This window comes from Heloderma suspectum, chromosome 12 (assembly GCF_057233095.1).
Source record: "Heloderma suspectum isolate Gila_16-S chromosome 12, 16-S_ref, whole genome shotgun sequence".
In the NCBI taxonomy this organism is placed as follows: domain Eukaryota; kingdom Metazoa; phylum Chordata; class Lepidosauria; order Squamata; family Helodermatidae; genus Heloderma; species Heloderma suspectum.
In genome coordinates, this window is record NC_139469.1 from 10,591,838 (window position 1) to 10,851,372 (window position 259,535).

A 259,535-nucleotide genomic window follows, 5' to 3' on the forward strand; every position below is an offset into this window, starting at 1 on the left:
CCAGCTCTTTTTTATTAGCAAGGATCCTGACGTCATCTGCCACCCTCACTCAAACTTCCCTGTTCCCGCTGATCTTAGCTGCGATCCTCACAGTAACTGGGGGGAACAAATTTTCCCAGTAATAATACATTGTTCCCTGTCGTAACACAAAGTATTTCGGCGTGGTTTGGTTTTGAACGGGCAACCAACATCCATTCCCTTTCCAAAAGGCCTGCTCCTGATGGAGACGGAAACTGCTAGAACTCGGTTTGATGATCTGGATCAACACAGCTGCCTGCGCTTTGGGACTCTCCTTGTGGGGCGAGGCAGTGGGCTCTGTCATGATAAGCAGCTATACCTCAAAAATGACCACTCCACCACTTTGGGTGAGGCTAGCCTATGCCTCCCTCTGAAAAGTCCTTCGACAGGGATAGCGACTGCCCTCCTCAAGACACAAGGGAGCCTCTCCACTTCTCTGGTTCTCATCCTGTGCTGCAACAAGTCGACAGCTCGTCGAACAGGATATGGAAAGCCGTAACAACGAAGCCAGGAGAACGGAAGTCATTTCTGCCTGCTTTTTATTGTGTGCTGCTGCGCAACACTTACAGTTGGCTCCCTTCAATGATACTCCAGGGCGTAATAAGCCAGAGACCATCCAGTCCCTTGAACAGCTGCAGCGCTGGCCTGATGCCTGCTTGTTTCTGGATGGGGCCCTTTTTTTTTTTAATGATGATGAATCATAACATTTCATCATCAGCAGGGCCCTTTAAGAGTCCACTTATCATATTACCATCATCCCCATGAAGGCTTGGGGGGAGAAGCACCGTTGGCAGAATGGTATTAATTCTGCCCCAGCTGCCATTAAATGCCGGAAATGAAGGCTGTAATCGGAGCCCAAGGAGTAAAAGTTAAATAAGGTTTTGCAGTCCAGAAACCCACATTTCACAATCTGCATAGACCATGCAAATGATGCCTATATTTACTTTGTCTTGTCTCGCTCCCTTTGCTCAGGGCACACGATTAAGATTTTTTAAGGATTTGGATGCCTTTGTCGAAGAAGGGCAGAAAAAGAAAAGACCTCTCTCTCTCTCTCTCTCTCTCTCTCTCTCTCTCTCTCTCTCTCAAAGCAGACTGACAATAGTGCTGTCATATTTGTTCAGATGGAGGGACTATTTTGGAAACCCTGTGGATGCCCAAGTGACAATAGAGAACGTGTTGGGAACAGAGGCATCAGGGCTAGCGAGCAGCAGGGTTATTGGCAGCGGCAGCCAACCATATGAAGGAGAGGCTGGGTGATGGACAAAGGTGGCATTCAGCGACTGAAATTGGCCTATGGCAGCATGTGACCAGGCAGGCCAGGCTGAGAAGGGCTGTGTCTGCCTTCCTGCAGGGCCAGGGAAGCTTCCCCACGCCCAAGGGCTGTATTACCTCTAGGGGAACCTGTTAGGGGCTGCATACAAATGGTGGGCAGGAGCAGGAGGGGGCCAGAACAACCACCCCCTCTGTCTCTCTCTCACACACACACACACCTGTCTCTTCCTCTTCCCCCTTTTTTCTCTTCCCCTTTCTCTCTTTCTCCCCTTTTCTCTCTCTTTCTCCCCTTTTCTCTCTCTTTCTCCCCTTCTCTCCCCAGCTGTCTCCCCTCTTCGGCCTCACCCTCTCCCCAACACAGCAATTAGACCTTTTAAAAGGCTTCTATTTTCTGTTGGCACCACTAGAAGCTTTAAAAAAAAACTAATTGCTAGACAAGGCTGAGGGCCAGACGGGGAGGCCCTGTGGCCCACATCTGTCCTGCGGTTAGGAGGTTTCCCATTCTTATTGTAGCCCGTAAGAATCAGCATGGTGTACTTGTTAAAACTAGTGTCTGCTAGGACTGGGAAGACGCAGGTTCCAATCCCCTCTCAGGCAGGAAACTCACCAAGTGACCTTCAGCCTGTCACTATTTTTCATCCTTACCTACCTCACAGGGTTGTTCTGAGGATAAAAGAGTGGGGGACTATATATTCCTTCCTGAGGAGGCCAGGAGCGGGGTGGGGGTAAGAGGTTCCTTCTTCAATTAAAAGGCAAAGACAGGGTTGTAGGACAGCGTCCTACAACTCCCAGCATTCCCCAGCCAGCCATGCTGGCTGGGGAATGCTGGGAGTTGTAGGACTTTTTTCTGTCTAAACATGCATAGGATTGTGCTCTTAAAGAGTAATCAGTGTAAGGCAAACATCCCCAACCTGGTGCCATCCAGGTGTCATTGGACTGCATTTCCCATCATCCCCAATGGCTGACCATGCTCAATGGTGCTGATGGGGGCTGTGGTCCAAAACAACTGGAGGGCACCAGGATGGGGAAGCTTGGTGTAAGAATGGCAAGCGCGGTCCTCCTACTGTCCAGCTTGAGAAGGAAAGTTCTTGGTCCAGGACCCAGCACCCCTCTCCATCCATACACCCCACAGGTCCACACATGCAAGCAAAAAGAGGATGAAGAATGGAGCGTACCACTTCAGGCTACAGGCATCAGGGGAAAGAGATACCATTTTTGAACGCTCCTCCACATTAAAAAAGAAAAGGAAAAAAAATAATCACAACCTCCCTTTAATAAGACAGCTAGCACATCGCGGAGAAGAATTCCAGCTCAGCCTTTTGCCTGCTGTGCTAGCTTTCTATCTGCAGGATGTTTTTTAACCAAGGGGAGCATCCAGAGAGGTGATCCTCCAACATCTGGAGTCAGAGGCAGTGGCACAGTATCCTCAGTGTTTCACCAACCTTTTGCGAAACTTCCAGCACTGGGTGGACCAGAACTTGTGCCCATGCAGTGATCTTGCAGCGCACATTTGCAACCCTAAGCCTGCAGCAGAGTTTTGGATTGGGGGGGCCTGCCCCCCACCTGCTGTTTTGCTTTGTTTCTTGCAAGGTTATGGGGGCCTCTGTCGTGGGTCCTGACTATCCCCAATCCTGCAGATCACCTCCATTTTTCTCCTTCTGTGTCCACATGCCTGGAAAGTAAAATAGCAATCAACTGATGATGAGGGAAACCAATCTAAAACAGAGAAAAGTGGTGTTTCCATGAGGCTTTTCTCCTGCAGTCACCCTGCCTCGATGATGGATTTTTTTGCCGGGGTCGGGGGGAAGCACCATCTTCCATTTGTAAGCTTCCCGTGGTTTCCCACCGCTGCTTCTGTCTCTGTCCTCACCATAAAAACATCTGTTAAGGAGGAAAAGACAGAATAGCTCCACGATGCCTTTTGATTGTTAGGGCTAGGGATGACGCGGGTGCCCAATTCCACCCAGGAACCTCCCCCTGCCTGCCCCCCCAAGCCCCGCTCGCTGAGCCCCTGTCCCCGCTCTCCCCATGCATTTTGCGAATGCACATATTTGCATATGCATGAAAATTTTTGCAATTTTTGTTTTTCAAAAAATGGTGACCCCAGAGCTGGACAAAGCCGCTGGGGTGAGTGCAGGCTGCTCACTGAGCGCGGGAGGGGCTCGAGTGCAGTCTGGAGACCGGTGAGCGGGGTCAGGGGCTGGGCAGGCACCCGGAGAACCTGGAAGGGAATGGGTTTGCACATCCCTAGTTAGGGCCTCCATCTGGAAGCACCACAAATCGGCCGGGAGCCCAGGCCTGTCTCTTGATGTGCCCTCTGATAGAAGCTTGCCATAAAGAGCTGACTTTCCCCATGTGAGCCTGCCCTTTGACATCTTCTAGGCAGGATGGCCTCCAAGTCCCACCCGTGTCTGAGCTGGTTTTGGCTAAGGTATAGCAGAGGGCCTTCTCGGTGGCTGCACCTAGCCAAGAGGTGTTGAACCTGATTCAGCCCAGGGACCAAATTCAGTTTTGAAGAAGCTCTCGGTCGAGGCGCGGGATTCATCCAGTGGTGGGTGGGACCAAAGGCAAAAGTGGGTGTGGCCAAAATGCCAGCCCACTTTAACTTAAAGCTCTTCCTGCCTGTAACTCAGCCTTAGGAGAGGCATTTCAATCTTTTAGAATGGGGAAAAGACACATGGAAACTGGGCAACCAATAAATGATTGGTGGGAGGGGGGAGGGGGGCCAAGGGGAAGGGTGGGGCCTTCTGGAGAACCCCAGAGGGCTGGACTGGGATGCTAAGCAGGCCAGATATGGCCCTCTCGCCTGACATTCTGCACCCCTGGCCTAGACTTTGGAACTCCACCCTCTCCACTCTCTGACAGCAGCCGCAGCTCTGCAAAGCCACTTCTTTTCTGGCAGGCATTTGGCCTGCCATGCTGTTACTTCTTTAAAAATCTCCCTGCTGTGTTAGCTCTGCATTTTATCTGCTGCCTCTTTTCTCTTTTATTCTTATTTTCTTATTCTGTTGTCATTTTGATATGTCGATTAGAGTGTAAGCTGCCTTCAATCTTTCTTTGAACTGAAAGGTGGGACTAAAATACTTGGAATAAGACAAACACATACATGCACTGATCAGTCTCCCTCTGCATTAGTGTGCCTGGAATAATAATGGGGTTCCCTAGAACTGGACCATCTTTTCTATGTAGCTGCCCCTCCAGGCCTGTTCTAGAGATCACCCGTGTCAACCTTGCCTTGCCTCCGCATCTGTATTCCCCTCCCTGCTGATGTAGGTTATCACTACCACCTGTATCTCACCCCCCTGTCTTTGGTTTTATGGGATCCATCCCCCATAGAACAGATCTGCCTTCCCTTTTTCCGCGGGCGCCCCTGAGCCTCTGATCTCCCTCTTTGTGTAACCCTGTCCGTTTGACCTCCTCTCCTCGCCATAAATGGAGACAATTTCTGAACACTTTTGCCCAGTGTGGAAAGCAAGTGGGAAACGAGAGGAGAATGTCAGGAATGTTAAACAGGCAGCGTGTGCAATGCATTTCCAGCCTGTCTGCTGGGGGTTGGGGAGGAGGAGGAAGCAAAAGACTTACCCCCCACCCATTCGCGCACCCCCAATCCAAGAGGCAGGAGGAAATCAGTGGCAAAGCCAGACCAAGTTTAACTGAAGCTTAGTGGTGCCAAAAAGTTGTTTCTCTCTCTCTCCCCCATCTCCCTGCCTGGGACTTTCCAACTTAGCTGTGCTCACTGTTTTCTGTTTCATAACACCATCCATCTCTCCCCCAGCCACCTTCCAACTCCTGCCTATGCACCCTCTGACCTGACGGATACAAATAGCACAAGCTGTCTCTTTCTCTTTCTTTCCTGACTTCTCCATTCTCTCTGTGCATGTGTGCGTCTCTCCCCCTCTCCTATCTCTGGAATGTTTTCCTTCTCTCCCACATCCTCTGCCTCTCAAGTCTAAACTAGGCCAGCGCTAAGAGTAGTAGTAGAACCATCTCACCCTCCTTTTTTGGCATAGTGTTATTTTCACACACACACACACACACACACCAACAGCCTATCATGTTTGCTGGACTAAACATCACCTTGCGGATTTAAGGCAAGGGACAGTTGGGGGCAGGGGGGCGGTGTTGAGCAGCTATCTGTGGCTCTCTTTCACCTTGTAAACTTTGATACCTGACCAACGCTGGTGTGGAATCCCAGCCCCAGTTCCTTACATAGTTTACTCCTTCCTCACTCGCCTTCCAGCCTGGAGAAGGTGATCAGAATTGCATCCATTTATGGAGAGGAAAAGGAGAGATCAAGTGGGCAGGGCTACAGGTTTAGGTCTCAATCCAGACCAAGGTTCTCTCTTCCCTCCCCAGGGTAGGTGCTAAATTAGCATAGCAAACATGGGAAAATCCTGTTACTGCTGATGATGTGGTTGTGAGTGGTTATTGCACTTATCTTGTATAGATTTGAGCTTGGCAAAGAAAGAGCTCAGACTGTCTTTCTTGTGCTGCATTGTCCTTTGGCCCCACTGTTTATAGTCACACACACACCCGCCCGTACCTATGTGCGCGTGTGTGTTTGTATATATCTGTGTGCATGTGAACACTTCATGCTTCTCATAAAATGGGATCTGCAGTGCAATCCTATCCCCAATTACTTGCAAAGAAGTTTCACTGTTTTCATGGGGCTTTACTTCTGGGTAAATGTACATTTGAGCTGCGCTGTTAGTTGATTAAAGCATATGCCATATTTATTTATGGCTGGTCACTCAAGGAAGGCTTCTGGAAATAACAATGTTTTCAGGAGGTGCCGTTGGTGCCTGCCTGACCTCCAAAGGCAGGAAATTCCATAGGAAGGGGGCCACCACACTGAAGGCTCTTTTCCTGGAGGACTCCAATGGGGCCATGGGTCTATGCGGAACCACCAGGAACATGTATGTCTATATATATGTGATCAAATATTACTACCGCCACCATCACTGTGGTTTTAAGCCCTGACATGCTATTTGGTTCCATAAATATTAAATATTAAATTTAAACTTTTACATTTAGACTTTCGAAGGTTTTATATTATGTTTTATCATGCTGTATTTTAGGGTTTTAATTTTTCTGAACTGCTGAGCTTTGGCTATTGGGTGCTACAGAAATGTAATTAATTAAATAATATATTATAATTCAGAAGGACAAAAGGAGGCAGGAATTGATCCCTGGTTTTACAACAACAGGGTAACTAGGTTGGGGAAAAACTTTTAAAAGTACTGTAAACCTTCATCCTGTGACCCCAATCCTCCAGTCTTTGGCCACGATGTGCCCTTTCTTTAAAAGAAACAGAAATGAAGTAATATTATGTAATACAGAAAAGCTCCTTGATTATATGTAGAATGCCCTTCTCTTTCCACTGAACAGCTGCACCCTGTCCCCACAGACAGAGCATGAAAGAGCAGGGCTTCCTTACAGGACAAACGGCAGAGGTTCAACATTCTGTTATTTAAAAAAAAAAGAATTGCGCACTCCCTTCTCCTCCCTTGACTTTATTTTGAGAACGTCTTTCATGATTAACATCTCACCCATCACCTTTGAGGCTTATGGCAATACACCTTACCATGGCTACCTTAGTATTTTGTGCTTAAGCATACCAGCTTACTTTCCCCATTGTTTTATACTAACCTTATGGAGGCGTACAATATGAGGCAGCAGTATCCCCATTCAGAACTAGGAGTGCTTCTAGATGGACAGCTTCTAGCACTACCAATCAGAAGACATCGTGTAGCTATTCCATCTTTTCCTCTTTAACGGATTCTTTTTTGTGGAAAGAGCAAAAATGGAAGAAGCAGTGGAGAAACATGGGAGGATTACAAGCATGGTGATGTTTTGACCCCACCATAAAATTCAATGAATGAGGCACGGGGATTGCACAATAAAAGCTTCATCTAAAAGCACCCCTGGAATAAGGAACTAAGAACTAACGTCAGCCTCAAGATATTTAAACCAGTTTAGATTTGAGCTGTATATCTAGATATCTCTTCTGGTTTCTGCAAATCAACAATATCTTTAACACACATATGACTCATAAGTGAGAGCATCACACCACATCATCCCTGAACACATCAGTTTCTGAGCTGTTAGCAGATACTTCAAAATTATCTCTGCAGCCTGCAGCCATGAGAGCTAGAAACATGATTTTAAAAATAAAAATAAAGAAAAGCTGAGATGTTCAGGACACTGCATTTTGCAGAAGGCACCTGGACAATGTTTTAAGCATGTCCATCAGGGGCGCATGTCACAACTGTCATGCTTGAGGAAGACATACGTGCACTGAAGATGCGTGTGCTGATGTAAAAGATAGACACATGTACCCAAAAGCTAATGATTGTCTGGGACTCCCTTCCATGTGCGCCTCTCTAGACCTGAACCTTCCTCCGAGTGCCACCTCCAAGGGAGGCTCAGAAGGTGGCAACAAGGGAGAGGGCCTTTTCAGTGGAGGCCCCCCGATTATGGAATGATCTCCCCACTGAGGCCCACCTGGCACCAATACTGTAATGTTTTCAGTGCCAGGTTAAGACTGCCCTCTACTCCTAGGTATTTAATGGTATATGGTGGGGCATTTATGCCAGCTGTCTGAACAGGTCTAGTATTTTATTGAAATTGTTTTTAGATGTTTACATTGTTTTAAATTTTGTATATTTTAAATGTTTATGCTGTATTTTATCTGTGAATTGTAGTGAATCACCCAGAGAACTTTGGCTATGGGGCAATATAGACATGAAATCAATCAATCAATCAATCAGGGATGCAGAACCCCTGGCCTGCAGAAGTTCTGCATCTGGTTCTGGAGCCTCCTTGGGTTCCTCCAGGGGGTGGGGCTCCCCTGGAAGAATCCCTGCTGTTATCTCCAACTTTATATTGAAGATAACAGCAGGAATTCTTCTGTGCACCGCTCCCCTTTCCAATTAAGAATGGTGAGATATTTATTTTATACATTTATAAATATTTTATACATTTATGGATGTATGTATTTCTTCGCTTGTTTATATGATATTTTTTATCCCACTTTTCATATAAAGTGTGTCTCCCAAACTAAAAAGACAAGACTTACAAGAGAAGGGAAGTGAAATGAAAAGACAGAGGAGGAAGACCATTTTAATAATCCCAGGACAAAGTGGTGAGCTTAAACGGGCATCTATATGTAGTTGGAGCCTAAATGGTTTTCCTTTGCAGGCTTTCTTGCTTGGACAGAAGTGGTGCAATTCTCTGGCTAGCAGCCAATGCCAAGCTGCCCTTCCCCTCATATGGCAGCTTTCAATTTCCCTCATTCGGAAGTTCCCCCAGATTATTCAGTTGGAAACACCCTATGCACCCAGTCCGGTTTAGCCTGCAAAATCCTATGTACACTTACTTGGGAATAAGTCCCACTGAGCTCAGTGGGACATAGTTCTCTGAGTAAATACACACAGGACTGGACAGTTCGTTTCTGAATTGCGCTCATATTTGCTCATCCTTCCTGACCAGAGGCTGATGAGCATGCAGTGTGTACAAATAACTGCACCCAGAAACATTGTGTACACACGTAAGGAGAATGTACAGAAGCCATGCGTGACTGGGTGATATAGAGAGAGTACCTTCTGTAGGGCCTGTACTACTTTAGGGCGGTGGTTTCCAAACTGTGTCTTGGGGAAACTCTGAGGTTTTTCAGAAGATGATCAGGGATTCGTCAGTGAGAAGATCAGCTGAAAGACAACTTTGTGCAGCACTACCGGTCTTTCCTGCAATGTACCATCGTGTTAGAGGTTTCAGTTCTCAAAGGGAAATAGAGATACTGAACAGATTCGGACAATGACCTTTGGGAACTTAGCATGTGTCCCAGGATCCTCTGCACCGCACAGTTTCCAGGGCAGATATCATGGAGTCGTGGGCCGCAGCTCAGTGATAGAGCATACATGCTTGCCATGCAGAAGGTCCTAGGTTCAGTCCCCAGCAACTCCAGGTAGGGTTGGAAACAACTCTGCCTGAAACCCCGGAGAAACACTGCTGCCAGTCAGTGTCGACAATATTGGGCTAGATAGACCGATGGTCTGTTTCGCTATAAGGCAGCTGCTTATGTTTCTAACTCTCATCCTCCCTGACTGTTACTCTTGCTGGCTGGGGTCCAGCAACATCTGGAACTCCATAGGTTCCTCACCCCTGGACTCAACAGGAAATGTGGGGAACGTGGTGGGGAAAAGCTTCCCAAGTTCCGATGCACAGTGTTTCCTCAGAAGACAAGGTAATGAGGAAAGGGTTCCCCGCAAGCCAAAATGCTTGAAAACTACCCCTTTGGGGGCAAGTAGCCTTTGCTGTTGGTTCGGTGCTGTGGTATTGGGGCTCAGCAGGCAAAGGCTGAAATGGTCCAAGGGTCCCCAACCTGAGAATAGTCCCCAATCTGGTACCCTCCAGATGTGTTGGCCTACAACTCCCACGAGGCCCAGCCAGCATTGTCAATGGGGTTTGTAGTCCAAGTTTGGGGAAGGCTGTGCAACAATACACAGTCTCTTCGGGTTGCATCGTGTGAGTGAGTGTCTCTCAGCCTCAATTGCCAATCGGTAATCTGGCATTACAAGTGCTCTCCCTTGCACTAGTGTTGTAAAAGTGAGCCCAGTAATGATTGCAAAGTAAATATTTACAGTGATGATGCTAGATATTGTTATACATCCATTAGTGCCTCTTCCTGCCCTGACATCAGGGTGGTAGTTGGGCAGTTATCCCTGTCAACTGTCCCCCCTGCCCAACCTAATGGTATTTATCCTCACAACAACCCTGTGCGGTAGGTTAGCTTGTGAGATAGTGGGTTGCTAGAAACCCACTCAGTGTGTTTTTGAACCCCGATTTCCCGTATGACAGAGGACCAGCCACTAATCTAGCTTACAGAGTTCTTGCAAGGATAAAATGGAGAAATCCCGTGTTTGCTGCCCACCCCCAGCTCTTTGAGGGAAGGGGGAGAGGGACCTAAATATGTGTAACCGTGTCTGGGTTGGTCAACGCGCATGAAACCCAAAATGTGCGCAGTGCACATGTCGAAGCAGCGTGTGTCGACCGGCTCGCTCACACTTCCTCGCACAACCACGCAGACACATGCCCATGGCTGGAACATCGGAAACGGGAGGAGAGAAACGGCCCCACCCTTCCAAGCTGCCTCTAGCAGCTCATGAAGGCCAGTTCCTCTTCTATCACAGGGTCAGGGTGGATCCCTTCTGATCCTCCTTCTACTTGGTCTCTCGAATCCACCATAAAAGGAAAAATAGCAGGCAGGTAGCACTGCCAAACTTAGTCATTCGGAGCCGACGGAGGCTCCCAACTCACTCACTCAGCAGCAATTTCCTCCCCGAACATCCCCTTTTCAGAGCGAGGGGAGGGGAGGGGAGGCGTGGCGGCCTGCCTCCGAAACGTCTCCTCCTTGCTGCTTGGAGACAGCCAAGGGAAGTGTTTCTCGAACTCGCCGTGCCAGGCGCACCAGTGGAACAGTCACTATTACAAGGATGTCTCCTAGGTGTACGTCACTTAGGCCTCAGGCTACCGTGAAGACGTAGTCCGCCCCGCTCTCTTTCGAGGCATTCTTTGAGGCAAAGGGCCTCAAGATACTCATCTGAAAACATGACATTAAAAAGAAATGAATGAACCCATTCTTCCTGAGGCCAAGGAAGCACTAGGAGCACCAGGCCGCGGTTCGCTTGCGAGCGCTCTGAGGCCTACGCGACTAGTTAGTAGGGTTGCCATGCCAACTTTATTTCTGGCAGGGCCCCCCTTGTGCTTTTTAACAGCAGTCTGACAGCAGGCAGGATTGGTACGGGAGGAGAAGTTTCTCATACTGCTGTGCTTCCATACCAGGGGGAAAGCGACACCTGTTGAACGGTTGCCCCGCTCACAGTTGGCAAGGGCAGAGGAGCCCTACCCAAAAAGAGCCAGTGTGGTGCAGCGGCAAGAGTGTTGGACTAGGAGCCGGGAGATCCGGGTTCTAGTCCCCGCTCGGCCATGGAAGCTCACTGGGTGACTTTGGGCCAGTCACAGACTCTCAGCCCAACCCACCTCACAGGGTTGTTGTTGTGAGGATAAAATGGAGAGGAGGAGGATAATGTAAGCCGCCTTGGGTTCCTTGCCAGAGGAAAAAAGGCGGGGTATAAATGCGATCAATAAATAAATAAATAAAAAGCAAAGAGAAAAAGCTGCAGCAATACCGAGAGGCGGCCTCCTGCAAAATGCCCTTCTGTTCTGTCATAAAACGTAACGTTGCCATCTGTTTGTTTTTTCAATGTGAAAGAGGTATCATGTAGCCTTCCCGAAACTAGGTACCCTGTAGATGAGTTGGATGACAACACCCATCATTCCCACCCATTCATGCTGGGGTGGGGAGGATGGGAGTTGTGATCCAACACGTCTGGAGGGCGCCAGGTTGGAGAAGGCTGGTACGGTGGCTGAAGCAAAACCTCAGGCCTGGGCCACCACCCCTGCTTCCCCTAGCTGCACCTCCCCCGGAACCACTGTTCATTTGGTGGTTGCCTGGCTTTGGTGCAGTTTTTCCCCACTCGATAAGGTTGAAATGTCTCTCCGAAGGCTTAATTACTGGCAGTCAAAGCTCTAAGCTAAAATATACCTGCGTTTTTGGTGTTTTTGTCCCCGCTCCTTCTCCCTTTCCCCACATCCCTTTTGCTTTCCACCTAACCCACCACTGGAATGTAGCCCACAAAAGCTTCTCCAAAATGGAATTGGGCCCTCAGCTGAAAGAGGTTCAAAACGCCTGGGCCAGAGTGCTCAACTATGATCAAGAGACACAGGTCCAAATCCGCACTCAACAGTGCTAAAGCAATTGGGATAGGCAAACTGGTTAAGATAAAAAATATACAAAAATATCTGATATTATGTTCTCTATGCAGGCGAAAAACATACATTAAAAGGCAGCAGAGAACAATGCAATACTGTTGCGCTGTAACATCCAACAATACCAGGAGTAACCAGTACCAAGTAACCAGTACCAAGGAAAACCAAATGCGTTTCGACCTAAAGTCTTCATCAGTGTATAGTACATAAAAATGGTCTCGTACGTAAAAAGGTATATAAGAAGATAAGGCTTATACACACACACACATATTTTACAATCCAAGTTCCTCACAAGTATAAATAAGGCTGGTGTGACTTACAGCAGAGTTGCTTTATATAGAGAAAGAGTGGCAACACAGCACGTAGTATTGGAGGGAATAAACACAGGCTAGAGCCAGTTTAAAAGAACTTCAGATCAACTTACTTTATTAGTGCTTTTATACACATCTCAGAGAAGACTATTTAACACTGTTTAACTACAAGCACCCCCTAAAGCTGGGTGTGTGAGTGCAAGTGAGCGAAGGCATGCGATGATTATTTGCTTCCTGTGGGGAGAGGCCACATGGCACTCATTGCAGAGGCAGAAGGAGGAAGAAAGAAGAGGAAGGGGAGGGAGCAGGAAAAAGAAACTGGTCAGACAACATGGGGGATGAACAAGACATTCTCTGTTGCCCCTTTTCTGCAAGTATGCGGGGTTGTTCCTATTATCCAACATAGCCCACCTCAAAGGTTTGTTGTAAGAATAAAACAAATGGGGGAGCAGACCATTTACCCTGTCCTGAACCCCTTAGAAGATGGATAGGACAAAACATACAATAAATGCAGGGAGCCAGTGTAGGATAGTGGCTATCATGTCGGACTCTGATTCAGGCTGCAGTCCTGTGCGCGCTCAACTAGGAAGTCCCAATGAATACAATGGGATTTACTTCTGAGTAAACATGCATAGGATCATGCTGTTAGAGAGCGCAATCCCATGCATGTTTGCAAATGAATAAGTAGCAATTGTGTTCAGTGGGACTTATTCCAAGATAAGCAGGCATAGGACTGCAACCATGCAGCAAACCTCTGCATGTTTACTCATAAGTAAATCCTGGTACTTACTCCAAGGTAAGTATGCAAACCTAAGCATGTTTAGTCATAAAGAAGTCCGACTGTGTTCAGCGGGACTTGTTCCCTGTAAAGTGTGTTTTAGGATTGCAGCCTCAGGTCGCACTCCTATGCACATTTACCTGGGAGTAAGGCTTAGTGGTTAAGACGCTGAACTGCAGACTGGAAGGTCGGCAGGTCAGCAGTTCAAGACCCGAGTGCCGCGTGACGGAGTGAGCTCCCGTCTTCAGTCCCAGCTCCTGCCAACCTAGCAGTTCGAAAGCAAGAAATTGCAAGTAGATAAATAGGTGCCGCCTCGGCGGGAAAGGTAGCAGCGTTCCATGCACCTCGGTGTTCAGTCATGCCGGCCGCATGACCACGGAAGCGTCTTTGGACAGCGCTGGCTCTTCGGCTGAGAAACGGGGATGAGCACCGCACCCTAGAGTCGGACACGACTGGCTGGGGACACCTTTACCTTTACCTTTTAAGCCCCGCTGAACACAGTGGGATACTTTTAAATAAACACCCCTCTGGATGCTACCGCTCTCGAAAATGCATAGCCTTGTGCTGCTATATGCTCTTATATATATGCTCTTAGTATTGGGACCCAGCAAGCTGAAACTACAAATATGAGATTCACAATCTCCAAAGCACATTTTTTTAGGCAGCCTTTCTAACAAGCTACTGTGAGCGAAGATGGCTAAGAAGATACAAAGTCCCTCGCCAAGGTCATGCAGCCAGTGCTGGATCTGTGTGTGGGTGTGTAGATTGCAGGGGCCAGCTCCCTGCTGTGACTTATATCTCCTTATTTGGATCCTTGAACCGCTTAGCCTTGGCACAGCTCAGCTGACAGGCAAATGCCCTCCCTCCTCTCTCTAGAAACTGACAACAGACCAGGCCGGAGAAAGCCACCACACCTTTATTCCCCAAAAGTTAAGGTCTTCTCCAGTGGCATACACTGAATGCATAAGTTAAGTAAGACATGATTCACTAATATTGCCCCACAAAGGCAGCCTTGGCATGCCAATGCATCACAGGCGATGATGAAGTAGACTGGGATAACCCAAGACACCTTCTTTAGTGAATACCACACCCTGCCTGTCACCCAGGAAGCCTGACCGCTGGGGGCGTCGTTGGCGGGTGTGTGGCTGGATCGATCTGTTTCCGAGGGATTTGGCCTATATCACATATTGCTTCTTCGGCTACCTGTGCCTACCCTGTGGAGCTCTGTTACCAGAGAGCATTTGGGACTGGGAGCAATAGATCAGATGCCAAGGCGATGTTGCAACTCACAGGGTTGAGGAGGGCCGCTGCCTGAGCATGCCCTGTCCACCTGGTATCAGAACTTTTGTATCATGGGGATGGCAGGAGGGGTGACAGGGCTCTTTTATATGGCATTAGGATATATGAAGCTGCCTTATACCATCCTTCCTCGACCAGGTGCCCTCCAGATAGATAGATAGATAGATAGACAGACAGACAGACAGACAGACAGACAGACAGAGTGCATGGCTCTTTTTAAGAGGACAGTTCCCTGCCCTAAGGAGTTAACAATCTATACCAGGCTTCCCCACCTGGGTGCCCTCCAGGCAGATAGATAGATGATAGATAGATAGATAGATAGATAGATAGATAGATAGATAGATAGATACATACATACATACATACATACAAACATACATACATAGAGTGCATGGCTCTTTCTAAGAGGACAGTTCCCTGACCCAGGGAGCTAACAATACCAGCCTTCTCCGACTGGGTGCCCTCCAGACAAATAGAAGCCAGCCTTCAGTGTGGTGGCTCCCTTCCTATGGAACTCCCTGCCTCAGGCAGGTGCCAACACTGGGTTGTTTTCGGTACCTCTTGAAAGCAGAGCTTTTCCAGGAAGCCTTCCTTGGTTAACCAGCCTTGGTTTTATTGGCACTCTTGTTTTTTAAAGAATAATTTTAATATCATGTTTTGTTCTTCTTATCTTTTGTTCATTTTATCTCTTGTTGTTCACCGCTCCAGGATCTGTTTAGATGTGGAGCGGTATACAAATGTTGTAAATAGATAGACACAGACAGACAGACAGACAGACAGAATGCACGGCTCTTTCTAAGACGACAGTTCCCTGCCCCAGGGAGCTAGCAATCTATTCCAGACTTCCCCAGCCAGAAGCCCTCCAGCTTGGACTGCTGATGGCCATGCTGGCTGGGAATGATGGGAATTGCAGTCTAGCACATCTGGAAGGCACCAAGTTGGGGAAGGCTACCGAGCCAGACCATTGGTCTGGGTAGCCCAACTGAGTATCACCTACTCTGTTAGTAGTTCTCCAGCATCACAAGCAAAGGTCACTTTCCAACATTGTTACCTGGGATGTTTTATCTGGAAATGGCACGGGATTGAGCCTGGGGTCTTATGCACACCCAGCAGGTTCTGGAACACGGAGCTATGGCTCTTCCCCTATACATTTTATGGGCTCTTCGGCTCCACAAAGGCTCAACTGCACCACTCTTAAACAATATTTGATTTAAGCCGCAATCCTATAGCCACTTATCTGCCAGAAAGCCACACTGAACTCAATGGGCATATTGCACTGAGTACACTGACTGAGTACATCCACTTCTTTTATTTGGTTTGTAGCCTGCCCCTTCCTCGGGGGATCCAGGTGAACACAAGGAGCAGCTGTAGCTCCGTGGCAGAGCCCCTGCTTTGCATGCAGAAGTTCCCTGGTTCAATCCTTGGCATTTCCAAGTAGCCCTGGGAAAGACCCCTGCCTGAAACCCTGGAGAGCTGCTGCCAGTCAGTGAAAATCTTGGAGAGCTGCTGCCAGTCAGTGAAATCTTGGAGAGCTGCTGCCAGTCAGTGTTGACAATACTGGGCTAAATGGATCAATGACCTGACTTAGTGTAAGGCCTCTTCCTATGTCCCTAATAGCGCTAGGACCCCTCTGTCTGGAAGTACCCCATGAAACAGGCAAAAATGTATACAGGAGGCCTCGGGTTCAGTTGGCAGCATCTTTAGACAAGGAGTGCAAGTCACAGGGGCAGGATAAGATGGACCATTATCTTGGACTTTGCATGCAGAAGTTTCGTATCAGTTCTAGTCTGCATTACAGCTCCGATTTTCCTGCGTTGCTGGGCAGAGTGGTCCAGCTTTCTCCCATGTTTCCATTTTCTCAACTGTAGGTCGAGAGCCCCACTTACCTACTTTGGGGAGAAAATGCTGATCAAAATTCCTAGAAAGAATAACCACGCCAAGTGTTCTTCACCATCCTCGTTAATTATTTTTGCCTCGCACAACTTGACTCCTTGACCCTGATTATACCACAAGGAAAAGCACACATCCTACCATCCTTCTTGGCAATTATAGCTTACATCACAGAAACCAGGGTAGGTGGAGGCAGGATTAGCACATCCATAGGGAGCAGAGATCCTGTGCTGAGAATGTCACTGCTGGTCTGCGATTACACAGAGCACGCAGGCAGCAAACAAACTCCTTAGGAGAGACACAGCATTCTTCCTTATTGTTTTATATTGTACTTTGTGGTTTTAATTTTTGTGAACTGCCCAGAGAGCTTCAGCTATTGGATGGGATAGAAATGAATGAACGAATGAATGAATGAATGAATAAATAAATAAATAAAATCTTCGGCATCCTGCAGACCTGCTAGATCATTAGGGCAGCTTTTTGTGCTGTACCGGCTGTAGGGTGACCAGGTGTCCTACTTTACAGAGGACAGCCCTCTCTTTAAAGGACGGTTAAAGGGCAGTCCTCTTCCTGAAGGTGACTTCTATTTGAAAAGCTGTCCAGTCCGAATCTAGTTTAAAGATAAAGGACCATCAAAAGGAGAGCAGGGACTCTGAAATTGCCCATCCACAGAGAGCATCTGGACGATAAACTGAGTAAACACACAGGTAACTTGGTCACAGTCATCCCCACTAGAATGAGAAGTATTGCATTCAAATTCTAGTAACTATTTCCAACTTTGCATCTCTACATATAGATTAGTGTATGGGAACCTGATGCAATTCTGTGATCCCCTTTTTTGGCAATATGTTTCCTGTTTTTTAGCGAGGCCTACTGGGAAGGCACTACCTGCGGACTGCATGATTCACAACCATGTCATATCAAAACTTGTTTGAAACCTCCATCCCATGGTGTGGTGGAACCAGGACCCACAGGGACACAGCACCAGCACTTTTTTTGATTGGTAGGGACGTTGATGTCATCTGCCACCCCAACCCCCTTCTCAGAATTCCCTATTCCCTCTGAGCTTAGCTAAAATCCTCAGAGGAGCCGGGAAGGAAGGGGATTTTCCCAGAAACAAAATTGTCCGAAGCTATCCCTGTTGTAATGCAATGTCGGGGTGGCTTGGTCTTGAATGGCCAATTAAGGCTTGTTATCTTTACAGAAGCCTTGCTTCTGGTGGAGATGAAAAGTGCTAGAACTGGTTTGTTAATATGGATCAACACAGCTGCCTGCAATTTTGGATTCTCCTTAAATGAGACAGTCATGAAGAGCGCCTGCACTTCAGAATTTGCCACTGCACCAGTGCCTCTGTGCCAGAGCACACCGTCAGGGATGTACCTTTTTGCCATCTTGCTGGCTGCTCTTTGTGAACCGCCCAGAGAGCTTCAGCTATGGGGCGGTATAGAAGTGTTATCAATGACTGGTTGAACGAATAATATTCAAAGTTTTAAAAGCACAGGCGCACACAACACTGATCTACCTTTTACAATGGAGGAGAGCGCCTCAACACCTAGCAGCGCAGTTTATGACTGATACATTCCCCTCACAGCAGTAACAGACGGGGAATGGCCAATATCAACCATCTGGGTTGGTATACACCAGGCCTGTTTCTCTAGGCGAGGGCCGTTATTGATGATTGCTTGGCAATTAACCATCAGATGAACTCGGAGGTGGCTGTGGAGGGGAGAGGCCCAGTGTATTTTTTCTAGCAGCATGTGTTCCTTTGAAAGCTGTGTGTGTGTGTGTGTGTGTGTGTGTGGTGGCAGAACCACAGTTGCCTACGGCTAGCCCATCTGCCTAGCAAGAGAGCGAGGCCTAACTCTTGAGGGAGCCCTTTTTCAGATGTCCAGTGAATGCTAGCTGGGTGGGAAATTGCCTCAGCAGAGACAGGCCTGAGGAGGGAACAAGGCTCAGCAAGGTCCACTCTGGTCAGGGCTGGCCCAAGACATTTTGCTGCCTGAGGCAAAGAACAAGATGGTGCCCCCTCCCGTTCCATGTACACAAGCTGACTGGGCTAGCAGATGAATCTTACTTCGATACTGGGAATGGGACAGCTTCCTCCGCTGCAAGTGAAGGCTAGCTTAGGGGGTGCAAGACAAGCCACATGGCCCACGGCTCTCTCCTCCGACACTTTTGTGCTGCCTCCCAGCATCTGCCGCCTGAAGCGACTGCCTCATTCTGCCTAATGGTAGGGCCGGCCCTGGCTCTGGCAGACCCTCAGTTACATAGGTAAGCCCTCATGGGCAGCAGCAGCAGCAGCAGTCCAGCCAGCCAGTGCAGCTCCAAGTTGCAGGGGGCCCTTGGGCAAGATGCCATCCATCCCCCCCCCCGGTCCCTCAGAGTGAGTCTACGTTCTCCCCACCATTGTCAAGTGGGGCTGCTGGGTTTATGGAGGCCGAGCCTGGATGAGGGCAGAGGAAGAGGCCTTCTTGTCGCCATGGTGATGAATGGCCTGACTGAGCCACCCTGCGTGATGAGAAAAGCAGCGAATGGACACAGCGCCGGCACCGGATTTCGGAGGCCCCTTGGGCAAGGCACCCGCAGTGGGCCCCTCCCTCGGCGGGTCTGCCTTCTCACCGCCATTGTCCCCGGTTGCTCTTCACCCTCTTTCCCATCATTGCTGCCACTTCCTTGCTGGACAGGCAGAGAGCCAGGGAGCAAGCAGGCCGTGGCGTCTCCTGCTTCCCCCTTTCGCCAGCACCGCTGTCTGGGCCAGAGCAAGAGGCAGGCGAACAAGCAGGTTGCAATGGTGAAGAGGAGGAGCGAGTCCGGGGGGCCTTGTCAGTGGGGCCCTGCTGAGGCGTGGGCCCTTGGCTTGTGTCCGACCAGGCCTATGTTTGACGCTGGCCCTGCAGCCAGCGCCTGGTGGCTGGGCCTAGGAGCCAACATTTAGATTTCCCCCAATACCCAGCCCCAGAGTAACGCTAAGTCAAGAAATCAAAATGGAAGCTCCTAAGAGCGGCCATCCAGTGCTGATCAGTTTTAAAGGCAGGGGGAGGGTCCATTCTGTCATGTTTGAGCCCCATCTGTGGTCTCATGCGGTACAGTCAAGACAAAAGTTTACGACCTCAGTGAGACCTCAGCCTGAGAAATGTCACATCTGAGAAATGTCAGAGGAAGATGGGTAGCTTGACGGAAACCTGCCTTGGAAAAGCAAGCATTCATGAGTCCTTTTAAGGATTCAGATAAGGACTGCCAACTAAACAAATTGTTCTGATCCAACCAGCAAAACTGTGCTCTGACAGGAAAGTTGCATTTTTAAATCACATTTTTATTTCACTCTTCCTTGAAGGACTTCAGGGCAGCGTATGTGGGTCTCCTCATTTTTTCCAAACTACAACCCTGTGAGGTGGTTTAAGCTAAGGCATGGTGACTGACTCAATGGCAGCAGCCAGTCAGCTTCATGGCTGATTGGGGACTCAAACCAAGTTCTCCAAAGTCCTAGACCAGCCTTCCCCAACCTGGTGCCCTCCAGATGTTTTGGACTACAATGTCCTGCATTCCTGAGCATTGAACTTGCTGGCTGAGGCTGATGGGAGTTGATGTACAAAACATCTGGAGGGCACTAGGCTGGAGAAGAATGTTCTAGACCTAGTCCAACATTCTAACCAGCCTTTCCCAAGCCGGTGCTCTCCAGATATTCTGGATTACAACTCCCATCAGATCAAGCTGTCATTGGGAATCCTGGTTCTTCTTCCTGGTCTGGTGTAGCTAGTGAGTGTTTTTGAAAGAAAAAGTATGCATCTCTACAGAAGGGCAGACAGAGGGCCAAAACGAGGCAGAAATTATAGATGATAGATAATTGATAGAGAGATGATAATCCATTTTTTACAAGGTGTTATTAGCATGGCAGACTCAGGCAGTAAGTGCTGAGTAAGGCCTGGTTTCACACATGCTTTTTTCTCACTGGATGACTCAGTATTTGATGAGTGGCCACTGGATGTGAAAAACGGCGCCATTTACTAGCCTTGTGTCTGCAATGACATCAGAAGGAGAGGTGCAAGTTCTGTATGTGTGGGCAAGGCATACCCTCCAACATTTCACAGGTGAACCATAGAATCATAGAATCAGAATAGTAGGGTTGGAAGGGGCCTATAAGACCATCGAGTACAACCCCCTGCTCAATGCAGGAATCTAAGTCAAAGCATCTCTGACAGATGGCTGTCCAGACTCATCTTGAATGCCTCTAGTGTGGGAGAGCCCACTGAAAATAGGGCTATGCTTGTTTGACCATAGAACCAATGACTAGAGAGGTGGTGGGTGGGCTCTCCCTCTCTGGAGGTCTTCAAACAGAGGCTGGACAGCCATCTGTTCAGGATGTGCCAGCTTCAATTTCCTCCATCGAGCAGGGGGTTGGACTTGATGACCTACAAGGCTTCCTCCAATTCCATAAAGTCGTGTACCCAACATGACAACCCAGAGTACGGATTGAGTACGGGTTCTCGTTGAATCATAGGTTGCTGTGTTGTTTGAATCCAGCCACGCTAACAAACCATGGTTTGTTAACCATAAACATCCCACAAAAAGAACCCATGGTTTGTGAACTCTGGGTTGTTCGTACTTAATAAACCATGGTTTGTTAGCACGGCTGGGTTCACCCAACAAGCCACGATTCAACAAGAAGCCATACTCAACCCATACTCTGGGTTGTCATGTTGTTTCTAAATAAGTCTAACAACTAGGTGAGCATGTATAGGATGATAGCCTTACTGTGTATAATATTGCAGGCTTAGTGGTCATGCTCATGAATGAACCTGCATGTTAGCTATATAAAGTGCTTAGATACTTAATTACAAGTTCCTTAGGAGGAAGACAAATCCTGGAGAATGACACCAACTCCAGCAAGTAACACTAACACAGTTTTAACATGGCATCCCCCAAAGGCCAAAAAAAGGGATAAAATAGGAGCAGTGATTTTCCAAAGAAACGGACCGGGTTTGTCCCACAAACAGGGACAATCACAGCATGCATGAAAACTTCTGAACGTTCAAATTGTGTGTGCCTCCAATCTTTTTCACTCTCTGTCTGCCATCCTGAGCTTTTTGAAGGAAAGGTAGGATATGGTAAGGGGGGGGGGAGATTTATTTATTTTATTTTTAAATGTGTGACTTTTCCACGCTGCTCAAAATTTCTTTACACACTGGAGCCTCGGATGCCAGTTTCCTGTCATGTCATGAGAGTAAACAGCCATCATGCTTTACACGTAGAGGCGTATAAAGGAAAACAAGCGGCCAGGGGCCGGCCCTGGTGCAGTTGTGCCAGCTGCCTAAAGAAGGGAGCCATCAAAGGATGGCCATTCATTGGCTTGTGGCTGGCCTGCTCTTCAAGGCAGCTGTAAAAACACTGCGCACGCAATTTGGCAGCTGCCGCGCACAAGGCAAAAACTCCCCCAGGCAACTGGCCAGCCTGCTCCTCATGACAAACAGCACCCGGCATGAGTCAGAAGAGAACTGAGGCGGGCTCCATTGCTGAGGCCTGGAGGGGAGGAAGGAAGCTGAAATAAACCAGGTCAAATTTGGGTTCCTTGGCAACACAATGGCAGCCTCACCCTGTTGAGAAATAAATAGATAGATAGATAGATAGATAGATAGATAGATAGATGATAGATAGATAGATAGATAGATAGATAGATAGATAGATAAGGCTTGCTCTGCACATGACGTCCGCTCACGGGCTGCACCCAGCCTGGCTGACGGCATTTCAGTTCAGAAGTCGTGTTTATTATGCATTGACATTACATAAGGCAGAGGTGAGCGAAAACGCTGAGGTGGTACTCTGACCTCGCTGCCTCTGTGTTTATTTAGGGCCTAGCCACAAGAGTGTGAAAAATCCTCTCACAAATCCCCCATTTCCAGCCCTTTCAGGATGCCCAAAATGGTGGTGTGCTAGAAACAGGAACCCACCAGAATTTCCAGCTGGAGGAGCATCTTCCTGGGCAAGGTCTGGACTGCACCCACCCACCAAAAGTGGCCATTGGTCCCTAAAAAGGGCTTCCTGTTTTGGTTGGGGCTTCACCTGAGGAACAATATGTGCAAGCATAGGCAACGTGGAGCCCACTGGCACCAATGCACCCCCGGACATCTTTCTTGGCATCCGCCAAAGTGCTTTACCCCTCCTTCTTTTATTTTTATTTTTATTAACACATTCTCTTGCCAGCAATTGGGATAACTTCAAAGCAAAGTCAGGGCCTCCAGCAGTTGCCATCTTCATTTCCTATAAGAACAAAAGAAGAGCCATGCTGGATCAGATAAAGGGTCCATCTAGTCCAGCATTCTGTTCACACGGTGGCCAGCCAGCTGTCAACCAGGAAACCCACAAGCAGGACATGAGTGCAACATGGACCCTCTGGTCCATGTTCCCCAGCAACTGGTGTACATAGGCATACCGCCTCTGGTACTAGAGGTAGCATAAAGCCATCAGGACTAGTAGCCATTGATTGTCTTCTCCTCCAGGAATTCGTCCAATCCCCTTTTAAAGCCCTCCAAATTGGTGGCCATCGCATCTTGCGGTAGCAAATTCCATAGTTTAGCTAGTCTCTGTGTGAAGAAGTCCTTCCTTTCATCTAGCCTGAATATCCCACCAATCAGCTTCATGGGAGGACCCCACTGGATTGTAGTATTATGAACGAGGGAGAACAATGTCTCTCGATCCACTTTCTCCACACCAGGCATGATTGATCAGTCAGTCTATTAGCTACTATACAGATCAAAAGGCAGAGCTCTCCTCTTGATTTCCCTAATGGATAGGTTTGAAATGCAGGGCCCATATTCCCCATGCCAGGCTTTGGAATGAACTGAAAATAGAAGAAGACCCTCCCCACTTTCCATGAACCTCTTGAGCTGAAATTGAGTTGGCTGTTGCACTCGTGTCCTGCTTGTGGTTTCTGGCCAATGGCTGGTTGGCCACTGTGTGAACAGAACGCTGAACTAGATGGACCCTTGGTCTGATCCAGCACGGCTCGTATGTTCTTATGCAAATTGCTGCACCATAAGCAAGCCACCTTGGTCAGTGACTGGTCCAAAGTTGCCATTAGACTTTGTGGCCAAGCCACAGGGGTGTTATTAGGTATTTTCTCTTCTTATGTTCTTATGCACCTTTTTGGATTTAAGGAGCAAGTCAAGATTTTCCTGGACTGGCTCAACCAGAACTAAGTGTTTTTGGAGTCCAGAAAGAGCAATTTGTTTCTTGCATCCTAGCAGCCTGCCAAGAAGAGATCCGGCAGCACTTCCCAGAACAGCTCTTTGCTGCCCCCTTTTCCAGCCATGGGTGCTGCTTAGAATGAGATAATGATAAACCCACAGCCAATGGGTATCAGGACAGGACCGGTCTGGCTGCTGCAGAAAAGGGAGGGCAGCCAGGTTGTGCCTCTTGGGTCTTGGAACAAGTGAGTCAGAGTAGAGGTTGCTTCACCTAGGCATATGGTAAAGCCAGCCATCGGATGATCTGTGTGCTGCAGATTTGACATGCCCACTAACCAACATCCCAGCACTTTAAATGGGCTCATGCCAACTGGCACTCAGAATCTTGCAAACCAGCAAAAAGTCAGTCCAATAAAATAGACGGAAGGTTCTCACCTACAGAGCTGGCTGGCTATTTTGAAGTGATGTATGATCTTCAGATTCCTCAATCTCCAGCTCTTGGCTAGGTCCCCCACCCCTCTCTGCATTTGCTGTCCCAGTTTTCATCCCCGCACCCTGGCATCTTCTCCTCATTCTCCTTGCAGGGCCAATGGAAGAGAAGATCATGCTCCCTCTCTATTCCGTGCACAGAAGCCAACTGGCCTGGAAGCTGAATCTTACTGTAACACTGCCAATGACACAGCATCCTCTACGAGACTTGAGGGCCACAGGCTTGCTTAGGGGGTGCAGGTCAGGTCAGGTCAGGTGGCAACCACAGCTCTGTCTTCCAACACCTTGCCACTGCATTGGTTGTCTGAGGTGGCCACCTCACTCTGGGCATTTCTACGTGAGGCTTTTATCCCACACCTTCACTGAGGTTTCTGCTTTGGATTCTTTGTGGGATTAAGCTCAGCTCCTGTACATGTGCTTTTTTCCAGGGGTTTTCTTTCTCTGCCTTTCTATATGTTTGATTATACATCCACTAGATGGCGCTGTGGTATAGTGGAATTGCGCAATGACAGGAGACTCTCATCCTGCCATTTCTAAACAATACCAGACTTTCCTCATTAGGAAAGACCCACGATAACAGTCACAAAGCACAGGAGAGGCCCTGGAGGATGACAACGTTATGTAAAGGACCTGGAAAATACTGTGAGCAATCAGGAGCGCATGGTCAAAGCCTTGTGTAAAAAGGCTGTCCTGGGGTGGCATTCCTTTTTCGAGCTCTTCGGTACCAATTTGGCCCTTGAGGTTTTTTTCCTGGCACCACCCCCTCTCCTCCGACCGCCAATTATTTTGCCGTCTCCTGGCTTTTGCATGATTTCCCCGCATTATAAAAGTCTGAAATGTCTCTCCTAAGGCTTAGCTACTGGCAGGAAGAACTGTAAGGTAAGCTATGTGGGCATTTGGGCCTTGTCCTGGTTGTCCTTTGGCCCTGCCTGCCACTGGAATGAGCAACCCAAGAGCTTCTGCAAAATTGAATTGTGGCCCTTGGGCTCAAAGAGGTTCAACACCCTTCTTCTACATCTTCCCTACAGCCTTGAGGCTTCTCTGTTCCTCTCTCCGACATTAGAGTAGCTCAGCCAATGGCAACCTTTCTGACTTGCCCTGCCCTTCTGTGACACGGGGGACATTGCAGCCAATCGCACGGCCCAAGGTGTCATTATCCCCTTCACCACGTAATCCTTTAGTGCTGTATGACATGGAGATGTTGGTCTCTGCTGAAGGCACCGGGACTCCTTCCCTAGGAACTGGGCCGAAGGAAGCAGGTCGTTATGTGCAAGGCTTTGTGGCTGCTGCACCAGAGGGGCCTTGGCCAGGGTCTGAGTCAACACCATTGTGTGGTCTTGAGCCCCAGAAGTCACAGCTGAGCTTCAAGTGGAGGGAGACAAGCATAAACAAGAGGCTTGCAGGCCCTTAAGGAGTACCAGAGTGAAGGAGCAGAGGGCTGAAACGGGCAGCAGTCTTGAGAGGTGCTTTTGCATGTAAGGTGTTTTTTTTTTTTAAATGCAGGTTCAGTTATTTCTTTCATATTTTTTCAAAGAAATGATATCCCAGCAACTCAAGGCAGCTCTCAGCTGGAGAGCCAGTGTGGTGTAGCGGCAAGAGTGTTGGACTGGGAGCCGGGAGATCCGAGTTCTAGTCCCCACTCAGCCATGGAAGCTCACTGGGTGACTCTGGGCCAATCACAGACTCTCAGCCCAACCTACCTCGCTGGGTTGTTGTTGTGAGGATACAATGGAGAGGAGGAGGATAATGTAAGCTGCCTTGGGTTCCTTACAAGAGGAAAGAAGGCGGGATATAAATGCAATAAATAAATAAACAGCAGCAGCCATAAATCAGCTAAAATACCATAACCCCGCCAAACAAATACCATCGTATTAAATACTTGACAGCAGGAAACATCGATTTCGGCAATAAGGATAACTGAAGTCAAATACCTGATGGGAGCAAGAACATTTTACCATGCACTCCTGTACATGTCTAGTCAAAAGGAAGTCTCATTGAGTTCAACGGGGCTTACTCCCAGGTAAGTGGATCTAGAATTGCAGCATTCACCACTTTTGGGGAGCACATTGTTCATGCTGAATCGACTTCTGCACTATTAAATGTTTCACTTGCATGTGGCCATGTGGGAAGATGCTTTATGCTAGGTCAGACTCTTTGTCCATCTATTTTACTCTGACTGGCAGCGAATCTTCGGGGTATCAGACATGGTCTTTCCTCATCCTCAACTACCTGATGCTGGGGATTGAACCTGTGACCTCCTGCATGTAAAGCATGTGTTCTACCTCTGAGCTACAGTCCCTCCCATCTAAGGTTCTCATTTCTAAGAATCCAACCTGCAGATTCCACGACAGACCGCTTTTTCCAAGTCACACAGATTCTGCGGACTTGCAGGTTGGTTTTTCACGTGGAGCAGGTGGGGGATTTGTGCTAATGCACACTAGCACTAATGCGCACTAGCTCTAATTTGCATTAACTAATACACACTAGCCCAAGTGCACATTAGTGCTAATGGACATTAGCGCTAATGTGCATTAATGCTAATGCACATTCATGCAATTAGAATGGAATTCTTTAAAAAAAAAGGGGGGGGATTCTGTCCATGAGCGAGCGACGGAACGAAAGACACCTGACAATCCATGAAATACAGATGAAATGGATTTAACAAAATTCATACATCCCTAGTTGTCATCTTATGGCAAAGATGGTTTGGCAAAGACCCTGTCCCTTAAAGCCAGTGTATTTATACCAGTGTTAAATGGGTATAAATTCAACTGGTGAAGCTTTTCCCAACAGAAAAAAATAGGGGCAACACCAGAAGGACTGAAAAATGAAACAACTCTGTGGAATGGGAATGTTGCTTGAAGTTTAAAAACAAAACTAAAACTAAACAAACATGCAAAACATTTATTTACTGATGGATTTATTTGTTTTATTTTTAAAATGTTTAAACTACAAGGTCATCCACAAGGGATCCGAGGCTGGTTTATATAACAGTATAGAAAACAAATTCCATACAGTAACAACAATAACTTTAACAAATAAGAGGCATAAAATTATTCAACAGGCAAAGAGACAAACAAATTAATCAGTCATTGTTTTAAAACTATTTAAATTGTCTTTAAATGCCCAGGCAAATGGGAACATTTTGATGTGGTGTGGAAAAGAAGGCAAGGATGGCACCTATTGTACCTCCCTTGGGAGAGCACCCCTAAGTTGACCACTACCATGGAGAAGGCCCTGTCTTTTGCACATTGCAGTGTTCCCCAACCGGGTGTCCTCCAGATGTTGTTGGACTTCAACTCCCATCAGCCCCAGCCAGCATGGCCAATTGTCAGGAATGCTGGGAGTCATTGTCCAAAACATCTGGAGAGTACCAGGTTGGGGAAAGCTGATGTATAGGATTGTACTGTTAGATTTTGTTTTCAAATTTCAGCTCTTTCTCCCTGCTTCCTTTGGGGGTGGGGGGGGGAGGCTTTCTGGAACTTTCCTCAGACCCTACACCACCTCCATGTTGGGAAAGGCATTGGGAGCTGGATTTTGACAGTCATGCATCCTTCCTAGAGCACAGAAGGGCTCATTTGAGCTCCATCTTCTGTGGACGGGAAGTTGCTGCTGCAGGATTTAGCTGCTGGTTGCTCCCTTGCTATGGTCCTGATGATAATGTTGACGCTGCTCCTGCAATGTGGATTTCTTGCCACCTGGCTGCCCCTGTCTTTGCTGCATCAGCCTGGCTGATCCTGTACTGATCGGTGTGTCTTCTTCTGCTAAGGTCAGCCACCTGAGGTCCTGCCAAAAGCCCGCGACTTTCTGCCCCATCAGGTATTGCAATGCGAGACAGCCAAGGAAGGGCATTTTGGGGGCTTCGCTGAATTTGTGGCTAGGAGGATGCCTGAAGTCTCTGCTCTTGGCACATTCCATTATCCAGTGGAGGCTGGTGGCTCCGATGTCAGTGGGGTAACGAATCCACTCCAGGTTTCAGTCAGAGCCAGTCAGAACTCTAAAGGATCTATCCAAGGTGCGAAGTACCTTGGATAGCTTCTTCAGAGTTCTGACAAACCCAGGGTGGATTCACTGCCTGCTGACATCAGAGTGTCCAGCGCCGTTATCATTCAACTGTCCTTGCCGCAGTTGTGGCAAAAGGCTACAGAAGGAGAGGGCCCTGGGGCACAATTGTGTCAACTGCCCGCAGCATCTCTGCATTCCACAGAGCGACCTGGGCTTCGACAGGAGCACCAGCCGTACCAGCAGGAAAATCCCCAAGAGCCCTCTGGAATCCACTGGAATCCTTTAGCTTCCAAGGGCAGACCATTTTAACAGGGCCCCCACCCTTGCAGAGGGGAAAGGCCGCTGAGAGTCTGAACTTCAATAGGAAGTGATCTGACCATGACTAGGGAATAGATGTTAACTCCCCCACCTTCAGACCACCAACTTCCTGCTCAGTCCAGAACACCAGATCAAGCATGTGTCCTCTCATGCGTGTCGAGCCGATGACATGTTGAGACAGCCCCGTGGTGGCCATATTGGCGGCCATGGAGTCCTGAGCCACACCGGATTCAACAGCCTTGGCATGGAAGTTGAGATCCCCCAGGACCAATGCTCCTCAACACCAAATCTGAGACCACCTCCATCAACTCAGGCTGGGAGTCTGATGAGTAGCGGGCTGGGCAGTCCACCAGCAGAATCCCTAACCTGCCCTGGGTACTCAACACATGGTACAGACACTCAAGATCAGCACTCGGATGGACAGGAAGCTTAGAGAGGAATGTTTCTCCTAAGGCTTAACTAGTCCTTAGTTAAGAACTTTAAGATAAAAGTACTTTGGCCCTCTTTGCATTTGGCCCCACCCTGTTTTGTCTTCAGCCCCACCCGCTCCTGGCATGCAGCCCCAGGGAGCACCTCTGAAACTGAATTTGGCCCTTGGGTGGAGAGGGGTTCAACACCCCTGCATTTCATTTCTTATATTTCTATACTGCCCCGTAGCCAAAGCTCTCTGGGAGGTTCATAAAAATGTAAAACCATTAAAATACATTATATAAAATATAAAAACTATTCACATAATGACATAAAACAAATAACAACCACCACAACAACATATATTAAAACAATCAGCCAGAGACCATCAAGGGACTCATTATACGCTGCCAAATACTTCAGAGAAGAGGGCAGTTTAAACCTGGCACTGAAAAGATGACAATGTTGGTGCCAGGCGGGCCTTATCAGGGAGATTATTCCAAAAATGGGGAGCCACCACCAAAAAGACCCTCTCCCTTGTTGCCACCCTCCGAGCCTCCCTTGGAGGAGGCTTCCGGAGGAGGGCCTTAGATGCAGAGCGTAGTGTATAGGTTGGTTCATGCTGGGAGAACTGTATAGATAGAACGTCAGGGTTCATGCTGTATAGATAGAACATCAGGGAGGGGCCATAGCTCAGTGTGATAGAGCACATGCTTTGCATGCAGAAGGTCCCAGGTTCGATCCTCAGCTTCTCCAGGTAAGGTGAGGGAAGATTCCTGCCTGAAACCCTGGAGAGCCGCTGCTGCCAGTCAGTGTCAGCAATACTGGGCTAGATGGGCCAATGGTCTGACTCAGTGTAAGGCAGCGTCCCATGTTCCTACGTCACTAAAACCTGATGCCAATTCAGACGTAACGCCTTTCATACCGCACTGTTTCTCACAGAGCACTGTTGACATTGATACACCAAAAAAATGGACAGTTGGTCTGCATGTTAAGAATTGACTAAGCAGCATCTGGATTCAATCTGGTGAGGTAGATTTTTATGTATTAATGAGAAATGTATTAGTTTGTAAATATTGTATATTAACGGATTAAGGTTTTTTAAAGGAATTAATCTTTACTTTGATTTAAGCCCCTGAGGCCACATAGGCCGAAACGCATTTGGCTCGCTCACCAATTCCATGAGCGTGCAGCAAGGAGTGATATGAACTACTAACCCACCACTCTCATCTTATGGCCTATATATTGATTTTTTTTTTTCATTCCTTTGTAGCCTGTGCGGGGCGCTTTGAGAGCCTGTTACATTGTTTTGTACAGACTTTGATTTTTGTGTTGTGCTTTTTAAATAATTGGGGATTGTACCCATAGTTTAAATAAATTTTGAGCTTGGTATTTTATTATATTACATTGAAGTTGTGGAAATACTGCCATATCTTTGACTTTTTTGGTTGTTGTATACTGTGTGTTAAGGTATACATACACTCCCTTTCTTGGTTTGGTCCTTAAAGATTAGCACATTTATTCTAGCACAGGGCCGGCTCTACCATTAGGCAGAGTGAAGCAGCCACTTCAGACAGCAGATGCTGCAGGAGGCAATGAGGAGCTGGAAGACTGAATTGTGTGTACACCCCCTAAACTAGTTAACTCTCTGCTATCAAGTTTGGTGGAGGACACTGTCCCATAACCACTGTCGAAGTAAAATTTAACTGCTGCTCTGGTCAGCTTCTATATGCGGGGGGAACCCTTTTGTCTTTCACCTCAGGCACAAAAATGTATTGGGATGGCCCTGTTTTGGTATGCATTTTAATGGCCTACAGTCTACTTCATCAGATGCATGAAATATTATTTTGAGTTACATCCATCCATCCATCCATCCATCCATCCATCCATCCATACGCATACATACATACATATGGTTGGGGTGGGACTGCAAACAGTGAGGTCAGAGAGAAATGAAATGCAGGATGTATAGGCAGTGAGAATTACATTATTAACAGTGACCATTCACAAAGTAGTTCACCATTCACATAGTTATCCTGGCATTGGTAAGATAATTAACACATGTAGAGTGATAAAAACAACAACACCTTTATCCTGATTCATGCCACAGGTGATAAAATCAAACTCCTTAATGTACATTAAGTAATGTAATTCAGTGGTTTCCCATTGTAGTCTCCCTCTGAAGTTCTTTTGTTCAAGAATAGCCACTTTATGGTCAGTTACACTGTCCTGGGAAGATGAAATGTTTCCCCACCGGTTTTTGAGTATTATGATTTCAGATATCAGATGAGTGTCCATTTATTCTTTTGCTTTGAGGTAGGCCTATTTGTCCTATGTAGAATGCAGAAGGGCATTGCTGGTGATGTTGGCATATATCTGGGATGGACACACACTTGTGGGCTTGCAGGACCTACCTGGGTTTTTCCTAGAACCCCGAGACCCACCGTCTGGAGCCTGGTGCAAAAAGACATTGAATGAAGGAATTCTGAGCCCAGGAATTTATGCTGAGCACCAGAACTGAACAGAGTTCACAGTCTTTCCACACAAAAACCCATTCCTGGTTCCTAGTGAGCTTTCCGCATTTCAGCAGTGTTATTTAGGAGAGGTGTGAGTCATTTTGTCGTTGCTGTTTTTAAACAATTGGGAGCCAGAAATCCCTGCCAATCTACAGCAGATCACCCAGAGATCTGTCAGTAGATCCAAACCTACCTTCTGCTCACCCTGGCATATCTCACAGTGGAAGATGAGCAGGTGAATTGAACCTCTGGTGTTGTAGGTGACATTATTCGGTCCTGTAATCATGTTGTCAGACTGGGGGGAGAGTTTGTATCTGACAAGCTCTGCTGGAGGAGACTACAGATCCAACTAGTCCAGTACCATGCTTCCTACAGTAGTCAAGCACTCTGGGAAGCCAGCCAGCAAGACCTGGGGGCAATAGCCCCCTCCCACTGTCACTCCCCAGGGACTACGAGCCTTTCTACACAAGGTTTTTATTGTGCACTCGTGACAGCTCACTCACGTTCATTCGTGGCTCCTTTGCATGATGTCATCCCCCTCCAGGGCCTCACCTGTGCTTTGTGACCCCCGAACCAGCCCCAGCCCAGACAGCCCACTGCCGCCCACAGCGGGTGCTCTAGAGAGCCCCACCAGCTGCTTTCCCATTGTGGCATTTGCTGCAGCAAGAAAGCAGCCAGTGGGGCTGTTCAGAGCAGCTGCAGGCCCTGTGTTGCTGCGGGGTTCTGGGGCTCTCGTGAGATCTTGGCACACAGATGACACCTCGCGGTATCTCGGCCATATGCAAGATCTTGCAAGAGCCCGAGACCTGGTGGGAGCCACCATGTGGCAGCAGAGGTGGGCTGGGGATGGGGTGGTGGCGGCGGCGGCAGGGAGAGAGGGTTGTCTGGTGCCAGCGGCACAGCTAGTGCTTTTGCTTCGGGCAACAGGAGAGCTTGTGGTGAGCCTGCTACATGCGACCTCTTTGTTCAGAGGCCACAGCAGAATTCCAGCTGCCACAGAACAATAGCTGGAGGTGGCTGTCGGCTTCTCACTGGGGGATCTGGTTAGCTACTGCGGGAAACTGGAAGAGGTCCAGAGGAGGGCAACGGAGATGATCAGGGGGCTGGAAACAAAGCCCTAAGAGGAGAGACAGAAAGAACTGGGCATGTTTAGCCTTGAGAAGAGAAGACCAAGGGGAACGATGATCGTGCTCTTCAAGTACTTGGAAGGTTGTCACAGAGAGGAAGGCCAGCATCTCTTCTTGATCATCCCTGAGTGCAGGACATGGAATAATGGGCTCAAGTCACAGGAAGCCAGATTCCGGCTGAACATCAGGAAAAACGCCCTGACTGTTAGAGCAATACAACAATGGAACCAATTCCCTAGGGAGGTTGTGGGCTCTCCCACACTGGAAGCATTCAAGACAAGGCTGGACAGCCATCTGTCAGGGATGCTCTGACTTGGATTCCTGCATTGAGCAGGGGGTTGGACTCGATGGTCTTGTAGGCCCCTTCCAACCCTACTGTTCTATGATTCTATGAAACAAGATGCTGGACTAAACAGGCCTTTGGTCTGATCCAGCAGGGCTCTTCTTGCGTTCTCATAAATGTGTTCTCTCCCTCCTTCCTTTCCTTGTCCCCCACCACACTTCATCTGCGGCTGAGTTTACTACAGACTCAGACAGCTAGATGGCAGCATCGAGACACAAACGCACACCATGGGCGGCCTGCAACCCTGCAAAACAGCTTGAGTAGGATAGCTACTTACACATCCCTGCCAAGAGGACATCAATTTGCATAAAATTTGCATATGCTAATTCATAGGAATAGTTGCAAATTTAGAAATAATTATTACAGTTTAAATAGATATACTGTAAACCCCACCATAGTCTGGAAGACTCTGACCAGGTGACCCGTGTGCTTGTCTGTTCAGCCTACTGTTCAGGTACTAACCAGTGATGGGGAACAGTTCTTAGGGGTCTTTATCTTTAAACTGGACTTGGACAGGAGAGCCCTTCAAATAGAGGGCACCTTCCAAGAGAGGACTGTCCTCTGTAAAAGAGGACACAGGCCACCCTAGGGCCTCTCCAGATAGCAAGGAAAAGTGGATTTGACCCCTAGGGCCAAACTATCTATCTATTTTGTTTCTCTACCGCTCAATAGCTGAAGCCCTCTGGGCAGTTCACAAAAATTAAAACCACGAAGTACAGCATAAAACATTATAAAGTGTGAAAGCTTAAAACCATAATGTAACAGCACAACCAGAATAAAGCCTAGCAGCAATGCAGAGATTTAAAACACAGATTTAAAACAGCAGAGCTATAAGACTAGAGGGCTAAAATGCCAGAAAAAGAAAAAGGTCCTCACCTGGTGCCAAAAGGAGTATAATGTAGGTGCCAGGTGAGCCTCTCTAGGGAGCTCATTCCACAGCTGGGGTGCCACAGCAGAAAAGGCCCTCTTGTTGGTAGCCACCTGCCTCACTTCCTTTGGCAGGGGCTCCCAGAAAAGGGATCCCTTAATAGAAAAATGGCAGATAAGGCTATCAGTGGCTACTAGTCATGATGGCTATATTACTTCCAGTATTGCTGACTGGAGAACACTGTGCCTGCTGTTGGCTTCCCATAGGCATCTGGTTGGCGAATGCTGGATTAGGTAGTCCTTTGGCTTGATGCAACAGAGCTCTACTTATGTTCCTCTGTCTTTATAATGTAGTGAAATGCCCAGGATATTCTGGTAACACCAACATCAGTCACATCAATCACATTGAACATATTTGTGCACCAAAAAGTGCTAGTCACAACTGAGAGTTGTTGTTGTTGTTGTATAAAAAGGATGTTAGATTTCATGATGCTGGTTTATATTATGATTAGCTGATGCTTGTTTTATTAAGGTATGTTCTATGTAGAATAAGGTGTTTTACCTATGGGTGGTTCCATTATAACTATGGCCTGGATACAGACTTAGTCCATGACTTTCAATGGGTCTACTCTATCTCAAGTCCCATTGATTTCAATGGTTCTGCTCTAAGTTTGGCCAAGTCTGGATCGAGCACTATGTATATAATATTGTGTATTATATTTCATTTGAAATTCATTGATTTATATGTATGTTGTTCTTTCAGTGCCTCTGAAAAAAAAAGCCTTCCCAAATCATATTGGCCATTTCACTATGTTACGAGGACATTTTACTGTTCTATAAAAATCATATTCACATTACCTCTTTGTTGCTCTTGTTTCCTTCTGTTTTGTGCTTCCTCCTTTTCTTTCTGTTAGGATCTGAATTAGGACTATGGTGCTGGGGAAAGGGGATAACCCTTACCCTCTCTTATACCATTTTCCCAATTAAAATTGTATCCCTCCTTCCGGAAGCTGCAATTTGCCCCATGGGGAAAAAACTGCAGATAGCCATCTTATACCTGTGTGTCCCCCACCCTGCCATAGGAAAACTAGTAGCTTTGGAGGAAGGCATTTCACAAAGCAGGGAGGGCATTGCTGTTGAGCTAGCAATGAGCAGTTCTTGTGCTTAGCAGTTTTTGAACTGGTTTGCTTTCAAAGGACTTCCTGAGTGCTCCTGTGCTTGAGTGCTGCAGCAGAGAAGTGCTGAGCCACAAAAGAAAATAAAATAGTAAAAATGATTTTTTTAAAAAAAGCCCTGCAAATAATGTGGGCATGGAATTGAGTTTCCCATCATCAGTGATGTCACAGGCACTAGCCAATAAAGTGCCTGTGATATTTACAGAACCATCTGTTGGAAAGCCTGTTGCAAAAACAGTCATAAGCCTCAAGAGGAAATTCAAATGCAGCCCCCCTTAGGACAATCCAATGGAGGTGCTTCTGCACCTTGGATAGCTCCTTTAGACTTCTGACTGGTTCTGACTGAAACCCAGCGTGGATCCACCGCCCCTCTGACATTGGTGCCACCAGCCTCCACTGGGAGAAACACTATCTTTTGAGTGCTATGGAAATGTCACTTCCCTTTGACGGAAGCGCTTCCTTGCGGGAAAACGTCTGGATCCTTCTGGCCTTTCAGAATGTTCCTGTTTTGAACAACAACCACACAGATGGGGCTCAGATGTGGCGGAGAATCCGGGGGCACATATGCTTCCAATGCTTCACAGCTGATGACAGCGGCAGTCTTGTGACACCCCTGAGATCGCTGCCCAAGCCTTGTTCCACACCAGATTGCATATTGCTGAAGGCCTGCTTGAAGATGCTGGGTATCGAACGGGGACTTCTGCATGAGCTCTGTCACTAAGCTACAGCTCTTCTCCAAGAAGGTGTATCACTCTTTGGGTTAAGGAGATGCTAGGAAAATATCATTGTTCTACTCTCAGTTCAACTAAATCTCACCAGCTACAGCATGTGAACTGGGACTATTGCCTACTATGTAAGGATATAAGAAGAGCCGTGCTGGATCAGACCAAGGGTCCATCTAGTCCAGCATCCTGTTCACACAGAGGCCAACCAGCTGCCCATGGGAAACCCACAAGCAGGACATGAGTACAACAGCACCCTTCTGCCCATGTTCCCCTGCAAGTGGTGTACACAGGCATACTGCCTCAGATACTGGAGGCAGCATATAGGCATCAGGACTAGCAGCCATTGATAGTCTTCCATGAATGTGTCCAATCCCCCTTTAAAGCCATCCAGAATGGTGGCCATTACTACGTCTTGTGGTTGTTGTTGTTTAGTCATGTCCGACTCTTCGTGACCCCATGGACCAGAGCATGCCAGGCCTTCCTGTCCTGTGCTCTCTCCTGGAGTGTGCTCAAGTCCATATTCATTGCATCGGTGATGCTATCCAGCCATCTCATCCTCTGCCGTCCCCTTCTCCTTTTGCTTTCTATCTTTCCCCGCATCAGGGTCTTTTCCAGTGAGTCTTCTCTTCGCATTAGGTGGCCAAAATATTGGAGCTTTAGCTTCAGTATCTGTCCTTCCAATGGGCACTCAGGGTTGATTTCCTTTAGGATTGACTGATTTGACCTCCTTGCAGTCCAGCGAATTCCAAAACTTCCTGTTAGAGCAATACGACAATGGAACCAACTCCCTAGGGAGGTGGTGGGCTCTCCCACACTGGAGGAATTCAGGATGAGGCTGGATAGCCACTTGCCAGGGATGCTTTGACTTAGATTCCTGCACTGAGCAGGGGGTTGGACTTGGTGGTCTTATAGGCCCCTTCCAACCCTATTTTTCTATGATCTGTGATCTATGATCTGTCCTGAATCTCCCACCAATCAGTTTCATGGGGTGACCCCGAGTTCTAGTATTTTGAGTGAGAGAGAGAAATGTCTCCCTATCCACTTTCTCTATACCATGCATACATTTGTTCACTTCTATCACCTCTCCCCTTATGTCTATGTACACCAGTTGCTGGGGAACATGGGTGGGAGGGTGCTGTTGCACTCCTCTTCTGCTTGTGGGTTTCTGGTGGGCAGCTGGCTGGCCACTGTGTGAACAGAATGCTGGACTAGATGGACCCTTGGTCTGATCCAGCAGGGCTCTTATGTTCTTAAATGCAGAAAGTTCTGACAATGATAATCACTTTGTTAACAGAGGTCATTCACAAAACAGTTGTTGCTGATAAAACAAACATCCAGGCCCTGGGTAAACTGATTCATACATTCATATCTTAACACCAGCCAATTGCATATCCTTTCCCTGTTCACCCCTGCCTCCCTTCCCCTTCCTGTACTGTTTCCCCTGTGCCATATTTTAGGCTGCATTAAGTTCCTTGGGGCAGGGAAACATCCTCTTTATTCTTGAAAGCCCCATGCACACCAGTGGTGTGAGATAAATTAATAACAGCATGATGGGATGTAACGTAACTTCTGCCTTTTATGATGGGAGCAATCTCACCTGCTTTCCTCGAGGGCAGGGCTTGGTGCTAGCATGAACAGGATTTTTTTAAATTCCAAATTTAAATTCAATCTGGAATGTGTACTCGCTTCTTGGTAGGGATATTGGAGAAATCTGTAACGGATTCAAATGAGTTCGGATTTCTATGAATTCGACCAGTGGATTCTGGAGCAGATTGGCTTTTTCAGAGTCATGCAGATTCCTCGGACTTCCGGAATATTTTTTAAACACGTCTGGGGTGGGGGATTTGTGTAAATTTGCACTTGTGCTAATGTGGATTTGCACTGATGCACACTTGAGCAGTGGAATGAAATTCTCATACATCCCTGAAAATTTTTTGATTCCGTCAATGAGCAGACAATGGAATGAAACATGCCTGACAAGCCACGAGACACAGATGGAATGGATTTAAGTAAATCACTACATCCCTACCTCTTGGTTAGCTTTTGTTGGTGTGTGTGCGCGCGCGCGTGCGCGCTCCATCTCCTGGGTCTCTGAGGCAGCAATGCAGGCCTCAACACAGAGGGGGCCCCTTGAGTTGGTTTTGGGTTTCATTACCTTCTCCACATTCCTCCCATCTCTCGAGGCCTCTGTCCCCTCCTCCTCCAGTCTCCAGCAGCTGCATTTAGCTGCACATCTCAGTGTGAGTTAATCTCACGTGCTCTGACTGTCCCTGTTTTCTTATCCCTAGTAAGTCATTGTCCCTCTTTTTTGCCTTTGTGGGACCTGGGACGTTAACTTGAAACCTTTAGGGAGAGCTGCTAGAGCTACAAATCTCAGCATCTCAATACTACAAATCTCAGTGCTACAAATCCTGGCATCCCCCAGCCAGCCATGGTAGCTGGGGATGATGGGGGTTGTAATCCAACCCATCTGGAGGATGCTGGGCTGGGGATGCCTGTGCTAGAGTTTTCATTCTTCCCGGTTCAGCTCCTTGCCTTAAATCTCAGGAAGAAAACTCTTAGAGAGGAGGTTGTCTCTGCAGTGCACATGGTGTGACCACTTATACTTGGCCAAAAAAGAAATCTCTCTCTCTCTCTCTCTCTCTCTCTCTCTCTCTCTCTCTCTCTCACACACACACACACACACACACACACAGAAGGACACACATTTGCACAAAATGAGCATCTTTATTTACTTAACGATATCTATGAAGCACTTACATTAAAAGAAATGTCAAAGTGACATACAAAACAATGCAGAATAAGATTGTAATTAAATACTGTATATTCTTACTGCATATAGAAGACAAGATTACCTTCCTGGGCACCCTTATTGGAAAAAGTGCTGTTGCACTCCTGTCCTGCTTGTGGTTTCCCGGTCAACAGCTGGTTGGCCACTGTGTGAACAGAATGCTGGATGAGATGGACCCTGGGTCTGATCCAGCATGGCTCTTCTTATGTTCTTATGTTTTCAGTGGGTGCTGAAACCACAGAAAGGTTGGCACCTGTCTAATTTGTAATGGAAGGAAGCTCCAGAGAGTGGGCGCTATGACACTAACGGCACAATTTAATGCATGTTTAGACAGAAAAAGGTCCCCCAACTCCCAGCATTCCCCAGCCAGCATGTCTGGCTGGAGAATGCTGGGAGTTGGAGGAAGTTTTTCTGTCTAAACATGCATAGGATTGTATCCTAAATGACCTATTCTGAGCCATCACGGACTGGACCTCTGAAATCATGGGCACCACCAGGCAGATATCTTCTGATGAGCCCAGCAGCCGAATAAGTTGCTAATGTAACAGGTTGCATATGCTAATCTATGTGTACAGATGCAAATTTGGAGATCATTACTACAACTGAAAGAGAAATACAATGCACAGATCACCATTGTGGGGAAGATGATGATCAGGTGACCTGTGTGCTTTTGTCCAGGTACTGACTGTGGATGAAAAACTTCAAGGGCCCTGCTGCTCTCCCTTCTTATGGTTATTGCTAAACCGGACTTGGGCCAAACAGCACCTAAGGGTTCTTTGAGCCAAGCCTGGAACATGGGAACCAGTGTGGTGTAGTGGTCAGAGTGTTGGACTGGGACTCATGAGATCCGACTTCTAGTCCCTGCTCAGCCATGAAGCTCACTGGCTAACTTTGGGTAGATCACTGACTCTCAGCATAACCTACCTCACAGGGTCATTGTGAGGATAAGATGGAGAGGAGGATCCTTGGGCTCCTTGGAGGAAAAAAGGCAGGATATAAATGTAACAAATAAATAAATATTATGTTTTATCCACTCTCCATGCTTCTATAGCCGGCAAGGGGTATTTCAGGGGTGCTTGAGTTTGTCCTGGAAAAACCGCAAGTCAGTTCACAGGCGTACGAGCAAATACCAAAGAACCTTAGTAGCCTGACATTCCTACGGGGGGATCAAGTCACTTCAGGACAACGTGCATTCATATTTGCCCATAAAAGCCTTTTGTTGTTGCAGTCCTAGCTGCCTATGCCCTCCATTTGTGGCTGTTTTATCACAGAGAATCCCTCTGCGGTACTTGTCGCAACTTCCAGGAAGGCCAGTGCATCCCTATCTGTGTCCACTCAGAAGTCCTGCTGAGTTCCATGAGGCTTACTCCCAGGTAAGCGTGTATATACTATCGTGTACACAGTGTCAGTGCATATACTAGCGTGTACACAGTGTCAGTGCATATACTAGCTCGCAGTCTAAGACTGAACACCAGTTGAACAGGAGGACGCAGTAAGAGGACAATGCAACAAATTTCCTTGGAATGACCAAGGAATGGCAAAGCTTATGGTTTGGCACCCCTTGAACTCAGTGCCTTTGAGGGTGAGAGAGTCCTTGGGTGTATGCAGAAACCCGCTTCTTTACTGGGCGTCAACGATGAGCCCCAAGGCACATGACATTAAGGGCTTCTCGCTCTTGGAAGAGGTACATGTCAAGGCAGGTGTGAGCTGCAGGGACCTCTTTCTTTAGCAATGCATTCGTCTTCTGAGAGGCGGCTTGCTTGCTAGGATGCTGTAAAGCAGGGGTGCAGAACCTCTTCCAGCCAGAGGGCTGGATTCCATTTCAGGGAAGCTCTTTGGGGGTTGCGTTGCACTGGGGGGCGGGGCTGGAGCAAAAGGGGTGGGGCCAAACATATTTTAGCTTCAAGCTCCTACTGTCAGTAAGCAAGCCTGAGGAGAGGGCATTTCAACCTTTTAGAACATGAGGAGAAATCTGCAAAAGCCAGGAAACCACCAAATCATGAGTGGACAGGGAAGGGGCTGAGCCATGGGGAGGGGGCATGGTCATCTGGGGAACCATGGAGGGCTGGATTGGAACCCTAGGCAGGTCCAATTTGGCCTGCGGGCCTGAGGTTCAACCTCCCTACTGAAAAGCTTTTCTTATGTGATGTAAGGCAGCCTTCCCTCAACCCAGTGCTCTCCAGATGTGTTGGAGTACAAATCCCATCACCCCACAGCCAGCATTTGATTTACCAGGAGCAGGGAGCAGAAAATAAAAGAGGCCAGGCCAGATCAGATGTTGGTAGGGAAAATGCTGCTTCAAAGGAATCCTGAGAAGTTGGGAAGGAAGCAAAGAAAAAACCAGTTGGACCTGCAACAAAATGTTGCAGTGTAGAATGTTCAGGACACTCCATTCCATTCTCCCTCCGCTTTCCAGTTTTCCATTCCTCCTGCCCAATAACCAGTCATTGCTCCATGCCCACTGAGCACGCCCTGTCCTCACTGTGCTGTTTTGGAGATTTCCCCTCCCCTGAAAGTTTTCCATCTCAGGATTTGTTTGCACGTCTGCAAACTTGGGGTCCCCCTAAGCCTGCTATTACCTCCCTCATGTGCATGGGCTGTGCCTTTTGGCTACATCAGCAATGGCACTCACCGCCTGAACATCGGAAATAGAAGGAATGAGGATGCCTCAAAACAAGGGGAAGGGTTCCAGAGACCCCCTTCCCCAAACCCGACTTCCTTTCGGTTTGTGCATTCTCTGCTAGCAGCGACTTGCAGGGGCAGGGCCGGAGGAAGGAGAGAGTATGTGCGGACGTTATCAAGCAAAGAGAAGGGGACTGAGAAGAAGGATGGGCCTTCAAATGGACAAATGGCCTCTTTTCTCCGGAAAAGACAAAGGCACCTCCAGCTGGAACCTGAGATAAGGGGAAGCCACTTATTCTGGAGACTGGGCCAGGCTGAATTGCCGAAAGTGGGTAAATGGTAGGGAGGAGATGAAACATCCGGTTCCTTTCAACAGCAGCCCTGTGTTGGGACAAGGGTCCTCCCATATATCACCCAAACTGGCTTTGCATCGTTCCGGATGTCATGATATGCAGAGTTGGTAAAATAGGGCAGGGCAGGGGTGGGCAGACTTCAGGCTTACAGGATCCATTTTGTTTTTCCTTACGAGAACCGTGAGAGCCACCAACCGGGAGCAGGTGTAAAGGTCACACACTTAGGGTGCTTCCAGACGGACAGCCAGGGCCAGCCCTACCGTTAGGCAGAGCAAGGAAGCCACCTCAGGCAGCAGAGGCTGGGAGGTGCCAGCAAGGTGTTGGCAGCTGTGTGCTACATGGCCTGCCCTGCACCGCTCAGGTGCAGTGGGGGCTGCTGTCCCATTGCCAGTGCTGAAGAAAGGCTCAACTGCCAGTCCAGGCGACTTTTGTTCTTAGAATGGGGAGGGGGGAGAAAGGGGGGGAGGGAGGGAAGGAGAATGCGAGAGGGGGGAGGGAGTGAGAGAGAATGAGAGGGAGGGAGGGAGGGGGAGAGAGAATGAGAGACAGAGAGGGAGGGAGGCAGGCAGGCAGGCAGAGAGTGGGAGGGAGGCAGAAAGAGAATGAGAGAGAAAGGGGGAGGGAGGGAGAGAATGAGAAAGAGGGGGAAGGAGGGAGAGAGAGAATGAGAGAGAGTGGGAGGGAGGGAGGGAGGGAGGGAGGGAATGAGGGGGGGATGGAGAGGGAGGGAGGCAGAGAGAGAATGAGAGAGAGGGAGGGAGAGAGGGAGGGAATGAGAGGGGGATGGAGAGGGAGGGAGGCAGAGAGTGGGAGGGAGGCAGAGAGAGAATGAGAGAGAGGGAGGGAGGGAGGGAATGAGAGAGAGGGGGAAGGAGGGAGAGAGAGAATGAGAGAGGGAGGGAGGGAGGGAATGAGAGGGGGATGGAGAGGGAGGGAGGCAGAGAGTGGGAGGGAGGCAGAGAGAGAATGAGAGAGAGGGAGGGAGGGAGGGAGAGAGAGAATGAGAGAGAGTGGGAGGGAGAGAGAATGTGTGAGGGGGGAGGGAGAGGGACGGAGGGAATGAGAGGGGGAGAGAAGGAGGGAGAGAGAGAATGAGAGGGGGATGGAGAGGGAGAGAGGGGGAGGGAGGCAGAGGGAGAATGAGAGAGAGAGAGAGGGAGAAGGAGGGAGGGAGAGAATGAGAGTGGGCGGGAGAGAGAATGCGCGAGTGGGGGAGGGAAGGAGGGAGGGAGAGAATGAGAGGGGGATGGAGAGGGAGAGAGAATGCGCGGGAGGGGGAGGGAGAGGGAGGGAGCGAGAGAGAATGGGAGAGAGGGAGGGACGGGGGGAATGAGGGGGGAGGGGAGCGAGAATGAGAGCGGGGGAGGGAGAGCGGGCGGGCGAGCGAGCGGGCGGGCATGGCTCTTCCCCAGAGGGCAGGCCCCTGCCCCACGGAGCTCACAGTCCGTGCCAGCCCGGTGCCCTCCAGATGTGTCCCTGCCCCGGCCCGCTGTTCCGCAACAGACTCGCCCAGGGACACGGGGCTCCTCGCGCAGCCGAAGCCGCCCGCCCCGTCCGCGTAGCCGGCCGAGCGGCGCTTTGTTCCGGGAGCGCCCCGCGCCGGGTCCCTTCGGCGCGCCGCTCCAGAGCGGGGGGAGCGAGCGAGCGAGCGAGCGCCGCCCCTGCCACGGGCCCGCTGCGGAGGAGACGGAGCGCTCTCGCCCGCTCTCGCCGCCGCCCTCTGCTGAGCTTCTGCGCCAAGAGCCCCACCGCGCCCGCAGGCGGGCCCAGTCGCCCCAGCGCCCGTTCAGCCCCTCCGAGGACGGGACGATGAGTCGGGATATATAAGCAGATGGGCATCTGCCCCCGGAAGACGGGACTCGACGCTTGGCTTCTACCGACCTTTGCAACCTAGAGCAGCACGCAAAAGCGCTTCCGCTATTAGGTGGAATAAAAGTGTAATAAGTACATACATAGCACAGAATAAAACAAAGCTCTAGCTTTACTAATATCGCAAAAAGTAATGCTACGCTTTTTGTTACCTGCCTACAAGGAACCTGCATAATTCACCTAAGCTTGGAGACAAACGCGAGTAACTACTGCATTTTATATTTTCAAAAAATGGGGAAATCAGCTAGCATGGGTTTGTTTGCCCCAACGGTTCTAGGTGTGACCTGAAACCTGCATGGTGCTTTGCAGGGCCTAATCCAGCGGTGCAAAACCTCTTTCAGCCTAAGGTAACGAAGCCTTAGGAGGGGCAATTCAACCTTTTAGAATGGGGGAAAAGAACTGCACAAAAGCCAAGAAACCACCCAGCAATCAGTAGTTGGGGGAAAGGGATGAGGCCAGGGGAAGGGGACATGGACTTTGGGGAAACACCATAGGGCCAGATTCTGCACCCCTGGCCTAACCCATTTCAGTCTGTGCCTCCTCCTCCTCTTCCTCCTCCTCCATTTTGTCTTGACCATGCAGACTTCATTTCAACATATTGGGCAGTATCCAACGGTGACATTCCACAAACTCAAACAGCATTAGCGGAGCTCTGCCACATCTTTCTCTTGCACAAGCAGTTGCCCATCACGCTTGCACGATCGGTGGTGAAAGCCATTGTGCAACCAGTTACACAGCAGGTGCAAAGCCCTTGCACAACCAGCTGCACAACAATGTGTCACACAAGAGTGATGTGCAACGGGCTGCACAAGCTTAATGCAAAACTGCTTGTGCAACCACACTTGTGCAAATGCAATGTTAGCTGGATTCTTCTCTTGCACATAGTTCAGAATCTAGTTTCCGCTTGTGCAAGGACATTTGCGCTAACAGAATGACATAACTGGATACTGCCCATTATCAGTTTTTTTCTCTTCTCCCTCCTTCCCCACTCCCCAAGTTTTGTTAACATCTCGTCTGATGAAGAGGTATGGAATTCCCACCCCCCAGTTGAAAGCTTTTCTGAAATTAAATTTCAGAACCAGCGGTGTTGAACCTCGGCTGAAAGAGGCTCAACACCCCTGGTGTAATGGGTAGAACAGCTTTGACCATCTATGGATGAAGCAAAAGAGTAATTTGGTTTTAAGCCTTTATTCCCTTTCGTGGGGGGCGGGGAGAAGTTGGCTCATTCAGCACATGCGGCCTGGGGACTATGGGATGCTAATGAATCCAGGTGAGGCACGGTCCTTTGTCTCTTCCAGGCAACTCAGCCAGGTGTTCTCCTCTCATTCAGCCCATGTATATTTCATAGCTGCAGCCTGCTCAACCATTATGGTATTATAGGTTTGGAGGAAAAGGCATTGTCTTCATATCTGAATCATAGTGGGGGGCGGGGGGCGGAGAGCAGCATGAATTAGGTGACCATCTGTGGCAGTCTTCCCCAACCTGGTCCCCTGCAGGAGTGCTGGACATCAACAACCATGTGGCTGAGGATAATGGGAGTTGTAGTCAGTGCCAACTCTGGGTTCTGGAGGGCCTTTGGCAAGATACCCTCAGTGGGCGCCCTCCCTCAGGGAGTTCATCTTTTCACTGCCATGACGCCAACTGCTCTTGCCCCTTGTCCTCTCTCCCATCATTGCTGCCACTTACTTGCTTGCCCGGCAGAGCGCCAGGGAGCAAGGAGGCAGCGGCATCCTTGCTCCCTGGCTCACCACCACCATTGTCTGGGCCAGAGCAAGAGGCAGGTGAACAAGCAGGTTGCACTGGTGCAGAGGAGGAGCAAGTCCAGTGGGCTCTTGTCAGCGGGCCCCTGTTGGGAGGTGGGCCCTTGGCAGGTGCCCAGCCATGCCGAGCCTTGACACTGGCCCCAGTTAGGGTGCAACACATCTGAAGGGCACCGAGTTGGGTTGAGGGAAGTTGACCTAGGAATGCAGCAGACTTGCTGCACAGTGGGAAAAGGAACTAGGCAGGCATGGAATCGATGACAGCAGCTGTGGCATTCTGGGACCGTTCTGGTCACCGCACCTCCAAAAGGATCTTGTAGAGCTGGAAAAGGTGCAGAAAAGGGCAACGGAAATTATCAAAGAGGGGCTGGAGCAACTCCCCTATGAGGAAAGGTTACAGTGTTAAGCTTAGGAAAAAGAAAGGGCTGTTAAGCTTAGGAAAAAGGCAAGCACGGGGAGAGAAGATACCATGGAGGGGTACAAAATTATGCCTGGTGTGGAGAAAGTGGAAAGGGAGATTCCCCCCCCCCCTTAATACAAGAACCCAGTGGGGTTCTTCCATGAAGCTGATTGGTGGGAGATTCAGGACAGAGAAAAGGAAGGACTTCTCCATACAGCACAGATTCAAGCTATGGAATTCGCTACCACAGGATGTAGCGATGGCCACCACTTTGGATGGCTTTAAGGGGAATTAGACCAATTCATGGGGAAGAAGGCTATCAGTAGCCACTAGTCCTGATGGCTCTATGCTACCCCCAGTATCAGAGGCAGTATACCTGTGTACACCAGTTGCTGGGGAACATGGGTGGGGTGCTGTTGCATTCATGTCCTGCTTGGGGGTTTCCCATGGGCAGCTGGTTGGCCACTGTGGGAACAGAATGCCGGACTAGATGGACCTTTGGTCTGATCCAGCAGGGCTCTTCTTATGTAGAGGCTGGGAAAAGCCAAGAGATCTCTGTTGCAGCCCCTCAAAGTGGTAGGAAAGGAGTCCAAATATAGAGAAGTGGGGGACCCTAAGGGGAGTGTAAAACCCCAAAACAGTTTTACTGAATGGTGACTGAACCATTCAGTGACTGGTTGGTGGTGGGGAGGACAGAAAACCAGAGAGAAGGGGGAAGGGAATGGAGTATTCTGGAAGAGGGCATGCTTGGCTGGAACCCTGAACAGGAGCACTCCATGCTGCAGCGTTCTGTTGCAGGTCCCACTGGTTCATTTATAGTGTAAATATGTCCTCTGAGGGGCTCCTGTTCTTCCCAGTTGTGTCCAGAAGATGATCATGGATGTCTGAATTCCATTCTGAATCCTCATTGCTTTGCCTGGATTCACCAAGGCCCCAAGAAAACACACGTCCCGTGCTACAGTTGTATCAGGGCTGGCCCAAGACATTTTGCTGCCTGAGGCACCAATTCTGCCTCACTTGCATTGACTGCCAGCCAGTGTGGTGTAGAGGCGAGAGTGTTGAACTGGGAGCCAGGAGATCTGGGCTCTAGTCCCCGCTCGGCCATGGAAGCTCACTGGGTGACTTTAGGCCAGTCACAGACTCTCAGCCCAACCTACCTCAAAGGGTTCTTGTTGTGAGGCTAAAATGGAGAGTAGGAGGGTTATGTACGCCACCTTGGGTTCCTCAAAAGAGGAAAAAAAAGTGGGATAGAAGTGTAATAAATAAAATGTTTCTGAGCCCAGTTCAACGTGCTGGTTTTGACCTATAAAGCCTTACATGGCTCAAGATGCAATACCTCACAGGACATCTCTCCTGGTATGAACCTACCTGAACACTACAATCATGGTCTATGGCCCTTCCCCAGGTGCCTCCTTCGAGGAAGACTTGGAAGGTGACGAGAAAGAAGACAGCCTTCTCAGTGGTGGCCCCCCAATTATGGAATTAACTCCTCAGAAAGGCCCACCTGGTGCAACATTGTTATCTTTTTGATTCCTTGACTCCCAGGCATTTGGCAGCGTATGACAGGTTTTTAATCAGGTCATGGGATGTTGTTTCTATATGTGTGTGCATATGTGGGTCTGCTCTGTTTATGTGTCTGTAGCTAAACTGTTTCTATATTATGCATAATACTGTATCTTTTAAGGTTTCAAATCTTTGTGAACCGCCCAGACAGCTTTGGCTATTGGGCAGTATAGAAATGTAATAAATGAAAAATGAAACAAGGCTGAGCATCAAATGATGCCCCCCACAACCCCAAGTCAAGATGCATCGTATCCAAAGCCCGCCAAATTATTGTGGCACCTAAAGGCAGGGACTCCCATAACCACCCCTCCCATCCCTGGCAGTAAAAATAAATAATTTGCTGCATTTTCATGACTGCCTGAGGCGGCCACTTCACTCTGCCTAACGGTAGGGCTGGCCCTGGGTTGCATGTATGTATTGGGGGTTAGGATTATAGTTCGCCAGCTTTTTTACTGCTCTGTGCCATTCCCAGTTGGCAAATTTGTACTGTATATTTTTCCAGAGATGCTGGAAATGTCTTTAAGACTCTGTTTCCAGAGGCTAGCTATGTTCATTTATTGTAGCAAAAACATCAAGGAGCCTTGTGTCACTTTAAAGACTAGCTAATTTATTCTGGCATAAGCTTTCATGGACTATAGCCCACTTCATGAGATGCACGAAATATTCTGGACAGTTTCAAGGTTATATACAGTACATATGGGGCTGGAGGGGGAAGAACGATAAGCGACGAGGTCAGAAGGAAATTAAATGCAGAAAGTGACAAATGCATTATTAACAGAGGTCATTCGCAGTGCAGTTGTGGCTGATAACTCAAACATCCCGGCACTGGTACTTTAATTAACACATGTAGCATGATCAAAATCCTTTATGGCAGAATAAATGTGTTACCCTTTAAAGTATCACAAAACTCTTTGTTGTTTAAGAACTGGGCATGTTTAGCCTTGAGAAGAGAGGACTGAGGGGAGATAGGATAGCGCTCTTCAAGTACTTGGTTGTCACAGAGAGGAAGGCCAGCATCTCTTCTCGATCATCCCAGAGCGCAGGACACGGAAGAATGGGCTCAATTACAGGAAGCCAGATTCCGGATGAACATCAGGAAAAACGCCCTGTTAGAGCAATGCGACAATGGAACCAATTCCCCGGGGAGGTGGTGGCCTCTCCCACACGGGAGGCATTCCAGATGAGGCTAGACAGCCACTTGTCAGGGATGCTTTGACTTAGATTCCTGCACTGAGCAGGGGGTTGGACTCGATGGTTTTATAGGCCCCTTCCAACCCTATTTTTCTATGGTCTATGATTCTAAGATTTAGAGTGTGTGTGTGTTCAGTATTCTAAGAGCAGAGATGTACTGTTTTTAAACATGCATCACTTTTTCTTATCCATTCTAATGAAATTTCTCTCGTTAAAGCACTTAAACCCCCCAACCCCCCCCCCCAACCATAACACCTGTTTAATTTATAGACATTCGCTTATCTGCCTACTGGAAAAAAGCTTCAGCTGATATTTGCAGGAAAAGCTGCTCTTAAAGGCACAGGAGCAGGCTAAGCTGCCCTCCCTCCCGGGGTAATCTTACCAAAGGACGGGGGACACCATGTCAATGAAACCCCTTCAGTCAGAAAAGATCCAGTAACAGCAACGTTTGTTTCTTCAAGCTCTCTCCCCCCTGCCTGCACTCCCAATAGATACGCACATCCGATGCTCATATTTACGGGACATCCTTTGTTTGTGCTTGGTTTATATGTTCAGCAACAACAACAAAGCTTTTGGTAATAAAACCTTAATTAGACCAGGCTGGCTGCCAGCGGTCCATGGAAGAGATTCAGTGGATTTGGGGGATGGGCTTTTAAAGTTTGATGGGGGTGTCTGGCAGCAGAAGAGCAGGTCACCCCCAGCTCACATCACGGGCAGGAAAAGGATTAGACTTTGTGAAGTCCTTGGACGGTCCCCCATGCATTTCCCAAGACCTGCAAGCTACTGTTAAAATACAGGGCCAACTGAGCTAACAAAGAACAACCCTGCAAGGGCTGTTGCTTGTTAGGTTAGTTTAGCAGTGCCTGCTAATCAGAAAAAGGAAAAAAAAAACCCTGGTGTGCTCCTGTACCTTAACGGCAGCTTGAATCAGGTGAAGTTTTTCACAACCTGCAGAGAAGTCATTATCACCCTGCTAATGTTGTTATATTAAGCTGCTGTTAAAAGTACAGGAGCAGAGACCAGTCAAGAAAGTTGGCAACCTTAATTTAATTTTCCCTGTTGTCAAACCCATCCCATCCTACTCTGGTACAGATGTCCCAAGTAGTACAGGGAGCAAGAATCTGAGGCACACCTGGACTGAAGCAGAAGGGTCCCCTGATCATGGCTTAGAGCAGGGCAGTACAACCCCTAGAGTGACCAGGTGTCCTCTTTTGCAGTCCTCTACTTGAAGGGCTGCCCCATCCCATCCCACCTGAAAGATAAAGAACCCTAAGGTCTGTTGGCCATCAAGGGTTCACAGCGCCTGGACAGCGGACTGAGCAGGAAGGCGCATAGGTCACCTGGTCACAATCTTCCACACTATGGTGAGATGTTCTGGATTTCTATTTAGATGATGATAATCTAGCATCTGCCACCTGAGGCAGGTGCTTCACTCTGCCTAAAGATAGGGCCGGCCCTGGAACTGGATCTGGTTGGGGCCTGGATGGGAAACCACCTGGGAATGCTTACATGTACAGCCTTGGATTCTGCGTGGAAGAAAGCTGGGAAATAAACATCACGTGGGAAACGCTGCAGTATATCTTGAGCCCTTAAAATAGGGGTGGGGACCTAGATTCTGGGGTGGGGGACAATGCCACCCTATCCCTCCTTGGGCTGAATGATGTCAGGGGGTGTAGCCGCACCCCCAGATATCATGTGGTCCCTGACCAATGTACAGGGTGGATCATCCACCCAGGGCTTAGGCTGGGACTTGGCTTCGCGGGCCAGAATGTACAACTTCTGCAGGCTGGATCAAGCTCACGGGCCTGAGGTTCCCCTCCTTGCCCTAAGGGGAGTGTTCCTGTTCAGAGCTTCACATGCCTGGAACCTGGACTTTGTAGTTCTGCTCAGGCTGGGCGTAGGGGGGCAAGAGGTTTTAGGAGTGGGGTAGGAATAACGAAGACCTCTCTCTCTCTCCGCCACTTCCTATAGGCCCTGCCTTGGTGCGGTAGAAGGATTAGTTAGCTAGAGATGTGAAAGTCTTCTCAGCCTGGGACCCTGTCAGGCCTCTGCCAATCAGGGCAGGCAACACTGGGCCCGATGGACCAATAATCTGACTCAGCAGCATCACACGTTCCATCTGACACAAGGCCGGCTCCAGGTATTAGGGTGGCCTGGTGGCCTCTTTCACAGAAGACAGTCCTTTATTTGAAGGGCTGCCAGAGGACCGTCCTTTATTTTTAGATGCCCTCTATTTGAAGGGCTGTCCAATTCCAGTTTAAAAAGAAAGGTCCCTAAAGGTGCAATCCTATGCATGTTTAGAAAGAAAAAAGGCCTACCATTCCCAACATGCCCCAGCCATTATTTAAATTATAATAATCGTGTCTAAATTTGTACCTATACATATAGGTATATTAGCATGTGCCAATTTATTTATTTATTTACAACATTGATATACCACTCCACATTTCAAACAGATTCCGGAACGGTGAACAATAAAAGCTAAAGGAATTTTAAAAAAAATTAAAAATGTGTTATTTTAAAAAACAGAATACCAGTAAAAACCATGGCTAGTCAGCTAAGGAAGGCTACCTGAAATGAAGATGTTTTATCATAATAAAATAAAACAGCATATTATTGGCACCTGCCTGACCTCCAGAGGCAGGGAGTTCCATAGAACAGGGGCCACCACACTGAAGGCTCTTCTCCGGGTGGACTCCAATGGGGCCATAGGTCCATGTGGAACCACCACAAACAGGCTCTCTGATGACCTCAGTACCCAGGCAGGTTCGTAAGGGAGAAGGTGCTCTCTCAGGTATCATGGTCCCAAGTTGTTTAGGGCTTTATACACTAGTATAAAGCCCTAAACAACCCCCATAACAATGTTAGTATAACTAGTATAAAGCCCTAAACAAGCCCATGACGACGTTATGCAAATGTGTGTCCTTTTCTTTGGTGATGCAAATCTTTTTTGGCGATTCCTAAGTGGCTGCCCTAGGTGTGGGAACACCCTCTGCAAACGTTCCCCTCTGGCAGAGTTGGCAATGCTGGGTGCAGGAGTTTCCCCAGAGTGAAGCTACAGTGGGGGCACTGTGGGAAAATTAAAATGGCAGCATCTAGAGCCAGTTATTAATTTTTTCCCCAAAGGAGAGCCCAGCGAAGGGCATTAGCGGTGAGCAGCTGCCATGTGCTATGAGACATTGTGTTTTGGAACACGCACGCCCTCTGCCTCTCCCCCTCCCCGGCCTTAATTTCTGGAGACCTGGGAAAGTGAATTGAAATAAATGAGAAGAATGCCTACCCTAGTAACTTGCACTAACTGGGTTTTTGAAATGCATCAATCAAAACCTCCGCCCCGCCCCGGGTGAAACAGGAACAATGATTTACTGTGGACAGATAACAGAAAACTAGCAGAGGCCTTGAGACAATGACTAGCCCTGGCAATTAGGGACCATCAGAGGGTTCATACACTAGGGTGGGGCTGCTCGGTGCTGGAGAGCATGTGCTCGTCCAGCCAAAGGCCCCAGCTTCCATACTGGGCACTCCAGCTAACAAGATCTCAGGCAGGCAACTGGATTCCAAAATTTCCATTCTCAGGCAGGGTCTTAAGTGCTGACTTCATTCATTGCCACAACATCTGGCTGAATTTTGGGATTTGACTGTTTCTTACACGCATGCACAGTTTTTTGTGGGCTTTTCCACACAAGGCATTTATTGTGTGCTCATCATTCCCTACAGGCAGTCATTTCCAGGTACATTAGAAGATGTCATGACCCTCCAGTTTCGCTTCTGTGTCTAACCAGCGCTGTCGGGGAGTGTTAGAGGAGGGAAAATGCGGCATTTAATTGTGAAAGTAAAACAAACTCCGTTTTCCTCTTGCATAGTTGTGCCATTATACCACAGTGCCACCTAAAGGTTATGTAGCAGAAAAGGAAACACTCTGCATGTAGTGCTTGGATCTCAGTTCGTAGATACAGTGGATTAACAGCCTTGTGTAGAAAAGCTCAGTATCACCTACCCCAAACTAGCACCCTCCAGATGTGTTTGACTACAACTCCCAGCATCCCCCAGCCAGCACAGCCTGTTGCTCAAGGGACGGTTGTTCTAGGCACACAAAATGATATAATTAGGCCCTAATAAATAATATTTTTTTCTGCATCTTGGTGGTGCTTTCCTTATCTTGCCCGAACAACCATAACTTGGGCAGCAATTTTGTAGGGCAAGGACTACAGCTGACTTCATCCCCAGCCAGCATGGTGGACACCAGGTTGGCAAAGGCTGTTGCAGGGGCACCAGGGAAGCTGTGCGTGAACTTGGAAGTGTGTTCCCCCTACCCACCCGCTCCCGGATGCATGATCAGAGAGAAAGATGCTGGCATGCCCATTGTCCTCTCGGGTTGCGTCTTCAGAGGGTTCCACCACAGCGTCTCAGCCATCTTGCAAGGAGTCCTGGGGGGTACCTCCTGAACAATGGCGGTAGTGTGGGGGGGGAGCTTCTTGGAGCAACCAAGTGTCTGGGTTTAACCCTGAGAGGCTTAAGTCCCAGGACCCCTTGAGAAAGTGAGCCCTGGCTTGGAATTCCCAGCTCCTGGAGCACCATACACATGCAATCTACCATTGCTCAGGTATCAAACCACAGTTAGATGGGAACATGGTTAACCTACGGAACTCACTGCCAGAAGAAGTGAGCATGGTGGCCACCGGCTCAGATGCCTTTCAAAGGGGACTAGACAAATTCATGGACGAGGAGGGGTCTAGTGTCATGGTTGTTAGTCATGTTGACTAAATGGACCCTCCATGTTCAGAGGCACTATCCTGGGCAAGCAACACAGATGGAGGGCTACTCCAGGCTCCTGCAATCTGGCCCCCTCCAGATGGGCTGGACTACAATGCCCAGCACCCTCAACCAGCTGGCTGAAGATGCTAGGAGTTGTAGTCCAACCCATCTGAGTGGCACCAGGTTGGGGGAGCCTGGGCTATTCTGTTCACACCCTGCTTGCGGACTTCTCCAAGGCATCAGCTTAGCTGCTGTGGAATGCAAGATGTTGGCCTAATAGGGCCTTTGGTCTGATCCAGAGGATTTTTCTCTTCTATTCCTCCTATGTAAACTCCACTGAATTCAGCAGATACTTACTTCTGAGTAAATATGCTTAAGGTGACACCATACGCCTGGAATCTTTGTTGCCTTTCTGTCCATGCCTCGCCCTTGTTTGCTTTTGATATTGTATCTTGACATTTTATTGCATTTTACGAGATTTTCAAACTACTAGATTTGCAAACTACTCAGCTAGGTTACAGCTGCAGGCCTGTACACACTCGCCTGGGAGCAAGCTCCACTGACAACAATGAGGCTTGCATCTGAGTAGACGTGCAGAGGCTTGCACTGATAAGACAGTTCATATAAATAAGACAGTAATCAGCCTCTGTGGCCATCCATGACCGAATCTTTACAAGACGCCCCTATCCAACATAGGTAGATAGATAGATAGCTTGGTCCTGGTAAGATTTGAAAGTGTTTTCTTTGCAAGGGTATTTGACTTACAGCACAATCTATCCACAAGTCTATTCAGAATCAGAAGTAACCCAGACATTTTTCTGCCCGAGGTGAACAGCAAGATGTCTTCCTGCTCTGCCACACACACAGACCTGATAGCATCCTCTCCCACACCTGAGGGGCCAGCAGTAGGCTGAATTAAGTGGTGCAGGGCAGGGCACATGGCACAAAATCTCCTGCCTTCTAACACCTCAGCACCACTTCCCCCAGCATCGGTTTCCTGAGGTGGTCCCCTCACTCCGCCTAACGGTAGGGCCGACCCTCAATGGCTTATTCGCAGATAAGTGTGAGTAATGGGGGCGGGGAGGGGGAATGTGTAGCCTTCTAGATGTTTCTCAGACTACAGCGCTGACCACTGTCCATGCTGGCTGTGGCTGATGGGAGTTGTAGTCCAGCAACATCAGGGGGGCCACAGGTTCCCCACCCCTGGTGTATGGGATGGCAGCCTAACAGCGCGCAACTGGATATATGTGTCCCCCCAAAAGCCCCACTGAATTCAATGGGACTTACTCCCAGGTAAGCATGCACATAGGATGGCAGCCCAACAGTGCGCCCCCATACAAATGTAAACCCCATTGAGCTCAATGGGATTTACTCCCAGACAGGAGTGTACAGCAGTCTCGCCCAACCTGGTACCCGCCGGTAGTTTTGGACTACCAATCCCATCAGCTCCAGCCAGCATGGCCAATGGTCAGCGATGATGACAGTTGTAGTCCCAAACCTATGGAGGGCACCAGGTTGTGGAAAGGCTTGCAGCCTGCCTCACCCATACGAGGAGCCATGGTGGGTGAGCCCAAGGGTCCATCTAGTCCAGCATTCTGTTCACAGAGTGGCCAAATCCACAAACAGGACAGGAATGCAACAGCACCCTCCTGCCCATGTTCCCCAGCAACTGGCGTACATAGGCATGCTGCCTCTGATACTGGAGGGAGCATGTAGCCACCAGGACTAGTAGCCATGGTAGCCTTCTCCTCCAGGAATTTGTCCAATCCCCTCTGAAAGCCCTTCAAACTGGTCGCCATCAGTACATCTTGTGGAAAGGAATTCCATAGTTTGACTCTGCGCTGCGGGAAGAAGCCCTTCCTTTTCCCTGGGTTCTTGTATTATGGGAGAGGGAGAAAAATGTCTCCCGATCCACTTTCTCCACACCAGGCATAATTTTTTACACTTCTAAATTTTGCACACCTCTGTCAGGTCTCCCCTGACCCTCCTTTTTTCCAAGCTAAACCTTCCCAGCTGTTGTAACCTTTCCTCATAGCAGAGATGCTCCAACCTCTGGATCATTTCAGTTGCCCCTTTCTGCACTTTTTCCCATTCTACAATATCCTTTTTTCGCTCCGGTGCCCAGAACTGTACACAGTATTTGCAGTGCGGTCGCGCCATAGATTTGTACATGAGCAGCAGCATCTTGGCAGTGTTATGTTCAGTTCCTTTCCCAATTATGCCTAACGTGAAATTTGCCCTTTCCCCCCTGGCTCTATCTATACCAGCCTTCCCTGGCCCAGCATCCCTGACCACTGGCCATGTTGCCTGGGGCTAGTGGGCTTGTCCCAGACACCCCGAGGGCACCAGGTTGAGGAAGGCTGATCTCTGCACAGGATGGGGCCGCCATCGCGGCGAGATGCGCCTGTCCAGGTCCCTCCAGCCATCTCCCCCAAACCGAAGGGCGCCTGGGGTTTTGTGCGGGGAAGAAGCGCCTCTCCCCTCTCTTGTGGGGCGGCGGAGGGGGGGATGATTTTCTGCTGGGAGAAGATGTCTATTGCATTCTGGGTGGAAAACGCCCCCGTGGCTCGGGAGGACCCCCCCTTTCTCCTCTCCAATCGACAACTCCACCCCCTTGTCCGCCTCCGCGCCTCGCTCGGAGGCGGGGCTGCATCCCCCCCCCCCCGCCATAAAGAAGAGACCTGACATCACTTCGCCCTCTTATATAGGCTGCAGCTGGGCTTTGTGCGGCTGCGGGCGAGGAGCGGGAAGGCGCGCCGCGAGGGGAGCGTGGTCCTGCAGCCGGCCGAACAAAGGCGAGGGGAGCGCAGCGCAGCGCAGCCTTCGGCGTCGGGGGAGAGGACGAGGCGGGAGGCCGCTTGAGCACCCCCGGTCCCGAGCTCCGCTCCGCTCCCCGCGCCGCGGCGGCCCGCCTCGCTCGTCCCCGCCGGCGTCCCCGTCTCGGGCGGCCTCGCGCGTCGCAGCCATGACGGCCAACGGCACCGCGGAGTCGCTCCAGATCCAGTTCGGCCTGATCAACTGCGGCAACAAGTACCTGACGGCCGAGGCGTTCGGCTTCAAGCTCAACGCGTCGGCGCCCAGCCTGAAGAAGAAGCAGATCTGGACGCTGGAGCCCGACGGCGACGACGCGTCGGTGGTGCTGCTCAAGAGCCACCTGGGCCGCTACCTGGCGGCCGACCGCGACGGGCACGTGTCGTGCGACAGCGAGGCGCCGACGGCCGACTGCCGCTTCGTCATCGTGGCCCACGACGACGGCCGCTGGTCGCTGCAGTCCGAGCCGCACCGGCGCTTCTTCGGCGGCACCGACGACCGCCTCTCGTGCTTCGCGCAGGCCGTGTCGGCGGCCGAGAAGTGGAGCGTGCACATCGCCATGCACCCGCAGGTGAACCTCTTCAGCCTGACCAGGAAGCGCTACGCCCACCTCAGCGCGGCCCGCGACGAGATCGCCGTCGACCGCGACGTGCCCTGGGGCGTGGACGCCCTGGTCACGCTCGTCTTCCACGAGCAGCGCTACGCCGTGCAGACGGCCGACCACCGCTTCCTGCGCCACGACGGCGCGCTGGTGGCGCGGCCCGAGCCCGCCGCCGGCTACGCGCTCGAGTTCCGCGCCGGCAAGGTGGCCTTCCGCGACGCCGAGGGCCGGTACCTGGCCCCCTCGGGCCCCAGCGGCACCCTCAAGGCCGGCAAGAGCGCCAAGGCCGGCAAGGACGAGCTCTTCGTCCTGGAGCAGAGCTCGCCCCAGGTCGTCCTGCGCGCCGGCAACGAGAGGAACGTGTCCACCAGGCAAGGTGAGGGCGCCGCGCCTCCCCCCCGCCTGTGGGGCCCCAAGCTGTTCGTTCACACGTGCGTGGCCCGTAACGGTTTCTAAGGCCCGCGCCTCCTTCCCGCCCCCCTCGCCAGTGGGGCCCTAAGCTGTTGCTCACACGTGCGTGGCGCGTAACAATTTCTAAGGGCGCCGGCTCCTTCCCGCCACCCGCCCCGCCCGTGGGACCCTAAGCTGTTCATTCACACGTGCATGGCGCGCGTAACGGTTTCTAAGGGCGCCGGCACCTCCTTCCCGCCCCCCTCGCCAGTGGGGCCCTAAGCTGTTCATTCACACGTGCATGGCGCGCGTAACGGTTTCTGGGTCCACCAGACAAGGTAAGGGAGCTGGCGCCTCTTTCCCACACTCCCGTGGGAGTGGGACCCTGAGCTGTTCGTTCACACGTGGGTGGGTCATAATGGTGGTTTCTTGGTTCATGGGTCAGCCAGACAAGGTAGGAAAATGGCTGCCTCTTTCATTGCTCTCCCCAGTTCCAGCACCTGTGTGAATGGGACCCTAATCTGTTCATTTGCACGTGCATGGGGCATAACTGTGGTTTCTCAGTTTCTGGGTCCCCCAGGCAAGGTAAAAAAGGAGGGTGGGTGTTTCAACAGCACCCACCTTCGGTCACCTCTTTCTTTCTCTTCCCATATGATGCCATAATCTGTCGATTCACACCTGCATAATTTTTTGCTGAGTCATAAGTTATTTATTTATTTATTTTATTTCTATACCTCCCAATAGCCGAAGCTCTCTGTTGACTGTTGACTTCTGTACCCCCTGCACCTGGAGACTGAATGTGTGTGAATGGATGTGTTCTCCCATCCTCCTTTCCCTCATCCCCCTCCATATTTTGCCATAATCTATTGATTCATAACATGTGAAATATCGCTGGGTACATTGATTTCTCTACCCTGGGCTTCTGTATGCCTAATGGCTTCAGAGTGAGTGTGTGTGTGTGTGTGTGAACGGATTCTGTTGGAATGCATTCTATCTAACACTGTCCCCCTCTACCTCCCCTGCACCACCCCATATTTTTGCCATAATCTGCTGGTACACACGTGCATAACTTTGCCAGGGTGTACTGTGCTTTCTGTGCCCCTCTGTGTCTGTATTATCAAGGGCTCACAGCTGAGGATGTGGAGACACTGCTTGGAAGGCCTTGTTTCTGAGGGTGCTTTGAGTGCGAGTCAAATATATCGGCTGTTGAATGGTGACGCCTGCATGGGTAGATCACCCCGGGGTGCGTGTGTGTTTTGATGTTCTTTAATCTGAAGCAAAAGGGGAAGTTGAGGGGTTGCTTGCTGCTAACTCCCCACCCTCCCCTTCAAATTTCACAGTTGTAGATTGTTACAACTGCTTGATTTTTATTTTAGATCTCTGACTTAACTCGTTCGCCTTTCCTGTGGAAAAAACACCCATGGTGGTTCCCATTCCATAAAAAAATGGAGCTGGCTAATGGCGTCCCCTCTGGAATCTCCCGCCTGATGCAACTGCTTCATGTTGATTAATGTGCAATGTCTAGATGCAGCCACTCAATCCTTAATACAGCTTCTTTTCCTCCCTGCTGAGGTTTTCAGTGGATGGGAGGTGTTTTGTTTTGTTTTGTTTTGTTTTTGAAAGAAGAGACATGGTGGGCCCCTACGAGGGGGCGGGGTGTTGTTGCATGGAGCTGTAGGGGACTGAACACTGGGTCTGGTCGAGGGTTTGTACTCTTGTGCAATAGGCTGGATGGAGAATCCGTTTTTAAAAATGGTGCTCAAAGTGTGAGGTGGGTCCTCCCTGTGTGCATGTACACAGCTGTTACGGAGGAGGGCTCATTTTCTCTGTGATCTTCCCCCCATCCCGGAAAGGGCTTTGTTCAAGACCAAGCCTTTTGCCACTGGTCAGTGCTGCCTATTTATTTCCCCTTCTCTAAAGCCTTTTACTACCGTGTTTTAAAAGGGGTACTCGGGCTTTCCCGGATGTGATGCTCTCCAGATGTGTGGGACTACAACTCCCAGCATCCCCCAGCCAGCATCTGGGGGGCACCCGTTTGGGGAAGGCTGCCCCACCATGTAGCGCTGCTTTCTTTCCCCATTTTGTTGCCCCGAAGTTAGGGATAGGAGTAGATGTTGTGGACAAAATCCTGAGGTGAAGGGCTACTTCCTCACCCCAGGAAGCTGGCAGCAAGAGGGAGGTGGCTGCTAACTAGCTTGGAGCAGGAACCCCAGGTCTGCAACTTCCTGCCTAGCAAAAGGTGGGCAGCACGTGGCCCGAAGGGGCAGTAATGCCCCCTGGACCTCCTGAACCGGCCCACCCCGGCCTAGCACAACATGCAGTGTGCTGTTTTGTGCATGCTGCCTGCCTGATGTCCTTGCGTGACTGGTTTTTACACTTTATATACTTCAGTGGTTTCTAATGTTTGTGAACCACCCAGAGAGCTTCGGCTACAGGGCTGTACAGAAATATAATAAATGACATGACATGCAATTTCTCCCAAGGGTATTGCTGCACCTCCCTTTCCTCCCTTCCACCCTCCTCAAGTCTTCCTTTCGATCTTCTTCCCCCCACTTCCCCCGCTGGCCTCTCATTGATGGGGTGCCTCTGCCTCAGTTAAGGGGGGCTTTTGTCAAGTCTGAACACCCAAAGCAAAGAGGTGGGTAGGTGGTTCCCCACTGGAAAATCAGGAGCATCCCATATGTTTTTCAGGGCTGGGTGTGGATGGCAGGATCATCCACACCCAATAAGGGGCGGGGAGCCTCTGTAAAGCAAGGGACATCTGAGCTGTCTGAGCTGCCACTGGAGCGAGCAGAGGGAGGGGGTCCCCAGCCCACTGCGGCAGCCTCGCCCCCTCCCAGCCCACATGGTGCTTCAGCCAGGCCCTCCTCTCCCAGTAGCAGCGCTTTTCACCATCCCCCTCTCTTCTCCCTCCCCTTTTTCTCTTTCTCGGGTCCCGCCTCTGCTTCAGCTGTGCTGTTGCGTGACCCGCTGTGCAATTGGTTAAGGCCGGGGAATAGCATCTCCTGCCCTCTTCCTGTTGCCTCCCCCCAGATCTGCCAGATCAAATTCTCTAAATCAAGGGCCATTGTGGTGCTGCTCCTGGATTGGTTTATGGCCATGGAACAATGGCAGCCTCTGATGTGAATGAGGGGGGGGATATGGATTTTGGGAGAATGGAAGGCGTGTTGATTGCAGCACAAGCCACTAGTCCCTCCTTTTTCAGATCTGTTTTATCCTCTCCCCCTCTTCTTCTCCCATGCCGCTGTTTCCCAGTTTGTCTTTCCTTTTCCAATCTCTTTCCTTTTGCACCCTTTTCTGTTGCTGCCAGCCAGGGGCATCCTTGAAGCCTCTCCTTTTTGCAGGGTGGAGAAAGGGATCTTTGGCTGGTCTCTTTTGAATAAATACCTGCCCCATCCCCTTCAAACTCATTCTGTGTGTGTGGGTTTTGTACTGAGCTAGCAAGGGAGATTGAAGCTGAAGCTCAAATATTTTGGCCACCTAATGCGAAGAGAAAACTCCCTGGAAAAGACCCTAATGCTGGGAAAGATCGAAGGCAAAAGGAGAACGGGACGGCAGAGGATGAGATGGCTGGATAGCATCACCAATGGAATGAATATGGCCTTGAGCACACTCGGGGAAAGAGCGCAGGACAGGAAGGCCTGGAGTGCTATGGTCCATGGGCTCACGAAGAGTCGGACGAGACTGAACGACTGAACAACAACAAAGGAAGGGAGATGCCTAAAGGGGCAAAAACACCTTCTCCCCTTTTAGAGACCAGTTATCTTCTTGAAGAAGATAATATTTAAAACAAGCCTGTTGGGTTAGAAAATCCTGTCTTGATTCTAAATGTGGGGTGGGCGATAGTGGTGTTGGTGGTCTGTTCATGATTTTGGGCAAACTGCAGCAGTGCTGTTGCTTGTTAGCATGCGTGCGAGTGTGTAAATCCAGAATCCTCTGCTCATTTTCTCTGAAAAAGCTGACTCAGTAGGAGATCAAAGGCGGCTCATTCTGTAAGGCAAAATTCTCCATCATAGCTCTTATGCCTCCTCCTCCTCCTCCTACATTTTTTTTAGGTGCAATTAAAAAGGCAGTGATTTAAGTTCTTGAATTGCCCTTCTCTGCCCAAATAAAGATTTGCAGGATCTTATTAAACCTCCTCCCTTTATCTAGGAAGGAGCCAGGTTAGCTAGTTGCAGTGTTAGCTTTTCTCTTGTCAGTCTTGGCTACTGACTTACCACTGTAGAATACATCATATGCTTAAAGCGGCAACCACCCTTAATTCCGCGCTCAGGCAATCTGAATTCTGCAGCCTTTATAAATCATGCAAATCTGCTCAGTTTGCATACTTTCTCTTAGAGTTGCATAATTCTGGTTTTAGGGAGGGGCTCCACAGAGCATTGAAGCAAGCCCCCTGAACCCCCGTCCTCCTCTGCCCAAACGGTAGAAATGTTGTTCAACCATGTTGTTCTGCTATTTCATATCTTTGTGGTCACAAGGGCTAAGAACTTGGGGCGTGCGTGTGGTGTTTTTCTATTTTAAGGATGAAAGCTGATAATTTCAGGAATCACAATGGCAACAGTGTACCCTACATCCTTTTATCTTGCACTGCTGCAGAAATGCAGCACAGGTCCAGATCTGATTTTTGATGGGAGTGGAGGAGTGTATCTTGCATCCTCCCGTCTCTTAGCACAGGGGTGTTGAAGTTTTGGAGAAGCAATCCAGGGCTGCACTCCAGTGGTGGGTAGAGCAGTGTATTTTAGCTTGAAGCAGGAATACCCACCCTTTTGGACCTCTGGGCACATTTGGGAATTTGAAAAACTGCTGTGGGCACTGCCACAAAATGGCTCCCATGGAGAATGTGGCTAGTCACATAATGGCTGCTGTGGGTGCCTGGCTAGTCAGAAGTGAGCTAAAGAGGGGCAGGGGAGAGAAATAGTGAGGCTAGAGGCTGGGAGGAGGGAGAAATAGCAAGGCAAAGGGGTAGAGGGGAGAGAAAGAGCAAGGCTAGAGTGGGGGAGAAACAGCAAGGTAAAGAGGTAGGGAGAGAAACAGCAAAACTTGAGGCTGGGAGGGAGGGGGAAACAGCAAGGCAAAGGGGAAGAGAAAGAGCAAGGCTAGAGGCTATGAGGGGGAGAAACACTGAGCTAAAGAGGAGTATGTCGGGGGATAAAGAGGAGTGTGTCGGGGGAATAGGCTAGAGACTGGGAGGGAGGGAGAAACAGCAAGGCAAAGGGAGAGAGAGGAGAGAGCACAAGGCTAGAGGCTAGTAAGGGAGGGAAAGGAGACTGCCCTAACATTTTCCAAGGTTTTAATTAAAACACTTTTTTGAAGGGGGCAGGGAGGGGAGAGCGTTTTGGCCGCTGTTGGAGGTCCCTGCGGGTGTCATGCTGCCCCCAGGTCCCGTGTTGAGGACCCCTGGCTTAAATCTCTTTCTGCCAGCAGAGGCACTTCAACCTTTGGGGGGCAGGAAGTGCACAAAAGCTGGGAGCTCACCAAGGAGTTGCATTTGGGTGAGAAGGGGTGGGGCCAGGGGAGGGGGTTTGGCCTTTGGGGATTTGGTGGCTGGGGACCTCCATGCTCCTTAACCTTTGAGCAGCCCTCCTCTTACCTGCTCCCTGCGCAAGACCAGAACTGACATAGTTCTATGCACGGATCGTAACTGAACATCCCGGCTGAGTGGGTCAGTTTCTAGCTGAGCAGGGAGAAATGTGACCTCCATTCAGGCAGCACCAAGAGAGCCGTGCCTCCTCTGGCTGCCCCTGTGGCCGACTTGGCTGCCTGCCGATGCACCCCCCTCCCCCCCCACCCCCTTTCTTTCTCCAAGCAAACTTTGCAAGCTTGCATGCAGCCCGGTGATCTGCTCTGTGCGCTGAGGCAAGGGTGGGAAGGAGGCCCTCTGGGCATCTGCTGGTGTGCAGCGTGGCTGGCGGTAGAACTGGCATGTGTGTGGGCAGACTGGAAGGATCCAGTTGATGGTGGCTGCTGTCCAGGAAAACATCCTTAGTAAAAAAAAAAATAAGGGCTGCTGTCCTGGGCAGCATCCCCTGAAGCTGACTGGTGGGAGATTCAGGGCAGGTCAAAGAAAGGACTTCTCCACACAGTGTAGAGCCAAATTAGGGAATTCGCTACCACGAGAGGTAGTGATGGCCACCCATTTGGATGGCTTTAAAAAGGGGTTAGACAAATTCTTGGAGGAGGAGGCGATCAGTGGCTACTGGTCCTGATAGCTATGTGCTACCGCCAGAAACAGAGGCAGTGAGCCGATGTACACCAGTTGCTGGGGAACATGGGCAGGAGGGTTCTGTTGCACTCCTGTCCTCCTTGTGGGCTTCCCGGAGGCGGCTAGTTGGCCACTGTGTGAACAGGATGCTGGACTAGTTGGACCCTTGGTCTGATCCACAGGAGTTCTTAAAAAATAAAATAAAGTAAAATAAAATGAAGCGAATACCACAGAGCAAGAGGTGATTGGTCTGTGGAATTTCTGCTGTAGTATGCTTTGAAACGAGACATGTTCGTGTAGCAAGAGGATATGACTCTGCAATAAAAAAATGTGGTACTCCAACATTGAGGTGCTGCAGGGTTTGAGCAGCCTTCCCCAACCTGGTGCCTTCCAGAATGTCCCAGATATCTCCCTATATCTCCCATCAGCCCCAGCCAGTAGAGTGGCTGGAATGATGGGAGTTGTAGTCCAGATTATCTGGGCGGCTCTAGGTTTGGGAAGACTGACAGATGGTATCATGCTCATGAGGTCTCTACTATATTCAAAGCGTGGCGTTTTTGTCTTGCTTGTCCCCCAAGGAGCTCCGAGCAGCACGTGGCTCTTTTCCCCTGCTTGTTCCCAAAATAACTCTGTGGGCTAGGTTAGACTGAGAGATGGTGACTTGCTCAGTGTTCCCCAGTGAGCTTCATGGCAGAGTGGGGATTTGAACCTGGGTCCTAGTCTGACACTGTGACCCACCACATTCTGCTGGCCCAGCCAACTCAACCAGTAGCTGACTAATATATATCTAATTTTTAAAGAACCCCCAAGCAAGAAGCCAAAAATATGGGCTTATATTCTTTTTCATATTTGTTGCAATGACCCTACAAGGTGACCTTGGGGAAGCTGCTCTTTTCAGCAGTGTTCGCCAAGGTGGCACCCTCCAGACTGGATTACAGCTCCCATCATTCCCAGGCATGGTGCCAGCTTGGGGAAGGCTGAACTACACCTACGATCTGGAAAACCCCACAATCCTATTCTTCTTGGCTACTAGCCCTGAGGTTGCCAGAACATGCATTCCTCCCCTGAAATCTGGGGTGCTCCAGCGGTATGATGATTCTGAGGCAAAGGGGGCACCTGTTTGTTTCCAGGAGGGGCTGTAGGTAGCTTCACAGCACAGCATGTGTTTTGCACTTAAGACCACCAGTCTGCAATCCCCAGTATGTCCGGCTAAAAAGAATTGTGGGTACTGGGACTGGCAAAGACCCCTGCAACCTGAAGCCTTAGAGAGCTTAGTGGTAGTGCACACCCGCTTTGCATGGAGACGGTCCCAGGTTCGATCTTCACCATCTCCAGTTTGAGGAAGATCAGTTGCCTGGTTGGGATGGAAAAGAGGAACCCTCTGCGTGTGACCCAGCAGAATGCGGGGTGGAGGCTAGGGAGAAGTGTTTCTCTTCTAATATTGGCACCCAGGGTCATGCCATGCAGCTGCATGGTGGGAGATTCGGGACTGATCAGAGGAAAGACTTCTTCACACATGCGTTGTTAAAACGATGGATTCGCTTCCACGAGATACCAGCATGGCTCCCAGCTTGGACAGCTTGAGAAGGGGATAGGACAGGTGTCCTGGAGGAGAAGGCTAGTGGTTGCTAGTCATGATGGCTATGTGCTACCTCCAGTATTTGAGGCAGCATGCCCCTGTATACCAGTGGCTGGAGAACACGAGTGGGAGGCTGCTGTTGCACTCACGTCTGGTCACCATGGGAATGGAACAGTGGACTAGATGGACCCTTGGTCTGATCCACTACAGCTCTTCTTAGATGCTTAGCAGTCTTCAACCTCCTCAGAGCCAGGTCATAGTTTTAGCCCAAACATGCATTTAGGGACCCTCTGTTAAGATGTTGTTGTTGTTATTATTTATTATTATTTATTAACTATATATGTATTGTAGTGCTGCTTTTGCGACCCCCTTTAGGTCAAGCTGCAATCCACTAGTTTAGGGCTGGGGAACCTCACGCTCGGGGGGCCGAATCCAGCTCTCCAGGGTTCCCCAGTGGTCACACCACTCTCCCATCCACTGATCATGTGGTGGTTTCCCCACCCCGCAGTTTTAAAAGATCGAATTACCTTTCCTAAGGCTTAGTTACTGGCAGGAATAGCTTAAAGTTACAACACATTGGCAGTTTTTTAAACATTTGTCGCTCCACGCATTTTGCCTTTGGTCCACTCCACCATGGGAATGTGGCCCCCGAGAGCTGCTCAAAAACAGAATTTGACCCTCTGGCTGAAAGAGGACCCCTACCCCCTCAGTAGCGGGTTCCATTTGAGAACCAGAGGAGTAGACAATACTATTGTTTCATTTTTCTACTGCCCAATAGCCAAAGCTCTCTGGGCAGATCTCAGAAATTAACTAGTTCAGGTGGGCAAAATATTCTCCCCTGCTAAAAGGCTTAGCCACTGTTCGTCAAAGTAAGCAGAAATGAACTGATGGTTGGGTTTGGCATTTTTGTGGAATGCGTTTTCTCCCTCTCATAATACTAGAACTCAACGGGGTCGTCCCATGATGCTGATTGGTGGGAGATTCTGGGTAGAGAAAAGGAAGGGCTTCTTCGCACAACACATGGTTACAACTATGGAATTCGCTACTACGAGATGTAGTGATGGCCATCAATTTGGATGGCTTTAAAAGGGGTTGGGCAAATCCATGGAAGAGAAGATTATCACTGGCTACTAGTCCTGATGGCTACATGCTACCTCCAGGATCAGAGGCAGTCTGCCTTTGTACACTAGTTGTTGGGGAACATGGGTGGGAGAGTGCTATTGCACTAGTGTCCTGCTTGTGGGTTTCCTGTGGGCCACTGCGTGAACAGAACGCTGGACTAGATGGACCCTTGATCTGATCCAGCAGGGCTTATGTTCTTACGTTTCTGGGGTTGCAGCATTTGGGCCTAAGTGTGCTGATTGGGGTGGGGATAGAAATCCTTGATTTATATGGGATGTATTTCTAAAATGAAGGAGCATTTGGCACCCTTATTTGTGACCATAAACATGGCTTGTATTGATGCTCCAGCAGGGCAGATAGAAATGGCATCGCACAATGGAGGTGGCTTTTGTGGGCAAGTGGCGCGTGTTAGACATAGTGCTTCAAGCACTTTTTTTAGTGGTGAATAGACCTTAAAGCAAAATCACTGGTAGGTGTGTGTGGGGGTTCTTGCTGCTGCTGCTGCTTTTGACTCTTGTGTTCCGTTTTGTTTTTTTGTGTTCCCCTGCATGGCTTTTGCAGCAAGGGTCTCTGCTGCTTTGACACCAGCCCTTCACCCTGTCTGCAAGCACTGTTGGCTTTTTGGGGGCAGACGTTAAATATTTGTCTGATGGCGGGAGGGGGAGACACCGAGGTTAGGAGAACAAGGGCGGGATTGTGAGGGTGGAAGAGAGGCGATTTCGGAGCTTAGCTGCTGAGGGGGTTGATGGGAGGGAAGGCTCCTGTTTCAGTCCTTTGTCACTCTGGAAAACCAGATGTGAGGCAGGAGGGGGGGTTGGTTTCATTGGATGGAGAAATACAGCTGTTTCCAGCTTGGTGCTTGCTCATAGAGGTGCTGTTTTCTTTTTTTTGCAAGCAGCCTGCCTGGCGAATCTCGTTGCAAACTTTGGGGAGGGGTGGCCCGGCTCCTCCAGCACTGAAGGAGGACATCGGTTACCATTCCAGGCTCTGGTTTGGCCATTCAGAACCCATTTTTATCAGGGGTCTTGGCTTGTCTCTTTCCCAAGCAAGATAAGCCCGTCTTCCCAATGCACAGTGCTGTATAGCTCAGAAGGATACCAGCTTGTCTGGAAACGAGGGTCCTATGAATTGCTAGCTCTCGTCCCTTTCATCCCTGATAGGTGCCCTTTCTGTAGTTACCCAGTGATGAAGGGAACACACACTCTGTAACTGCTCAGGGGAATGTCTGATTATCTGTTTTGGATTACCTCTGGCGTAATTTTAAGCTTTGCTCATGCATCTGGAGTTGTCCTCTTTCCTTTCCCTGTTTAGATTAGATACTGGCAGTTTGGTAGACAGCACTGAAGAGGCTGAGTATTCGATTGCACTTCAGTACATGGTTGAATCCTGCAAACCTCCAACTGGTTGGAGCTCGTAGTTCTGGCAAATCCAATCTGGAAGGGATTGTATAGAATACCATTGCTTTAACCTAGCTAGACAGCTTGATTGTAGAGTTAATGTACTTGGGTAATGCTTGGGAAACCAGGTGTTTTGTGTGGAGGGAGGGGGCAATGGAAGCAATTGATCTGGGCTTACATGGAAGGGACCATGTGGAGGGGACTACATGAGGGAAGATGACTACCAGACGATGTAGTGATGGCCACCAATTTGGATGGCTTTAAAAAGGGGTTAGACAAATTCCTGGAGGAGAAGGCTATCGGTGGCTACTAGTCCTGATGGCTATGTGCTCCCTCCAGGACCAGAGGCAGTCTGCCTATGTACACCAGTTGCTGGGGAACATGGGCGGGAGGGTGCTGTTGCACTCATGTCCTGCTTGTGGGTTCCCATGGGCAGCTGGTTGGCCACCGTGGGAACAGAATGCTGGACTAGATGGACCCTTGGTCTGATCCAGCAGGGCTCTTCTGATGTTAAGTTCTCAAATCAGCATCGATGCCCTTTAGCTTTGAGTCTTGTGGGGTAAGCTAAGGGTTGATCTGCATCAGCATTCTCCAACCGGGCACCCTCCAGATGTGTTGGACCACAACTCCCATCATGGGTAGCTGTAGTCCAACCCATCTGGAGGAGGCCAGGTTGGGTAGGGCTGATGGGCACAATCAGTGCATGTCTGGTTTTTCTTTCTTAAATAGCTGGAGTGGGGTTAGGTGAGCTGGATCGGAACCATGGCATGGGGTGGAAAGGGGGCTTCAGCTCTTTGCTTCTGCTGCGGTCCCAATCAGAATCCCCTCCGCAGTGCCTCCTGTTCACAATGGGGTGAAACCTCTGGCACCGCGTGTGTGCGCTTAGGACTGCATCAGGGGCACAGAGTTAAAGCTGCTCTCTCTCCACCCCGCACCATGGTCTCGATCCAGCTGACCTCTCCCCCTCTGCATTGGCCACAGGGAAGAAAATCGACTGCCGAAAGGCAGATTACATGGTGATTATCCCATCTAGCTCAGCCCTTCTTCCCACTTTACTGCTACTGTTGCTCCTCTTCCCGAAAAGACAGGACAAGCAGCCTGCTTCTTCTGCGTGGCACCCTTGTCGACACCTGAGAACCGTACACCACGTCCCCATCTCTTCTCAGTTCTAAACATCGGTGAGTCTTTTACTCTCGGCGGAGCCAGAATTCAGATTTTCCCAAAGCTCATCATGGCCAAGGCCTCCCTCGTGTCTCTTCCTGCCTCTCCTCCCTGTCGCTGCCCTGCTTTCCTCTTTAAAACATCTGCTTGGTGGCCTTGGGTGTCCTCCCCCCCCCCTTTTTTTTTTTGCAGCTTCCTGAGTGATAAAGACTTATGCCGCCTTCTTTTTTTGAGAATCAAAACCCTTCTGACGGGAAGTTCTTCCGCGTGCCCCACTGTTTCTCCTTCCTCTTGGAATTGGCGGATTGCTTCCCTTTTGTCTAAAGGAGGGTCTCTTCTTTTTCTCCCCTCCTTTTCTTTCCAGTGGTAGGGTAAAGTAAGTTTTAGACACACACCCCTCCCCCCCAAACCCCAGACATGACGACCCGGTGCTCTCCAGCCAGCACTGGAAAGTTCAAGATGCACAAAAATATGATTGATAGAACCTGCTCAGTTATATTTTTGTCCCAGCCAGCAGGGTGGCTGGCTGGCTGGCTGGCTGGAGCAGACAGGAGTTGTAGTCCAACACATCTGGAGGGCACCAGGTTGGGAAAGCTTGCATATCTCGTAGTAACAGTTGCGCAGCTCCCTGCAATACAATCTCTCTTTCTGTCTTTCTCAACTAGGAAAGTTGTTTCCGCTAAGTTAATCTAACACAGCGGTGAATCCACAGTTGTTGCCTGTTCTCTGGGCACACAGCTGGGACACATTTGTTCCTTTGGCTGCTTCTTCTCTCCCCCCCACCCCCCGGCCGCCTCTCGGCTCTAATAGGAAAAATGATTTCATTCCAAAAGCTAATTAGAGGCAAACCTGGAAACTGCACGGCCAAAGAAAGCTCCCCACCCCCTCCCCCCAAAGCTTTTCTGTCACTATGAGGGCTGCACACTTGAACCACCTTTAATCACCCACTACAAAAAACCTCTTGAGTGTCTGAAACTTAATTGGTTGGCAGAAGTTTTAAATGGCCCGTTATTGTCAATAATACCTATTAAAGATTGCAGGTGCCAAGTGGTGTCCCTTCCTTTGTAGGTGTGAATGGTGGTGGTAGTGGGGGGTGCCTTTTGGGGGTGAGGAACATCTTCTTTGCAGTGATTTTCTCTTAGAGAGATCTAATCAAATGCAATTAGTGGATTACTCTGGTAAACACAGATTATTAACCAACGATGCTTCCTTCAGTTGGGTGGCAGCCCTTCTTACTAAACCAGTGAGGCAGGGCTGGAAGGATTGGTGGCCCTTCAGATGTTGGGATTGCAACTCCCAGCAGCCCCAGTCAGTGTGGTCAGGGATGGTGAGAGTTGTAATTGCTAGACCACACCTCCCATCATCCCTGACCATTGGCCATGTTGGCTGAGACTGATAGGAGGTGGAGTGGCACACTTCCAGCATGCCACGGGTCTGCCACCTCTGCAATAAGGTGACTTTTTAACAATGGTGTGTGTGTGTGGGGGCAATGCAAAGCAACCTGGGTCCTTCAGGGAAGGACCGTAGCTCAGTGGTAGAGTCCCTGCTTTGCATGCAGAAGGTCCCAGGTTTGATCCCCAGCATCTCCAGGTAGGGCTAGGAAAGAATCCTGCCTGCATCCCTGGAGAGCCGCTGCCAGTCAGTGTTGATAATACTGGACTTGATGGGCCAATGCTGTGCCTCTGAATAAGGCAGCTTCCTATGGGGTATAGATTTGGTTTACACAGCGTAGTGGCCAGGTCTCCTGGGCTTCCCAACTGCCCTGCACAAACTGAGTGCACTCTGTTACACAGCCAATGCATCCATGTGGCTGGCTTCACACTGCCAGTCTGCCATTACTAACCATCTCAGTGCAGACCTCTTTCCCCCTCCTGCCAAAAACAAGCTTCTGAGAAATAATCTGGTTCCCTGGAACCGTGGTATGTGGAAGAGGGAGTGTGAGGTGGAGATGCACACTGCCTTTTGTGTTTGGAGTTGCCTCTTCAGGGCATTGCAGGCTAGGAGTTGAACTTTGGTGCTCAGTGAGCTTATCTCACTTACCTTCTGAAATTGAAAGACCTTAGGAGCAAGGGAGTTGATACTATCCTCTCTTTGTTTGGGGAGGGGGGCTTGAAAAACCATAGAAGGTGAAGAAGAAGGTGCTGAAGAAGGTGCGTAGTGAATGTTTCTGACAATTCATGCTAGTAAAGTGGGTTTGCAGTGTGTGCATATGCTGAGCGAGGAAACCCAAGGGGGGGGGCAGAAATGGGTTCACTCAGGTGAGCAGGGGAAACCTTTAAAGCATCTCCACCCGCTGCTGCCTTCCACCTAGAGCAATGTGCATCCTTTGCAGAGTTCCCCTTGTGGTTACAACACGTCTTCCCGGAGCATCCATGATTGACAACGGGCCTTTTGCATTCCTGGTTTCCTTGCCCTGAACATGGTCTCACTTCTGGCTGAGAAATGTTGATTTACATTCTTCAAGTTCTTACAATTAATTTATTTTATTGTTTGTTTATTACATTACTACACCAGCTAGTAGCCAAAACTCCTCTGGGCAATTCACAAACAAATCCTAAAGCCATTTATTTTACTATTATTATGTTTATATCCTGCCTGTTTTCCTCTTGCAAGGAAGGCCAGACGACTTACATGGTCTCTTCCTCCTCCATTTTATCCTCACAACAACCCCATGAGGTAGGTTAGGCTGAGAGTCTGTGACTTGCCCAAAGTCACCCAGTTGAGCTTCATGGCCAATGGGGACTAGAATCCAGGTTTCCCAAGTTCGAGTCCAGCACTTTTAACCACTACACAACACTGGCTCTCCGTAAAACCCATAAAATACAATAACCTAGGAAAACATAATATTAAAAATGTTTAGTTTAAATCAGGCTTTAACAAGTCTTCTTCAGGATCTTGAGCTCTTATATTGGCCCGTCATTCTCTTTCTAAAATAGTTTGAATGATTGGGATCGAGCTGTTGCTGCAAGAATTCTTCTGCGCTGGCCACAAGACGAACACATTGATCTTCGGCAATGGGTGGGAACCCAATGATGTGCCGCTTTCCCAACCTGGTGCCCTCCGGGTGTATTGGACTACAGCTCATGCTGGCTGGGGATAATGGAAGTTGTAGTCCAGCACACCTGGACAGCACTGGGTTGAGAAAGGATCCTCTCAGCCAGCCTCCCCCCCCAACCTGGTCCCCTCCAGATGTTCTGGACTTCAGCTCCCATCAGCCCCAGCCCACATGACCAATGATAAGGAATGCTGGGAGTTGTAGTCCTACACATCTAGAGGGCCCAGGTTGGGGAAGGCTGCTCTAAAGCCCTCTGTGACAACGCTGGCAATGAGTTTGGCTGGCTTTAAAATGGGCTTGGACAAATCCGTAGAGCTGTTCGCCAAGATCAGTGGAACTTCCTCCTTCAAAGGAGTTATTCCTCCGAAGACGTGACGCTCTGGGCGGGGGGAGGGTTGTTGGCATCATCCCCGCAATGGGCTTCCCAGCAGCATCTGTGTGGCAGCTGCTCCTAGGAACAAGGGTGCTAAGAAAGATGGACTCCTGGTCTCATCCAGCACAGCTGCTCTTATCTTCTTGTCCTGTAGCTGAGGCACTGTGCTGGGCTTTATTTGTTCAAACGGTGTGTCCGTCCCCAAATGCATATTTGAACATGGGATTTTTGGATGTTTCAGGACCCCTTCCCATTCGTTTGCTTTCCCCATCCCCACCCCAGATTTCCTTGTACTATAATTTGCAGCTTAAATAGCTGGTCCAAGAGGGATTCCCTTTCCTCTCCTTCCACCAAGTAAATTTATTCCATGCCATCTCATGCCTTGGTTCCTCCTTTGTCCCACCCTTGTGGTATGCTGGAATACAGGCAACACAAATGCATGCTGGGGATCCTGCTTTCAGCTGCGTTACATTACCTCGAGGAGGAGGCTCTTCTTTGCCGTTCAGAAAGGCCAAACAATGCCAAATCTTTTGGCTTTAGAACCGGGGGCGAGGCAGCAGGGGCGAGCCAGGCGGGCTGTGTCTTTTCAATACAACACAAAGCCCTAATTTGATCCAGGATTGTGGCGGGGGCGGGGAGGGAACTTTGGAGGCAAGCCGACACGCACTTCCAGCATGCGCATGTGTTTTTGTGCGCATGCGTGTCTGTACACATGCATGCATGAGCTTGCGGAAAGCTCAGTGTTCCGTTCCCCAGTGAGGCTTGCCGAGAACACCTTGGTGGTGGGTGGTCAAAGCGCAGGGCCTTTTTTCTCGGCCGAAAGGGATTGAGCTGCTCCCCTTTTCTCCTAATTAGTAGTGGAGCCTGGCAGATGGTGACAGGCCACCGAGCATCTGCCCCTTGTTAGGGCTAAGCCACTCCCCTTTAATTGGACTCCGCTTCAGATGGAAGAGAGGGGCAGCCTTGAAACCAGCATCCCTGTAGGTCTGTGGAAGTGGGGGAAGGAGGGTTGCTCTTCCCCATACGGAGTGGGGGAACCAGCGGAGTGTGTCTGGGTGATGAGGAAGGCTCAGCAGCAGCTGGGGTGCCTGAGGGACAGTCGTAATTGAGGACAGAGCGACGCAAGTGCTGACTCTGCAAAAGAACCCTGGCCACTCTAGCCTTAGGTCTGCTGGGGGCAGGGAGCATCTTTTGTCTTTCAGCCAATGGAGCAACCTTTGCAGTGGGGCAGCTAGTCCGGGCCCTGCGGCCCAGGGGGCCCCCAAATGACCACCGAGAAAGCAACAAGGCAGCAGAAGCAAACTCATTTTATTCCAGCAGGCGTGATGGTGCTGTGATTTTAATATTCGCAGTTTTTACGGGGCTATGATTTTAAGTGAGTTTAAAACGCAGAACCGCACACGCTCTTTGATCAGGGTGGGTGAACAGTTTTGTTGTTGTCTCAACTTGTCAGGAATGTAGAGGTAGCTTTAAAGCTTGGAATGGTTATAGGAGGGCGAGGGGAGAGAAATGGGAGTTGTGTGCTTCACAACTAAAATAATACACATGGCCATCTAAAGCTACCACCACCCCGTCCATAAGATCATGAAGTCCAGGGTCTAAAATATCCTAGCTGCCCCTCTGAGAATTTGTCATGTTTCATGTGAACAGAATGCCTTCCTCCTTCGTGGAGCGGGATCTCGCATTACATTTATTTTTATTTATTTATTTCATTTCTCTGCCACCCAATAGCCGAAGCTCTCTGGAGGCAAACCTGGTTTTACCGTAGAGCAACCTTGCCCAACCTGGTGCTCTTGCTATGTTTTGCACTTTGGCTCCCATCAGCTTCAGCCAGCATGGCCAGTGGTCAGGCATTCTGGGAGTTGTAGTCCAAAACATCTAGAAGGTGCTGGGGTAGGCTGCCCCAGAGAGGTGCTGCATTGTGGGAAATTAAAATGGTAGGTAAACCTAGAAACTGCACTCTCCAGGGGACATCAGTAGAGGAGGGTTTTTTAAAAACACAAATCGCATTTGCTTGTTTTTTTAACCCTCCTTTAGTGATGTACCCTGGAGAATGGAGGTTTTTTACTCTATTATTCAGTTTACTCTTCCGACTTATTGTTCAACAGTCTAAAGATCTTACTGCTCTTGCTACAGTTGTCAGTTTCGTTTGAATGCTTACTTAGACATAAGGACTGCATATATATATATATATATATATATATATATATATATATATAAAAGGTAAAGGTGTCCCCAACCAGTCATGTTTGACTCTAGGGTGCGGTGCTCATCCCCGTTTCTAAGCCGAAGAGCCAGCTCTGTCCGAAGACGCTTCCGTGGTCATGCGGCCGGCATGACTGAACACCGAGGTGCACGGAACGCTGCTACCTTTCCCGCCGAGGCGGTACCTATTTATCTACTTGCAATTTCTTGCTTTCAAACTGCTAGGTTGGCAGGAGCTGGGACTGAAGACGGGAGCTCACTCCGTCATGCAGCACTCGGGTCTCGAACTGCTGTCCTGCCGACCTTCCGGTCTGCAGTTCAGCATCTTAACCACTAAGCCACCACGGCCATATATATATATATATATATATATATATATATATTTGCAACAGAAGTGTGTAATCCTTTTTCTCTCTCCTTTTTCGTTATTTTATAAGGGCGCAATCCTATGCATGTTTAGACAGAAAAAGTCGTACAACCCCCAGCATTCCCCAGCCAGCACCTAAATGGTGTTGTAAACTACTATTGTGAGTGAATATGCATTTGTCCTGTTCTTCTTTTTCTTTTCCCCTCTTTTGTTGCTGTTCCCGCCCTACCCCAGCTTTCTTTGTTTTTGTTAAATTTGCCAACAAAACAAAAAACCAAACCCAATATACCAATCATAGCTGCTGCAGGGAGAGCTGATAATTATTAGGATTAGAGCAGGTGTGGAGGGCAATTTTAACCCTTTCCTCTCCTGCTACGGTCCGGCATTGGTGCCAGTGGGGGATTTCCCCCCCCCGCCCCGCACTCCACAGCCAATACCGGAGGAGGGATTTTCCTCAGGAGCAGAGCAGAGGGAAAATGGCCTAAATTTCCTCTCCGTGCCTGGTGTGATCCCAATGATTATCAGCTCCACCACAGTAGATGCTCTTTGCATTTTTTAACAAAACCTGTGCATTAAATGCAAAGTCGTGTTGACCTCTAGTAAGGGTGCTTTCTTTGCAGCCTGCTCCATGCAGGCTGACTTGGAAATACGTCTCACCCAGTTCAATAGGACTTGAGAGGAACATTGCATAGGATCCTGTCCTCAGTCTCGGGGGCAAGAAGCTCTTTCCCTGACTAGGCGCGGTGTTTTAATGCAAAGCTCACAAATGGGAGCAGCGGAAATTACAACCTTGTAATTTCAGGTCGAAAATAAGTGGCGTGGATATTAACCAGAAATCTGGATCGCCTTTCTTTGTCTGCAGGCAAAAACATTCTGGCTGTGGCCATTGGGAGCTGTTAGAACAAAGAAAAATTATCTTCTTTTGGAGTCCCTGAGGCTCAAAAGATTAGCTATTGCTCAGGTTTGAGTACTTCTTGCCAGATGTTCCATCTTTCCTGCCCCCCTTCCCTGTCAGCCCGTTCTCCGCTCCTTCCCATGACCCATCCTCCACTGTTCTTCCTGTGGTGCAGGACTCTCCCAAATGTGGCTTCGGTTTCCCGTTCAACAGCAGCTTCCTCTGTTTCTAGAGATCGGAGCGGTTGTGACGGTGCCAAAGTTGTGTTTGCACCCTCTCCCGTCTTCCGAGCCAGCCGGGTTCTGATCCAACAATGCTCAATGCAACTCGGCAACCTCCCAGCTCCTTGCCCTTTAGTCAAACTGAAGCAGGGCCCGTTTTAAAAAGAACATCTCTAGGCCCGGTGCCAAAATCTGGGAGCTGGAAGGAAAAGTCGATGGAAGGTTTTGATGAGTAACAAGTCTGTTGCAGCCTTTCTCCAACAGGTGCCCTCCAGATGTATTGGACTGCCATTGGCCAGCCAGGTTGGGTGGGATCATGGGAATTGCAGTCCAACACATCTGGAGGTCACCAGGTCGGGGAAGGCTGATCCATCAGGTTTCGTAAGAACTGTAACAAGCAGATTCGGAACAGGAGAGGCCCGCTGAATCACACCAAGCATGCCTCCAGACAGAGGGCTCCTAGTGCTAACAATCGAAAGGCTTTGTGCAACTATTCCACATTTTCCTCCTTAACGGGTTTTTTCCTGGTAAGAAAAACTAAAAATAAATAAAAGGTGGGTGGACCAGTGGGAAGACATGGGAGGGCTACGAATTGAGAACATTGTTGTTGCTGCATGGATCACCCCTTAAAACTCTGTGGACGAGGCAGGGCGATTGCACGATGAAGTCCTTGTCCGTTAGAATCCCAAAGGGCCATCTTCTCTATCATCCCGCTTCCCCAGAGTGACTGACCAGATGCCTCTGGGAAACCCACAAGCAGGACGGGAAAGCAGCAGGCTTTTCTCCAGCAGCTGCTGCACAAGGAACCAGCGTTCAGTGGCATAGATCGCTGCCACATAGCTGTTGTGGCTAGCAGCCATTGGGGGACCTGCCCTTCTGCCCACTCCCCTTTTAAATCTTATCTAACCATTCTATATGTTTTTAGAAGTGTGAATAGAGGGGTCTTTAGCATAGGAGGCTGCCTCCTATACCTGGTCAGAGTTTGTCCATCTAGCCCAGTATTGTCTATTCTGACGGACAGCATCTCTCTATAGTCTCAGGCAGGGGTCTTTCCCTGCCACCTAAGAACACATAAGAAGAGCCCTGCTGGATTAGACCAAGGGTCCATCTAGTCTAGCATTCTGTTCACACAGTGGCCAGCCAGAAACCCACAAGCAGGACATGAGTGCAACAGCACCCTCCCACCCATGATCCCCAGCATCTGGTGTACATAAGCTTACTGCCTCTGATACTGGAGGTAGCATGGAGCCATCAGGACTGGTAGCCATTGATAGCCTTCTCCATGAGGTCCTTTTAGCTGGAAATGCTGGGACTTGAATCTGGGACCTTCTCCGTGTACTATGGCTCCTCCTGTTAATATAGGCAAGAGCAATTGCCTTGGCCTTTAATGGAGGCAAGAGCATTATAGAGTGGCCATGTGTCCTACTTTACACATTCCTCTGTTAGAAGGGCTGTGGGGGGCAGTCCTCTATTTGAAGGCATCCTCTATTGGAAGGGCTGTTCAAGTCCAGGCCTAGGTGAACAATAACCATAAAAAGGGGAGAGCGCGGGCCTTGGAGTTGCCCAACAGCAGTTATCCCCTGGGCTGAGCAAGTACTCAGGTCCCGATGGCGTGATGTCTTGTGGTTCTTTATAAATTATAGCCATTCCCCTTAAATGTGTACCTACACATATAAATAATGATAGGTAGATTTCATGTAAATCTAAACACACACACACACACACTACTGCACTTCATGGCAGGAAAAGCTTTGCCTCTTTCTTGCGGCTTGTCACAGAGCGATGAAAAGGACGCACAAGTGTCCATTTTTTAAAAGGAGAGATTGCGTTGGCACCTGTTTTTCTCCTCCTCCTCTTGGCCTCGGCTCTGCTCTTTGTGAGACGGCTTTGGAAGAAGCGCATTGAGTTTGATGCAGATGTGCTTGGGGGGCCTGTGGGTTGCTAAGCAACTGCAAGGCAGATCCTTGCAGTAAGCTGCAGCAACTCTGTTCTTAAGCTTTTCAGAGTAGTGGGGTCAGAAAGGCCTTTTTAGGCCTGGTTCACACAGTAGGAAACCATCGCGTCTTGTGCCGAGAACAAGCCCCCCCTCCCCCAATTCATGCACCACGGGAGGAGAGCGAAAGTTTCTGACATTAAACTAACCACAGTTCCCTGTGATGTTCCAGCTCAGAACTGTGGTTTGTTTAAACCACTCTCTCCCGACCTGGTGCCCTCCAGATGTGTTTGACTACATGTCCCTACCCAGGCATCAGGTCATGGGGGGGAGAGTGGTTTAAACGATAGCGAGAACTAGCTAGGATCTGATACAATGGCTTGGCAGCGAGGTTTTCCCTGCTTTGCGGGTATGGAGAGCAGGGCTTTTTTTCCCTTTGTGGTTCCTTCTGTCTCTTAGAATCCTGGCTCAGGGAACTCCCTGCATCTCTTGAGGGGCCTCACAAAGGTTTGTGAAGGCTCCAGGGGAGCGTTTGGAATAAGAAAGGTATTTGTTGGAAGTGCTTCACTCCTTTTGCTTACCGCTGTCCTGACCTTTTGCGTTAACTGCCCGTAAGATATCGTGTTGGTCATCACGGGAGCTTCTTTTGGCTAGTCTAGCAGGATATAAATATGAGAATTGCTTACTCAGAGGATCTAGTTTGCTCACGCAGAAGACAAGAAGTATGACCTATGGGGCTCTGATGCATGTTTTAAAATGCTTTGCCCTTTGCAAGTGGCGCAGGAGTGGCGGAGAGCGCCTGTTGCTTCGTAATCATTATGTGCAGATCTTGAGTAGAAGCCAGTTTCTCCGTCGCCACCAAGAGTCTTGTGTCTGCTGTTCCCACAGCATTCTGGACTTCTAGCTTCTGGTGAGCAACAGGTGGCAAATGGGCTGCAAGCTGAGGTCCGGTTAATTTTTTGCTCAGTCGCAAACTTGGGAACGAGCACCACAAATTATCGCATTATCCACATGAGTGCGCAGCTGGCTGGACGTTGGCACTGGTATAAATGCCAATCCTGCAGGAGCTGTGAGACCCGACAGGGTGATCTTGGATGGAACGTGGAGCTGCAATATAGGGCCGGTTGACTTCAGTTTAAGGACTCTGTGCCCACAGGAGCAGAACTAGGGGCCTGGAAACTCACTCGTAATCTTGAATTTTCCAGAAACCTCTGGGCAAAACTGATCAGGGGAGTAAAAGTAGCCTTGTAGTAGCCATGATGCTCATGGGGGGTGGGGGTGTTCCATCAGAGTCACTTGCACTGCCTTCCTTCCCATAAGATCTTTCAGAGACATCCCTTGATCTCTTTCCTCCATCCACCCAGAGCCCCAGTAAGGCCTCTTCCCGTACCTTATCCTTGTCAAATGGAGGGACTCTTCCCACAGGACATAAACATCGCAGATCTTTGATAAAACAGGCTGGCCATGTGTTCTCTTTTGCAGAGGACAGTCCTCTATTTGAAGGCATCCTCTGTTTGCAGGGCCAAATCCAGTTTAAAGGGAAAGAACCATCAGAACTGTTGCTCATCCACAGTTAAGCACCTGGCAGCAGGCAGAACAGACATACACACTCTGGTGAGATGTACTGTGTTCCTTTTAAAATTATAATAACTATTTCTAAATTTGCCTCTATGCATATAAGTCAGCATGTGCAAAGTTTCTGCGAATTGTTGCCCTCTTTTTGTATGATGCATTTCCTCTCTTTCTTTGGTGCTTCATAAGTGGCCACCCTAATTTTAATTAACCCCTGGCAACTCGGAGCTGATGAACTAGAGAGGAAGCCAGGCTTGTTTTCTATTCCCTTGGTGCCCCTCGCTTTGAGGTGCCCATCGGGTCTCCTCAGCTGCGTTTCTAATTGCCTCCATTCCCAGTGGGATGCACAGATTTGATTGCACTCTCGGGCTCCCTCTAGAATTCGGGCCAGCAAGCATCTGCAGCTGGGTGCCCTGGAACAATTAATTTGCCTTGCTTTGCTGATGGAGATTTGGCACACCTCGTTCCCAAGAGTTTACTCTGGCGTAGATCAATAGGCTTCAGTTTGGACCACCACGGAAGTAGACAGCTTGAGATGTGCTGTGCTCTAGTGCTGCACATAACTTCTCTCACATAACTAGTGCAATCTTCCCCAGTCTGGTGCGTTCCAGATGTGCTGGACTTCAACTCCTGTCAGCCCCAGCCAGTGTTGCCAATGGTCAGGCATCCTGGGAGTTCTCGTCCAAAATACCAGTTGGGGAGGCTGCCTTAATGGGTAGCTGTGGGTTTTATTTTCCAGGCCAATGGCTTTCAAATACTGCTCGATCTTCAGGGAGCCCCTCGTATATCTGCGGAAGAAGCTTCTGCACGTCTGCTGCAAAATGACGTTGTGTTGCAGATGCCCCCAAGATGTAGTGATGGCCACCAATTTGGATGGCTTTAAAAGGGGACTGGACGAATTCATGGAGCAGAAGGCTATCCATGGCTCCTAGCTATATGCTACCTCCAGTCTCAGAGGCCATATGCCTATGTACACCCGTTGCTGGGGAACATGGGTGGGGGAGCTGTTGGACTCCTGTCCTGCTTGTGGGTTTCCCATGGGCAGCTGGTTGGCCACTGTGTAAACAACACTGGACTAGATGGACCCTTGGTCTGATCTAGCAGGGCTCTTCTTATGTTCTAATTTAGGGAAAGTGTTCCAGGCTGTGCAGTCAGTCTGTGTGCAGTTCTGGCCCATCCACTGTGCTATGGTTTGCTGTCACTCCTATGTGCCCAAGGGACCCCCAGCCTGGTTCCTTGGAACCCAGCCTGAAGACTGCTGTTCTAGACTGCTGAAAGAAGCCCCAGCTGAGTTTAAGCCTTGAAGATTAACCCAGTTTATTGGAGAGTTGCCTGGTTTGACATGGCTAGTCGGGCATGAGTGTGCATTTTACTTTGCTCATTTCATTGCACTGATATCCTACTTTCCACCCTGGTGTACCTAAGGTTCCCTTGTGGTCTCCCACCCCAGTCATTGACCAGACTGAGACTTAGAGGAGACCTTGCTGAAGCTAAGCACCGTGTGCTTTCAGACTGTGCCCTAGAATGACTGAGAGTGCAGGGATGGACCCCTGCAAAGACCTTAATGGAGACTAGCTGAGCTCTTCCCACAATGTGTTTAAGGTTCTGGCCCAATTTGGTTCTAGGGTCGGTGTGTGCTGATATTTGGGAATACGTCACCAGGGATGCGCACATCCAGTTTGTTCCTTAACTGCAATTCCATGTGCTAATCTTTCTGCTGCTTCCTCAGAATCTCCCTGGGCTTCTCCTTGCAGAAATCTATGAAGCTGAGTCAAGCTTTTCTTCCTCTGTTCCTACCCAGCTGCTTATCTCTCTTTTTAATTACCACTCTTGCACAGATACCAGACGGGAAATCATCCGACTTCTCTCAAGGCCCTGCCTGGCCTTGACAAGACTGGTAATTAAAAGTCTGACTGCACTGTTATCTACAGCTGAGCACTCCACAAATCCAAATTGGGGAGCTGTTCTGATGAAATAAAAATACGCTCTTTTAAGAGAGAGAAAAAACGAGGACTGCGCCAACCGAGGAAAGTGCCCTAGCCCTGTGGGTAGAGCGCATACTTTGCATGCAGAAGGTCTCAGGTTCCATCTTCAGCATCTCCAGATAGGAGTAGGGAAGATTCATCCCCAAAACCCTGGAGAGCCACTGCTCATCAGGGTAGAGGAGACTTCTTCAACGTGGCGTTCTCCAGCATCAACTCGCATCAGCCCCAGCCAGCATGGCTAATGGTCAGGATTTCTGGGAGTTGTGGTCTAAAACATCTGGAGGGCACCTGGTTGGGGAAGGCTGGATTAGAGAATAGATGGATCAGCCATCTCACCGTATAAGATGTGGTTATAGGAGTAGAAGACTGCCAGGCTGACAGTCCCCTGCTTGCTGCTTGGTTTATTGATTATTGATTTGATTTGTACCCCAGCTTTCTATCAAGAAAAATGTCTTACCATCACAATTAAAACTTGATTAAAACAACAGTAGCAGAATACAAACAACGTGCAACCCGCTTACACACCAAAGGCCTGCTTGAATAAAAAGGTCTTTGCGTGCCAGTGGAAGGACGGCAGAGAGGGAGCAACCTTAGCTTCCCTTGGCAAGGAGTTCCACAGCCTGGGGGCGGCTGCTGAAAAGGCCCTCTCATGCCTTGCCACCCAATACATCTCTGGAGGTAGCTGTCACAAAAGAAGGATCCTAAGGATCTGAAGACCTATTCAGGCTGATATGGGAGAAGGTGGCCTTTTAGGTAGGCATCTTCTCTCTTTGCCTGGTAGTTCTTCCACTCTCTTCACGTCTAGCTGAGAGGGCATCATTTGGACTGAAGCTGGGCACAGCCTCAACAGTTTCTCCATGACCACTGCACATCATGACCACTGCACCAGTTTCTCCATGACCACTGCCCTGCCTTACCTAGCCAGGAGGACGGGACCTGTGCATGGCTAGGTGAGCCGTCCTGTGGCTGCACTTGGTTTACTGCTGGAGGGGAAAACAGGACAGCATCTCTCCCTTAAACTGTTGTGGCACTATTTGCGGAGGAGCACCATTCCAAGGGGCTGGGAAAACACTCGTGGCGATGCAATGGGGTTTTTTATGGCTTTCAGCCACTTGTAGATTTCCAAAGAGCCAGAGGTGTGCATGCATAACTATGCTAGTTAGAATGTGCAACCCGTCTACAACATTTATTTATCATTACATTTATGTCCTGCCTTCCTTCTTTCCTCTTGCAAGGAACCCAGCAGCTTTCATTGTCATCCTCCTCGCTACTTTATCCTCACAGCAACCACCCTGTGAGGAAGGCTGGGCTGAGAGTCTGTGACTGGCCCAAAGTCACCCAGGGAGCTTTCATGGCCGAGTGGGGACTAGAACCTGGATCTCCCGAGCCCCAGTCCAGCACTCTAGCCACTACATCACACCGGCTCTCAGTGTTGGCTTCAGTCAGCCAAATCTGCATGTGTGAACAGAATGGGATTGAGGCTCAGATGGGACTCTTAATAGTTCCACGTGGGGCAAGAGCCCTGCGCTTCACCAGGTAGAGCCTGGTTGAAAAGAATGCTCTGGCGTGAAGCTCAGTTTGCATGTGTGAGCGGTGGGGTAGCCGGGTCATTTTAGACCCTGGTCTTACGGGAGGCCCTGTAATGGCCAGTGTTCCAGTTGTGAAGCACACACCCAGTGTTTCTTCCCTTTTCCAACTGCCATTCCATGCTTTACAGCTGCTTCTACATTCCCGACTTGCCTAGAATAACTACAAAACTCTTTGCCAGCCCTGAAAAAAGAAATAGATGGAGCATGCGCAGTTTTGCACGTTAAACTCAAATCCTAGCACCATCACAACTGTAGGAATAAAACAGTTTGCTTCCGCACGTGCTGCTCTCTGGGTGGACATCTGCAGGGCCCCCGACCTTGGCCCCAAAGTCCTGTCCTAGTGGCATGGGCAAAGACTTCTTTGAAGTGGCGTGAAGGTGTGTGACGGTGCTGCACCCTTGCCGAGGCGTGTCTGGGTCTGTCCAGTGCCTGAATGACTGTCGCCATGGCGGAAAACCTGGACGTAAATGTAAGCGATGCAAATGAACAAATGGAGGAAAATATGACCTTGGTGTAGATAAGGTTGTGTCTGCTGCAGGAGCATAGAATGTGGAACTGGGTAATTACAATTGAGCTTTTTGAGAACCTTAGTTGTGAGTTGCTTGAGTCCTTTTTGAGAAATAATCTAAGAAATGTAAATGGTACTAGTTATCCAAGATTGTTGCTACCACAATGGCTCTCAAAGTGATCCATTCAGAGTGGGATCAGGCGTTAAGCAGGGATGCGTCATTACTCCAACCTTATTCACTATCTTCATCGCTATGATTCTACACCTTGTTGAAGGGAAACTTCCCACTGGCGTAGAAATCATATATCGAACAGATGGAAAAAAATTTTAATCTCGGTAGGCTGAAAGCAAAAAGTAAGGTAATTACAACCTCCGTCTAGAACTTCAATATGATAACGTAATCTGTGCACACTCGGAGGAAGATCTCCAAACTATCCCCCACCTGGAAACCGATGTCCTCACTGTGGGAGGCTGTGTGGATCCAGAATCTGCCTTCACAGCCACCTGCAGACCCACTGCTAAGACTCTATTTCTGGAAGACAATCTTACTCGGTCACGGGTGATCGCCATGATGACGATGACTAGTAGTAGCATTAGTACTAGTAGTGGTTTTCATAAGGGCACAGAAAGCTGCCTTATACCTGGCCGGGCTCTTTATCTCTCTAACCCAGTATTGTTTATCCTGCCTGGCAGCAGGTGTGTAGTCGAGAGATGTCTATCTCATCACCTTCTATGTTATCCGTTTAACTGGGGATTAAACCTGGGATCTTCTGTATGTAAAGCCAGCCCTCTGCCACTGAGCTACTGTCCCTCCCCATGAAAGAGTTTTCCCATCTCTTAATTAAAACCAAGTTTCTAGTTCCTGTAGTACACTCGAAAACACTGGGCATTGTGTACTGAAATTCTCCAAAGCCAGTGAGAGAAGATTTTCCGGGGGTAGGGTGGGCGGTTATGTAGCTTCAGTGCCCTAGAGTGAGAGAGAGAGAGAGAGATTTTTTTCCTTGGCCTCCCCATAGCAGCAAAACAAGAATAATTTTATCCAAACGGGCACAAATTTATGCAACTCTCAGGACTCTGCTTTTTCTGGGCTGCAGGACTCTTTAAAATGTGAAGTTCGCACCATCATTTGTGTAGTGGTGTGTTGTCTGTGGCAGCCTGCTTCTCTGCAGTCTTTCCAATAATCTGAGCAAGTACGTGGCTTTGTGTGCCTGAAGCCCCAGCCATCCCATCCCGCCCCCCCTCCTGGTGCCTAAAAGCTGTTGTCAAGAGACTTTGGAGTTGCCTTCCTGTTAGTCTGCTGTGCTTAAAAGTGTTGGCAGGAAATGACACTCCAATCTTCATTAAAAGGTTGATGGCAAACACACTGTAGACACTGTAAAATGCCTGATATGTAAAATTAGAGTTGGCTCTTGGGGAAGGAAGGAAGGAAGGGAGTGATATTGTTTCATGAGCAATTGTGATGCTTTGATAGGAAGCAAATGGAGGAACTGAGGCAGATATTGGTGACAAAGGATGAAGTGCTCAACCTTATTGACAAATTGAAAGTTAATACATCGCCGGGCCCAGATGGTATCCATCCTAGAGTTCTTAAAGAATTCAAAATATGAAATTGCGGATCTTCTAACAAAAATATGTGGCATGTCCCTAAGATCAGCCTCTGTACCAGAGGACTGGAGAATGGCCAATATAACACATTTTAAAAAGGGGGGGGGGATTCAGGGGTATCTGAGAAATTATAGGCCAGTTAGCTTAATGTCTGTTCTAGGTAAATTTGTTGAAAGCATTATTAGAGATAAAATTAGTAAGCATATAGAAGGACAAGCCCGGCTGAAAAAGAATCAACACAGCTTCCGCAAAGATAAGTCCTGTCTCACTAACCTTTTAGAGTTCTTTGAGAGTGTCAGTGAACATGTGGACAGGGGTGATCCAGTAGACATCGTTTACTTGTTCTTCCAAAAGGCTTTTGACAGTCCCTGACCAAAGACCCTTGAGCAAACTTGGCAGTCATGGAATGAGAGGAGAGGTCCTCTTATGGATCAGTAACTGGTTGAAGAACAGAAAGCAGAGTAGATGTGTGAAAACAGCCACCCCCGACATGATGCCCTCCAGATGTGTTTGGGCTGCAACTCCTGTCATTCCCTTGAGTCCAAACACATCTGGAGGGCACCTGGTTGGGGGTGGCTGTATTTAAAGAATTGTGTCCAATCCTGGAAAAAAGGGCTCTCTGTGGATGGATCTCCCAACACTCCCAGGTGGGATGTATGGGATCATTATTTTTTGTCTGTCCGAAGCTGCGGAGCAATGCTGTGAGAGGCTAGCAAGCAATGGGTCGATTTTCTCACATGGTCTTTTTACTGTGCTGTTCAGTCTCGGTTTTCAGTCCCTTTGAAGCACTGTTGTGCTGGAGTATGGACCACATTCCTTTCTGATGAATCTGTGTAACCCAATGCCCCCAACGGGCTTTGGGGTGGGGAGGGCTGGAGAAATTCCTTGCAAGTTTTGATCTCTCCCCTTTCTTCCTCTGCCTCTTAAGTTCGATTTCTCATTCTCTAAATCGGCATTAGCCCAACGTTGTTGTTTTTTTAGTAGCTGGGGCCCAGTTCTGGCGTCGAGCCAAAATAACTCTCCCCCACCCTCCCCAAGCCCATTTTGCTATCCTCTTCACAGGTGGAGAAATGCAGGGGGCAGAGGAGCAGCTGGGCAATTTTAGACCCTGGACTTGAGGTGTGATCCTGTCTGCCCATCAGCCTCTGAACTCGGGCATCCTGTGCAGAGCGGGAAGAACGCAGAGGCAATCTTCGCCTCTGTGCTCCTCCTTCTCTGCATTTCGCCTACCTGGCTGAGGCTTTGGGAAGGGAAAGAAGCTGGGAAGGGAAAGGGTTCCTCATAAGCTGGCCTCATAAGCTGGCCTCCCATCCCATACCTGCTCATGGGAGCTTGCCGGCCCAAGGGAACATTCCCTCCAAGGTCGCATTCGCAGCTGTGGAGAGGCAGCTGGCGCAGTTCTCCCCACCCCGGGTGCGAGGAGGAGGGAGCTGTCCAAGCTCAGATCCAGGAATCCGAACTATCCCATGGCCCCCCAGATGCTGTCTAGGAGCCATAGGATTGCTGTCCCAATGATCTTATGGTGGTGGTGGGGGTGTTAGGTGGCCATGTGTATTACTTCAGTTGTAATGCATATAACTAACATTTCTCTATGTACACACTCTGAGCGTTTGCAAATTTGCATTTTAAGCTTAAACCATAGCACCATCATGCCCACAGGTATAAAATGAAGTTTGTTTCTGCTGCCCTGCCCCTCTCTTGAGTGGTCATTCTTTGGGTATTGGGGGAGGCCCCTGGATTTTAGCCCCAAGGTCCAGCCACAGGGGAAGCTGACTTCTCGGGAGGGTGAAATTCACCTTATACCGAGTCAGACTTTTAGTCCATCTAGGTCAGTATTGTCTACCCTGACCGCCAGTAGCACTCCAGGGTTTCATGCGGGGGTTTTCCCCTTTGTCCTACCTTCTTCATGCAAAGCAGGTACTCTAAACCCCTTCCCATGTGGTTGGCAGGATGCAGTAATGAGCCAGTTCCAAGTGTGGTAACTTGCCACTTCATAAATAAGTCACAGCCAATGGTGGGACATGTCCTTTCTCCATCAACGGTGCCAGATTGCTCCACTCTATTCCGGCGTGAGAAGGGATGGAAATCTTTCCATTCCTTAATGCTCTTTGGCTATGTCTGGTTCCCAAAACAACCCAGCAGCTGGCTTCACACTGCTGAAACAATCTGTGGGAAGTTGAGATCTCCTGCATGCAGCTGTCTGGTCTTGGGTTCAGCTTTCTCTCCCTAAAGCTGATGCTGGCTATCTCTTCTACATTCCAGTAGAAGAGATGGTCCCCTAGAAGGGAGAGAATCTTTCTCTTATTTCTCCCCCCCCCCCGCATCCCTTACTCCTTGATTTGACACAGCTTTGCCACCTGGCAAGTTTGAGATGATTTTAGTCATCTCATGGCATCAGCGGGGCAAAATGAAGAGGATATCAAGGGTCTTATTAAGATGGCCGGATAATCTAGTAATATTTTAATTTTTAATAAGGAGTTTGGAAAATGGGTCCCTAATGGTACTTGTAACCCTTATTTATACAGCAGTTTTGCTGTATAGAATGGGCAGGACAAAGAAAAGAATCTCAGTACTAACTAAGCATTAGGTTTCTAACAGTGCTATGTTCTCTCACATTTTTTCCAGCTGATGTGATTGACACACAAGAATCTTGCCTTTACCCATGCCACGAAACTTAAATACAAATGTTACTTATGGGCAGGGGGGAAATTTGCAGGATTTTTTTTTTTTTTAACAAGGTGTTCAAAGGCAGGGAAGCATCTGAAAAAGATGCCAGCTTGGCCAAAACAGGGAGTGTGGGCTGCTTGGAGACTTTTTATGTCCAGGAAGAGTAGCTGTGGTGAGTGGAACTGTCTCTGCTTTGGTTAGGAATTCCCCCCCCCCTGCTGTATAAGGGAAAACCTTTGGCTTCTTCCAGCTGTGTCCCAAGATGAAGCCTTCCCTGGCAGCCAGACCCTGGGGCTTAGCTGAGCTGTGCTTCTGGGCACTGTAAAGCTATAGGAACAATCCTGATCCTCTCTGGAGCCCCAAGCTGAAAGGGAAGGCTGGAGCTTCTTTTTATTACCCTCTGGAGCTCCAAAAGGCTGGAGCTCTTTTCATTACCCTTACCAGAGGGTGATGGGTCGCTCACCCATGGGGTGAGTGGACACTGAATGCTGCACAGGGAGCTCTTTCCCCCTCCCGTACTTCCTTGAAATTCTGACCAGTGATATTTTTTCCCCACCTTGGGGGTCCAATGCGTCTGGAACGTGCCAAGGAGGGGAAGAGGCTTCTTAAAGCTATGCAGTCTCCATCCAGTCAAAACTGGGGCGGCAGCTGCCACATGGTCCACAATTCCCCTTGCTCTCCTGGCAGGAAGATACAGGCAACTAACCTGATCAAGTAAGTTATGTCCAGCAGTCATGCACATCTATGAATGATTTGACAAAAGGGAGCTGGTGTTCACACTGCATCTTGGCAGTGGCCACACGCTCAGCAGTGACTCCTCCTCGGGAAAACTCCCCTCGGCTCCGGGTTGCACGGAGTCCTTACAGTGTGGTCTTGTCATCCTTGCATCAATTTACATGTGACACCAGGCAGAACCAGCCTCCCCGCCCATGTCTCTCTCTCTCTCTTGTCTTCCTTCCCTCCCCCGGCTTCTGATTTCCTTGATGTCCAGCCCAAATGTATTGGCTCATTCAGCTAAGAAAAGTCCGAATCGCAGATGTAAGCCCTAGCTACAGAGGCTGGATTCAAAAGCCAGCTTTATGCTGGCTGGGGGAATGGGAGGGGATGTAAACACACAGCTCAGCTCCACACTTTGGAGGGCCCATAGGTCTGACCCCCTCCATGGCCCCCTCCTTCAGTGAGTCTGCCTTCTCACCACCTGTTCTTGCTCCTCATCTTCTTTCTCATTAATACTAGCAGAATAGCTTTCTAACTTTCCCGAATTTCGTCCACATTTCATCGTAGAAAAATACACAAAATAAAAAAGCAGGCCAAAAATGTGCATTTCCCCATAGGCTAATAAAGTGTGAAAATGTGCATTTGGGGAGAATTTGCGCAAATTCAGTAACGAAGGAAAATTGGATTCCAGCGATGAGCGGACGGTGGAATGTGGGGATGCGGTTGTCCATGGGAACTGGCGAAAGGGGTCCAATTCCCTTGCTTTGCCAGCTGAACATCCTTGAGGGAGCGTCGATGCATACAAAACAGCTCCCACAGATGTCTGTGCAGCATGAATCAGATTTGCTTCATCATGAATCAGATTTGATGAATCATATTTCATTGAAAATATAAGATCAGTCGGATTTGATGAATCAGATTTCATAAAAAAATAAGATCAATCACAATCAGTCAGGTTTGATTTATCAGATTTCATTAAAAGATAAGATCAATGAGAATTAGTGAAAAATAAGATCAATCAGATCAGTCAGGTTTGATTCATCAGACTTGATTTATCCTGCAGATTTCAGCTACGGCCATGCTTCTTTCCTCGCTCTCCCTGCTCTTAAAATGAAGCCTGTGGCTTTTAATGTTTGCTTTAGAAAAAGGGTTTTGGCATTTTTCCTAATTCAGGCCCGACAACCTCCATGGTGAGACATAGCAGCCTTTTCCCCAACTTGTCTTGGACCATAGCTGCCATCAGTCCCAGCCAGCTTGGGCCATTCCAGTTGGGAATGGTGGGAGTTGTAGTTGATCTGACGGGCACAAAGTTGTGGGGGGGAGGGCTGTGCCAAAGTTTCAGGAAGATCTTGTCTGTGGATCTAGAGATGGGCCCAGGTTAGATCTGTGTGTCAATCCTTCAAGCAACCAATATTGTGGTATTTAGCCCCATATATATATGCAAGTAATACATAAACGATATGTATTAACACTCTGAAAGCTATATATATAGCTTTCAGAGTGTTAATACATATCGTTGTAACCAGTGACTAAGTACAATGGGTTGCAAGGAATGTGTTCTAAAGGCTGTGTTGGGATAGCATCATGGCCAGGGGCAATTCAGACACTGCTTCAGAGGCAGTAGGGTCTGGGAAATGCTTTGGACTACAACTCCCATTGGCCATGCTGATGGGATTTGAAGTCCAAAACACCTGGACAGTACCAGGTTGCCTACTGCTGCTCTACACCCTCTTCGGGCTAGCCCAAAATGTTCCCTTGCCTGAGTCGGCAAACTCAAGTCGCTGTATCACTCCCCTCCTGCCAGTCTAGCTTGGTCCTGGGCTTGTGGGTGCCTTGAGTCCATGCCCCCTTTAGCAGCTGGAGGAAGTGAGGGCGCAGCCAGGGAGGGGCCAACTAACGTCCTGCACGCATTGAAAATAGTCCAGAATTCTCTGTGCCGCTGCTGGGGATGCAGGGCGCATGTTAACTTCCGTCGCAGGGCGTGGCTGTTGTCAAAAGCAGCGCACGCTGTTTCGACCTTGTGCCCAAAGAGCCAAGATGGCAGCACAAGCCCTTGGTGAGCAGGCCCTGACAGCTGCCAGCCATGAGGACCCACAATCTCCTAGGGAGCGCATCCTGCGCAAGCCCCACACATGGCCAGGGGAGCTGCGCAAGAGCGCAGCTGTGCTCTCCGGGCAGCGCCCGCCCGTTTGTGGCGCCAGCTCCACATGTCCTAGTAGACTGTGCCCCACGAGCTGAATCCGCTCCTAAAAGCCTCCACATCGCTGGACCTCCTGACGGGGCCATCTCTCTTCGGAGCCAACGCAGCACAGAGCCAACTGTGCGATTCTCAGCTCTGCAAGTATTTCGAGGGAGGAACTTGCCAAACATGTGAGGGTTGGGTGGGGTGTGTGTGTGTGTGTGTGTGTGTGTGTGTTTTGGAGGCTGCATCTGCTGATTAAGCGCTTTCTCTTGGATTCCTGTCTGATGGGAGCACTGTTTGTTTTGTCTAGCTTTGCAACAAACAGAGCTGTTGGGACGCCTCGTCATGCACAGTGTCAAGCAGCGGAGTTTTCGGGAGGAGGGGGCTCCTGCCGAAAGTATCTCTCTCTGACCTTTGTTGCCCACTTAGCAAGGCTAGCCCGAGACCTTTGCTGCCGGAGGCAAAGGGCAAGATGGCGCCCCCTCCCATTCCATGCACAGAAGCCGATTGGACTGGCAGTTGAATCTTTCTTCAACACTGGCGATGGGACAGTGTCCTCCACTGCATCTGATGGCTTAGGGGGTGCAGGGCAGGCCTCGTGGCACACAGCTCTCTCCTCCAACTTCTTGCTGCCACCTCCATGCATCTGCCGCCTGAGGCAACTAGCTCGTTCTGCCTAATGGTAGGGCCGGCCCTGCTTGTGAGATTCCTTCACACATGTCGGCTGCAGTGTGGACCTCCCTGGCAGGCTCTGGTTGGTAGGGGCCATCACCCTCACCTAGTTCTCCTGTGTGTGTTACTGCTGGGTGTCTTTCTAGATATGCACAGCCTGCTGGCCTTGTGCTTAGCTTATGCACGGTCAGGGCTGTGGGTGTACTTGCTGCTGTTGCTGTTTTTACTGTGTTTTCAAAGTTTTTATTACCGCACTGGTTTTTATTATGTGAGTTCTATTACTGTAAGCTGTCTTGAGAGGGCTCCTGCACTGAAGGGCGACTGGTAAATAAACAAACAAATTTCTCTAAAAATTAGAAATGCTGTGCTGAGCTGACCCCAAATTGGATTTGTAATCATTTGCCCGTTCTCTGGTAGTCATGGAGTGATGTTTCGATGGAGCACTTGGCCTCCCAACCCCTTTGCGGACTAAAATAGGGTGCTACTGGAATGCCCCAGTATTCATTTTCTCTCTCTTTCTCTGTTTCTCTCTCTCACTCACATGCCCTCCCTCCCTCCTACGCGTGCGCACACTCTCTCTCTCTCCCCCACACTCTCACACTCTCCCTCCATCCCCCCCTCTCTCTCTCACACACACACACACACACACACTCTCTCTCTCTCCCCCACACTCTCACACTTTCCCTCCATCCCCCCCTCTCACACACACACACACACACACACTCTCTCCCCCCACACACACACACACTCTCCCTCCCTCCCTCCCTCCCTCTCTCGCGCGCACACACACACACACACACTCTGTCTCTCTGTCTGTCTGTCTGTCTCGTGTTGTAATCCAGCACAGCAGGCGTGTGCCAGGTTGACGAAAGCAGGTTGATTCCTACAGCAGCTATGTTTAAAAATAATGGAGCAAGCCATTTATTGTGAAGTGTTTGTTTTGGTGTTTTGGTTAAAGAGATGAAAAGATATAAGGTGGCCTACAATCTGTTACTCACAGTTCACAATATGCCTCAACGGCTGCAGACTGTGAAACACCCGGCTCTGCACTGCATGGCAATGTGGTGTCCGCATGCATACTCTTACCCTGATGTGTTACAGGACAAGGATGTGGCGTCAAGGGTAGGCATGGTTGGGCACACGTCGAGGGCCCACACCCCAGCAGGGGCCCACTGGCAAGGGCCCCCTGGAGTTGCACCTCCTCTTCACCATTGCATCCTGCTTCTTCACCTTCCCCTTGCTCTGTCCCAGGCAGTGGTGGTGGTGAGAAGGTAGAACGGGAGATGCCACTGTCCGTTTGCTCACACCCTCACAATTCTTTGCCAAGAGGAGCTGGATTCTGTGTCTCGTACAAATTACGCAAGTGGAAAACTTGCATAATTCTATTTAGTCCTGCGGGGCAAAGAGTTGCAAAGGGACGCAGGAGGACATGAAGCCGGGTTCACAGTTGACTTACTTTGCCCATCTCTCCCCCTCCCTCTCTCTCTCTCTCTCCTCTAGGGATGGACCTTTCAGCCAATCAGGATGAGGAGAGCGATCAAGAAACCTTCCAACTGGAAATCAACAAAGATACCAAGAAATGCACCTTCAGGACCTATACTGGGAAATACTGGACCCTTACCTCCAATGGCGGAGTGCAGTCCACTGCCTCAACTAAGTGAGTTCTCCTCTAGGGAAACCTGGTTTGCGTGATTTTTCTGGAAACGTTTTGGTGATCCCCTAAATAGACTGGGATACGATTAGCTGTGTTTGGAGTATGTGGTGGCTGGGGTTTTGATTTACGCCCCCTCCCAATTTACAGACACTGCACGTGTGTTATGATGGATAAAACATGAGAGAGATGTGGTTCCTAGCGATAGTCACTTGAAAACAGTTCATCGCAGCTGCTCAGCTTACCCAGTATTGTATCCATTCCTTATACTAATTAATTTGACGCAACAATGGATTTTAAGAAATAGTCACTGCTGGAGATTCAGAAGGCTCCAGTGCTTGAAAAATCCTGACTGTTGGGTGATAAGAATTCTGTCTTATTAGTGTACATCCTACCCCCACCCCTCTCCTGTGAATGGATCATAAGAGCCATTTGGCAAACGGCCCTACCTTTTGGGGTTGCAGAGTACAGGAACACCCAGATCTTGGTGGTGTGACTATTACTTCTCATGCTTGCGCTCTCTCTCTCGCTCCCTCTCTGTCTCTGTCTGCCGCAACAGGAATGCCAACTGTTACTTCGATATTGAGTGGTGTGACCGACGCATTACACTGAAAGCAGCAAATGGCAAATACGTTACGGCAAAGAAGAACGGGCAGCTCGCCGCCACTGTGGAAACTGCCAGTAAGGGTCGTCTCTTCCCCTGTGGGTGTTGGCAGGAGGGGGCGAGTCGCAGAGGTTCACAGGGCACTAGCTTTCCATGTATAAGATTGCAGGTTCAGTTCCAGCACCTCCAGCTAAAAACGGAGCTTCTGCTAGCAGGGCTGAGACCATGTGACCATGAGGTCACTATTCCTCATGGCTGTATAGTCACTCCAGTATCCCAAGGCAATATGTCTCTAAGTAGTAGTTGCTGGGGAACAACAGCAGGAGGGTGGTGTTGTGCATCCCACAGGCCACTGGCTGGCTCCGGTGGGAGCAGAATGCTGGACTGTGCGCGCCTTTGGCCTGATCCAGCATGGCTCTTCTGCTCTTAAGCTTTGCGTGAGACCTGTGAGAGCCACTGCCAGTTGAGAGTAGACACGGCCTGGGTGACCTTCAGTCTTGTGCATTAATGGTGATCCTCCAGTTAGTGCAACTTTCCCCAACCTAGGCCCCTCCAGATGTTTTGGACGACAACTCCCAGCATTCCTTATCCTTGGCCAACTGGTTGGGTCTGATGGAAGTTGAATTCGAAACATCTGGAGGGCACAACGTTGGGGAAGGCTGCTCTAATCTCCCAGCCTTGGCATGCGTTGTCTTGCTCGGCTGCAACCAAGTCAAAGCATGAGGCGCGAAACTGCCAAAGAGAGTTTCTCGGGTCAGGGCTCAGCCCTGCGGTATATGAAGTGGGGAGTGCCTTTTTCCGGCCTCGTGGTGGAGGAACCCTAACTAGCACCAGAGCGTCTAGAACAGCCTTCCCCAACCTGGTGCCCCTAGGCAGGGCTGGCCCAAGACATTTTGCTGTGTGAGGCGAAGGACAAGATGGCGCCCCCTCCCATTCCACATACAAAAGCTGACTGGGCTGGCAGATGACTTCCACATGAACGATGGGACAGCATTCTCCACTGAACGCAGCAGGCTAACTTAGGGGGTGCAGAGTTGCCTGCAAGGCACAGATTTCTCTCCTTGAACACCTTGCTGCTGCTTCCTAGCATTTGCCGCCTGAGGCAACTGCCTCACCCTACTTAATGGTAGGGCTGGCCCTGCCTCTACGTGTTTTGGACTATAACTCCCAGCATTCCTCATCCTTGGCCATGCTGGCTGGGCTGATGGGAGTCAAAATCTAAAACATCTGGAGAGTACCAGGCTGGGGAAAGCTGGTCTAGAATTTTGGGGTGGGGAAGAATAAAAGGGCTCCTGGGCATTCTGAGCCTCAGCGGTTTCACCGTTTAGAAAGTAAGCTGCATCTGTGTTCATGCCCTGCACACCCAAACACCTTCTCCTTCTCTTCCCTGATGGACAGGTGAGACGGAACACTTCCTCATGAAGCTGATTAACCGGCCAATCATTGTCCTCCGGGGAGAGCACGGCTTCATTGGCTGCAGAAAGGTGACCGGCACCCTGGATTGCAACCGCTCTTCTTACGATGTCTTTCAGCTGGAGTTCAGTGATGGAGCCTACAACATCAAAGGTATGGACTCCTCTTGCCTGCAAGGCCAGTTTTCTTTGCCTCCTCTCTGCAGTGTATCCATACTGCACCGCCTGTCTGCTGCAGCCTCATGGAAGAGTGAAGTGTGGAGCTTCCCCAGAACATCTGCTGTCTCTTTTAGAAAGAGAGCCTAAGGTTCTAGCCCTCATGGCTGCAAAAATGCTTGGAAAACATGTGGCCGATGCTAGGGAATGGGGCTTCAGCACGGTTCCTCCTTAGCTTCCTCCACCTTGACCTAGTAGCATAAGTGACAGGGAACATTAATCTGCAAAACTGGAGAAAACATGGCGACAGGCTCAACCTTTTAAAAGCTGCAGAATTTGGTTTACCACCGTGCAGAATTTTGATGGTTGTGGATTTGTTCAGACATAAATACTTGGCCTTTTCAGTGGTTCCAAGTGTTTCGCACACTTTATTTTGTCATCCTGGTTATGACTTTTAACCTGCAAACCCCCCCGCCCCCAAACAGCTTCAGGCCAGGTTACCCAATATGAAGCTGCCTGAGCAGTAGATAGTTGGGGGACACTCCCGCTCTGGGTCCCGCCACCATCAGTGACGTGCAGGCGGGAGAGGGCCCTCTTAGTGGGTGCACCCAGGCGGTGGAAGGAGGCCCATCTGGCCCCATCTCTGTTGGCCTTTCGCTGACCTGCGAAGGCCTCACTTCAACAGCCCTTTGGCCTACTGAACCATTCACTTTCTCAGCATTATTTGGTTGTTAGCTCTTTTATCTCCTGTATCTTGATGTACCAGGCTATTTTATTGTAATGTTGGGCTTCCATTGTTGAGCCTTGGGCATCCAGTATAAGAGTTTCAAGTATACGATTCTATGGATAAACCAACAACCCTGTAACGTAGACCGGTGTTTTCCATGTATCATTTTTCCATAGGGGGTGGGGAGGGAAGCTGAGGCAGAGTCAGCCCAGCCTCTCTGAGGCCACCCTGGCAGAAGAAGAGATTCAAACTGGGAAGCTCTCAGTTCATAGTGGCCTCTTGGCCAAGCCGAGCTGGTGACAAAGTAACAAGATTGGCCATTGCAAGGTCTCCTTGGAGGTTCTGTATCCTGTTGCCATTAGAGGGGGGGCTTCCGGAAGTACCATAGATGCTTCGTGTGACCATATGTTATTGAACGGGGGTATTGAACCACAAGCCTGGGGGCCAAATCCACCTAAACTGGGGTCCCCAGAGAGCCACAGCCCCTTCCCCATGTCACCAGGTGGTTTCGGCTTTCCCCCTTCGCCCGATTGTTTGGTGGTTTCCCGCTTCGCCCGATTGTCTGGTAGTTTTTCCCCCTTCACTTGATTGTCTGGTGGTTTCCCAGCTTTTGCACATTTTTTCTCCCATTTTAAAAGGTTGAAATGTCTCCCCTAAGGTTTAGCTACTGGCAGGAAGAGCTTTAAGATACAGTAGGGTAGTATTTTCCACTCCTTTCACCTTTGGCTCTGCCCCATTGCCTTTGGCCCCACCCACCACTACAGTGCAGCCCCCGAAACCTTATCTGAGTTGGAATTTGGTCCTCGGGCTGAAAGATGTTATGCACCCCTGCTATAGACATGGTGCACATCCATATTGCACCAGATGCATCCATCGGGCGTCTGACCATTTCCCCCACCCCCCACCCCATTTGCAGATTCCACTGGGAAATACTGGATGGTTGGCAATGAGTCATCTGTCACCAGCAGCAGCGACACACCGGTGGACTTCTTCTTCGAGTTCTGTGACTACAACAAGGTGGCTATCAAGGTCAATGGGAAATATCTGAAGGGTGACCATGCCGGCGTCCTCAAAGCATCTGCCGACGTGATCGACCCCTCCACCCTCTGGGAGTATTAAATGCACTTTAGCGTCCTTCCTTCCTTCCCTCTGCTCTATGCTCTCCTCCCACCTCCGCCCCTCCTCTTTCAGTTGCCAATTTGTTTTTGTTCGTGGTTTTTTTTTTAAATGTTCTGGTGTGTCTCTTCCTAAAGAAAGGGGTTCTCTTTCAGACCAGCCTGCTGCTTCTCTCCAGCCGTAGAATTTTGGGGGTTAATCTCCTCTTCCCTTTGTTATGGGAGTCTCCCTTTAAAAACTGGAAAAATATAATTAGCCCGCAGAAAACAGTGCCCTCTGCCTGCATAGACTGTTAGGGGGTGTTGGTTTGTAAAGGGTTAGATACCAAACCTCCCCTTCTTTCTGCTGGGCCTCTGAATTTAAAAAGGGAATAAATTTCCACTGAAGTAGAACCGGTCCCCTTGACTGGAACTGGCGCCTCCCCACATGGTGGCCCCAGCAAGAGCTAGTATTGAGCTGAGCTAAGGGGCTTTTGAGTCGCCACAGTGGCAGCTCCTTTGGCCTGGTGCGGGCGCTGGAGGTAACCGTTACTCAACCAGCTTTCTCACGCTGGGGTTGCTCTCTGGATTACATTAGCTTTCTCTCTCTGTCTCGGCATTTGACCCGAAGTGAAATACCTCCTTTCTTAGCTAAGCCAGAGAAGAGGTAGCCGAACATATCTTGCCACCCCCATGAAGTGGGGGCTGTGCATGTGCGTGCATGATGGTGATGGGATAAGTCAGAGGGTCAGTTGAGAGACAGACTTGAGCCAGCAAACAAGGGCAGTAATAGGGACCAGAAACGCATGTCCATGCACACACAAAACGAGCTGTTTCATTGGACCAGAATTGTGCAGGAGCTCCAGTCATTCATCTCGTAAGAGGCTGAACTTGTTGAATAGTTCATCATCTTCTGCTTTGAGCTCTGCTCTGCTCTGCTCTCTCTCCCCACCCCCCAGCGCTTCGTGCTTCTAAGTGTCCAAGGAGCATCTGGGAGCTTCTCCTAAAAAGGCTTGACAACTGCACTGAAAAGCTGTTGACACTGCCTTACTGTTCCTCTCCACCTCCCTCTGGAAGGTGCAAGTTGTTATAGAACTTTTCTTCTTTTTTATATATATATATTATCGTATTTGGTATCTTAAAAAAGTAATATTAGAGGGGCCAGGGCTACCTGAAATGATTATTGCCTGTTGATGACAGTATCCGATAGATGTCAAGCTGCACATCATTATCTGCACAACTTCTTTTTTTGTCTTTAGTGGGGGGGCAGGGAGAATCTCGGCTTACCCTCCGTTGTTTCCTTCCTGAGTGCCTCCAAGGAAGAGTATTTTCCCCGCAAGCAGCTGCCTCCTACAGGGGGATGGGGTGAGGGGTGTCCAAGTCATTTCTGCAGCTGAATAACACACTAGCCACTGCGCAGGCTGAGCGTGGACCAAGTGGCATGCACTCTGTTGTCTCACCATCTGTTGGTGACCTCCCCCGCACCCCCTCTTTCTAGCTTCACTTGGGAGTTTATTGTGCCTCAAGAACAGCCATATCTCAGCAGCTTTTTGTGCATGCACAGAAGCCAAGATGAGTTTTGGGGAGGTAAGGAAGAGGCAAAACAGGAGGGGGTAAGCCATGTTGCATGTTTACATGCATTCAGGGAGGGGGGAAGTCTTTGTTGTTTCCGGTCCCTTCTAGACTGGTGGCTTGGAAGCAAGTTGCTAATCTCAATTTACAGACTACAAAGCTTTTTAAGCATTAGCAAATGTTTGCACAGTTATACGTCAGTCTGCTTTCTCTCATCTCTCAACCTGACTGGAATTTCTGTCCTCCCTTTCTTTCCCCCTCTTTGCCAAATGGCTGTGTGGGTTTTTTTTTGGGGGGGGGGTTTGGTTTTTTGAGGGTGAGCGTCCAGGTATCTGTTTCTGGCTGATGTGTCTTGCTTACCTGTCCCTCCCTGCCCGTGTCTGCTACCAGCTTGTGTTTTTTGGAAGGTCTGTCTGAGGCTGCTCTCAAGCACCTCTCCACCCCAGCGGGTCACTTTGCGATTCTGCACGCATAGTTCCTGGAAAAGGGAAAGATGACCAAAACAGTGTGTTTCTCTCTATTTATATGAGCTCTCCACGGAGCGTCCTCAACTGTCTCTAATAGGTTTGCAGTACTGTATAATCCATGTGAACATTTGTAACGTTGCTTAACGGTTCCGGAGTTTGGAAACGTCTCGTATACATATGCACACACCGTTTTTCTATTTCGATGCCTTCTTGGGGGTTATCTCTGTTCCCTTAGGCCAACCTGGTTATGATTCTGAACTTTAGCCGTCTCTTGCCCAATCCAATGCTCCAGTTTTACCATCATGCAGTTAGGAAGGACTTCAGACAAAAGGTGCTTGTACGCCTCTGTGAATCCATCCGTCCCATGCCTTGCTAAGCACGGAACCCGCTTGGGTGGCTGTTGTTGCCCAAATTCAAGGGGCTACTTGTTTAATTGCTAAGGGCAGAGCAGGAGCGTGTTTTGAGCCTTAATAAATCACTTTTCCATCTTTATTGCCATTGATGCTTGGTGCTAAATTCTTAAGCAAACTGGAATTATTTGCCTTACGAGTAAAGGAGGATCTGATCCAGGGGCTGTGTAGGAGCATTGCCTGGGATCATCTGGAATTTCAGGAGCAGTAAAGAGTTGGGAGGCTTTTCTTGTGAAAGAAAACACAACATTGGGAACACAGATGACTTGCGAGAAGGGCCAAGTGTGTGGTCCCATGATTTAACACTTGCTGGCCTTCACACTTCATATTGCCTCCCTCCAAATCCCTCTTTCCTGGGTGACCCCACTGGCTTCTCCTATGTAACAATTTAAAGTTGAGAGTTCTCCTTGCCTTCTTCCTTGGCTATTGTGGCTCTGAAGAGCATCTCACATTGTTATATTTTGTTAAGGTTTTTTTCCTTTTAAAACACTTTTGTAAGTGCCATTTGTATAACAAGCTTCAAATGGAGAAGAGAAGTGACAAAATAAAAACCTGCATTCAGATAAGAAATAAATTGCTGTGTGTATTTTTTTTTTTCCTCCTCGTCCTACTGCAGTATAAGGGTGCAATCCTTTGCATGTTCAGACAGGAAAAAACTCCTATAATTCCCAGCATTCCCCAGCCAGCCTTGGGGGTGGGGAAGGGGTCCTAAAGATTATTTTTGTGGTTCTGCAAATCTTGGGGTTCCCTCAAGCCTGCTAATCTCTCTTTCTCTCAGGTGTGGAGGGGTGCCAGGATGGAGAGAACCAAGGTTGCTTTTGTGTTGGAATAGCACAGCCTTCCCCAGCCTGGTAACGCTAAACATCTGGAAGGCACTACTCCCAGCTGGCCTGACCATTGGCTATGCTGGGTGGGGCTGATGGGTGTTGTAGTCCAACACATCTGGATGGCACCAGTCGGGGAGGCCTGTGCTAGTCCCTTGACTTTGGTTAATAAGCACATTGTTCTGAGCCTGGAGTTCAAAATGGAACCGGAAAGGCTCCATCTTGGAGTGCATAAGCAACTTTTGGCCTGCCAGATGTTTTGGCTTATAACTCCCAGCAGCCCTAGCCAGCATAGCCAATAGGTGGATGGGACTTGTAGGCCAAAACACCTGGGAGGCTATACATTGCGCACCCCTGACATAAGCAGCTGGCTTCCAAGATGTATTCTCTACCCTGATTACAAGCACAGTCATGAGGAGACCCTCAGACTTTCCCAACTCCCCAAGAAGGTACCTCCCCTAAGTGTGGTTAATTTACCCCTTTTGAGAGGCGACACTTTCTCAAACGGCTGTGTCATATACATTCAGTTCTGGGTGTGAAAGGGCTTTGTTTTCTGTGTGCCGTTGTGGGCAGCAAATAGCGAGGTTCCTTTTTGCAAAAACGCTTGGGTCTTGAATGCCTGCACAACTTGAAACATCTCTCTGTATCGCAAGGGCTTGACAGTTCTGCTGCTCCCTTCACAGTGGGGACACACCTGTGTCTGGGCAAGACTAGCAATAAACTGCTCCTGAGCTGAGGTGAGGTCTCCCTGGGGTCCTGATTCCCCGTTAGCTGAATCCTTGGTCTTGTGGGGTGTTTCCTGACAACAAGCATACTATGCCTGGATTCTTGAGTCCTTACTACCACCTGGGCGACTGGGACTCTACTGCAAGAGTGCATAACCTCAGGCTTGAGGGCGGGGGGTGGTGGTGGTCAAATCCAGCCCAGATGAGATTCTCCAGATGACCACGCCCCCTTTCCTGGCCCATCCCCTTTCCTCTGACCACCAACCATTTGGTGGTCTTCTGGCTCTCGTGTACTTTGGTGAACTGCCTCTCCTAAAATTTACTGGTACTTTGAGCGGTGCCCACCACTGGAATGCAAGCTCCAGGAGTTTCTCTGAGATGGAATTGGGCCCCTGGGCTGAAAGAAGTTCAGCACCCCTGTTCTGCTGAGTCACAGCCTGGTCGAAGGTGGATCTCAATAGCAGCACTGCTACCCGGCAACAATGGATGGTGACTTATGAAGTTGGACTCTAAATGCATGCTTAGGCTAAAAGTGGGCCTCAGGTCTGAAAAGGTTGAAGGGTAGACCCAACTCCTCTGCTGGGTGTATGAGAGGACAGGTAGTTGCTAGGCGATTGCAATATCCAACTAACAAATATTCCCTGGCCTGGAAACATACCGACCCAACAACGCAATCTGGTAAATCCTGCACATTCCAGAAGCAGCCTTTCCAACTCTTCTGTCCCCCAGCTGTGTTGGAGTACAAGTCCCATCATCCTGGCCCTGTGAACAGCCAAACATTAATGGTGTGCTACTCTGTAGCACAGAGCTTCTGAGATTCTTAGGGTGCTCCCAGATTAGGCCTTTATCATACAATTGCCCTGCCTCATTCACGGGATTTTATGGGGGTGCCAGACATTGTCTTCTGTATTTAAAACATTCGTATCCCGCCCTACATCATTAAGATCTCAGGGCTCTCAAGATCTCATTGTCTTCCGTTTGTAATCCTCCTGTGTCTTGCTACATCTTCCATCTTTTTTTCTTTCCACGTAAATTAGTTAAGGAGGAAAAGACAGAAGAGCTGTGCAGTGCTTTTTGGTTGGAAGTGCCAGGAAGATGCAGCACTGCACTTTTTGTTGGTTCTAATGAAGGGATTGCCCAGGTGTAGGTTTTAGATTTTTTCCCCATGGACGAGCACAGCTACCTTTGTTTTTCTAGGATGCTAAAATAGGTCCACCAAGCTCCACATTTACCCTATGTAGACTGTTCATTGTAGATGGTAGTAGCCTGTGCAATATGTGCACTTTGCAACTTGTTTTTTTATCTTGGAAAAGAGTGCAATAAGGTTTCAAGAGTGCCCTTGAAAAAGGGTTTTTAAAACCCGAAACGCGTTGGGCTTCAATTAAATGTCTCCACAATTATCCAACTCGCAGTGCTTAAAATAGGTTCGCCAAGCTCTGCATTTGCCCCAATGTAGATGGTTTAGTAATATGTGATCCAACACAGAGCAGCCTGTTTTGAGTTTTACGTCCTGGGCAAGTAATGCAAATGTACTTGCTTTGCACTGCCGGAAAAGAACTCTGATGCATTTCCTCCTTGCTGTGTATGTTTGTGTTTACAATGCTGTTCTGCAGCTTTTTAGGCTGCAGCTGGTGTGTGAAGACGGTCAAGCAGAGGTGTTATTAAAAAATAATAAAGCAAAGCTATATATATATATACACACACACACGGCAGTCTTCGTTGCCAGTAGCAACTTAGCTGAGGTTCTTTTTCTGTGGCAGTAAACTCTTGTACTTGAAGGACTTTTTCTCCCTGCAGAGCGAGGCTTGATATGTGAGAGAGAAAAATGGCTGGTTTGCAGGTGGGGTTCTAGTCTCCCCATCACCATTTTTTTGAAAAGCCAAGCCACTCTGTGAGGGAAAACTTGTCCCTCACAGAGCGATGTTCCTCCTTCGAGGCCACCCCGGGACCAGCCACCCCTACCACCAGGCCTAACTGGGGCCTGACTGCAATGCGCTGAGGGCAAACCAAGCAGTGTGGCTTGGTGTTTTATAGGACCCTTTGGGCAGGCACCATTTTTTTGCAGGCCTCGACCGTGTCCCTCCCGAGACAAATTAGCCATTGTCAATGGGGCTGCTGGGTTTATGGAGGCCGAGCCTGGATGAGGGCAGAGGAAGAGGCCTTCTTGTCGCCATGGTGATGAATGGCCTGACTGAGCCACCCTGCGTGATGAGAAAAGCAGCGAATGGACACAGCGCCGGCACCGGATTTCGGAGGCCCCTTGGGCAAGGCACCCGCAGTGGGCCCCTCCCTCGGCGGGTCTGCCTTCTCACCGCCATTGTCCCCGGTTGCTCTTCACCCTCTTTCCCATCATTGCTGCCACTTCCTTGCTGGACAGGCAGAGAGCCAGGGAGCAAGCAGGCCGTGGCGTCTCCTGCTTCCCCCTTTCGCCAGCACCGCTGTCTGGGCCAGAGCAAGAGGCAGGCGAACAAGCAGGTTGCAATGGTGAAGAGGAGGAGCGAGTCCGGGGGGCCTTGTCAGTGGGGCCCTGCTGAGGCGTGGGCCCTTGGCTTGTGTCCGACCAGGCCTATGTTTGACGCTGGCCCTGCAGCCAGCGCCTGGTGGCTGGGCCTAGGAGCCACCATTTAGATTTAAATTTCCCATTGTTAAAGGGTTACCACGGTGGGCCTGGCTGGTCACAAAACACTCATTTCTCAGAAGACAAAACTGGTGAGACTGCAAGGAAAATAATGTGTCCAAGAAGCCAAGTACGAGGCAGAGTTGGGGTCTGAGCTCCAAAATACAAGATCACAATCCAAATAAAGACGGCTCTGGAGGGCAGCACTTCGATTTGCAGCATGCTAGCTTCCCAGTTAAAAAAAAAAGCAATGGATTAAAAAAAAAACTTAATGAAACTGACATCAGAAGGGGCAGGGGCCAAGTGAAGTGTCTGCAGGCACGCTGGTGTCTATGGACACCATGGTGGAGACTCCCTACAACGTAAAATGGAAAAAACCAGCAGAACATTCTAGGACAGTGCAGAAAGCACAAAAAGCCATACATTACATTTTTACACCTTTTTTCCTTGCTACTAAAAGCTGCATAAAGAAGGTGCAACATTCCATGTACCTTCCCACTCTCCACTGTGCAAGCATAACTGTTCCTTTATTTGTGCTACTGAGAAAAGGGCTAGATAGATTTGTTCTCTTTTGACTGCTCTGTTTCTTAAACTTACAGGCACAGGAAAAGCTTCACCTGCTTGATTTCTGCTTGTCAGGTGCTCTGAACGGCCTGGGAGAGAGTCCTCTTTTTTTCTTTTTTTTAAAGTGGTGACAAGAGGCTGAGGTTTTCAGGGTTACAAGTGCTTTCCCTCGCCTCTGCTCACACCAGGACTACTGTTTCTATAATAGCAGTGCATGAGGGAGAAATCCAGCAGGTGTAGCCATGCCTGGAAAAGCTTTGCCTGTTGAATTTTCACTGAGCAGGCTGCTGTTAAGGAAACGTGAACCCAGAAGAAAGGGTGTAGCGAGAGAAACTGCTGGCCCTCTGAAATCTATGTTATAAATGCAGAGTTCTGAATAAATCCCTCCTTGTCCAAGCATCGTCCAGGCCATGCTGAAAAATTTGGGCCCGTGTTTTGGCAATGGCTCAGCTGGCAAAGAGACCCAGGAGAGGACCCTCACGCCCCTTTCACTTCTGCTCTGTCCCCAGCGTCTTCCATCTCTCCCCTCCTCCCTAAAAGCTGCCAGGGTGAACCCTGTCACGGTGCTTTCTCTGGGGTGAAGAGGGGAAAAGGTCTGTGACCTTGAATAGCAAAGGCAGCCCAGCCACTGGCCAGATGCTTTGATGCTGTGAGGAGGCCGGGGGGGGGGGGTTGCTTTGCTGAATTCTCCCCAGCTCTGAATAGCAGCTTTTGAGTTCCTCGCATCCCCAAGATTTATCTGAAGAGGTTGGAGAAAAGAGCCTGTCCCCACACACCGCCAGTTCAGCCGCTCCATGGAAAACAAATGCACGCCTTCCTCTGCTCTCCAGGGATAAGCATCCCAGTCATTTCGTCACAGTGTCCCTGTGCGCTGCCCTCTGTAGCTTCAACGTCCAAGAAATCAAGGGCTGTAAAGGGAGAAGTGTGTGGCCACTTCTTATTTCCTTTCATATTAAGATAGAGAATACATCCTAAAGCCATCATTCCAACATTTTACAATATTGGGGGGCCGCTTGCCCCCAGAACAAACATTTAAGTAAAACATTCGGAGTAGAAGCATACAAAAGATAGTAATGTTGGTCTGTTAGGCAGATAACAACAACAACAACATAATAGTAATAATGTGTCAGTGTGGTGCAATGGCTAGAGTGTGGGACTGGGACTCAGCAGATCCAGATTCTAGTCCCAACTCAGCTGATCGGGTTCTAGTTCCCATTCAGCCATGAAGCTTACAGGGTGACTTTGGACCAGTCACTGCTTAACCTGTCTCCCAGGGTTGTTGTGGGGATAAAAGGGAGAGGAGGGACCATGTAAGCTGCCTTGGGTTCCTTGCAAAAGGTGAGTTATAAACAACAACAAAATCCAAAAATCATAGTAAGGATATTAACGGTAAAGGTAAAGGTGTCCTCAGCCAGTCGTGCCCGACTCTAGGGTGCGGTGCTCATCCCCATTTCTAAGCCGAAGAGCCAGCGCTGTCCGAAGACGCTTCCGTGGTCATGTGGCCGGCATGACTGAACACCGAGGTGCACGGAACGCTGTTACCTTTCCCGCCGAGGCGGTACCTATTTATCTACTTGCAATTTCTTGCTTTCGAACTGCTAGGTTGGCAGGAGCTGGGACTGAAGACGGGAGCTCACTCCGTCATGCGGCACTCGGGTCTCGAACTGCTGTCCTGCCGACCTTCCGGTCTGCAGTTCAGCGTCTTAACCACTGAGCCACCGCGGCCCAGTAGTAAGGATATTGGGACTGACTAAAACACCTCGAAATAGTGAGAGGGCTTCTGAATTTTCCAGAACTGTTTATCAGGCGAGATGTTAAGCAAAATGGGGGTGGAGAACGAGATGTCGGAGGCCTGATATTGTACAGCTCATACGTCGGCTGTCTTTGCTAGGGAATGTTTCACCTGGTTGTTTCAGCATGTCAGGCTGTGGTTAAAAGAGAGAGAGGTGGCAACCTGAAGTGGAAAAGGGAGGCCAGGTGGCCACCCGCCCTCAGAGAATGGTACGCAGTTAGTTACTACAGTGTTTGGGTCATACTGAAATTCAGTTGCTGGGGGAGCTTTGGAGAAGGTTCCAGAAGGGGCTTTACCTTGAGGAACTGCAAAAGGCGGCTGTCTAAAATGGCAGATTTCAGTTGCAATTAAAGGGAACTGTGGGGGGAGAGAGACCAGCCAGAGCCCCAGGGAAATTCTCCTGGCCAAGACTGCCAATGCTAATTGGCAGGGTTGAGGGTGTGGGGGGGTGCGCGCGCACACGCGCGCCATATCTATTTTGCCAGTTCAGGCCTTTGTGAGAGCCATGGCTCCACTCTCGCCTTTGTGGGCAGGAAAAGCAAAAAGCGGTGAAGATTGGTGGTTCACAATCGCATAGAGAGAAAAGCCGCCCCACTTGCCCCTCTCCAGGCAATTGCCTTCACTTCCTTCTTAAACCGCAATTATCAGCACCATTGGTTTGCGGAGGACTTTGGAGCCCCAGCCCAGCTGATGCCACTTGACCCTTCCCATTCTCTCCGGAGTCATTAACGCAAGAGGAGGGGGGCGGAGGGCAAAAGGCGACTGCAGAGCAAAAGGGGAGAGGAGAACATGATGTGCATCCTAGCCACAGAGCCTTGCTGAGGCTCAAATAAAAAGGGATTTCCCCCCTAAGTCTCAGATTTCAGCATCAGTCCCATAGTTGCATTTCATTCCATACTGATTAGGAAGAGGATCCGAGTGATATTGTTGTTTTCAGGAAAACGTGCTCTAAAATTAGCCTAGCAACAGCAGATTGAAATTGCCTCTTCCCCCATTGGTTGGCATGTTTATGACATCAGCCAAGGCTCCCCCAGCAACTGAATTCCAGGGGCGGGAAGAAAGTCGGTCTCCAGCCATTTTGGACTTCAACTCCCAGCATTCCTGCCCATTCGTTACACTGGCAAGGGCTGCTGGGAGTTGAAGTCCAAAACATCTGGAGCTCTGCCTGGTCTATTGCAGCCTTCCCACAAAACATCTGGCACCCCAGATGCTTTTTTACTCCAATCCCGAGGATTCCTGACAGTTGGCCATGCTGGCTAGGGTTGATGGGAGGTAACGTCCAAAACATCTGGAGGGCACCAGGTTGGGGAAGGCTGTTCTATTGGGTGGGGGTGTCACACTCTTGACTTTTATTCTGCTGTCACCTGTGAGGCCCCCAAATCCTGGCAGGGTCCTTAAAAGGTAGGCCTTTAAAATCAATTTCATGTAACAAGACTGACGTTGAGAGAGATGAGTAACTCGGGGTGAGTCCATGGGCGTGTATGAATCTAAACCCACATCTCAGGGCCTGCCAAAGACATTTTGCTGCCTGAGGCAAAGAACAAGATGGCACCCCCTCCCATTCAAAGCCAATTGGACTGGCAGATAAATCTGTCAACACTGATGTTGGGACAGCTCCTGCCACCTGGCAACTGCTTCAGTCTTCCTAATAGTAGGGCCGGCCCTGCCAAGCCTCCGCGGTCTTTGCCCACCTTCATAAGACATACTCTTAACAACGCTTCACACAACTGCCCCTGAGTATTAGGATGGTGGGACAGAGCGGGTGGCCAGTTTTTTCGATTGCATTTGTAGGGTACGGGCTCCCCCATCTCGATGTCCCTGCAGAATCCAGGCCTCCAAGAAGAGGTAGCCTGCCTCTCTGCTCAGCGGCAAGCAAAAATGCTGGGAGATTAACAACCATGTAGAACAGTCTTTTTGTGAACGTAGCCCAATGCTTCCCATTTATAATCTCTATGGCTACAGTGACCGAGCAGGAGAAGCCTTGTCTCACACATGTTCAAATGGTGAGTCTTCATATCTTGGCTCAACTTATGTTCTGAAGAATTTTCTGAACATGCTGGGCCAATTCACAGGAAATATAATCAGTATGTGTGGGTTTGCGTGTGTGTGTGTGTGTGTGTATAAGGCCCACCCAAGTGCATTGGATGTAGAGCGCATACATCTGTGTGTGCTTAATCCCCAATTCTTGCTCCATTTTTGGTGCAAGATGGAAATTTGACATACATCCAGTAATGTGAGACATTATATGGATCAGCTACAGCAGGCATGTTGAACTGCTTTGGGCCAGAATTCCTTTTTGGAGAACTCTTGGGGGCTGCATTCCAGTGGTGGGCAGGGCTGAAGGAAAAAGGGGCGGGGTCAAAATACAAAACATACCAGCTTAAAGCTTTTACTGCCAGTAATTGAGCTTTAGGAGAGGCATCTGAACCATTTAGAATGGCAGCGGTGGCGGCCGGGGGGGTGTGTGTGTACAAAAAACCGGAAACCACCAAATGACCGACAGTCGGGAGAAAGGGGCATGTCCATTTGAGGAACCCTGGAGGGTCGATCAGGACTGCGCACGGGCCAGATCAGCCCCTCGGCCTGAAGTTCTGCACCTCTGTGCTACAGTGGAACACTCCATGTACATTCATAATTATTCGGATAGGGTGAATGAGTTAAGCTGCAATACCAGCTCATCTCCTGGATTGCTTTTCGTGCCAGATCTGGAGGAGGAAGACAAGACGCTGCAGACCCCCTCAGTCCTTAGCAGCGTAGCCATTGGTGCTCATGTCACGAGAAAGGCTCAAATGGAGCCTCGCGCCACTTCTTATCATACAAGCTTTTCACCGCTTTTGCTGCTTGTTGACTGAGTCATTGGATAACTATCCTGCCTTTTCTTCCTTTGTTCCTATCCCTTAGGCTTCCTCTTCCTTTTCATTACCAGGGAATTACCAAAAAATGAGAGATTGAATAGAATCGGTCCTACATCTCTCTTGCAGAGTTAAAGAACCCTGCTTATCCAATGCATTCTGGGGGAAAGAGGGGGGTGCCCACCCCACCGGAAGGCACAGTTCATTGGAGGTCTCCCATCACAATGTCCCTGCAGGATCCAGGCATCCAGAGGTGGCCAATCCCACCCACCCATCTTGCTCTCCCTGGATTGCCCCAGAAATGAGCCTGCTTGTTTCAGCAATAAAATTGGAAACAAATCCGGTGTAGCCAAGGATGGTGCAAAGCAAAAGGCTACAGCCAAGAACAGGTCTGTTTCGAAGGCCTACGAGGAAGTCTGACCCAGAAGTCTTTATAGGGGTCAGGGCATTATCACTTGGTCTGCTCTGGCCCATTGGCATAAAGGGAAGAACTACTGGCTGGTGTTTCTGTGCAGTTATCTTCTTCGACCAGAGGCATGGAAGCTAAACCTTCACCCGCCATTCCTCAGTTCACCGGTTCAAAACCCATCATGGGCTCGAGCCTTGACAAGAGGTCCGGCTTCAGACTGAACTTAGGGTGCCATTTTGAAGGTATAGAATTTGGCCTAGACAATTGGATCAAAATACGGAAGGACATGAAGACAGATGGAATCAGAATGAGGTGGATGGCAAGAGACCCTGAAGCGTGGGGGAAGCTCTCATCAGCAGGATTATGGGAAGGAACGGCCTGTCAGACTCCCAAGAGTTGACAGCAGTGCTGGGGCTGAATATTGGATGTGCTTGGCCTTTGAAATGCTGAGCTAATTGGACTGGATGGGCCTGTCATTTATACACACACACACAGCTGCACATTTATTTAATGGGGGCAGATTTCTTTCCTTGTGGAGAAGGGGGGGGGCAGGAGAATGTCACTGCTGGAGAATCTCTCTTTATCCTGGATTAATAAATCAAGAATAGTTCACATGCTGGGCCCCCCTCCGCCTACTCCATTCTTGCAACCAAACATGGTTTAGAAATGCTATTCACTGCATGAGTACATGGAACTTTTAGAAGCTTGGTGAAACATCCCCATTATTGCATAATAGTGTCCACATGGAATCATTTGCAAAGAACACGAGAAAGGGAGATTTTGCTGTTGGAACCTCAGAACTCAGCGTGTCGATATTGGCGATTGCTGCCAAGTCAGAGGTTCTCCAAAACGGGAACTGCTGGCTCTTCTAAAAAAGCAGGTGCAAGCACAGGGGCAAGAGGAGAAAAGCTGGTCCTTCAGCCCCGAGTTAGATGCTGATACGCAAGATGACTAAGCCCATTGATAAAGGGCTTAGCTGTCAAGCATAACATAGCTCTGGGAAAAGCTCCTCCATGTACGTCACCTCCCATCCTGTTCCCAGGCTTGATTCAATTCCAGTGGGACATACGATTGCTTAGGGTGCCAATGGACCAGCCTATGATCCAAAATCTATAGATCCAAAATCTATAGTTAAAGCAATTCTGTGAGACTGGAGAGGTTCTCTGGCTTCCACCTCTTTACAAGTAGGAGTGAACAAGCAAAGCCACACCAATGACTGAATCATGTTTACATCACTGGATCTCGAGCTACATTCCTCGGGATCTTGCAAGATGTCTGCCAATATTGAAATGAGTTCCAAGGCACCATCTTCTCTGCAAAATGATCCCATGTGTCCCTTCTGTGTCATAACTGTGGGATGTTTCAGTGAGTTCCTCAATGAGAAGATGAATGTCAACGGACACACATTCCTGAAAGACTATACATTGCTACCGATCTTCCAAAACAGTAGTAGCTCTGGGCAGATCCTAAAGCAGGAGCAAGCAGAAGGGAAATCGGGCTTTGCTGGTAGATCTCTGGGGTATTTGCAGTAGGCTGCTCAAATGGCGTGTGTGGTGGTGATGGTGGGGAACCAGGAGTGGATTCTTGTGTGGAAGGACTATGAACTCCGCTCGGGTGCTGAAAACAAATTTTTAGGCTCAATAGGGGTAGCCTCTCTGTAATTCTAAGTGAATGTCTGCCACCATCTCTCCCCAATTTGACCCTGGCTCCAGTTGGTGGACTTCAAGGTTCTAGTGGAAAACTAAGCAGACCCCAACATCTTTCCCATCCTTGTTCTAGGTCACACAGTCCTTGCTGGACAGGGACAAAACCCAACAGGCCTGGCTGTTGCCCCAAACACACCTACTTTTGGCTATGTTAATATTTCTGTACCACCTTGGAATCATTGACAGTGGCTCAGTGATAGAGCACCTGCTTTGCATGCAGAAGGTCCTAGGTTCGATCCCTGGCCTCTCCAGGTACAGTTGGAAAAACTCCTGCCTGAAACCCTGGAGAGCCACTGCCAGTGTCAACAATGCTGGAAAAGAAAGACCAATGGCTGGGTTCACACAACATGACAACCCACACTCAAGGCTGAGTGTGGGCTGCCACTGAACTGCAGGTTGTGTTGTGTGAACCCAGCAGTGCTAACAAACCATGATTTAACCACAAACCCACAAAGAGAACCCATGGTTTGTTACTGGGTTGTGAACTGCGGGTTGTTCGTGGTTAACAAACCATGGTTTGTTAGCACGGCTGAGTTCACACAAAACAACAACCCATGGTTCAATGACAACCCACACTCAACTTTGGGTGTGGGTTGTCGCATTGCATGAACCAACCCAGTCAGTATAAGGCTTCCTGTGTTCCTATGGTCAGTACCCAATAAATTTTAAAAAATGAGTGTGCATCCTAGAATATGTTCCAGATGCTTCCGCAATGCACTGGGGGTTCTGTGGTCCGCTCTGGGGTTCCTCCACAGATGCAGAAAGGGTGTCCTGAAGGTAGAAAGCCTGAATGCCACTAGATTACAAACTCAGTCATCGTGAAAGGTCAAGTGAGGCAAAAAAATAAATTTTAAAAATCATGTATGACTATTGCATGTAGCCCGTGGCTTAGGATTGGCTCACTTTATAAAATGCCTATGCAAAAATTGGCATTTTCAGGTGTATAGCTGCAGGCTAGCCACATGTAGATAAGCACTTATCTACCTATTATAAGCATGTGCTTCTTGCTCATTATACACACTTGGAAACTTGAGGCTAACTGGTTCATGCTGCGAAGACACACCAGACACACACACACAGGGCACACGTGCAACAAACACACATTTGTGTCTGATCTTCACCCTTAACAAGCTACATGAGATATCCCCACTGTTTCCTAAATGCATTCAGTACAGGACTTCTGTAAAATGTGAAGCAGCCTTTACAGGTATCCAAAACTGAGGCGAGGGAAGGGGCATTCTCATCGCTGAACAAGACTGCAATTCAGCTAAGGCCTTGGTTGAGTTTTATGCTGGAACGTGAGGCTCGAAAATCTCTTGAGACTGCATTGCTCGTGGCTACATGTGGGTTTTCTCCCTCTTTTTTTGCCATTTGGAACAAATTAAGATTCTGTGGTAGGCTTCAACCATTTTTGCCTAGAAACGTTTACTGTTTTGGGCTGCTGTGATCTGAATATTTGCAGACAACTGCGGTTAGCCCAGCTGCTGCTGCTGCCTACCAGCAAGAACAGCAAAATGTTTCTGGGTACAGATCCTCTATAGGAAACCAGGACGCGAAAAACAGAGTGCACAATGGTTGTTTTTAATTACAAAAATTTCAAATTACAATATAATACAGAGACTTTTTACACATAGAATAGTAGAACAATTTCTTACCAGAAGGTAAAGAAAAATATTCTTTTTTTCCTTTTTTTTCCCCTCTCTCTTTTTTTTAATAAACGACTTATTCATTTTCAGCTATTGTTATACAAAGTTGCAGAACATGCACACCGTCCCTTCACAGGGTTTGCTCTTTTTTTTTTAATTAAACTTTTCTCTTTTTTTTTTGCTAAGTGCAAATACCAGATTTCTCTCTCCACCTTTTAAGGCAAGTTAAATGCGACACTGCAAATTTGATAATAGAAAGTACCTGTTAAAATGTCAAGCTTGGGGTATACAAAAAAAACCTTCCCCTTGTCTACCCGTAAAGAGAGATGGACTTTTTTTTTAAAAAAAAGGAAGTCACGAATAAAAAAAAACACAGGAAAGTTTGTAAGAATAATTAAAAAAAACTTTAACAGATATGTGTGTTTGTTTAAAGTATGCAGGAAGTGTTGATTAAAGTGAAGAAAAAGCAACCTGAATGATGCTGAAAAGGGACAGAACATGGCTTTAAGAGGGCTAAGTTGGAAAGGCTGTGGGCAGGCCCCCATCCGAGCCCCCTTCCTTGCAGATTAATCTGCCATATTGCCGTGGCACTAATGTAGAGGAAAGCAGGTTTTACACAGAAGGGCTGACTATCAGTGGGCTAAGCTCTTGACACTTCAAAGCTACACTGTGTACAATACACTAATTCTTACCAAAGTGGCTGTTTCTGGGCTATGTACCTCCTTCACATGAATAAATGCCGTATCAAATATTTTTTAAAAAATCCCTGCATGTAGAAAATGATCATGGCAAGGAAAAGAGGCTAGGCAAGAACTCCCTAGCTTGCTAGTTTTGTGCTTGCAGGGAACAGTTTGTATGGAGAAGCATTCCTTCATGCAAGCCATCATCACTTCCAGTCCAAAGTGGTACAGCTCAGACACAAGATTACTACCTCAGCGAGAACTATAACACAAGTAAGAATGCTACATTGCAGGAGGGTCATAATGTTCCCTGTTTCAGACACAAGCTGAGCACACAGGTTTGCAGAGGCAAGCTGTCAATGTGCAAGAAGCCTGCTGTGCATGAACAGGTCATATTCTACTGATGAATTTGGAGAACACCAAATAGCCGACATATATCCGACTGAGGTACTTGCTGCAACATCCAAATTCTTTGGGCCTCTTGCCAGCACACGGCTGTCTTTTGCCAAATGCGGTGTTATCAACATGTTAAGTGATCAAGGGCCCAAACCTTAAAAGCCAGTTCAAGGGGCAGACCGTTTATCCTAAAGTCACACCCCCCAAAACAGGCAAGTCACAAACAGAAACAGAAACTACTTGTTAATGCTAAAAGAACCTCCCCTCCATAACAGGGAAGACAATCCAACTAAGCGGTTCAAGGCAGAGCCAAGTGCGGACTTTAGAGCAACTATGAAATCTGAGAGGAGCAGAGTCTTGGCATCTCTGACTTTTCATGATCCAGAGTCAAGGTCTTTGCTTACACATCAAAAGGCGCTGTTCTAACATGAGAAAGGCCCAAACATTTGGAAACTCAGAGTCTCTTTTAAGTCACCATGAACTCAAGAGGCTTTTCCCATTGTTAGTGGACAAGCACAGAGCAGTGGAGAATGGAGAAAGAGAGATTTTGCTTTAAATACAGTCAAAATGGCAAAGATTCAACAACCCGAGCAAGAGAGTCTTCCTTAGACTCAAACCAATTCAATTTCCTAAAAGACAGAGATTATCCCCTAATTAAAGGAGTTTTCATTAGAGCACTAGAATGAGGGAGGCAATGTTTGGTGAGCCATTTTAGTCACCAGTTTGGCAAATATTCATGATATTCCTTGGTCTTTTTAGTGAAACGCCCCACTTACCAAACAGAAAACCCATTAAAATAGGCTCCACTGTGTGGGAAAAGACGGCCAATCTGTGTCCCTCCCTGTCCCAGCCTACGGCTGCCCACATTCTTAATCTCTAGTGGATGTAAAGCACCACGAGTGCAGTCTGGCCTGTGCCAACATTGCCATCGAGATCTTTTATTTCCATAGGAGAAGAGCAGGAACCCCACTGACGTGAATGGGAGGTTACACAGCAGAAGGACTCAGGGGCTGGCACCCAACACCAGCCTCTCACTCAGAATGAAGAGTCCTGTCCCAAGAAAACCCTAAAAGCAAAACCATTGGAAGGGATGATGGCCAGGAAACGCCAGCCTCGCCTTGGAGATTCAGCTGGTTGCAAAGCAGAACTGCTCAGGAGACAACAGCCAATTTAAACTGCACATCTACCTACTCCTGCTAGTACCTTCATTCAAGTGTCAATACCCAAAGACCTTCCAAATTGCTGTGTTGTAAATATATATATATATATATATATATATATATATATATATATATAAAGGGAAGCTTAATTTGAACTGGTTGTGGCAAAAGACCTTTATCTTCATTGGGCACAGAAGCCTAATACTGGAAGAAGAGCAGGGCCCACTCTGAACTACGCGGGATGAAAAATGCCTGTTGAGCTGCTCTCATGAGAAGTCATGGCACATCCGTGCACGCCAGAAGCAGAAACAGACCCTTTCTTTGTTCTGAAGGGCTTGAATGATCTTCACCGTGTGCCTGGAGCTGCCATCTTCGTAAGCCTTTTACTTCTGCTGGCATGAGCCAATGTTGGACACTGTGACAATTTTGTAGCCTAGGTCTGTGAACACACCACAAACAGTGCTGGAAGCTGAGCTTCGCTGCAATGCAGACGGGCCATATCCACACTTGGCATAGCCAACACAACTGATGCGCTCACAACAGCATTCCCTATTGCAAACGATATGCGGATGGCATACCTGTATCTTTAAAATGCATGCGAGCGTGTATCAGGCAGCCCCAGCCCAACTGTACCTGTGCATTTAAACATGTGGGCAGGCCATCCACACTTTACACTGTGGGGGACACCACAGCACCCACAGTTAACAGTGATCCAGTTCCCACATAATGGGTAATTGCGGGTTAATTAAGCCACAAATTACCTGGCGCGAGGAGTGAGCAAGCACAGTTCCTCCAGCGCACTCATTGCTTCTGTTGTCGGTTAACAAGCGACGATCGCCCTGTTCATAGGTTGTTCGCATGATGACCAAACTCAGATGTTCTGGGTTGTTCAGGGGTTTAACAACCCAGAGTTAACCCATGGTTTGTTATTGGCTTAACTCTGGGTTGTTTAATCTCTAAACCCCCCAGGGTGCCTGAGTCTGGACATTACGCTAACAGCCTACGAACGGGGCGACTGTAGCTTGTTAACTGGAAGTGGAAGCAATGAATGCACCAGAGGAAATGTGCTTGCTCACTCCCTCTTGTGCCTGGCAATCCATAGGTTAAGTGACCCATGATTGCTCATTATGTGTGAACCCACCTAGCGTCTGCAGAACTGTCTCAGAGCTCCAGCTGTGCAGGAGCTTCTTCACCCACCGAGAGATACAGAAGACCAGGCACAGTGCCATTGGGGATGGGACAGGGATGAGAATACAATGGAGTTTTGCCACTGTGGATGTTGGTGCCTCTTCCTTAGTGCAGGGAGCTTCCTGAAAAGTCAGTACAATAAGGCCAAGTCAGGTAGGGGAGTTGGGGAAAACCACACAGTACTGAGCTCTTAGGGGCAGCTTCCCCAGTTATGAATTAAACCACAGGATAGCATCCACAAATCACTCCTGGGTCCAAAACTGTGATGTACCGAGAAAAGAGTCAAGATGTTTCAGAATTATCACAGCATTCACACATCTCGTCAACAGTCCTCTCATCCCTTGGGGGTGGGGTGGGGAGGCGAGGGAGAGAAACAGTGCTATCAGCGCACCAGGCAATAGCTACTTTAAAACACAGAACTATCAGCATGACTTGCAATAGCTACTTCAAGGAATCTTATCATTTAAGGTTAAGGTGCTGATTTTAAAACCTGAATAAAGACCATGTGAGTAGCATCTGGTCAGCTATGTATTTTATGACTTAAAAATATATATATTACCAAACAGCAGCAATGTCAACAAAGGGCTAACAGCACGATCCTTCGCTCTAGATGTAGCTATGGATGAAACAGGAACAGAGAGTCAATGCAATAGAATTTTTAACCCAATATAAAACTTCAGGATGGACGAAACAAACATGGAGTACAGCTATTGCCAGATGAATCCTACACCATCCCACAAGCACTCAAAGGTCCTATGGCTCAGTGCATCGTATACCCACGGGAAAAGGTGCCATGTTTCACCATGGGAACATTCTCCTATATAATAGTTTGATCATCGTTCACTGAGCAAGGCCCTACATGAAGCCTGTGAGCTACACACAATTAAAAAACAACAACAGAGACTCTGGATTGCTGCCTTGTGCAGGGACCTATGCAAAACACCAGAGAAGTGTTTTTGTAAATGCAGGTATTTTAGGGAAACCTAGCCATAAAAGTATTTGGGTTCAATTTGCTTGATTATTTAATCAAAAAGGGGGAGGGGGATTGAAATCATTTGATTTCCAGATGGAAACGCTAAGCAGCTTTGATACCTATTGCAAGGGGAAAGGGAATTAGCAATCATCGTAATGGTTGCTGGGATAATTATTTTCTTTACCTCGCAGGATTTTAGGCTTGCCAGTTTTGGGGCCTCACCACCCTGGAGCCCAAGTGAGCAGCTCCCAGACTCCTGATCACCCTTCTCTTTAAGAAAAACAAAACAAAAACAAAAGAGAATAATGAAAACATGAGTTTGGTGACATGGCAGGAGGAAGGAAAGCCTCTGTACTTTTCTTTGTCTGTGGTCCAGAGTCATAGCATTGCCACACTCCAGAGTTGCTCAATGCTTATGACTGAGGTCAAAAGGAAAGGATTGCATTGGGGGGGGGGGGGAGCACAACTCAGAACCAGTCTGTTCAAAGTTCCCCAAAGAGGTTTTATTAAAATGCTTCTAGAAGGAAAACAGGCCCAACATTTCAAAGGACAACAGCATTTTCTGCATTAGCGAAAAGGAGGGGGGCGGGGACTCCTCCCAAATGGATTTTAATTTTTAAGGGGCAGCAGGAGAGCTGGAGACAGCCATCTTCCATGATCTTAGCAAATAGGACTATCAACGGTTGTTGCTATTTGATAACGAAAGGCTGATTCAGACTGGCAGCAGAATATCGTGAGGACAGGTGTCCTCAGGGCTCTGCACGCCTGCCGATCACATGGAAGCCTTATGGTGTGTTTCAGCCTGACACGCAGCCACTGCACGCATGCGCGCTCCGTATCTGCGAGGGCGACACCTCTTCGAACTGGGGGTGTGACTGCAGAGATCAAACAGTGATCACGTATAGGGTCGAGCCACTCCGCGAAGCCACTGTGCAATGTGCAGGTGCACAGGAGAAGCTCTCTGAGGACAGCCCACAACCATATATGCAACTGCCAGTTTGGGTATAAAACCAGCCCTTTGATAGCTCTTGAGACCGAAGGTTTCCGTAACTATGTGTGGTGATCCAGCAGCTCAGGCGTACACAGCGGGGCTCTGTGCACACGGAGGGGTGCAAGGATGCTTTGGATCATGGCCTGGTGTTAATGGGGGCTCCAATGTGTGCAGGAGCAGCCCCATTCTCTTCTAGGAGCTGAAAATGTGCAAGGGGAAGTTTCTTGCCCTGTAACAGAAAGAGCAAGAAACCGCTGTGCATGCAGCATGCCCAAGAGTGCTTTGGATCACAGCCACGCAGTTGCTGAACAAGCGCTCCCGACATTTTGCACGCCCTGAATAGCAGCTTGGGCATGCAAAGCACACGCCAAAGAAACGTGAGCCTCGCTTTGAAGCCAACCAGTTCACACAAATGCCCTTCCAAGGGTTCTAGACGTCTGAACCTCTTTGTCAACAACAAAGCTGTCCAGCACAAAGCCCTCTGACCAGCACTGTTATTCAACCATGAGGCTGCCACGTGCAGCGCAACCCTGCGGAAAGCAGCCACAGGGCGACATGGTGCACAAGAGTACATCAGACCATCACTGAGTCAGGCATCCAACTCCAGCGGTCCTGCCCAGATGCACAAACATTCACCCGCAGCAATGCTCACACCACCGACGTTGCATCTGTTTTGAAACAGGTCTCGTTTGCCGAGATCGAGGTGAGCAAACCTTCATATTTGGCATCTCAGAAGAGGCAGAGACCACCAAAACCTCTTTAAGAAATCCTGACCCACCAACCAGCCCAGCAGAGGCCAGCCATTGGCCACTTGCGCCCACAGCAGAAGAGGGTTACGGTGAAAAGCCTGCTGGTTGTCTAGCGAGAGCCCCGACAGAATTCCTTCCTGGCTGTGTGGCTTTAGGAGCTGCTCTCCTGTTGTTTCAAGCAGCCTGAAAGGGGCCTCTGCCAATGTCTGTTTGCTGCCGAGGCATTGGCGGCTCCCTCGAGAACTGTAAAATGGTATATAAATCTTCCAAACAAACAGCCTCCAGTTCAGGATTGACAGCAAACCAGGACTCGCTCTTCAATACAACTCCCTCCCACTCTCAGCACCAGTTCGGCCGATGGGCAAACTGCAGTTTTGGCACAAAGGGTTTTAAGTGCCCTGCTGCTGCTTCCCCTCGCCAAACGGCGCCATCCCCTGCTCATCTCGCCCAGAACTTCCTTTCTGAACAAACAGAGTGCATGAAAACAGAACCGGGACACATGCACACACCATTCCTCTCAAAGCTGCAGCCCAAATACTGTCCTCCCGAGATTGAGCAACAAAGACCGATTTCATGATAGGTGATGAAAGAACTAGGAGGGTGGACAGAACATGTACAGTACTTATGGTTTACTGGAAGGGGCGGGGGGGGGGGAGCATCTGCCAGTGTGTGGACTTTCCCTGCAGTGACTTCCAAAAGTACTGGTGCCTCCCAGAACCGGATTCAGAACCGATGACGAGGCTGCGGTCCAAAGTGCATAGGAAGATTGTGCTCCAGCTGCAAGTTCATCTGGGGGAAGTCAAAGTTTACCCGCATGTTAGGCAGGGGGGGCACGTAAGGGGCAGGGATGGGGCCAAGGTTAATGGGGCCGATGTTGTTGTACAGCGGACGGACAGGGGGCAGGGGGAAGGGAGGGTGCACGAATGGGTATGGGGGCATTTGGTGGTGAAGGTTCTGTGGAACCGGCCTGGGGATGGCTTCGAACCGCGGGATTTTCTCTGCAGGCTTCTCTGCTGGGGGCCCGATCCGCTTAAAACTGTTTTCTGCAAAAGAAAAAAAAAGAAAAAACAAAGAGTGGAAGGCAGGGAAGAAGATAACAGTTTTAAAGGGTGCAGTCCATATTTGAATCAATCCATTTGTTAGGTTAAAGCAATTACATCATTTTGTTTGACTAAAATGCTGCCATGGTTAACTGAGCAGCAGTTTTATCTATCCATCCTCCTTTCTCAAGTACTTATAAAAAAAAAATCCTGCAATTGGAATGCACCATCTTAAAAGAGGCATTCTGCCTTTTCCTCACAGGAGAGAATGCCTCCTTCTAAGAGGATGTGACAGATGTATGCAACATCTAAAAAGAAAGTATTCTTTTGCTTCAGATGTATTTTTTTTTAGTCATGACTCGTGTGATGAGCTAAATAAACTGCCACAGGAGGTTGGATCTAGGATCTGCCTTCCGCAAGAGGAAGGGCTGCGCTTGCGGAAGGCCCTGCCGCCCAGTTTGGGGGGATCCCTCCCCTCCCTCCACACTACAACTCATCCCATTCAGCAGGGTCTCCTGACTCTCTGTGTAGCGTTTTTAGGGGGCTGGAGGGGCTGCTGTGGGAAGGAACGGGGAGGGGAAGTCCAATTCCACCAGCACAGTTGATTCAAGTTAAATCTGGATCTAACCCATGGAGCTGTAACAGACCAGGGGTGGACAGACACCAGCCTTGTAGGATGTTTGTGGGTTTTTTTTACTAGAACCCAGAGGTCCACCATCTAGAGAAAAGGGCAAAATAATGTCTGAGAGGCTGAGCCAGATGCAAAATGGGGACTCAGGGGCAGGGCCAATCACTTCCTGCACACCCACCCCTATGAGCCTGCATATACAAGTACAAATCGACCACTGAGTTACTGCAGGTCAGGGATTCTAATACCAAACTCTGAAACTGGACAGCAGTTCAGGTAATTAAAGTCTGCTACTTTCCCATCTCTATTTGCCTAAGCCAAGGGTCCCCAGCCTTTTTGGACCTGTGGGCACATTTGGGAATTTAAACAACTGCTGTGGGCATCACCACAAAATGGCTCCCACAGAGGATGTGACTAGTCACATAATGGCTGCCATGGGGGCCTGGCTAGTCAAAAGTGAGCTAAAGGGGGTGGAGGACAGAAATAGTTGAGGCTAGAGGCTGAGAGGGAAACAGCAAGGTAATGAGGTGGAGGGGAAAGACAGAGCAAGGCTAGATGCGAGGGGGAGAAACAGTGAGCTGAAGAGCAGCAGGGGGTAGCAAGGCTGGGAGGGAGGGGGAGAAACAGCAATGCAAAGGGGTAGAGGAGAGGGAAGAGCAAGGCTACACAGGGGAGAAAGAAGATTGCCCTAACGTTTCCCAAGGCTTTTCTTCAATTTTTGTGAAGGGTGCAGGAAGAGGGCTTTGTGGGTGCCACTGGAGGTCCCATGGGGGCCATGTGGGGGGCCCCTGGCCTAAATTATTGTTTTTGCTAGTCATAGAAGGGGCAAAGACACTGAAGGCCCACCCCCCAACCACTAAAATATCCTCTGGCTGGAGATTTCAGCAGATATTGCCAGCATACTTCCCAGCATTGCTTCAGATCCATAGAGAGGGTCATAGAAAGCCCACAAGGCTAGAAACGTGCCCTTTAAAAAATAGAAGGAAAGCTGAATCTCAGGAAGCTACGTTCTGCATTTTTTCTACAAATATCGCAACAGGCATACAGGCTTGCCTGTAATCTACTTGTCAAACTTGATGGAATGTACTTGAGGTTGTGGCTTAAACATTCACAGAGGCTATAGAAGATCTGCGGGATACAAGCACCACTCAACACAAAAACTGTCCAAAAAATTTCATTCCTAGCCCCCACGGGGCTTTAGTGCTCTGTAAGATCGGTCAAAATGGGATGTCTTGGATAGCAGGTCAGTCCAGCACTTACGGAGGAGGTTGGGTGCACTGTTTGGGTAAGCGGGCGAAGCTTGTAAAGGAGGGAACAACTGATGGGGGAGGAGGGGACAAAAACTTCAGATTAACAAGCTTTGTGGAATGGGGCTTGCTCTGTTCTCAAGGGAATTCTGACTAAGGTTCCAACACAGCTGCAATGCTCTGTGAGTGAGGACAGATGACACAACCAACCTCCGTTTTTCCTCTTTTGTTCCTCTTCAGCTTCCTTCTGAATTTCTTGTATTATCTTCTCATCATCTTCCTATGAAAGACAGAAACAAACACAAGTATCAGCAGGGCTGTGGGTCTCTATGGTAAAAAAAGAAAGCTAACATTCTGTGTAAAAGTCCACTGAATTTTGCAATGAGAAAATCTGAATTCTGCATCTTGCTCGTTTTACAAAGTTTACTCTTCTTTGCTGCAATCTGTTTATTCCCCCCACCCCTCGACTGCTGGGAAACTTATACGGCAGCCCCCTCTGGTTTTTGAGGTTTCACCCACAGCACACTTTGAAGCGTATCTTTGGAGCCATAAGGAATAGGAACGTATTTTTAAGATGAAAACTGAGGGTTTTCAGGCACCAGAGTTTGGTAACCAATAAATATCGCTTCCTGTGGAAATACAGCTTCGCACACAGCCTTGGTCAAAAGCTAATGACAGCCCTGATGGGAAAGAGAGATTCAGACTGACAGTCTGTGCTTAGGGTGCAGATGGCTGGTTGTGCGGCTGAATGTTTTTCAGTGACAACTTGAATTGTGTTGGAAAGTGTGTGTGTGGGGGGGGGACAGCAGTTGGGCTACCATGCTGCTGACAACGTGCTGTGTGCTTGTATGGAATCCTCACCCACACCGCAGAGCATGACTAAGCTGCTTACAGACAGAACACTGATCCTACCGCAAGCTTGCTGGCCTGACAAAGCAGATGGCAACAAGCAAGCACGCCCCGCACGCCCCTTCCAAGGAGCAGCTGGAGCACTGTTAATCTTTTAAATGGCATTCGACCATTAAATATTTAGATTAAAGCTACAGCTCCCAAATGCAAGGCCCAACGACTGGACAGGACATAAAACGAGAGACCGGCTCTGGGAGCCAAAGACCGGGGCCGTTTATCTTGTCTAAGACACAAAGGATATATGCCCAGCAAAAAGATGGATTCAAATAAAACCCTCAATGGTAGGGTGGCTTCTTTGTACTTTTTAAAAAACAAAACAAAACCCTGCCCACCGCTCATGCTGATGGAAAAATGTGGCAAGAAACATGAAAAGAGTGAAAACTATGCAGAAAAGGTCATGTTTGCCATTTGGTTTCTCCACACCCCATTCCTGTACACCTGATGACTAGCAACGGAAATGCGAGCATTCACTCCAATAACCAGCAACATCTTTCAGGTGATGCAAGGCAAAGTGGACATTCTAACCAGGGGAGTTGCTTACTGTGCAATGGCACAACTCATCGAGTGATCAACAAGCATGGGTAAAAAGACTTCAGACTCCCTGAGGATGTATATGGGACCATCTCTCTCCATTCCTTCAAATCCCTCCTCAAAACCCACCTTTTCCACCTAACCTTTGGCTTAACCTCTGAATCTTCATTCCCAATCTGTAGCCAAGGTTTCAGTGCATTTAACAGCATTCTCTCCCCCTTGCTCTGCTGTTTCTTCACCATCTGTTTTGGGTTGTCAGCCTCTTGAGGGCAGGGACCTGTCTGTGCTGCTTACACAAGTCACTGTGTACACACTGATGGTGGTGGTGGTGGTGGTGGTGTGTGTGCGAGAGAGAGAGAGAGAGAGAGAGAGGAAGATAGCATGAGAGAACGTGTGTGTGTGTGTGTGAGAGTGAGAGAGAGAGGGGGAGAGAGAGAGAGAGGAAGATAGCATGAGAGAACGTGTGTGTGTGTGTGTGTGAGTGTGAGGGGGGGGAAGATAGCATGAGAGAACGTACGTGTGTGTGTGTGTGTGTGTGAGAGAGAGAGAGAGAGAGAGAGAGAGGAAGATAGCATGAGAGAACGTGCGTGCGTGTGTGTGTGTGTGTGTGTGTGTATGAGAGAGAGAGAGAGAGAGAGAGAGAGAGAGAGAGTTTCCCTCTCTCTATATATAGTTACATATTTTCAGTAATTCATTCTGAGTGCAGAATCAACAGAGGGTAGTAAATGGAAAACGTGTTGCGGGGAGTGGGGGAAGAGACTGATGTAAGCTGCACAGCTACTTGGAAAGCACATGGCCATCCCATACGGAAAATTTTAAAAGCAAAACCCTAGCACATCTTGTTTTCATTTCCCCCTTTGTAATGTCTTCCTGTATTCCCCCACCCCCACCCCTTCCAATGTGGAAAATACTCTGGATTTGGTGAGCGCCCTGGGATACTCCTATGAAATATGCTGTCTCTGCATTAAACACACACAGACACTGGAGGCCTGACAACTTCCCGATTTGGATCTGGTAAAGCCCAGCATGTCTAGAGCCTCTGCCAAGGCTCCCTGTTCTATTTTCTGATGGGTGTGGCTCAATATCTTGCCAGGGTGGGAAGTGAGCAGGATGATACCTCCAGAGTCTGCCCAGACAGAATGAAGTCCTACAACTCCCAGCCTTAGCTCCAATTCCTTTTTCTGAGTCAGCAGTTTAAAGTCAAGACTCTTGCCAAAACAGTCTCCAGGGCAGACTTCCAGGGATCTTCGTTAACCGAACAGCCCATCTTTTCCCCTGGCAGGAAGGGTCCTGGCACAACAGCCTGCGGCGCACTCTCCAGTTAAAGGAAGATTTTGGAGCCAGGCTCTGCACACCCTATAGCGCACACACCCTGCCTCAAGTGAGCGACAGAACATCACTGTGGATGTCTGCAGATACAGCAAAGGGCTACAGGGTGGGGTTCAAAGCCAAGCCTCTCGTAAGAACCTAAGAAGAGCCCTGCTGGATCAGACCAAGGTCCATCCAGTCCAGCATTCTGTTCACACAGTGGCCAACTAGCTGCCCGCAGGAAACCCACAAGCAGGGCATGAGTGCAACAGCACCCTCCTGCCCATGTTCCCCAGCACCTGGCATACAGAGGCACATTGACTCTTATACTGGGGGCAGTATATCGTCATCAGGACTAGCAGCATGCAGCATCACACTCCCGTTTCTGCTATTTCTTATTCCAGTTTGGTGGGGGGGAGGGACAGGTGGTCCTTTCCCTTCCTCTGCGCAGCCTTCAACATGCCCTGTACCGTTGTGCCATTGCGAGGACAAACAGAAAAGCTGGCTGGCTGGCAGGCACCCACAAGGTGTGCATGTTGAGTGAGTGCACACAGATAAGAACATCAGAAGAGCCCTGGTGGATCAGACCAAGGGTCCGTCTCGTCCAGCATTCTGTCCGCAGTGTGGCCATGTGTATACGTGCGACAGATCCATCTGTGCAGGAATCTCAGCATGCTGCCAGACCTGGTGGCAGCAGCACAGAGCAGACGACCCAGAAACTAGAGTTCCAGAAGCCACCTGAGACTTTGAAGTTTGGCTGCGGGCCACTTGCACCCTCAAGAGCGAGCAGAAATCTAGTCAGCTTGGCCCTAATGCCCCTGCTAGGAGAATCCTCAGCCGCAACTGCTGTGCAGGACTTTTCCTTGAAGAGTTTGGCTTTGGAAGGACCCACCTTGCTACTGGCAGGTTCCTCTACCAACAGCAAGGGTGCTTCACTTGCAGTGGAAACTTGCCACTTTCCCCCTAACAGCTGCTCCAGGGTGGTAAAGGGTGACCAAGGAAAGTGTGGTGGTGGTGGTGGTGGTGGTGAGGGGGCTAATTCACCACTTTGAGTGGCACCACCACCAAGGTCAATTAGACCATTCACAATCAAGCCAAAATTTCAGGACTGGCCTGTACTCTCATTTGATTCATCCATTAAGGGTGCAATCCTACGCATGCTGAAACAGAAAAAAGTCCTACGACACCCAGCACTGCTGGGAGTTGGACTTTTTTCTGTCTAAACATGTATAAGATTGCGCCCTGAGTGGCCAAACCTCTGCACAGATGTTGTCAGAATTGTGGCAGAATGGCTGTCCTGAAAATCTGCCTGTTTCCAATGCATACTTCCCCACTTAGCTCCTGATTTTATTTTTTTGGCAGGCGATTAATGCCTCTTGTGGGTTTGCATACTTTAAAGAGAAATCAGAACTCCTCTGGAACGGCGAGGGGACAAGAATGTGAAGCAAATGCACATATGGCAATGTTAATGCTTGACATTTATATGGGGCAAAGTTAAACACCAACGTTTCTGCTCATCAAGCATGCAGTTAACGTGTTATTGCCAGAGCCTTCTTCTCCCAACCCAGAAACTGCCACTAACATGACCACGGGGCTGGTTCACGCAAAGATGTTTTCTTCTCGTATGAAAGCGGCCCTTTATTTCCTCAGCGCGCATTCAAAGGGACAAATATAATTGGGACCAACTATATACTCATTGCTAGAAAGATTAAAATTCAGTACCAAGGTAAATCTGACTCTTGCACAAAGAAAAAGAGGAACTCTGTATCCTCCATCAATTATGCACATTAAGCAAATGCTCATGGGTTTGCTCATTTTGCACAATATATATTTTTGTTTTACAGTTCTGCATATTATTATCCTAGTGTTGCAAGTCATGGGTAAAGCAGGGTGTTTTACAGCAAAGGTGGGCAAACTTCAGAATCGTGGGATCTACTTTGTTTTTTACTACAACCCTGAGATCTACCATGCCTGACGCAAAAGACAGAAACGTAGAATTAAAGAATTCTCAGACCAGGGATTTGTTTTGAGTACCAGAACTGAGCAGAGCTCAGTCTTTCCACATGGTCCTTCCACAGAAAAATTCACTCGTGGTTAACCTGAACTTTCTACATTTCAACAGTATAATTTAGGGTGGGAGGGGGGAATTATGGTACCATGACGTTACAAACTCTTACTGGGAGAGCAAAATAAAAATAAAGTTTCAAGTCCTCATGATTCCAGAAACCAATGGTTAATACACGGACATGTGCCTGAGGCCTGCATCTCATGCTATGGCTGTCTTGTAAATAAGTCATTTGACTAGCTGCCTGTGGCTAGTTGACTAAGAATTGGCTGAGGCAACTAGTGCCTAAAGGAGTTGCACTTTTTCCATCCCTCTTTAAATATGTTTATATTCACTTCTGAAAAACTGCTTGAGGTAGCATACAATAAAAATACAAAGAACTTATATATCACTGGTCTCCTTCAATCAGGTTATCTGACAGGCCTTTCTGTCTTTTATCTCCTCTCCTCAGGACAAGATGGCATAAGACAGAGCTGCCCATCAGTGTCTATTTCTTTAAAATACAGCCCCCTTTGCCAGGACTGCTGGCATCCATAGCTCACTAGGAATACTGCATGTTCTTCCTGAGGTTTCAGGGTCCACAAAACAGGAAGCCTTTTGAGTCTCAAGTCTGCCAGAGATAGCCAGAACAATCCCCCTTTTAAATTAACACTTCTCTAGCCCCATCTCCTAGTCCCAAAGGTGGTAGGAGGGTTTTTCTCCTAGACCCAACAAGGTGAGAAGATCTTCCTGTTTAGGCATCAGTCTCTCATGTGTAAAGAAATCCTACCCAGTGGTGAAGGTATCCTATTTTCCCACCACTATTGCATCTGTAGAGTGCTGGTCAGCGGAACTTTTTTTGAGTGGTGAGGAACTTCTTGAATGCAGACCCTCAAAGGTCTACTGTGACGAGCTTGCATTGCACTGTGCAGATAAAACTGCTGGTGTTTGCACTGATTTAGGCACCTTGATTTTAATACAGTCTGAGATGGATGCAGCTAGGACACTTCCTTGTCAGGTTATTTTGGGGAGGTTTCAGTTTGGACAACCTGAACATGTGGACAAGTTGCTTGGAAGTTTGAGGCCTATCACCTGCTCTCTAGAACAGCCTTCTCCAACTTGGCCCCCTCCAGATGTGTTGGATTACAACTCCCATGCTGGTTAGATGTTTGCCCTCCCTGGACACATTAAAAGCTCTCAGGACCAGAACCATGTTTTGGTCCTCAGGGGTGGTTAATGCTTCTTTGAGGAAAGGGGGTCACCTTAAAATGGCAGTGATGAGACCTCTGTTGGGAATAAAGAAAATCAGATTTGGACCCTGTGTTGTTAGTACACAATCGCCAGGTGTCAAGTGTTCCCTTCTCAAGCAAGCATCTGGAGAGAGTGACGGTGTCTCAATTCCAGGCAATTCTGGATGATACCGATTATTTAGATCCAATTCCAATCTGGCTTTCAGCCTGGATATGGCACAGAAACCGCCTTAGTTGTTTTGGTGGACGACCAACATGTGAAATGGACAGGGGAAGTGCAACTCTGTTAGTTCTCTTGGACCTCTTTTAGCTCTTTTAGCCTTTAGTACTGTCAGTCATGGAGAGCCAGTATGGTATAGTGGTTAGAGTGTGGAACTGGAACTGGGGAGACCTGGGTTCTAGTCCCCACTTGGCCATGAAGTTCACTGGGTGACTCTGGCCAGTCACTGACTGTCAGCCTAACCTACTTCACAGGGTTGTTGTGAGGATAAAACGGAGAGGATGATCATGTGTATGCTACCTTGTGCTCCTTGGAGGAAAGGCAGGATACAGATGTAACACATTAATTAATTAATTAAATATTCTTCTGGCCACTGGAACAGGGACTCACAGTATCTTAGTGACTATGGTCCTTTCTGGAGGCAGCCTGGGGAGGATGAACAAGCTGAGACTTAATCCAGATAAGATATTGTAGAGGTGGGGAAACAGCTTAACCTGGAAGTGGATGGAAGTGTTTGACCAGTTCTGGATGGGGTTCCACTCCCCTCTGAAGGGCCAAGTTCACAGCTTTAGGGCAGTCACATGTAGAATAGACTACTGCAGTGCATTCTATGTGGGGCTCCCTCTGAAGATAGTTTGGAAGCTTCAGCTAGTGCAGAATGTAGTATCACTCTAATACTGTATCAGCTGCAGTGGCTGCCTGTTTGCTTCCAGGCCTATCAAAGTGTTCGTTTTGATCTTTGAAGCCCTAAATGGTTGGGAACATGTTATCTGATGGACCACTTGCATGCATATGAGCCTGCCTGGGTCTTGAGATCAGCCACAGAGGTACAACACGCTGACCTGCCAGGAGATACAATGAGGCTGATGAGCACACGTTACAGGCCTTCTCAATCATGGCCCCCCCATCTGTGGAACTCCCACTCCAGGGGGATACAGTTACCCCCCTCCCCCTTCTTATATGCCGGCCTCAAATACATTTTTGTTTCAATCTACCCTTGGTTAGGAAGTGTGGTTAGCTATCATTGTTCTTGTTTCAATTGTTATTATTAGAGTATCTTGCAATTTGGTGATATTTCCTGGTGCTACAACAGGTTTCTGCTGCTCTTTTAGACTTCAGAATTTTTTAAAGAAATTTTTTAAAAATTAACTGTGGTTTTGGTGATAATGATGCTGTTTCAGTGTAACTGTTTTGTTTAATTTTTTTTTAATTGAAAGCTGAGAAAGGCCACTAGTTTTGAGGAGCAGTGCAAAAATCTATTCGATCAATCCATCAATGGAGTAAGACATCAGGAAAATTCTACGTAAACACCACACGGTTTTAGGCAGCTCTGCCTAATGACCACTGTCTCTTCTGACGGCGGATGCACAAGTCCTAGTTATGAAATCTGGGCTTTCCCAAGTTTAGAGGCTGGGATCCCCCAATGAGAACTGCTGTCAACTGTTCTGCTGACCAACATTCTGTCCTCCGGAATTCTTCTTTTAACACTTTCACGCTCTCCCACTCTGCAATAAACATGCTTGCTTTGAACACCGACTGACCAAAGTGGTTATCATTACTCTTACCACAACAGGGGTCCTACTCATTCTCCTCCCTTTAATGAACTAGGCTGCTGAAGCAACTGCATTTAGTTATACTGGTCATTATCGTGCCAGGGTAATTAATGCCCTCTTGTTTATAGGCATGCATCTCCTGCGAACTGCATAGCAAACTGGGATGGGGTAGCCCCCTTTGCTTCCAAGATGCTGCACCCCAAGATGGCAACGACCCAACAGCTGAACTGCATTCTTCCTAGAAGTCTGGCGCAGCCCCTCTCTTGCCCAGAGGCGAGGAGATGGCAGGGAACCACATCCCGAGTCCCACCATAACATAAAAGTTTGTCTTCTTCCTCCCTCTCAAGTTATACGTTGGAGGTGTTGTTCTCCTCTGCACAGGAAGGGAAGAGTATCTGTTCGGAGACTATCATCTTGCGTTACCCTGCAAATGCACAGGGTTGCATACGCTGGAATTATAACAACCCAACCTTGCAAGGTAATTTTTAGTTACAAGGGTACAAACACTTTATATAACAGACCTGTTAGTGGGAGTTTAGCTAACCCACCTTTGGGGAGGGATCATAGCTCAGTGCTGCGATCCCTTGAGGGATCCCTATGATCCCTCAGTCCTATAATCCCTTGTGCATGCAGAAGGCCGTGGTGCCGTCAGCAGGCTGAAGTCCAGGGCCCCACTCAGCAAAAAGAGGAGGGCCCCCTAAATACAGCTGGGCTGGTTAACCACATTTTGAAATAAGTGAAGCAATAAGCTTTGCCGTCTAAACAGCAACACCCCACCCCCCACCCCGGCCCTGGTAAGATCATTAAGTGCATCGCTGGCAGGAAGTCCTGGTTCAATCCCTGGTAGGGTTGAAATGCCTTCTTTGCCCAAGATTCTGTCAGCCAGAGCAGACAACACTGGGCCAGACAAAGAGTTTGGCCTCACATAAGGCAGCTTCTTATATTCCTGTCCACACACATTTAGGCCAGGCAACGGCTTTGAAGAAAAAAGAGACTGACTTCTCCTTCCTTGCACAGATCGGTCATTCCTTGCTCCCGGAGACAATTCTTATTTGCAACAGGAGAATGTGCACTCGTCCAGCATTGTACATATGTCCCAATTCTATAAGACCGCAGCATGTGGCGATGGATACGTAATCCATCTCCTTGAGAATCACAACTTCTGTTTTGTTTTTTTAAAAACCCTATCGAGTTTCACAACCCTTACGGCTGCAAAGTTACGCTTTGTGTGTGAGCAACTGCACCCTGAAATTGCAGAAGCCACTCCAGAGAAAGGCAGCAGGTTGGCATTATTTGTATAATCCATACAGGGTGCAGAATTCAGCTTTCCTTGGCACAGAATTTTTCTAGTTCTCACCACACGTTAGCCCTGTAAAATGGCCACCTTATAGAAAATGGTTCTTGCGCATTAGCAACAGAAGAAGAGCCATGCAAGGTCTAGCCGGTCCAGCGTCTTGTTTCTCCCCATGGCCAACTGGGAAGCCCACAAGCAGTACATAAGGGCAGTAGCCCTACCCCACTATTGCACCCCAGACTTTAAACCTGGAGGCAGCACACAGCTATCGCAACGATTCTGTTGGCAACTCTGCAGGTAGGTGTAAACAGTTCAAATATGCACCCAGGTTTGAGCTATTATTAAGTTTACTGACTGACTTTTTAAAAGTCTCCCAGGAGAGAGAGAGAGAGAGAGAGAGAGGGGTCATTAATGACAGGAAGGATTTTACATCAGCTTCATCTGTGGGCCCACACAAGAGTCACATTAGGGCTACAAGACTGGAGTTTTCAGAAGAGACTATCATGTTTCCTACAACAGGATGCCTGGGGACCTGTGTATTGGATTTGGATTAAGAATGGCAGGCAGTGAGGTGTGAATTTACCCAGAGATATACAGTATTTAATGCAGTAATTTAATGCAGTAAACATGCATAAGTACACCAATTTGCTAAGGAAGTTGGCAATTTTCATGATTTTAGAGTCGGTCCTCATAGCTGTTTTCACGAACAGCGAAGGCCATGCTTTTTGCTACTAACAGAAGCTAAAACAATGCAAGGTAGTCGCTCTTCACACTGTGTACCTTCTCACTGATAAGGGATGCTTCTTTCTGTACTGTGAGAAACTTATTTTGCTGCCAAGAGAGAAAGGCCTTGGTAAAGGGAGGGGTGAGTGTGTGTTTTCTGATAGTTTGAACTAAATGACAAGACCAAGTCCCATAAAATCCTGAGCAGCAAGGCCTGCTGCCTGTTTCTCGTCAGAGAGGGGGAAGGCGCGCCTCCTCCCCAGATAACCAGCCCCGAGGAACGGTGCCCCATCACTCCCCTGGGAACCAGAGTTCCTGAACCAAGAGTTAAGGCTCATGTAAGCTTTCTTTTGCTTTCTCTGCATCCCTTTCCCATCAGTAAATCATTCTTTCACACAAGTGGACTTGAGTCATATTGGTATCCTCGAAGCTGTTTAGTATGTGGGCCCTGGCCAGGCCCCAGTTTAAGACAATCTGGTTGTTCATCACAACAAAAAGGGCACTGATTAGCATAGCACGGCACCACATAATATAAAAGACATCTCCTTAAAATGTGACCCAGGGGAAACTGCGGGTCACAAAGAGCCATTATGCATGTGGCCCCATTTCTGAACTTACAAGAGGCCAAGCTGCTATATGGTTTCTGTATCTGTTACTATTCAGCAGGGGTGGGAAGCTTTTTCAGCCTGAGAGCCAAACTACAAATGGGAAAGTTCTCGGGGACCATATTCCATCTGTGGGCAGGGCCACATGTGATTATTAGTATTTTTCGCCTACTCAGAAATCAGCAGGATGAGGCTTCCCCATGTCTACTCAGATGCAAGCAGGATTGCATCACTCAGCAGCACTTCCAAATAGCACCCCAAATATCACATCTCTGCATGTCTACTCACAAGTAAGCAGCAATCCTGCCTGCAAAATGCACACCTCAAAACCTTTGCAAGAGCTTGACACTTTCCTGGGTATTTAAAGGCAGTAAGTGATCGGGGATAACGACAGCAACAAAAAAAGCCTGTGGGCAGGATGGTGAACCCCCAGACTCAGCATGCTGGTTCCCCATCCTTGCTATACAGGGAAGCTGCGAAACACAAACCAGAACACCAAGACACCCACTCATAGAGGCGGCAGCTTTAAATCCAGGAACATAACTAGGAAAGTTATGAACAACGTCTAGAATGAGGTGAAGTTTAAGTGCTAGTTTACCGCTAGGCCAATACGCCTGAACTGCTTCCTAGCATTCAAATAGTAGTTTAGGGTGCAATCCTAGGCAGACAGAAAAAAAAGTCCTACAACTCCCAGCATCCTTCCAGCTACTCATGCAGGCTGGGGAATGCTGGGGTTGTAGGACTTCTTTCTATCTAAACATGCCTAGGATTGCATCCTTATACATTCATCCTCAACGAGAGTGTCTAATCCCTTTTTAAAGCCATTTCAGCTATCAGCTATCAGCTGTCACCAGCTCTGGTAGGAGTGGATTTCAAAAGTAATGAAGAAGTGAAGATGTTCTTCCTTTCGCCTGTTCCGAATCTAAAGCCAAAGCAAAACCCCAAGTACTAGGTATGAGAGAGGGAGAAAAAGAAATGAGAGAAAGACTTTCCTGATTCCACCAGGCTGCAACAGAGGGAGAGAGGGGAAGCAAGGACCACTCCATCAGCTCTGCTGAGACCCTGGCTCCTTTTGGCTCCTCCTCTCCCTCTACAGCCATCTAGCAGCAGCCATTTCCTCTGGTTGCAGCAGAAGGAGAGATGGGACAGTGGAGCCTATAACTTCAGCTCTGCTGAGAAACCAGCTCCACTTGGCTTCTCCTGTCCTTAAACCATTCCCATGATAAGAACAACTATTTAACTATAACACCTGGTGCCTGAATTAGCTGGTTTTCCTTTACCCCCTCACCCGTTTTTCTTTGTGTGTCATGTCTTTTACAATCTGAAAGACTGTAAGCCTATGGGCAAGGGACTGTCTTGGTTTTATTGATCTTACGTAAGCCACTCTGGGAGGCTTTTTGGCTGAAGAGCAAGGTAAAAATGCTTTAAATAAGCAAACTTCTAGGAAGAGAATTCTTTAGGGGAAATAAAAAAGGAAGGAGTTATTTTTGTACTTTGCAACACCCCTCCCACCCAAAAAGGAAAAAAAGTAAAGAAAAATGGAGTTTAGAGCCAAAGCAAAGATCACAGCAGACAAAGACCCAGCTGTTAATTTGGTCTTGTTTAACTTCAGAACCTACACCAACTGGGTTCTAGACACCCCAGTAGGTAACCAAGCTAAGTCTAAACAGGCAAACATCACCACAGGCTAAAATAAACTGAAATCCATTAAATGCTTTATTTAAGCATTTATGCAAGGGTTAAACCTAACCCATGGCCCCAGGTTCAGAGGACATGACAAGCCATGGCTTGAATATTGAAAAACCACTCAGCACATTCCAAGGCTCACTGTGGCTTAAACAAGCCATGGGGGCAGCAGTGATCAAATGAACCGGGTAATGAAGTCAGTCAAATACAAAACAAGTGAAAAATACTACCTAAAAACGACAAGAACAACAACAACAAGCAAAATGGACAGCTGGACAAAACAGCAGCAGAAGAGACAATAAAGACTCAAGATTCTAAAGGAAAGGTTCACTTGATGAATAGTAACATGGAAAGGGTTCCCAGGAGGTAGAAAATTTTGCAAAACTACAGCTACAGAGAGAATCTTAACAGCTTGTAACTGTTTCAGACTGTGCTGTAAATAAAGTTCTTCCTGGGGGGAGGGGGGAATAACCCCCCCCACACACACACACTCTTTTCCTCCGCAAAGGAAGGGAGGCAAAATTAATCTACATACTAATTCAGCCGTCCCCAACCTGGTGTCCTCCAGATGCATTGGACTACAATTCCCACATCCCTCTGGTGGCTGGAGGTGATGGGAATTGTAGTCCAACACATCTGGAGGGGGCCAGGTCAGGGAAGGCTGATTCACACCTTTGGAACCAGGGTGGAGCGCGAGCTTTTGTTTTACTGCTTCAGTGGCACACACAGCAAGAGTACAAAACTTAAGTGAAGAAAAAAAACCACGCAGCATCGGAGAAAGGAAAAAGGAAGATACTAAACCACACAGAAAGCTGACATCATCAGCCAGAACTTCTCAAGTAGATGTGTTCAGTTTAATGCAAAAATGTGATTGCAAAATATTTTTATAAGGGTTTTTATATGGCGCTGCAACCGCGTCTGTATATTGAGCGAGACAGAAACTGGCTAATTATTCCAGGGTGGAGGGTTGTGTGTGTGTGTGTGGTTTTTTTTTTAAGGCGTTTAAAAACAGTGAATAGGAGCTGGTTTCTCCATCTGTAATGCAGAAAATATAAAAATAATCATAGTAAAAAGACTTCCTTCTTCATGCATGTGTGGCACAGCCGTTCTCAATAAGCTCTAAAACGGTTTCATGAGGCAAAGATATTCAGAAAGAGGAGGATTTCTTTCAAATCATTCGCATCTTAGCCAGGGAGTGTTTGAGTAACAACAGGCATAGGCAATGGGTGGTTTAGCTAAGTACTTTCAATGCAGCAGAAAATGGAAGGTAAAGAAGGTGCAGGGACGGAAGAAAGCAAGGGGGAGGAGGGCAAATCATTTATTACAAGGGAGAGAACACACACACACACACACACACACACACACACAACACATGGACAGCTTGGCAGCTTGTTCATCAGTGAGATCTACCAAATGGTTTGTGAACTAAAGGAATGAAGGTGGGGGAAGGAGGCCAGCTTAAGTTGTATGTGGCCTGGTTAAAGAAGCCTGCCACTTGCCTCTCAGCAAACATTAGCTTAGACTTTGACATAGATTCCTGCACTGAGCAGGGGGTTGGACTCAATGGTCTTATAGGCCCCTTCCAACCCTACTGTTCTTTGATTATAGACCCCTATCTAGTGGCAATTTGTAAAACCCATCAGAAGACTCTGCCTAGATCAGCCTACCCCAACCTGGTGCCCTCCAGATGCGGCAGACTGCAACTCCCATCATCCCCGGCCAGCACGACTGGGTGGGGATGATGGGAATTGCAGCCCAACGCATCTGGAGGGTGCTGGGTTGGGGAAGACTGGCATAGATAAACTGGGAGTAAATCTGAACTCACTACCTTGCCTTATTTATCCGATTTGTGCCCTGCATTTCTATCCAAAAACAGGCACTCGAGGCGGCCTGCTGCTTTGCCCTCTGCCCAACCGCTGGTTAGGGGGAGACAGTCTTGCCTCCTACCGGGAGGCAAACAGAGCAGCTACCCAAGGGTAAGACCTGGTGGATGCAGAAGCCTTCAGCTTGGCGTCACCTTTTTGCCCCCTCTGGACGCAAACGCCAGTGCTGTAATGCCAACTAGCGCTCGGATGGCAACACCACAGGTGGTTCGTGGGCTGCTGCTTCTCGGAAGGAACACCAATGCAAGCAAAGCACTCAAGGAACCGTCTGCCTGCTCGGCTTTATGCTTCAGGAAGCATCTCCTCTCACCCACCCTATTGCACCACTCGCCAGCCGTGGCCAAGAGCTTTCCAACTCCCCTAGTTCCCAAATAATAAGCTTTCTCTGCAGGCTGCGTTTCTCCAGATGTACATATAGATGAAGACCACATAGGATATGCATATGCAACCCCCAACAGCAGCCAACAGATATAACACAAGCAACAAAAAACTCTCATTTTTGTCATGACTTAAGAGTACAGAAACCAACAAGGACATTGTATTAGGGCTACATGCCTCAATCTGCCCTGCAAACTTTAGCTGGCCTAGGAATTTTATTAAAGGGTGGGGATTAAATCCCTAAAATTAAGTAAATGTGTTTGGTGGATTCATTAACTAAAGTTTAGCCCAGTGGCTTTTAAACTGTGTTCTGGAGGGGGCACTGGAGTTTGTTGGGTGCTTACCGGGGGGCCCTGAACGAGCAGCTCAATAGGTCTCTAAAAGGAAGCTTGCTTGCCACTACCCATCTTCCCCAGCAAGACGCAGCCCCAGCAGGGCACTGGGGTGTCCTCAGGTACATGCTCTCCATTCATCCAGGTCAATACTGGTTTGGATCCAGAGAATCATGAGTGGAAGGACACGATATATTAGTGCTGTTTCACGAATTCTTGCTCAACAAAGGGGAAGACCACAACGTGAAGCACCACAGCATGAGAAATATGGTGAAATAAGGAAGACAGAGGCTCTAGCATACAGGTGGGCCACTTTTGAGGGTTGGGGCGCTGCACTGGCTCCCACAAACCGAACGGGGGGCTCATCCTGCCGAGGCAGAAACTGCGACTGAATTTGCTGGCACAGTGCAGAAAATTGTGGCCACTTTGCAGTGGAACAAAGTGTGCAGCATGTGTGCACTTTGTTTACAAGCTGAATCACACTTCCAAATCACCTCTCAGAAGCCTCCCAGAAGCGTGATGTGGCTTGTAAACAAGGCGTGTCCAACCCCATGTGCCTTGTTTCACTGCAAAACTGCCACAATTTCCACTGCTGCCGTAATTTCAGCAGCCACATCAGCGGCAGGAGAAGAGGCAGGGATTGTAGAAACAGCCTGGGGTGGGGGGGCCTGCGTGCCATCTGCTGTGTATTTCCCACTTCTGCTGTAGTGGGCTATGGAAAGGTCTTCTGAGCTTGCCTCTGTGGCTAGGTCAGAAATAGCACTTCCGTGAGTGACACCTCCAGATATAAACCAGTGAGCACCAACAAGCCTGGTGCTCTGAGTGAACAGAACATGCACTGAACAACCATTCCAGAATCCTCCACAGTGTGCTAGAGTTTCTTGGCAGACATTCAAACTAAGGTGAGGAGAGAACTCTGCAGATATAAAGTTCATACACTCACTGCTTTAATCGATTAGTGGGTGAATGCCAGTTTTAATTGATGGGACTGAAAGATATGGGGGGGGCCCTGCTTATTTTCTGATTTTTTGATGCTACCAATACATTATTATCACAGGAAAAGGAAAAGGTAAAAAATGGCCAGTCCTTCCAACAAATGAGCAGTAGCTTATTTAGCTTTGATTTCTTCAGTTGCAAGTTCTCCCCTACTTGCTCCAATATCTCAAAGGGGAAACCAAATATTGGGGAAGCTCGAATGTAATGACAGCCCATGGGTTGTTTAACGAACGGGACAAGCAGAAGCGCTGCCTGCAGTGTGCCTGCCACTTCCTCTTTTAATCAACAGCCTGCGATCAGCAAATTTGTAGGTTGTTGAGCGTGACATGAACCTGGACTGATGGGTTGCTTAGGGGCCTAAACATGGGTCCAGGTTTGTGCATCACGCTCTACGAGCTATGAACAAGTGGATTGAAGGTTGTTGAGTGAAAGCGGAAGTGGCATATGCATGGGAGGCAGCGTACTCGTTCTCTCCCAGTCATGCATGACAACCCATGGGTTGTTTCAACCATGGGTTGTCATTATACATGAACCAGATCACTGAGATCAGACGGTATACAATCAATTTTAATTGATTAATTGGTTAAAAGTCAGATAATTAAATTAAGCATTCTTTAAATTGGCAGACAGGCCCAATTTACATACATTCCACAAGAAGCTAAGAGACGGAGCCAACGGCACGGCACACCTGAACATTCTTCAAGAGAGCCAAATATCACAGGGAAAATGGAAACTGGTGTATTGGAGGCACTTACCGTAGGGTCTGTCCAAAGGGAACATTTTGTACAGTCTTGGCAGGGGGCTCCTGGGGATCGGGGATGCTGGCAGAAGTGGTCGTACCCGTTAATGGCGGCTCGACAGAGGTAGCACATCTGGGCGCCGCAGCGGCACGACATGCGGTTGCAGCCTTCGGATTTGATCAAGCCAGTTGCACACTTGTGGCATTTCCTGATACGAGCCGCTGTCATCTTCTCTTCTCTGCAACATGCAATTGGGGGGAAAGAATAAGACAGAGACACACCTGCCTGGGGCTCGATGGCAGAGAGCACATGATTTGCATGTGGAGGGTCAGTTCCAGGCACCTGCAGCAGCAGGGTTGGGAAGCACCTGGGCCTCAGTCCCTGGACAGATGCTGTCAATTGAAGTAGACAGTGTTAGGCTGAAATGGACCAACTAATTGGTTCAGTATAAAGCAGTCTCATAGACTCACAGGTGTTTGTGGTAGTTATTTCAAATTACCATGAAGGCACACGTGAAGGTGTAGAGGTGTACAAAATTTTGCATAGTATGGAGAAAGTGGGTAGGGAGACATTTTTCTCCTTCTCTCAAAATACTAGAACCCAATGGGGTTGTCCCATGATGCTAACTGGTGGGAGACTAAGAACAGATAAAAGGAAGGACTTCTCCACACAGCGCAGAGTCAGACTATGGAATCCGCTACCACATGAGGCAGTGATGGCCACCAATCTGGATGGCTTCAAAACGGGGTTAGACAAATTCCTGGAGGAGAAGGCTATCAATGACTACTAGCTGTGATGGCTATATGCTCCCTCTGGGATCAGAGACATCTGCCTATGTATACCAGCTGCTGGGGAACATGAGTGCGAGGGTGCTACTGCACTCATGTCCTGTTTGTGGGTTCCCAGTCGACAGCTGGTTGGCCACTGTATGAACAGAATGCTGGACTAGATGGACCCTTGGTCTGATCCAGCATGGCTCTCTTTATGTTCTTATGAAGCTGACTTATACCAAGTACACAGTAGGGGCTCAGTGGTAGAGCAGGTGCTTTGCACCTAGAAGGTTCCAGGTTCAATACCTGGCATGGAAACATTCCTGCCTCCAGAGCTGCTGCCAATCCGGGTCGATAATACTGGACTAGATGGCTTAATAGTCCGGCTTGGTATAAGGCATCTCCCCCCCCGCCCCCAACAACAGCTTCTCAGGGACCAGGGGCGGAGAACCCGTAGCAAGCAATCCAGATGATGTTGGGCTACAATTCCCACCTTCCCTGTCCATGAGCTATGTGGGCTGGGGATGATGGAAGTTGGAGCCCATCGTCATCTGGAGAGCCCCAGGTTCTCTAGCTGTGTTCTAGACCAACACTGATTTCTGCCATGCAGGTGGCGAAACCCCCAACAGTCCTGCAATGGTTCCCAGTTGCAGTGTGGAAGGGGGGGGGAAATGAGTCAGAGTGACCTACAGACAGAAAGAGGGAGGGTCGGGGGGAGTGCTTGAACAAGAAACAGCACCGTGATCATCCACTAAATTGGAGAAATGAACCAACTGAATTAGAAAATGTATTTTTTTAATGTATAACAAGGGCTGCAGCACCCTTAGATTAAGATCACTTCCAAACTTTTCCATCAACTTTTCCATCAACAAGGCATCCTACTGAATTAGACATGTTATGCAATTGTGTGTGTGTGTTTAAAAGTATAAGTGCTTATTTTAAAAAATGATAGCAGGCACCATCTTAGAAGAGGCCGTCCCCCTTCAGTTTCTCACAGGAGGAAAAGCCTCTTCGAGATGGCGACTACTGCGACAGATCCACACACCCTCTAAAAACAAAGGTATGCTTTTTTCCCTTAAACTACTGCCTGGTCATATGCAAGTTCTGCCAATTTACGCTGCAGTCTTATACGCCACCCTTCTGCAACCGGATGGCTCCAAATGTGTTGAAGGATACCAGGTCACAGAAGGCTGTTGTGCACGCTTACCTGGGAGTACATCCCACTGAATAGTAGGCATGCATAGGATTACACTGTTCCTTGATTCAAACTCTTGATTCATCAGCAAACATTTCTTCAGCTGGGTGACATCCCTATGTATTGCCAATCAAATTATAATAATATACTGCCCTCCCAAATATCCTCTTTCCAGGAAATGGAGCTGAAATAATCCCTTTTCTATCTTCCCCCCTTAAAGTCAATAATGTTTCCAAGGAGGTCTTAACTGCTATCTATTTAGAATTAACTTCTGATGAGTTGGAGACAAATTAACTGAAAAAGTTCATTGCAGGCCAGCATTCTGTAGGCTTTAGAACTGGTTTCCCAGGGAGCCAAAGAAGCGGCACAGCTAAGCTTTAACCCAGAAATAATGTAACCCCTGGAGTCAAAGGGCGCAAGGATTCTTACCTCCGACAGACAGAAAATATATAGCAGGAACCACAAACTCAGCATTGTCGCTTGACAGCTTTTAAAACGTCAGTGCCGGTTGCTTTGGTTACTGGGATGCTGCAAAAGGACTTTCAGCTATTTTGGTCTGTAAACACTAGATGTTTAGAGGCTGACAACAGTTTTACATTTTCCCCACGCAGGTTAGGAATGTAGGAAGCTGCCTTCTGCTCAGACCACTGACCCATCCAGCACAGTTTTCTCTAAACTGACTGGCAGTGGCTCTGCAGGGTTTCAGATGGGAGCCTTTCAGTCCTACCTGGAGATGCTAGAGTTTTTCTGGACTAGAGTCTAATTCAGGGGTAGGCAAACTGGTGCCCTCCAGATGTTTTGGATGTTTTCGACTCTAACTCCCCTCAGACCCAGCCAGCATAGCCACTGGTAAGGGATTATGGGAGTTGAAGTCCAAAACACCTGGAGGGCACCAGTTGTCTATCAAGAGCCAGTCATCAGGCCCACATTTTTAAAGACACCAGTGGCTACTGGGCACCTAGATTTTTGCACCTCCGTCTATTACCATGCTTTGGCAGAGGAACAGGTTTTCCTCCCCATCTACCAACTACATTATCTTTAAAGCCTTTTTTATTTATTCCTTTTAACATCCAACCTGACGATGAGTTCCATGTAACTCAAAATCTTGTGGTCACGATAAAGGCGCCTTAAGGGCCCTGAAACTTTTCCTGCTGGCAAGAGCTAGTCGCCAATGCTCCAGAGCCTGCCTTGTTTCTAGGAGCTTTCATTTGCCAGTAAGACACAGCTTGAAGTCTCCCCATTTCAAACTCCTTCTCGGCAACTGTGATCTCACTCAGGACATGCAGTAAATCAGCATGCACTGATCATATGCTTGCTCTCTCCCGTGTTCCTCCCCTCTCATCCTCCCAACAGGAAACTCCAAGCAGAGCAGGAAGCTTGGCCTGAACTCCAGCTGTGCTTCCTCTTCCTTTGGCTCAAAGAGGAAGTTTTATTGTCTACAACAGAGTAGAATTTCAGCTGCACAGCAATGGCTACCCAAAGCAAATAAACTCTGTTAAAACGAAACCCAAATCAGCTCTCCCCTTCCTCTCCGCTTTGCACACCGTTAGGGTAAAGATAGAACCTTGCTATTTCAGAGGGAGTATAAATAGAAGTCTCTATGTCTCTAGCCCCACTACTCTGTTTTAGCTGCCATGCAATGGCTGTGTTCTTTTTTCCTCTTTTAATATGTATGTTTTATATTTTTGTAAGCTGCTTTGTCACTCCGGGAGAGAGCGGAGGACAGGAAGGCCTGGCGTGCTACGGTCCATGGGGTCATGAAGAGTCGGACACGACTTAACAACAACAAGAAGCTGCTTTGTGGGTCCAGGTGGATGGAAAACAGGGTATCAATCAATTTAAAAAAGAAGACACGGATGTGCCCTCTTTTTTTCTTCCAGGAGGGAATGGGGTGGTTGAAAGGCACAGAATAGCGCCCATGAAAAGAAGCAGCTATGATCTCGTTAGCAAAACCTCTGCTCCCCACAAGGAATCCCGAAGGACCGCCTCCTCCCACAGGAGCCAGTCCACTTCCTTCGGTCGGCAGTCGAGATCCTACTCTGTGTCTCCCCACCACGCTCTGCCTTTGGAAGCTGTGCGGCAGGAACTTGGGACAGGCCTTTTCTGCCACTGCACGTGAGCACCCGACCCCCTTTCTCCTGGCCTTCAGATGCCGCGTTAAACCTTTGTGCTTTGGAGGGCTGTTGGGGGTCAAGCAGGGGTGCTGAACCACTTTCAGCCTGAGGGCCAAATTCCACTTGGGAGGGGCTCTCAAGGGGCTGCGTTCCAGTGGTAGGCAGGGTAACTAAACCTTAGGAGAGGCAAGTCAATGGGTGAAAAAATCCACACAAAAGCCAGGAAACCACCGAACGGTTGGTGGTCGGGGGAAAGGGGATGGGGTTGTGGCCTCCCGGGGAAGCCCAGGGGGCAGATTTGGCCCCCGGCTCCAAGGCTGTGCACCCCTGGGTTAGGTTTTATCTGTTGTGTTTGTTTTGGCAGCTGTTGTTTTATTCTTTCTACAGTGGTATTTTAAGGTTGTTTTTATCATACACAGACTGCTCCTAGGTAGACTCTTGCTTGATTCTTGTTATTTGAATTTACCTATGCACTGCATCAGGTCTGGTCAACCAGCAGCCCACAAACATCATCAGGCTCAAGTCACACAGTTGTGTCTGACCCTTCAGCTCGTGGTCTGTCAGGCTCCTAATCGAGGGGGAGCACGACATGAGGCCAGAAGTGCTAACGACTCCCACTTCTATGCGGACTTTGATTCAGAGTGGGTCCCAAATCTCCCATGCTTGTTGCAGAGGGTACAATAATAAAGGACTTCTGCTTGGGGGGGGGGAGTTAGATGGGTTTTCCAAGGCTCAGCCTCTGGACGTCATTTTGGTTCCCACTGTGGTGCCCGACTCGATCTGCAGTGAGTTGGGCCAGTTCATGGATTTTCTGGGAATTTTGCGTGCGGGGGGTGGTTTCTGCAATTTGTGTGAATTTCTGAGCATTTTTCACAAATTGCGGCTGAACTTGCATAAATTACAGCTGAATTTGCACAAATTGTTCCGAAATTTGCGCAAATTGCAGAGCCTTTAAAAAAAAAAACCATCTGGAAAAGTGTTCCCTGAATTCAGGGAACAGCCTGCAGCTCAGTTTGCAGGAGCAAAGTGAGTTGTATATGCCAAGGAAGTCCATTGAGGCAGAAAAAAGAACCAGACTTCCCAGTGACAGACATCCCTAGCTGAAGCTGGCCAGAGAGGAAGACACAGGACTTCCACCCTTACATCTTCTGTCCCTGAACTCTCCAAGCACTCATGTAAACAAGCCAATTGCTATTAACAAGCGCCAGTGGCAGAGCCCCTGCTTTGCATGCAGAAGGCCCCAGGTTTGATCCCCGGCATCTCCAGGTAGGGCTAGGAAAGAATCCTGCCCAAAACCCTGGAGAGCCACTGCCAGCCAGTGTCAGCAATATGGGGCTAGATGGACCAAGACATCCATAGGGCAGCTTCCTCTATACAAAAATGGCACACAAATCCTCATGCCTGCTGAACATGGAATCAGTAAATAATACAGCATTTAGTGGCAGCTGCTTTCTAGATTGGACTAAATTAAGAGAAAACCCTCAAAAATATGTTCTCTGGTTCTCTCTTTCCCCCCACACCCAAAAGTTACTTACATAGATGTTCTGTATTTTATGTCATCCTTCTCAGCCAGCTCTTCACAGGTAAGGTTCATGTGTTCCTTCCATAGGCCCTGGCATTTTCTGCAGGTTTCCTAGAGAATGAGACAGCCATATTAAGCAGCAGGAACATCCATCAGACTGTTTTTTTTGTGTGTTTTTTTTTAAAAGAGACCAAATAACCGGCCACTGCTATGACTATTCTGTAATGAACGCAGAACCCAAATTATGGTGCTGCAGCAAGTCTGGGGTACGTGCATGTCTCTCTCTGCCAAACCTGCATGCAGTTTATTTATTTAAAATATGAAAATATTCCGACCTTTGGTTTACACACAAAAAGCCCCTTCCAGGGTGGCTCACTATATAGTTAAAACAGAAATGCAAGCGACCTAAAACAACCCTTTAAAAACAATAGTACTTCCTACAAAAATCAGCAGCATTAAATGGTTCCAAACAGATTAGAACTGGGCAGGTTGTTTTTTTTTTTAAGGGGGAGTTCATTTGGGGGCCGGAAACACATTAAATTTGATTGCCGGGCGAGCCTTTCTAGGGAGAGAATTGTACAAAAAGGGAACTAGGCACTGAGGACCTCTGGAGATGATCTCAGTATTCGGGCAGGTTCACATGAGCATGGCTGGTGCTCCATTCGGATCATTCGTGAATACATCCTAAACTTATTTATCCCCCATCTGTGCATGGAGTCCTCCCCCTAGGCCTTGGGAATGGTTTTGCCTGTAGTCTACCGAGCCGGGGAGAGGCGGCTGAGCACAATGGGAGAGGCAGGCGGAAGGGTAGGCTGCTTCTGCCCCAGCTAGGCCATGGGACACCTTGTTCCACGAGTTCCACAACACCCTGCCTTCCTGTGCCATCTGCAGGGCACCAGTGTCCCAGGTTTGCCACCTGTGTAAAAGTTAAGCACCCCCACTACTCTCTGCCCAAGATTTTCAAGAGTTTGGTGGTATTTGCAATGACTGTATGCTGTTCTGGAGGGGATACAGAATATGCTCCTAGCAACAGAAAGCGAGAGAGAAGGCCGTCTTAAATGAGCAAACCCACACGGAAATAAGATACTAATTTCTCGGCCAACGTGTTAACTTACCCCACAAAGCTTCCTTATACGGGTGTAGAAGACAAGAAACTTCAAGATGACACAATGCGCAGAAAAACTACTAAATGGCCATTTGTGCTCAGCTACTACGGCTCAATGCCCCAGAAATATTGGTACCTAAGCAGCAATTCCTGTCCTTCTGAATCACAGAACTGGTGCCGGCACTGTTTAGGATAAATCCAGCACTGGGCTGGTGGTGGGGTTAGGAATTTAAATCTGTATTTCCAAAGGGAGGAGCGTGTTACATTCACAAGACCAGCCTGAGACACTTTGGTACTCAAGAGGAAAAATCCAAATTGTTCCCCCACGCACTGATGAACTAACAAGGGGCCCTGATCCCCTGGGAAAGTCTCCTGCACAATGTCCCAGTGAAATGAGTGGGATCTGTGCAAAAGCACAGTAAAAATTCCTGCCTGAACCATGAGAGCTGCTGCTAGTCAGTGTCGACAATACCGGTCTATATGGACCGATTCAGTATAGGGCAGCTTGCTATGTTCCTAAAGTCTCGCCACCAAGCACCAAAGTAGCCTTCCCCAACCTGGTGCCCTCCAGATGTGATGAACGACAATTCCCATAATTCCATAGCCAGCTATGCTATGCTATGTCCAACACATCTGGAAGGCACCAGGTTGGGGGAAGGCTGAAGTAAAGGCTTCCAAACCTGGGAAGGCACGTATGACATTAAGAAGCACAGCCTGCCCTGAATCCTTCACAACTTCTGAAAACAAGTTTCATTCCCTTGTGAGTGAAAACAAACCCCAATTAAAACCTGGCACCATCACTGGGATGGGTTAAAACTGTCTTGAGGGTTTGATAATGCTGGCTGGAGGATGCTGGGAGTTGTAAGACTTTTTTCTGTCTAACATGCATAAGATTGCACCCTAAAATATCACAAAAATGTGTAAGCTTTTGAGATCTCCAGATCTCTTCATCAGGGAAGATGTTGCAAAAAGCTGCTTTGGAGTGGGGAGGGGGAGAGAAAAATCTCATTTGATGGTGAGGTCAGAGTATCTGCATAGGTTCAGTCCCAAAATGGAATGGGAGAGGAGGGGTCTGCAGACATTGTGATGGTTACAGGTTGGACCAGAACGTCTGCAGATCCCACTCCCACTTCATCTTGGGACTCTGAACATGCAGACACTGTGACTTCGCCATCAAATAAGATTTTTTCTCTCTCCCCACTATCCCCCTTCCCTCCCTCCCTCCAACCTGCTTTTTGTAACTTCTTGCCTGGCGAAGAGATCTGGAGATCTCAAAAGCCTGCACATTTTGGGGTGATCTTTTACTTGTCCTAATAAAGGTATTACACTAGTATGGATTTTGGCATTTTTGTTACAGGCAATACGGCTACCTTTGTGGTTGGCTTTCCCTTCTTTTTAAGAAGTGTGGACTATTCAAAGGACGAATGCATTCACCAGTTTACGCTGCCACCTAGTGTCCCAGAGCAGCAATAGCGCCCTTGCTATACTGCCACAGCATCAAGGTGCTAAGAGGATGAAACGAGCTGTCAACAGCTGCTGAGCCAAGGAAGATGGGAGCCAACCCTCTTTAGCATAGCTAAGTGCTTTGGGAAACTCTAAGTGTTGACATGAATCAGGAAGCCGTCTGGGCTGGCTTCCACCGCCCTGCAATCCAAGAGGGTTATGTAAACTGAACCTCAGAGTGCCAAGGATATTGTGAGATTATTGTGAATCTCACAGTATTTGGACGTGACACAACAGCTTTTACTGGACTAGCTAGTCACTTAAAACCACACAAGATTCGAGAGTCTATATCTGTCAAACAGACAGAAGAAATATAAATTATCCGTTCATACATCTGGCCCAACAGCTGCCAAGAGTAGGGTTCACTACTCTTTAGGATACTAGGGCAGCCATGCTAAATTACAAACACAGTGGGGTCTCATTCTGGGAAAGTGAAGTGATCTGTAAGATTTACGTCCTCTGGAGTCTTAAGTCTTAGCTCTGCTGAAAAAACACAAAACAGTGCACCATCCTAGGCTTCAGAGTGGTGCCACAAACATTGAAAGGAAAATGTTCCAAGCACACATGCTTCTGAACACATTGTGGTGGGACTAATTCATTTCAGGGTGAAAAACTGTGTCACTGATATCTGTATTTAAAAGGCAAGCTTACCATGGTATATATGGGTTGTTGAATTCTGGGTTGTTTTGTTGTGTGAACTCAGCCGTACAGGCAAACCATGGTTTATTAACCATGAACAACCCAGAAAGAGAACACATGGTTTGTTGTTGGGTTGTGAACACTGGATTGATTAAACCATGGGGCATAGTTATGTGTGAACCTAGAATTGTGGGCTGATTGTAAGTTGTTTTGCCAGGCTACAGAGGCGGTGAGCACGAGTAGTAAAAAAAAACACAACCCACACACAGCCGTTCTGCATGGCAGTACTACAGGGCCGTTAAGGCATTTGGGATTACAAGAAGGAAGCGGGCGAAGGAGGAGGGAACAAACAACCCAGGGATTGAGAAAACAAACTGTGGTTTGTTTGGTCATCTGCTAAAGAAATCCTAGGTAAGGCAACAAACCATGGGTTAACCATGGGCTAAATAAACCATGGCTTAGCTTTATGTGCAAGCCAGGTCACAGTCAAAACAGAGTCCCACATTCTGGACTGAGTGGAGTATCTGAACACTCTTCACAGGCAGTCCAACATATAAATCTATCACAATAACTGGGACACCTGGTATGGATTACTGTGGTGGACCATTCGCTCTTTCATTTTAGCAAAGAAGCTAAGAAAGATAGCAGCATGCTTAGTTTTGCTCAGTGTATACGTGAGATCAAGCACTCTGTGCTCAGTTTGTGACTTTTCAGGCAAATCAGGTTATCTGGTTAGGTTTATACAGCCAAGATAAATATAGCTGTGACCCCACACTTTCAGATTTGCATATGTAGGCCTTTTTTGCCCTCAGCCAGGCAGGAAGCAGAGTTGCGATCTCAGTCATTTGATAGTGGAAACACACATGGGTACTGCTAAAACGCTGGGTGTCTTTATCAGCCTAGGAAATCTGAACCTTGCAACAGCTCAAAGTCTTCCCAAGCCAAGGAAATAACACTAATCAAATACAAATGGGATAATTCGAAACCACTGAAGTCTGGACCTCCTACAGCTATACCAACTGTGCAACAATAATTACTACTGAATGGAGTTAAATGAAATTGGCACCCAGAAGAGAACTTAATGGAAAAAGAGGAATATTCCACTTACAGGAACTCCCTCCAAAATAAAAACAAAGCTTCCCCATTTATTAGAGAATCAACATTCCAAGACATACAGATCAGAAGTAGATGATGTCCTCGTGCAGGAACAAAGTTATTGATGCGTACAGTTTCTCCCCTACCCTCAGAATAAGTCATTTTCTCAGTTTCGATGGTTTGCTGTGTGTGTATTTTTCATATTGTCGCAAAGAAGAGCTGTCTCATAACCGTTAAGATTTCAGTTGGTGGCAGGAATATTTTGGTTTGCAAACTACTTTTAATACTGAGAAGGGAAGAAGTCACAATAGCATTCCCAGACCCAGAACTCAGGACTGGGGCCTGAGGCAACTGCCAGCAAAGGGCTGTAGAGTGTGCCCAGGTAAAGAAAGGACTTCTTTAGCTAGTCATTGCAGTGTAGTGGGCCAAGGGACTGTGATACGAATCAGGAAGTCCCCAGATCGACTCTCACCTGTGCCACAAATTGACCAGGTTGCCTTAGGGAATCCATACCCCTCTCAGTCCCACTGGCCCCAAACTCCAAAATAGGGAAAATATTAAAACTCAGATCCCTCCCCACCTGTCTCATATAAGGCAGCATCAACCTGTCCAGCACATTCTGCAAAAACTTTGGCCCATCCTCCTATCCTGGACACCTTGCCTTCAATGCTCACCCCAAAACCCTTCACTTCTCACCAGCTCCCACCTGTCTTAAGGCCAACCCTGCCTGTCCTGTCCACCTTTTGCCATATAAGGCAATTCTTTCATGTGATAAAACACAAAGAATAAGAAAACTGAGTTCTCGGTTGACGTAGATGACCCATATTTGTTTTTTCCTTTGAGATTAAGAAATCTCTGTCTCTCACACACACTCCCTCACTAATGTTTAAACACTGAGTAAATTTCCACGTTTCTTTGCAAGTCACTTTTATAGCCCTGCTGCAGGAAAGCAGCTTGCGCAAGGAGGATTTTGTCTCGTGCTTCACACACAGGCCTTGCACTGCTACAGCTGATCACTGCACAATGGAAGAAGAGGTTTTATGAGCAGGTTAGGTTGCACCTCTCAGCTGAAACAAAAGCAGCATAGTTTATTTGATGTATTTATTACATTTATATTCCACCTTTTTTCCTCCTTAACAAACCCAAGGCAGCATACATAGTCCCCCTCCTCTCCATTTTAGCCCCACAACAAGCCTGTGAGGTAGGCTGGGCTGAGAGACTGTGACTGGCCCAAAGCCACCCAATGAGCTTCCATGGCCTAGTGGGGACTAGAACTCGGATCTCCCAACTCCCATTCCAACACTCTAGCCACTATACCACATTGGCTTCAAGACTTCCCCAATCTGCAGCCCCCCCGATATGTTGGACCACAACAACACAGCTGGCTGGGGATGCTGGGAGTTGTAGTCCAACATATTCTGGGGGCCCCCCCGCAGGTTGGAGATGGCTGGGATAGCTTATCTTCATTTGTAAAGCTGGCAATACTGACCTGTGTGGGCAGCGTAGCATTAACATTTTAAAATTTATTTCTTTATCACTCTATCCCTGCAGAAAGATTTGCATCACTGCCCAGTCTACAAAAGGTGTGGGGCAAGGTCAGATCCGAGCACACAAAATTACCACTCTTCAACGAAAGGGATAAATTGTGCATCAGAGTTGTGAAATGGGCTACAGGTGCAATAAAATACAAGGCTGAACAAAATAGAGGGGTGCATGCCAAAGATGCTCCTTGCCTGGGGCCAGGCCTTCTTCCCTGCTCTGAATCCTGACACACCACGTTCCTGATCGCTGTTCCAGTGTTGTGAATTAAAGGGGCGGGGGGGGGGGAGAACATTAGGTCAGCTCCCCAGCGCAAAGTCCGACTGCTTAACGTGGCGTTGCGTGCATGCGCAAGCTTATACAACAGCCGTGTGCAGGCAAATCAAGAGGGCGGCCTTTTCTGCCACTGTTGTGCCTCAAATGTGCCATCATGAGGGGCACATCTGGCAAAGACTGGCTGACATCCAAGCCCAAGCACCTTTCAGACATGCTGTAAGGTCTTACCTGTTCAGGCCTGTCCATTTTTGGCTCAGGGTTAAGACAGGAAGGGAGGGAAATTTAACCACATTCGAAGGAACTTTATTCTCTCGCTTGCTTTTGTCACTGGCCTGGTGCCTTTGGGAAGGAGCATGCCAAGTCTAAATAAAGAGGCTCCAGGAAATGTGCAGCCCACCAAGCTGGCAAGGACGGTAAAGACTGCGGCCACATATTTAGGCTTATTCTCTGCTCTCTTCTCTTCTAATCCCAGAATAACTGGAATGTGGATTTCCTGGAAACATTTCCCCTGATGTACTAAATTGACTGGAACATCTAAATCTCTAGATTTTTTCCCAACAGCCAAAGGTATTTGAAATATTTGATGAAGGGGAAAACCCTGACAAAAGCACATTTAGGGCCCAATCCTATCTGGATGCCTGTCAGCCTCCAAACTCGGGAGGCCGACAGGCGTCCCGGACTCGGGAGGCCGACGGGCGTCCCGGACTCGGGAGGCTGACGGGCATCCTATGCAGAGCAGGAGGAGTGAGGAGGTGACTGTCGTATCCGCACTTCTCGTGCTCTGCATTTTTGCTGGGCAGGTGTTTTTGCCTGTCTAACTAGGGCTCTGCAGAAGGGGAGGGGAGGAGGCTGGGGACAGCTCATACCCCTGCTTCCCCCATCTCCTCCCCTCCCCGCCCACATAAACGCCCTCTTTCTGTCCTCTCCGAGCTTGCTTTTGTACCAGCTGCAAGGGAGAGGGAAGCTCGGACTCTTGTGTCCGAGTGCTGTCTCTGACCTCGTATCCAGGAATCCGAACTATCCCATGGCCCCCTAGATGCTGTGTAGGGGCCACAGAATTGTTCTCTTAATGTGGTTTACAACATTATATTCAAACCAACTCAAAGCATTACTTCAGCACTGTTTTTAAATTCAAATTCAAATCAGTTTATTATGGTCATCGACCAACATGTTCAGCACTGTTTTTATTGAATTTCTTGTAGATATTTAAGATGTGACAAGTTAATAATGTGCATTTTTACTTTACATTGTTTAAAGAGAGGAGGAATGATGCTACACATCGTTGGCATAGTCCTTTTAGCGTGCCCAAAGAGCTGCACATTAGACATATAGACATTTCCTAGGTATAGTCACCGGAAGTTAATTCTTACTATGACAACTGCCCAGTTTGACTGGTATTGTTTCCATTCATTATATCACTACTTAATTTTATGGACCAATGCATTTTAGAAATGGAACATTTTCTACATGGAGAACAGCACAGCAGAACATGTCCTGTGAAAATGTTCTACCCTGCATCACAAGAAGGCACAGAAGCCACGCTGCTCCAGGTTCGAAGGGTCCCTGAGCAAAGTGGCCTCTGGCGGGCTTATCTGCCAGTACTCCAAGCAATGCTGAGCGGTCAGGTCTAGCCATCTTTTAAATGTCCCACAATGACCCAGAGCAATGCTCCGCAGGGAATATTGTGGGAAATCAAAATGGCAGATAGGTCCAGCTGCCTTGCGCTACTAAGAGCACCAGGCCAGAAAAAAAAGACCACGACAGGCATCAGTGGTAGATGCTGCTAGGGGGCACGTGGCCCCCAACGGCTGCCCAAGTGTGCCAGGGACTGGTGCCAGCCCTGTGCAAAAGGAAGGAAGGGAGCAAGGTGAGGCACAGAGATCAGCTAAATGATGTTCCACACGTTCACCAGGAATATCAGCAATGACGTCAGCACCGTCTCCCGTAGCACTTAAGGCACACTCATCCCTCGAAGCAGAACGGCTCTGAGAACAGCTGCCCTAGCAACAGCCTGCGCCCCCCCAGGGAGGCTCATATCTGACTAGCAGCTTCTGGGAAGATCTCTGATGGACGGTACGAAGGCAGGAATTAAGTGGTGCTGAAGGTAGCGTGGAGCAGGTTCAGCACGAGCGCATTAAAAAAAGAAGCAGCAGCAGCAAGAGGCATCAAGCTGGTGAAATATAACACTTCCGATCTCTAAATGGATTGGAAGTGGGCTGCAGGACTGCTCCCTTCCTGGGAGAGTGGATCTCGCATCCTTTAAAGCAGATATTCTCGCTGGCTTTACTCATGGTTATCCTAAACAGGAGTCATTATTTGCTTGTTTATTCCATTTACAACCCACCTTTTCTCCAAGGAGTTCAAGGCAGCATGCGCTGTTCTCCACCCCCCACATTTTAACCATACAACAACCTCGTGAGGTAGGTCAGACTGAGATATAGCGAGTCACAGTGACCTTCATGGCTGAGTAGGGATCTGAACCCAGGTTTCCCTGGTCCGAGTCCAACACCTGCTCCACTTCAGCACAATGGCTTCCCAGCTAACTTCAAACTCAACTGCAAGCCCTGGTTAGCCTTAACAATGGTTAAGGCGGGTACCAAAATAAGCTTTAACCAATGTTAAGAGGTGCTTCAGGGGAAGGTTGGGAGGAAATCTGTCCATAAGTAGAGAGGAGGTTGGGGGGGGGGCACAGGTGAGGAGGACATGCACACAAAATCTGCTTCCAGGTTTAAGAGACCAGCAGCATGACAGAATCATAGGGTTGGAAGGGGCCTGCAAGACCATCGAGTCCAACCCCCTGCTCAATGCAGGAAGCCTGATTCCCAGGCGGTCTCCCAACCAAGTACTAACCAGGGCTGACCCTGCTTAGCTACCAGCACGAGGCTTAGATGGAGGCAACAGAATGAGAAAAACGAAATGAGTCTGGAGTCTGAGAAGAGTGGATCTATTCCCCCTTTCTATTTTCCTTTATCTATGACAAAAGCAGGCTCCTAAGGGCAACAGCACTGGCAGAGCGGGGTGGGGAGCACAGAGAAGGTCCACAGGCCCCTGATCAGCAGCACTTCAAGCCCCACGAACTGCTGACAGAGAACAGAAGACATGGACGGGTTTTAATTATCGATGGCTTTGCAGCCCTCGCGGTATTTATGGCAGAATCATAAACTGGGAGCCGGCTGTGGGATTGTGGACTCGCCAGGGCACCGCGGCATGAAGGCGCACCATCGGTAACTCCATCACCGATGGGATAGATTAATAAAGAGAATGACCGTGAAAGCAAAACCCAGCCTCGCTGGATGAGAGCGAGTTACTCCTTACCACCCTTTAGCCAACCTGAGATACTCCTGAATGTGGTGACTGGGGGCGGGGCGGTCCCCCCACATCCCTTCAGTGCAAGAGCTGGTTTTAGCCCAGACTTGAACTCAAGAATTGGGGGTGGGTCACCTGTCCCCAACATTCTCTCCCCCACACCTGACCCTTTTCTTTCCTGCCTGGAAGGATTATACACGCATACAAGCAGAGGCAGCAGCCTTGGCCACTTCTGCCAATCAAACTAAGCTCATCAAGAATTAAACCGAAGAAGTAAGCTTTCCCCCAACCTGGCACCCTCCAAGCGTTTTGGATTACAACCTCCATCATCCTCCCATCAATGGCCAGGGCTGATGGGAGGTGTAGCCCAAAACATCTGCTTGGCAACACATTGGGGGAAAGGCTGTAATAAAAAATAATCCTAGCATTTTTGAAAACCTTTGAAAATCTTCACAAAGTGGTCAACATAAGATTTTTCTCTGCCATCTTTCGCAAATTTTATACTGTTCCTTTGTACTTGGTGTGTTAATGCTCGTAGTGTGATTTAAACATTTTGTAAGCTCCCCTGGGAACCTGTTGAAGGGTGAGATATAAATCAAATAAATTTAAGTAAAACAAAACACCTCCCTGAGCTGGGTCTCTATCTTCATTCTTCATACAAACAGACGTAGTGGGGACGACAGATAACGGCTTAATTACAAGGCCACCTAGGGAGATCAGGGCAGAGGGAAGATTCAGCCCAGACTTTTTACCTGTTCACAGCTCAGTCTTTTTTTGCCAGCTTTGTTTCATCAAACTGCTACCCCATCTCCCAATTTGGCCAGTTTATTTCTCTCACCATGACACCAAATCCACTCCACTGGGTTTTATCACTGTCTCCAGGTAATACTTAATGGGCTATCTGTCAGGCTGCATGCTTTTACCCATGGCTTTTACCCACTGAAGTAACTGCTAAGGAATGCATTTGCTGCCACATGCAAATCCCATCTTGGAAAGCTACTCCAAAACCAACAGGCTTGTTAAAGGCTCAGAAGATGCTCAGTGAAGGCACACAGAATAGGCACTGCCGACTTTTACCACTGACCCACACCAGTGACTTGAGAAAGGGCCTTCTCACAGGTGACACGATGCTTATGGAAAACTCTTGCACCCATATTTCTGTGCTTCACGTGCCACTTTTAACATTTTCTTCTTTAGCTTGCTCAGGCATTTTAGTTAGTTTTTCTCCCTGATTATTTTTCTCCCGGTGCTTTTTTTAGTATTTTATTCTGCACCCGTGTGTGTGTTTTTATGTCTTTCTGCTTGCTTTGAAACCCTGCTTTTAACAATTATGAAATTTGTTTTAATGCTTTGGGGCAGATTTGTTTTCTTTGGATTGCGACCAGCTTTGGGAGCTCGTCACAAACTGAAAATCAGGTTATATATTTGCACAACAGCAACAACAACAAACATTCATGTAGTCCGTTTCAAGTGGCCAAAGTGCTTCACAGTAATCCTCTCAACAGCCTTGTAAAGTAGGCCAGTATTATCCTCAGAAAGACCCAAGGCTGACAGAAAGATGGGTTCACCTAAACATACTTAGCAAGCCTATGAACTATGGCCGAGGCAAGAGTTGAACTAGTGACTTCCCAGACTGCTCGCTAAGGCACAATGTTATGGCAGCACTGGTGTACAAACGCTGTAACAAAATGTCGCACTTCTCTGAGCCTCCACTCTCAGAGAGCGCGTAAAGTCAACAACTTGACACTTGAGACTTCTTGCCTTTCTTCTGGTTTAAGGGTAAAAAAAAAAAGGCATGAAGCCAAGATTAGAAACTGAACAAACAGGAGATGGGCAGGGTAAGTAAGACCAAGCTAGAGGCCCAGCTTATGAGCCAACGGCACCGGCTGTGCTGAATTCCAAGAACAGTGCAGCCAAAAAGGTATCACAGGGAGAAAATGAAAGACTTGTTTATTTAAAAAGCTGCACGCCAAACATACAATTCACCACAAAACAACGTGACACAATCTGAATCATTCCATGGGGAGATATGGGGGGGGGGGAGCAGGGGAGGGAAGAGGAAAAAATAGCCCTGAGGATAAAGATATTTTGAAGACTCGTAGGGTCACAAGATGCAGTCAAAGCCATTTCGAGGCAGAAAAGCAGCAGACGATGGTCACTTGGTTGGGCATGACTTGGCCCATGGCTCCCAAATACCCTCCCAGAAAGCAAGGAAAGCACCAAACCATTTCTGCCATTTTAAGGTGTCGGGTGCGTCACATCCTCTTCTTTATGCCTTAGGCCAGTCCTTGGCTACGTGCGTTCACAACCACGGGCAAGCAACTGACAAGACCCAGCGCCACAGGCAGATGTGGGGATTGGGGGCATGCCTCCAAGCGAGCGGGAAGGCTGGAGGGGCCAGGCTACAGGGAGGCAAGAGAGGTGGCCTGGCTCTAGAACTCCAGATGGCCTGGCTCTAGAACCCTGCACCAAAAGGCACATCTGCTCCAAGGCAGGCTGCGTCTGCAGCATATGCTAGAGCAGCGTTATCCAAGCCTTGGTCAACATGCAGCTGAACAAGGTGGCAGAGTACTAAACCAGGGCTCGGTAGGCTTCAGGGATCTCCTTTGTTTTTCCACTAGAACCCCATGGCCCACTAGCTGGAGCAAGATGCGAAGCGACGACTCAGGAAAGGGGACATAGAATTGAGGAACAAATTTGTGCTCAGCCCACAAATTTTTCAGTACCAGAAGTGGAGCTCATGCACAAATCCTTTCACACAGAGACAATTACTCCTCTTCACCCCCACCAATGTTTCTTGATTTCAGCAGTGGGGGGCGGGGGATCAGCAAATCCTTCCTCATCTACTGCTGTTATGAAAACATTGGGAGTTGGAGGTCCTTGCCAACCTACTGCTGATCACCTGGAGATCTACTAGTAGATCCCAGTCTACCTTCTTCCTGCCCCTGGACTAAACTATTACAGGCTTGCAGGTGAGGGGGAATCACATTTATGAGTGCTTCCCTGTGTAAACAAACCCCATTCCTGCAAGTAGAAAACTAGTAAAGCAGGAAGCAGATTGGACTAGGAAGTTCCCTGAGGTGCTAGGGTTTTTTTTAATTGCAGGGAGTTTGTTTTTACATGAAGGCATGCAGAAATTGCATTCTGTACCTGCAGCCCTCCACTCTAACATCTCAGGCACCTACCACCTCATTCTGCCACAGGCACAGGCCAGGCCTAAAAAGCCTGCAGAATTGATTTGTGGCACAGATTTGCCAAAAGGGTTGCACTATCTGAACTGAGGCTGAAAGCACAGACAGGTTCCCCAAATCCACACCCAGTTGCATGGATGGGGAGCAACTCAGATCTGAAATAATAACCCAAGTCCTTCCCGCTGGGCTATTTGCAGCAAGAGAAGTGTAGGAGCAGCAGCTCAAGACCCTCCAAGCGATGGATGGCTGATGTGAGGACAATACTTAAAAACATACCTTAGCACCTGGCAGGAATGTGTATTATCCCCATAAGTTGCTTACACGGGGAGCTGTATGTTGCAGATTCCTTTACTTCTAACAAAGGCATTCTTGGCTTCACAAGCTTAGATTAAAGGCATTGTTAAATGAACTGAAGGTCTCCCACCTATCCCCACCCCATCTGGAACATTTCTAAGACAGCCTAGATAGTCAAATGTGCTTTGGGGCCAATTCTGAGGAACAGGAATGACACACGGGAATTATCGCAAAGTAAACAACACCTTTCAGAAGATGCTGCAATTGTGTCTTGCAGCTGGGGTTGCAGCAAGCAATGATCCCTGCCTCTCCCTCCACACATTGAGATCTCTGGCCCATATATGACCTGCACTTTTGTTGTAAAGGGGAAACCAGCTCAGGCTGGCCATAAAAGGCAAGAAAAAGGCCACCAACCAACAGCACAGTCTGCGAGCAGGAACTACAGGACTTCCTCAAAGCCCTTGGTCTTTGTCCTTGCAGGATTTGTTCTCATTTTAATTTTGGGATGCTAAACAGGCCAGAGGGGTGCGGGGGTGGGGTGGATGACCTGCAGCCACACATATACAATGGCATGAAGCTTGCAAATATAAGACCAATTTCTCGACAAAGATTCTAGACCTCATGATTGTAAAGGCGCTTCCCACCTTCGCTAATACAAGGACATTACCATAAGCTCCCTTGTTTTAATATACTGGTATCTACTGATGGACAAACTTACTTCCCAAGCAAATAACAAATTCATCTGCATCTGTGTAATTTCAGACAAGAGTTCTCCTTTAATTCGAGATCTGTGTACGCAAGTTTTTGTGCATCTTGGGAGCTGCAGTTCAGAACTGCGTACTGTGTCATGACGTCATGCATCACCACGTTAAGTACCCTTTCCTGATTGGTTATTTCCATGTGGCTTTTCTACATAATGTTTAGTCGTTGTGGCCAACTGGTATACGGAGGAGATATATATGGAATGGTATATGGAGGTGTATAGAACCTATGTGGCTGTTTACCCAAACAAGATTGGTTTGTGGAAAGAGTTCAAATGCCAACCTTTCCCTAAAGGATTAAAGTGACACCATCGCGCTCCCTCCTGAAAGAAATCAACCAGTTCAGTGCATGTGCAGAAATGCCGTACTTTTAAGAACAGGCTGTGCGTACTCCAAAGCACACAATCTATTTCAAAACTAATAACACATTCATAAGACAGCAATTTAAGGTGAGCTACGAAGGTGAGCATTCCGTACACAAGAGTTTTGGCCAACAAGCCGACCAATCAGCAGCATTGCTACTGACACCCTAACCTTCCTCCACGGAGCTCAGGCGGGTATGGCAAAGGTTGTTCGTTGTTGTGTCAAAGAGGATGATCTCATTTTGTCACTGTGAGGTACTGTTAGGGCCAAGAGAATGACTGGGCTATGCGTTAGTGACCCAGGCCTGCCCTACTACAAGCCCAACACACTAAGGACTACACAGCGCTGGTTTTTAAAATCCATGTTAGAATTACTATTTATCGGAGGAGTGTACGCATTACAGTCCTGGCAGGACCCTGAAATGATGGTAACAACTCATTGTGCAGATGCTATATTTTGTATGTTTTAATTTTGTTGTAGGTCACCTTGAGTCTTTGAGAAAAGTGTCTTAAGAAATAAATAATAATAATAATGAGGAGGAGGAGGAAGAGAAGGGATGACGACAGAATACAGTAAGTTACTTCAGGCTCATGCATGAGCTTCTGCTGACCTAAGCAGAATGTCTGACACATGCTGAGTTGCTGACTCTTGCCATATTACAAACCATTTGTGGAGGGAGGGAGAGGGAGAGAGAGAGAGAGGGAGGGAGAGGGAGAAGGGAGGAACTTCCCATCAGGGTCAAGAATAGTTTGTCATGCAGCACAGTGGGGCTGAAACCCCAAATCTAAGGCTCACAGAATTAGCTGCAGAGTGCTGCTGGTCCTGGACAGAGTGTATGATGCAACGTGGTGCCCTCCAGATGTTTTGGGCAGCAACTCCCATGGGCCATGCTGGCTGGGAATTACGCAGTCCAACACAACTGGAGGGCGCCAAGTTGGGGAAGGCTGGTATGACGGCTCTCCTTCTACACAGCAGCCGCTCCCCACATATGGGCAGGCCAGGCAAGGAGCCAGGGACCGACGCAGCCTTCAGCCACACAATTCCACCAACTCCATTCTGAATGTGTGCAGTCCTTTCAGAGGCTTTTGCTGGGCATCTGAATCCGCCTCCAAGCACCACCGCAAAAACAAAACCTGCCAAATGGGGAAAACATGCCGAGTAGGATGGTCCATAAATATAGAAGAATGACCCATTGTGTGTTGTTTTGACAAGTTATTTGAAGAGCGACCTTGAATATCCTGCTAACCGAGCATTATTGTTTCTGACATGAGGGATCTCTCCTGAAATACATGACCAGGTGTTAAGGCACCATCACTGCAAAAAACGAGAAGTGGGGGCAGACTGCATCTGCTCTTGGAAGCAGAAGATACTCAACATCTGTGAACCCTGCATCATCCCAATTCACAATTAATACTGTGGGGAAAAATGGCAATTTTCTGTACGACCGCATGAGGATAGAAAAGGAAAGAAGACTTTGCTGTTGTTAGTTTGGATTAATTGAGTTAATTAAGAGAGGCTTGCCTGCTGCCTATGCTGTGGTCTTTTTGCCACCACGTGAAGACCTTTTTATTTTCCCAGGCTTTGCGGCCCTTTAGTTTTAGAAACAGCATTAGTGAGTTTTTAGATCTTTGCACTGTTGCTGGTTTTTATCTTGGTTACTACTAGTTTGGTTTTATTCTGTCTTAAGTTTATGGTTCTGTATTATGTCTTACTATGTTATTGTACATTATGACTTTAAGCTTTGTCTTGTAAACCATCCAGAGAGCTTCGGCTACTGGGTGGTATAGAAATGTAATAAATACATTTTTAAGGATGGTTACAATTACTTGGCTTTGTCCACACATCTTCACTGCTGCCACAACTCTCAGCCCCCCAGGAAAATCACAGCTTTGCATTGTGCATCCTAAACGTATACGCAGATATTTGTTTATATTTATACAGAGTCGCATCATAGTATGCGAACAGTATCCAACACCCTCAAACAATTAACATGGGGGGGCATAATTGACCAGGATGATCTCCTGCATACATTCGTACATTATTGAACGTACCCATACACTATGTTCAGCATCTAAGGTCCTCCTCCAAGTGTCTCCTCCAAGGGAAGCTTGGAAGGCAGCAACGAGGGAGAGGGCCTTCTCAGTGGTGGCCCCCCATCTGTGGAACAAGCTCCCTGATAAGGTCTGCCTGGCACCAACATTATTATTTTTTTGGTGCTAGGTTAAGACCTATCTCTTTTCCCAGGCATTTGGCAGCACATGATGAGTTTTAATCGGTTCTGGATGCATCTTTAGTTATGACTGACAGTTCAAAGTTTTTAGTTATGTGTTGTTTGTGTATATTGTCTGTGTGCTTTTATGTAAATGGCTTTTAAACTTTGTATATTGTATTTAATGTTTTAACTTCTGTAAACTGCCCAGAGAGCTTCAGTTATGGGGCAGTAAAGACATGCAATAAATAATAAAATAATAATTAATGATATGAACAGAAGAGGAATATTTTTATTTTTTTAAAAAAACTGACTGTGGTTATTCCAACTCTCCATTAATGCAACAGGGAGTAATGGAAAACAGCTACATTTAATTCAAATAGCAGCTTCCAGGGGGATGGCTATTTCCAATGTGAACAATATTGGACATGCATTTTTGTCCAGCACAGTGAATTAATGCAAGCTGAAAAAATGTGGGAGGGAAGAGGCCACAACTTCATGGTAGAGCACATGCTTTTGGATTCAGAACGCCTCACGTTCGATTCCTGGTGTGCCCAGTAAAAAAGATACCATGGAAATGAAAGGCCTCCATTTGTGACCTTCGAGAGCCTCTGTCAGAGAAGAGCAACTTTCTCCAACCTGGCACCCTCCAGATGTATTGAACTACAACCCCCAGTATCCCTCAGTCAGCTATGCTATGCTATCTGGCTGGGCATAGTGAGAGTTGTAGTCCAAGCACATCTGGAGGATGCCAGGTTGGGGAAGACTGAAGTGGAAAATGGAGCTGGGTGGATTCAAAGGGTCGGACTCAGAAGAAAAGGCAGCTTTGTGTGTCATGTATGTTCACACATGCATTAGCGATCATCATTATCCTCTTCTCCTGAGGATGTATGACCTCTCCCACCACAGGTAGTGATGGGCACAGGTGTTTAAAGGCGAGGCAGAAATGCAGGAAATTAAGGAGCGGTTTAAGCAGCATTTGTGAAGGCACCCTTGAGCCTCTTGCTTGTGCGGCAGTCATCTGAACGATGTGCACAGGTCCCCTTCTATTAGTCACCAATGTGCTGGCAATTTGACCCATTTGACAGGAGTTGGCCTGATGGAACTTATGGCCAAGCCAAAGGGAGAAAAAACAGATGTTCTTGACATTCAAGCTTATGGTGCCCCCTTATGGCAGCCCGTTGTAAGGCCTTCACAGATGTGGGACAGCTTAAAATACATGCCTCCCACCTGGAATCTGCAGGGACAGCGTAGGCTGGGAGCACTGCTAAAATAATTATAAATGCCGGTCTTCTAACTTTATTGCGCTCAAAATACTTAGAGATGCTGAATTTGCTGTATTCAAATTTAAACTTAAATCAGTTAAATACAGCAAATTTAATACGAAGTGCACATAGCAGCGTTCATTCTGGAAGCAAGGAATAAAGCGCTGCCTGCCCTAGAGGTCCTTAGAGTACCTTTTGGATTCCTAAGCAGCAGAGAAAAAGAAAGGAAGTTGAGCTTCACTTTCCTGCCTATTTCACTCTTCTGTAAAGCCAGGCTCTTCATCTGGAAAAATCTTTACATTGTCCTCCTAGCACCTGGTTCAGTCCAGCTCCTATTTGCCTTACCTTAAAGATATACTGTGCTGCGTCACGGGCTGCTTCTGCACAAATAGAAAAGCCCTCCTGGATCAGATCAAGCATCCATCCAGTCCAGCATTCTGTTCACACAGTGGCCAAACAGTTGCCTCTGGGAATCCCGCAAGTAGGACATGAGTACAGTAGGACCCCGTCGCCCATGTTCCCCAGCAACTGGTGTACATAGGCATACAGACTCTGATACTGGAGGTAGCACAGAGCCGTCAGGACTACTCACTATTGATAGCCTTCTCCTCCATGAATTTGTCCAATCCCCTTTTAAAGCCATCCAAATTGGTGGCCATCACTACATCTTGTGGTAGCAAATTCCATAGTTTGACTCTGTGCTGAGTGAAGAAGTCCTGCCTTTTATCTGTCCTTAATCTCTCACCGCTCAGCTTCATGGGATGACCCCACTGGGTTCTAGTATTATGAGAGAGGGAGAAAAGTGTCTCCCTATCCACTTTCTCCACACCAGGCCTAATTTTGTACCCCTCTATCATGTCTCCCCTCACTCACCTCTTCACTAAGCTAAACAGTCCCAGCTGTTGTAACCTTTCCTCACAGGGGAGATGCTCCAGCCTCTTGATCATCTTAGTTGTTCTTTCCTGCACGTTTCCCAACTGTACAATACCCTTCTTAAGGTGCGATGACCAGAACTGTGGAACTCCCTCCCAAGGAAGACTAGGTTTGCTCCCTGTCCGCTGTCCTTCTGGCAGCAGGCAAAAGCTGCTTCATTTAAGAAGGCCTTTAGCCTGTTTGTTGGGTTAGGTGCTGTTTTTAATCATCTTTTTTCTGTGGTTGTTATGTTTTAGTATATTTTAATGTATTGTTTTATTGTTTTAATCATTATAAATTGTTTCTGTAAGCCGCCTTGGGTGCCATTTATTGGTACAAAGGCAGGGTACAAATAAAATAAAATAAAATAAAATAAAACAAAACAAAATAAATAACTGTACATAGTATTCCAAGTGTGGGCACACCTCTCTCTCTCTCTCTCTCTCTCTCAGAATTTGCTGTATTCAAATTCTCTCTCTCTCTCTCACACCCACACACACACACACACTTACTTCAGCACACAGGGAAGGGGAGATTTAAATCTCCTCTCCCTGCTCGCTGAGATCTGGGGATGAGATGGCTGGGAGGGAAGGGGACATTAAAGCCCGCCCCCCATCCAGATTACTGTTTCCCCTTGGCTGCATCCGGATCACTGCAAGGGGAGGCTTTAACAATCAACAACACTGCCCCAGCACAACAGCCCTTCCACACACACACACACCCAGGTGGGTTGAGGAGAAAAGTGGGCTGGGCTCCCTGGACTTCATGGACTGTAGCCACAGGTTCCCCACCTGTGCCTTAAGGTGAGCAGAAGATAGATCTCCAGATGTTTCGGACCGCAACTCCCAGAAGCCCCTGCCCACATGGCCAATGCTCAGGAATGCTGGGAGTTGAGGTCTGAAACATCTGGAGATCCACTTTTTACCCATCCCTGCTTTAAAGTATGCCTACTCCAGCAGCTTTCCATAAGCTCCTTCCCTAAACATACCATAAACAATTCTGGCTATTTGTGTCTCAGCCAGAGACATCTATCCTTAACGTTAAGGTTTCGCTTTATGGGTTTCTTACTGACAAAAATTAGTTTCTCAAAATTACGAGTTACTAATTATCAGTAAGATCCATAACCAATTCCAACGTTGCGTCGTGTTCCTTTTTGGCACTGGGTATGTCCAAGCACCAGACAAGGAAACCAACGTACAGCAAATGGTGGAAAGGGGAGGAGAACTTCATTTCCCATAATGCAACAAGACCTCAGCAATTGGTGTTTCACAGAACATTTGTGGATGTTTTTCCCAACCAGGGGAAAGAGCGGACAGGTAGAAAGCAGGCAAGGGTCAAGGCAAAGCCTCCTGACACCTCCACACCGGCTTGTTCTGTATGAAGTGCTTTTTGAAAATCTTTCCTACCAACTTTCTTGGGCAAGTGCAAGGCACAGGAATCATCTCAAACATGTGGACTGAAATGCAGCTCTTCTGGGGGAGCTGACGGAAGAGCTCCCTGGGGTGTATGAGCCTCTTCGAACAGGCACATGAATCGGCTGTGTGTGCCCGACTGAGATATCAAGTGTTAAAAAGTGTGTGAACAATTTGTGCTTGCAAAACGTTAATGCATACAGGAAGGCAGAAAGGAGGGAAAAAATGGCATGTTCCTAGAGACAAAAACATTTCCCACTGCCACGATCCACTCAGCTACATCTAGATGCCCTGCAAGTTAAGGGATACACGAGCAGATCTTTGATCTGCCAGTAGTAAGACATTATTTTGCCACCATACTGACGGCATTTCCCATTTTAAAACAACGCTAGACACACATGCTGGCATGGAACAACAAATGGAGGAAACGCAACCGCACAGTTGCTAATAACTACATAGTGCTGCGAGGGGCAGCAGATCGTGGCGGCAGTGATGTCTGTTTGGTATTTTGGGTTCCGATTTATCATGAGCATACTTGCGCTTCCATTAGCTGCCATTTTCCCAGCTGACCCTTTGGCTTTAAAAAGGCATATCCAGTGTTAAACTCCCATCAGCTTTGAGCGTTGCTGACCTCATTGTGAAAAACTGCAGCCACGCTTTAGCTTGGCCCGGACGGCGCATTCCATTAATGCTGCCCTCTTGAAAACATCTGCTCTGTTTACACTGGGGGCACCAGGGGAAAAAGACATTTACCTCAACCAACACACACACACACACACACTTTGAACCCTGATCAGTCACAGAGATGGGAACCATCTTAGCCATGCACAGTGCTGGGAAGATTACGTGGTGGGGGACCAGGCACCGCTGTGGTACTGTGCAAGAGAAGTCTGACACACAGCAGAACAACATTAGGCTTTAGCAAGGAAATATGTTATATTTCTACCATGCTTTTCAGTCAAGACCGACTCCCAAATCCACTTGCAACGACTGAGCACAAAAAGCACCATCCACTAGAGATAACCAGTATGGCATACCCTTCTAGTGTCTGGCAGTAGATATCCCAGGAGATGCCAGGTACTGACCCTGGGACCTTCTACTCTGCCACTGAGCTGCACCCCTTCTAGAGGGTTCATCCCTCCAGAAGGAGCTGCAGAATTCACTGCTACAAGATGGCAGCGTCAAGGGTAGGCATGGCTGGATACCTGCTAAGGGCCCACGCCCCAGCAGGGGACCACTGACAAGAGGCCCCTGGACTTGTTCCTCCTCCTCACCACTGAAAGCTGCTTGTTCACCTGCCTCTCGCTCTGGCCCAGACAATGGTGGTGGTGAAAGGGAGAAGCAGCAGATGTCGCTGCTGTCTTGCTCCCTGGCTCTCTGCCTGTCAAGCAAGCGATAGCAGTGATGACAAAGAGGATGAGGAGCAATAGCAGCCTGTGACCATGATGGTAAGAAGGCGGACTCGTTTAGGGAGGGGGCCCACTGAGGGTCTCTTGCCCAAGGGCCCTCAAAAAACTGGAGCCAGAAGCGCAAGGTGGCTTTAAAAGGGGATCAGACAACTTCATGGAGGATAAGGCTATCCATGGCTACTAGTCATAATAGCTATATATTACCTCCAGAACCAGAGACAGCAGGACTCTGAAAATTCGTTTCTGGAGAACACTCGAAGGAGAGGGCTGCTGCCCTCATGTCCTGGCTGCTGGCTTCCCAGAGGCATCTTGACTGGCCACTGTGGGAACCGGGATGCTGGACGAGTTGGACTGTTGGTCTGATCCAGCATGGCTCTGTTTCCATTCTTCTCTCCTGGAGTTGCACATGGATTCAGGGTCTTCCGAATACCAACTCACAGAAGCCACCCTTCCATAGATTTAATTTCAACAAATAATTTAACTGATAAAGGCAACCATTGCACCTGGAGGGGGACATAAGAAGAGCCATGCTGGATTGGACCAAGGGTCCATCAAGTCCAGCGTTCTGTTCACACAGTGGCCAACCAGCTGCCCACTGGAAACCCACAAGCAGGACAGGAGTGCAACAGCACCCTCCCGCCCATGTTCCCCAGCAACTGGTGTAGGCAGGCTCACTGCCTCTGGTACTGGAGGTGGCACATAGCCATCAAAATTAGTAGCCATTGATAGCCTTTTCCAGCAGGAATTTGTCCAGCCCCCTTTGAAAGCCATCCAAATTGGTGGCCATCACTACATCCTGTGGCAGCGGATTCCATAGTTTTGACCATGTGTTGTGTGAAGAAGTCCTTCCCTTTATCTGTCATGAATCGCCCACCCATCAGCTTCATGGGAGGACCTCACTGGGTTCTAGTATTATGAAAGAGGGAGAAAAATGTCTCCCTATCTATATTCTCCACATCATGTATAATTTTGTACACCTGTATTGTGTCTCCCCTTACCTTCCTTTTCCCCAAGCTAAACAATCCCAGCTGTTGTAACCTCCCCTCACAGGGGAGACGCTCCAGCCCCTTGATCTTTTTAGTTGCACTTTTTTGCAAGTATATTTGTAAATAAGACATTTGCCTGGATGAGTAAGAACTACCTCCAGGTGACAAGGCAAGGAAGCATTAATCGGGAAAAAGTTGGGCTTCGGCTTTAAGGCCACTGATGTGTCACAAACTACAGCCTTAGCACATATGGGCTGCCGGGCAGTTATATTTTGTGGGCTAGTAACTTGCTTGGACATTTGAAAGGCCAAAATAGGTAAGGGCTACTTAAACCATTAATCAAATAAAGGTCATTTTAAAAGCATTCACACCATTAGAATGGGGGTGGCAGGGGGAGGGGTGGAGATACTTTAACCGAAGGGTAGGCAACCTTGTTGGGACTATGGGCACAATTGATAATTTGAGAAACTGTCCTTGGCACCATCACAAAATGGGAGGCACGGCTAGTCACAAGAGACAAGTAACCTACCCAAACGGCTGAGTGCACAGCACTCAGGGTCTGTGCCCCCTACGCACCGAACAATTCCTTTGAATCCACAGTTTTCGACACCAACAGACATTTTATAGTGACCCAACATTTTATAGTGATCCCAACTGCCAGTAAGAAAACATGTTAATTGGGAAAAAAGTGAAAGGGGTAGGGCACCTTGGTGGGCACCAGGAAAGGTGTTTGGGGGCACAGTAGTAGCTGCGGGCACCACAGTACCTACCCCTGCTATAGTCATTGGCTTTTTGGGCACACTGGTCCAAGTTTCGCAGGTTCCATTTTGAATTCCAGACTCCATCTTGGAAGGCATAGGAAGGTGGCTGCTAAAAACTGGCTGCCAAGACTCATCCTCCTACATTGTTCTTAACAACCATAAATACTGTCTAGAAACAAGCGCATGGCCCTTCCTGGGCAGAAGTCATCAAAGCCCCCTCTCTAAACATGGCCATTGCTGCCTTTGAAGCGCAAAGCTCTCTCTCAAACTCCACATAACATCCAAATCAAATCGGCACAGGACGATCATTACTTCAGGATGAGATGGCGAAGGTGACTTTGTTCTCTGTACGCAAGCAGTTGTAAGCGACTGTATTAAGGTTTTTATGTAAAACTCTAAGTTGGAGCAGTTTCTGGTAGCATTAGGGGCTAAACAGTCTGCTGCTCCCCTGGACAGGACATATTAGTGTTGTCTGAAGCGTAGATCCCACAGTACCTGACTTGCTGCCTCACCTACCTGGGGCCCAAATACCCAATTAGTCCCTTCCTCAATCCTCCGTGACATTTTCTGCCACCAAACACACTGAGACTGGGTTGCAAGACCTACAACAGGCATCCAAGGTGAATCCGTCTTCCTATTGGACAGCATGGTGTGCTTGGCCTGAACCATAAAGGGAGGAGCCTCTTCCCCCCCTCTCATTTTTAAACCTGTCCCCCGTTGTCCTTTCCCTGGAGATTTCCTTCCTGCCTCTCAGTGGAAGCTTAATAGCAGAACATAAGAAGTATCATGCTGGATCAGACCAAGGGTCCATCTAGTCCAGCATTCTGTTCACACAATGGCCAACCAGCTGTTGACGGGAAACCCACATGCAGGACATGAATGCAACAGCATCCTCCCGCCCATGTTCCCCAGCAACTGGTGTACATAGGCATACTGCCTCTGATGCTGGAGGTAGTATAGAGCCACCAGGACCCGTAGCCTTTGATAGCGTTATTCCCCATGAATTTGTCCAATCCCCTTTTAAGGTCATCCAAATTGGTGGCCATCACTATGTCTTGTGGTAGCGAATTCCACAGTTTGACTATGCAGTATGTGAAGAAGCCCTTCCGTTTCTCTGTCCTGAATCTCCGACCAATCAGCTTCATGGGATGACCCCACTGGGTTCTAGTATTATGAGAGAGAAAAATGTCTCCCTACTCACATTCTCTACACCATGCATACTTTTGTACATCTCTATCATGTCTCCCCCTCACTTGCCTTTTTTCTAAGCTAAACAATCCCAGCTGTTGTAACTTTTCCCCATAAGCGAGTTACTCCACCCCTTGATCATTTTAGTTGTACTTTTCTGCACGCTAATCAAGAACATGCTAATACAGAAGGCTCCTGCATCAGGGAAAGTAATTAGCCCAGACTACAACCTGATATCCAACATTTCTAAGGAAAAGCCACATGTTTATCAGTGCACCAGGCAGCGGTCTCCCTTTCAGCTGTGGCATGCTTTTTCTCCAAATTAAAAGATTCTCTGTCCATAAGAGCCACACAGGAGCAAAATACTTCAGTACCACAAAACCTTGAAACATGCTGCAAAGAGAGAACAGGAATCTACATAAAAAAGTGATTGCATTTTTCCAAACCAAAGCTGGAAACAAATTGCTTCTGGTTGCTGTTGTTTCAGTCATATCTAGTGAGCACTCTAAACACCAAAGCTAAAGGGAGTTTAAACGGTTTATAATTCTTGCGTTATGACGTCTACCAACTTGTCCTTTATCTGAGAATGTTTCATTAAGACCACAAAAGTCTTCAAACCTCACCTAACTTTGAAGGATATTTCTCCCAACAGGTTGTTTTAGTAACTCCTATTGAGAGGAACATTCCTGGCCACAACTGCCCTCTGGTGGTTCGGATGTAAAAATGGATCATCTGCGTTACAATACTGAAGGAGGTCGAGACTCTTCTCAAACATTTACCTCCACGCTTTTCAGTCCCATTCCATTAAAAATAAGAGGGAGTTAACAATACTGAGGACTTCCTTGGAGGACATGGAAGTTAGCACCTCTTTTATGGCTGGCTGGGGCATGCTGGGCGTTGTGGTCCAACACATCTGAAAGGCATCAGGTTGAGGAAGGCTGGGCTACATCAAGTAAACACGGCTGATAAAAATGGTAGCGCCATAGCTCAGTGGCAGAGCCCCTGCTTTGCATGCAGAAGGTCCCGGGTTCAATGCCCAGCATCTCCTGGTAGAGCTGGCAAAACTCCTGCCTGAAAGGCCAGAGAGTTGCTGCCAGTCAGTGCCCAATAATACTGGGCTAGATGGACCAAGTGTCTGACTCAGGAGAAGGCAGCTTCCTCTGCAGATACACCTTGAAGAATTTTCACTGCTATACTCATTTAGCCTGCAACAGCCAGTGCTCCAGTGATTTAAAAGTCAAAGGGGAGAATGTTCTTTTAAATCAAGATAGTTTAGGATTACCCAATTCCTTTACAGGATATCATGAGCAGGTTTTAACCAGAACCCAGCAGTTGTACTCTGTGTGAAATGGCAGGCTGTGCACCAAACAGTGCCTTAGTGTTCATGTGCGTATGTTTACAGGCATGTGAACTACAGCCCGGATGCACCCACCTCCCACTCAGAAAACACAGGCAGCTGATTTATATGACGTCAGACCATTGGTCTACCTAGCTCAGTATTGTCTAGATCAGCCAATCCCTGACCTGGTGCCCTCCAGATATTTTGGACTACAACTCCCAGCATTCTGAACATTGGTCATGCTGGCTGGGGCTGAGGGGAGTTGAAGTACAAAACATCTGGGGGGCAGCAGGTTGGGGAAGACTTGGTCTAGACTCTACACACACTGGCAGTGGCTCTCAAAGACTGCTCTGGAGATGTTAGGGATCAGTTTTGGCTCCAGGTTTTGGAGGGCCCTTCGGCAAGACACCCTCCATGGGCGCCCGTCCTCGGGGAGTCTCCCTTCTCGCCGCCACTGTCACCCGATGCTGTTGCTCCTCATCCTCTTTCCCATCATGGCTGCCACTTGTTTTCTTGATAGGTAGAGAGCCAGTGAGCAAGCAGGTAGTGGCATCCCCTGCTCCCCTGTCTCACCACCACTACCGTTGTCTGGGCCAGAGCAACAGGCAGGTGAACAAGCAAGTTGCAATGATGAAAAGGAGGAGCAACTCTCGGGGGTTCTTCTCAGTGGGCCCCTGCTTGGGTGTGGGCCCTCGGCAAGTGCCCAACCATGCCTACTTTTTACGTTGGCCCTGCCAGGGATTGAACCTTGGACCGTCTGCATCCAGAGGGTATGCTCTACCACTGAGCTACAGCCTATCCCTAGTCAGGTGGCTGAACCCTGAAGAATGACAGACTGACAAACTTAAGGTTCACAAAGTGGTAACAAGGCCTCCCCAAAGGCCAAAAACAGGGACAGGTCCCAGAAAAGAGGCTTTTAGAGCATATGCTACCCAGCTCAGCAGGCTGCAGGCCAACATCAGACCAAAATATGGGACAGCCTATGTACTGCATATGTACTAGTAGCACACAAGAATGTGATATTGTAAACATAAAGTAGAAATAACTTGAGCTGTGGCTGTACTGATTTCAAGTGGCCAATGCAAAAGTGTCTAAAAGTCCCTTCCAGCTCCTCACTTTGTTTTTATACAAACTATATAGGTTCCAGTAGCATTGTTCCCGTCTCCAAGTTCAGCCTTTTTTTTTCTTTTTCTTTTTTAAGAACTTGGCTGCTCGCTCCTCTGTTACAAAGAGCAATTTTAAAATGTCAGCATTCTGGCTAGATGGATACAGCGCCATTAAAAACCCAATAGCAGTTTTAGGTTGAATGGCTAACAAGGTAGAGACTTCAAGGTTAAAAAGCTGCCATGGATGGCCTGCTTTGGGGGTGGAGGGGGTGGGGATCAGTGCCATAGTGATGACCTCATCCCCCAATGTAGTGTTGCCCTGGGAATGCAGACCTGAAGGGAGGCATGCTCTGCTACCAGCCAGGAGACTAAGGGCTGCTGGGGGGCTGCACAGCCCACCACCCAGGAAGAACAGCATGGCAAGTGGGAGACCAACCTGGGCCCTTCTCCATCAGTCAGTACGGCTGCTCACATGCTCCATTTTGTCACCATTCTTTTTGTATCATGTCTATTAGTTTGTGACTGTAGGTTGGGACTGTTTTTTTTAATTTTTTATTTATTATTAAATTTATTAATCGCCCATCTGGCTGGTCACCCAGCCACTCTGGGCGATGTACAGCGTATAATAAAACAGTTTAAAACAATAAAATTTTACAATAAAAACATTTTCTAAAATACCCTAACCCACCCCAAATGCCTGCCTGAACAACCACGTTATTAATGCACGACGGAAGCTCATTAAAGAGGGGGCATGGCGGAGTTCCCTAGGGAGGGAGTTCCACAGAGTGGGGGCCACCACAGAAAAGGCCCTCTCCCTTGTCCCCACCAGTCTAGCTGTCCTGGCTGATGGGACAGAGAGAAGGCCATCCGAGGCTGATCTTGTTAAGCGGCCTGTCTGGTGTTGCTGGAGGTGCTCTTTAAGATAGGCTGGGCCGGAACCATATAGGGTTTTAAAGTTCAAAACCAACACCTTGAATTTGGCCCGGAAACAACTGGTAACCAGTGCAACTCCTTCAGCACTGGAGTGATGTGATCTCGCTGGCGGCTGCCTTTAATCAGGCGAGCCGCCAGGTTCTGTACCAGCTGCAGCTTCCGAACCATCTTCAAGGGTTACCCCACATAGAGCGCATTACAGTAGTCTAAACGAGAGGAGACCAGGGCATGTACTACCGATGGGAGCAGATGGTCGGGAAGGAAGGGGTGCAGCCGCCGTATCAGATGGAGTTGATACAGCGCTGTCTGGCTCACAGCTGACACCTGAGCCTCCATGGACAGCTGGGAGTCCAAAATGACCCCCAGGCTGTGGACCTGGTCTTTCAAGGGTAGCCGTACCCCATTCAACACCAGGTCAACATCCCCCAGCCTCCTCTTGTCTCCCACCAAAAGTACCTCGGTCTTGTCAGGGTTCAGCTTCAGCTTATTCCTCCCCATCCAGCCACTCACCATCTCCAGACATTTGGACAGGGATTCTACGGCCAACCTTGGTGAAGATTTGAGCAAGAGGTAGAGCTGCGTGTCATCCGCATATTGATGACACCGCACCCCAAACCTCCTGATGATAGCCCCCAGCGGCTTCACATAGATGTTAAATAGAATCAGGGAGAGGATGGAACCCTGTGGCACCCCACAAGTGAGTGCCCACGGGTCCGAAACCTCCTCTCCCAGTGCTACCCTCTGGTACCTGTCGGAGAGGAAGGACCGGAACCACTGCAATACGGTGTCTCCAATGCCCAACCCCTACAGGCGGTCCAGGAGGATACCGTGGTCAACGGTATCAAAAGCCGCTGGGAGGTCGAGGAGAACAAGGAAGGAGCATTCGCCCCTATCCAGAGCCCTCCTCATATCATCCACCAAGGCGACCAAGGCCATTTCTGTCCCATGCCCAAGCCTGAAGCTGTTTTATGTTTTAATGTCTCTATAGCACTTATAAAGTGCCAAAATAATTCCAAGTGTTAAATCACTATCATCAGAAAATCTTGATACTCTCAGCTTTCATTAAAAAAAAAAGTTTCTATGTTTGAAGGCTGCAGATAGGGGTGGGTGGGGGGTGTTGTGTGTGTATGTCGGGGAGGGGGGTGAGTGTGTGTGGGAAAGCCTTAGGAATTTTTTTCCACATCCTGGCTCATGATGGCCAGGAGAACAATGTATACAAAGGAAATGGGATTCAGTCAGAGCCTTCATATAGCAGAATTCAACAGTTGTTTTTGCAGACGCTGCATCAGTTTGGTTGAAATCTTTCCTAGTCTGAAGGGGTACACAGCTCCAGGTGTAGAAGGCCAGGTCTACGTACAGCAGCAGAACAGAGGGACAGAATGGACTGCACCACGTCAGACTGCAAATGGGGGATTCTACTTTTGAATGCTCTCCTGTGCAAATGACTCCCTGTATTAAAAAAACAGAAGTTAGCATAGCCTGGAGGAAATTTCTAGTCCATGCCTTTCCCTGTTGTGCTAGTTTTCTACTTCCAGGATTCGGGTTTGTGTGTATGTTTTTAATGTAGGGAAGAACTTAAACATGTGATTACCCAGCTGCTTTCTGAAGGAGTACAAGTAAACCACAGCATTCTGCTGCACAGAGAAACAGATCTAATGTCTTATTAAACAAATGAATGACTTACCTAAATTAATTTTGCCCCAAAAGAAGCCAATTTACATTATTCTTGCCTTGTCTCAAGAACTAGCAATATGACACGTTTATAAAGAAGGTTAAATCCTCTACCTATCTCCAAATTTGCCCGTAATAACTGTTTTTACGAAGTTATCATAGCTGAACCTGTTCTTCTGGAACAATCACATTAGTCTGTCAGGGTTACTCTGTATAAAAGAGGCATGTTGGGCCTCAAATATCTCAGGTGGTACAAAGGCCTTGCTGACCAACCACATATCCCATGCATGAATAGTAATTTATTCAACAGGTAGGCACTATGTTCATTTTAAAAAGTTATATCCTGCCTTACTATATAAAAATGGACCCCTGGGGCAGCTTATATTATAGACATTTCATTTTTGTTCAAAGGTACATAACAATTTAGACATACAATCATAATTTCAACAGTACACAATACATCCAGTTTGTCTTACATTCTTTGTCAGATATGCTAGTAGGCTATGAGAGGAGACAGATGATTGTTAAAGAAGTTTCATCTTCTCTTTCTACTAATAAAACTCCTGTTTCCAATTCCCAGTCTTCCTAAGTATTATTCCCCTCCAGAAAGATGACTGAGTATTTGGTGGAGGCAGCTTAGTAATTAGTTAACACATATAACTACCTTCCCCAACCTGGTGTCCTCCAGTTGTTTTGGACTACAACTCCTGGCATTCCTGACCACTGGGCATGTTGGCTGGAGCTGATGGAAGTTGAAGTGCACAACATCTGGAAGGCACCAGGTTGGGGAAGGAATAAGTAAGAGCATTGTTGAAATAAAAGCAGCACTAAAAAAACAAGCAGCAGCGAGATCAATTTAGGAAACCAGCCTGAACAACAACAAAGCCATTTGCTGGTGAACATTTGCACCAGCTTTCTGGACATCATGAAGCCTGGTAGGCTTCCCTAGGAAATTAATTCCATAAAAGGAGGCCACCACTTCAAAAGGCCCTACTCTTTCTAACCACTTGCCTTTAAAAAATTGTATTCTCTTGTTTCATTGGAAGTCACCCTGGGAATGTTTTATCTGAGCAGCAGCACATAAATTATAGCTGGAGAGTTAGTATCTTAGAGAAGGGGTGGGCAGAAGGTAGATCTCCAGATGTTTGGGACTTCAACTCCCAGAAGCCCCAGCCAGCATGGCCAATGGCCAGGAATGCTGGGAGTTGAAGTCCAAAACATTTGGAGATCTACCTTCTGCCAACCTGTCTTAGACCATGCAGGGACATAGATAAAAAGCAACCTATAAAGTATCTTAGTGCTAGACCATTTAGGACTTTTAAGGTCAAACCCAAGATGTTCATTTCTACACATAACATAAAATGGGAGCTGGTGTAGATTTTCTTTAATGTGAGCTTTGTGAAGCCAGTTCTAGTTAAATCATAAAGCCACCATGTTTTGGACCGGTTGGAGTTTGAATGCTCTTCAAAAGGCAGCCCCGTACAGACTATCTTACTAATAACAAACTGAACAAGTCTACCTACAATAATTCATACCCAAACCTTTGCTCTGGCACATGCACAGGTCTTGCTATACTCTTCCTCAACCCAACCAGATCTCCCTGGTTTCCTCATTTAATTAATTAAAATATTTATTGGCTGCCCTTGGATTCTTGCAGGTGAGGAGCTCTCTTATCTCCAGAACTGTAGGAGGAATGGTCCACCTTCAGGGGTGCTGGGCCTGGTACAGCGCTATCCCCTTCCCCTGGGCCGACCCAGATCACCCCCAACACTGTGCTTATGGAATTTAGAGACGGCCACCTCAACAGGATGAGCTCCCTAGGCATTCTGGGCACTACAAGCAGCCGTCTCCGCACAGTTGCAACTTCTATGTTACACACACCATCTCCTGAGAGTTAATTCCTCTGCGCAGAGGAAACAAGACCAAACTTTAGGTCCTCCCATGTGTAAAGTTTCCTCTTGTTCTCCACAATGTTAAAAAGAAGACTCCCCCCTCCCGCCCCTCCTCTCTAAAGAAAGAGGTTAAGCAAGACAGCCTGGCTCATAATGTGACCAAATTAGGAAACAAACTCCAAAAGTCTCCAAGATGGACATTGGACACCATGGCCCTGTGCTTAGCCTCTCTGACCGGAGCTGCTGAGCACTGCTTGAGGCTGCATATGCAAGGCCAAACATCCTAGCGCACAGCTCCAAAGGCAGCCACACCACCACAATCACAACCACTTCACACATTATGTGTTCAGGTGTACCCTAAAATGTTTTCAGTGTATGCCTAGAAATGTATTGTGTGAATGCAACATGTGTATGTGGGTCACACAGATAGGCTTATCAGGAAGTTCTAATGGGCTGCAGCTCCTTCTTAAGGGCATACTGTGGCAAAATGGGTTTGCCTCTGTATAATGTTGACATTGAACCTCCATGTTGAGAAGCAGTATACCACAGAGTACTGGAAGGTGGGGAGCAACAGTAAGAGGAGGGATATTACCTTCATGTGTTGCTCGTCTTGCACTTGGATAGCCACCATGGGGAAACAGGCAGATTAGGGCTAAATGAGGAGTGGGGAACCTCAGGCCCCGAGGCTGAATCTGGCCCTTCTGGGGGCCAAATCTGGCCCCTCAGGGTTCCCCAGATGGCTCCACCTCCTTTCACCCAACCACCAATCATCTGGTCATTTTCCAGCTTTTGTACAGTTTTTTCGCCATTCTAGAAGGTTGAAATGTCTCTCTTAAGGTTTGGTTACTAAAAGTAAGAGCTTCGAGCTAAAATATGCAGGTATTTTCTTATATTTTGGCTCCACTCCTTATGTCTTTGGCCCCGCCCACCCCTGGAACGTGCCTCCCCCCCACTCCGAGCTTCTCTGAAATTGAGTTTGGCCCTTGGGCTGAAAGAGGTTCCCCACCCCATGAGTAGATGGACGTCTGGAAGGGCTCTTTATGCTCTTCAATAGTCCTGACCGTTTGCTATCCATTCCACAAACAGGCTGTTTGTGCTTATAAGTTACTGCAGACAGTATCTGCTAATCTTCTGTCATGAACTGCAGCTGCTCTCAAACCACTCCAGGAAAGTAAACTCCTTTTGCCCACAAGTCTGGCTCAACAGCATGTCTGTATAGCAGCAAACAATGCCATGTTCCAGGACTGCAAACAAGGCGGATGAGGGAGGATGTTTCCATGTGACAATGAGCTGTCATACTCATACCACGTTCCAGGTGATATGCACAAGGCCCATAAGAAGCTTTTCAACCTACACGAGACTGCAAGGATCTTCCAACCAACAGCCATTCAGGGCACTGCAGAACCTTGTCACAAGAGCTGGAAACCGAGCTTTTTTTGGTTGCTGTTGCCATAAAAACGCACAAGTGATAAGGACCAGCACTTCAGATGCCCACTCTTTCCACACACCCCAACCTGGGAATTTGGCTTTATGTAAGCAGGAAGCACGAGGGCAACTTATACTAATGGGCTTAGACTGATCAGCCTTTAAAACATCAACAAAATTCTCCACCCCACACGAGGTCAGCCATCACTTCCTGCTTTATTAACAGGCCCAAAGGTCTAAGCTAGGAAGACAAATAACACATCCTCTTATGGATATATTTCCAAGTTGATAGGCATAAGGCAGAATCATCTTCTCACTGAATGGTATGGCTATATATGGCAGGAGCCTAAGGCAGGGGGAAAAAAAACCACTGCATGTTTCTCTTCCCAAACTTGCATGGTCTATTTTTATACCAGTGGTTTGTGAATTCCTGTTTTCGGAGGTTTGGGGTAGTACACACAACCACAAATAATTGTTGGGGGTGGGGAAGAAAAGAAAGAGGGAGACAGGCAGACAGAGAGAGAGAGAGTCAGGAAAGACATCTGCCTTCTTGCAGAGAAGTCAGTTCCCAAATAAGGAGTCCATTTATCAACCTTTTCTGGACTATGTATTCCTACATGATTTAGAATTGCAAGCAGCTCCACTGTGGGGAAAAACAACTAAAAGACGCTTATTCTTGTTCGAGATATTTGAAATTAGGTGATAGGAGCAGATCCACACTTCGAGGACAATCACTTCCTGAGACTGTACCATTTTAGAACATGTGGGAAGGGAAGAAGAGAGGAGAGAAGGATACAGCCCTTCACCCTGACAGGCTAACTTTCTAAAGGCAGGGCATTTCTGGCATGTGGAAGCGCTTGTATTAGGAAGCAGCAGGGTCCAAGGAAGACAGCACCAAGGAGCTGCTCTCCGAGCATAAAGGAGCAAAAATCAGACACGTTAAGTGGGGAAGAGCTCACCTTGCCATCTCAGCAGAATCCAAGTTAAAAATTCAGCTTGAAAGGGCACTCAGTGAAGTCTCGGCCTATATACACTTCCCCTCTCTGAATTCCGATTCCCTGCTAGTCACGTGGGACCAAACACAAACCAGCTGCACTGGTCCCCCAGCAGTTCACACGGTCAAGAGAGGAAAATGTACAGCAGGATACCCATTTTAGGGTACCACATTTCTAATTCTGTGTGGGAGTATGCAACATGTGTGTAACACTTAGCACCAGTATGGCATTTTCCAACAACCTTGCAAGGCAGAAGAGTATTCTTGGTGGGGGCTGAACCACAGAGAGAATGGCTTACCTAAACACACAGTGAGTTCATGACAGAGGCTACATTCGAACTGGGGACTTCCTGCAGTCTTAGGTGCTAGATAACACCAGCTCTTTAAGAAGGGATAACTTCCATTTAGAGACATCCTCAGAAGCTGGGGGGGGGAGTGCTGGGGGGGGGAGTGCTGGGGGGGGAGTGCTGGGGGGGGAGTGCTGGGGGGGGAGTGCTGGGGGGGGGAGCTGGGGGGGGAGCTGGGGGGGGAGCTGGGGGGGGAGCTGGGGGGGGAGCTCGGGGGGCCTTCCAGTGGCTGGCTAGTACAGCCTCAGTGTCCCGAGAAGCGGCTTACCCCTCCGCCACAGCATATCCCCACAACTTCCACGGCCCATTCAGCCCACGCATCTCTACAACCTTCTCCTCCTGGCAGAAGATGCCACATTCTTTGAAACCTAAATCTTAGGCACGGATAGGCAGCCCAGTGCCCTCCAGATGTTCTGGATTACAACCCCTATCAGCCCCAGCCAGCATGGCCAACGCTCATGGCTTATGGGAGTTGTCATCCAAAACATCTGGAGGGCACCAGCTTACCTACCCATCTTGGAGAAACAGAACACATTCTGCCAACCAAGACACGCAAAGGTGCTTGATTATTCCGCCTGTAGAATTAGTTTCTTTGGAACAGGATTGGGATTTGCTATACACAGAGCCTTATTGAAACACAGCCTTCCGGTACAATCTCCAGAGAACCTGAGCACTCATCCTTCTCTCGTGCAGTCTTCAGCAACCCACTTGCGGCGGGGCTGGGCTTCCACCAGCCCCTGCCACAGCACTGCAGCTGAAGCCTCCGCCCAGTCTCTTCTCCGCCTCCGTTTCCTCATCAGTTGTGCTGTAGAGCACCAAGTCTGCAGCTGAGTTTCCACTGCCCTTTTATGGTAGAAAAATGAAAGCTGCCTCCCCAGAAGCAGGGGGGGGGGGGAGAGCAGATGGAAACTTGCCATTTGTTGTGGCTTTGGCAAGGTGTCAACGGAGCATGTTCCCAGCTACACCATTCAGAAGGGTGACCGCCACATAGGCAATTGAACAGAAAAGGGGAAGGAGGGGAGGTAGGACAGAAGAGGAAACAGTCAAGGCTTCACAGCCTGAACACTACTGCCTTACAGCTGAAAAATCCTAGTGGGCTACAGCTAGGCATGTTGTTGGACAAACACCGAGAGTTATTCCTACTCCCATGCCCAACCCACTCAGCATGCTCTCTTTGATGAGCTTCCGGCGGGCTTTAAAAACCTGGCTGTTCAGGCAGGCATTTGGGGTGGTGGGTTAGGGTTTTTTAGAGCAGTGTTATTGTTTTTTGTTCAGTTGATTATGTAAGTTTGTTATTAGTGCTGTACGCCGCCTAGAGTGGCCGGGTAGCCGGCCAGATGGGTGGGTAATAAATCAAGTAAATAAATAAACAAACAAATAAATATAAGCCTGTCCCCAAGGTTCCGTGACACTCTAGCTCAGTGGTATAGAACCTCCGGCCTGCCTGGAGGGCCAACGCCAGGCCAGCCCGCCTGAGGCCCGCCTCCTGGATTCCCCATATGGCATGCCCTTTCCCCCCACTGCCCATCATCTGGTAGTTTCTCAGCTTTTGTGTGGTTCCCCCCCCACCCCATTCTAAAAGGCTGAAATGCCTCTTCTAGTAGGGATGGTAGTAGGACTTTAAGCTAAGATATGCTGGTATTTTGCCCCTAGCCTGTTTTGCCTCCGGCCCTACCCATCCCTGAGCTTCTCCAAAAATGAAATTTGGCCCTTGGGCTGAAAGAGGTCCAACAGGCCTGCTCCAGCTTGACCAAGGAACAGAAGCAAGGGTGGGGCTAGCTCAGATGCAAAGGGTTCCGATCGAATTCTACAAACCAGAAAAAGGATGGTAAATCCTGCCCCTTGCTCTAAAAGCCTACCTTAACCCGGGATAAGTTCATTCCCCACAACCCAACCGGCAGTATATAGTCCTATGGAGAAGAAAAGCAAGTGGCCCATCTGGGGACACTGCTGCACTGAGGCGGAACCTGACCTCCACCCTCAACATGGGGCAGCCACAATGAATGGGAGGGAGTGTACACACAAGAGACCCCCACATGGGTCCTTGCCAAATACACACCCGTCCCCCACCAGTTGCTGCCCAGCGAGAGGTCGGACATTCTCCTTGTCAGCACCACTCTTTCCTTCCCAATCCTAGAAAGTTCCCTTCCCTCCCAAAAGCCAGATACAAGGAAAATTTAAGGAAAAAGGTATATAAAACAAAGCTGTACAGCACTACGAAGGAAAAAATTGCAGGCAGCTTTACGTGTGGTCTCCAGACTCACTTTCCAGAGGATGGCAAAAATAGAAGCTGCAACCAAGGTCCCGTCCCATGACACACAAACCGTAATGAAAATCAAGCAGCAAGAGAGCATTCTTTTTATTTAAAAATGTGTGTTTCCCTCCCATCTGCACAGCTTTCAGGCACGAGATGGCAAACTGCGTTGCCACAGAGAGGGGAAGTGGAAAGCAAGCATCAGCAAACTCAACAGTGGGACGGGGGGGAATTGCAACACTGGACTTGAGCAATTGTCTGTATACTTAGAATTCGAGGGGTAAAGCTGAGCTTGGCCAAAAAAGACTGCTGACTGGAAGACCTCATTTCCCAGTTGTGTCTAGGAAAAAGACACAACTGACACTTGCAGTCTTTTGCCATGAGGAGAATAGAACAAGTTAGCCATGTTCCGAGAACTCTACCGAGTGGCCTGCAGTTATCACGTACCAGAGGAATCCAGCATCCAATAATACCCCCTCACCCCCATCCCTAAGTGGATTTTTCTGCTTATCATACACACAGCAAACATTTTTCCTCCTCCCTCCCAATCCACTTTCCTTGTGTGTTGTGTCTCATAGATTGTAAACTTATGGGCTGGGACTGCCTTGTTTCTTATCTTTGCAACCCCACTCTAGGAGCCTTTTTGGCTGAAGGGCGGGATAAAAATGCTTTGAATGAATGAATGAATGAATGAGCTGTATTATTTAAAGGCTTCCATCCAGTGTTCCAAATGCAAGACATGTTTTTGCAAACTCGCGGTAAAGAGAAGGAGAGAGCCTGGGGAGTGGAAGAGCAAATACTTTGCATGCAGAGGGCCCCAGGTTCGAATCCCTGGCATCTTCAGCTAAAAGGGCATTGGGAAACAGAGGCCTGCTTGAGATTACGGGAGAGATGCTGCCCAGCTGGAGCGTGCAATACCGAATTAGATGGCCAGTGGCATGACTCAGCAAGAGGCAGCTTCATGCATTCATACTTTTAGGCAAGAAGTTAAAGCCATATTGTTCTTCCAAGCTTTTCCTTTGTGAGCTATTAATCTGCAAGCTTTGGCTATGAGTTGCTGCTTCTAGCTTCTTCTGGTATTTTAATAGCATCCTTATTTAAAGGGATAATTTAGACCTATAACTGTCATTTCCTTTATTGTTGTGTGCTACCTTGAACATTTGTAACTGCGGAAAGATAGCACAGAAACCTTTTAAGTCACAAGTGCAGAACCTCTTCCAGCTCAAGAGCCAAACTGCATTTTGGAAAAGCTCATGTGGTGGTGGGGGGGGGGGGGGATGCCAGTGATGGGTGGAGGCAAAGACAAAAGAGGCAGACAGAAAATACCAGCATATTTTCGTGTTAAGTTCTTACTGTCAGTGATTAAGCCTTTGGAGAGGCATTTCAACCTTTATGGATCGATGGGGGGGGTGGGGGGGGTGAACCCTGGAAGGCCAGACTGGGAATCTGGATTTGGACCCTGGGCTGGAGGTTCTGCATCCCTGTCTTAAATAAATAAATGAATGAGGGATGTTGTCATGACTTGGGAGTCCAGCAGTTACATGAGCTCTGAAGCTGACGATCCAGAGCCCCCCGAGCCTAGCCCCATCACAGACCAGCACCCTCGTCTACAAGAGCTCTGCATCCCAGGGAGCTAATACACCAGCGCCTGCAGTGTGCCTGGCATGAAGTCTTGGACAGATGGATGAGTGCGAGGCTACAAGCCAGGGGCCTGTCCCTTTGAGGCTACCATTCCGAAGGGAAGGGTGGCGTCTGGGCCTGTAGCATAAAAGGATTCAGTCTGGCCTCAGACTTTGTCAGAGGAAGTTGCTCACTAGGAGCTCTCCTGGGTGCTATGACTCCTGCCTTGACGCCTTGCTGCCTTGCCTCTTGCGGGCTGGTACTGATCCCCGTGGGCTTCTGCTCAGGCCAGGACAGACGCTCACCACTGGCCATCTCTTTTGATGCGCTGTACAGAAATTACAGCACTCAGTCTCTCCTCTCTGGAGATGCTGTGACTGCACTCCACACCAGGAGTAGCAGGTAAACAGTGTCCTGAGGAGTGCAAGAGATGCCAATACGTGTGACTCAGCTACCGCCCTCCTCCAAATCTTGGTTATTGGCTCGCATATTACATCTGAAAGAGAGCTGGCAGAAGTAGATGCTCGCCCTTCCGATGTTCCACGCTCCCATCCTTCTGCCCTCCCTCCTTACCCAGTGCCAAAAGGGATGATGTGTTCTCTTTCAGAGATGAGTTATTACCATGGCAACAGTATCTTTCACCTTCCCATCTTCCAGCTCACTGGAAACGCTGCAATGCCCTGTGCTGAGACTGCAAAGGAGAACAGACTGCCTCTTCTCTGCCCATAATATACAAGGGTATATACGATACTGGCACAGAAACTGCAATCGTCAGCAAGTCACACTGTCTGCTGGACACACACACACACGAACGACCAATGCAAGCCAATCACATCTGGTGCAGGCAAGGGAGGGGGCAGCTGAGCTCATTACCTGCCAGCATTCGTCCGGGCTGAGAACTAAGAGAGAGAAAAATAGCCTTTTTAATTTACCAAGGATTGGAGGGTTGTAACTTTAAAGGAAGAAAAAAGAAAAAGGAAAGCAATACCCAAGAATTCCCTTGAAAGCAAGGTCCACTGACCCCAGCATTGCTTCCAACAGTGGATAGGCAGAACTAACTCTCTCTCTCTCTCTCTCTCTCTCTCTGACAAGCTTACAGGTCCAAGTTTTCACCTTTTGTTTATCCTCAGCATCTGGCATTCAGAGATAAACATTGATGTTGTATACATTCTGAAAACTGTATGACACGTTTCTACAATAGTTGGCAATCAAGACAGGTTAACAAGTTAGCATAAAAACATCCTTACAAATATAAACAAAGCAGCACATCCAGTCAGAGAGCATGCTGTCGTTATACATAAACAATAAAAGCAACAGCCAGCAGCCAACAAACCAACTCAAGGCAAAAAAGGAAAAAGAATCATACTTAAATCAGCAAATACAAAACACTAATTTAGCCACCCAAATCCTGTGTAAACAGGTCAGGCTTTGCCTAGAGCCTGAACAATGGCAATGAAGGGATACTGGGTGGATTTCCCATGGCAGGGAGATCCACAATTGGGGTGCAACCACTGAAGCGGCCCTTCAGAGCCAAAGTAAACATTTGATATAGTTATCAAGGCAGGATATAAATGCAATACATCATCATGGCAGATTGGATTTGGCAAACCTATCCATCATGAATCTATTTAGAGTTGGATGGTATCAAGTAAGAGAAAGTGACCTGGTTCGCATGTAACGACAACCCAGGTTCTCATTCAATCATGGGGGAGGGGCGTTGTCGAACTGTGGGTTGTCGTTACATGTGAACCCTGTACTATGGTTTAACTACGGGTGGTTAACCATGAACAACCTAGAAAGAGAACCATCGTTTGTTGTTGGGCTGCGAAATTTGGGTAGTTCGTGGTTAACAACCTATAGTTAAACCAGAGTGCAGGGTTCGCACATAACGACAACCCAAACTCTTGAGTTTTTGTTACATGCGAACAGGCCAGTGTCACTTGAACATGCTGCAGGCCACACACTATAAGCCACTGGGAACAGCTGGAGCCACCCCTATTTAGAAAGGTCCATCACCAACACAAAAGCAAGTTCTGCCTGCTGCATGCTAGCACAAGGGTTTCACCACAGCTCCAAAATCTACTACCAAAGGTGGTCTAATATAGAGCTGCCAGCCATTAGATCTATTGTTGCAACAGAGTAAATGCATTCGAAGGACACAACCTGGCACAAGCCAATTCTTTTGACTCCAGAAAGGCATTCACATATACTGCGATGCCCATTAAATAGTCTCTTAGCATGTTCATGACTATTTGCATTTGATGAATTAAGCTTTTAACATATCCACCCACCCACCCACCCCAGCCCAGCAATTAATCGTACCTTAATGGAAGTCTTGGCTGCATATATCTAGGAGTTTCTTTTAGACATCATGAAATCAGCCCCCGATAGACGACCCTTCAGTAGTCATAAAGCTGCCTCATGGCCCAGTTTGCAATGCCTAAGCATTTGGTCTTTGATAAGTAGGGAGTGACTCCAAGGCTCCACATTTTACCAGGAAGCAATTTCCAGAGAAAACATATTCTGTAAAGCCTCATATGCCCTAGACTGCACTGTTGTGACTTCTTCCACACAGCAATTCCCCCTCTACCTTTATATATTATTTTTATATTACTTTATGTTACTTCAATTTCATACCCTTTTGTCATGGGTTGTGTCAACTGCTGTGTACTACATGGCCACAACATGGGTTTTCTTCCCCATCTCCTTTTACAAACAAATCAATGTACAGCTAAATTCTTCATGTATTTACTCAGAAAGCCCACCAACTTTGATGGGACGTACTCTCAAGTAATATGTCTAGGATTGCTTGGGGTGCATGAGTAAGACAGAAAATGAGTGAATATGAATGGCTCAGTTCGGATGTAATGTTAAACCACAGTTTACCACTATGGAAACAAGCCTCAGGCTCATGCACTCCCCTCTCTGCAGCTGCCTAGAGGACATTGGAAGCATCTGTTTCCTGGTTTAAACCAAGTGGAGTTGCTTTTTGCATCTAAACTGGGAGCTAGTTGGTTTAAATTATGGTTTGTTGAAATAAGCCAGGATCATAAGCCGCTATGCCTGTTTCAATAAGACATAGTTCAAACTAGCCACAGTTTGTCATTGCTGGATACAACATGCCTTGCCAGTGGGGAGAAGGGAGCATACAACCCTGAGGCTTAGTGTCTTAGCACTAAGCTCTGGTTTAACATTACAACTGAACCAGGGCAATTTGTGAGCGATGTTGATCCTGCTCTGCATAATCTATTCCCTAGGGACAGCCATATGGAAAAAAAAATACAATTTTGGAATTGCTTGATTTGACTGGTAATGTATCCATTAATGTATATTAAAAAGGTAAAGGTGTCCCCAACCAGTCGTGTCCGACTCTAGGGTACGGTGCTCATCCCCGTTTCTAAGCCGAAGAGCCAGCGCTGTCCGAAGACGCTTCCGTGGTCATGTGGCCGGCATGACTGAACACCGAGGTGCACGGAACGCTGTTACCTTTCCCGCCGAGGCGGTACCTATTTATCTACTTGCAATTTCTTGCTTTCGAACTGCTAGGTTGGCAGGAGCTGGGACTGAAGACGGGAGCTCACTCCGTCACGCAGCACTCAGGCCTCGAACTGCTGACCTGCCGACCTTCCAGTCTGCAGTTCAGCGTCTTAACCACTAAGCCACCGCGGTCCTTAGTAATGTATATTACTAATTTATTTATTTCATTTCTATACCAGCCAATAGCTGAAAGCTCTCAAATTAACTTTGTTGAACAATGCATTTTTAGAAACGGAAACTTTCCTGCAGAAAAATATGGAGAACATTCCATCCCATGCCTCCCCTAAAAAGGGTATTTCCCTCTACAGAGGAACTGGAGTTCAGAGGAATCTGTTCACCTTTTTTTCCCTGTGCCCTCACCAGTTTGGTCACATTTACTGTCCAATTGTATGTTCCTTAAAATAACACAAGCATTTGATCAAATAGGCCCATAAGATATGGAATGAGATGCCCACAAGCTTCTCAAAGGACCACCCAAAGAAACCTGCAATTTAGTTTGGTCAACTGGAGATACTGGAAAACCCAGTCACAGTAGAGAAAAGACATGTTAAGGAGGCACAAAGCCAACGATGGTCATCACAGTGCATTACAAACGAATTGTTTACATTAGAATTCCTCATGAAATTATAGGCATGTTCATGATGATAAGCCTTGGGGCAAGCCAGAATCTGAGAGAGCTGAGCAGACACCTTCCTAAGGGAAGCTTACCAGACCACTCTTTACCTACTTCTAACTCTAAAGCCAGCACAAAGCCGCTGGGCCAGTTTGATGTGACGGACAGAGTGTTGGGAGTTGAACCACAACAACCTGGGTTCAAGTCCCCAGTGAAGCTCAGTTTATGGCCTTTGTCAAGCTGCCCTCTCTCAGGGTTAAATGGGATAGCTCCTTAGAGGAAGGGTGGAATTACAAGATGTGAGAGATAACTAAACAAAAGGCTTTAAAGGTCTGAGCTCACTGGAGTCACATGGATTCTGTTGTGCCTTTAAAGAGACGATCCAACTTTTAAATAGGGAGGGAGGGAGAGAAAGAGGTGCAGATGGCGTAGAATTATTTCCAACTGTGGATAAACCAAGGGTGCCATCTAGTGGTTTTCGCTTTTTGACATCCTACAGGCACACTTCCTGTTTCCAAACTAATATATATTATTGAGACGGTGCTATCAAACGTAGACTCACTGGAAAGAAAGCTTTCACTGGGTTGGTCTCTTCCAATGCCAGCGGCTACAGTTGGAAGCAACATGCTTCCCTGCAGCCCCACCAATGCACAATCACTTGGCGTTCTGTGCCACAGCCACTGGAGGAACACAGCACTCAATGCTAGGGTGACACCAAAAAAGCATCATGTGTCTGCTTTTAAGCCTCAGCTCGTGGGAATACAGGAGGGTGCCTTATGTAGCACGCTGACTGCAGCCACCAGAAAGTGCACCAGAAAGACTTTTCCCACAAAGCGGATAAAAGACATCTGCACATTTAAGCCGCTGCTTGGCTTGCCCCAGCTTACACTTTAGCCACATCAGCATGCCCTAATCCGCCCTCAAGGGATTTGCCTTGCCAGGCTTGCCAGGAGAGATGTTCCCATCTCTCCTACTGTGAAGCTCTGTTATGCACACACAGTTCTTACTAAGTGCTCCTAGCAAGAGACTGTTTGCCCTGAAACATGCCTAAGTGCAAAGCCCCCTCCTGAGGTCTCTGGGCCACTCTATATACCACCGAGCCAAACAACAGTAGCCATAACCTTGCCCCTTTGATGCTGTCATTTACTGCCACCTGCGATGCTGTGTCACCAGTTCATTGCTAGATAAAAGATCCACCTCCTACCTTCCTGCAACGCGGGTTAGGACAGCTGAACCGCTTCACATCCTTGTCCAGTAGAGCTGGGAAGTTGCAAAAGGGACACCTGTGGGGCAAGAAAAAATGGCGTTGAGGGCAACATATCAGCCCCTCGCTGTATTGTCAATTAGATAACCTTAAGAGGGGATTAGACAACGTCATGGAGGAGAGAGCTATCAACGGTTATTAGCCATGATGGCTATATGGAACATGCATGGGCCAAGGCAGTACTCCACTGAAGGCCACTTGCTGGGGTACAGTAGTGGGGTGGGGCTACTACCTTCAGGCCCTGTTTGTGGGCTTCCCAGAAGTACCCGGCTGGCCACTGTAGGATGGAGAATACTACACCAGATTGACCTTTTGTCTGGTCCACTAGAGCTCTTCTTATGTTCCAAGTTTAAAAAAATGCCAACGGTAGTATTTGCTGAATATGTATTTTCCAGGTTGTCCACCACCCCAGTTTAGCGTCAACCTATTCGGGGAGAATATTGGGTAAGCGTAGATTACTTTGTTGTTCATAATTATAATTTTGCGTTACGTTTATATCCCACCTTTGCCCTAAACAGCTTAAGGAAGCATACATGGTTCCTCCTCCCATTTTTTTTTATCTTCACAACAACCCTGTGAGATAGGTCAGGCCTAGAGATAGTGATGGGCCACGGTCACCCAGCTAGCTTTGTGGCTGAGCAAAGATTTGAACTTGGGGCGTCTCTGCTCCCAGTCCGATACATTTGCCACTGCACCACACTGGCACTGTTTTGGTCGGAACTCTGTAGCACCACAAAGGCAGAAGAAAGGCACTGCGACCGTGAGAAAACAAAAGATTCTCTAGCCTGGCTCCTAGAATGAACAGACTTAGAGAGGTTCCTGGCTTCTTGACTGAATTTGGGCTGGCTGGCTAAAGGCCAGACTTCGATGGAACAAATGGGCAGAGGTTCCCAGAACAGAAGAGACCACAGTGGAGACCCAGGCTTTAACCTACTGATTTACCTTGCAACAAGGATGCTTCGGGACTGGAAGGTGTTCGTTTGGCCAATGTGTAGGTTACCTTGCAGGGTGCTCAACAGTAGGGATTATCCAGAATTCCCATTGTTTTTCTACTCACATGAGGGCAATTCCTACTGATTCGGTTACAGCAGATGACACGTGGCTCATTAACTTGCAATCATGAACTTACAATGACGGCTCCTACCTGCCACGAGTCTCTTGCCCATGCAGCCTTTCCCAGAACAAAGGCGTGTTAGACAAGGTGCTTGGGTGATGCCAACAAAATACATGTGTAAAAGCCATCATGGCCAAGCTTCTCAGTACCAGGGGAGGGGGATATAAATGTAATAAATAAAAATGCCAGGCAGGAGGAATGTGATCCTGTTGGTTCTGCTGGAATTTACAGAGACTTTGATACCATTGATCAGGCCCATCTGAAGGGTCCTGGAGGCACAGGGCTTACCATTCCTGGAAGGTGGTTCTTAGGGGCTGCTGCCAGTCCCTGTAGGCTTTGCTTATGGGATCTTCTAATAGGTAAATGCACATATTTAGTGGAACTCCATTATTAAACGTGGGCCTTCTCTCCACCTCTGTCCAGATAGACTAGCTTTATTTATTTGCTACATTTATATCATGCTTTTCTGCCAAAGCACTCAAGGCAGTTTATTTTACACTGCAAAGACTAACAGACATGATACAAAAGGAATACAAAGAGGACAAGGAGGGAAGAGGACAAATATGCCAGTGGCAGGCCAGGGCAACAGAAAGAACGAAAGGAACAAGGATAAAGAACAAAAGCTGCAGATAACTATAGTTGCATTCAATAATGCCAACAGCTGCACAGGCACACAGACCTACCTTTTTACTGTCATGCACGTATGTGAGCAACTTGACTTTCCAGTTGCACCATAGAGTTGCACACACCAGGGAGCCAGAACTGGCCACAGTTTACCTGCTGTGTGCACACGCGGTAATCAGCAAGCATTTGCTTTCACGTATAGTGTGAAGTGGCCCAAAGTGGCTGGGAACCTCAGAACCCCTGAACAATTCAGACCAAAGGCTACCCTTACCTGACTAACTCATCTGCACAAGCAGCAGCCACCTCTTCCTCTGCTTTCCGCTCGTAGTATTTACAGAGGATGTTTTCGGGAAGCACTTTCTCCAACTCACTGGTCGGAAATGAGCATGTACAACTCCCTTCCATGCAGCTGAGCTCTGACTACATACAGGGGAAGAAAAGAGAGGGAGATTATAGAAGATGAGCATCATTTCATTTTTAATCATTCACATAGTATATCCTGACATGCAGAGCTGTTTTGCACCATTTAGCTACCCTTACCAAGAACTCAAGGAAATGGGTCATGATGGGCTTCCATTTTTTTTTAGAGGCGGGAAACCGAGCTAGACACTTTTCCCCAAGGCTACTCTTAATAAGTACTTTGCTGACAGCATGAGTAAGAATTCCTGCTCACAGGTCCATATATGAACACCCTATACGTTGGGTCTTCCTACTGCTGAATCAAAGCAGTGCTGCACACAAAGAACATCCTTCATACAAAAAAACTTTGATTAGAAGAATGCTGCCGAAGAGGGACTAGCACAGACATTTAAGAGGGACCACCATTAGAATACAAGCATCATCACTCCAAGTGACGAGCAAGCACTGACCTAAAATGGAGACTGGCATTTAACACTCAGGCAGCAAAACGAAACAAAAAACCCAATAGGAAATAATTTAGAAAAGAACAGAGGACTGTAGAGACAAGGAAAAGCAAAAGCGTGTTGTGCTCCATGACCAGTGTCTGTCCTAAAATGTGGGACAGAACACTGCATAGTCGCAAGACGGTCATTTTCTTATAGGAAGCAGAACACACATGACGTGGTAGTTTCTACACAGCCAAAACAAAATGTTCCGCATTCCAAGCACCTTCGGTCCATGGAGGCATTCCGGTCAGGAGTGCCCAGCTCACACCACCCTGCAACAAGGACAAGGAACTTGGCCAAAAATGTGCAGGGACACAGCTGTGGACAGAGTCACATGGAATGACACGGCTAAAAACCAGAAGTAAAGAAGAAGAGGCAGAGAACAGGAAACACACAGCAGAAGGTGTGAAAGAGGAGGATGTCTGGTGACATTGAAAGACTTTGCAGACAAGTTTTCACATAACTAGATATGAGTCTCCAGCCACCTTTCATTTCCTGGTGAGGGTGTCCTTACCTTTCCAGAGCCAAAGACTGCCTCCTGAGCATACTTTATTAGGCACTCCTTGCAAAACAAGTGTCCATCTGCGCACTGTGTCAACTCTTCAAATGCAAACTCCCCATAGCAACAGCGGCACTCAATCATCTGGCCATCCTGCAAATCGATTCCTAAAGATTAGTTCAACGTTGTCCTTCAAATGGAGCCACGTGTCCGTAATATAATCCCACATGTCTGGGGGCTGCAGGTGAGCAAGGCAACCATGTCAGGGCATACTGCTTGGGCTTTGAAGCTTTGAATGGGGGGAAGTGATTGGATGAGACCCACGTGATCTGCTCCACCCAAGAGTTGCGTCATTCACTATAAGCACCTCCTCCTGATTGGCAGACGGGGCTCCACCAAGAAATGACACCAAGGAGAGGGGCTTCCCCTCCGCTCCCAGACCAAGCCCAGAGCCTGGAAGAAAACCCCTTCGCCCTAAGAAGTGAAAAGTATATATAAAAAATTACAAGAAAGCCATTCAACAGTATAAGCGCGCTAACTGGTAAGTACACACTAAAGGAAGGGAGAATCAAGAGGTCCCACTGGACTCAGAATCTCTAAGTTGGATGCAGGCAATTTAGACATCCAAATAGAACAAAAAGAACATCGCCCAGAGTGGCTGGGTGACTAGCCAGATGGGCGATTAATAAATTTAATAAATAAATAAATAAATCAGAGGACACGGGCTCAGGCCTCTGCTCTGATTGTCATGTTCAGATTTTCACTCTCTCTCTTTATTTCTTTATTTTACAGGGGTGGGAAGACTGCCTCCACCCCAGAACCCCCGAGCATGGAAATTTATGTTACATACAAATGATCTTTTCTCCAGTGGTTCCAGGCTGAGGCAGGTGTGCTAAAACTTAAAAAGTATTGCTTATTTTTTGATTTCCCCCAAACTTTGTTTTTTTCCCATGGCTTCAAACATTTTCAGAAGTTTTACATCTCTACTTCCCCGTATGCATTTGGCATGAAAGTCTCTCTCTCTCCCCCTGCCACTGGGCTACTTACTTTTTGATACTGCTCTTCGTTCATTTGCAGGGCAAGGAGGAAATCTGCATGCTGACAAAAGAGACAAGACACACACTCAGGTCCATTAACATATTTCAGTCTTCTGTAACATATAGCTTCCTGTCTTCTCCTACAACAGACTATAACAGCCTTCCCCAACCTGGTGCCCTCCAGTTGTTAGCCATGCTAGCTGGGAATTCTCAGAGCTGTAGCCCATCACATCTGGGGGGCACAACCAGGTATGGGAAGGCTGGACTATAAAGGTTTATACACGGTGATCAGCTCTCAAACAACGGTGGCTCTGCTCCGTTTTTTAAATTAAATGGAATACCTGCCACGGCTGATCATCTTACCGAGGAATCCCTGACAAGTTTCCAAAGGACCCAAGGGCTGCTCAGAATATGCTTTCAAACTGTGATGTTACGGAGACCTAGATGGTCAAACTGCTACAGGCAGCTCCACGCTAGACTGAGCAAACTTAACTCCCTAACAGATGCCCGGATGAGTGCAACACAAGTGTTCCAAAGGAGCGTTGTCCACACTTTGTAATATTTGCAATAGAACGCCCCCCCCCCCGGTAACTGTCGGTGTAAATTCAGCATGCGTGCTTGTCAGATAAAGTGTTGGGGGTGAAAATATTATAGGGTATTAGTGTCCAGTGGATCAGTGGACACACCACAATTCACTGAATCTCAGCTGCCAAGAGAGCCCCTGACTGTGTGCACAGGACACCACTCACCTCTGCCATTTCTTTGATCTTCTGTTCATAGAACTCCCGCTCCAGCTGCACTGCTGGGAGGAGAGAGAGCTGGTCGTAGCTCCTGCAGTGCCGCCGCTTGTTCTCCAGGAAGAACATGCGCTTCTCAATTTTCATAGCGCCTAAGGTGAAAATGTGAAAGAATGGCAGACAGATGTTTTACAAAACCAGCCCTTCTCTTAATAAGGAGGAAATGGCAGGAGAGCAAGGGCTCCCTGCAAAGCGGCCCCCTTTGCATACCCTGCTCCCGTTAGGATCCAACACCAGATCTATTTGTTACTGCATTCACTTGACTAAAAGCTCTAGTCAGTGAGGGTCATTAAGTCATTCCCACATTACAGATGCGGGAAACTGAAGGTTGAGAAACCTTCAAAGAGAACCACAAACACCCTGATACAAATCAAGGATGTGTGTACTCCGTGCTGAAGAGAAACTGGCAGGCTAAGATAAGGCAACCCAAACCCGGTACCAAGAAGGACTGAATTGTACTATCTGTGTATACATTCTGCAAACGTGCATTAAGCAGGATGGAGACACATTCTTTAGGGCACAGGCTGAGTAGTGTTTTATACCTTGTCTCCAGAGCCTTGAACCATGCCCCGCGAGGCCACCGAGAGCCAGCGCTCAAGCAGCAGCTCCTTACCTTGCTCAAATTTGAAGTCTATGTAGGAATACTGGTTCATTTCTTTCCTCCTTTTTCGCTTCCCACTGGTTTCAGGAGACAGTTCCTGCCATTTTTTGATGGCATCAGAAAAGGCCTAAAGAAAAGAAAATGGCAAGCAAGCAAGTGAACAAGAATTCATGAACACAGGCAGACATTTCTGCAGCCATCTGTGAAGCAGAGGTCAAGACTGCACATTATTTTCTGGGTCCCCCACTCCAAGCTGGTACCAACTACACAGACGAACAAACATCAACTGTTACACACAGCTGAATGCATGTATACAGCTGCTGAGTGCAAGGATCTGTGGACTGAGAAGTTCTCATTTAACACGGGCATTGGAATGAGAGTAGATCAGGATCTCACCAGGGCTGGCCCTAACAGGAAGCAGAGTGAAGCAGTTGCTTCAGGAGGCAGATGCTGGAAGGTGGCAGCAAGGTGTCGGGGAGAGACCTGTGTGCCATGCGGCCTGCTCTGCACCTCTGAAGTTAGCCTGCTGCGTTCAGGTGCAGTGGAGGAAGCTGCCCCATCAGTGTTGAAGATAGATTCATCTGCCAGTCCAGTCGGCTTTTGTACATGGAATTTTGTACATCTTGTCCTTTGCCTCTGCCAGCGAAGTGTCTTGGCAACCCAAACCCCTTGGTCTCACTAAGCCCTCAAACGGCGAGAAAGCAGCAAGCAACTCCCCAAATGAGACTGGAATTATAGGGCAAGTGGGGGAACAGTTGCCCCCACAAAGCCAGTGGAGATCAATCAGACAAAGGCTCCACCTGCCTATGCAAAGATATTCACCTGGTACCTGCTTTACTTTCCCCTAGGACACTTATTTATTAAAAGCCTGTAGAAGATTTTAACAACAGGTTGTTAGGGTTTATTGTATGTTTAATGCTGCCAATCTGAAATGGTGTCACTGTTTAAATTCTTATTCTTAGCCAATACAAACCTATCGGTTTTTAATTTTTGTAAGTTGCCTTGAAATTTAATTTGCTGGAAAGATGGGTAAAAATATTTGACAGAAAATAGCACGTAGGCCAACCAGGGCTTGCCACCAACTGTCCTCTTGTCAGGAATCTGCAGCCAATCTGATCTCTGATTAGCATACCTGTACAGCCCACATGCTTGCAAGTATGTTTATCACATTCACACATTATTCAGGTGTATACCTAAGATGTTTTAAGTGTGCTCCAAAAATGTAATGTGTGAAGTGGTTTTAGTTAAGCCTAAACTATCTCTTTCATATATTTTGAAATTATTTTCCTTATGAGTGAAATGGTTCAGTGCATTTTTTCATCTATTAGTGATGAAAAAATCCATTTTTTCATCCATTCATCCATAGGGCCTCTGGGGGCAGATAAAATTGCCAGTGACCATCCCTTAGGTACAGGCATGCTTATGCAAGACAACACAAACCTGCACATTTGGAGCTGTTTTGTGTAGAGAATCGGAGTTCTCTTGGCACAGAATGCATTTATAAAAATTGGTTCTGGGAAAACCTGCCTTGATTTGCTAGAATTGTAAAGCAAATTGTAATGCAAAAGTAGACACAGATGAATTAGAAGAGCTTTCTTTTTAGAAAGGTACTTGGTTTGTAGGAAGTTTTTTTTTTTTACCTCCTCTTGGTCAGATATTCATTCATTCATTCATTCTCTCTCCCATTAAACACATGCACGCGCACGCACACACACCATACTAGTTTCCAGAGGGGTAGCCATATTAGTCTATTGCACAAAAAGCAACAAAGAGTGTTGTGGCACCTTAAACACGAACACATTTATATTGGCACAAACTTTTGTGACTAGAACCTACTGTTACTGTGTAGCTTGCTCTGTAGGTAATTGGTTTAAATTTCTGCCAGCATGTTTTATTGACTCTTTATATTTTTAATCATTAAGCTGTCATTTGGATTTTATTTCCTTCTCTGTTCTTCGATGTCATTGTTCATTTTACTGTTCTATTAGTTTTAATTGTTGCAAGCTGCCTTGGACATTTTATAGAAAGATAGGGCAGCCACGTTTTAAAGAAATAGGTAATAAATAGATTGCTGGGACTACTTTGACCATTGGGTTGCCCCTTTCTGCTTCAGCAAGGCTGCTGCATTAAGTGCCGTCAGCCCATTCCCAAGCCTCCCCCGCACCCCCCCCGGGGGGGATTTGCTTCCTAGGATAGGCTGCACACCTCCCTCCCAATACTGACGAAAGCACACTGTGGGTGAGGGCGGGGGGAGGAGGAGGACAAGAAAATAGAGGAACTAAGCGGGACGGACCTTTCGCGTGATTGCATAGTGTCCCTTGAGTTCATGCAGAGCCCACTTGATGTCCTGGCTGCTCAGCATCTTGAAGTCTGCCATGAGGAGGTCAGCTGCTTGGATAAAGCAACGCTGGTCAAGTGGATAAAGTTTGGAAAAGTCAAAGTAGTCCACTTTAGGCACCTAAAAAAGGAGAGGCGGGGGTGGGGAGGAGAGAATCAGTGCACAGCTGGCCAATCTTGAACTTTTATGGTGTTAACTGAAGTTGTATCCCACCCTTCGAGCAAAGGGCTGGATGCGCCTGATCTCGTCTGATCTCGGAAGCAACGCAGGGTCAGCCCTGGTGAGTACTTGGATGGGAGACTGCCTGGGAATCAGGCATCCTGTACTGAGCAGGGGGTTGGACTCGATAGTAGGCCCCTTCCAACCCTATGATTCTGTGATGTCGAGCTGCGCCTGATCTTGTCTGATCTCAGAAGCTAAGCAGGGTCAGCCCTGGTGAGAACTTGGATGGGGGACTGCCTGGGAATCAGGTGTCCTGCACTGAGCAGGGGGTTGGACTCGATAAGTCTTGTAGGCCCCTTCCAAACCCTACAATTCCATGATTCTATGATTCTGTCAAGGAGCTCAAGGTGGCATTCATGATCCCCACTGCTGCCACCCACTCACATTTATTCTCAAAACAACACCATGACGTAGATCAGACTAAGAGATAGTGGGTCGGTTTGCACAATCATCTTAGGCTAAACAAGCCATGGTGGCTTAAGTCACGGCGTGCACCAGGCATGATCTGCAGAATCGCCCGTCCAGGTGCGGCCTGTCATGTCGTCCAAATCCAGGGGGCATGGCTTGCTGGAGAGGGAAACAACCCTCAAATAACTCAGCAACAGCCCATGGGTTATCTGAGAGTTGTTTCCCCCCACAATAAGCCACGCCACCCTGGTCTAGATGACACAACAAGCCACGCCAGGGTGGGTGGACAGGGAGACATTTTTCTCCCTCTCTCATAATACTAGAACCCAATGGGGTCATGCCATGAAGCTGATTGGTAGGAAATTCAGGACAGACAAAAGAACTTCTTCACACAGCACACAGTCAAACTATGGAATTCACTTCCACAAGATACAGTGATGGCCACCACTTTGGATGGCTTTAAAAGGGGTTAGACAAATCCATGGAGGAGAGGGCTATCAATAGCTACTAATCCTGATGGCTATCTGCTACCTCCAGTATCAAAGGCAGTGTGCTTATGTACACCAGTTGCTGGGGAACATGGGCAGGAGGGTGCTGTTGCACTCATGTTCTGCTTGTGGGTTTCCTGTGGGCAGCTGCTTGGCCACTGTGTGAACAGAACACCGAACTAGACGGACCCTTGGTCTGATCCAGTGCAGCTCTTATGTTTTTATGCAAATTGTGCCCAGCATGCGCTGCACCTTAAACAAGCCACTTTGGTCAGTGACTGGCCCAAAGTTGCTGTTAGGCTTTGTGGCCAAGCCGCAGGGGTGTTCTTAGGTATTTAAGACTCAGAGGACACAGAACCACAGGACAGAAACATAAAATGAAATCTGCCTATGTTAATTTATATTTATAGACACACATTTCAGCCAACTTACAGAAGAGAAAAAAAAACTTTTGGCTCTTGCTGTGAGGACTTACAAGATTATTTTCACACGTACAACTGCCGTGCCAGTTATCCCCCTGCCATCCTATACCTGTGCATTTGTTCTTTTTTTCCTACTCAAATTTGATCAATAGGTAAATCCTCCAAAAGCAGACCGCTTCATCACAACTTGCCATCTTTTTCTCATAGAACACCTCAGGCAGACATCGTTCTGTAGCACAAGAGGCAGGTAGGCCGCATAACCAAGGGTTCCGGTGTACGCTCAAAGGCAGAATAACAAGTTCCACTACCCAATGTGTTTCAACGATTCTTGTGCACATGTGTACCCGAAATGAATTGCAAATTGGAAATTTTTAAGATCAGGCACACATTTAAGACAAGCGTCCACCACCATCCCTCCCTGGTGATTTAAATCAATTTCACTTTGCTTCATGGAAAGTCTTTCAAACCTGCCCTTACAGACTTCAAAAGTAAACCCAATACACACACACACACACACACACACGCACGCACGAGAATGAAACTAGAACAGCAGCCTCCCTTCATATTTTCAAGTGCATGTCTCTTTCTAAAGCAAGGGCAGGAGGGAGCCTTTTTTGGCCAGAGGGAAACATCTGGGAAACATCGTGGGAACATAAATACAAACACATTCGTATTTTCTCTCTGATACCCCTCCTCACCACTCCCAGCCCACCCCTGCGCACCAGGAGCAAGATATGAGCCTCTTACAGCAAAGCCAGCCTCAATAAATATTACTGAATTTGCAAAACGAAGCAAGTTTCTCACTTGCCTTTGTCTCATCTTGGCTGGAGAGAAGGCTGCTATTTGGGTTTAAAACCACTCTGCCTTCCTTCTTTGGATAATCTGGATTTTCCAGAAGAAAATTACAAAGTCTGCAAAGCAAAGGAAGACAGTTACTTTGGAAAGGCGTTCTTCTGCACATCCCCCCCACCGCCCTCCCCTGCCCCCAAATAACAACCGAGCCTTGGCAGATGGATATGGTTTTGTTGCTCAGGAAAGCAGCAGGTGAAAGAGAAATATGAGAACCCGGTGCAACAGGGAAGTGCAAGGGGGAGTTGGACCATAGGCAAGCAGTATCAGGAGGAGGAGGAGGAGAGGAAAGGGGTTTAGAGGGGAGAGTGCAAGTGTTGAAAGCAATGGTATGAGCACTATCTAACATTTGCAAAGGTTGATTTACAGATCCTGCTTATGCTGATTTGGGTAAGTTAGTGCCAGGGCTACTACTCAACTAAAGAAACCTTAACTGATCAGTCATACGATTATAAATCAATTGACTGATCTGACCTGCATACATTTGCATAAAGCAACTGTTCTGAAAGAACACCCCCACTATTTTTAGATGATGCACATATGGGTTGAAGGTAGGCACCATCTCAGGGCAGCGTTCCATCTTCTGAGACAAGGCAGGATTTGTAAGTCACCTCTTCCACCAAGGCAAAATGCCAAACAGCCTTTCTTCAGCACAGTGTTGGAAAACCCTGCTCTTATCTCCAGTGATCAGAGGTAAGAAGGACTTCAAAGGCATTTAAACTTTAAAGAACCTGTTTTTTTAAATACCTTTAAAAGTATTTAAAAGAGGAAGGTATTTAAACTGGTCCTATAAGGAAGTGCTGTGGAAAGAGGAGGCTCGTTTAAAAGTCTGTTTCTGTGACTTAACTCTGAGTATACATACATAGAATGAGCTGTGCTTTGTATGCTTGGCGAAAAAATGTCCAAGTTGGTAGGAATTACATCTGCCCATATCCACTGCTGGAATGCAGCCCACGAGACCCAAGCCTTCTCAAGATGCTTTACAAGGTAACATTTTAAAATGATGCAAAATACAAGTAAAAGAGCAGCATAAAACATTTAAAGCAACAGCAGCAATAATATTTAGTTCTTGGTTCAGCTGTACATTTTTAAGTATCATTAATAGGGTTACGACTGTCCCACAAAGCCTTCCATACTTACATGTTTAAGTCACAGCAGTTTTTGCTTTGTATTAGTTCTTCAATGTAGTCTCTTGTTGCGTCTGGAAACCTTGCTTCCTGGATTTCGGGGCAGAGGAGAGAGAGAGAAATACCATTTGGATTGACAAGTAGTTCAAGAAAAGCTTCACATTTAAAATGGAGAGAGCGGGGGGGAAGTTTTGATGCAAAGAGGGCAACAGTTATAGATTAAAGTCTTCCCACTGTAGTATCTGCACATCAGCTGCGCATCCCCAACCACTGGAATACGCTAAGAAAGGAGCATGTTCCATAAACAGCGTTTTAGAGTGCAGCCCTATGGGATGAACCCTGGCTACTCGTTAGCTTCTGAATTCGGAGGAGTATGAGTATATTATGGAGAGTGGGAGGTGCCTCACACCTTCTGCTCTGCATTTTAGCTAGACAGGTGATTTCACCCATCTAGTGGAAACTTCGGGGAGGGACGGAGGCTAGGGATGGCTGGAGATACCTCATATTCCCACATCCCCAGTCTCCTCCCCTCGCTGCCCCCCCCCCCAGGAACACCCCCTTTCCCCTCCTATGAACTTGCATTTGTGAGCTCATGACAGCAGCAAGCGTGGTTCTCTCCGTGCTGGAGAGGGGGCGGGAAGGGCAGTTTCCTGGCTCCGGGCTCGGAGCCCCATCTCTGAGCTTGGATCCAGGAAACTGAAATATCCTATGTCCCCCCAGATGCTGCTTAGGGGACATAGGATTGCTCCCTCCAAGATGTTGTTATTCATCAGGAATCTTTAGACTGTGTGGGATGAAATTCTATTTATTTATATAAATATTTCTAAACCGCCCTTAGTCCATGGATTCTAGGGCAATGTACAATGGACATCATAATTCAAACAAAATACAAATGAAATAATACCACATCCTTCATAAAACTTATGGACTAAGGCAGCAAAACACCACAAGTAAATGGAGGAAAGAAATTCTAAGAAAACCTGGCTCTGCAACTTTTAACCGACTGACTGGTCAGCTTAATCAAAGCCCTTTTTCAACAACTAAGGACACATCCAACTAGCTGGGAAAAAAAGGACTCATATGAATGTAAGAGCCATGCTGGATCAGACCAAGGGTCCATCTAGTCCAGCACTCTGTTCAGACAGTGGCCAACCCAGTGCCCATGGGAAACCCACAAGCAGGGCGTGAGCACAACAGCACCCTCCCACTCATGTTCCCCAGCAACTGGTATAGAGTATTACTGCCTCTGATACTGGAAGCCATCATGACTGGTTGCTATTCTTAGACCAATTAATGGAGGATAAGGCTAATTCCCTTTAAAGCCATCCAAATTGGTGGCCATGACTGTATCTTGTGGTAGCTAACTCCACAGTTTAACTATATGCTGTGTGAAGAAGTTCTTCCTTTTATCTGTCCTGACTTTCCCACCAATCATGGAATGACCCCATTTTGTCCTAGTAACTCAGCGACTGAACACTTATTCCACTAAGTTGTCTTTAATTGAGCAATGGCCCTAGTTTTATTTAACAAATCCCCAACAAAATGATTTGGGGTAGGGTGGGGTGGGGGCGGACCTGTAAAGCACATCACAAAGAAGCATCGTTTTAACCACTATTTTGTGTCTCTGGGACAAATCCAGGGCAAGATGTCTCACAAACAATTTCAGTGCTTATAATGCAACCTTGAAAACAGAGACAGGTTTCTACTGGCTTGTCTGCCCACACTTTTATGTTCTAGGATTAAAAACAAACAAACAAACCAAGAACCACCAACTTTTGTGAAGTTTCCCTACCCGGAGGCAATCCTTACTCATCCCAACCAACAATGCACGTGGCTAGTTTACAAGCCTGCCGTAACTTAATTCCAATTATCATGTGCATTAAATAATAATTTTTCGTTCCACATAAAAAAATCCTGAGAATGAGTCATTACAAGAATTGGATGTGAGGCCATATGAAAGAGGACTCTAAGTGAAAGCGAGGATGCAATCCTATTATTTCTTAAATTTAAAAGATTTGTATCTTACCTTTCTACCCATTCAGTTCTCCTATTATTATTATTATTATTATTTCTTTACCACCCCATAGCCGAAGCTCTCTGGGCAGTTTACAAAAGTGAAAACATTAAAATACAATATACACAGTTCAAAAACCATTTACATAAAACATATGGACAATATTTACGAACATATAACTAAAAACAACTTTGAATTAAAAACAATTTTTAAAAAATCCTACAATGAAACACAGCTTAAAACAACTGCTTAAAACAGTATACAAAAGTCAGCAGAACAAACAGGAGTTCTAAAAAGGGAAGGCCTGCCAGAATAATAGTGTCTTTAATGCCTGCTTAAAAATCTTCAATGAGGGCAGCAGGTGCATTTCAATCCGCAGGTCATTCCACAATTGAGGGGCGGCAAAGGAAAAACTCCTCTTGCGCATGGCTGCCAATCTCACATTAGGCAGCCGCAGCAGAGAGCCCTCAGAGGACTTTAGGTGGCGGACTTGGATGTAGGGGAGAAGGCGCTCCCTAAGGTACCTTGGACCTAGCCCCATGTAAGGCTTTAAAGGTAAGAACCAGCCCTTTACATTTTGCTTGGAAACAAACTGGCAGCCAGTGTAAAGATTTTAAAACCGGTGTAATGTGGTCTCCACGGGATGTCCCAGAGACCAACCTGGCTGGCAAATTTTGTACCAGTTGAAGCTTCTGAACTAAATGTAAAGGCAGCCCCAAGTAGAGCACATTGCAGAAATCAAGTCAAGAGGTTACCAGCACGTGCACCACCGTTACCAGGTCCACATGTTCCAGGAATGGGCGTAGCTGGTGTATCGGCTGAAGTTGATAACAGGCACTTCTCACTGTTGCCTCCACCTGGGGTGCCAGGAGTAGGGCTGGGTCAAGAAGCATCCCCAAGCTACGAACTTGCTCCTTCAGGGGGACTGCAACCCCATCCAGAACTGAATGACATACCTCAATACCTGAATTAAGACCCTTCACGATGAGCACCTCTGTCTTGCCTGGATTCAATTTCAGCTTGTTCTCCCTTATCCAACCCATTACCGACATCAGGCAGTCATTCAGAGGAGCCATACCTTCCTTGGATAAAGATGTTAAGGAGAAATAGATTTGGGTGTCATCAGCATACCGATAACACTCAGCCCCAAACCTCCTGATGATCTCTCCCAGCGGTTTCATGTAGATATTGAACAACATTGGGGATAGAATGGAGCCTTGACAGACTCCACATAGTAGTTCTTTTTTCGAGGAACAACTATCCCTGAGTGACACCATCTGGAACTGTCCTGAGAGAAAGGAGTAGAACTACTGCAGCGCAGTGCCCCAACCCCCAACTCCCTCAGGCAATCCAGAAGGATACCATAGTGGATGGTAGCAAATGCTGCTGAGAGATCCAAAAGAATCAACAATGATGCACTCCCCCTATCAATTCCCAGGCAAAGATCATCCACCAAGGCGACTATGGCAGTCTCAACTCTGTATCCTGCTCTGAAGCCAGTTTGAAATGGGTCCAGATAATCAGTTTCATCCAAGACTGCTTGGAGTTGAATGGACACTGCCTTCTCGATTACCTTGCCCCAAAATGGTAGATTACTTACTTGTGTATAATTTTTGATTTTTTAATTATTTATTAAAATATTACCACCACCACCCTCCAGCCAAAAGAGACTCCCAGAGCAACTTAGAATCATTAAACAAGACAGTCCCTGCCTGCAGGCTTGCGATCTTAAAAAAGACACAGTATATGAGGGAAAAAGGGATGGGGGCAGGGAGAGGAAAAATTAAATGGACTTTAGCTTAAAGGTAAAGGTGTCCCCAACCAGTCATGTCCGACTCTAGGGTGCGGTGCTCATCCCCGTTTCTAAGCCGAAGAGCCAGCGCTGTCCGAAGACGCTTCCGTGTTCATGTGGCCGGCATGACTGAACACCGAGGTGCACGGAACGCTGTTACCTTTCCCGCCGAGGCGGCACCTATTTATCTACTTGCAATTTCTTGCTTTCGAACTGCTAGGTTGGCAAGAGCTGGGACTGAAGACGGGAGCTCACTCCGTCACGCGGCACTCGGGTCTCGAACTGCTGACCTGCCGACCTTCCAGTCTGCAGTTCAGCGTCTTAACCACTAAGCCACCGCGGCCCTCTAAGCCACCTTAAAAACAGCAGCATCCGTTAACCCTCCCTCTCACTGAAGTTTCCTCCAAACAATTTCATCAGGTATCCTCCTCCACCAGCAATAGCCCCCGAATCTGAAAATGGTCATAGCCTCAGCTACCATCTTTTCTACTCTGCGGTAGCTCCAAGTGGCAGAAGGGGGGGGGGGTTGGGGGGAGGAGATGGCAACAGCCCTCAGCTCAGGTATCCCTGGTGTTGCTGCTGTTTCTTAAAGCTGCAGCAAGCCCGAGGCAGATGGCACTAGCTGACAGTTATAACAGGATCGGCTTCCCCTCTGCTAGGCAAGAAAATTGGGAAAGGCTGACAAGGCAGCTGCCATTATGGTTCTTTCCTTGCAATGCACAGCTAGAAGGACACGCTACCGGGTGCATGCTTAGCAGGAGAGCAAGAGACACAGAGAGAAGACGCGTACAGTACTCAGTACACAATCCAGCATTCCAAAAATCTCAGCTTTTATTTAAGTCCACATGTTTCTAGACCTCGGTTCAGGCCTGTGATGATATGCTTCAAAGTATACAGAAAATGTGCTGAAGTCTCAGGCACCCGAGAATTAGATTTACAACAGTTGGGAGCGGGCCTTTGTCTTCCTCTGAATCAATTAAGCAAAACAAGATAAATTTAGGCAGGCCGCAACATTCAGCTGTCCTTGGTACAGAACTGATTTAAGCAAGGGTTACACATCCAATTCAAGGGTGCCATCAGAGTTTGCATGGCCAACAGCTGGACCCAACAGGCTGCCCTGTGCAAACAGAGAGTGCAAGCAAGGAAACACTGAGAACCTTCTGACACGAGCTGGGATCCTGCAGCCAACACGCAAGGACCCTTTGGCAATACCTTTATGCATAAAGGATTCCCTGAAGGCAGGAAATTTGTAAGCCATTGTATCAAGGCCTGGATTATTCAGGATGTGGGCCATGAAGAAAGCCTTTACCTCCATACGTTTTCCACATGTGCCCAGTCACTTTATATGCACTTACCATGTGTCCTTGCTTATCTGCATGCTCGCTTAACATGCCAGTGGTACATCTACCCAGGCCATCAGTCACTGGCATACTGCGTTAACACAAAAATGGGGCATTGTGTGGAAAGCTTGGAATAAGCTTGCTCCATGGTCTGCACGTTGTGTAAAACTGGCCCACAGTGATCATGTTAAGGATCCAAACGAGCAAAATGAGCCTAATTTCAGCCCCCAGTCCCCCCTTGCCTCCCTTCCCACAACTTTGCTACCTCCCCCATTGTGAATGAGCCCTGCCCAGTGAACAGCAACGCACTCACCGTCTCTCTGATGAGCAAAGCAACAAGGTCTTTGTCCAGCTGAGCAGCACCTTGCTTGGGAACGTCACTGGAGCCAGGATCCAGTGACCCTTGGACTGGAAAAGCTGGGCCCGCCTGTTCGTTTATTGCGAGACGCTGGTCTCCCTTTTCCTCTGGTGGATGAGCCAGCTGGGGGGAAGCTGGGCCTGGAATCCCATCCTGCTGTGGTTCGGGCCTGGGAAAGGCAGGCCCAGGGATCTCCTCTTGGTACATCCTCGGTAGAGGCCCCAGTTCTATTTCCAATGGCACTTGCCGAGGAGAAAGGAGGTCGGCCACAGTCCGGGCCTCCTTCTCAGTGGGCTGGAAGTACGGATGATCCAGCCGCGTGTTCTCCTGGATGCATCTGACAGTCCCTCCAAGGGTTGGTGCTAGCCTCGGTTGCAGTTCCTGGTCCCTCTGGTCCAGCCCTTCCTGATCAGCTACCAAGACCACCTCCTCCAAGTTAATGACCTCCTTTTCATTGTTGGGTCTCAGCTCTCTCATCCGAGCCATGCTGGGTCCAGGCTCTGGAAGAGTCCCAGCAACTTCCCTTGGTCCAACAGGCTCGGGGGACTCTGGCAGCTCCAAGACTTCATTCTCTCTCTCCTGCCTGCCCAGGGCCATGCCACTTCCCTTCATGCAGTTCCGGCGAGCACCATGTAGCCTCGAAGAAGGAGGAGCCCTCGTCTTCTGCCCATCATGAGGCCCTGCAGCCCCCTCGCCCTTGGATGCGCCTTCCCCTGACTTGTTCACGCTTTGCCAGTGAGCAGCTGGCCTGATCACGTTGGGACGCAGAAGCTTCTTTGTCGCCGTCTTTAAAAGGAGACAAAGAGAAGTTAGAGTCTAAGGCCTGGCTCACACGTAATGCCAATCTATGGATTATTTAACCCATGAATGGGCAGGGCTGCACTGGACAAACCATGAGTTAAAGCTCTGGGTTCCTTGTCCCTCAACAATCCAGAGTTCTGGATTCAGATGTCACATCAAATGATGAAAGCTGATGCAAAACGGAAGAGGCGAGCGGGCAGGGGGTAGCGTCACTTGCTGCCGTGCAACCCCAACTAACTACAGGTTGTTTAACTTATGGCCAGTTGTTACATGCGAACCAGGTCTAACTGTTAGACTTATTATTATTTACATTTCTATACTGCCCGATAGCCAGAGCTCTCTGGGCGGTTTACAAAGATTAAAAACATTAAAAATACAATATATAGAGATTAAAAACCATTTATATAAAAACACATTAACAGGCAATATACACAAAAGAAACATATATCTAAAACAACTTCAAACAAACAATCTCAAAAACAAACAACCATAACCATAAGACAGTCCAGGATCGATTAAACACTTATCATATACTGCTGAATGCCTGGGAGAAGAGAAAGGTCTTAACCTAGTGCCAAAAAGATAACAATGTTGGTGCCAGGCAGGCCTTATCGAGGAGATCATTCCATAATTTGGGGCCACCACCAAAAAGGCCCTCTCCCTTGTCACCGTCTTCCGAGTTTCCCCAAAAGACTAATGATTTCTTCTGAAGGATATTTCGGTTCTAAACGTATTTATTTATTTAAAATATGCATACCCTGCCTTTGTGCCTGACAACAGGCGTCCAAGCTACCTTGGAGGCTCTACATTGCCAAAATGCAGATTATTAATGGCAAGAGTGTCTTCCTACAACCTAGGAGGCCTGGGCTCAAATCCCTGCATGATTTAGGCAACTTTAATCTTTTGCTCCCAGCTAGTAAAGAGAGATTGGCCTGGTTCGCACATAACACTAAAGCATGGTGTGATTTGTTGCAATCTGGCTTGTTGTTGTGTATGAACTGATCCTCACAAACAAAACATGGGTTAACCAGCTACAAACCACAAATAGAAGCCATAGTTTGTTTTTGGCTTACAAAGCCCGACTTGTTTCAACCATGGCTTGTCATGTTGTCTGAACCCAGAACCATGGCTTATCCCTGGTTTGTTTGCACTGCTGTCATCCCTGAAATGGAGGGAGAAAGGTTTATCTGCTTTGGGAGAATGAGAACTTCACTTGCAATTTCTGCTTCCTGAGGGAGGATGTGGTGTTAAGGCTTGTGAGCCTTAGCTGACAATTTCCTTGCTTTTTGGTGCTTGTATACACCAAAACCTTTATACAGGTTTAAAGCTGTATAGCCTTAACATTGTTTTTAATCCGTAGGTTTTTTCGTTTAATGAATTTCATGGCTTTGTGTACTGGACAACTGGATATTACACAGTTGACAACCAAACCAGTGTCAGCCAGGACGTTACACCATGTTGACATCTAATACAAAATCACAGCCAACGCTATGAGTCGAGCCCCATTTTTAGATTAATAAATGAGCCCCAGAAGTTATGCTTTCTCAGTGATGTGCAAGCTGATGAAACTCATTTGAACTTTTCAGTAGCCAGTGTCAGGAAATAAAAGCTTTAAATGACTGCCTCATGAAAAGAAACCTTTTTACCTTTTGTGTCTGTGTTTGGAGACAACCTGAAAGATTGTTGTACTGGAATTAAGAATCCGTTTAATTCTAAGAGTGCTGGACACACATAAGATGATGCAGGAAAATGTTCTGATTAGTACAGTTTATAGGTTACAGTTTACTGCATTAATTATTATAGCTCATTTTATGTTTTTCTTCCCTTTTGGATCTTAAAGTAGCAGACTGTGGTCAGGTTTCAAGCCTGCAGAGGCTGCATTTCCATCCATGTGTACTTACTCATAAGTAAGACCCACTGAACTCTATCCAATGCAGAGTTAGCTGTGACTAAACAGATTTAGGGCACAATCCTATGCATATTTAGACAGAGAAAAAAATTTAGACAGCATGGCTGCCTAGGGAATGCTAGGAGTTGTAGAACTTATTTCCATCTAACCATGCTTAGGACCGCATCCTTAATTTTTTCCTCATCCCTCCCTATTCCTTTTTCCTTGCGTGTCATGTCTTTTTAGATTGTAAGGCTGCAGGCAGGAACTGCCTTTTTTTACTGATTATTCGTGAGCTGTTCCAGGAGACTTTTTAGCTGAGGAGTGGGATAACAATACTCTAAACTAAGTAAATAAATAAGTCATTTTAAATACATATGTTAAAAATAAAAAGATGAGTGTCTGTTACTGTGTACATGCCCAGCCAGGTGCTACCAGACTCACTCTCTCTCTCTCTGCGTGACCAGAACGGTACACAGCATTCCAAGTGTAGCCACGCTATAGATTTGTATAACGGCAGTATGATATTGGCAGATTAATTTTCGATTCCTTTCTTAATTATGCCTAACATGGAAGTTGCATTTTTCACAGCAGCCGCAGACTGGGTTGACATTTTCATGGAGCTGACCATCACAACCCCAAGATCGCTTTCTTGGTCAGTCACTGCTAGCTCAGATCGCATCAGTGTATATGTGAAGCTGAGATTGCCTGCCCCAATGTGTATTAATTTACACTTGCGTACACTGAACCGCATTTACCATTTTGATTCCCGTTCTCTCAGTATGGAGAGATCCTTTTGGAGCTTATCACATCCCCTCTTTGTTTTAATCACCCTGAATAATTTGTTGTCATCAGCAAACTTGGCCACCTCACTGCTCGGTCCTAGTTCCAGATCAATTATCTTTATCATTATTACTATTATTATGATTACTGTTGTTATTATTATTATTACACTTATGTCCTGCCTTTTTTCCTCTTACAAGGAACCCAAAGTGGCTTACATGGTCGTCTTCCTCTGCTCCATGTTATCCTCACAACAACCCTGAAAGATTGTTAGGCTGGGAGTCGATGATTGGCCCAAAGACACCCAGTGAGGTTCATGGCCCATTGGGGACTAGAACCTGGATCTCCCGAGTCCCAGTCCAACACTCTAGCCACCCCACCAGACTGGCTTTATGAACAAATTGAAAAGTATTGGTTCCAAGACCAAATATTGGTTCCTGTGGGACCCCATTGTATCCATATTTAAAGACACACAGCTCACTGGTTGACTTTGGCCAGTCATAGACTCTTAGCCTAACCTACCTATAGGGTTGTTGTGAAGATAAAGACGGCACATACACAAATACACACAAGAAAGCTTTACCACTGCAATCCTACGCAGATTTACTTGGGAAGTTCCTGTATTTACACTGCAGTCCTATGTATGTCTATTTGGGAGTAACTCCCATTGCATTCAATGAGATTTACTTGGGAGTAAATCTCACTGAACACAATGGGAGTTTCTCCCAAATAGACATACATAGGATTGCAATGTAAATACAGGAACCAGCAATTACTGATTAAACAAGAACACCCAGACTGGGATAACCAGAGGTTGGCAATAATATTTACTTTCACTGCAATCTTCACATGCAAATTCCATTGTACCAGAATTGACATTCTAGTAAGTAGCGCATAACATTTTGGGAAAGCTGGGGAGGGGGCAAAAAGTCAAATTAAGGCTGAGATCTGAAGCACAAAACTAGGGGTGAGGTCTGGGAAGGGGTGACCGTCACAGAAGAGGGTGAGCACAGATGGGGAAGGTGTGGGGGGTGGAGATGGACAAAAGGAAGAGGTATATGGGCATAAGGGGAAAGGAGTAGGGGTGCATGGGCTTAGATGGGGAAGGGTGGGGGGGGCACAAATGATTAAGGGGAAGAGGGTGCAGAGGAAGAAGGGGAAGCAGTGGGTGTGCAGATGAACAAATGGATGGGGTGGAGAGGTGATGATATCAAAAAGGGTGGGGGCACACACAATTAAGGGGAAAGGGGGGAGCAGAGGAAGAAGGGGAATGGGTGGGGGTGCAGACCAGTAAACAGAAGGGGTGGGAGGCACAGATAGGCAAAGCAGCGGGGTCTCGTCACCCTGAGGGGATCGTTTGCCCTTATGTACACACACAGAGGTCCCGGAAACTCACCACTTAGCTGCGGCGGCTGCTTTTGCTTTTCCTCCACACAGCAGTTACCCCCCACCCACCCACCCCAACATTCAAAGGCATTTGGAAGCAGAGTGAAAATTACTTCATAATGCAGACTATGAGAAGGGATCTGGATTTATGTTGCTAATGTTTTACGGGGGCGGGGGGGTAGCATTCGGTCTGTGTATTATTATAGCGTAATGTTACACTATCAGGGTAAGCTGCCTAAACCAGTAGCGGAAAGCCAGATCAACACTATTTAAATTAAAATTTGCTATAGACTTTTAATGGGCAAAAATAATCTGGCATGCAACTCATACAATCTTTTCCTTCTACATTTATTCATGAAGAAAAAAGGAATTCCTATTTTTTGTGTTTAAATTTTAAATACAAATATTTTTCCCTTGATAAAATAAACATACCCCCTCCCCCACAAAGAAGGACTATGAGTTGAATAACAGATTTTTGTTTCCCATTAAAAGTCTATCACAAGTTTTAGTTTTGCCACAAATAAGGGATGGGTAGGAAGAGTTACCTCCATCAAGATGACATCATCATCTTCTTCATCTTCCCACTGCGGGTGAACAGGTGTGTCCAGCATCACAGGCAAGTCTTCATCTGAGGAATCCGATATGGTGATAAGCCCCTCGTCTCTGTGGTTAATCCTATCTAAAGGAAGGAGAACAAACTTATCAGCTGAAGATTTGCAGCAGCTTATAAATATTTATTCTTCAGTTCTTATGACTACAGACCTATGCTTCCTGAGTTTGCATTGTAAAGTATGTTTCCTGAGTATGCATGGTAATGAGGCGGAAGAGGCACTCCAGGGCACCCGCCCTATTGTAGCTTGCCACTTGCACCTTCTCAACACTTGTCAGAACAAAACTGTGCAACACACACACGCACACACCCCTTTAATGCTGTAAAGATGTCACTGCCCCAATCTGCAGCAGCAGGTCAGTACAGGGCTGACGCAGATGGCAGAAGATAATTTAGAGATATGGTAATGGAACTAAATCTCCTCCCCAAAATGGGAAAGAGCCATGTGGGATTTTGTTGGTTCCAGAAGCAATAATCACTTTAGAGCCATGCATTTTAGAAAAACAGCATGGGTCGAAGAGACTACAAGTGGTATTGCATGCTGTAGGACAGGGGTAAACAACATGGTCCCATGCGCACCAATGTGCCACAAGACACCTTCCTTGGTGCCCACAGAAACATCCTGCTCTTCCCCATTTTCATTTTTAAACAGTGTTTCTATTTTCTTACTGCCGGCTGGGATTACTTCAAATCAAAATGGGAGCCTCTAGCTACAGCCATTCTAATTTCTCCATAAATGCCTCTGGGCAGGTGACTTGTCCCTTGTGACTAACCATGCACACCCATGGCAGCCACTTTACGGCTGTGCTCACAGCAGTTTCTCAAATTTCCAGATGTACCAACAAGCTCAAAAGGTTGCCTACCCCTGCTGTAGGAGAAAGAGAGAGGAGAGGAACCTTTACAGTAGCTCCTAAAGGTAGTGGGAAACTACAATGGTCGAAGGCTCCAGATGACGCTACCAAGTGCAGTGTTGCTTATGTTCCCCATCTTGAGCCCATATGGGCCGCATTCACACACACCTGCAGTGGCAAGGGAAATGAATCCCCATGGTGCAATCTTACACTGATGCAGGAAGTGCAAGACTACCAAGGCCGAATGGGCAAAACCAGTAACAAGGGACTTGCCCAGCTGGGAGGAAGACCTCTGCTAACAGCCTTGCCTATCAGGCATCCATAAATTTTGGGTAGCCTTGGTAATCAGCTAAAGGCTATGCTCACCACAAAACCTGCCCCTGGCCCAAAGGGGAAGGGCCAGGTAGCCTTCCCCAGCCTGGTGTTCTCAGGATGTGTTGGACTACAGCTTTCAGACTACCCCAGCCAGCTCTGGGAGTTGCAGTCTAACAGATCTGGAGGGCACCAGGTTGGAGAAGGCAGGGCTAGGGTCTTGTCTGATGTCACACTAAAGCTTTAGAGGCAATCAGAGAATCCCTAAATCCTAACACAGCTGTTGAGGCAAGCCTCTGCCATGCATGTTGCTCTAGGTCAGTCTTCCTCAAGTTGGTGCCCTCCAAATGTTTTGGACTACAACTCCCAGAATTCCTGACCTCTGGCCATGCTGGCTGGGGATGATGGGAGTTGGTCTAAAACATCTGGGGAGCACCAGGTTGGAGAAGGCTGCTCTAGGTTTTCACAAATGTGTCGAAACAGCCTAGATCGAAGCACAGGGAAACAGGTTTTCCACCACTGCAGATTATGTATGTATATGAATCTGAATAAGAAGATATGTTACCCAGCATACAGGGCCTCAAAAATTGCAGGTCTCATAGGGGCCAGATGGTGGAACCCAAGAGGAAACAATGCTGTATCCAGCACCATGTTCTGCCATGGCCCACATCTTTGGGCTCACGGCGTTGCTACTGTTTTGCTCTTCTACCACTCTAAGCTGTTGTCAAAAGTTCCAAGTTCACCAGAAAACCCCAAACTTTGTTCTACCCAGGAAGCAATTAAAGAAATGCACATGGATCATCCATGCAGAATTTGAGTGCTTTTGGAAATGTGACACACAGGCCAAGTTTACCATCAGTAGCCATTATGTGTATTATTTTCTGAATAGATTTGGGGTGGGGCTCACAGAGATTCCTAAAGACTCCTAAAACTGTGCGTTTTACTCCTACGAGAGAGAGAGAGAGAATACACGTGCCCCAAAGCATGAGTCTCACATTCAAAAGTGGAACCAAAGATTGAGTTTTAATCTAGTGACACAGGAAAAGAACACAATGAGGTTTATACTGTGTTGCTTTACGTAAACAACATTTTTAGACCTTATAATGTAACCATGTTCTGATTACCGAACAGAGTAATTCATGCTTGTCTGTGTGCAAGCACATGTATATACATGTAAGGGAACAAACTAGGAAGTGCTTCAAGTATCAAGTCACACAAACACCAAGTGGTTACTTGTTGGGTATGAATATTTACCAGTTGGCATCTTGAAAAAAAAATCATGGAACATGGGCCGGATAAATTTGTAGGGGATGACCAAAGCAAGGCTGAGGAAACAACAACAAAAACGAGTACACTGTATTCTATGTAGTTCTGGCAGCTAAGATCTGCTGCATACACTGGTCCAGGATTGGTAAGCATCTGTAATACGTGGCAAATACTACCATTCGACCAAGCTACGGAGAGCATATGCTGAATCAGAAGGAACCACAGGCATAAATCTGATCTGCACTCAAAATCTGAGTGTCAACGCCATCGCTCCATGCTGCTTATAGTGGGATGTGTTTTCAAATTGCACGAAGCGCAGGTTATTGCATACAACAGCGGTGGGCACAAAGTAGATCTCCAGATATTTTGGACTTCAACTCCCAGCATCCCTGACCATTGGCCATGGTGGCAGGGTCTTCTGGGAGTTGAAGTCCAAAACATCTGGAGATCTATCTTTGGTATACAATATCATTCAATGGTTTTACCAACCCCAAGTGAAGAAAATGTAAGGACCAGAAAATAAGTTGTTTACCTTTCCCTCGGTGGCTCCGGAAACTATTCAAGTCAATTACTTCTTCTTTTCCACCTCCCTCTTCCATGTTAGAAAGCTATGCACGCAAGAGCCAACACACAACCATGGCACTTGCTGTTTCAAGAGCACCTAGAAAGAACAAGAGAAAAGGTTTTTCCAGATGGTATTGATTACTACAGACATAACTTTAAACAAGGTTAGCTTTTTATCACCTTAAGGTCAGCACTAGAGTGAGAATTCATACTTATTTTTTGCAGCTCTGGTTTTAAATTGAAAGGTAGGATCTGCTCAGTGAAATCCAGAAAGTCCTTGCCCAAATATGCAACAATCCCATCTGCAATTGTTCATCCATCCGCAAGCTGGGCTTCTATTTATCTGAAGATCCACCATGCAAGCACAGAATTTAATATTTGATGTGGAATTTGTCTGCCTTCAGCTGTACAATCCTGTGGCCACTTAACTGGATGTAAGCCAAACTGAACACACTGTGGGACTGACTTCCAAGTAAACATTAATAGGATTAGGCTGCAGGGTTCTCAGCTTTCACAGAAAATTAGAAACAAATTTCTAGTCCTCATGGTGCACAACAAACTGCAATCCCAGTTTATTATCACGAGTGCTCCGTTTGATGTCGATGGCTCTCTGCTCTGCAAGCTTTGGAGACTTCCAACATCCTGCACATCTCCCTGCCCCTCTGCCGTAGCGCCTCTTTGCTTACCACCACGTCAGTAACCACTGATGCTTCCAGAAGGATGGCCCCTAGCACTACCAATCAAAACACATTGTGCAGCTATTCCCTCTTTTCCTCCTTAATGGTTTTGTGTGTGTGTGTAGAAAGAAAAGACGAGAAGCTTTTTGAAAACATGGGAGGGTTACAAGTGGAAGACCCCTTATAAAATTATGTAAATGAGGCAGGGCAATAGCTCAATAAAAGCCTCGTCTAGAAGCATGGTATGTTCATCCATTAGTGCTCTTTGCCAAGATATTCCATTATTTTGGCAGCCCTTAATCATGAGGTCTGCCGCATCAACAGCCCTTTACTTAGTACTGCATCCACTATATAGGAGGACTATCACCAGGTTAAAGATATGCTAGACTTAATTTTAGTCAACTCAGGGAGCAATCCTATGGCCCCTAGACAGCATCTGGGGGGCCATAGAGTAATTCAGATTCTTGGATCTGAGGTTGGAGACAGCGCTCTGACCTCGGATCAGGGAATCCAAGCTCCGCCCTCCTTCTCTCAGCCAGTGTGGAAAAACCCATGCCGGCTGCTTCTCCAAGGCCAGGAACTTGACCTTAGAGAAGGGGGTGCTCTAGTAGATGGGGAGTGGAGAAAACTGGAGAGGCCGGGATGCGAGCTATCCCGAGGTCTCTCCATCTTCCTTCCCACCCAAGCTAGACAGGCAAAAGAGTCCCTGTAACGAAAACGCAGAAACAGAGGAGCGGCGGAGGGTATGATCACCTTTGCAGCTCCTCCCAGTGTGCATTGGTTGCGCGTAAGCCTCTGAATTCGGAGGCTTATGAGCATCGAGGGGGTCGTCATAGGTGTGAAAGTAGGCCTGACTAGGCCTTGTAAGTAGTTTGGTTCCGGCAAGGTGCCTGATGGGATTGATTGTGTGCGTGCGTGTGTGTTTGTGTGGCCATGAGAAGGTAATTGTAACTTGCTCATAAGCAAGAAATTTCTATCCACCAAAGTAACTCATCCCTAAAGATAAGAAGGCCGCTGTGCTGAGTACTAATTGGTTTCTGAGCATGCGTAGTGTGTTTTTCTTTGTTCTCCAACTTTCAGTCTGTATAAATGCATCCTGTTTTCTTTTGCAGGGAGAGACACAGTTTCATCTGTCTCTCCCATGGCCGAGATGTGCTTTAATACATTTCTGACTGCTCAACCTAACCTGCCTTGAATATTTCCTTAACATAGGATTGTGCCCCAAATCATCATAGGTTTATGCGTAACTGAGAATGTTCTGAAGGAGATAAGCCGCACTCTTTTGACAGACACATGCATATATCAAAACAAAACCATTTTTAAGATCTGCTAATTCGGCCACATTTTTCAATCAAAAGGGTATTTGATTAATCGGATGAATGAGATGAATATTGCAGCACCCCTGCACTAATGTGATTTCGCTTTGTGGGGCTAGGTGCGGTGTGTTGTTCTTACATTCGACACAATATTGCAAGCTCATATTTTCTGGCATAAGCATTAGCCTACTAGCTGTATGCAGAAAAGTCATACGGTTTAAATGGAATGTGTTCTATTGTTGAAGCAAACTCTTCAGTTGGAGGAGGAAGAAACACTTGCTAACTGGGCTGAAACCTCTGCTGAATCCCAGCTATGAAAAATCCCCTTAGTTACAAGACAGAGCATGAAGAAATGTAAAACCTGACTAAGCCAATTTATTATGCTTCTTGGGAATTGAAACCGAAAGTTCTCAGACCTGCAGGGCGAGAAATCTGCAAAGGTCAACATTTAAGAGACTACTAGGAGCATAATTTAAAACTTTGGGTACATGTGCAGCCATGTTCCTAGAAATCAAAGTGCCAAACAAAACTACAAGCCAAAGAGGGAGACTTGTAACATGCCACAGAAAAGTCAGCTAATGTTAATTGCTTCAGAAACTGCCAATATTGTCTGGAACAAATTTTGAAGGGAGGGGAGGAAAGCATTTATGAACAATTTCTTTGCACCTCCATTGTGACCCTTTGATGTATGAAAATTTAAACTTGGATGTTCACAATTCAGTGAATATCCATGTCAGAAATGTTATAAAGTGTATCCAAGAAGCTTGGATCCCATCAGCAAACTCCTTGACAGAAGTATGGAAACCGCCAAGACACTTGCACAGTCGGTAGAAAGCTGGAACATGCAGTCCTCAACTACTTTTTAAAAGTTGGAAAATGGGGCATTTTTATACCCTCCTCACAAACCCAGGTCTCCCTTGTAACAGTGAGCCAGATCACAGGTTGGGCTCAATGCTGGTCTGCGGAAGTTGCCTCCTCAGATCAAAGGAGACAGGATTTTGAGTGGCAGCCAGGAATAAAAGGACAGGTTACATTTGTGTGGGATTTTCCCCACCCAGGACCGGGTCCAAGACATTTTCCTGCCTAATGCAGAACAGCAAATTGCAACACACACACACTCAGCCGCCCCAAAGTCAAGGTGCATTAACAACCAAGCCTGCCCAACAGATTTTGGAAACTGGGCACCTGGGAGTAAAATGCAATAATAATATATTAAAAAGTAACTATCTGCCTCCTCTTTCATGATGATACTTAAAATCAGCTACCTGAGGCAGCTGCTTCACTCTGCCTAATGGTAGGACAGGCACCTCACAACTACAACTTTATTGTTGTTATGTCTAGACCAGGCCCTGTGCCCACACATGTTTTAACAGTGCTAAGGTTGGGCCAAGAACCAGTAGCAGCCAGGAATATAGAGCCGCTTACAGAACGCAAACTGCATTTACTAGGATGAATGCAATATTTAATCAGCTAGATTAAAAGCCTTTTGACTGACTAAAAAAAATCCCCATTCCCCCCTCCTGAAGCTCATCCCTGGGGTTAGCTGAGGGGATGATTTTCAGTGCTGAGAAAGGGAGTATTTGTCAGAGCTAAGCAGGAAAAAGTTCTAATCTCTGAGCAGCTGATTGAAGAGAAGAGCTTTTCCCTGAATGGGGAAAAACCTGGCAGACTTGATGGGGAACCTGTGCAGGCCAAATCTGGATGGCAGGGCAGAAGTTCCCCATGCCTGTTTTAACTAAGTATTTCCCACTTCTCGGTGTTCCTGTAGGAGTTGCTCTTCCTGGCATGCCTCCTGACTGGAAAGGAAGTGATCCCAGAGCAGTATCTCTTCCAGAGATACGGACTGAGTTCACATAACACACCAACCAACGATGGTTTGTTTTCCAGAGCAGCCCATGATGAGTTCATGTGCCCTGTTCCCCCAAACAGGCCCCATGAGAACCCACGGTCTGCAGTAGGGGTAGTTCTACCTACGGTGGGTTAGCATGTCTTCTGACATGCCAGTGTAGGTTATGGCAATCAGCAAGAGTGGCCAAAAACACTGCTGCTCTGGTCCTCTTGAGCGATCTCTGTTTCCGAGAGCTGCCTGGCAACAGATTGCGCCTGCTGCCAGCGCTCCCCCTCCTTTGCTGCTGGACTCCTCCCTTCACCTTTGGTGATGCTCTCTGCAAAGTTGCTTTCGCTCGCACATGAATCTAATTGGCAGAGCGACCTTGAGCAAGCTTATTTTCCTGCCACATTCAGCTGTGTCTCCAACTTCAAAACAATCCCCCCCCCCCCCGGCACAGTTCCCAAACAGCTTCACGCGTGGATAAAACCTCACTTTTCATGAAAATGCAAACTGGAGCATCTATCCAGTAGTGCCTCTGATAGCTCCCCATATGGGAAGTCTGTATATTAAATTTCATTGTATTTCTGCAAACTTCATGGAGTTAGAAACCGCCCACCCCCCTTTTTGGTGCAATGTTCCCACAGGTCCCTGTCACTCCCTAATCTATACTCCCCCGCTGCAGGTTTACCAACGGGGCGGGCGGGGGGGGAGGCAATTCTCAGAGACTCCAGCCTTCAGTCTAGTACAATATTCAGGGACTTTTGGAGTACCCCTATGCATGGAGTACCCCTATACCCCTATCACCGCAAACACTCATAGTGCAAAGCAGACCAACTGGAGACAGGCTGCTGATGCAGTGGGCGCATGAGGGACAGCAGGATATGGTTTCCACTGCAAAGGAACCTGGGATACCTGCCCGGCAGGGTGAGGGAGCCACAAGGGGAGGAGGAACGGGGGGGGGGGAATAAACTACCCCATGTTGCTTGTTTGTCAGATCATCTGAAGGAAGCAAAGAAGGTTGTTTGCCAAACAACCTACTCCATGTAGCTTGTCACCCACCATGGGTTAGCATGATGTGTGAACCGGCTCACACTGGGCAGCATCCTACAAGAGCAGGCAATTCTATACTGATACGCAGCGGAATGATGCAATCACATACCTGGCACAAAGAGGCAGCAGAATTAGCCACCTTCAGGAGAGGGCAATTGGAAAGAGGGAAGACCAGAGCACTGAATCATGCAGACATACTTCAGGCAATCTCATCCATAAATGGATGTGCTTTGGGCTCACACAGGGGCTTTAATCATTTATTTCTCTCAGCTCACCATTTTGGAGTTGCTCTGTTAGAAGTTATGGTTTTTATTCTGCTGTTTAAACTCCGTCTTGCCTACGGGCCTCAACTGGTACCAAATATATTTAACAATTCGCCTGGTAGCCACACAAAACCAGGAATTTCATGCAGGCAAGTGAGCAGGCTGGCAGAAGAGGGCCAGATTGCTCCATCCCTCTTCTGCCAACCCGCTTGCTTTCTGTGCTAGCTGCAGAGGAAGGGAAGTTTCTTCCTCCACAACCAGTAAAGAAATGAAGACGTCCTGAAGACATTATTCCGAGAGGCTTTCCCTGAGTGACCAGCCATGGTTTATTATGCTCAGAATCTGTTCTTTTAAAATGTTTTAGGGAGCAATCCTACCAGGGGTGACCACCTATCCAGTGCAGGGCAGGAGGAGTGCTGAGGAGCAGATCTCCTCCTCGCTCTCCCTGCCTGGCTTTTGCACAGGACCTCGATTTCTGACTTCCTCGCCCTAGCACGCCCCTGAGAATGCCCCATTTTTGCTGCTCCACGCTCTTCTTCTGAGCGTGATGCTGATCCATGCTGCCTACAAGGCAGCACGGGAGAGGGTGGAGGTTGGTTCTCCGGGAACCGACCTATCCTATGGCCATCTAGCTGCTGACTAGCAGCCATAGGATTGCGTCCTTAATTGTTTTAAATATGGGATTTTATTCTTTTATCTTGCTGTTCACCGCTCCAAAATCCTTGATGTGGAGCAGTATACAAATACTGTAAATAAATAAAGCAGTGCAGGAATGGGGCGGGGGGGGGTAGAGAAGAAGAAAAGGATCACCATGTCCCTGTTCTACCAGGCAGAAGCCTGCATTTCCATGCAGAAAATGGTCAGGTTAGGAAATTTTGTAACCTTTATTTACAAGGCTGGCCCTTGTGAGAAAAGAACATCTCACATCTGCTCTGAAGAAAACGAGACTCAAGAGTGAACAGGGACAGAAGTCCTGTCACCACCCAACCCCAACAGATGTTGATACTTCAGAGCAAAAGAACCATGGGAGCAATAAAGACTTGCAACTAAAGTCACCCTTCATTAGGCAGCTTTTTGGTACCTCCATTCTGAACTTTTATTTCTTTGTTTGAGAAAATGTGTCCGCCTTTCCACAGAGGGTGTCCAGGATAGGTAACAATATGCATACAAAAACACAACCCATAACATTAAAAGTTAAGGATTAAAATCATATAAAAACTAGTTAAGAACTGACAGCGCAGCAGATAAAGTACCAAAAACAACCCAGCCAGAAAGACTTAAAAATGCTTGCCAATATAAGGGTGTCTTTAAAGGGTGCCAAAAATGCATTAATAAAGAGGCATTAACTGGACTCATAACCTGGCACAACCACAGAGAAGGCTCTATGGCGCGGATCATGCCTCCGAAACCAACAGGATACACAGGAGAGCCTCTTCAACCCATCTCAAAGGTCAGGCAGTTTCAGGGAGGGGAAAGGAGAAGCAAGACCATCCTTTAGCTCTGAAGTGGGCAGACAGTAGATCTCCAGATGTTTTTGACATCAACTCCCAGCATTCCTGACCACTGGCCATACTAACAGGGGCTTCTGGGAGCTGGAGTCCCAAAATCTGAAGATCTACCTTCTGCCCAGCCCTGCTTTAGGCATCCTGGAACCAAACCATTTAGTGCTTTAAAGGTAAGAGCCAGCACCTTGAATTGGGCCAGGAAATGCATCACCAAGTAAACCCTACTCTATTGCCTTAAGTAGTGTTCAAAAATTAGGAGATAAGGCTAAGGAAGAATACATTTACATCAGGATGCCTCACAAAGATACAGCTTTTATCTTCCAGCCTTAACTTCAACAGCTAGTTCCCCCAACGTTCCCACCCAGGAGGGAGAGTACAACAAGCTCCAGATAACAGTGTGAGGTGAACCACCCCCAACCCCAGATGTTTGGGCTCCTCTGCATCTGACTATTCTGAATACAAATACCTACAGCTGCCTGCTTGAAGCAACAGCAGTTAGGACTGGCCCCTGCAACAAATTCCTTCCGTTAACAAGGTCACAGCCTGCCAAGTATCAGTAACACACCATTTAGCAAAAGAATTCCTTCCTCATTGTTGTAACAGCTCACAGTTTCCCCCCAAATTAAAGCCTCCGCCTATGTCCATCCCATGCATAAGCAGATTGATTCCTTCAAGCTGTACTGGGGGCGGGGGAGGACGGGCCTAAGTTCAAAGCACATCCAATTCTAGCATGGCTCAGCCAACCAGAAGGAAGTTGATAGGAAACTCACATTAGAGGGCCAAGAGTGACCAAGGCCCATCCAGTGTATTTATTCTCGTAGCAAAATCAAATGGTTAATACTGTAGCTGAACTGGACCAGTACAGGCTCCTGGCAACAGTTTATACATTTCAATGCTGCTCCCTGAAAAAAACCCATGCACAGAAAGCAAAAAAACCTGCCAAGGAGAAGGCTAGGCAGAACACTTCTCCCCCTCATGAAAGCAATCTCTTTTGGTGGAGGAACATTCAAACATGCCAGTCTCCACCTGCTGCAGTAATGCAGCCCATAAAAACTTTACCACGTTTTTCTTTTTAAGATTTATATCCTGATTGACCATGTAGTTTACCATATTTGAAATTTCCAGCAGGCTGTACAGAGGGAGATGAGAGGGGAAGTGGGGCCATTCTACCAGCCCTGCTGAAAGTTCACTTAATTTTCCCCTCTTCCCTCCCCATCTCTCTTGCCTTGTGTGTGGTGTCTTTTTAGACTGTAAGCCTGCAGGGAGGGACTTTCTTGTTTTACTGATTGCATATATGTCACTCCAGGAGCCTTTTTGGCTGAGGAGTGGCATTAAAATACTATAAGGGCACAATCCTATGCATGTTTAGACAGAAAGAAGTCCTACAACTCCCAGCATCCCACAGCAAGCATGGCTAGCAGGGGCATGGCGGGAGCTGTACAACTTTTTTCTGTCTAAATATGCATAGGATTGCACCCTAAGAGCATTGCTGGCTGGAGAATCCTGGGAGTTGTAGGATTTTTTTCTGTCTTAACCTGCACAGGATTGCACCTGAAATAATAAAATTCCATGTTAACTTCCTCAACCCCATCCCATTTCCAAAACCTTTGTCCTCACTATGGTACATGGTTAAGTATGTGGCATCTGGAAGCAGCTATTCTGATTTTCTACAATGCCCGTAACACAGCATTGCTCCAGGGCACTGGAGGAAAATAAACAGCCCGCAGACACCCCAGCACTTATCAGATCATGCTGCTGCCCATCTACCAGGAAAGACCACAAGGGGCGGGGTGGGGGAGCCAACGGCACAGAGATGTGAAGGCCGGGGAAAAAACCTGGAAAATATTCAGGGAAAAAACAGGTTTTTTCCATTTTTTTCCAAGGACTGTTTTGTTTTTTTCCAAAAAACTGGAAAAATTGAACAGCTCTGGATTATGAATTTTTTTTTTTAGAATTTAAGACAAAGTATTTATATATTTTTACCCAGCTTTTAATCACCCCAAAATGATTTCTAAAACTTATATAATAAGAATACTTTTATAGAAAGACTAGAGATGTAAAATGTCTTGAAATAATGAAGCCATGGGGGAAAATGTTTTTTGAATCCTCTCTATAAGATTCCCAGCATGGTTATTTCTTTTATTCCTTATTAAAACTATTGATCTAAAGTATATTTTACTGATAGACTGCTTATTGATTTATGCTCAGTGATATTGATTTATGCTCAGTTTCCCAACATGTGAGTGGAGTTACTGTTGTGCATTCCTGACAGTAAATGTGCATTCTTGACACTTTGGGTTTTGTTCTATAGAGTCCTGTGTTTCTGATGCTGTAGCAGTCATTTAATGTAGTTCTAATCTATTCAGACAATTACAAATTTACTAACTGAGCTTACTTTTAAAAGCTTTAAAACAGCAGAAAGGCTGCTTTATGTTCCTAAAGCAACCCTCCCAAACCTGGTACCCTCCAGATGTTTTGAACTACAGCGCCCAGCATTCCTGACCATTGGCCATGCTGCCTGAGGCTGATGAGAGCTGGACTCCAAAATATGTGGAGGGCACCAGGTTGGGGAAGGCTGTCTTAAAGTGACTTTAGATCTGTAAAGAGCGCCAAAAAATTAAGTACTGCTTGTTTTTCAATTTTTCCCAAAACTTCCATTTTTTCTGGAAGAAAACACGAAAAACGCCATTTTCCATGGTCTCAAAATGTCAGGAAATTTTACATCTCTAGGGGGGCACTAACATAGGTGGGCCCTCAATCCTGGAACCAGCCGTGCCCTGAAGAGTGACTTCCAGGACACAAGTAAATCTTACTGGGCTGGATGGACCCATGGCCTGGAGGGACCCATGGCCTGACTCAGCATGAAACCATTTCATGTATGAAACACAGGTAAGTAAGTCCCCTGTATCCCGTCCCTCCCCCTCATCCGCTCTGCCCCAATATTTCTATCCCATGCCAAAAATTCAGGATAGGTCACAATATGTTTAGAAATATTCAAATATTTGTGGAAACACAAACTTACGCTTACTAAAATCCCAGAGCAGCCTGCGCCAATGCTGCCCCTTCTCTAACCCATGCCAAAAAGAAGCCACTAATAGTCAACCCACATAAGACAAGCTTTGCATGGCCAGAAGATGCTGCAGAGGGCAAGGAGAAGCAACTGCAAGAGTTAGGAAGAATTGAGGGCAGGGGAAAGACTGAATATGCATGCACACACATAAGCCATTTCTTACTTCTCAGGAACAGACAGGCTTGGATAAATGGCAGGCACCAAGTTGCCCATGTCTTAAAAATTTGATGTTGGCACATAGGAATTTGAAGTATTTTCTCTAACCCAGGAATTCAGAAGCACATTTTATGAAGCCTCTGGCCTTTCTGAATGCTTCCTAAAGCCAAAAAGATTCCTGGCAATTTCAGAAAATGAATTCCCCTCCAGTCTAAGGCATACCAAAATGAAACTCCTCCAGTCTAACAGCCAACAACTTTGAAAACTCCATCAACTCCCTCCAACTGATGCCCAGTTACAGTTTTGAAAGTTCTCTTCTCTCCCTCCATACACTAAGGAACATCTTATATACACCAATCACTCTATAAGGATTTTTACAAGCTAGCAAACCTATGCACCCCTAACTGCACAAAAAAGGTCTCTAGGAGTAGCACCCACTGAGCTTCCATGACCAGATCCTGACTGTTACCTATTTGTGCAACATCACTGTAAACCTATTCTTTTCTGCAACTCAAAATACCATCCATTATTTCTAGCATGCCTCATACCAAAGAGTTGAGTCAGGAAACAGTAAGATGTTTAACTCAAGAACTTACATTTGTTCAATTGTTTGGTGAAATAAAATGCAACAGAGGCCCTAAAAGATTGTGTTTTTAAACCAAAACAAAAAAAACAGTGTGTGCATGTGTGGGGTGGGTGAGGGAGAGAGAGAGAATAGAAGTAACATTTATATAGTGTTTTAAAGTGTTCAAAGCACTTCACATAACTTATTTTGGGGGTAATTCTTAGAGAAGTCCACTGTATTTTAAGCTGAGAGAGAATGGCTTATTAAAACCATCTAATGAGTTTATAGAAGAGGTGAGATTTGAACTGAGGATCTTCCCAATTCACAGCTCAGTCTCCTAGCCACTATACTACACTAACTGCCAAGTGTGGGAAACTCCAAGACAAAGATGCCCTCAGAAGCCAGAGGGGAGCTCAACAGGACTACCAGCGGCTACCTGGCACAGTGTGTTCTAAAGGGCTCTTTGCCCTTCAACTACAACATAATCCCTCCACAGGCCATTTATGCTACTTTCTTCTCCAGGAACCACCTATTTGGTGGTTCACAGCTCAGTTTCACAGCCGTTAAGCCAGGGGTGGGGAACCTCTTTCAGTCCAAGGGCCAAATTCAGTTTTGGAGAAGCTCTCTGGGGCGGGGCGGGGCAGGGGGCATTCCAGTGGTGAGTGTGGCTGAAAGCAAAGGGATGGGGCCAAAAGCACAAAAAGACCAGCATATTGTAGCTTAAAGTTCTTTGTGCCAGTAAATAAGCCTTAGGAGAGGAATTTCAACCTTTCAGAATGGGGAAACAACTGCACAAAAGCCATGAAACCACCAAGGCTTATTTATTTTCCAAGGTTTTGTAGCCCTTCAGCTTTAAAAATTGTGTGTGTTTTTAGATTTTTGCACTGCTGCTGGCTTTTATCGTAGTTACTGGTTTGGTTTTCTTCTGGTTTAAACTTAATGGTTTTATATTCAGTTTTACTACATGAATTGTATTTTATGGTTTTAAGCTTTGTCTTGTAAACCGCCCAGAGAGCTTTAGCTAGTGCGCAATATAGAAATGTAATAAAGAAAAACTTATCTGGCAGCAGCCTTTCCCAATTTTGGGTTCCCCTATGTTGTTGGGCCACACTCATGCCCAGGCAGCATGGTCAATGGTTAGGAGTGACACATCCCCAGATGCTGGACTGCAAGTCCCAAGGTTGGGAAAGACTTAACATAAGAGACTTCCTGTCAAGAGAGACCAATAGCCTCTTTTGACAGGTCTCTAACATCCTCCTTCCTACAACAGCCAGCCAGACACCTCCAACATGAAGGCATGGTCCAGTATGCAGGTCACGAAAAAGGAAACAACTCCCTTCCCTTGTTCTCTAGTGTCCACCACTCACCAGTATACTACCTCTGAACATGAAGTTCCCATTTAGGTATCATGGCTACATGGAGGTGTGTTGAAAACAAAAGAGTCATAAGACACAGAAGTAGTTTACCTTGCTTAAAAAAAAAAAGATGTTCACTGTATGTTCTGGGATACAGTTCAAATTTTATCTGTACCTCTTAGATGCAAATAAAAGAGAAAGCATACTGAAGTATACGGTAAGGAAGTGAGAGATCGGGATCCTGAGTGATCATACTTCTCTTTAAAAACACCATGCATATTACAACAGGATTGGAACAGAGAAAACGGCATTCAGGAACAGAGCAGCAAAGGCTAATAAGCTCTTTTATCAATGCAACTATTACTGCAATAACATGCATGTCTACTCATAAGTCCCACTGAGTTCAATGGGGCTTACTTCCACATCAGTGAAAACAACAAAGGGCCTTGTGGCACCTTAAGGATCTTTTGACAAATTTATTCTGGCATAAGCTTTCATGGACTATAGTCCATTCATGAGATAAATGGTTGTAGGAATGCAGGGTAAGCGTTCCTCCCAAACTTGTGTAGGATTGTCCCATTTCCCAAACTGCATCATACATGGTCCTAAGTCCCCTGACCAAGTTACAAGCTTAGGAAAGAAAAACAGTCCTTTCCACCAAATCCAAAATTTTCAAAGCTGCCACTACAAGGTTCCAACACCACCTAGCATCTCTGAAGAAAAGTAAGCTCATTCAGCCAGTCAACCATTAGCAGAACACTTTTGAATCCACAATGCTATCTCCCCCAAAGTCCCACATCCCCATCTCCCCCACCCCAAAAAGTTCAAACAGTACTGCTGCCTTTGCTTTCCCTGCTTACGCAATTCGCCATTGCAGCTCGAAGGACTTTGCTCCTGCATTAGAAAAAAAAGGGAGGGGGGGAGCTCATCCCTACAACAACAGCCTTTCCAAGGAGAAATTAAGACCTCCTGGGGAGAGAGGAAAGTAAAGCAAGAAAGGGACTGGTGGGGGTAAGAACAGGAAGGAAAGACTGGCATAGCCAGGGAGGACTGTGAGAAAAGGTGGGCTGCTGGGAGACGAAAAGGAGAACTAAAGGGCAGTACGGGAAAGGAATAAGAATAGATGGGAGGGAGAATGAATAGAAAAAGAATGGAAAAAAGAAGTCAGGGGCAGAAACATGAACAAGCAAGCAGGTGTGAAGGGCAAGGACAGAGTGCTTAAGGGCTAGAAGTGAAAATAAAGCAGAATAAATCCTATGCTCCTACGTGGGAGCAAGCTCCACTGCACACCACACAACTTACTTCCAAGTAACAGTGCACACGTTCAGGCTGCATAAGGGGAAACAAGAAAAGAATGGCTGAGGAAGAGGCCAGTTGAGAAGTGAAAGCTGTTGAAAAAAAGGGGGGGAGGTTAATGAGGACACAGAAGGTAGGGGAGCAAGAGGTACTAACGGGGAAAGGATGCAAAGCAGGAGCGGAACCAGAGGCAGTGAATCTGCCTTATACCCATGACAGACCACTGATCCACCTAGCTCAGTACTGCGTACTCAGCGCTGACTTCCAGTGGCTTTCTGGAGTTTCGGGCAGGGGTCTTCCCCATCCCTAACTGGAGACGCCAGGGATTGAACCTGACTTTTTGTATGCAAAGCAGGTGGTCTGCCACTGAACTACAACCCCTCCGGAATGTGCGTGTGGATGGGGGAGAAGAGGACTAGAGCAGAGTACAATTGGGTGGAAGAGAGGACAACTGAGGACAAGGGAAGGAGTCTGAAGGAGAAAGACAAACTGGCAAGGGTTTGCTGACGGCAAAGGAGAGGGGCCTCATGGAGGTTAAAAAGGCAGGGAACGAACTTGGAGAGTGGAAGTGAAAGTATAAAGGCTGCAGAGGGACATGCCCGGGCAAAATCGGAGGGGGGGTAGAGTGTCCTCCCCTCCACTGGATTTCCTTCACATGAAAGGGGGTGAGTGGGATGAAGAGGAGGAGCCAGAGGAAGAAATCAATAAGTGGAGGTGGGAGAGAGCGAAAGATTTGTTTCGGGAAAGGCTGAAAAGCTGGGCCTAAATGGAGGGATCTATGAGGAGGAGGGAGGAATGCAGTGGAGGAGGGGGAAACAAGGAAGTGGGGCTGGAGAAAGAAATCAGGGGGTGGAAGAAGGAGAAGGATTAAAGCAAGGTTGCGAGTAGGAAAGGCCATTGAAGGGAGGGATGAGAGGTGTGGACGATGGGGGGGGAAAGGGAAGTAAGAAGGTGGGGGGTCGGTCATGTGTGTGGGGGGAAGAAGGTGGGGGGTCGGTCATGTGTGTGGGGGGAAGAAGGTGGGGGGTCGGTCATGTGTGTGGGGAGGGGGAGTCGGTCATGTGTGTGGGGAGGGGGAGTCGGTCATGTGTGTGGGGAGGGGGAGTCGGTCATGGGGGGGAGGGGGAGACGGTCATGGGGGGGAGGGGGAGACGGTCATGGGGGGGCGGAGAAGGTGGGGAGTCGGTTGTGGGGGGCGGAGAAGGCGGGGAGTCGGTTGTGGGGGGTGGTTGTGTGCGTGTGGGGGGGAAGCAGAGGGCAGAGAAGGCTCCAAGGACTTGAAGTTGGGAGAAAGGGGCCGGGGGAGGTCGCCAGACAGCAGCGGGGCAGGCACCGGAGGGCGGAGGGGGCCCCACTCCCGCCCAGCCCCGCAGGGGAGGGTCGGCTACTCACCAGCCCCGGCCTGGCTTCGCCTCCCTCTCCCTCCTTCGGCCCGGCCCGGCCCGGCCCCCCTGTCCCCTTCGCTCCCGCCCGCCCCTCGCCGCCCCAGCGGCTGCTCTTCCGGCTTCCTCCCCTCCGCCCCCCCTTCATGCAGCCGCCACCGCCGCGACCGACGGACGGACTCGGCTTGTCAGGCTCCTTCCGGCCCGCGCCCGCCACGTGACTGCGGGGAGAAGCGGCGGGGGGGGGGCGCGCGCGCGCGACTCGACCATAGAGAAGAACTTCGGGGGGCAGGGAGAGAGGGTCCCGCGCCTCTCGGGCCACGCACCATAGAGTTGGAGGAACGCGAGAGAGAGACGGAGAGGGAGGGGGGAAATCCGCCGCTGACCTCGGGATCGCGTGACGTCTCAGGCGAAGGGGCGGGAGAAGCGGCTGAAGGGTTTCTCCTGCCTGCAAGCGCGTGGGAGCGGGGGACGCGCGCGCGCATGCGCGCCCACCCGGGGCAGCTTGACTGGCTAGGCTTTCCTCGCTCAAAGCAGGTGTTTTCTTTTTCCGCCTCTGCCCTTTGTCTCCTCGCCTGACGAAGAGTTCTGGGGAACCTGGAAGCTTGCACAATATTTTCTTCCCTTTTGTTTCATTCCTTTCACCTCTGTGCGGCCCAACAGCCAAAGCTCTCTGGGCGGTTCACAACAACCACAGCCCAAAATAATACGGTAATAATAATAATAATAATAACGACGACGACATATAAAACCTTTCACATAATATAAAGCCTTTCACATACCAAATTTAAAAATAATTTAAAACAGCTAAAAAAAACACGGATGACAATTAAGGTTACAGTGGCAATAATATTTACAATAAGATTTTTGTGGCGCTTTGGTTGGTCTAATAACACTATGGCCTAACTGCATTTTGGATCCTCCCCCCCCCCGAATTCTGGATTCACGCCCCCTCCCCTTCATTAATAAAGGCTAGTTTGGGGCCATTAAAACAGCTTGCACACCAGCAGGCAGAAATGCAACTGATGTTGTTCAGTCGTTCAGTTGTGTCCGACTCTCCGTGACCCCATGGACCATAGCACGCCAGGCCTTCCTGTCCTGCGCTCTCTCCCGGAGCGTGCTCAAGTTCATATTCATTGCATCGGTGATGCTATCCAGCCATCTCATCCTCTGCCAATCCCTTCTCCTCTTGCCTTCAGTCTTTCCCTCAATTTGTCACGACTGCACTGGTTTATATATTACTATTTAAGGCACAATCCTATGCATAGACAACAACAAAAAGGTCCTACAACTCCCAACATTCCCCAGCCAACCATACTGGCTGGGGAATGCTAGGAGTTGTAGGACTTGTTCTAAACATGCATAGGACTGTGCCCTTAGTTACTGTATTTTTATTCCACTCTTCAGCCCAGAAAGGCTCCTAGAGTGGCTTACAAAGATAACTCATGAGGCAGTCCCTGCCCTCAGGCTTACAATCTAAAAGTTAGATTTCTGTCTGCCATCAAAGATAATGGGGAACCTCGTCACAACGAAAAGTAGCGTCTTCCTACTTCTTCTTCAGAAGAATGTACTCTCCCATGGTCCCTATTTTCTGGGATCTGTCCCTGCCCCAAAATACAGAAACGCTATTTCAGCTTTTTTTTATTTGCAGGATTTCTATACCGCATTTCAGAACTAAAACATTCTCCCAAAGCAGCTTACAACCCACAAAACACAGTTAATAAATCATAAAATACCACATTAGAACCATATTAAAATTGCATAAAAACAGTAAAGTAGAAAAACTTTACATCCAAACAATAAAATGTCACCCTAAACCAATCACACACATAATGAGCTCCTTCACACAGAGCTTTTATCCTGCAATTGAGATTGCGTCTTCACAGAGGTCTGCGGGCCCTTTACATGACGCTGTGATCATTCAAGGCGTCTCCTGCGCTAAATGCCCTTTGTTCAGTTTTTAAATAGATCGCAGATAATGAGCTATCAAATTACCCCATTGTGTTCCCCTTCAGTTTCCTCCGTGAAAAGAGGGAAAGTGGCAAAAAGAGGAGCGAGATCAGTGAAAGAGAATGGAAGACTTGGATACAGGGAGAAGGAGAGGGAAGGGGGTGGGGGGGAAGGAAGCACGTGAAAAAGGGAGTCGTTGTGATCCTGCATTTAAAACGGAAGCAGAGAACCCCGTTTTAAATGCGGGATTTTAGGCTGGTGTAGAGAGGCCTTAGGTAACCAAGAGCAAGAACTGAATCTAGTGGTGGTGGTGGTTTTCAGTCAAATCCCACCTGACCCAAAGGCGGATTGAAACAAGCATGCTTCCAGAGCCCACCTGACAGCAGAGAAGGAGCCAACCCTCTCTCTCGAGGGAGCGCGTTCCAGAGATCGCCCACTACCCAAGCATTGCTGCCAGGTCTCTAACTGCCATTTAACTTTTCCCACAATGCCTGCAAACTAGCGTCACTCCAGAACATTGTGAGAAGCATGAATGGTAGCCTCTAGTGTGTGTGTTGTGGGGGGACGGCATATTTTAGTTTCCTACAATGCCCCAGAGCAATGCTATGTCAGGGGCACTGTGGGAAAATTTAAGTGGTGGCTCAAATCCACTCACTGTCCCCGCCAGGTAAGCCCGCATGCTAGGGCCTATCAGCCTAGGAGTGGGTCCACCAGAGGGGACTTTGCCAACCCCCCCCCCAAACCTGGAGCTCCCTATATTTATTTTCACAGTGTTTTGACACACATAAACACCACAGCAACTTCAGAGCAGTACGGCAATGGAACCAATTACCCAGGGTGGTGGCGGGCTCTCCCACACTGGAGGCATTCAAGACGAGGCTGGAAGCCACTTGTCAAGGATGCTCTGATTTGGATTCCTGCCTTGAGCAGGGGATTGGACTTGATGGTCTTATAGGCCCTTCCAACCCTACTCTTCTAATGATTCAATAGGACACTGCAGTGCCACATGGGTCAAATCTGTCACCCTGAACAGAGCCCCAGTTCTGCTGCCATTTCACCTGGCCTCATGGCTGAGCCGCCTCCGTTTTCCGTTTTCTCTGTTTTCCGCCTCCAGTTTTCTGCCTCCAGCACTTTAAGAAGGATGCAGACAAGCTGGAGAGGGTTCAGAGGAGGGCAACAGAGATGATCAGGGGACTGGAAACAAAGCCCTATGAGGAGAGACTGAAAGAACTGGGCATGTTGAGCCTTGAGAAGAACAAGGGGAGATATGATAGCGCTCTTCAAGTACTTGAAGGGTCACAGAGAGGAAGGCCAGGATCTCGATCATCCCAGAATTCAGGACACGGAATAATGGGCTCAAGTTACAGGAAGCCAGATTCCAGCTGAACATTAGGAAAAAAGTCCTGACTGTTAAGAGCAATACGACAATGGAGCCAATGACCTAGGGAGGTGGTGGGCTCTCCCACACTGGAGGCATTCAAGACGAGGCTGGACAGCCATCTGTCAGGGATGCGTTGACTTGGATTCCTGCCTTGAGCAGGGGGTTGGACTCAATGGTCTTGTAGGCCCTTTCCAACCCTACTCTTCTATGATTCCATGATTTGCATTAGCGTGTGGTTCATTTCAGCTAGGCTGGGCTGGGGGTGTGATTTCTGCTGCAATGAACTGACCTCAAGAGTTGATGAGCTTTTTCCACCCTGAGGTCAGTCGGTGTCATTAGCCAGTCCCATGATCACCTTGGCTCATGACAGCATTGCTTAAACTCAGCATGGACTTACCAAAAAACCTCTACGTCGCTTTTGGGGACTCAGTGCTTTATGTGAAAATTAGATGACATTCCAACCTTCATGCATCCTTGATCAGTCATAGTTTTTAGACTGCTTTGTTAACGTCTTTGTAATTTTTACCGCTTTTGTCTCCTAAGAGCCCTGCAAGGTAGGACATAATTATCCCCATTTTACAAATGGTGAATGAAGGATGGGAGATAGCACCCAAGTAAATCACTTCTCTTTTGATTTCCCCACTAACATCCACAGTGTTATCTCCACCATGTATCCACCAGATGGGGCTCTTGAGATCAATCCTATCTTCTCTGTATTGGCCTGAGCAGCTATGCAAGGAGTTTTATCAGTACCCGTAAGACAAAAGAGGTTTAAAAAACAAACATGATTGTCTACCCTCCATCCGCTTGCCACATACTTAGTATATTCAGCATAAGCCACATCGGGATTTGTTCAATAAGAAGTGGTATATAAATATCGATAACATTATTACCTATTTATTTGTTACATTTATATCCCACCTTTTCCTCTGAGGAGTCCAAGGCAGCGTACATGATCCTCCTCCTCTCCATTTCATCCTCACAACAACCCTGTGAGGTAGGTTAGGCTGCGCGTGAGTGACTGGCCCAAAGTTTCCCAGTGAGCTTCATGGCCAAGTGTGGGCTTGAACCCAGGTCTCCCCAGCCCAACATTCTAACCACTATACCAGCAGCTCCCATTTTGAGCTGATTTATTGGGAGAATGGGGGTGGGGATAAAAGGGAGTGAGTGAGAACTTCTCACCAGCTCTTCCCAACAATTGTGGGTGGATCTAAGTAACCTTATTTCTTCCCCCACAACACAATGGACTGGATCCAAAGAACTGCAAGAAGGAAGGAAAGTTCTAGTAGCATTTCTGTACAAGGCTCCACTAGGATCCTGTACGTGGGTCCAGGACTTTGTTCTGCAATGTATCTGCTGGATCCCTACCAGTAAAGACGGGTAAGGATCCTGTCCTTACCGTTGTGGTATGAATGTATATTTAAGGGGTCTGTCATCAATGGTACAGTCTGGGTTATCCTCTGACACGTGCCTGGTCCGGTTTAGTCCCACTGGCTTTGGTTCTTCTTAGTTCTATCTCTGTGTGTGCGTATGTTGGAGTGAGCGTCGGTCTGCGTAAGCTGCTTTACTTTGCTACCAAATGGTTATGTTTCCACTGGGGGGTCTCCTCTGTATAGATCCAACCTTTTTGGATCCGTGGGCACATTTGGGAATTTGAGAAATTGCTGTGGGTGGTGAACAACAAAGGTAAAAGAATAAAACACCAGCTTAAAACAGTTAAAACATTTTTTTAAAAGACAAATTCCAAGAAGGTCGAATTTAATAAACTGCGGCTGGCTGCACAAGGAAGGCCTCTCGAAATAACAGTGTCTTCAGGAGGAGCTGAAAGGAACATAGTGTTGGCACCTGCCTGACCTCCAAAGGCAGGGAGTGTGAAAGGGGGCCACCACGCTGAAGGCTCTTTTCCTGGTGGACTCCATGGAGGCCATAGGCCCATGTGGAGCCACCAGGAACATGCCCTCTGATGACCTCAGTGAATTTAGCCAGGAATATGTGTTAGTGGTTAAGACTCTGAACTGCAGACCGGAAGGTCGGCAGGACAGCAGTTCGAGACCCGAGTGCCGCGTGACGGAGTGAGCTCCCGTCTTCAGTCCCAGCTCCTGCCAACCTAGCAGTTCGAAAGCAAGAAATTGCAAGTAGATAAATAGGTACCGCTTCAGCAGGAAAAGTAACAGCGTTCCGTGCACCTCAGTGTTCAGTCATGCCGGCCATATGACCACAGAAGCGTCTTCGGACAGCGCTGGCTCTTCGGCTTAGAAACGGGGATGAACACCGCACCCTAGAGTCGGACACGACTGGTTGGGGACACCTTTACCTTTTTATGTGTTCTAAGGCATTACTTTGCACCACCAAAAGAAAGGAAAGGATAAAAAAAAAAAAACAGACTGAGAAGCATTGTCTAGCACCACAAAATGGATGCCAGGCATGGGCCTCAATTCATTAATTAAGGCAAGGATAATAGATGAAAACAGGCCCCAATTTAAAAGCAGTTCAACCCCTGGCCCCATTTATCCAGAATAGCAACACAGAGAAAGTAATTTCTGGCAGAGGCCACTTAACAAAGATAGGGAGAGGGCAGGGGGAAAGCAATTTCTGTCTCTCTTTCTCTCACATACACATCAGTTTCTCAAGAGTATGTAATAATGCAGACGAAGCCATTTGTAGAAAAGCCCATTTCTCCAAGATATCGGGGGGGGGGGAGAACAATATACCCATTTCACATACAAGACAACTGAGGCTTTAGGCAATCAAATTCAGTGCTGAGCCCATGTCTTTAAAAAATTAGCCCATGTCTTTTTTCTATACAAACCCCATTGTGAAATTGGGGGAGGGGGTGGAGGCTTGAGACAAACAGGAGAAAAATTGTTAGAAAAAAAGCTCCAATCACAGGCCAAATTAATTATTTTTTCACACAACCCAATTCTTTTTCCAGTCATAGTGGGCAGGGGGAAGAGAGAGATGGTTTAAGCAAGATGAGAACAAAGAATGTTGTTGCGTTTTAAACCCCAGCAAAACCTACAAATTTCTCCAGACACCCAAAACAAAGAAAGGAAAGATTTTTAAATGCCAAACATACCGCTGGCTGGCTGGCTGGCTGGCTGGCTGGCTGGCTGGCTGGCTTTCTCTCTCTCTCTCTCTCTCTCAAAAGTGGCTTTGACTGGCCATCCATCAGAGCCCACCTTCTCCATTTATTGGCTGGCTTGGCTCACCTGGCCAGTCAGCCAGCCAGCCATCTCCCTCTGTGCGATGCCCCCATTGCCCAAAATGACCTATCCTTTGCAGAGGGAAGGGGCCATATGTAATTGGCCAGCTCAGGCTAACAGCCTGAGCTGACCCTATTTTTTGTGCTGCTTCCCCTCTTACTGCAGCCGCCCCTGCTTACAGATCAATAAAAACAAGGCAGTCTTAGGCTTGCAAGCTAAAAGACATGACACAAAAGGAAAAAGGGATGGGGAGGGAAAAGGAAAAAAAGAAAACTCAGGCACCAATTCTTCATGTTATGCAGATCTTAAAACAACCAGCTGCAATGTGGCCAGAAGGTTTACTTGGGTGCTCCTGGGTGAGGATTTTATTGTGCAATTGACCAGCCTCATTCAAGGAACTTTACAGGGGTCCAGATGACATTGTCTTCCACTTGTAATGCTCCTCTATTTTCTCACTGCTTCTGCCTATGTTATTTCCACACACAAAATCTGTTAAGGAGGGTAAGACAGAACAGCTGCACGATGCCTTTTGATTACTAATGCTAGGGGCCATGCAACTGGAAGCACCCATGATGACACGGTCTCTCTTCTCTGCTTCTATAATAATAAGAGGATGTGTGTCTGTCTGTCAGCACCGTGGCTTCAAGATCATAAAACCTAGACATCTGAAAACTTGCATACATACTAAGGGGGCCCTAGGGGTGTGCACCTCAGGATTATTTGGTTGTTAAAATGCATTAATTAATCTTAGAGAGCAGAGGACAGGAAGGCCTGGTGTGCTATGGTCCATGGGGTTACGAAGAGTTGGACACGACTTACCAACTGAACAACAACAACAAATACGTATAATTCAAAGTTGGGAATTAGTTGGTCATCCCTTTTAGACTGCCTTGCCATTGACTGATTCTCATTAAACACACTGCATTGGAAAGCTCTTGACATGTAGATTCCATGAATAACACCCATTTTCACTATAATTCAAAGTCGGGAGTTTATTTATGTCCATACCATAAAGCTTCTTATTTTATTTTTTTCAGCATTAAGCTTTTAGTATAACAACACACTATACAGGTCTATTTTTAGTATCAAAAATGTCAAGTATAATTAAACAAACATAATTGGAAATTGTAGTGGCAAGAGTGTTGGACTAGGAGCTGGGAGACCTGGGTTCTAGTCCCCACTCGGCCATGGAAGCTCACTGGGTGACTTTGGGCCAGTCACAGACTCTCAGCCCAACCCACCTCACAGGGTTGTTGTTGTGAGGATAAAATGGAGAGGAGGAGGATAATGTAAGCCACCTTGGGTTCCTTGCAAGAGGAAAATAGGCAGGGTATAAATGCAATAAATAAATAAATAAATAAGAATACAAAGAAGTCTGTACACCTTTATAAACACAGGTGCGGGCCAAAGTACAATGATATGCCAGGAACGAAGAATTGATGCTTTCGAACTGTGGTGCTGGAGAAGACTCTTACGAGTCCCCTGGACTGCAAGGAGGTCCAATCAGTCCATCCTAAAGGAAATCAACCCTGAGTGCTCATTGGAAGGACAGATCCTGAAGCTGAAGCTCAAATACTTTGAATGTTTCAATAAAAGCAGTTAGTTAAGCTAAACCTTTCATTAGATTTGATTTTTCTCTGTGAACTGTGTTCACAGGGAACCAACTGGTTTTAATTCATTTAAATTTGTTACTGTGTTTGAACCCTGCAATATCATCTTCGATCACTAGATGACTCTAACTGGCACGTAGCTTTTCAGTCAATACAATTTGATACCAGAGGTGAGTAGTCTGAGAGATAGTATTATACAGCTGCCCCCTTCCCCTGTGATGGGACATCCCCCCCCCAATCAGGGGACTAGAGTGGATAGAAACCTCCCTCAAGGGGCTATAGGGATGAACTGTGGCAGGGGGCAGGCCTAGGGTTGCCAGCAGGCACAGCTTCACCCAGACAGAGCGGGCACGATGTGTCCAGCTGTGGCAGCGATGTAACTTTGCTTGAAGCCTTTGCTGTAACAAACAAAGGGCTATTCCAAGCTGTGTGAGCCAGGCACGTTCGCTAGTCAACAAATAAATAAGAACAAATCCGCTGGTCCATGCATAATCCATTGCCCACCTCCGCCAAATTTAACAGGCAGCGTTATGGGACACTGAGGAACAGCTCCTAGCTTCCACTCAATAATCTGTATTGAACCAGTCACTATAGGGATTTATTTGCAGATGTGAAGTGTGTCTGGGGTGTTTCCAGCTGAAAATCCTTCTATAACAATTTTCACATGGTTATTCTTCTCAACCCCGCTGACTTGGATTCCTGTATTGAGCAGGGGGTTGGACTCGATGGTCTTGTAGGCCCCTTCCAACCCTATTATTCTATGATTCTATGAATGGTTTGCAGCCTTCTCCTTACTCATGCAAACAAAATAATCCCTGAGTTATTGTGAGAGTTGCATTGATTTCAGCCGTGCCCCCCCCCCTTTAATTATTCCTGAGAGTTTAATTTTGCACTATTTGTATTGAATTTGGATCAGATTTCTAGGAGGGTGGCCTGGTAAGAAGTTAATGGAGATTAGCAGAAGCCAGTGCATTCCCATACATTTTCTAAAACGAATGGGAGGTTGTGCTCAGGGTTAGTTAGGTCTCAAGAGGGATGAGGCTCCAAGCAGTGGCGGTTCAGGACCAAGGGAAAGATGGCTGTCAGTGATCCAAGACATGATCCAAGACAGGCAGCAGTCAAATTTCAGCTGAAGATTAGAAAGGCCAGAAGGTAGTGAATAATCAAAATAATTGGGGCTGAGTTCCAGAAGCAACAATTGTAGACAGGGCTGGCCTGAGCCATTTTGCTGCCTAAGGTGAAGAACGAGATGGCACCCTCTCCCATTCCATGTACAAAAGTTGACTGGATTGACAGTTGAATCTTTCTTCAACACTGGCAATGGGATAGCAGCCCCCGTTGAACCTGAAGGCAGAAGGCTAACATCAGGGGCTCAGGGAAGACTAGAGTCCAGCTCAGAGGTGGGCAACTAGTCTAGTCCATGAGAACTAGAGACACAGGGCTATGTTAAACCTTAGATGGCCATGGTTTGAGAAAGTGATAATTTGTGTTGCGTAGAGTAATCCCCAAGTGAGCCGGTGTGGTATAGTGGCTAGCCCAGGGGCAGGCAACTTGTGTCCCTACCGATGTTTTGGCCTACAACTCCCATCACCATTGGCTATGCTGGCTAGGGCTGATGGGAACTATAGATCAAAACATCTGGAGGGCCACAAGTTGCCCACCCCTGGGCTAGCCATTATACCACACCGTCTCACTTGGCAGCACAAATTACCACTTTCTCAAACCATGACCATCTAAGGTTTAACGTAGCCCTGTGTCTCTAGTCCTCCTGGCCATAGCAAAAAACATGAAAACACAGCCCTGAATCCAACAAATTGAGGGGATGCTGTATGACATTGTGTCTCATCTTCATAGGTGATACTAAAAATGTGCCATGATATTTGGCTTGCTGTCTGATTTTATTAGTTGCCCTTTTGTGTTTTGATGTGCTTTGCGGTTTTATTTTATTAGGTTGTTCCTAGTTATATTGTATTTTATTGTAATGTTTTAAATGTTGTAAATTGTCTCAACTGCATTGCATTAGAATGGAAAGGTGAGGTAAAAAAATCCTGATAATAAATAAATAATATTTTTAAGGCACCTTTGTGTGTCTCTTGTGATATTTGTGCTACGATGCTCTTAATGCCCAACAGAAAGCAGAAGAGAGCTATTTTAAAACCAAATGTACGTTCCAGCCAGTTCATTTTGACATTTGCACTAAAACTGGTCCAAGCCTCATATGCGAAAATGCCTAAAGCACACATTCACCCAGTTTTTCCTACTGGATACTGGTCTCAGCAGCCCAGCTACCAAATTGCTTCCTAAACTCTGATGGATTCAGAAAATGGATGGGCAATTTAGGAGATGGACTTTCTGACTGATATATAATGACACATTTTCAGTTTGACTACAGATTTAAGACATTAGAGAACAGACCATAAATGCTGGGTAGCTGCTGATATGGTATCTAGGCAATCAACACAGTGGCATCATTTTTAATTATTTTAAAAAATGTTTAAGATAAAAAATATTAAACATTAAGTATATAAGAGCATAAGAGCCACGCTGGATCAGACCAAGGGTCCATCTAGTCCAGCATTCTGTTCACACAGTGGACAACCAGCTACCCACGGGAAACCCACAAGCAGGATGTGAGTGCAACAGCACCCTCCCGCCCATGTTCCCCAGCAACTGGTGTACATAGGTAGACTGCCTCTGATGCTGGAGATAGCATAGAACTATCAGGACTAGTAGCCATTGATAGCCTTCTCTTCCATGGATTTGTCTAACCCCCTTTTAAAGCCATCCAAATTGGTGGCCATTACTACATCCTGTGGTAGCGAATTCCACAGTTTAACTCTGCGCTGTGTGAAGAAGCCCTTCCTTTTATCTGTCCTGAATCTCCCACCGATCAGCTTCGTGGGATGACCTTGGGTTCTAGTATTATGAGAGAGGGAGAGAAATCTAATTGAAATGAATTTTTAAAAATGTAATTAAAAAAAATAATTCAAAACCATTCTCTCTAATTCGGATGTTCAGGCTACAAGGCGCCATTGCTGATGTAACCGAATGGCACCGCGCAGGCGCATGCACACAGGGAAGTTCAGAGGATTGGGGGAAGCCCAACAGTACAAAAAATCTTTAGACATCCCTCTCTCCGCAAGTTCCTTACAGCCACATCTTGTTAACTCCTTCTTGTTCTCACCCGATTTGATAAGCAGCACATCCAAAGAGCTCATTGACTACGCTAAAGCCTTTGATTGTGTGGATCATAACAAACTCTGGCAAATTCTGAAAGAGATGGGGGTACCAGACCACCTTACCTGTCTCCTGAGAAACCTGTACGAGGGCCAGGAAGCAACAGTAAGAACCGGACATGGAACAACTGATTGGTTCAAAATTGGGAAAGGAGTACGACAAGGCTGCATATTGTCGCCCTGCTTATTTAACTTATATGCAGAGTACATCATGAGAAACGCCGGGTTGGATGAATCACAGGTCGGAATTAAGATTGCCGGGAGAATTATCAACAACCTCCAATATGCAGACGATACCACCCTAATGGCAGAAAGCGAAGGGGATCTAAAGAGCCTCTTGTTGAGGGTGAAAGTGGAGAGTGCAAAAGCTGGTTTGAAACTCAACATTAAAAAAACTAAGATCATGGCATCTGGCCCCATCACTTCTTGGCATATAGAAGGGGAAGAAATGGAAGCAGTGACAGATTTTATTTTCTTGGGCTCCAAGATCACCAGACAGTGACTGTAGCCGTGAAATTAAAAGACGCTTGCTCCTTGGAAGGAAAGCTATGGCAAACCTAGACAGCATAGTCAGAAGCAGAGACATCACCTTGCCAACAAAAATTCTAATAATCAAAGCTATGGTTTTCCCAGTAGTAACGTATGGCTGTGAGAGCTGGACTATAAGGAAGGCTGAGCGCCGAAGAATTGATGCTTTCGAACTGTGGTGCTGGAGAAGACTCTTACGAGTCCCCTGGACTGCAAGGAGGTCCAATCAGTCAATCCTAAAGGAAATCAACCCTGAGTGCTCATTGGAAGGACAGATACTGAAGCTGAACCTCAAATATTTTGGCCACCAAATGCCAAGAGAAAAGTCACTGGAAAAGACCCTGATGCTGGGAAAGATTGAAGGCAAAAGGAGAAGGGGATGGCAGAGGATGAGATGGCTAGATAGCATCACTGATGCAATTAATATGAACTTGAGCACATTCCAGGAGAGAGCGGAGGACAGGAAGGCCTAGCGTGCTATGGTCCATGGGGTCATGAAGCGTCGGACACAACTTAACGACTGAACAACAACAACATCCAAAGAGCAGAGTTGACAGGTGTTCAGTGTGAAACCTGAACAGAATCAAGGAGGAAATAAACATCTCCTTCCTAAAAAGCTTCTTGCTCTTATTTGCTTTACTTTTTGCAATGAGTCATGGTATGAGCATAACCTTGCCTGCTCTACAAGGTTGCTCTAACATCAGCAGAAGAAGGAATTGGCAGCTGACTCACCACAGCTTGCAGGAGCTCCTTTGCAAGCCCACCTTCCTATCAGCGACCGAGGGATACCCAAGACTGTGTTCTTGTGACCAGGAAAGCTGGTGTGAAGTAGTAGGCAGAGTGGACTTTTCCCAAACTTGGCACTATTCCAATGGGTTGGACTCCCAACACCCGTCATCACCAGCCAGAATGTCCCTGCTGGATGGGGATGGTGGGAGTTTGAGTCCAACACATCTGCAGAGAACCAGGTTGGAGAAGGTGAAGTAGAGTGCCAGATCAGAACTGGGAGCAGGCTAGCTTAAGGGGCTCAGGAAAGGCTGCACAGCATACTATATTCTCCTTCAACACCTTGCTGCCACCTCCCAGTATCTGCTGCCTGAGGCAGCTGCCTCACTCTGCCTAATGGCATCACCTGATGATAAAATATAAAACCACCAACACAATCGATCAATCAATTATACTCCCCCGCCCAAAGCTTGCACAAATAAATAGGTCTTTCATGCATAAATTACAACAATATGTGGAGCGGGGAGCTGAATCTGTACTGGAAAAGAGTTCCACAGTGGGGGTGCCATTTCTGAAAACATCCTGCCATGTGTGGTAGTTCCATGGGCCACGTTCTTCAAGGGCACCACAAGCAAAGCTTTCCCTGCTGATCTTAAATCCCAGGGTTGGGGAAGGCAGTCCTTCCCCGTTTGAGGAGGGCCACGGGCAAAGTGCCATCAGGTGGGCCCCTTCCTCTCTCAATGGGCCACGGCAGGTGATCCTGACGGGGGTGGCAGTCTGGGCCTGTGTCAAGGGTAGGCATGGTTGGGCACCTGCCAAGGGCCCACACCCCAGCAGGGGCCCACTAACAAGAGCGCCCTGGAGTTGCTCCTCCTCTTCACCATGGCAACCTGCTTGTTCCCCTGCCTTGCGCTCCGGCCCAGACAATGGTGGTGGCGAGAAGGAGGAACAGCAGATGCCGCGGCCTCCTCGCTAGCTGGCTTTCTGCCTGCCAAGCAAGCGAGTGGCAGGAATGATGGGAAAGAGGAGGAGGAGCAAGAGCGGCTGGTGACCATGACGGTGAGAAGGTGGACTCACTGGGGGAGGGGGCCCATGGAGGGTGTCTTGCCCAAGGGCTCTGGAAACCCAGAGCAGACACTGGTGGCTGCAGTCCAGGTGGTACTGGGTGACTGCATCTAGACCCCACCCCCACCCCCATTTAATTTCCCACAATGCCTCAGAACGTTGGTCAGGGGCATTGTGGGAAATTTAAAAGGGGCTAGATCCAGGTGCCTGGTGCTGGTTGGAATGCTGGGGCAGAACAAAAAGCAAAACGGGCCTGGGCTATTGCCAAGTTCTGACAGCAGCCCTGACTGGGAGGATCAGCCTTCCTAGCGAATTCGGTTTCCAGCGAGTGGGACCTCACTGCTCCACATAGCTCCTTCCCATGATGAGGAGAATGGGCGTAAATTATGCACAGCGCATCTGTGCATTATTGCCATTCAACCCATGTGTGGATCGCGCATCTTCATCCTTGCCTGGCTTGGCCGATTTTAGATCTGTATCTCAAAGTTGTGTGCTTGTTTCTTGATCGGCCTGAGTTCTGAGAGCCAGGAGGGGCTGGTCTCTTCCCCAGGAGGCCAGAGGTGGCTACTTGTGCATCGCCAAAAATAGGAAGTGCATCACCCCAAAGAAGAACGGAAGAGGGCACAGATTTGCATAAAATCTGCACATACTAAGGGCGCAAGCCTATGCATGTTTAGAGAGAAAAGAGTCCTTCAATTCCCAGCATGCCCCAGCCAGCCTCCCAATACCTAAGGTATATATTGTCTTAAACCTGGGGCCTGATCCACTCAGGACTCACACTAAACATATCCGAAGGTACCAAATGACTCAAGTCCACTTGTGTGAAAGAATCATACAGTTTATTGATGGAAAATGGATGCAGAAAATAGAAGCAAAGAAAAGCTTACACACGCCCCTCAACTGGATGCGGGGGAAAAGGCTGGATGGGGAGGAATTAGCTGAAGCTGAACCCTGACAAGACTGAGGTACTTTTCGTGAGAGACAAGAGGAGGCTGGGGGATGTTGACCTGGTGTTGAATGGGGTACGGCTACCCTTGAAAGACCGGGTCCGCAGCCTGGGGGTCATTTTGGACTCCCAGCTGTCCATGGAGGCTCAGCTGTGAGCTGAATAGTGCTGTACCAACTCCATCTGATACAGCAGCTGCGCCCCTTCCTTCCCGACCATCTGCTCCCATCGGTAGTACATGCCCTGGTCTCCTCTCGTTTAGACTACTGTAATGCGCTCTATGTGGGGTTACCCTTGAAGACGGTTCGGAAGCTGCAGCTGGTACAGAATGCGGCGGCTCGCCTGATTAAAGGCAGCCGCCGGCGAGATCACATCACTCCAGTGCTGAAGGAGTTGCACTGGTTACCAGTTGTATTCCGGGCCAAATTCAAGGTGTTGGTTTTGACCTTTAAAACCCTATACGGATCTGGCCCAGCCTACCTCAAGGAGCGCCTCCAGCAACACCAGACAGGCCGCTCAACAAGATCAGCCTCGGATGGCCTTCTCTCTGTCCCATCAGCCAGGACAGCTAGGCTGGTGAGGACGAGGGAGAGGGCCTTCTCTGTGGTGGCCCCCACTCTGTGGAACTCCCTCCCCAGGGAACTCCGCCATGCCCCCTCTTTAATGAGCTCCTGCCACGCGCTGAAAACATGATTGTTCAGACAGGCATTTGGGGTGGGTTAGGGTATTTTTAGAAATGTGATGTTTTTAATGTAGTATTTTATTGTTTTAAATTGTTCTTGTTGTACATCGCCCAGAGTGGCTGGGTGACCAGCCAGATGGGTGATTAATACATTTAATAAATAAACAAACAAAAAAACAAACTGGAAGCTGAAGCTGCCTGGGTTCCTCGGAAGTAGCAGGCATTCCCCCAGGGGCAGTTTATCTGAGCAGGTGGTGCACCTTCCCTCTCTCAGACGAGAACCAAGCGCAAGCCAGGGTGCTTGGATTGTACAGGTGTCTCTCCAAAGTTCCAGGAACTGTCAGCACACACGTCCCTCTCTTTGATCAGAAGAAAAAGCTGGGCCCGAACTTCTTGGCAGGAAAGAAGGTTTCTCACAGAAGAGAAAAACAATCTTATCTTCAGACTGGAGGAAGTGCACCGAACAGCTGCTTGGTGTTAGTAGAAAAAAGCACCGACCTTCACTACATCTGTGTAAACCAACTCTAACATCATAATAGCTGCCAACTACTCCACTAAATAAGTATGCCTATGCTACCAAACAGTACATGGTTCTATGTAAGTTCACACCTGACTCCTCGCCATTCTTCCGAAACCAAATCCAGTACATACGCAGATGCAAATTTAGAAATAATCCCTATGATGTAAAAGGGGGAAAAATGCATTTCACCCTGGTGTGGAAGCCTGTGACCAGCTGACCTGTGTGCCTGCTCAGCCTGCTGCCAAGTGTTGATGTGGACATTCAAGGCCCCTGCTGCTCTCCCTTCTTAGGGTTTTTTTAATCTTTCGGCTGGCCTTGGACTGGGCAGCCCTGCAAAGAGCGGGCTCCTTCAAACAGAGCTCTGTCCTCTGTAAAGTAGGATACATGGCCACCTACGTCCAGGCCCACTGAACATGCTCAGAACTCATTGGGCTGTGTTCATGGTTTCTCCCCCGCCCCGCCCAAAAATATTATTTTGTACCTCCTTGGGTACCCCCTGCTAGCTGCTGCCTCCCTCCTGGTGTGGACAATGCTATGCTAGCTCCACAAGGCTCCCCACTCCAATAATGAGCTTCCTCTTAGTATCGAGCAGGGGTGTGTGACTTGTGATGCTCCAGACGTTTGGGCCTATCACTCCCATCAGCCTCAGCCAGCTTAGCCAATGGTGAGGGGTTATGGGAATCGTAGGCCAAAACATCTGCAGTGCCACAAGACGCACGCCCTTGATACAGAGTAATACATGGGGTTCCAAAGCAGGCATCCTCTCTTCCAGGCACTGACATGATACAGGCTGCTTGGCTTCAGAGAACAGGGGCATGAGAACATAAGAAGAGCCCAGCTGGATCAGACCAAGGGTCCATCTAATCCAGCATTCTGTTCACACAGTGGACAGTCAGCTGTTGACCACGAACCCACAAGCAGGACAGGAGTGCAACAGCACTCTCCCACCCATGTTCCCCAGCAACTGGTGCACATAGGCAGACTGCCTCTGATCCTGGAGGTAGCATATTGTCATCATTGATAGCCTTCTTCTCCATGGATTTGTCCACCCCCCTTTTAAAGCCATCCAAAGTGGTGGCCATCACTACATCCTGTGGTAGCGGATTCCATAGTCTGACTCTGCGCTGTGTGGAGAAGCCCTTCCTTTGACCTGTCCTGAATCTCCCACCAATCAGCTTCATGGGAGGACCCCACTGGGTTCTAATATTCTGAGAGAGTGAGAGGGTCCTTGACTTGTCCATCCATGGTGAACACCTGGACAGCAGACTGAGCAGCTGGCACACAGCTCACCTGGTCACAGTCTTCCCCACTATGGGGAGATGTATTGTCTTTCTATTTCAACTGTAGGAATTACTTTTATATTTACATCGGCATCTACATGGCCATTTCTATATTGGCATCTAAAGTTAGCCTATGCAGATTTCAATGTGCATTTCTACAGTGGCATCTAAAGTTAGCCTATGCAGATTTCAATGTGCATTTCTACAGTGGCATCTAAAGTTAGCCTATGCAGATTTCAATGTGCATTTCTACAGTGGCATCTAAAGTTAGCCTATGCAGATTTCAATGTGCATTTCTACAGTGGCATCTAAAGTTAGCCTATGCAGATTTCAATGTGCATTTCTACAGTGGCATCTAAAGTTAGCCTATGCAGATTTCAATGTGCATTTCTACAGTGGCATCTAAAGTTAGCCTATGCAGATTTCAATGTGCATTTCTACAGTGGCATCTAAAGTTAGCCTATGCAGATTTCAATGTGCATTTAATGTGCATTTCTACAGTGGCATCTAAACTTAGCCTATGCCGATTTCAATGTGCATTTAATGTGCATTGCTATAGTGGCATCTAAAGTTAGCCTATGCAGATTTCAATGTGCATTTAATGTGCATTGCTATAGTGGCATCTAAAGTTAGCCTATGCAGATTTTAATGCCAATGTGTAAGCGGCCACCCTAGCTCAGGACAGTGCCGGGGAAGAGCTAAGCTCCGCCTGTATTTGCACTACTATCCGCTCTGTGATCTGGCTCATGTCGTTAGGCTGTGTGAACAATTGCAGATGGTTGCTCACTCCCGGGGCCTGCTGTGTTGAGATTATTGAGTGGAAAAACCTTGAGCGCATTGTGAGCAGTGAAAAGCTTCTGCAACCTGTCATGGTTAATAACTTCTTTAAAAAACCTTCACCAGTGTTGGCATCTGGGCTGGAGATTGCAGTGGAGATAAAACAGCGACAAATTGGCGACGTGTGTTTGAATGCCTCTCTCCCCCCGTGCTCATCCCTCAACCTGGTACACCGCACATAGTTAAGTCCCATCCTTGAAAAAGGCGATGCTTTCTGAAGAAAAGAATAACACAACCCTTTCCACTTGTTTCTTTCCTTCAGGTTGATATTGCAGAAGAATAAAACCAAGTAAGCAGAGTGAGATGGTTGCCTCAGGCAGCTGGTGTGAAGGGGGCAGAAGGAGCGGTCACTTGGCTGCTCCCCTCTGTGGAAGGACTGTCATGTCCAGCTTGCTTCAAGGCACCCAGAGGGGCTAAAACCAGCAAGGTACGCACAGGCAAGGACCTGGCAAGTCAGGTTGGGTCCAGGCAAGGTGAGGCGAGGCGAGGCCGGTCCAGGTGAGGCGAGGCGAGGCCGGTCCAGGCGAGGCGAGGCCAGTCGGGTTTAAGGGTGCTGAATAGCCAGGCAAGTTAGACCAGGCAGGGTCTTCCAGGACCTTGGCTAGCTCCCAGTTAGCTGAGATTCAAGCAAGGACAACTGTTGACTCAGCAACAGTCAAAGGCTTTCTGAAGCCTTATAAAGGCCAGCAGCTCAAGCTCTGCAGTCAACTCCACCCCTTCAGAGAAGGAGTTTGTTTCTGAAAGGGCTACTGCCTGATTTGTAGCTGCTGGCTCCTACGGGGTGGGGTGGTGAAGGCTGTAATGGGGGGAGTGTCTTCTGCACCAGAGGAGTCAGATAGAAGCACAACCCCTGGTCTGGGAGGCCCTGGACTAGTGGGGACTGGATTAAAGGAGGGAGTCTCCTCTGCCTCTGAGTCCTTTGTTGTAGGACTCAGAATTGTTGTAGATCACAAGCTGAATATGAGCCAACAATGTGATGTGTCTGCAAAAAAGGCAAATGCTATTTTGGGCTGCATTCATAGAAGTATAGCTTCCAAAACATTTGAACTACTAGCTCCCCTCTACTCAGCACTGGTTAGGCCTCATCTGGAGTATTGTGTCCAGTTCTGGGCACCGCACTTTAAGAAGGATGCAGACAAACTGGAGAGGATTCAGAGGAGGGCAACAAAGATGATCACAGGACTGGACACAAAACCCCATGTGGAGAGACTGAAAGAACTGGGCAAGTTTAGCCTTGAGAAGAGAAGACTGAGGGGAGATATGATAGCACTCTTCAAGTGCTTGAAAGGTTGTCACAGAGAGGAAGGCCAGCATCTCTTCTCAATTATCCCAGAGTGCAGGACACGGAAGAATGGGCTCAAGTGACAGGAAGCCAGATTCCAGATGAACATCAGGAAAAACTACCTGACTGTTAGAGCAATACGACAATGGAACCAATGACCTAGGGAGGTGGCGGGCTCTCCCACACTGGAGGCCTTCAAGATGAGGCTGGATAGCCATCTGTCAGGGATGCTCTGACTTGGATTCCTGCACTGAGCAGGGATTGGACTTGATGGTCTTATAGGCCCCTTCCAACCCTACTATTCTATGATTCTATGAAGAGCCAGAGGACAGGTCAAGGCTGGGGAACATGACAAGGTCAGAGCTGTGTTCCATGCAGCCTACCCCCACTCCCAAACTGGCCTGCTTCCCTCAGGTTCAGTGGCAGATGCTGTAAAAAGTAAGGGTGTCAAACCTGTATCAGCCCGCAGGCCACATTTCGTTTCAGCGAAGCTCTCGGCCGCATTCCAGTGGTGGGCGGGCCAAAGGCAAAAGTGGGTGTGGCCAAAACCATTTTTTCTTCATTTTTGCTTGAAGCTCTTCTTGCAGTAACTAAGCCCTAGGAGAGGCATTTCAACCTTTTGGAATGGAGGGAAACCTGCACAAACGCTGGGAAACTACCAAACAATCACTGGTTGGGAGAAAGCTGTGGCCAGGAGAAGGGGTGTGGCCAACTGGACAACCTGGAGGTCCTGGTTTTGAACCCAAGTGGGCTGGATTCAGCAGCCACATTGTAAAGTAAGATCCAACTGGCATCTGTAAGTGGACGTGGTGGGGGTGTTGTCGGTGTTGTACATCTTTTCTTTTGCCTCAGGCACCAAAATGTGTTCAGCTTCCCCTGGAGACCCTCAAAGGTTTTGTTTTGTTTAAAACAACAACAACAACCCAGTACATGAAGTAGTCTGAGCAAAGTTTTTTGTTGATAGAATCCCTCTACCTTTTGTTAAGGAAATATCCAAGGCAGGTTAGGTTGAACAGTCAGAAATTTCTTAAAGCACATCACAGCTGTGGGACTCAGCTGAAAAACTGAGTCAGCTCAAAAACGAAACAGGGTATATTTATACCTCCTGAAACTTGGAGAACAAAGAAAACACACTAAGCATGCTCAGAAACCAATTAGGACTAAGTAACAGTCATATCAGTACAGCTGCGTTATTATCTGTTACTTCTGAAGTCCTAAGCTACTCCCCAGAAAGGAATTTCCTGCCTATAATGAGCAAGGTACAATCACCTTCTCAAGGTCAGACATGTATACGTTCTTTCAGTCCCTTCAGGCACCTTGGTTGGTTGCTTGAACCAAACTACTCAAGAGGCCTAGTCAGGCCTACCTTCACACCTTTAATGTGAAAAGCAGCCTTTGCCAAATCAGCAGCAGCAGCCGCTGAAATTTGTTCTGCTTTTCCCATCCTGTGAGACCCAAGAAGCTACAACTGGAACAAGAAGAAGACAAAGCATGCAATCCTATGCATGCTTAGACATGAAAAAGTCCTTCAACTCCCATGCTGGCTGGGGAATGCTAGGAGATGTAGGACATTTTTTCTGTCTAAACATACATAGGATTGCGCCCTAAATAGCAAAATCCATATATAGTGCAATACACTTTGTTAGGCCAACACTCAAAAAATGTGCAAGCTTTCGAGATCTCCAGGTCTCTTAATCAGGCAAGATGTTACAAAAAGCATCTTGGGTGGGGAATAGGAGGAAACTGAAAAAATGCTGGCTGGATATTGTAGTCAGGACGTCTGCATCCCTGCAGCCTCTGGAGATTGCCGGGTTGAGAGAAGGTCATTTGATATTTAAAAAGCAACAAATAAATACATCCTCTCAGGGGAAGGCATTGTAAAAACTGGGGCTACAACCCAGAAGGCCCTGCTGCTGCTTCTTGTGGAGGCCAAGCGAGAGACGGAATTTGAGGCAGGGGTCCTCAGCCTTTCTGGACCCATGGGCACATTGCAGAATTTGAGAAACTGCTGTGCGCACAACCACAAAATGGCTAATCAGTGCATCGCTGCTTTGGCGTCTACCTGTCACATCTATGGATCTTATGCTATATCGTATTCAGCAAAAAAAATTGTTTCATGTCTATTGGACATCGCAACATCTCTTTAATAAGGGATTGTCTAAGTCAGCTAATTGCTGGCAGTACAATACAGCTAATGCTTCTTTTAAACTTATGTTCTGGCAATGTCCAGTAGTTGCTTCTTTTGGGGCAGAAGTTATTACACAGATACATTTTGTACTGGAACAATCTTTAATATTCACTGATGTACATGCTCTTTTAAATTATTTACCTGCTTCATGGAAATTAACAAATGGTCAGTGGAAATGGATTCTCTGCGCCCTTTCGACAGCTAAAAGACTGAGGCTACAACATTGGAAGGATAAACGCTCACCTCCTATAATGCAATGGATTGAGGACCTTACGACACTTTCAATATCTGAACAGGTGGCATACCGACACCACCTTCAGATGGATCCTTATTTGGATATTTGGTCTGCTTTTGTCGAAGCCTATGCATAATTGCTAGAAAGGTGTATGCATTTCATATAGAATCATAGAATAGTAGGGTTGGAAGGGGCCTACAAGACCATTGAGTCCAACCCCCTGCTCAATGCAGGAATCCAAGTCAGAGCATCCCCGACAGATGGCTGTCCAGACTCGTCTTGAAGGCCTCCAGTGTGGGAGAGCCCATCACATCCCCAGGGAATTGGTTCCATTGTCGTATTGCTCTAACAGACAGGACGTTTTTCCTGATGTTCAGCCAGAATCTGGCTTCCTGTAACTTGAGCCCATTATTCCATGTCCTGCACTCTGGGATGATGGAGAAAAGATCCTGGCCTTCCTCCCTGGGACAACCTTTCGAGTACTTGAAGAGCGCTATCCTATCTCCCCTCAGTCTTCTCTTCTCAAGGCTCAACATGCCCAGTTCTTTCAGTCTCTCTTCATAGGGCTTTGTTTCCAGGCCCCTGGTCATCTTTGTTGCCCTCCTCTGAACCCTCTCCAGTTTGTCTGCATCCTTCTTCAAGTGTGGTGTCCAGAACTGGACACAGTACTCCAGATGAGGCCTAGCCAGTGCTGAGTAGAGGGGAACTAGTACTTCCCGGGATTTGGAAGCGATGCTTCTACTGATGCAGCCCAAAATAGCATTGGCCTTTTTTGCAGCCACATCATATTGTTGGTTCATATTCAGCTTGTGATCTACAACAATTCCAAGATCCTCTCACTTGTAGTGTGGTTGAACCACGTATCCCCCATCTTGTAACTGTGCATTTTGGTTTCTTTTTCCTAGGTGCAGAACTTGGCATTTATCCCTATTACATTTAATTCTGTTGTTTTCTGCCCAGAGCTCCAGTCTGTCAAGATCACTTTGAATTTTGTTTCTGTCTTCTGAAGTATTAGCTATCCGGCCCAATTTTGTTTCATCTGCAAATTTGATCAGCATTCCCTGCACCTCCTCCTCCAAGTCATTAATAAAAATGTTGAAGAGCACTGGGCCCAGGACTGAGCCCTGCAGTACCCCACTTGTTACCTCTCCCCAGTTTGAGAAGATCCCATTGATAAGCACTCTTTGAGTCCAATTCTGTAGCCAACTGTGGATCCACTGGATCGTTGTTTCATCTAGCCCACTTTGAGCTAGTTTGCTCATCAGGATATCTTGGGGCACTTTGGTGAAAGCTTTGCTGAAGTTGAGGTATATTATGTTCACAGCATTCCCACAGTCCACAAGGGAGGTTACCTGATCAAAAAATGAGATCAGATTCGTCTGGCAGGATTTGTTCTTGACAAATCCATGTTGGCTTCGAGTAATCACGGCATTGTTGTCAAGGTGCTTCCAGATGGATTGCTTTATGATCTGCTCCAGAATTTTCCCAGGGATTGACATCAGACTGACTGGTATGTAGTTCACAGGTTCTTCCTTTTTACCCTTTTTGAAGATAGGGACAACATTAGCCCTCCTCCAGTCATCTGGCACTTCACCTATCCTCCATGATTGCTCAAAGAGAATAGACAGTGGTTCTGAGAGTTCTTCTGCCTGTTCCTTTATTACCCTAGGATGCAGTTCATCTGGCCCTGGAGATTTGAACTCATATGTATTCATTGCTATGGATATATACAAATCTATGTACGTATATTAAACAAATGGAGAAAAATATATTTTAAAAGTTTTGTGGGTGCCTGCAGGTGCTGCAGTGGGGAACCCTTCATGGGAGGTGCCCCCTGCTATACGTCACTTCCCTGGGAGTAGGTCCCAGTGAACTCAATGGAGCTTTCTTCTGAATAGACATGACTAGGATATCATTGTAAGGCTTGTGTCCCCAACCAATCGAAGAGAAAGAATCCAAGTGCTTCAAGAGGATGGTGAAACAGCAGTAAAGGGTTCTGTGAATGCTGGTGTCATGTCCTTTCATCACAGGGCATATATCTACCCAAGTGGTTGTGGTGCCCAGTTTGTTTGGCAATTATGTTGTTGCGAGTATTCGGTTTTAATGTTTTGAGCAATGTTTTATATAAATCTTTTTGTATTTATTATGATGCATTTTAATGTACATTAGAATATTTTTTAATCTCCCTGTAAACCATATGTGTGTCTGTGTATTAATATGGTAAGCATTTATGTATTATTACATTTATATCCCACCTTTTTTCCTCTTGCCAGGAACCCAAGGTGGCTTGCATGATCCTCTTTTCTATTTTATCCTAACAACAACCCTGTGAGGTAGGTTAGGCCAAGAGTCAGTGATTGCCCCAAAGTCACCCAGGGAGCTTCATGGCCGAGTGAGAATTAGACCTTCCAGTCCAACATTCTAACCACTACACCACACTGGCTCTCAGTATATTTATATAAGCAGTATATAAATCTATTATGTGTATACAGAGAGAGAGAGAGAGAGAGATGAGATCAAACTTTGCATGTATTTTGAACAGTCATGAAAGCATCATAAAAAAAGAAGATGAACCAGAGTCATGGTGTGTGTGGGCTGGGAAGTAATGCATGAGCTGGTTTGCCATGTGCAGAACTCCCTCACAGAACACCTTCGAATATAAAGCTGGCTCAGCAGGGGAATGGAGCATGCAGGAAAGAAAATTACAGCGTTGCCACCCAAGAGACAAAAGCACCATCCCCCCTGAGTGCCTGAAGTAAGACCACCCAGAAAGAATTACAGAGGCCAGAAAACTGAAGCTTCAGCATGGAGGAGACGCTGCAGCAACTTGATGGTACACACACTTGTCTTGAGCCAAGAAGCGCCGGTGATACCTTCTCCCTCCTGAGTCGTGCAGCTAGCAGGAAATCCCAGCTCGGCTGTCAGTATCCCAGGCCCCCCTCCGCCTCCTCCTCCACGTGGCCAAGTGAACGGATTTACCAGCAGAGAGAAAGAGAGAGAATGAATCAGTGGCAATAGATCAATTCATTCCCAAGTTTCGGCACCCACGCAGCCGTGCCTTCAATTATTCTTCATCCTTTGCATTTCTCCATTGCCAAAGCAAGGGGATTGCTCATTCATTGGCCCGCCGAGGGTGTGCGATTATCTCTCCAACAAAAATCAGCATTGCTCATTCAGCAAACTGGATGCACAGGGAAAGGAACTTTGGGGAGGTCCGGATAGGCTCAGCCATCGCCAGTGGCACAAACCAACAAACCTGGATGCTTGCGGGACATCAGGTTGATGCAGAAAGCGAGCCGAGCGCTCAAAGCAATCAGGTTTTTGCCTCAGGAATGCGCAGTCACAAGGAAGGAGGTCATTTCGATCCACGGGACGATGTTCTCCGTTTCCTCCCCTGCTGGAACACGGAGTAGGATTTGGATGCAAGAGCTGTAAAACCCATGAGGGGTCTTTTCTTCCAGTTTGCTTGCAACAGCCTCTTAACCCCAGCCCTGTCAGCGGCTCTTTCTCCCCTTCATAAAACTATGCACTGAATCGGATTGGCACAGAGCTGGTTGAAAGGCTGCGGAGTTAAAGCAAAGCAGCGCTCGCTGGGTGGCAAGTAGAGTTGTGTGCAGCAACACTCAAGGCTGGAGATCATTGCAGCATCTTGAACAAGAACCTTACATTCGCGCAAAGCTTTGGGGTCTGGCACGTTGACCCGGCGTGTGCTGCAGACATAATGGAACTGGGGAAATGCGCTGACTTGCCCTGCCACCTGAAGAACGGCAGCAGTCACACGAATGGCGCTTCTGAGGTCCTCAGCACCACCAGCAACACCCTGGTGACCTCCTTGCTGGGATGCATTCTGGCCGTCATGTGCCTCATCGGGATGGCTGGAAACATCTACACACTGGTGGTCGTCAACCTCTCCGTAAGATTGACTGGCTCGATGTACGTCTACATCGTCAACTTGGCCTTGGCGGATCTCCTGTATCTCTGCACCATTCCTTTTGTAGTTTGGACTTACTTCATGAAGGACTGGTACTTTGGTGACGTCGGGTGCAGGGTCCTTTTCAGCCTGGACCTCCTCACCATGCACGCCAGCATCTTCATCCTCACCATCATGAGCACCGAAAGGTACCTGGCCATCGCTAGGCCCTTGGACACTGTCCAGCGGCCGAGAGATTACAGGAGGGTCATCACCTGCTCGGTGTGGCTCGTCTCCTTCCTCCTCACCTTGCCAACCATGATCCTCATCGACCTGCGGACAAGCAGCCTTGGCGGGGTGACTAAACGCATGTGCCACCCCACGTGGCAGATGGAGGCATACAAAATCTACCTCACTATACTCTTTAACACCAGCATCTTGGCCCCTGGCTTGGTCATCTGCTACTTGTACATCAAGCTGGCCAGGACCTACTGGCGATCTCAGGTGGCCATCTTGGGCAGCCACGACGTGAAGAGGTGCCCCAGGCAGAAAGTCCTGTACATGATCTTTAGCATCATCCTTGCCTACTGGACCTGCTTTATCCCATTCTGGTTCTGGCAGCTGCTCAGCGTCTACCACCAGCAGCTGGGCAGCCTCAACAGCAACACCGTGGTCTGCATCAATTTCCTTGTGACCTGCCTGGCGTACAGCAACAGCTGCGTCAACCCATTCCTCTACACATTGCTCTCCAAGAATTACAAGGAATACTTACAGAGCCAGCCGAAGAGCAGCGTCCTGCTCTCCAAGGTCAAGCCCAAGAGGGGCTCCTCAAGGAAGTCCATGTGGTCTGCAAGCCAAGCATACACAGAGAGCGTGGCCATTGCTCAGGTTGAAGGCATCAGCTGCGACGACGCCTTCTCCGTGTGAGCGCGTGAGTAGAAACCGGGTGGGGCAAAGGAAGCAAGGCAAGGCCCAGTGCAGGGCTGGCCTGAGACATCTGGCTGCCTGAGGCAAAGGGCAAGATGGCGCCCGCTCCCATTCCATGTACAAAAGTCAGTGGGACTGGCAGTTCTTCAGCTCTGGCACTGGGATAGCAGCCTCCACTACACCTGAAGGCAGAAGGCCATTTTAGGGGGCTCAGGGAAGGCTGAATGGCAGACAGCATGCTCCTCCAACACCTTGCTGCCATCTCCCAGTGTCTGCTGCCTGAGGCAACTGCCTCCCTCTGCCTAATGGTAGGGCCAGCCAGCCCTGGCCCAATGTCACATAAGAGCAACCCGGCTGGATCAGACCAAGGGTCCATCTAGTCCAGCATTCTGTTCACACAGTGGCCAGCCAGCTGCCCAGAGGAAACCCACGAGCGGGACTTGAGCGCAACAGCACCCGTCGTCTGGCGCTGGTCCTGGCAAGACCCAAAGCTGGAGGGAAGAGCCCTCAACCTGGCCCTTGTGGCCCAGCAAGCCCTGCCCTGCCCTGCCCTGCCCCAGCTGTCCCTTTCTCTCATTTGCAAGGTCCCCCCCCCCCCAGCCAGCGTTCCTGACCAGCGGGGCTCCAAACCTGCATTTTCAGAGTTTCAGACAGTGATATACTGGTGGCGTTGACGTGTGTTCTGCAGAAGCTGTTGTTTGGCCTTGAGAAAAAAAACACTCTCCACATCCCCAGTTTTAAAAGCGTGTCCGCTTGTTTGCGGCTTGCTGTGATTTATCCTTTTTATCGTACAGTCCCTCGAGCGGAAGGGGGATCCAAGCAGGGTCTAAATAAATATGAACAAATAACATACGTGCCAGACTTTCCCAACCTGCTGCCCTCCAGATGCATGGGACTATGGCTCCATGAAGGCCAATCAAGAGACACACACCCACCTTCTAGAGTACGGGTGCAGAGGCTCAGCCCTGCGGGCCAAATCCAGCCCAACGGGATGCCCCGGGTGGCCACGCCCACCCCCTGGTCCCACCCCGATTCTTCTGACTACCTATGATTTGGTGGTTTCCCAGCTTCCCCCCTTTCCAAAAGGTTGGAATGCCTCTCCTAAGGCTTAGCTACTGGCAGGAAGACTTTTACAGGGAGAGGCCGTGGCTCAGGGGAAGAGCCCCTCCTTTGTTTGCACGAGGTCCCAGGTTCGATCCCCAGCATCTCCAGGTTGGGCTGGAAAGCGTCCTGCCTGAAACCCTGGAGAGCCGCTGCTGCCAGTCAGTGTTGACAATACTTCACCAGATGGACCCAGGGTCTGACTCAGTATAAGGCAGGTTCTTCTGTTCCTAATGCTCAGAAACCAGTGGAGGGGGACATTTCAGCCTCCCAGGACAGTGGCCTTAAGAGATTAGAAAAATTGACACAGCAGGAAGAGAAAGAAGCAAGTGGTCTGCGGTAGAGCCCCTGCTTTGCACGCAGAAGCTCCCAGGTTCGATCTCCAGCATCTCCAGGTACGGCTAGGAATGAATCCTGCCTGAAACCCTGGTGAGCTGCTGCCACCAGCCAGTGTCAACAGTACTGGGCCAGATGGACCAAGGGTCTGGCTCGGTAGAAGGCAGCTTCTGATGTTCCTCTGCTTGAATGTGAAGTACTCTGGGCCTGCCCCTTTTGCCTTCCGCCCCACCCTCCACAGGAATGCAGCCCCCAAGAGCTTCTCAGAAATGGAACTTGGCCCTCAAGTTGAAAGAATGACAACATCCCTGCAATTGATCAATCATAAGAACATCAGAAGAGCCCTGCTGGATCAGGCCAAGGGTCCGTCTAGTTCAGCATTCTGTTCACACAGTGGCCAGCCAGCTGTCGATGGGAAACCCACAAGCAGGGCATGAGTGGAACAGCACCCTCCCGCCCATGTTCCCCAGCAAGCAGCGTACGTAGGCTCACTGCCTCTGGTACTGGAAGTGGCACACAGCCATCAAGACTAGTAGCCTTTGATAGCCTTCTCTTCCATTAATTTGTCCAACGCCCTTTAAAAGCGATCCAAATTGGTGGCCACATTTTGCAGTAGCTAATTCCATAGTTTGACTCCGTGCTGTGTGAAGAAGCCCTTCCTTTTCTCTGTCCTGAATCTCCCACCAATCAGCTTCATAGGAAGACCCCATTGGGTTCTAGTATTTTGAGAGAGGATCAATCGATCGAACTATGGCAATTGCTATGCTTTGACAATAGTTTTGAAAACATGTGAGCAATGCTTGGATAAAACCCAGAAGAGGCTGGTTATGTGTGCTTATATATAATCACTAAATCTTAATCTGGCCAAACATAATATTTAAAATTCACATCTGGAAAACAAACAAACAGCAGAGATTTCCCAGAATTCCCTTGGAGAATCCCCATCCCACTTGAAGGCAGACATAGAGTCCATCCCTAGATATGTTTCCTGAGACGCAGGCTCCACTAAGTCCAGTGTGTGCTAAATAAAACTGCACTGAGTTACAGCTGTTACAGGCATTTCCCCTTGATCAGTAGAAGCAAAGCAAGCATATCTATGCAACTATGTCTACATTTCCACGATTAATGAGGCTGAATGGTGTTTTACCTGCTGCACAATCTATCCATCAAATTTGTATCCCATCCTTCATCCGAGGAGCTCAGGATGGCAGACATGGTTCCACGCTCCCCTTGCGCATTTTACCCTCTCAACAACCCTGTGAGGCAGGCTAGGCTGAGAGACAGCAACTGGCAAAAAAATTCACCCAAGTAGGCTTTGTGGCCAAGAAAGAACTTGAACTCAGGTCTCTCTGGTGTAGGTCCAACACTCTAGCCCAGAGCCAGGGACCCTGTGGCCCTCCAGTGGTTGACTACAACTCCCATCATCCCTGTTGGCCATGCTGGCTGGGGCTGATGAGAGTTGGAGTCAGTCCAACAACATGTAGAGCAGGGGTCCCCAACACAGTTCCCATGGGTGCCATTTTATTTTTACAAAATAACCATGAAAAATCTTAGGGCAGCCTTCTTCTTCTCCCTTTCTAGCCTCCAGCCTTGCTCTTTCTCTCCCCTCTGGCCTTTTGCCTTCCTATTTCCTCCTCCCTCCCAGCCTCTCTATTTCTCTCCCCCACCCACCTCTTTAGCTCACTTTTGACTAGCCAGGCCCCCACAGCAGCCATTATGTAGCTAGCTACATCCTCCATGGGAGTCATTTTGCAGCGGTGCCCATGACTGTTTCTCACATTCCCAAATGTGCCCATGGGGCCAAAAGGTTGGGAACCCCTGATGGAGAGGGCAGTGGGTTCCCCATCTCTGTTCTGGCCATAATATTACATGGACTCTCAGGGACCCTTGGGAACTTATCAGGAGTTCTTCATTGAGAGGGCAGCTCTGAGCAGGCTGGCCCACTACCTCCCTGTCTCCCTCCTCAAAAAGCCCACCGTTGACACAAGCCCCTAGTTGTCATGTCCTTCTGTAGCTTAGCTGCAGGCTGAGCCTTAACTGAAAGAATTGCATGATATTCCCCTGCCTGAATGTAAATCAGCCTGGAACAACGCCTCAGCACATGCAAATGAAATTGAAAACAAGCACATATTCCTTTCTTGTTTACCCCTGGCTTTCTCTTTCCTCCTCCAACTCTTGTGTCAAATGTTAGATTGTAGGCTTCATGGGGCAGGGACCTGCCTTCTGTAAGGCCCCACGTGTACCGAGGGTGCAATCTGGTAGCTAAAGCAGCCTGAGAAAGCAAGTGGAAGCAATGTGACGTCTCAACTCACACAGAAGGGAGGTCTCTGAAGTGTGGGATATTATGACCATGCACAAGGACACTGTGTGATGAAGTGGTTAGAACAGAGTTCCAAGCTGGCCCCCTCTGGATGTCTTGGACTACAGCTCCCACCACCTCCAGCTGGGATGATGGGAGTTATAGTCCAACACACCCAGAGGGCACCAGGTTGGAAAAGGCAGGGATAGAGAGTCTGGCTGTCAAGGGCTCCTTGGAGTCCTCTCTCAGTCTCATCCAGTAGCCAAGTCCAGACACAGACAAAGGGATTCTTTTCAAAGCTTTATTCCTCTTTTACAACTTAACAGCTCTACTGTTAGCAACTAGATCTGAGCAGCAGCATCCCTATGCCCTAAGTTGGAACAGTTGGTCCCCGTTTGAAAGGGAATCACTGGCAGACCCCTGAACTTAAGGGCTAGGGAGAGTCCCTCCCCTTTTCCCTTGGATCCTCTGGGCACAGCCGTTGTTTGCGCGCCAACCGGGCACTACGCCTCCTTTCTGCGCCCTCCATTTGGCGCTGCTGTCTGCGTCGGCGTCGTGCGTCCAGCAAGTCTGCTTCCCGTGCTCTGAGATCCCAGGACTGCTATCTAAGCTAGGAATGCCGGTGGGAGGAATCTCCGTCAGCTGTTGGCCCTGGGAAAGAGGAGCGCGCTCCTCTCCCAGGAGCGACTGCTCTTCCTCAGAATCAGAACTACTCTGGGATTCTATGGGCTCAGTGTCCACCCTGACATCGGCTAAGACTGAGATGTGAGTTAAAAATCTTTACCTTTGCCATGAAACTCAGTGGGGACCGTGCACCTACCTCAGTGGGCTGTTGTGAGGATGAAGTGTGTGTGTGTGTGGGGGGGGAACCACATATGCTGCTTTGAGATGCTTGGAGGAAAGTTGGGGGGTGTAAATTGAATGAATTAATGGGACCACACTGACATACCAGGTTCAGCATAGAGGAATCCCTGTTTCCTTGAAATGCAGCTTTTATTCTTTGCCTATATGCTGCCTCATCTGATGTTCCCCAGCTGTATAAATGTACTTCCTTGTACTGATGGCTGGGTAGAGTGGGAGGCGGCGGGGGGGCGGGGAGAGAAGATGCTCTGACTGTGCTCCTTTGATGGAAAAACATGCACTTGTTTATAGGAATTTTATTTACAAGCCTCATAAACTGCCTTTTAGGGCAAACCCTCCCCAGATAGCTTGCAACAAAACTTTAAAACCATAAAAACATCATAAAACAATAGGAAGGACGATGCTAAAATTAAAATTAACATTAAAAGTGGATAGCACCATATGCACAATGCGCCCAGTCAAATCCTAAGCCAGTTAAAGGCCAAGGTAAAAGGCGAATCTTTAAGGCCTGTTTGAAGGGCTGTGGTGATGGGGCCTGTTGGACATCAATCAGTCCACAAGTGAGGGGCCAGTACCAAGAAAGCCCTATCCTTCATGCCCATCAGCCTTATTGCTCTTAAAGGCGGGCACACAAATAGGGCCGCTGATGCTGACCTCAAAGTGTGGGCAGGTTGGTCAGGGTGAAGATGATCCTTCAAGTAACCTGGTCTCAAACCATCTAGAAGAAGGGCGTTGAACCCCTTTCAGCCCAAAGGTCAAATTCCATGTTGGAGAAGCTTTCAGGGGCCACATTCTAGGGCAGGGGGCTGAAGGAAAAAGGATTGAGGCCAAAAATACCAGCGTATTTTAGCTCTAAGTCCTTACAACCAATACTAAGCCTTAGGAGAGGCGAATACCAGCACTTAAAACTGGGTTCTGAAATGCACTGGCAATCAGTGCAACTGGTATAATATAGGTGTCACAGGATCTGACCACCTGGCACCTGCCAGTGCCCAAGCGGCCACATTATGTACCAGCTGAAGTTTTCAAACCATCTGTAAAGGCAGCCCTGTGCAGAGCCCATTAAGGTAATCCAGCCGTCTGCAGTCTCTTGTTGAGCTGAATGTTCCGTGAATCAAATCTGCCCGATGATGGAGACCTGTCACTAGACTCTCGCACTGAAGTTTGTACATATCGTTTGTATGTGTCGTGGCCCAGATGTTTTGGCCGACAACTCCCACCAGCCCTAGACTGCATAGCCAATGGTGAAGGATGATGGGAGTTGTAGGCCAAAACATCTGGAGGGCACAACTCCCATCATCCTTCACCATTGGCTATGCTGTCTAGGGCTGATGGGAGTTGTAGGCCAAAACATCTGGAGGGCACAACTCCCATCATCCTTGACCATTGCCTATGATGTCTAGGGCTGATGGGAGTTGTCCGCCAAAACATCTGGAGAGCCTCAACAAGTTGCCCACTCCTGGCACAGAGGAAGTCCGAGAAGGAGGAAAACAATTGAACAGAGACTTGACACTTCGTGGCTTTTCTTTGATGCGGTTGGTTCCTATTTAATACTAGCAGTTTATACGATAACACTCCTTTGCAAGATCATTTGCATTAATTAAAAAGCTAAAGATCTTTTGTTAAAGTTCAGTGTGTTTTATCAATTGAACCTATGCACTCAGAAGACGAAAGCACCACTGAATTCAATGGAGCTTACTCGCAGGTAACTATGCCGAGGATTAGTCATGCTTGTCGTTAACGAATTGGGCATTATGCTACATACCGCTGCTCTTTGGTGTGTGTGTGTGTGTGTGCGCGTGTGTGACCCACACATACTCATGATGAGATTCGCACTTCAAAATTCATCCCTACACCACTGGCTGGGACTCCAGTGAGGTCCACCAGCACCCACCCAGGCCCCCCAACTTCAGGCTTACCCAATGGTGGTAGTGGAAAGCAGCCATTTTGATTTCCCTTGCTGTACACCCTTGCTGTAGCGTCACTCCACAGCTTTGTGGGAAATTTAAACGGCCACCGACTCAGAGGCAAAATTGCCAGTTTAACAGGGGCTCACCAGATTCCAAGTGAGAATCCCGCAGCCCTTCCCAGGACCCTCACAAGTGGTTCTCAGACCAATACAGAGGGACTCTTCCATGAACAAGTCAACACGGGAGGCTAAAAGCCTCGAAAACCATGGCTCTTGGGGAAGAACAACAGCCATGTCCGCGTCATGTTAATCGAATTCTCCAGCTCACATGTCCGCAGGCTGCAAATCTAGCAGGACAGCACATGTGTGTGTCGGGGTGGGGGAAGAGAATGGTGTCTGGGCAAACGGCCCAACAGGAGAGCTTTTTGTTCACGTTGATTTGGCAGCAGGTGGC

The 259,535-nt window shown here is 47.9% G+C and overlaps 3 protein-coding genes across 8 annotated transcripts; 2 read left to right on the forward strand and 1 right to left on the reverse strand.

Annotated features, from left to right (window-relative positions):
• The first annotated feature begins 55,573 nt into the window (after positions 1-55,573).
• FSCN1 (fascin actin-bundling protein 1) lies at positions 55,574-99,325 on the forward strand. Its single transcript, XM_084818315.1, has 5 exons — positions 55,574-56,644; positions 92,166-92,322; positions 92,876-92,997; positions 94,319-94,486; positions 96,132-99,325. The coding sequence occupies exons 1-5, from the start codon at positions 55,822-55,824 to the stop codon at positions 96,332-96,334; spliced, it is 1,473 nt and encodes a 490-aa protein (XP_084674441.1). The 5' UTR covers positions 55,574-55,821; the 3' UTR covers positions 96,335-99,325.
• An 18,922-nt stretch (positions 99,326-118,247) lies between these two features.
• Positions 118,248-226,476, reverse strand: RNF216 (ring finger protein 216). 6 transcript variants are annotated; one of them, XM_084818314.1, is made up of 17 exons: positions 226,396-226,476; positions 211,572-211,700; positions 208,546-208,675; positions 203,098-203,928; positions 197,652-197,728; positions 196,471-196,573; positions 194,078-194,242; positions 191,797-191,911; positions 191,136-191,275; positions 190,397-190,447; positions 189,365-189,502; positions 188,217-188,365; positions 186,148-186,226; positions 143,012-143,109; positions 137,413-137,635; positions 121,156-121,225; positions 118,248-119,073 (listed from the first exon to the last, which is right to left on the reverse strand). In XM_084818314.1, exons 3-17 carry the CDS (start codon positions 208,609-208,611, stop codon positions 118,754-118,756), a joined length of 2,625 nt encoding a protein of 874 aa, XP_084674440.1. In that variant the 5' UTR covers positions 208,612-208,675; positions 211,572-211,700; positions 226,396-226,476; the 3' UTR covers positions 118,248-118,753. The 6 variants fall into 6 exon arrangements, with proteins under 6 accessions (XP_084674440.1, XP_084674439.1, XP_084674435.1 ...); XM_084818313.1 differs by having other exon boundaries at positions 208,546-208,679; positions 226,396-226,454; XM_084818309.1 differs by lacking the exon at positions 226,396-226,476 and adding an exon at positions 226,080-226,172 and having other exon boundaries at positions 208,546-208,679.
• Positions 226,477-251,358: 24,882 nt separating this feature from the next.
• Positions 251,359-252,575, forward strand: LOC146336527 (urotensin-2 receptor-like). Its single transcript, XM_084817866.1, has one exon. The coding sequence runs from the start codon at positions 251,460-251,462 to the stop codon at positions 252,573-252,575; it is 1,116 nt and encodes a 371-aa protein (XP_084673992.1). The 5' UTR covers positions 251,359-251,459.
• The last annotated feature ends 6,960 nt before the right edge of the window (positions 252,576-259,535 follow it).

Bases quoted from the DNA above. Each gene is read 5' to 3' on its own strand.
- FSCN1 (XM_084818315.1), top strand. From the start codon at position 55,822: ATGACGGCCAACGGCACCGCGGAGTCGCTCCAGATCCAGTTCGGCCTG. The intron at 56,645-92,165 runs GTGAGGGCGCCG...TCTCTCCTCTAG, and splicing joins GAACGTGTCCACCAGGCAAG to GGATGGACCTTTCAGCCAAT. The intron at 92,323-92,875 runs GTGAGTTCTCCT...CTGCCGCAACAG, and splicing joins CAGTCCACTGCCTCAACTAA to GAATGCCAACTGTTACTTCG.
- RNF216 (XM_084818313.1), bottom strand. From the start codon at position 211,638: ATGGAAGAGGGAGGTGGAAAAGAAGAAGTAATTGACTTGAATAGTTTC. The intron at 196,574-197,651 runs GTAAGTATGGAA...TTTGCTTTGCAG, and splicing joins AACTGCTGTGACTTAAACAT to ACTTTGTAATTTTCTTCTGG. The intron at 190,448-191,135 runs GTGAGTGGTGTC...CTCTTTTGTCAG, and splicing joins AGATCAAAGAAATGGCAGAG to CATGCAGATTTCCTCCTTGC.
- LOC146336527 (XM_084817866.1), top strand. From the start codon at position 251,460: ATGGAACTGGGGAAATGCGCTGACTTGCCCTGCCACCTGAAGAACGGC.